This window comes from Cyprinus carpio, chromosome B2 (assembly GCF_018340385.1).
Source record: "Cyprinus carpio isolate SPL01 chromosome B2, ASM1834038v1, whole genome shotgun sequence".
NCBI lineage: Eukaryota > Metazoa > Chordata > Actinopteri > Cypriniformes > Cyprinidae > Cyprinus > Cyprinus carpio.
This window is the reverse complement of record NC_056598.1, coordinates 22255311-22466838: the sequence shown is the minus strand read 5'-3', so window position 1 is coordinate 22466838 and position 211528 is coordinate 22255311. Positions and strand designations below refer to the sequence as shown.

Here is a 211528-nt window from a genome sequence, read left to right as displayed (position 1 = left end):
ACGACATGCCACAGATGCTGCTGATAGAGATTAAGATGTATTGAACCTTTAAACTAGACACTTATCTTCAAACTGCTTCAGGCAGCCTAACCCTGCAGTCTAAATGCTTGTTTGTAAGTCACTTGGGATACACACTTCTGCCAAACAAATAAATGTATCCATATATCACTGTCTACTCCGTGATGTTTGTCTCTCTCAGTTCGGGAACAAGTACCTGCCCTTGATGTTAAAGTTCTTGCCCAGCAGCAGGTGTTTGAGGGAAGGGTGTCTGGAGAAGGCAGGAATGACACAGAGGAGATCAGCATCCAGCCCTGAAATGAACACAGAAATGTACAGGCAGAGTCAATAGCGACTGAAGCAAATGCAACTGAGGGGAAAGAGACAGACTGAAGGTCAGTGGGAGCAGACAAAAGCTTCCTTTCATTTATGCAGTTAGATGTCTCACCGTTGTCTGAGATGTCCAGTGTGCTGATGCAGGAGACTCTGGGGAATAGGTCCTGTATTATCCCTGCTCCAGCAGACCTGAGCTGAGAGGCAGACAAACGGAGAGAATGAAAAAGAGATGGGGAATAAGGGTACACGTTGTACAAACAGAGACGGAACACTCAAAGACTCTAACATGTAATATTTATGCTAGCATGCACTCATATTTTTCTAATAGCTCAACAGAAAAAGCATGGTGCTAACAACACCAAGGTCATGGGTTCGATTCCCACTGATAAAATAGACCTTAATTCACAGTCACTTCTGCATTTATGGCATTTTCATATTTAAGTTATGGAAGCTTGTTTAATGAGATAATTGCGACTTCTTGTCTCACAATTCAGACTTTTTTCTTGCATTGAGTTCAAGATTCTGACCTTTTTCCTTGCAATTCAGAATTGTGAGATATAAACGCAGAAATATAAACTGAGAAAAAAAGTCAGAATTGTAAGATATAAACTTACAACTGCAAGAAAAAGTCGGAAATGTAAAATAACAATTACAATCAGATTACAATGACCTTTTTATTTTTTATTTCATGGAGGAAACAAAAAAGAATTGATAAAGTGTGAGAAAGAAACTCAGAACTGTGAGTTAATATCTAGCAAATCTGAGTTTCTATCTTGCAATTTGGACATTTTTTCTTCATTCCCATGCAAAAGGTCTAAATTTGTAAGATAAGTATTTCATTTTTTAAATTCTGTATCAGAAACAGGCTTCCATGTTAACATCACATCAAATCAGTGTTGGAATAGTTTTAGTAATTTTGAAACCAGGGCTTGTCACCTTTTACTCAAAAGAGCATTTACTCAAGTGAAGTTTCTGTGCAGGCACATATGGTACATTCTGGATAAAATTTAAATTCTAAAATAAACCTAGCATTTTAGTCAAAAATAAAGTACTGCAGATCCAGAATGACTCATACATTAGAAATAGCTCTGCACATTTATCACTTTTTGTACACATATGGGACCAAACAGCAATTTTTAACTATTTTTGGTCTATTTAGGATGTATTATTCCTTACTTTTGCAAAATAATGAAATTTATAATAGTTAAAAAAAGTGTCACTGAAAAAGTTTTTTAAAAGCACCTAAACAGTTACAGTTATTTTGAAGGAAAAACTATGTGAGGCATAATAATTAACATTTACATTATTATGCATTTGGCATATGCTTTTATCCAAAGCGACTTGCATTGCATTCAAGATACCCATTTATTTATTTTTTCATTAAAAAGTTTATTAGGCAAAATTAAAGCAATTTATGAAACAGCAAACATATAATATATATATATATATATATATATATATATATATATATATATATATATATATATATATATATATATATATAAAATATAAATCCCTGACCTGAAGCCAATACACAAAATATATAGAAAATAAACATTTGTGTAACCTGACTTTTTAATAACTTATATGCTATGATAGTGTACTATATAACCTGTGTGACAACTAGCCCCAGTCTCCTTATTTTCAAATCCAAGGAAAGTAGCTGTTAAAACAGTTTATGGTTTGATTTCCAAGAATGAATAAAATGATTTTGTAAGGTCAAAATAAGGCAATGCAGGCTTCACCAAGATAAACACATTGCACTCTCAAAAGAGACCTTGAAAGATTTTCTGTCTGACTAATTCTGTAGCCAAGATATCTGTACACACAGCAGAGTGACCACAGACTGAAGGATTGAGGCTAGAGCCAACAGAGAGAACGACAGGCATTTATAGAGCTCAAGCCAGATTTAGGTCCACAATGGGGGGATGGGGTACCTCACAGCCGCTGATGTCCAGGTGTAGGTCAGTGATGTGAGGATTGGATGAAAGCCCAAGGAACAGGGCCCTGTGGAAGTGACAGTGAACAAACACAGGGACATTGTCATTACTGACAGCATTACATGCCTCATTGAAGAGACTTAGCATTCTATTATGTGCTTCCATGGTTGATCTCCATAATAAATCAAATCAGAAAAGTTCTATATGGACACCGTCAAAGCATTACGCAGGTCTTAAAGGATTAAAGGGAAAAGAGCTTAGAGATTAGTTTGACTCTTCTGTTGAGAGAAGAGAGCTAAAATCAGGTGTTCAGCTGGGTGTGACAGCCCGTCTTGCGCTCGGTTTGCGTTTGTGAACCGGGAGGAGGTATGACCCTGTTTGAAATCTTCATTTGAAAACATTCTGTGTTTCCCAAAATAGCAGCTGCTGCGTGTACATCCTGAGGTTAGGGTTAGTATTACTTTTTTTATTCATCTAAGATACATTAAATTCATCAAACATAACAGTAAAGACAATTTTAATGGCACAAAAGATTTCAAGAAAATGCTGTTATTTTTAAACTTTCTATTCATCAAAGAATCGTGAAAAAAATGGCAGGGCAGCACAAATGCTTTAACACTGGTAATAATAAAAATGGAAAACAAAACTGAGCATGTTTTCCAAAAATGATTACTTAGAGGGTTAGTTCACCCAAAAATGAAAACTGTTATTACCTGTTATTTTACTCACCCTCAAGCCATCCTAGGTGTATATGACTTTCTTCTTTCAGACGAATCCAATCGGAGTTATATTTAATTGTCCTGCCACTTCTAAGCTCTATCATTGCAGTGGGCGGGTGTTTCTGTTCAACAGTGCAAAACATGTTAAATAAAGTGCGTGCATCCGTAATAAAATATGCCTCACACTGCTCCGGGGGGTGAATAAAGGCCTCCTGTAGCGAATTCATGCATTTTTGTAACAAAAATATCCATATTTCCAATGTAATAAACAAATTTCTATCACTTCCGCTATCTGTCATACGTGAAAGCCGTGCCGGTGGATGACGTAGTATGTCGGCATTGCGTGATTAGTGACGAACATGGCGAGAGAACAAAAAAAGAGCTGTGTGAGGCATGTTTTATTATGGATGTGTGCACTTTATTTAACGTGTTTTGGACTGTTAAAGAGAAACACCCACTCACTGCAATGATAGAGCTTAGAAGAGCCAGGACAATTTTTAATATAACTCTGATTGGATTCATATGAAAGAAGAAAGTCATATACATCTAGGATTCCTCGAGGGTGAGTAAAACACAGGCTAATTTTCATTTTTGGGTGAACTAACCCTTTAAGCATTACACTTTTGGGGGGAATGTGGTTGACTCTGTTCAGCAAGCCCTTCAAATCTATATTACATTTAAAAAATATGCTTGCCTTTAAAAATGTACACAAATGAATCCACATGTTCAGATTGATTTCCATGCTGCCTACAGTACATGCTGAGATGAAATCTCGGTATTTTTGAAAAATGCAGTGATAACTAATGATTTTTGTGCTTAAAGAGATAGCTCATCCAAAAATGAAACTTCTGTCAACATCTACACTTGTTTTTTATTTGGCCGTACAGTGAAAGTCAATGGTCACCAAATGGTTTGGTTATACCAGCATTTTCTTTAGAGTATGTAGCACTTGAATAGTATAGATAATTCAGTTCAGTACAGTCATTTTTTCCCAACAGGATACCATAACAATATGCTCAACCAAATCCTGGGTTAGCGTGACCTGGGTTATCTTGTTCCATACAAGTCTAAAACAGCTTAAACCAGCCTAATGTAGTTAGATTATCTCCTGGAAGGTGAAAAGCTGGTTTGTGGATTTAGAGAGGTTTTGGGAAATTGTGAATTGGTCAGAATAGGAGACCAGCTGGCTAACCAGCCAGATTAAACTAGCTAAACCAGGGTTAGGCGCAGCACAAAAAGCCAAAACGGTGACTCGACTCACCTCAGCACATCGGGAGGCATCTTCATAGACGCCAGACTGATGTGAGTGAGGCTGAATGCTGAACTGAAGAACTGACGGAATGAAGGAAGTGTCTCTCTCACTTTCCTAAAGTGTGACAGAAAAGAAGGGGGGACTTTTATCCATAACACATCATACCACACTTCACAAAACCCTGAGCAATATGGCAGAACAAGGGCTCAAAAGAATACCCTCTGGCTTATTAGAAAAGAACTGGTTTGTAACTCTATTACGTGTTAAACATTTTAACAACAGTCAACATTTTAACAAGCTGTCATTGGACCAAACAAACAATTATTTGGGTGGGATAGAACTAGATGGGGAAAATGAGAAAAATAGAGAGAGAGAGAGAGAGAGAGAGAGAGAGAGAGAGAGAGAGAGAGAGAGAGAGAGAGAGACAGTCAGTGAGGGATACTGGGGGGCTAAAAACATGACATTTCATGATAACACTTTTGCGTTTGACAGTGACATTATCATTTAAGAGAGAGAGAGGGAAGAATGTGTGGTGTAAATGTGTTAACAAGAGCAGAGAGTGTTAAGGGAACATTCCTATTTAATATTCATGAGCTCTCTGTCTTATCAGCTCAAACAGATTTACATTGCTGCCTTCACATGGCACTGGCATAGCCAGATTTACTCACACACACATGCCCACACACCTCTCACGTAGTTGCCCATGTGTGCAGTGGTTCTGTGTTTGGGTGTGCATGTTTCTAAGTGCTTACGTTAACAAGTGTGGGGGTTTAGGTGGGAGTTTGTGAATGGATGAAATTAGTACTAGGAAAAAGAGGCCATGCTCACTATAGCATACTAACACAGTATACTGCTGCAGTGTATACTACGTATACTGAGCACACTATGCAATGACCCACTACATTTGCCAAATTTCGAAGGCCCAGAGTGATATTATAAGGAGAATCTATACTTATATTAGCGTTCACACCAATGCACGATAACATTACTTAACATAGAGTGCTACTATTTTGTCCTCTACTGCTTTAAGTGCTCAATCTCTTTAAAGTGGGGTGGATTCTGATTGGCTATCAATGTTTTTATCATTAATCACCTAGAGATTTTTTTTCTGAAAGTGATTCCAGCAATATTGTTCCTGTGTGACATGAATGATACCAAACGATTCCAGTAATACTGTCTTGCTAATGGCCCTTTATACAACAAAGCACAAGACAAAACAGTATGTGACAAGAGAAGTGAGTCCGAATTCTAGGGGTGTAACGGTATAGAATAATGTATCCCACAATGCAATGCATTTGACTTTAACTTCCATTTTCTGTTAGATTAATGAACTCTAAGTAATAAAAAAACTAATGTTTATCTGTTGTTGACTCACTATTTGAATCCTACATTTTAACACAAAACTGGATTAATCAGAAAGTTATGAGGTCATGTAACAATGCACTGCACAAGGCGTTCTGTTGCACTAGCTATTTTCAACAAATATTACATAAACAGTATTGCACTACTGCACAGCATTTAGGATGTAGTAATCTAGTACTTTAATCCCAACGCGAGACTATTTCAATCTTCAGACACCCAATCATCTTCAAAAACTTATCCCTCTGCAAATTCAAACCCAATTAAGAACAAACACATTTGCAGGAGATGCAAAGGATGAAGAAACCTTCCAATCTGAACAATAAGTTCAGCTAAAATTAGCCTCATTTTTCAGAGAGTTTCTCATAATGCCGTTAACGTGCCAAAGGGGAGATGGAATTGCTGTTCGGGTTCAGAGGGAGTCAGACAGGAAGATGGATCATTGTATTTCTGTTTCTCCTCAGCCTACAGCTTCTTTTCGCATGCAGGCACATGCATGTTTACTTGCAATATCACAGACTTCTGTTGTTAATCTAATTAGAACTACGAGATCATTGTTAGAATAAAAACCTTTTTTTTTTTACTTAATTTAAGAGCTGTTTTTCCAAAGTTAGCTCACATTTGGAAACAATTTTGTCACAAAAAAAACATTTTTTCTTCTGATGCTGTTATAGTGGCTGTATTACCATCTGTGCAGAATGCAGGTCCATCAGCTCTATCTGATCACTCATGTCCCAGTTTAACTCATATTGCATCTCTGCAGGCACTCTTCCCTGCTGGGAAACCCATTTAAAAGCAGCCTCTGATGATAGTTGAATCCAGCTGGAAAGCTGAAATCAAATTCATACCAACATAACAAATATTTAATAAATTTAAGATCATAAAAATTATAATTATACATAACATAAAAGTTATTATCAAAATTTAGAATCAGATATAAAAATATAGTTTTTATTAATATTTTGAATTAGTTTTTATATTTATATTTATATTTTCTGTTTTCATTTTAATTTTAGTTACAAGTTTTGTGATTTTTATTGTATATATTGTTTTTTTTTTCTTGAATATTCTAAGTAGGTTGTATTAATTTTTATATCATTATGGCTATTTAAGTACATCAAGTTAAACAAAATGAAAATGAGAAATATTTCCATGGCAACTTACTGAAACAGTAATAAGTAATAAGTTTAATGTTTTTGATATTTTATTTTATTTCAGTTAAAATGTATTTTAATTATTTTAAATAAAGAAAATGTTTTAATGATTTTGGGTTTAGCTTACTATAATAATCTTGCTTCTGTACTTTTTTGTTTCCAATAACAAAAATATATGTAAACATTATTTAAAAAAAACAATATAGTTTCTTGAGAAGAAAAAAATAGAAATTTGTTTTTCTTGTTTTAAGCATAAACCTCAATAAAATGTATTTATTTATTTGTAAAAAATTATTTGCATGTACCATAAGAAAACTAAAATTAATAGAAAGACATATTATCTGAAAATAAGTCTTAATATCTTTGAATTCAGAAATAAACTTGCATCTCAAGTAAATATCTTGTTTTAATGATGTTTTGATATTTTTACTGAAAAACAAGACAAAATAATGATTTTTTTCTGTGTGTATACCGTAGGCATTTTATATACAGTAGTACCTCCCAGCAGGATTCTACTTTTTAACCTTAAGTTCTTCCTGAGGAACTGACTGAGATGAGTCAAACTGACTCGTGATGATGTGCTTGGTTGAAGCAGGCAAGTTTAACTCACCTGTGAGGCTGATGGATTATCATGTGAGAGCTGGTGGGTGGCAGTTTAGCTCACCTGTGAGAGAAGGAGTTTTTGGACAGGTTCAAGTAGGAGAGATCGGCACAGCAGCCCCGCAGCAGAGCTCCAAATAACTGAGAGGAAATGGAAAGAGGACACAGAAAACAGAGAGGAAAAACTAGAGAGTGAGGGAAGGAGAGTGGCAGCAAAAGAACTAACATGACTAACATTAGTATAATTCTGCAATTTAGGACCATTAAATGTGACAGAAATATCAATATGAAATCAGAGATAAATTGTTGTCTCACATCCTGAGTGCAGTGACATAAATCATGGCGAGTAAAAAGCAGTTTGGCAATAACAAACTCAGAAGGATGAGACACAACTCACAGAGTCTACTGTACAGTCAGTGCCTGACAGGTCCAGATGCACCAGGCAGTTCGGCTGTGCCAGGAACAGGTACAGATTCTACAATGAGGAAGAGTATTGAGGCTGTTAATAGCAGTGTGTATGTGTGTACTGTGTACCTGTCTCTGTATGTGTGAGTTATTTTCAGCAACTGTGTGTTGGTCCTCACAAAGACAGCAAAACCCCCAAAAAAAAAAACTTTGTGAGAAGCTGCCTAATGGTCCCAATGATAAAGACAAAGCTTTATAATCTGAATACATAATCTAGATAATCTAAATACATGTATTTTAATTTATAAATATACATATTTTTGTGTAATTTTTTATAGCTTTATATATACAGGTCCTTCTCAAAAAATTAGCATATTGTGAAAAAGTTCATTATTTTCCATAATGTAATGATAAAAATTAAACTTTCATATATTTTAGATTCATTGCACACCGACTGAAATATTTCAGGTCTTTTATTGGTTTAATACTGATGAATTTGGCATACAGCTCATGAAAAACCCAAAATTCCTATCTCAAAAAATTAGCATATTTCATCCGACCAATAAAAGAAAAGTGTTTTTAATACAAAAAAAGTCAACCTTCAAATAATTATGTTCAGTTATGCACTCAATACTTGGTCGGGAATCCTTTTGCAGAAATGACTCCTTCAATGCGGCGTGGCATGGAGGCAATCAGCCTGTGGCACTGCTGAGGTGTTATGGAGGCCCAGGATGCTTCGATAGCGGCCTTAAGCTCATCCAGAGTGTTGGGTCTTGCGTCTCTCAACTTTCTCTTCACAATATCCCACAGATTCTCTATGGGGTTCAGGTCAGGAGAGTTGGCAGGCCAATTGAGCACAGTAATACCATGGTCAGTAAACCATTTACCAGTTGTTTTGGCACTGTGAGCAGGTGCCAGGTCGTGCTGAAAAAACGAAATCTTCATCTCCATAAAGCTTTTCAGCAGATGGAAGCATGAAGTGCTCTAAAATCTCCTGATAGCTAGCTGCATTGACCCTGCCCTTGATAAAACACAGTGGACCAACACCAGCAGCTGACATGGCACCCCAAACCATCACTGACTGTGGGTACTTGACACTGGACTTCAGGCATTTTGGCATTTCCTTCTCCCCAGTCTTCCTCCAGACTCTGGCACCTTGATTTCCGAATGACATGCAAAATTTGCTTTCATCCGAAAAAAGTACTTTGGACCACTGAGCAACAGTCCAGTGCTGCTTCTCTGTAGCCCAGGTCAGGCGCTTCTGCCGCTGTTTCTGGTTTCAAAAGCACACGCCTGTGCACGGTGGCTCTTGATGTTTCTACTCCAGACTCAGTCCACTGCTTCCGCAGGTCCCCCAAGGTCTGGAATTGGTCCTTCTCCACAACTCTTCCTCACGGTCCGGTCACCTCTTCTCGTTGTGCAGCGTTTTTTGCCACACTTTTTCCTTCCCACAGACTTCCCACTGAGGTGCCTTGATACAGCACTCTGGGAACAGCCTATTCGTTCAGAAATTTCTTTCTGTGTCTTACCCTCTCCCTTGAGGGTGTCATTGATGGCCTTCTGGACAGCAGTCAGGTCGGCAGTCTTACCCCATGATTGCGGTTTTGAGTAATGAACCAGGCTGGGAGTTTTTAAAAAGCCTCAGGAATCTTTTGCAGGTGTTTAGAGTTAATTAGTTGATTCAGATGATTAGGTTAATAGCTCGTTTAGAGAACCTTTTCATGATATGCTAATTTTTTTGAGATAGGAATTTTGGGTTTTCATGAGCTGTATGCCAAAATCATCAGTATTAAAACAATAAAAGACCTGAAATATTTCAGTTGGTGTGCAATGAATCTAAAATATATGAAAGTTTAATTTTTATCATTACATTATGGAAAATAATGAACTTTTTCACAATATGCTAATTTTTTGAGAAGGACCTGTATATATACAGACAAAAAAAATCTATAAATTATAAATTATGCAAAATTGAAACAAAAACATGTAAATATATAAATATCTGTATTTAATGTTGTAGTTCAACTCTAAGCACTACAACACTAAGTTTACCACTTATATAAGTTATGGCGTTATATAATTTATGGTATTTTCTATTTTGGTTTTTATTGGAGATTCTTTTATACACTCAAATGTAGGTTAATGCAAATCGCTAAATATTTAGATACATATTTGCTCCAGTGTACCTACTTTTTTACTAACTTGTGTAACCACTACTCTACAACCACTACACTACAACTTTAACTATATATACTGCATGTATACTGTATATATATATATATATATATATATATATATATATATATATATATATATAGTAAATACAATTAATTTAATTACAGAATATTAGAAATAAAAGTGAGATAAAAACAGGTTCTAACCGTTGCATCTTCTCCAGACAGAATCCCTGGGTTCTTACTCAGGTCCAGATGAAGAAGAGAGTTGGAGTAGTCATCACTGGAGCACAGGGCCTGAGAAAGAGATGTGACACCTGCGAAGAAAGACAAAGAAAGGCTGAATCACGCAGGAAATCTAAAGTCCACTCGAGAAAATGCTTCTATTTTGCATGTTTTAAAAATATATATATATTTTTCATTACAAATTAAATTACCTGCACAGCAATTTGAGTGAAATTTGCTTTAATGACCTCATAGGTTTCAAAACCAGATAATCATGTTCTCTCACAAGATTTGAGAGTGATAAAACAAGCATCTTGAGCTTTAATGGAAGCAAAACATCTGAGTGTTTGTACAAAGGAGTTTGCATGATCAATGTCAAAAAAATACATATTTGGTTAGTGTTGACATTTCTTCAAATCCCTAACATTTCTTTGTATTTCCCGGATTAAATTAGATTTCAAATCCTACATTTTCAATGTGGCCTCAGACTTTTGGACTCCACTGTATATGACCACTTAACCACAACAACACACACAATGCTCTGTAAGCAGAGTGCATTTTCATTTGTTTCTGAATACATGAAGGAAATGCTGGTGATTGCCTTTTGTAGAATGAGACAGAAAGACAGCTCAACTACCTCTGTTAGGTGGCAGCTTGCCAGTGAACTCAGCCAGTACGCTTTCTCACCAGGGAGTAAGAAAAACATCCCATCGCACTCTCTAAAAGGAGGAATTTACTCATCAAAATGTTAACCACTGCAACCTTTCATGATCCAGTAGTCTTTGGTTTTGCTTTTATGGTTGCTGTAGTTGATTTTTTGATGTGCAAATTCTGTTTTTACTGCTGATAGGATACTGATTTTACTTCAAAGTTCACTATAAACCCCAACCGGATGTGGCAGATGCCAAAATAAAAAATCTCAGTTTGAAATGGGTTGTATTCTCTCATGGCACAAGTTCATCTAAGTTCTGTATTCAAAGTTAAAACTTCTGCAATGAAGTTGTCACAAATCAGATTACAAATAACGATTAATGATGGGAGCTATTTCGAGTGGATGTTGATTCATGGCGCGTGTTAGAAGGCTATCCATCTATCCATTCGGTTTAAAACTGTATTGATTGAAAGAGAAAACCAGAGATTTAGCAGACCCTGGAAGCAGCCAAGGATGCTGGTAATTGAGTCTGGGTTCTCTAAGAGAAGACTGGCTCTTTAGTCATGATGCTGAAGCTCTAAAGTCAGATCCAACTAATCCATCGATGATCTTACTGATTTAACAGAGAACAAGAAGCTGATTCTAGATCAGTGGAGTGAGAATCGTTATTTTACAGTCTGAAATGCTACACAGAGATTGTGTAACAACGTAAGCTGGATAGATCTGCTATGGCCTGTGTTTGGGATAGATTGTGGTTTCACTGTTTTGTTTTGTTTTGCATCAAGTTCATGGGTGTGTAATTAATGGGAAAAACAAGTTTCTATTTTAGTTTATTTTATATTTTAACAAGTTATTCTGAGAACACAAACAACCCCTCTTTTATTGAGTGTTCAGAAATACTATAATATTAATCAATATAATAAATATAAAAATACAAATCTATATGTATACCTATATAGTTTCATATTTAAATCATACATGAATATATTGTTTAATATTAATATTATTTTTTGTTTTCATATTTGATAATCTTTGTTTTTTTAATATACACACACATACAGTTGTGCTCAAAATTATTCATACCCTTGGTAAACATGATTAAAGGCGGCTGTGAAAATAAGTCTGTATCATTAATCCTTTTGATCTTTTATTAGAAAAATTTACAAAAAAATTAACTTTTCATTGGAGAATATGAATTTAAAATCAGAGAAAAATCTCAATGTGATTTTTTTCCCTCTAATACACATTGGCCACAATTAATCATACCTTTTTATTCAATACTTTTTGCAACCTCCTTTTGCCAAGATAACAGCTCTGAATCTTCACCTATAAAACCTGATAAGTTTGGAGAACATCTGACAAGAGATCAGAGACCATTCCTTTATCCAGAATCTCTCCAGACCCTTCAGATTCACAGCTCCATGTTAGTGCTTCTTCTCTTCAGTTCACCCCACTCATTTTCTACAGGGTTCAGATCAGGTAACTGGGTTGGCCAGGGCAGAAGCTTGGTTTTGTTCTCAGTGACCCATTTTGGTTTTGGTTTTGATGTTTGTTTGTGGATCATTGTCCTACTGGAAGATCCAACAAAAGCCCATTATAAGATTTCTAGCATGGACAGTCAGTTTTAAATGTTTTATATGCTGGTATTTAATGGAATCCATGATGTCATGTATCTAAATAAGATGTCCAGGACCTTCAGCAGAAAAACAGGCCCACAACATTAAAAATACAGCTGTATATTCCATTGTACACACGTGGTACCTTTTTATCCCTGTGTGCACCAAACCCATCTTGAGTGTTTGCAGCTAAAAAGCTCCTTTTTTAGTTTCATCTGACCATAGAAACCAGTGCTATTTGAAGTTCCAGTCATGTCTGACAACTGAATATGCTGGGGTTTGTTTTTGGATGAGGGAGGAGAATTTTTCTCGAAACCCTCCCGAACAACATGTGGTGATGTAGGGGCTGTTTGATATTTTGTATTTTTTTAGGCTTTCTGACCCCAAGACTCAACTTATGTCTGCAATTCTCCAGCTGTGATACTTTTGAGAGTGTTTGGCCACTCAAACTCTCCTCCTCATGGTGCATTAGGACGATATAGACACACGTCATCTTCCAGACAGATTTGTAACATCTTTAGTTGACTGGAACCTCTTAATTATTGTCCTGATGGTCCTGATGGTGGAAATGGGGATTTTTAATGCTTTAGCTCTTTTCTTACAGCCACTTTCTTAATTTGTGAAGTTCTACAATCTTTTGCTGCACATCAGAAATATATTCTTTGATTTTACTCGTGATCAGTGATTAAGGGAATCAGGCCTTTGTGTTCCTCATATTTATAATTTTAATCATAATAATTTCCTTGGGTACCAATAATTGTGGCCATTGTGTACTAGAGAAATAATTTATTTCCTAATGTGATTTCCCCCACTTTCTTTTTTTACTTTAATTAAAGGTTAGACTTTTTTTAAATTTTTGAATGAAAATCAAATGGATAAACAATGCATACTTATTTTCACAGCCTTCTTTGATCATATTTACCAAGGGTATTAATAATTTTGAGCTCAACTGTACACACACACACACACACACACACACACACACACATAATATATATATATATATATATATATATATATATATATATATATATATATATATATATATATATATATATATATATATATAATTTATAATCTATAAATATTAATATTTTTAATATTTGTTTAATATTACATATATATATAGTTTAATGTGTTAAAATTTGTTAATATGTAACTATATAATTATAAAATGTTCTAGCAATATTTACATTATATATATATATATATATATATATATATATATATATATATATATATATATATATATATATATATATATATATATATAATGTAAATATTGCTAGAACGTTATATAATTATATAGTTACATAATTATATAAGTTACTTATAAAATTATACTTTTGAATAAGTGTAGATGTGTACACACACACATATATGAAATCAACATATTAATATTTGGTTAATTATACCTACAAATATATATGTATATTATATAATATATAATATAATATATATATATATATATATATATATATATATATATATATATATATATATATATATTATATATATTTTTTTTAAATCATAATTTACATTTAAAAATTTCTAGAAAGTTAGTGTAGTTATGGCATCTTCCAGCAAGGGCTAATTAGACACATGATCTATGTCTTTATTTAATGCTTGTTCAGACCTCTAGTGAATGGTAATTGTGGGATAGTTGTTATAGACTTAACCAGCAGAGGGCGCTAAACCTCTAGGGACACATAGCTTCTGCACACACCCTTAGAAGAGAGCGACGTCTTGGAGAGATTCAGTAGACGCAAGCCTTTACTGAGCCGACACACCTGCTGGATAAGGTTAGACACCCCTGTAAGGAAATATACATTCACAAGCATTAGATCAGTCACAGACCAATTTACACACTGCATATTATCACGTACCTTCAGGCAAACACTGACATTGTTGTAGTTACGTTCACACATGCAAACTCATGATGTGATCAGCACTGACATGTGTCAGGCATGATAGCAGTCTAAAAATCTGACATTGATGCATATAGAGGACATATCCATTTTGGGGAAGCTGCTTTGAAATTGTAGTTAGTGACACTACAAGCTACTGACAAGAGAAAGCTAATTATACTGAAGCTAGGCTACATAAAAGGGGAAGTATCATTTATTAGAATACATATGTTGTCATGCTATTAATATATAGTTATGATGGTAGCTTTTACTGTACAGTTAATTAATTAATCACACAAAAACACACACATTAGAGAAACCAGAGCACACGCATAATAAGCATAATCATAATAAGTCAGCAAAGCAGAGACAAGAAGAACAAAACAAAACAAAAAAACACCCACTTAGAGACAGAAATAGCAGATGCACATGGTGATACAGAGAGAGTAAAAACAGACAAAACAGACAGACTGGAGGGGAGAGGGAGGTACAGCAGAAAAAGAGAGACTTTGATGAATGTACCTTGGTTGTCCAGTGTATTGTGGGCCAAGTTAATGGAGTGTATGACTGATGCTGGGTTTTCTGACAGGGCAGTGGCCATTTTCTGTGGGAAATCTCTAAATTGACAGAAAGAAAGTGAGTAGAAACGGAACCGCAATACAAAGTACTGCACTCTGGGACAGAGATTAAATACAGAGGCAAGGATGTGGCAGGGGAATAAGACTGGGAACGGCATAAAGGGAAAAATGACAGTGACAGAACAAGAAACGAACTTTTAGATGAAAAGAAAGAGAGTAAAACAGTCAGAGTGATGAATAACAGAAAGAGAGCAATAGAGATTTATAACTTACGCTTTAAGGCCCACATTTTCCAGCGTGAGCTCCTCCAGACTGCTGGATTTACTGACAGTGTGAAGAATCTGTTCTACAACCTCTGAACTCTGTGTGTGAGAGAAAGAAAGAGGGGGAAAAGAAAAAAAGTGTTACAATTAAATTCTTAGGAAGACCCACCATAATGACTGTAATCTCATGCATACGGACACAGATTTCAGGCAGGAAGATCTATTTATAAACATACACTACCAGTCAAAGGTTTATAACAGGCTGAATTCATGTGTTCAGAAATACAGTAAAAACAATACAATTCGAAAGAACTGTTTTATATTTTAATACATTTAAAATGTAATTAATTCCTGTAATGGCAAAATTGCATTTCAAAAAAGATCATTCTTGAGCACTTGCAATTATATTTCAAATATTAAAGTTTTTACTGTATTATTCATCAAACAAATGCAGCCTTGGTGAGCAAAAGGGACTTCTTTTAAAAACATAAAAACCCTAATTATTCCAGACTTTTGACTGGTTATGGTATTGAATGAATACCATATTCATATACCAAGGTATGAAAACATTGTTAATTTAAAGAATGTGATCATATTACTATCAAATTAGTATCCAAAACAGCATATAGATACAACCCTGATAATACCACAGTACTATTTTGTACACAAAACAGACAAAAACAGAAAAACAAAACAGGACTCTGACAGAGTGGAAATTGAGAAGGTCATAAAAAGATATTTACAATTCGCAAGTCTTTGCAATAAAGTTTGGTGAACCACGAGTTATACGCCATGGCCGCCACAATCACTGCAAGGTCCCTGTGACAAAAAGAGACAGAAGAGAAAAATCTAAACAAATTGTCTCAGGGAAGTGCTGCAACAACCAGAGGGGCTCTCACTTTCCTCATGCAAGCTCTTCTCAAGACTAAAATAGAGGTTTCATTATTCAAGAAAAATGATAGATTCAGCAATAAATGCTCCCTGAGAGGAAAGCCAGGAGAGGAAGGGAAGGGGACAGTGTGGATCGATGGGAAAACTGATGCCAGGTCAGTGAATTACTGCAATGTGTCTATGATACAGCTTTTAAAGTTGGCCCTGAGCCTAAAACCTTTTTACCTATACCCAGAGTGGACCTTACTGCACTGAGTTGGAGAACGTGGAAAAAAACAGCGAGGGGAAGAAATGCAAAAGGGTTTATCCTGTTGAGGACGGCTGATGGCTATGTTCTCATTTGCAGCTCCATCATTTCTCTGTTTGGATGCTGTAGTGAAGCTGTAGGCAGTGTGTACTCAGCTGTTCTCTCCTTCTAAATGAGAGTTTCTCTACCTCACCCACTCATCTCTCTCCCTCTAGATGTTCTAATGGAACAAACGCTTAAAAATCAATGACATAACATCCTCAAGTCAGATGCAGCCTCGAGATACTGTAGTAGTGTAAGTGTGCCTGTTGGTGAAAAAGTGAGAAACAAAAGAACGGCACTTGGATTGCTCTGCAGTATCAAGGCTTGTTTGCTGATTAACTGGCTAAAATGTTCTTATTTTGCAAATGCTTGATCTTCAACTCAAAAGGCAATACAAATAAACACTTCCCTTCCTTTATCATGCCAGTGACCACACTTACATGAACATTATTTTCTGTTGAAAATCCAACTGAATATGGCATATGGAATATGGCTGCTGGACTAGTCTGAGCTGGTCATTAACTAATCCAAGATGGTCATTAGCTGGAAGCTGCAAGCTGGTAGAATATCTTGGAACAGCAACAAACCACTACCGGCTGTTCATCCCAGTTTAATGTGGTCACGCTGCTTTTCAGTACATTGTAGTTGGTTATCCAACTAATAACCTGCTTTCACCAGCTAACGACCTGCTATTATATTATATTATATTATTTTCTTTAGTAAACACAGTATTTTAATCACATCATTAATCCTCACCAGCATACAGAAGCACTTTGAACTGCAAAATACACTCTAAATAATATGTAAATCAATCCGATGGAATTAATAAATCATTCATTATATAATGTATAACTGATAAATATTTTTTCACAATATTTAATATATATATATATATATATATATATATATATATATATATATATATATATATATATATATATATAAAAATGTAGATTCATAAAATTTTTGAAAAATCATCAGCCTTACTCAGATTTGGCTTAATCAACTTTTGTTAAAATGTTTGCATGATGCATTTGAAATATGGCAAATTCCGACTATAAATTTCACATGCATGTAAATGTGGTCAATGATGGAACTCCAAAGCCTTTGCTAAATTACACCGATCATCTGAAAGAGACTTAATAAAACCACTCAAAACTGTGTATCTGAAATGACAAGCACTTTGTCTTGTCAGGCAAAAGCTCTTTTTAAAATTCAAAAATGATCTTTAAGTGGCCGCACTCCCATTAGAGTTTCATCATGTGATGCCAAAAAAAAAAAAAAAATCCTTTTTCTGCAGATAACTGGAACTGCCCTTGAGCAAAGTGCTCAATGAACCGTATCATTTCTCAGAGTCAGAGTATAAATTTTAAGTGCATTTTCTTTTTTATGTGTTAAAGGAGGTAGGGTCGTGCAGCTGAGCATGCAGAGTTTATGTCAATTTTCACAGGTCATACATATATACAGTATATATGTAATCCTGTTTCAACAGGAAGAGAGTCGAGAACCAGCCTTCAGATTTCCAACACAGACCAACATCAGCAGAAAATACAAATCTGATCTGGAATCAGTTAAAGAACCTGACACCCATTGGACGGATGTAAAAAGACACAGCATGACTCAAGCCGGGCAGGAAGTCAGCAGGGACGCCACAGGAAAGAGGCATAATATATTATTACTGTGGCACTTCAGCACACATTCAAAGCAGTGGCTGACGTCAGATTGCCTGTGTCAGTTATCATTGAAATCCCTGTCAATACGAAGCAATTCATGAAGCAAAGAGTTATCATTAGATTAATCCTTCCAAAATGAAGAAGCTTTTAAACCACCAATCTATTGGATGTAGATATAGCAATGGAAGTGATGGCTAGCAATTAGAGGCTGCAGATACAGAACATGAATATTAAGATGGGATGTAAACTTGTGGCTACCCGCTTTCCAGGTGACTGAAGTCCAACAAGTTAAACTCCCTGTTATCCTGCGAATGATAGATGGTATCCACATCCTGAAAGAGCAAAAGGGATAGACTCAAAAAGAGGAAGAAAACATATTTAGAGTGCAATAAAATCAGAAAATGGCCTCTTCTCTTGCAGACAATATTTTTGTAGTCAACAGGAAGCTCTTACCCACTGCACTTCCTCTTTACAGGTAATGCCATTGTAATCGCACAGAGCTGCATATGTCTCAGAAAAGCCCCCTGAAATGGGAGAAAGAGAAATAATTTGCTTATCAATAAAAAACTGTCCTACCTACACTCATACATATAAAGGTTTTTCAATGATTGTTAGAGCACTTAAAGCCAAGAACTCTCTTCTTATAAAGATCTATTTTGTATGCTCACCAAGCTATGCTTTGCAGTGAATGGGTGCCGCCAGATTAGAGTCCAAACATCACAAAAACCCACATAATTGACACTGCTCAAGTTCATCAATTTACTTTAATAAACAAATCCACACAAACACTCCAAAACAGACTTTGATTTGAGCAGACAACAGGGGATGAACTTTTTCACTGGAGGAAGTATAGATTAATGACTGGTATTGTGGCCAGAAGTTAAAATGAATTTGTTTATTACAAACATGCAGCTTTTTACTTCATAATACATTAATTGATGGACTGGAGTTGTGTTGATTACTTCTGGATTTTTGTGATGTTTTTATCAGCTGTTTGAACTCTAATTCTGATGGCACCCATTCACTGCAGATGATCCAATTTTTTAGCAAGTGATGTAATGCTACATTTCTCCAAATCTGCTCCAATGAAGAAATAAACTCATCTACATCTTGGATGGGCTTAGGAAGAGTAAACTGTCAGCAAATTATAATTTTATTAATTTTTTGTCTTCTTTATTTAACACACCTGATTCACATCATCAGCTAGTCAGGAGAGAGACAGATGTTTTTAATTAGATAGTTTTTTGATTGGATAACACAGGTGGACCACAGTCAGATTCCTTCCATCATTTACACAGACAATATGACATCTATTTTAATAATATCTGCCAGGAAGTAGGGATGTTTACAGTATGTGCTGTCTTCCAAAAACAAAAAGAGATTTAAAGTGTTCTCTTATTGCATCAAGCATATAAAACAAGTCAAACACAAGGACTACTGTGCACTAGAACACTGCATCTCTTCCTGTCACCATATGAAGGGCATTGAGTAACTTGCATAGTCTTTCTTATACACACCATCACTGGTTGCTATTTTTTATTTTTTTTTACTTTTATCATTCTTACTTGATCTTTTGTACTATTCTTTTTGTTGTTTTCTTAATTTATGCATTTGGCACAGTGTATTTATTCTGTCCTTCACTGTCTACAGCTGCAGCTGGCAAAACAAATATTGTTATATAATTTGTCATGAATAGCAAAGCACACCAAAACCGAGCTGATGGCATAAATGAAGTGCATGCATTCAAAATATTCTATAAGATGATGGCAGTGGAAGAAAAGAGATTAGAGAGATTAATATCTGGTGTATAATAAAAATATTTATGTGACTGTGTGGATGCATGAACTATATGTACTTATATTTCTCTCACCACATGCCCTTTGCGTCTCCACCGAACTCTCAGAGCTGGGAGAAAATTTTCGATTTCCATCGGTAACATCTCCATCTGCGTGAAAGATGGAGGGGCTGAAAAAGAAGAGGGAGGGGGAGAGGGGGATTCACAATGCATCAGAATCTCAGTTATTCTGACCCAGCATGTGTGAACACCTGGCCAAAGAGCTGAAACAGGAAAGAGAGCGAGAGAGTTGAACACTGAGACAGAAAAAGAGCGCTATTATGCATTGCACTAATCTCCTCCTGTCTGAATATAAGAAAATCTCTCAATTAACTGCTCAGCAGTACCTCACACCCCTGCTGCTCTAGGAGATACCGACTCCTATAGGCAGCATTATGGATTCTCCACAAAACTACATTAGCACTACGAGATACAGTGCAAAGGCAACAGAAATCAGATTTGGGTCTCTGTTCAGATGGTGTGAGCAAATATAGACCGCAACTGGGCTAGTCTCTGCCTCAGACCTAATATTTGCTGACCGTCCGAGGCATATTACACATCTTGATCTGGCAAGCTTTAATCTGATTGGCTATTTGTTATACAGTTTCCGAAAATGAGGGCACATAGGTTTCTTTTTTTAGTCTACCTGTGAACAAAGATTTGTTTTAATGGAAAAATGTAATAATAATGGAATTTTTCAGGTTAATGGAAAAAATTCAGCATTAGTTAGTTAGATATCCATAAGAAAAACAGTGTAATATAGCAAATATAGCAATAATATAGCAAATTTTAGCAGCACATTTCTTTCAGCTTGTGAACACAAAAGAAGATATTTTTAAGAACGTTAGAAACTAAATAGTTGACGGTAGCCATTGATTTCCATAGTATGGAAAAAAAATACTATGCAAGTCAATGGCTACCATCAACTGTTTGGTTATCCACATGCTTCAAATATCTTGTTGTGCACAGCAGAAGAATGAAACTCATACAGGTTTGGGACAAGTGGGGGGTGAATAAATGATAACAGAATCTTAATTTTTGGGTGAACTATTCTTTTACAGTAATATCTATTATTTACCAAAGATTTCATCATATCATGTACTGATAAACAGGAGTGTTGGAATTTTATGCATATTACATGAGGTTTCTTTACTAAATTAAAGATTTCGATATTGTTAAAGAGTTAAAAAATTGTATTGCAAACATTAGACCTCATCAGTAATATAATATAATAAATGTACAGTATATAACTGTAATATGTATATAAGTATAACCGTAATATAATATAATAATATAAATATGTGTCTATACTCAAAAACTTCAGTACTTCAGTAATTCTTTTAACAGCAGCCTGGTATAATCTATTTTAAACAAACCTGCCCCTAAATGCAATGCAAAAACAAAGCTTTTTGCTTTTTGCGTCAGTCAGACAGTGGATGGTTCTTCACCAGAATAAGCTACAATGTGGACCATTATGTTGTTCAGTCAAAGTCTGGCTATGCAGGACTACGGTAAACCTGTGAGGTTCTTGGGACACTTACGTGTAGATGGAGTTGTTGAAGATCCGAGAGAGAGCAAAGTTGATGTGGCTAATCAGCTGATCCAGGTGGTCATTAGACTGCAGCCTCAGGGAATATGTGGACTTGTCTGTTTCTATGACAACCTGTGAAGGAAAGAACACACTTTAGAGAAGCAAAACGATGGAGAGAACAAGTGAGAGGAAAATCTGGCCACAAAAGCTAAAACACTAGAGCCCTGTAAACGCTTTTCCTACTTGATTATCCGGGTGGGTGTTCATTGCCCGAATCTCCAGGAAGTTGAACGTTTGTTCCACCTGAGGTGAAAATGAGCATCTTGCTACATAAGTCATGCTAAACCAGATTACTGCAGTGCTTTGAGACGGAGCAGACAGGTGGTGCGTAATTGCCTACCGTACCTTGGTTGGTATCTTGGGGGCCATGAGGTACAGCCGCCATGTTGCCAAAACCTGAGAGACAAAAGAGAGGATGAAAGCTCAATAAATAAAGTGCAAGATTAAGTAAAAAGTGCATGACAATGTTCGAAGAAATGATGGTTTAGGTTTCTCTGGAGAACAGCCTGTTCAACTGAATCTAATGGACAGCAGACATTATATAAGTCATGAAGCAGTTTCAGAGGAACTTTAACGTTACAGCATTTTGTCTTCTGAACTCTTTACTCATAAAGACAATACTACAGTACAACTGGGCTCTTGTTTGTTGAAATGTGAATTTTGCAGCACAAATGTATTTGTATCCTATAAAGCCCACTGTATCATATTTGAAATGCAAATTTTTAAGGTTTCAAAGATATACCACTATGAAAACATGCCTTCTGCTGTCTGATTGATAGTTCTTTTTTTTTTTAACAAGTAAAAGGCCACTTTTAAGTCATGGTTCACATTTTTGCTATTCGATTTTTACGGATTTTTATAAAGTAAACATTAAGAATAACTTTTATATTATTAGTAATATTTTAAGATGAACACTTACTGGACTAAAACAATTAGAAAAATCATGTAAAATGTGAGTAGACATTTTTACAACAGATACATCAGAAATTTATTTGTATCTCTCACTGTATTGCATTGCATTATATGTTTTAACCTCCAACAATAAAAACTAAAGAGCTTTGATAAAAAAAAAGAAAAAAAAAAGAATAATTTAATTATCAATTTAAATTTAATTTATACACATCTCATACTCACAAACTCGTCAGTCTTGGTCAGTAGAAGGGGACGACTGACTAATATTCCAGAAGGCCCATATCTACTTTGCTCATTCTAGAATATATAATTTAGTCCCCATAGATCTGAACACACTCAATTAAGTAAGACTATATCTAACCAGAGGTCATTACCATTATCATAGAACCAAGCTGACCAACTTAACTTGCTCTAATAACAACACTGTTGCTCTAAAAGGAAAACCCATTATTAGCCTCTACAGTCTAAGTATACATGTCTAATGCCGATGTGTTAGCTGGAGCTCTAAAACAACAGTCAGTGTGCCCCTCCGCTCCACCTAAGCTGCATTTTAGTCCGTTACTAACATGAGCGTAGATTTGTGGTGTTATAAACTTAACGCAACATACTATAGTCAGTAATCTCAGAGTAAGTCAGAATTACAATCACACACAGTTACATAGTCAATTCAAATCAATACAAGACATCTAATTCTCAAAGACAAATCTAAGATGCATTCCTGACTTCCAAAAAATACATAGTATGAGTGTATATACTGTAGCAATAATATCTGGCTCGCCGGCAGTCAGATTATTTTGATAGAGGCTGGTTCTTTAATAGATCCGTCATGACAGCGACAGTTACTCACAATCACTTTGTCTTCAGCGATTTTGCGATAATGTTTTATTTTAAGTTGAATTGAGAGCTTTTAATTTGAAAAGTTTAAAAGAGTCTATAATATTCTTTGCAATCAGTGACAACTTTGTTGCAGATAAGCCACATCGGCTTTGCATTCACAAAACTAGGTAAGATGAACGCATAGTTGTTTTTCCATTCTTCTTTGTATGCCCTATTTTCGCTGTCAACTTCCCTCTTTAGACTCTATGATGTGCATTTTTCTCTCACCAACTAGCTTAAATGTTAACATCACTCTGCACACGATGTAATAGCATTCCTCCAGCATGCAAATTTTTTTTAAAAATGCAGTTTAGTACGTGAGGATGCCAAGGAATAATTCTGTGTAAAAGTATGCCACTTCAAATAATTATTACAATAAGTTAGGCTATAAAATGATACAAATTTATTATTCACAATATGGAAAGAGGAAATGAAACATAGTTAATTAAGAGCATGACTCAAACATGCCATTTATGGGCTTATTCAAGTCCTATTTAAATGTTTTTACTTATTTTTATCCTTTCTGCATCTCCCACATATGTGTGGTTTTAGCAAGGCGGTCTGTGTTGCAAGTTGGTGAATGAAGATACTTGCCAGGTTATGTGTCACTACTTTGCTTTATATATATATATATATATATATATAGAGAGAGAGAGAGAGAGAGAGAGAGAGAGTATATATATGTTCTGGCCCACCACCTAGTAACAATTTTTTTTTTTGGCCCGATGTCAAACTTTCTTGCCGACCCCTGATGTAGAACATTATATTTTGCTATTGACCATAGTGAACTGAGAGAAGGGAAGAAAAAGAACAAAAGCTTTCTTGCATCTTATCTCAGTGAGATGTGGAAACAGATGCCTGCATTTTAATACACTGTGTTTGTACTGTCTGTATCTCAGAAGATCAAAGTGTCCGAGGTTGTTCTAGTCTTACAGTTCTATAACAAAATTATAGAGAAACTGTACACTGGGCACTTTTATGGGTGCTGTTGTTTATGGATTTCGCATGTGTACTGAAGTGAGGCGGACGGCGTTACAGACAGATGAGTAGGCGCAGAGAGGAAGGAATAAGGATTTGTGTGATGTCTGAGGATTACAGAAACATAAAAAGAAGGATTGTACTATATTTTGAGAGCGAGTGTGTATGTGTTTGTGTGAAATAGCATGGTAAGGTCTATAGAAACCTTGTAATCTCATTCATAATTTAAATTCTTCATTAGCATACTTCATTTAGGCCTTTGTCACACCCCACACACCAATCACTCCCTTCCTCATGATCCAAACCAGTAGATTTCAACAAAGCAGGTCAAGGCCCACGAGGGGCTGCAGGATGACTTAAAATTATTTAAATCAATATGTTATTATAAAAAATTAAATTAATGATATATTATACAGGGGTCATTTGAATGATCAGTAAACAGTGGGGGTCTTTGGGTCAAAAAGTTTGAGAACTACTGATCTAAACATCAACCAGTTTCCATCTTACTGCCCTTTTTTTCCCTCTCCAACATTCTTCCACTCATCTCGAGATGTTCTTTGTCTGATCTACTATGTATATTCTCAAATCCTCTCTTCAATTCAACTCAAAAATACTGTTTCCTCCGATTCATTGCAGCCCCCACAACCTAGGCCCCCTGGTTTCTTCATCCTCCTTCACTCATCTATTCTGTTTCTGCCCTGTCGCTTTCGATTCTTCAAGGCCTCCCTCCAATGTATTACTAATGGCACCCCACCAAGAAGAAGAAACAGAGAGATGGAGAGCCCAGATTTCTCCTTAATAAAGACTTCGTATAGGCTTTGACGGCGGGTATTCGTATAGGCTTTGATGGAGGCTTGGGTTGGATGTTTGGGTGTTTTGTGTAAAGGAAGTTCTCATTGCTTTGTCAGAGTTAACAGAGACACAGCCATTGATCGCGAAATGCACACCACCTCAAATCTCAATAACGGGTCAGCAAAACTTAGTTATATAAATATGCCCCTCAAGAAAGAGAGATGACGTGAGAGAGAGAGATAGAGGAAGGAAAAGTCAGTTTGGCAACCAGAAAGCATCATCTACTCATCAAAGGCTTTACTATCAAAGGAAGCAGACACAAAAGATCGGCACGTAAACAGCCACATTAATTATTAAAGCCTGCTGGGATGTTTGGGCTTGACCGAGTTTGCATGGATGGATGGAAGAGGGGGGACCCCCAATTAAGGATCGGATCAGAATACATCAAAGACTACCTAACACATTGCATGGGTGGGGACCGCGGCTGATCGCATGGTAATGAATGCAGCAGTTAAGCTACGACGCGCATTACTCACCCTGCTGTTGAGAGCAGACAGAATACGGCATCCAGCATATAATGATATCAACATTAGTATTCATTATTGGATCCGAGCCCTGTTGAGCAAGCATTTTTGTGAGGAAAACTGCAGAGGACGGGCCCAAGCGAGGTCGGGTTTGTCTGCAACTACTCGTCCTCCGAGTAGGGGGTCAGAGTTCAGGCGGTTTGACTAAGACACCACCCACCGCATCCTCTCGTTAAGGTGCGAAAAAACACTTTCATCCTGTGATCGCAGATGTGGAAGGTAGACGGGACGACTGGCTTTCTGTGGCTTTCATAGACCATTCGAGCCTGAGGAGATCAGACTAGTTCAACACTTGCCCTGAAGATCATCCACCACCTCTCAGTACCGACTTCAAAGAATGAGAGATATGAGGATGTGTGTGTGTGAGGGAGGGGAGGTTTGTGTGTGCAGAAGGGAGAGGGTTTATATTAATCATACGATGTCAGGAATCTGGCTTGACACTTCAAACACGACCCATAATTCAAAGGGTGTCAGGGACACATCAGCGCTGTGCCCAGGAGACTCGAAAAGAGCAGCAGATTGCTCCAAACATGCCCCTGTACATCTCTCCTCAGACACATCACACTGACTTGCTTGCACGCAGGTATCATTGCCTAAGACGGACCCATTTCGCCTGTCAGCCTTTGTAGGTTAGAGGAAGAGCGTGGATCTACTCCCGCAGCAGGTATGCATCTTAACTGTACTGAACTTAAGAAGCGACGAGATGAGAGGAATAAAGAGTGAGAAAGGAGGATAGAAGGAAAGACGGATCAGGGCTGAAATGCCGTATGCTCCAGATTCACTGATGATTAAAAGTCTTGGAATCAAAGCAGCTCTGTAACTAAAGCCCAGAGTGAGAGAACAAGAGAGGAAATAAAAGAGAGATAGAGAGACAAAGACAGAGAGGAGGGGCTTAAAGCTTAAGACTGGAGGAAGTATGTTACTTATGTAGTTTTCTGCATTGCACGCCTGTTCTTAATGAGGGTTTTCATCTTATTTTTAGTTAAAGGGTTAGTTCACCCATTCATTTATTATTTACTCACCCTGGTGTTGTTATAATGCCTTACATACTTTCTTTTGGAACACAAAAGGAGAATTAAAAAAAGACCTGTTTGCACTTGTGCTTATAATGACAGTGAATAGTGACCAACATCAAGCTTTAAAAAAAAAAAGACTCAAGAGTATCACTGAATGAGCTCTGATCTGTCCTATCATAATAAAAGGCAAAAACACCAAAAATAAATCTTAAAAAAAAAAAAATAATAATTAGAAATATTATTATTACTGAAAAAAAAAATGATCAAAAATAACATTTCACTGTATTACCATTGTGTGTGTGTCTGTGTGTGTGTGTATGTGTGTGTGTGTAAAGTCTAAATTCATTTTTCATCATCAGATTTCATCATTTCCTTCATGTTTCTTGTAAAAGGAGGCTCTAATATTTAATAAACTGATACTGGTCAGGATTCATCCTCATATAAAATAAAATCAACATGTCTCCGCATGGGGTGGGGGAACAGATTTTGGCAGCTGAATTGCTTGCCATTGGATTTTGTTCCTTCATGTTTCTTTTACAAGCAGGTTCTAATATTTATCAAACAGATGCTGGTTAAGATTCATCCACATACTTTCAAGCCACTACAAAAACGCCTCATAGCATGGGGTGGTGGAACAGATTCCAGTAGCTGGATTTATTTATTAATTTATTTTGTTATTATTTATTTATTTGCTGCAGTACAAAAATAAACATGGGTTAAAGACAAAATTGACACAGAAGTTTGGCTTGCTACAGTATAGAATCTATATAAGCCTGAATTTCATGGCAACATTCAGAATTCAAATTTAAAATGTTACCGTGAAACAGTAATGGCCTTTGCCCTCTCTTCAGAGTGCTCAATTCAAGTGCTGTCTTTCACAGTTTGGCACAAAGATGCACACTTTTGAATGGAATCCACTCAAAATATCACACAATTGTGCATCTCAAGAATATTTATCTGTTTAAAAGATAATTTTAGGTATTTTGAAAAATACTCTCAGCTTTAGGTCATACTCTGCAGATAAATAAACCAAAAGGGATACTTTTCACACCATATCTAATCTTTATACTGATTATCTTACTCCATCTCTCTTTCTCTTCGAATTTGGATCGGCTTGTCTCTTGCATCACATCTGTCCAGACTGCAGTGCAATCCCCCATAGTCACTGCCTCTCAACATCTCCACAGGTTATCCTTGCACCGCAGACTTCTCCTTAAGCGCCTTGTATCACATTACTCGTCTTTACCCTGCCACTATTATCATAATGCAGCAGTTGTGTAACTCTAAGATACTTCTTAGACCAGAGAAAGCGCATTACCCTGAGCGGTACAAGATCTAATGTGAATTTATCAGCACATTAAAGGACTATTCTAGGTTAAATACAAGTTAAGCTACTAGCTGCAAACAATATATTGACAGTTATGCAGGTCTATGGGACAACAAACAACAGCTGCACCATGGACTTCCACTGTACAGTATGTGCATTTCTGTAAATATAATGTTAATGAAGTTTAACTGGTATTTAATGCAGAGTCCTATGTAAAATTAAAGTGTACAAATCATGACATGTATTTTATTTTTAGTCAAAAAGGTATATTTTACAACAGTTTGTAATACTATGTTTTAAAAAAGAACATAAAGCGTAAAGGCGGTTAAGGCCAAAACGCTGTGAAGTCGTAATACTACAAGATTAAAGTAGTTATATTTTGAAGATAATAAAGTACCATTATGACATTAAAGCATTAAGGAAAAAAAATATTAAAGGGGCATTCTTGTAAAATGTTTTATAGCAACTTTCTTCATTAAAGGCATGATTATTATTGAAAACATGACAACTTTATTCTCAAAATGATAGTTTTTTTATTATTATTTTAATGTGCCACTAAAACGTTGTAATATTTAGGCTAGGTGCTGTGACTGTTCACTATTTCACAGTTTATAGTTTTACCCTTTTAAAAGCCATTTTAAAAACGTTTTGCAATTGGTCCTGCAGAGTGACAAATGCACTTTGTCAAGTAAATTAACTAGAGTAAGTAAATTCCATAAAATATAATTAAAATGAGGTCATAAAACTGCACACATAATAATTATAAAAATTAGATAATTCAAATTAAAAATGTAATTATATAAGAATGAATATAAGTAGTTTTAGATGAATTGCACCACAAGTGCTGTCAACTGCCCAGTAACAGTCATATACTTCAAAACAACAAAATCCAAATAAAATCACTGCGTCTGAATTTAAGCATGCCACTAAGCCAGTCACTGCAGCTAGGAACCGCTCCGCATGAGTACGGTCCAACAGACAGGGTGGTGGTGCGGACAGCCTGGATCTGAGGAAGTCTTCACGTCACTCACTGTGGCGATCACAGCCTTTAACTGGCCTATTATTCCACAGGAGAGGAAAAACTGAAGCGACAGACCGAGATAAATAATTGAAGGGGAAGAAAAGGCGACATTTGGGGCTTCAAAACAAGCAATCTCCTCTAGCTCTCTCTCTCCACTGCACCCTCTCGCGAGCCTCTCCCTGGTGTGTTCTTGTTCACCAAGCCCAGCTCTTATCCCATCCCCTCTTCCAACATCACACCATCGCTCTCTGCTGTGGGTCCACAAAATATATACTCTGTATGTGTGTGCGCACATAAGACTGTGTGATCTCTAAGTGAACATGTACGAAAAAGTGTGTTTGAGCGATATTTTTTAGTGCAGTGCCCCAAGGCTTGAGCTGATGTCTTGCTGAGTGCTCTACACAGCTGTATCGGGGCCAGAGATGTGTGTGTTTTTGTGTGTGTGTATGGAATGATGTGCAGATGAGGGTGTGTTTTGTAAGCTGGTACAGTTGGCATCCCACCACTCACACACACACACACACAAAACCCCTGGGGTAAAGGAACAGCGAGTGACAGCAAATACCTCTACACTGGATGTAAAAGTGTGTGTGTGTGTGTGTGTGTGTGTGTGTGTGTGTGTGTGTGTGTGTGTGTGTGTGTGTGTGTGTGTGTGTGTGTGTGTGTGTGTGTGTGTGTGTGTTTGTATACCCCCAAGCTCTTGTCATAGTGTCGGACCTACATTTAAATTTGCTTTGCTCTTTGGGCACAATTTCTAACCATCCACAATCATAAGCACATTAAACTACCGAAAATACACACTTGACATCGGTCTGACAGAACAGAGAAGCGAGCCTGAGTAAAGCATATAATGTGAAGAACAGAACAATGACAGAGAAAGAAAAAAGAGCTGTCTAAGACACAGTGGAGTGGGGGAAGGGTGAAGAAGATGCTAATATAAATAGACAGAGTCAGAAAGAGGAAGAGAAACAAAGGCAGATTGAAAAGAGGTGTAAGGTTAAATGAATAGTTCACCCAAAAATGAAAATTCAGTTTATTTGTTTGTACTGTACTAGTCAGTTTTCACATTTAATGAATGGAAAAAAGCAGCAAGAACATTCCGCTAAACTTTTCTTACTGTGTTCCACAGGGGCCAAATTATATGGGGCTGAATACTGACTGAACTTTCATTTGGGTGAACTTTCCTTTCCATTTTTTTACTTTTAAGTCCCCCTGCAGTCACTAATTGTATCACTTCAAACTTATCTTTGATAATGAAAATGACATAATTAAACATTTTAACTCTGAAAATCATTTCTTCGTGCCTTATAATGGCTTAAATATATATCTCTGCACCCTTACCTCATTTATTATACACGGAACCATGAACATGCAAATTAGTCCCCGCCTCCACTCAATCACACCAGCTCAGAAAACCTGCTCCACTTTCATTTGGTTAATAGAAGCAATAAACACTACACAATGGCAAATGGCAATAATGGATTAATGTAGCCATTTATATTTGAACCACAAACTAATTCCGAAGAAGACGTCATCTACAAGTCAATGTATCAAAATAGCAATGCGTTTTATGCATCACTCTCTACATCATCAGACACGTAACAGTAACTAATATCATTAGTCTCTTATTGAACAGCAAATAACATGTGGCTAATGTAACACAAACCATGTTCCTGTTCGCCATCTCAGAGAGTTACCTTCAGAAAACCAGCAACCTTAGGTAAAATGCTTTGCTAATGATATGAAAAATCCCATCCCAGTTGACGAGCTTGGTGAAATGTTTGCGACAGTAGAAACAGGGTTGGTTTTGCTATACTGCAGCTTTAAAGAGAACATGCTGAGCAGTGGTGTTAACCAATTTTGTCTTGAAGCATATTAAAAACACCAGACAAACAGTGTTAAAAAATAGATTTTCACCACAGGGGGTATTTAATAAAATAAAATAAAACAAGATAATCTGAATACATTTTACAAGAAAATATTATTTCAGTTATTCTTCAAAATGTCACAGTTAATTCACTCTGTCAGTTTTCAATACTGTAATTATTTGTGAAATTTACTAGCAATATCTGAGTCAAAATTGTTTCGATATCAAGCGTAGAAAAGGAAGATCTCTCAGGGTTTGTGTCAACAGTCCATTGACACTCAGCAGGAAATGAGCTTGATTCCTCACCTCAGTCACCTCCTTCACTCTGTATGTGTGTGTGTGTGTGTGTTTGAAACCAATCTGGATGATTAATTTAGCTTTTGTGGCTCCAAACCCTGGCATTTCAAGTCTCCAGCTGCTTTCAGTGGTCTTGAAGTGACTATCACACACACACACACACACACACACACACACACACACACACACACACACACACACACACACACACACACACACACACAAACACACACTGGCATTCGTATGCCACCTCTTCTCTCCCCATCCTCCATCTCGCACACACTCCCTACAGAGTCAATGGCCGCAGTAATGCTCACAGCTCAGCAGGGGTCCGGCCTCCACCGATTTCTGTTTGTGTGTGCTCACCATCACACGTACATTGCTTTTATCATTGATTCCACTGCCCATTCTCCAAATGGACTTGGCAAAAACAACCCAACCAGCAGGCAGTAAACACTGCACACACCATTACAGAGGAGGAAAGGGTAAAGTCTTAGGCTCATTGTTTTTGTTACTGCTGCATAATAGAAGCACAAAATAAAGGCACAGAGTGGATGCACATGTTTACCCAATGCTGATGGGTTTTAAAGGACTATTTCACTCAAAAAAAAAAAAAAGAAATTTTGACAATTTCAAACCTCATCTTCATGTTGTTTCAAACCTGGATGACTTTCTTTAGTGGAACACTGTTTCAGAACAGGGATTGAAGCTTTCAGCCTGCAGTAAACACCAGGCTGCTTCAGTCAAGAGCTGAATGGTCTGAATGAGTCATTCACAAATCAAACTAATTCAGTTTTTGAGTTCAACAGTCACAGCTAACTAGAAGTGCTAGTGAACATCATCAGTGAAGGACTTTTTAAATTTCTTAAACTGCCTTGCATTTCAGTCTGTTTATGACTTTGGAAGGAGTAAGAAACATCTCTGTGGCTCTTTTATGGTGCTTTTGCATTCTTTTTTTTTATGAGCCCTGAAAGCTTCAGGTCTCTTTTGTAATTATATGTAAAATAAAGAATTATACTGAAATGTATTATACAACACACACACACACACATACACTGCCCATCCAAAAAAAAAGTCACCACCTGGATTTAACTAAGCAAATAGTTAAGATCCTCCCACTGGATAATTACTGCATGGATGATTATGTTATGTGCCCGTGGGATGAATGAGGTCAGCTAACTACCCGAATATACTGAATGACCAGGTTATTCCATCAATTAATTTTTTCTTCCCTGATGGGATGGGCATATTCCAAGAAGACAATGCCAGGATTCATCGGGCTCAAATTGTGAAAGAGTGGTTCAGTGAGCATGCAACATCATTTTCACACATGGATTGGCCACCACAGAGTCAGACCTTTACCCCATTGAGAATTTTTGGGATGTGTCTTTGGGAAAACTTTGCGCAGCGGTCCGACTCTCCCTTTGTCAATACAAGAACTTGGCAAAAAGTTAATGCAACTATGGACGGGAATAAATGTTGTGACATTGCAGAAGCTTATCGAAATGATGCCATGGCGAATGCGTGCCATAATCAAAGCTAAAGGCAGTCCTACGAAATATTAGAGTGTGTGACTTTTTTTTTGGATGGGCAGTTTATATATATATATATATATACACACACACACACACACACACACACACACACACACACACACACACACACACACACACACACACACACACATATATATATATATACATATATACATATATACATATTGCCCTATATCAAGAGTGATATTGCCATATATGATACCTGATAAATTTTATTATGTGGATTTATGTATGGTTTATTAGGATAGGACAATATTTGGCCGAGATACAACTATTTAAAATCTAGAATATGAGGGTGCAAAAAAAAAAAAAAATTACTGAGAAGATCGCCTTTGAAGTTGTCCTAATGAATTCTTAGCAATGCATATTACTAAACAAAAGTTGAGTTTCTATATATTTACGGTAGGAAATATCTTCATGGAACATGATCTTTACTTAATATCCTAATGATTTTTGACATAAAAGAAAAATCGATAATTTTGACCCATACAATGTTTTTTTGGCTATTGCTTAAAATATACCCCAGCGACTTAAGATTGGTTTTGTGGTCCAGGGTCACATATGCTGTTATTTATATTTAGAACATAAATATATATGTTTTATGATGGATACATATGCACATGACACATGTCCAACAATTTATCACACATACATAATCAAATATACTGAAAGAAAATTTGGAACAACCTGATGGTAAACACGACACAATTTTAATTTGCGTCAACTGTTCTTTTAAGAACATATGGATAGTTAAATGCAGTGCCTTACCAGAATCCGATCTTCTGATTTGCCACTCTTGTTCTCTACTTTGATAGCTCTCACCAACTTGATAGATGTCTTGTCGATAACTCGTCTGATGCTCTCTGCAAAGTAGAAAGGCGATGCATTAACGGCAGGAGAAGCCCTCTATCTATCTCAGACATATTTTCACTGCACACAGGGTTAGAAAATGACTGCTTTATACCCATATGCTTTATTTTTACACCTTGTCCACTTGTGTGGGTGGTCTTTCTGCATGCATACTGTACATAGCAAAACACAAATAAAAAGCACTTCAAGATGTGCTTCAAAGCAAAAGCAGAAAATAAATGAGAAAAGTCATATTTTTTATCTGGCTTCACACGTACTGTATATGACACCTGTGATCTAATTCCTGGAATATGCATTTTACAAAAGACTCTTGGTAAAATAGAAAGCCAGAACGAGCAGAAGAAGGAATAACAGAAGAAAGAGAGAGAGGGAGAGAAGGATCAGAGCAAGACAAACAGTTAATGCAGTCACAATCAACTTTAATCTGTGTAAGACCCAATCACGGGATCCTAGGCTTTCTGACTGACACTAAGAACAGCAAAGGGCCAAACCAGAGCACGTTTCCATTACAGCGAGTCACGGGGGAAACAAATGGGGTAGGGATATGTAAATGTGCACAAAGAAAGAGCGAAAGAGAAGATGACAACAGAAAAAAATGGAATAAGTGATGGTGTGAGATTTAGATCAGATGAAAGAAGTGGTGACTGAGAGAAAGAGAGCTGGAGAGAGAGATCACACATTTGTGATTTTGCTCCCCTTTTCATTAGTAGAATCTAAAGGCTGCTGTTTTCTAGCAGCACAGAACGTCTTCAATCACTGTCCCTCATAATGTGGTAGGTGATCTGTCATGCCCACTATTCCCCATCACTAAACCTTTGCTAACTATTATTTTTATATCTAGTCTTATTTTTCATCTTAAATTAATGTTACCATTTTAATGTTTCATTTTTTGTTAAATGTGCTTATTGTTCTTTTTTATTTTACTCTGGACTGTTTACTTACGCTGATAACATGGCATTCTGAAATGCTAGATGTAGATTCTGACCAGTCAAATATTTATCATGTAATAACTTAAATGTATATTTGTCCTACACTACACCAGTTTCATGTTTCTTACATCACTCTATGGTCTCTTCCTTCTCACATAATCCAATATTTGCAGCTCAAATCAATAATCTACATGCATTTTATATTTACAATATTTAGCAGGTAGACATGAAATAAGCTTAGTGTTGTTGAGGTGGGTTTATTTCGATGATAACTGCTTGTAGATTTTCCCCATGTACAACTGATTGTACATTTCCCCAATTTATTGTTTTATTTGCATTTGTGCTCTTTTGTAATTTTACCTTTTTAACACATCAAGATTTTAAGTTAAAATTTAGATAGCATGAATTCAGGCATATGTTTATTGTTTGAAGCGGCATACTTGATCTGCATTCACTCTACCTTGTGTATGAGAAAGTTTAGGCTATATTTTAGTCATGACTGTTCACCATTTTTTACTTTTCAGCTTTTCCAAAAGAAAATAATATTAATACACTATCCTATCTGAGCTATTAGAATCTGTAGATTACTGCAAAAGTGCTGATAATGATACAGATGGTACAATGGAAGGCCACATGATGACTCACAATTCATCAAAATTCGCCTCTCCAGTGACCAGTAATAGAATGAACAGTGTCACCCACACAAACATCATCACAAGCACCGCAAATGGCAGAATAATGCAATAAACATGAACTAAATAACTTAAACACTCCAATGTAATGTACATAGCCTAATTAATACCAGAAACAATTTCACACAAATAATTATGGGAATGCCCCTTTCCCCATAAATTATAAGTTGATTATACTTATAAAAGCTATAAACTTTAAAATATTTTACCCAGAGCAATCGTCAGGGAAAGACAAATGGGAACACTGTCCCGGGCCCAAAGCAATGGGGGCATATAAAGGACCCCTAGCTTACTGGTCCTAATAATTTGGTCCTGTGCCCTGTAAATTAAAGTGACAACCCTGACATTACCATAAAAGTATATGTATTGCCTTGTTAAATACTCAATATCAATGTAAATTATAAGACAATAAAAAAAAAAAAAACTTTACGATAAGATAATGTGTTGTCTATATATGTCTATATATGTGACTCTGGACCACAAAACCAGTCATAAGTAGCAAAGGTATATTTGTAGCAATAGCCAACAATAAATAAATTATCGATTTTTCTTTTATGCCAAAAATCATTAGGATAATAAGATCATGTTCCATGAAGATATTTTGTACATTTCCTGCCATAAATATATAAAAATTTTAGATTTTATTAGTAACATGCATTGCTAAGAACTTCATTTGGACAACTTTAAAGGTGATTTTCTCAATATTTAGATTTTTCTGGAATATAGAGATTCCAGATATTCAAATAGTTGTATCTTGGCCAAATATTGTCCTGTCCTAACAAACCACACATCAATGGAAAGCTTATTTATTCATCTCAATTTCGAAAAAGTGACCCTTATGACTGGTTTTGTGGACCATGGTCAGTCACATATGTGTGTGTGTGTGTGTGTGTGTGTGTGTGTGTGTGTGTGTGTGTGTGTGTGTGTGTGTGTGTGTGTGTGTGTGATGGTATATATGGTTAAGTTAACCAGTTAACAAATTATCATTTATCAAATTACCCCCCCCCCCCAGCCCCAACACCACCAGTGCACTAAATGGAAATGTTAAAACAGAGAGCGCAAGCGCTTGGGAGCAGGACAGCAAATACTGGGTTAGTAATAGGTATTAATTACCAAAGGAAGATAATAATGTGTGAAGGTAATTAACAGTGAGCGCGCTCCAAATGTCAAACTGCTAGTGTGTGTTCGGTCTGTCCTTGTATGTGTCAGTAATTGTGAGGACGCATCACCGTGCGCAAAGATGACGGCCTCTGTGATGAGTGTGTTCCATCAGCCCTGAAGACACACATGATGAATGTGACTGAAGTGTATCAACCTCTCCGTGAACTTGCGTCAGCAGCGATACACAAATGTGTAAAGAACTGAAAGTAACTCACATCTGACACACATCAAAGAGAGAACAGCATTATGCGTGCGCGCGTACACACACAACTACACTGCAGGCGAACGCAACAGACACACACACACACACACACACACACACACACACACACAGAAAACCAACTGATCGATTTGCAAAAAAAAAAAAAAAAAAAAGGCTTCTGAGGAATGGACACGAAGTGACCGTCATTAAAGCGACCATAAGCACACATGCCCACCCGCGAAATTAATGATTCTACCGTTAATCACATGCAATCTGTATGAGAAATCATTACATCTCCACAAATCTGTCACCTTATCAAACATTCAGCGCTGTGAAGATTTCAAACCACTAAAATACAAAACACCGGGCGCGAGCGGGGACGCGCTTAACAAATCCCACGGTGCGCGTGTCGAATGTCGGGTAGGAAGAAGAAAAAGAGCGATTGGATTTAATCACCTGTCATTTCCCGACTCACGGTGAGAAAAGCAGTCGCGACGGTGTCTTTGGATGCCATGACGTCCAGCACCCTCTCCTCTTGCTTTCCTTATCAAGCAGGAGCAGCTATAATGCTCGCTCTCCCTCAGCCAATGCCTATAAACATATCATACTGAAGAGAGCCAGCGTGGGGAGGAGGAGGAGGGCATGAGAGAGGAGTTCACACACAAGTGTGCATGTATATATGTAAAGCGATGAATTAATAATGCAAACACAAGGTTTTTTTCATCTTTTTGACTTTATATCTGGACGTGCATGAGATAGATAGATAGATAGATAGATAGATAGATAGATAGATAGATAGATAGATAGATAGATAGATAGATAGATAGATAGATAGATAGATAGATAGATAGATAGAACCTTTTGAAAACGAGGCGCGTTTAATTGTACTAAATGAGCACTTTACATTTTAAAAATGTATGTTTTTGATAATATAATAATAACGAAATAAATGCCACTTAAGTGTACTTAACGAAAGGACTGTTTCTTGACACACTTGACACAGTGCACTTTGTAATAATGTCAAAATAAAAGTTTTACTATAAAGTACAGTATAAATCACCATGTTTTAATAATATTTTGTCATGCTTTAAAGAAGCTTGTTTTGAGGGGTTTACTAACATGCTAAATCACGTTAAGTACTTCATTATAATTTTAAGTTTGTTATATTAAATTTAAAGATAATACATTTGAAATGTATTAAATTGCCGCTTTTTCAATACAAATGTTTAATTGTAATCAAGTAAATTATTTCAGTAAGTATTAATATATATAATACTACAGTATACTACAGTGTATGACTAGCTAGCTCGATAGGGTCACATTTTGCCAAGTAAGACATATTCATGGATCAACATTTTTTTGTTGATCCTGGATCAACATCATTCAGCTGGATTAACATTATATAAAAACATAGACCTAACCCTATCCATACCCCTACCTACAATTTATCCCTAAAATCAGAGGGAAATAATAGTTGAATACAAGGGTGTAGAAGCACCTAACTCTGGTTGTAAGGCTATTATTAACATTTCCTGTTAACGTATCCCTCAATTTTCATTGGTTGATTGGATTGTTGTTCCAGGATCAACAAGTTGAAACTTGGCACTTGGTGAAATCACCTTCACCAGATAGGGCCATAATAACAAGTAGAAAAACAGGCAGGAAATGTTCTATGGATTTTCTTGCACATCTGTTAGCTTTGAGGGTAATAAATATGCTAGTGTTCTATTAAATGTTGCCAAAATTCACTTTTAGCAAAATAGCACTTTTAGCTTGGGAAAATAGACCATAAATATTGATGACTCGCCTTGCACTGTACAAATTTTTGTTCACTCAAATGCTCTTTAGAATAAGTCCCTCCCCCAAGACCAATTGTAACTGACTAGCCTCTATGGCTATTAATAAAAAAATTAAAAAAAAGGTGACAAGACTTTTGTCTCAGCCAAACCTCTCTATTCAACAGGAAATACATCAGTGCGAGAGAGAACACTGTGTATTATACAACAACTTACTCCAACAGCATCAAGAGAGTCATGCACCTTGTTAGCAGTAAGTGACAGACCTCAGCATCTGCCTGCTGGGTAATTGCTAGGAGGTGTTTGTGCCTAGTGTTTCGAGTCTATACTGTGACTCAGTGTATAAAAACGGGTATTTATAGACACTAGTGTCAGTGTCCTTGGCAGTGAGAGAAATGGTTTCTTTCATAATAGAGTATTTTAAAATCCCCGTCACTCATAAAAGGATAATACAGGCAGAAAATGATGTCTGTGATTGGACAGAACTGTAAATGGGCTCCCTGAGGACCATGGCACACTTTCTCTCTCTATGATGTTCGCTATTATTGCCTATCCTTTCCTCTACACACATTTCCTGCGCTTCTCTATTGCTCTGGCATTGCTTGCTCTGTTGAAACCGTGTCTGCCCTACACTTACCCCTAGGCTGATTTTGTGTTTGGAAGGGTGGGTAGCAGGGGGAAGGGCAGGAGGCGACTGGCTTTGGTGTTGTCCCTTGTACCAACCCTCTGGGCCTCAGTATATATCTGCTCAATGAGATGATGTGTGTGTGTGTGTGTGTGTGTGTGTGTGTGTGTGTGTGTGTGTGTGTGTGTGTGTGTGTGTGTGTGCATTTATGTGGTTTATGGGGAAAAAATAGACCATGTAGGTCTAACCGTTGGAATAGTAGAAGAGTGCAGCCTGAAGGGAGCATGACAGGAGAGATGGACTAATGCATAACGGAGAAATAAAATTTAGACAGATAGTGGGAACAGGAACAGACATAGTATATGGATGTGGCGGAAGGATTAGATAGGACGATAGATTGGCAGATGTGAAATGGATAAGCACTTGCAACATTAGCATAAGGAGATGTGCAATCATTTCATAAATATTCAGAAAAAATAATAGAGATGGTGCATATTGCTATAGTTTATGAAACAGTATATAACATCAAACATTCAATAAACATGCAACGAATCATAATACAAAACATGGATTTTTTATTTTTTTTTCTCTTTGGTTAATCTTGGCTAAACTTGAGCTGTTCATAATTACAGATGCTGATGTAAAAATGCTGAATTCAAAACTTATCTAGTGCTGCCACCAAGTGTCTACATGCAAAAACCACATCCTTCCTCCAAATCCTAATGAATGATTGCATATTAGTTTGAGAATAAGATGCATTTCATGACAGCTGCATGTGTAAACACTACAACTTACAAACTACCAAACTGAAATAGAGAAGAAAGGGGTGTTTTGGTCTCATTTTTTACTGGATCACAAAGTCTCACATAGGAACCATTTCCAGCCAGTCCGAACCCAGGGTAAACAGGCTCTTTAAAAACAGTTTGGTGCTTATAAATGAGACTCATGTTGTCAGACACATTGTAAAATGCCAAGATTCCAGCCCTGTAGTCCAAATACACTCCTATTTTGGAACCATATGATTGAAACGTCGAAAATGTTGTCTTATTGTCATGCCAAAATTCTATATGGAGACGTTTACAGCGTAGTCCCCATGACTGGGCATTTCTCCCAAAGAGTGTACGCTGCTTGCCTTTTCTACGGATCCCTTGGTAGGACACAGCAATGCAGACCCAAGTGCCCCCGCCAATCTCTACTTCCCAATATTTAGGGGACCCTCTCAGACCTTCTTTGCACAGGATCTGTACCCTGCAGTTAAATCTCTGAGTGTGTTCAGGATAGTCCTGAAGCAGGTGCGAGGCCTTCACCTCCTTGTTCTCATTCCTTAAAATGAGACTTTCATGTGCTGAGTTGGTATTAAAAGTGAGTTTTGATGCATCTGAGATAGATGGACATATGAAAAGATGCAATATTAGTACACCAAACATAAAGGAGTATGTTGCATTACTTGACAATCAGAAAATAAATGCTTTTGCGTGTTAAGTTCTATATTAGAAACTTACAGTGTAGAACCTCCTCTCGTGTCTGTGGTGGTGGTGATCTTACGATTCTAGTGTTTCTCACTGCAAAGAAATATAGATAAGGTGATTTGCAGACATTGGGTAATTCTTAAAGGATTAGTTCACTTCCATAATAAAAATTTCCTTATAATTTATTCACCCAAGATGTTCATGTATTTCTTTCTTCAGTCGAAAAGCAATTAAGGTTTAGGTCATTTTCTAATAATAATTTTAAAAAAAATCTAATACTTTTTAACCACAAATGCTCGTCTTGCACTACAGTAGCTTGACTTCATGAATTACATAGTCACGTTGGAAAGGTCACACATGACGACGGCGGAAGTACCGACCCAGTGTTTACAAAGCAAACGTTCAAAGAAAGTCAAATGTCTATTAAAAAAAGGTAAAACAACAAGTCGGATGATTTTGAAGTGATTACATAATGTGTGAAGTTGCGCATGCACATTGCGGAGCTATTGCAAGATGAGCATTTGTGGTTAAAAAGGATATAAAGTTTATTTATTTAAATTTTTTTTAGAAAATGACTGATCGTTTTCCTGGATAAGACCGTTATTCCTCGGCTGGGATAGTTATAGAGCCCTTTGAAGCCCATTGGCTGCCATTGAAGTCCACTGTATGGAGAAAAATCCTGGAATGTTTTCCTCAAAAAAAAACAAAAAAAAACTGTAATTTCTTTGCGACTGAAGAAAGAAAGACATGAACATCTTGGGGGACATGGGGGTGAGTAAATTATCAGGATATTTTTATTCTGGAAGTGAATTAATCCTTTAATTGAAAACCCATAATATAAACATGAAATATATTTAAATTAAAACTTCTACTAACCTTTTCTGGAAATCATGATTAAACTCAACTTGCTGGTCGTGTTTAGCTTTTCTATTAGTTCATTAACCGCCATGGAATCACGCTCAAAAGAATTGTATGGATGCACAAGGAAGACGAATGGTTTTTTATACTCAGTCAGTGAAGGCAGAGACATAGTGCTCTGTAGAGAGAGAGAAAACACACCTTGAATGTGACGTGACTTTTACCTGAAGATTTAACAAGACAATTCAACAGGCATTCATTTCTGTTTCAAAGCCATTTTCAATCACTGTACCTCTAGAAATCGAACATCAGTGTTTGTATGGGAGAGCAGCTGCAGGCGTTGTAAATCAGCATCTAAGGTTCTCATATTACTGATCTCCTGCTGAAGAGTCTTTATGAATCCCTCCGCTTCTTTCACTGCAGACTTTGTCTGTCCTTGAATCAGCTCTGTCACTTTGCCTTGATTGTCCTTCATAGACTGGATCAGCTCAGTGAAGTTCTTCTCATTCTTCTCCTGTGCCTTAATTGCTGAAGCCTAAGAATGAATATGGAGCAGACTGGATGTCTTTAGCTATGCAAGCAATACAATACCATTAACAATGAAGACAGTTACAGTTTCAAGATAAATGCCCTCTAACCTTGAAAAGCTCTACAGCTTGTCTCAGCTCTTGCACATCTTTCTCCTTAGCTTCAATAATGTCAACGGTCCGCTTCTGCAACTCCCCCAGCTTATTCTTAAAAAGATTTCTTTAGTTCAGTTGGAGCTCAACTCAGTACAATTCTAGTGTTGTTTAAGCATTCTTAGCACAAATTCTTAGTATGGGTCACCAATCTTGGCTGTATGTCATGTCACAATGTCACTACGATATTACAGAAAAAATGACATGGGCCAGACTCAGATTCAATCCACCCACATAAGCAATGTGTCGAGCATGTGTGCCAACCACTGGTAATAGGCTGGTATCTGGTCATTTTTGGCTTTGGTCAGTAAACATGTCTGACTGTCAAATTCCAGAATCTAAAAGAAATCTTCAAGAAAGTATTGAGTAAATATATATATATATATGTTTATCTCAGCAACTATAATTCAATTGCATTAGCCTATATCACATATTAGGAGTTTCCAAACAATTTAAAAAATAAATACAGCAGCACAACTGTTTTTGCCACTGATGATAAAAAAAAATAAAAGTTTCTTGAGCACCGAATCAGCATACTAGAATGATTTCTGAGAGATCATATGACACTGAAGACTGGAGGAAAGTTAAGAGAAATATACAATAGATGTAGCTTTTTTGTTCTTTTTTGTTGTTTAGCTATAGAGCCATCAACTCTGAAACACCAATCACAAAAATATTGCATTATATCATCCATTTGTCACGTCGCTCTCCAGTTATAGTAACGGTCACTACAAAACCAACATTAGCCTAGCACTACTAAACACCAAGTCCTGGTCCAGATTTCTAAGAATGATATTTTGTATTCCAAATCACATTTCTAACCTGTTTATTGGCCACTTCCTCTTCCACTGGGATGACATGATGACCTCTGTGTTTATCAGTAATGCACAGGTGACAGATGCACAGCTGGTCTGTTTGGCAGTACACAAACAGCATTTTGCCATGATCAGGGCAGATGTTCTCCTGCAACACTGCGTTCGGCTCCACTAACCTGTGCCTCTTTCCCACGTGCAAAGAGTTATGCACAACAAGATGATGCTCACAGTATGATGATGCACACTCAACACAAGTCTGTTCAGCTTTGCGCTTCTTTCCAACGCATGCATGACACTCGACATCTGTGGATCCACTTGAATGAAGAGCTGGAGCTGTTTCCTCCATGATTGTGGATGTGCTGGCACTGGCAGTACTTGACTGAGTTTCGTTTCTTTGTAAGTATGATTATGGCACTGGCAATGCGGAATTCAAATTTAAAGGATGTGGTTCCGGAAGCCAGAGCAATGACTCACAGGACTGCTATTGACAAGACCACTGAAAGAAGCCAAACACTATCTTTTTACTATGAATAAATCTAATCTAACACTGAAAGAAACACACACACCAAAAACTTTTTATGTACTCTCATTTCCCCTATGCTCAGGGAATGAAGGCAACAAGACAATATTAATACGAGCTTCAGTTTTATAATCAATATTGTTTTTGGAATATGTAACATATTTGCTTATAAATTAATTTAGTTTGTTATTTGCTTTAGTTGAACTGCCCTTAGGCCAAACGACATTAGAATACAGGACATCAAACAAGGTTGTTTGTGAAACCCAAGGACAAATATATTCCTCTCATGAGCTGAGTGCAAAATCAAATGCTAACATAGCTTTACTGCATACTACAGTAAAGTATATAATGTAGGCCTTTACTAAATTGTAAACAGTATTGAAAATATGCAAATATAAAATACTCTCACCAGCCGTTCCTTATCCTTTGTGTGGACTGAATTAAAGACTGTGACAGTAATGTTGTTTGTACATTTACGATGGGGAATTGCCCTACTAACCACACGTCTCCAATGTAAAATGGAGATTCCATTAAATGATGATGAAAGAAAACAGATGAAACAAAACAGATAATAACATTAAGAAATATTTTGTTTTATGAGTTATAAAATTGAGTCAGGTCAGTGTAGTTTAACCAGATCAGCTCTAGGGGTAACCATCATTTGCTGAGTTTTGTGATTTCTTAAAAGAGATTGGTCATTTCCACCTTGGATTGTTATGGCTCATCATCTCAGTGTCTATTTTTCACTCTTTGCAAAGCCTTGCCTGAGTGTCACTGCAATTCCAAGCAGTCTTCTGCTGTAAGATCTTTCTTGTATCTTAGAATTGGACCTTTTGCTAGATCTTATCGACGAAATTTGAAGAGCTACTTTCAACTAAATACACAAATGAAACCAAAGATATAAAGATATAAACCAATAACACAGTAATAATTAATAAATGATTACATTTATAAATGTTTAAATGTTCTCTTATATCCCTTAAGGTTTTAATTCTGTCATATGTCTGCCCCATTACACGTGTATTTTAATCTTTTGTTAATGATCAAGTGAAACAGTTCTTAACTGAAAATAAAGTTTTAAATTAATTTCAGTCATGCTTTAGATCGGGTCATAGTACTATTACAGCAGCTGAGCTGGTTACAAATGATATTGTTAAATATTTGAATAGTAAACAACATTGTGCAGAATTATTTGTAGATCTCTCTAAAACATTTGACTCTGTAGATCATAAACGTTTATTACAGAGTTGTATAGGTTTTAGTGAAATGGCTCTAAATTGGTTCAGTAATTATTTATCAGAAAGAACTCAGTGTGTCTCAGTTGAAAAATTTATTTCAAATGAATAAAAAATGACAAAAGGTGTTCCATAGGGTTCTATTTTAGCACCAGTTTTATTTTCTATTTATATTAATGACCTTGGTTGTGGGATAGAATTCATTTATATGCTGAAGACACAATTATTTACACAGTAGCACATTCGGTGAATCAAGCCATAGAGCTCTTGCAAGAATATTTTCAATTATTGCTACTGTCATTGTCCAACTTAAAATTGGTTTTAAACTCAAAGAAAACAAAATACATGCTTTTCACTCATTGTCGCACTGAAACAGATTACCCTATTTCAACTTTACAAGGAAAATCTATTGAAAGAGTAAGTTGTTATAAATACTTGGGTATATGGTTGGATGAAAATTTTGGATTTTATGTATATATTGAAAAACTTTTAAAAAAGCTTAGACTAAAATGGGGTTTTCTTTTTTGCTTAAAGAAATGTTTTCCTGCTGAAGCGAGAAAGAGAATTATACAACGTTGTTTCCACTCGGTGTTAGATTATGGTGATGTGATTTATATTCATGCAAGTTTATCTTCACTTAAAAAAGTTGGACTATGTATATCATGCTGCTTTACGTTTTGTGATGAGTTCTTCTTCACGCACTCATCATTGTATATTGTATGAATTGGTGGGATGTTCCTCTTTGTTTCAAAGAAGGAAAGTGCACATGCTGCTGTTATCACTAAGGCACTGTTAGGTAAATTACCAATTTATATCTGCAGTCTTTTATCCTTTTATACATGTAATTACAGCATTAGATCTTCTGCTAAATTACTTTTAAATGTTCCAAGAGTATATTCAGAGCTTGGCAAAACTGCCTTCTCTTTTTTTTTCTCCCTCATTTTGGAAAGAGATGTAGAGTGTTATTATGCTGCAAACACTCCCCTCTTTAAATTAAAAAAACAACAACAACAACCTTGTATGGTCTAAAGGAAACATGTACTTGCTATGAGTAAATGCTTGTTGTTTATTTATTTATTTATTTGATTTTTTTTTTTTTTGTCACATATTTGTAATCATCTGAATGTGAACAAAATTTTGTTTTGTTTTATGTGTTTGTAATTGTTTTATTGTGAAACTTTTTGTGCAGCCATTTTGGCCAGGATTCCCATATTTTTGGTTTCATTTTCATATGGCTTATCATTTTTCATATCTCAATTTCTGCTGAATTCCATAAACTCATATGGCCTGTTTTGAATCATTGTTTTCTAATATGAACTTGGTGAATGTGTAGATGAGCTGCTGAAGCAGTGTAAAACAATCGGATGTTCTTGTCTTCATCCATCACAATGAAAGCTAGCTTCTTCATTCTACATTCTACTGGGAATGTGAAACCCTATAGACATCTAACAAAAATCAAGTTGACACCTGGTTAAAAAGTCATTGCAAAAGTGGCTCATAACAGCTAGCATCATTTGTTTTGGAGATGACATTTGCATTGTGATTTTAGCTAATGCAACAACATTCATATCTGTAAGTCTGTCGGCACCACTGTACTGTGCAAAATAAGTTTAAGAAGTTCAAGTTATATATCATATGGTGGATTATTTCATGACTGATGCCTGTTCCCTTGCATATTTACTGTCAACATACCTTAAGAATCACTTCCTTGTGTTTCTAAAATAGCTGTCATTATTCAGTAGTGTTGAACTGTTAACATAAGCCCAGTCTTCCTCACCACATACATATAACAGTGCATGAAATGAAATAAGAAATCAGCTAAATAAAATGTAACTTTCACTTATATGCTAGTTTTTATCTCTGTTTCCAATATTTGAACTGTACTTCAAAAATGCTACAGTTCTGGTCCTTCCCTCTTTGACGCTGTGGATTAAAAGTGAAACGATCTGTAAAATGTTTCAACTTCTGCTACACTGCTGTGGAGGTAGGTTGGCTGCCTTGTTATGCTTTAATCACCATTATTATTGAAACTGTAATTAAATTAAATTTGCAGTGCTATATAGAATATCTTGTTCTAGAGAGAATTGGTTCACTCTAGAAAAATAGAATTTTAGATTTTAAAAAATAAGCACTTGTAATTAGATTATATTACATTTTATTACATCGTAATCAGACTATAGTTATTTTATATTGATAACATGATTACATATTATTCACACGTTTAATGCACTTCATGTTGTTAATAACAACAAATGGAATATATTTTCTTTCTTCTTTTCTTTAAATCAATGTGATGAACATGTTAAATCAAAAGTAATCTAAAAGTAGTCCGATTATGTTACCTAAAATGTGTAATGTAATGGATTATGACGTTACTGACTACAGTTTTTGTCATGTAATTTGGAATCAGTAACGGACTACAACTTGTAAGTAATCTACCCATATAAAATACAATTGTATTTTAGTCTTTTAGTTTCAGTTCAGAGAAGCTACCTTTACATGCCCTTAAATTATATCCAATTTAAATGCACAGATACTTGCTGTGCAAATAAACTGATCAATGTGTTAGAAGTATAGAATATTCTGTCCTCATTTACTGTGTCTTCTGTGAAACACTTATTCTGTAAAAAAATAAATAAATAAATAAATAAATAAATAAAAAATATGTTTTTAGTCCATGTAATGTAACCTCATTGACTTTCATACTCTTTTTCACAGAAACAGTAAATACAGAATATATTACACAAAAGAAAGAAAGTCATACAGGTTTGAAACGACATAAAAGAACAGATTTTTCATTTTGGGATTATCCCTTTAAGCAAACTACAAAACTAACTCATGTATTGCAACATTTATCTGAAGTTTTGTTTACCAGATGTGAGAACTATCTTGGGAATACAGCAGCAAGATGTTTCGGACATCTGTGATTTTGACCTCTTCTTGTTCTGCTTGTATGTGCCTTGAGTGTTTCTCTGATGACATTCAACCAAACTGGCACAGAGGCAAACAATCCTACATAATGTATCATGGCACTACGATGTTGAATGCGATGAGGATCATGACCGAGGGCTTCTCTCGTTCCTTTGATGGCATGCTGGGACCAGGAGTCTATGTCAGTGCTTCCCAAACCTGTCCTGGAGGCCCCCCTGCCCTGCACTTTTTGTATGTCTCTCTTATCTAACACACCTGTTTCCACTCATCGGCTCATTAGTAGAGACTGCAAGAACTAAAATGGGTGCGTCTGATTAGGGAGACATATAAAATGTGCAGGGCAGCTAAGCCACCACTACACGTTCAAGAACAACACTTCTATGTCACTAGAAGTTTTGAAAAAGCCTCCCGTTACCCTCTGAATTCAAACGGGGAGATGCTTTACAGAACTGTGTGTATGATCCGAGACGAATCACAGTGCTGGGTGTCATTTCTAACCTCAGATTCTAGTAGATTCTGTGTAACATAATGACACTTGTTTGATTTGTTTTTAATATCGAAAATAACAGTTTTACTATCATCTTAAGTTATTTGTTTAATGTTAACACAATTTATAGCTGTACTCCTGATGTTTGAATATTATTTTTTACATTTCTGATTTTCACATAAAGCATAAGCAATTTTTTTGTTTTAACAATAGTTAACTATACATTTATTACACAAAATACATTTTTATATATTTACAACGTTATAATCTTATAAGCAGCAACATCCTCCTCCAGGTCCTAGTGTCTGTCTGGTTAGGCCTTTTATGTATTTAGGGGATGGTGTAGGGCTTATACTTGCATAAAATGAAAGTAAAATACACAATTAAAATTAAGATTTCTTAAAATTAAGTTTCTGAATAAATAAAACAGTAATTGATTTCATAAAATCACAAGTCTGTTTTGATTTAAAAGTCAGAAGCTATAGCTTACATGAATAGAAATCACAAATAACACTTACATAATCTTATATAAGCACAAGGAGCTCTAAAAGGTTTTTTAGAATTGTTACAACTCTTTGCTTTAGACCATCTACAAATGTTAAATATATAAATAAAATGTTAAGGTTACATTTTGATTTATAGTTATTTTCAAGGCTTTCAATTAACTCTAATTAATATATATATATATATATATATATATATATATATATATATATATATATATATATATATATATATATATATATTGTTCGTGTAGTTCTAACAAGTCAGTTTTTGTAAAAAAAAAGGTCAAATAATTGTTTATAATCTCTTCACAGGAGAGACTTGGTGTTAAGAAATGTACAGTATGTACTGTATATGCATGCTGTTTTGACAAGCATAACTCACTTTGTGAAAGGTGACAAGTAGACTGAATGATTTACATTGACTTGAGGAATTCACAATCCTCGAGTTCACCTGTCAAGTACTGTGCTCTACAACAGAAAAGATTTTTGAGTCAGTTTAATAGGAAAATTGTACTTATGAAGCAGTGTAAATGCATTTACACAGAAATTCTAAGAAATATAATTTATATGTTTATAATAAACATATAAAATTAATGTTTTAAATATTAAAATACAAATTTAAGAACATGACTTAATGAAAATATAAAATATTATGTTAACATACAAAAACAAAACATAAATTATGAAATATGCTCATACTGTATCATGATAATGACTAAGTTTGAGGTTGCACTATTTCTGCATTTATTTTGCACAAAAGCGAAACAGAATGGTATTTAAAGGATTATACTGACTTTTGACTGACTTCTGGTCAGTAAAAGAAAACAAATACAATTAAATAATTGATTTTAGGTGCAAACATTGAAATATGAAAAAGAAGCAAAAGATTATTGTAAAAGCATTAAAGAAGGCTATGGATTATTTACTCATTCATTTATTGATTGTAATACTATTTTTACGCTAACTTAAAGTGACTTTCTAATTACTTTTAAGTTTATGATACCAAATTGCATTAGTTCCAACTGATCAACACTAGAGGTCACCATCACCTGCTTTATCACATGGACTTCAAGTCAGTTTCAGGAGTTTATTAAAGATTCACACAGTGGGCCTTCCCTTTGACAAAAATTATAAAACAGTTCAGGTGCCCAGTCCACAAGGAGCCAAAACCTTTTTCCACATAATTTCTGGATTAACATAATGTCTTGAATTAACAAATGTCTGAATATACATTATTTATTTGAATATACAATAAAAATGTGCCAGCCAACCATCTCTTATATAGTTGCACTCTTAAGTTGTTTTGTGTGTGTGTCATTGCAAATGAGAGACAATCACATTTTTCTTTTTCAGGTCATTAAACAGATTAGCTCATGGTTTTAGTTTGCATAATAAGACTAAGTTTTAGTCTGTTTAATGCTGTTTTGATTTATTTAGTCAAAAATATAATCTGACAACATAAGTAGCATTGGTCTTTTAATGATTACATAGCCTGCATACAGGTGTGATTGCTCATAAACTAAACTACACTGATAAGAAATGTGGTGTCTTACAGTATGTTAGAGTAGTAAACACTCTTACCCTATCACTCATTTGGATCCACCCAAATGATAAATTAAAAGTGAAACCAAAAAGTTCTCTAAAGAAGCATTCCTCTTGGCCGCCAAAAGACTTGGAAGGTAAGTAGGTAAGTTACATTAAAATTAAATAAATTGCATTATTTTCAGCTAAATCAAATAAAGCTCCTTAAGGTTTTAGATGTCTTTGGTTATTCACTAATTATCAAATATATGAAAACTTTTTTTAAGTGCTTTGGTTACTGCTATGGGGGACAGCGGTTATGGCAATGGAAAACAGCATCCTGGACACCGATTTTACATCATGTACCATGGTACTACAATGAAAAATGCACGGAAGATCCAAAGAAAAGGGTTCAAATGCTCTTCTGACGGCATGCTCGGTCCAGGAGTTTATTTGAGTCGGAGTATAGAGAAAGCTTCTCATTACCCTTTGTATGATGGAGGAGAACTGCTGGCCATTCTCAAACTTAAAGTTCGAGTGGGAAAAGTGAAAAGGATTGATTATCAGGGTCATCCCTTACAGAAAACCTGGTATCAGCATGGTTATGACACTGCTTGGGTCCCTCCGAACTGTGGAATGGTACCCAGCGGATTAGAAGAAGACTGTGTTTATGATCCGAGCCGGATCAGGGTTCTAGAGATAATTCCAAACTAAAATAGTATAACCTTTATTTTTATGACCTAAAATGTAAAGGAAACTAAAAAAGACATTGCAAATAGTCTTGACAAATGGTTTATCTGTAAAAACTTTTCATGTAGCCTAAATGAATTAATCGATCGATCACTCATAAAATATAAAAATATAGCTGTATACTTGTATGTCGGTATAAGTCAGCCTTTATTTATGAAGCAGATTTAAAAACATCAGATGTTGCTGTACAATTCAATTTAAGAACAGTTTTTAAACATATGGCACAATCAGCTGACTTTGAGACTCAATAAAAACCTATTTGAATGTCTCTTATCAGTCCTGCAGTTTCAGATTTACTGTAAGTCCACTGATAAGCACTGCCATGTAGGGGGTCTTATGACACTCAATAACAGTTACTCAACTTTTAAAGTGAGAAATATGTCACAGCTACACAAAAAAAAAAAAAAAAAAAAATGAAAATAGATTTGCGTTCGTTTGTTTTCCAAAACAACTAGTGTTATTGTCGTTGTCAGACTATGTTCCATGTTTTGTGTGTGTTCATGTCCCCATTGTGTTTTCATTCCAGGTGTTTCCTATGTTGTTTCAGTGATCCCAGATGTGTCTAGTCTGTAGTCCCATTTGTCGGTGTATTTAAAGTGTTCCTTGTGCCCAGTTCTTCGTTGGCCGTTATAAATGTCTTTTGTGTTCTTGAGAATTCCACGTCTTTGAATTAAAATTCCATGTTGAAGAACTCTCCAGCGTCTCCTGAGTCTCCTTGCTCCTGTGTAATGTGACAATTGTTTTGTTGTTATTAATATCTTATTATATTTATTGTCAAAAAAGTAGAAGTAAAATATTAAATATAAAATCAATCGGGAAAAAAATAAATGTGGACATACTTGGATAGTTGGTTTCATTTGGTTTTCTTTCTTTCTTTCTCTCTTTCTTTTTTTTTTACATCTGTACAGGTTTTTTTTTTTTTTTTTTTTTTTTTTTTTTTTTAGTTTCAATTTCAGTTATCAATGCATTGGGGGTTTCAAGACTATACAGGCTCATTCAATGCATTTGTTTATATATGTATGTATGTATTCATTTATTTATTCAATCAGTCATCTTATCTACTGTACAGCACCCACTGTGTTTTTTGAAGGCCTATTTTTTTTATATAAAATAGTTAAATAGTTTTAAAAGAGTAACACCAGCCATTTCAAAAATTTGAAACTGAACGTACTCATACTTTATAGACGAATTCTTTATGATTCAAGCTCCTATGAAAACATTTGATCCCTGAATAGCTTAAAAAACTACAATCTGACGTAAGCAGCATGACCATTCTCAAGTAAAATCCAGAGTAAAAAGATCATACATAAAGCTTCAAAATATATAATATATAATTATAGCTTCTATATATATATATATATATATATATAAATCAAAATTCTAAATAAAACGAAGATGTTTGTTTGACTATGTAAGTTTTTCTACTTCAAAATTTCACATTACTTGCTGTTTCTTTGGAATTAATTGTGAAACTTACTAGCAATTTCTGACTTAATTTTGTGTGTGTGTGTGTGTGTGTGTGTGTGTGTACTCAGAAGTTATTCAAATTAAGGTAAGGTTATTTTAATTAATTACAATGAATAATTAGGTTAAGATATTATACTGTATATGAGATGAAAATCAGAACAAATTTTAATAACAACATGTCTGTCCTATTATTAAAGGTATAGTTAACCCCAAAAAGGAGTAAATTGTGTCGTCATTTACTGTCCCTCATGCTGTTTCAAATCTGTTTGACCACAAGATGACGCGGCAACATCATATTCATCTGTATTCCTTTGTCCACGAGATGGCAGCACCATCTAAAACACCTGAAAAATAAAAATAATAATAAGCAAATTTTGCATTGCACAGAAAGGAAGTGGTCTGGATCTGTGTGTCAATAATTAGTTGATCAAATACTATTCTGAACAATTTTCATCTGCAGGTTCATCTCTCCAGGTGATGTTAGTTACAGTGAAGAGTCATTTTAATCTGGTCTTATTTAATTAATACCTAGATTTTACGTGAACATATCTTTGTAAATATTGCTGCATTTATAGTCTGTATTTTCTATTCAGTTTTCTATGAGCTCAGTCAACTTCACAGATGACAGCAAAAAGTTGAAACATTATAAGTGTATTAAAACGTCATGCTTTGACTACCTCGGTAGGAAACATAATCTTTCTTTCAATTATTCATTAATTAATTGAAATGCTAAGACAAAAGTAAATTTTTTGCAGTGATTGTGCTCAATTTATAGTGCTCTGTGAAATGCAGACGGCTCATCATGATGTCACTGTGACTTCATGAGCCAAATATAAGAATATAAGTCTATTAAATAAGACAGTAATATAATTTTTATTGTGTGTAGTTTCATATAGTCAAATTATGCAAAACATGTGAAAACTTATGAAATTAGCCTTTGAAACACAAAGGAGTATTACATTTTACATTTAAAACTTTACACTTAAATATGTTCATCTCATTTCATCACCACAAAATGCTATTAAACACAATATGTCATCACCAAAATTTGGGTGGAAATTATATTGTGGCAGGGCTGTAGACAAGTATCCCCCAATAATTACAAATGTTCAAGTTATTTGAAATATTGAAATACTTGCTGCTCTGCTGCACTCCATTATGCACTGCTCTGTTTATTGTTCAGATCAGATGACAAAGAGTTTAAAAAGATTACATTGAATTTTAGGCTACCTGCTCTTACTGCATTTGTCAGTGTCAAAATTGGGATTGAAAAGGCCACTCGAATCAAGTCTGTCTTTGCAATTCTAAGCATCCTGCTTCGTCAGCAAGAAGGAGAATTCTAAAAAAGACAAGTCAACCTCGTCTTGCCAGATTGTTTTTTTTTTTTTTTTTCTGGATTGAATACTTTCACTTGTTGTTTCTTTTCAGACTGGCTTTAGTTTGCTTTTTTTGGCTCATTTGAGGATAACACACTTTGAATTTAGTTGTGTTTGAATTTCACCTTGTTAGCAGGTAACATGCGGTTATTCTTCTTCTTCAAAAAAAAAAAAAACCTTTCAGTGTTACCATCTTACACAACAGGTTGAGCGACTGCTGTTTTGACATCTTTCATAAAAAAAACTGAATTTAACACAATCTCTGGAGTAAGTGTAGGATTGGTTGTTTAAAAATTAAAAACACACATGCGTTGTTGCTTATACTGATGAACTGAACTGCTTTCATTACAGGTGAGCACATCCTTAAACCACCTCCGCCTCCTCCCTTTTTGTTATATATATGAAGACTAACTCTTTAGGGGCTATTGGGCACCAAAAGACTATTGAGTGGGTAAGTCAAATTAAAATTAAATGAATTTTATTCATTTGAGACCAGTTAAATAGAGCTCTTTAAGATTTTAAAATCCTGCAATAATGTAGTAGGATGATTCATGTACTGTTCAAAAGTTTTCTTTTTCAACTTTTACACTGCAAACAGCATATTTTTGTTCATACAGTATTCAAATTATTGTCTTTGGTAGTTCACTGATTATACTATACATGTAAACCTTTGAAAGCGCTCTGATAACTGTGAATGCCATGGGAAATGGCAATGGAAAACTGAAGTTGTATCCTGGAAGGAGAACATACATCATGTACCATGGCACTACGATGGAAAATGCACTGAAGATCCATAGTGAAGGATTCAGGTGCTCTTATGATGGCATGCTCGGTCCAGGAGTTTATGTGAGTCGGAGTAAAGAGAAAGCTTCTCATTACCCTTTGTATGATGGAGGAGAACTGCTGGCCATTCTCAAACTAAAAGTTCGAGTGGGAAAAGTGAAAAAGATTGATTATCAGGGTCATCCCTTACAGAAAACCTGGCATCAGCATGGTTATGACACTGCTTGGGTCCCTCCGAACTGTGGAATGGTACCCAGCGGATTAGAAGAAGACTGTGTTTATGATCCGAGCCGGATCAAGGTTCTAGAGATTATCGTAAACCGAGGAAGCTGCTAGAAGTTTTGCCAGCATTATTTTGGCACCTACATTTTTAGTTACAAATATTATACAGTAAATACTCTTCCCCTGAGGCTTGCAAGAAGCTTTATCTGTAAAAACCTAGTTTAAATGAATGAATAAATAAATCAGTCTTTTGTAAGTGAAATTATAAAACGCTTCTGCATAGATTTCACAGATTTTAGGGAAGTTGTCGCAGCTTAAGGGTTTCTCAACTGCATAGAAAAGAAACACACATACTCAACATATATGTGACAAAGGTGAAACCTCAGTGAGGAGTTCCTCATCTTAAGAGGTTACTTGTAATGCTTATTATTTAAACATCAAAGCAAATTGTGAAAAAGATATAGAAGTACAGTATACTTGAAGTCTATATACTTTCAGTGACTAATGTACATTTGTTTGTTACTTGTTAGTACAGTTATTTGTAGTATAGTGCACAGTAATGTATAGTTGGAATCCCAAAGAAAAACCTTACTAAATAAAAAAAAAATATATATAATACATTTTTAGTACACAACCTACTGTGAACTATACTACAATTGAACCTACTACTAGCTGTATTAGCTATATATTATCAGATAGCTATATATGAACCTACTTATTAGATATATACTTACTGTATTTCTAGCCCACTTTTTACACAGTTTTTATACAGCAAGTTTTAATTCATACAATTGTTTTGTATTTTTCTCTTGCTGAACTTCCTTGTAACTTCTTAATAAGTACTGTCACATGCAAACCAACAAAGAGAAGCCATCCCTAAGGCAAAATGAAACTTGTTTTTCTTGCAAATAATGTACAGGCTCTACATTACAGTGTGACACGCATGTACAGCCTATGGAATCTCTTTCTGTCTTGCACAAACATTATTTAAAGCCTGTAAAAATCTTTTTTTGTGTTGTGTTGTGTTGTGTTGTGTTGTGTGTTGTGTTGTTTTGTGTTGATGGCCATTATGTCTAACATTAGTTTATGGCTATGGTTTTCAATGTTTAAAGGAAAAGGAAAAGGAGCCATAGATATAGTCTAGGCTCTTTTTACTAGGCTCTTTCATGCTATTAAAGGGATAGCCATTTTTATGATGGATTTATGCACATTAATTTATATTAATTTAATTATTATATTAATATATTTATACAAGTTTTTCAAAAGTTATATTAACTTAGGATGGCTTGAGGATGAGTAAATCATGGGCTAATTTTCATTTTTGGGTGAACTATTACTTTAAGGCTTGGATCATTGGTAGGTTAATTCATATTTAATCTGATTTAAACTCATATATGGTCTAATATTTTAACCAATTATTCTGATTTATTCAAACAATGTCTGAATCCCCCTCTGTGTTACTTTGTCTCTCAGTAAAAACAAGACTCGAAGGAATAGTTCACCCAAAAACAACCCCATTGTCATTCCAAACCTGCATGGAATGCACAAGAATGAGAATGCAGCAGCATCAAAAACATAAAATCTTGGACTGTTTATACCATAAGATGGCAGCACCATCTAAACAAAATCAACAAGGATTTTCCTCTGGATTACTCTGACTTTTCTTGCCACATTTTTTTTTCCAAATGTCTATTATTATTATTAATATTATTATTATTATTTAAAGTTAAATTTTGCCAGTGTCTGAATATTGGGTGCATTGTATCTGAATATCTCCGTGTCATGTGTTCTGTTATTCTTACCAATCTTCAACCCAGAGAACCTCCACTACTTCTAAATGGATTTTCTGCAAGCTTACTGTTTGGGAGATCGAACACGAATTAAGATTGTTCATGAAGATTTCATTTACCAATTCAAACTTGAACACATAGAACACAACACAATCTGCCAGTCCAGTTTCTACAGACAACACACAAACACTCTCACACAGGAGGAAGCCAGGGGAGCCATGGAGAACATCAAAGAGAATTAGGGAACAGTTGCTGTAGATTTTTGCTACATGCTGCTAAAAAACATGCATTTTCTTTGCTGAATAAATTGAGACATGTCACATAACATACTTATATTATTTTATATGATGGTTTACAAAAAAGGTCTTATGAAAAGCAATATCTCCAGCCATAATGTTGATATCTGTGATGTGGAGCAGTAAGCACAGCCAACCAAATCTACTCATTGTGATTGTGAGTGTGGTGCTGCTTTATATAAAACTAAATAAATGTTAATACTGAGTAACTTACATTTTAGACACTACTTTTGCTTTGCCAAAGAAAATAGTTTCAAGTTGCACATCTGAAAAAGGAACGTTTTCCTTCCTGAATGAATCGTTGATGCTGAATGAATCGGTTAGGTAAATGATTCAATGACTCAATCATAAATACAGCCACTTGTTCTATTCCTGAATGAACCAGTGTTTTGAATGAACCGGTGAGAAATGATTCAATGACTGACTCACATTGTAAATACAGGCACTTGTTAAGTCCCTGAATGAATATCAGTGGTTCTCCTTTAGTTACAATTTTGTACCCCACTACAGATGGGGGTAAATTACAAGTAAGGACACACACACACACACACACACACACACACACACACACACACACACACACACATTTTCCTATCATGGTAGAAATTTGCCATTGACTTAATCACTTTATGAAAACTTGTTTACATTTTCCTTCGCATATGTTCATAAAGCAATTTCCTCATGTGTCCTGTTGACTGGTCACTGCTATGTTTTACTATCCTTGTAAATGTTAAAGCCACCTGACCCCCACATATACAAGATGGTTTGCTGTAATGTTGCTAAATATGGCATGTACACCTCCAGTCTTCCTGGGACCTGCAGGAAGCACAGTCTTCCTGTCCCTTTCAACCCACTGTCTCAGTGTGCCAGATATTATTTAAGTGGTCTAATTATCAAGGTTGGTTGGCATTTTCACCTTGCTGTCCCAGAGGAACAAATATATAATAAAAAAAATAATAATAAAAAAATAATAATTCAAAACTGAGAAACACTTCTAGTTAGCATTTCTCTTCCAGATGTCTTGTGGTTGAGCTGCACGCTAATGATCTATAGCTCTATTCTGAGTCGTGCAGGATTGTAGGGCAATTCACCAAATGAATCTTTAATGAGGACATTTTGCAGTGAATTAATGTATTAATGGTAAGTTATTTTTATTCTTATCGTTAATGGCATACTTCTGTGCTCCATGTGTTCTGTGAGAAATGTTGTCCTGTCTATGAAAAAAAAAAAAAACTAAATCTTCTGACACTACTTTTAGAAATAACCCATCTGTGGTATCACTGCTTCACAAAACATGCCCAGAAGCCATCTTATTTGTTTGCATAAGAAAAGTGAGAAAATTGTTATTAGTTTTAGCTAAAAGCTCAACACTTTTTTTCTGTATGTGCATGTTCTCACACCCTGCCTATTTAAATATACAGTGCATTGCGTAATAACCTGCACATCAATTCATTATGTAACTCAAGGACAGAGCGTGCATTCATAATCTCACTCTCTGCGAATCATTTTGAATCCCTCTCCTGCACTAAGTGAATTTTGAAGCAATCACACTCTCTCTTTGTCTCTCTCGTTCAAGTCTACTATTTCCTACGTCAAGCTTCGCAAACATAATTAAACCAAATTTAATCTAACAGGATATGCGCAGGAGCTCATGAATAATTAACCAGCCTCGAATCAAAAAGGTGGCAGTGGCTTGTTTATTTGCTGGCACTTGTGGGTATAAGCTAGCTGAAACACAATCACACACACGTATTGCAGGATTGAAGTGAACGATAAACAGGGTTGACTCGCAGGTGCAGTGGTTTGAAACGACCTTATTTTCCCCAATTTCATCAGATGAACTAAGGCTTGTCAGGGCCACTAATAAATCCCATGCATTTTATGTAATCCAGATTTCAGATAGAGCGAATTTCAAGGTGAACCTCACGGTAAACTTTTGTCTGTCTTCAAGTGCGATTTGAACTCTCAGTTTCCATTAATGACCTTCAGCTGTAAGTCTGTCAAACAGTCTGGGAGTAAGTAGACTAGACATTGTGTTTATTCCCTGCCAACTCTCTCCCTGTCTGAAGAGCCTCTATGGACATCTCCAATGCCAGCACTTACATTTACTCAGCAGAGACAAACACAGACTAGAAGACACATGCAAGAGCCAAAAGTCAATCCTGAGTTTTGATCAGGTCGCGCACACATCACCTCAAAACATACTGTCTTTATTCAAATTTACAAAAAAGAAAAGGAAAAAAATACAACAGAATAAATACATTTTTAGTACACACCATCGTGAGATCTCAGTACCATCAGGGCCCACTCGGGGCCACATCAATGCAGTCCAATAAGAAGGCAGAAACCAGGATGAATGCAGCAACTCCACATTCAGCTTACAACTGACCTAATCTACCTGAAAAAAAAAATAGGCAATGACACGTGAAGGATTCAATTCTTCGTTAAGGCCTGTTTACATCAAGAACAATAACTATTACAATAATGTTAATCGTTGTAATTCTATAAGAACAGGGATGTCCATTCCACAGCGATAACAATAACTACACAGAGGAACGATATCGCTGGAATTACTTTCAAAACTAATTTTTCCAAAACAGTGACAGCCAATCAGAATGCAGCAAATGGCCGCAGCTCGGTTTACAGAACATGCATTGGTGTGGGTGCAAATTATCTAATTATTGTTATAGCTATCTCTCTTGGTGTAAATGGGCCTTTAGTCCTTATCAACTAAGCTCCAGGGGAGCTGTCTTTCTTTAATCATTCTTCTTACCGTACAAGCCTTTTTAGGCTCACATTTTTGACAAAGAATGACATTTGTTGGGTTGTTTGGCAAGGTGTGTGTGTTTGTACTGCATGAAGCGCCCTGGTATCAGTGCGCATGATTATGCAGTGATACAGTGGTTCTGGTTCAGTCCAGTCACAGTGAGTCCTTGTAGCCACAAACAGTGTTATTAATCAGGATATCAATGCAGAGTGTGAGCTCAACCCAGAAAAAGGACATCACATAAATTTTTTTGGAGCTTCTGCATTCAGTTCAAGTAAAAATAAATGTTCCGTTTGGAAAGAGCAACACATCCGATATTGTACTGTGGCAGGGTTTACTCTGCTTCAGTCAATCCAGTGTCTTCCAGTTTTATCCAGTGGATTTCGATGTGGGATTATATATATTCTTCTCCTCAGTTTTTATTTTATTGTCTTTTTTGTTACTTGAAGACTACAGCACTGTTGTCACTTTTCACAATGGCATTCAGTGATATTTACATTTAAATGCATTTACATAGAACATCTTTTTCATGTTTTTTTTTCCTCCAATAAAAAAACAACAACATTTGTAATCTATTTTCGAACATCATGTATAAAAGTGCATTCTAGCTGAAGATGACCTGTCAGCTCTCATAAATCATCATGAATTTTTAAATGTGGGATTTTTTTTTTTTTTTGTAATGATTGTTTGTACATATGTTTTGCACAATTTTAGCATCACTACATTTTAATTTTGTCATCTTTTTTTTTTTCTTGAGTAACTTTGTATACAATCTGTTCTTGGCAAAAATGTGAGTCATTTTGAACCCTTGTGACATCCGCTAAGCAGAATTTCCAAGCAGGGTTTAAAATTGATGCGTGTTTGTTTTCGTCTGTGTGTATGTGTGAACACCAAGAATCTTTGTCCAGACACTTATTCAGGACTTTACTGTAATATTCAGTGCTTTCTTTTGAATAATTCAGTTCTCTTGCTTTTGTGAATGTATAAACAATTTCTGTACAAATATTAATTTTCCTACTCCATCGTGTGTTGGCGTAACTTTTCATCTGTGTTATTCCGGCCTTGCGTTTCTCATTCCCACGTGGTGCCATTGTCTTGCTCGCTGCTGCGAAAAGGCATAATTAAATGTGATCTGGAATACCGTGAACTTTGCTTTTCGCTTACTGCCAAACATACTTAAGGAATGTTAAATGCTGGCTAAAGAAACACTGCTCTGTGCTCACACATCAGCTTTTCAGCACTTATTGCTTCAAATTGCATCAATCACTCTCTTCACTGCCCTTCCTCTACCTGTTCATTTTTCACTGTCTTCCTTTATTACCTTTCCTCTTCGTCTCTCCCTCCTTAACCTTCACTTTTCATTATTCCAGCTCTTGTTGCCTTTTAATCACTGTACCACCCAACCCCTCTCCTTCTCGCTCTCTCAGACATTCGCCTGCTCCTCATCTCCAGACTGCTCCTCCTTCTCTTCCCATTCCCTATCCTTGTGCTTTTTGCTGGCTTCTGCATCTCCTTCTTTATCTTCTCCGCTCTCCTTCTCCCTTTCCCTAAAAAAAAAGCCCAACCAATTTAACTAACTGCCCCAACCAACCATACATAACCCACACACACACCTCCTTCTCAGCATCTTTGCCTCCCTCGCTGTCCAGGGAACTGAGGGACCCGGCACGGGAGCCTGTGCCTTCCAGCCCGTACACCTGCACCGAGTCATACGGTGGCTGCGAAGGGTCGAAGGTCACCTGTGCAAGGCGCAAACGTAGGAACTCGCCAACCCTTAGGGCGAGAGAGTGAGCACCTCCGACAGGCGCTCCTCTTCCTGACCCCTCAGGTGCTGAGGGCCACGCTCCGCCATAACCTAAGATGCCCCCAAAAGCCCCCCGGCCCTGGCCGGGATACGGAAGCAGCTGAGGCGTCATATCCCTCCTGCCCAGTGGGTACCCGGTTATCCCCACCCGTTCGTGCCAGTCTCCTATGAACCCGCCACCTTCTGGATACATCCCGGTGCTCAGAGGAATGCTGCCCTCTCTCTCGGGCCTTCCCACCACAAATCCGCTGCCCATCTCCAGCCCGCCCCGTCCCAGAGTCCCCGGGTAGTCCCTCTGCTGCTCCCCCTGCAGGATAGTGGCGTAATTGCTGCTGATCGACTGCATTTCTGTGCTACCACTGGGAGCGTCAGCCACCCCAACGTGGTTGGACTCAGCAGGCCCAGCGCCGCTTCTACTTAGGGAAAGACTGCTCCGCGAGGAGTGCCGACCAGCTCGGGGGAGCGTGGCAGAGTCGCACACCCAACTGCCCGTGGGGCCTGATCCAGCAACCGAGCCGGAACGAGTCAACACCAGCTCCCGTTCGCGGGGGGCCGTGTCCGGCTGGACCTGTAGGGGACGGGGAGGAGCAGGAGGGTTAGAGCGGGAGGTAAGGATGAGTTTATTCTTCTGTTATTCAGCAGAGGGATGCATGTGATAGAGAGGATTGTTAAGAAAAGGAAGAGAAAGCAGAAGATATTTCACAATGAGCAGGTGAAAACACAGAAAAATGTGATAACAATGAAGTGAGACAGTAAAGTGTTAGCGAGTAGAGGAAGTAAGTGACAAAGTCGGACAGATGGAGAGGGAGAAACAATTGACAATAGCTGAACCAGGTTAACTGAGCTCTAAAAAGAGCTAACGCTGCACTGTGAGATGAGGATGAGGAGAAAGAGAGACAGCGAGAGACAACATGTGAAAATACACCATCATCAAACTGCTCGGCACCTACAACAAAAAAAACTAGCCTTCTAGGATTCCTATCTAGGCATTTGCAAAACAACATATTTTCACACATGGGACGTGTTCTCCTCACTTTTAATAAAACAAATATTAGTCCCTTTCAGTGAGTAAATATGCTTGCATTGTGCATTTAAATGTGTGTATGTGTAAAATCAGACAAGATGCACGACGGTATGCATGAATTGCCATGACAGCAAATAACGCACAACATATTTTGTTTTGCGCATTTGTACATTTTTTTAATTACATGCAGCTTTCTGCAGTTTTGAATTCATGCTTTTTCAGGATCTGTGTGTGACAACTTTCCCAGTGAAACACACATCGTGAAATGAATATTAATATCAATTGCGCAGTTGTTTCCCGGTCTCCAGTTCAATGAATGTTTATTAGACATAATACATTAATACTGATTCAATGCTGTTGGGGTGTGACTGAGAAGCGAGTCTGTGAATTAAAATTAGCCATATACTGTTTAACTGTTCCAGCCAAAAAGAGTGGTTTTCTAGTTGTCTTGTCTTTATTGCTGTTTGTTTGAAAGTGCATCAATCATTTAACAATTAATTTACAGGCCTCTGGAGAATTAAACAAATGTAATGTGCTCCCTTTGGTTTTACCCCAAATACTGGTTAGAAAAGCCTTTTTGTGATTCTGAACATGGTTATTCTAAGCTTCTTAAATAAATAATAAAGACATATATTGTTTTACCCAATCCAGATCCTGGCTTTGACTTTGACTCTGCTGGGCATCGCTGCTTGCATCATCCTTTGAGTCATTTTTCCTTGGTGTTCCTCCCTCAGATGTGGTAGCTCCGTCTTGAGATGCTGTCCCTTCTTTAGAGTCATGACTGGCCTCTGTTGTTGGCATGTAAATAGCCCCAGGCTCCAGAGTGCCAACCACAGCTGCCTGGTTTTGAATGACTAGAGAGTGGTCTGGTTGATTCCCAGGTAAGCGGTAAGCCAGCTCAGATATGCCGGGCTCATAGGGGCCCTGTGAGCGACGCAGCACTGGGAGGGTGTGGCTGCTGTAGCAAAACCGCCCGTATAGAGTGGCTCCTTGACTGTTGTACTGCCCCGGGTCCAGTGCTCCAGCCTGAACCCAGCTGCTGTATGCTCGAGCCTTGTCTTGACTGTGTTGTGAATAACGTCTGGGGGAACACAGAATATATCATAAAAGGAAGTTTTATGCAGATAAAATAAGATATATTAATAAATGGCAGCACCACAGAAGTAGTCCATATATGACTTGTGCAGGATATTCAAAATCCTTTGAAGACATACAATAGCTTTTTATTAGAAACAGACCAAAATATAAAAGCTATTCACATAAAATGAAAGATTATGATAGTTGCAAAAGCTTTTTATTTAAGTTTTTAGGCATATTGATTGATTACGTTTTACTTGTATGTTTTTCTCGAATTTGTGTGCAGCCTCAGGAGAGGTAATGTGATAAATGCGATAACGCCACAAGTGGTCTGCTGGGAGCTCACACTCTTCAGGCCTTCTTCTGCTTTTGTCGCACCTTTGATTTCAGTTTAAACTAATTTGTAGTTCTTTAAAAATAAAACCAATGTGGAAAAAAAGTTACAATTCCCTGTTCTTTGTAACAATTCAACACAAAATAAACAATGATCAACTTAGATCTCATTCAGCATAGACAATGGAATTATTACAATCCAAAGAAGCACATTGCTGGCTAAAAGGGCTGTTATTTATTAAAATAGTGAGTATAAGTAAGATATGCAGGGTTTAAAAGGGTTTTCAGAAGATTTATGGCAGAAATTTTTTTTCTGATTTTTTCTTAAACAGCTCTAGGTTTGATTTGCTTGTTTGTTGGGCTACATATATTGTGATTGTACATCAATATAGCTATAAAATATATTAATAATAATAATCACAGTAGTAGTAGTAGTAGTAGTAGTAATAAAAATAATAATAATTTAAGAAAAATAATTTACAGTTCAACTTAATATATTTTCAAATGTTAAAACTTAACATGTGTAGCATGGAAAAGAACAGTCAGGATATTCAGCTAAACATCTCCATTTGTGTTCAATGTGAAGAAAACCAAAACATACAGACTTCAAACGACATGAATAAATTATGCCACAATTTTAATTTTGGCGTGAACTATTTCTTTAAGTGTACTGAGGAAGCGCTTTATTAATGTGCAGGAAAAGAGAGTTGATGTAACAGATGTAGCCAATGTAATCTTTCATCATATGTGCCCTGCTGAGCCCCACTCACATGTTCCTGCTGTCCAGGGTGCGGTACCCCCTGCGTGCATTGTGTGGGGCGCTCTGCAGCGCTGTGATGTCGAAGGCTGCCGTGTCAGCCTCACCCCCTCCTTCATCATCATACGTGATGATGTTCTCTCTTACATCATCCTCCTCTAAAGGCGAGAGCGAGTCCCTTTTCTGCCTGCGCAGGGACAGAGACAAAGCACTGACAGCTAGAGAGAGAAGAAAGAAAGAGGGAAAGAAAACAGTGAGAGATGAAAAGAAAAAAAGTAAGTGTTTTATGATGCCATTTATAAAAAGGGAGGACGTTTGTGTTTGTGGTGGGTGACAAATTTTTGCAATAAAATTGCAGGGTGCTACAGAAAGACAGATACTCAATAGACACATAAGAGCAGCTGGCAAACTCACACTTACACAGAATGATGCCCCATAATTACATTTATCACACAGCTCTAGAGAATTCTGATTGGTCAATCGTAGCATTCAGTGGTCTAATGGTTTTCTATTATTCACTGGTGGTGTTCATCCAAATGACTGAAATGGGTGCTACTTTCATGGACTTGCACTTTCTCATTATATATATATATATATATATATATATATATATATATATATATATATATATATATATATATATATATATATATATATATATATATATATATATATATAAAAACACAATTGACGCCATCTAGTGTCTGAGTTATTGACCCTAATGTCGATGATCACAGAAACTACTGAAATGTTGTTAAAAGTGTTCTTCTTGTAGCTAGGCCTTTTGTTTTGTACATTGTAGGGGCATATTTATTTTTCATTCTTTTTTTCTTACAGGTCAGTGTTATTGTATTATTATTTCTATACTACTATAGTATTTACTTATATTTTAAAGCTTTTATTTTACGTATACTGTATTAATTTTAAGTTTTAGTTATTTTGTTGTGCTTTTGTCATTTTCATTTTCTGCTTTTTTTACTATTTCTATTTAGCTTCGATTTTTATTTTGAATTTACTTTTTATTATTTAGTTTTAGTAATTTTAGATCTTTAACTTATACTATTTTATATTCTTTTCATTTTAGTTTAAACTACTTTTAAAAATTTAAGTACCTTTTATTTCAGTTAGATGCCAAAGCAACATTTCTAATTTTGTTGCAGTTTTTATCTCAATTAATGAAAATTATTTTTAATAACTTTACTTTCAGTTCTAGTTTAATAATAACAACACAGCTAAAGGTAAAATGACAAAATAATTTTAACTCAAATGTGCTTCGAGTCTTGGTCCTGATCATCCTGTCTGTGTTTGTTTTGCGTTAATGGATATTTGACTGTACATTACCACTGCTGTTTGGAAGTTACACTAAACTTACCCAAAAGAGTGGCCACACAGGCTAAAATGGCCAACAGGGCGGCAGTGCTGAGTCCAGGGGAGGGCAAAGAGGAGTGCTGGGGCAAACAAACCGTCTCTTTGTCCCACTCTGCCTCACTTTGCTTCTCTTTCTCTCCGGCCCGGGCTCCGCCCCTTAGACAGGGACATATGGACACCGTGACTGTCCCTGTGCTGGTCAAACCAGAGACCCCGTCCTTCAGGACCAGCGGTATGTAGAGAGTGAGGGAGGAAGAAGTAGAGCGAGACAGTGTCTGCAAAGGTGATGCCAGCACCAAACTAGCAGTGGGGCCTAGAAAATGAAAATAATGAAATAAATGGAGACACACAGGAAAAAAAGGGGGCTTTTAGATCAAATTGAGCTCAGTGGAACTTTAATTTAATTGAACTCAATCGAGTGCAGTTTAATTCTTTTGCTACTCGTATAACATTTGTACAGACCAGTGAGTCCAAATGCAGCTTGAATGCCAGAGCACATTTCATCTGTGTGTGCCGGGAGAAGATAGATGTGGCAAAGAAGCAAAAGCAAACAATGGGGAAAACAAAGGAGCAGGGCACAAAGCAGTCACACAATGGGGTTGCAGACACAGACTAACGGATCAAGAGAGACGCCGATGCACAAGGCTGGGTGGGAGAAACAAATCGTGGAAGAGACTGCAAACCTCCACTCTCCCTGATGCTGAAGTTGAGGGCAACGTTGGAGTCCGGAGGGATGTTAAAATGGACGGCGCTGTCATTTCCTCCCTCGTCTCTATCAATCGCCCGCAACACCTGCACCACCTGAGAAAATGAGATAGGAGAAAGATGGAGAGAGAGAAACAAAATAAGGGGCAGAGCCAAAAGGGAGGAAGGAGAGAAAGAGGAGGAGAGCAAAGAATAATGGAGAGAGAAGAGAAAAAAAAAAAAAACTGAGCCACATTTTAATCTCAGATATCAGCATTAACCTCGCTAGCACCTTTGCAAACAGGTGACTAGAGACTGATTAGCACACACCGCACAGTCAAACAATAATTAACTCTGACCAAGTAGCAAGCCTTGGGGAACACCCAAACATAGACACAGCTTTAGCATGTGCTCTAAAAATGAGGAGCCTACTCAAGAGATCCACTTAAACTAGAAATAATCACTTGATGGGCCTGTTTTTGCAATGCTCCCCCCACACATTAGGGTAAAAGTTAAAACAAAAATGAGCCGTGTGATGCAGATCAGAGCTGTGGGTTAATGCGGTTGTGCTGTGGTGTGTTTTTTCTGTGATTTCAGTTCTGCTTTGAGATAATGTCATGTCACATTAATATTTTTCATAGTCTTAAGGGTCACCAAATTTTCCTCGCCATAATCTGACTTGCGGTAAGAAGTTATGCAAGCTTCCAGTTAAGCAAGCAAGCAGACATTAAGTAAGAGCTTTTATCAAAAATAAATTACACTGTGCCCTAACAAGATAAAAATGTGTTTTTGTCACAAGCAGTTGCAATCACAAGCCACATACAAGATAACAGTTTGTTGGTCATTTGGATGATAGGTTTGCTGCATTGCATCTAGTTTCCCTGCTCACATTGAAATTTACACTAACATACACTATCATTAAAAAGGATGCATTAAACTGTCAAACGCGACAGTAAAAAAAAGTTTATAATGCTATAAAACATTTCTATCTTAAATAAATGCCGTTTTTTAAAACTTTGCATTCATCAAGGATTCCAGAAGTATCATCGTTTCCAAAAAAATATTTTAAAAAGTGCATAACCATTTTCAACACTGATAATAATAAAAAATTCTGATAAATCACATGACACTAAAGACTGGCTACTAAAAATACAGCCATCACAGAAATAAATTACATTTTAAAATACATTAAAATAGAAAACAGTTCTTTAAAATGTAAATATCCCACTAATAAAACATCATTGAAATAAAACACAGCTATGTGCTCCTAGTTTTATGATCTTCAGCTGCAGCACATTGCAAGTGAAAGAGAGTTTGGAAACTGACACATCATTCTGATTGGCTGTACTTTTGTTTAATTGTGTCAACCCACATATTTTTTTGCATTCAATATGAACAGAAAAATCTGACTAATATCAAACTTAATGTGCATGTAAACCCATTCAATTTTGTTCCAGGACCAACAAGGTTAATAATAACGTTGATCCAGGACCTACTTATCCTAATTGGTGAAATAACAATAAGCTTTCATTTGACCACAAGCTGTGAAGACAGCAGAATGATGAAGACAGGGGAAAGGACATAAGCTATGACAGCTTAACAGCTGCATGCCATCCAATTAAGAGTTAAAGTAGAGACATGAGTCAGACAAGGAAAAACACTACAGAATTATGGAAAGACAGGCAATCGTAACGAATGAGAGAACTGGAATGAAAGGCAAAATGGATGAAAGCCAACAGACCAAAAGATGAGCAGATTATAATGTATATCTATGTATGCGTGAAGCATCCTGTAAATGGGAACAGCAGTGATTCAGCTGCAGGGTAATGGCAGATCTAATCAATCAGCGTGCAGGCTGTATAAATGGACACATTCACAGATGTGCACAAAAAAATGACTGAAAACTAAAACAAAACTTTATGCACCACTAAATCCATATGAACACAAAAAGCGTGAGTCAGTGAGTCTAAAGGGCTGAAGTTGTGAGAAAAGGTAATTAATCACCCATAATTCATCTGTGACAATTACCTAATTGCAGAGCTTAACAAAAGGACTCTCATTAGAGCACTTCCTGTGCTTTTACATTTTGGTGGAGTAACAAATGAACTAGTCAATGGAGACAAGAATGACCTTCTTTGCGCCCATAATAACATGTGGCTTGTTCTCTCACCTGTCCCGTAGAGGCAGAGTCACACATGGCTGTGTTGTACTGCCTGTCCAACTCGGGTGCATTGTCGTTTAAATCCAATGTTTCTACAGCAACCACCACCCTGGACACCTGGCTGGGGTTATCTGAGGTAATTGAGAGAGCAGAAAAAGGAAGTCACCAAAAATATACACACATAACACAGCTTGAGACATTTTTTGATGTGTGCTCGTCTTGAGTCTCGGCCACTGAAGGTAAACGCTCCTCTTTTAAAGTTTATCACACACTTCCATGTGCAAGTTTTTATGACAAATAATACGCTGAATAGTGACATTTTTTACAGACCCATGCTCTTTTCCAAAACCTAGGGAGCTGCCTATGGAGGCAGTATTGTAAGTCATTGTAAGCACACTCCTGATGTGAAGGCTACTGCAAAAAGTAACAGCATCACATGCATCATTTGCAGAAAATGAGAAATGTTAATGGAACAGTTTACCCAAAAACTTGAAAAATTATTTTCTGTAAGGAGTTCTTTCTTTTGTTGAATATAAAAGAAGATATTTAGAAGTATGTCGGTAACCAAACAGTTTACTGTAGCCATTGTCTTCCATAGTGTGGAAAAAAAAAAAATAATAATAAAAAAAAAAAAAAAAAAAAAATGCATGTCAATAGGGACCAGAAACTATTTGGTTATGTACATTCTTCAAAATAATATCTTCTTTTATGTTTTACATATACATCTTAGATGGCCTGAGGCTGAATACATTTTCAGCAAATTTTCATTTTTGGGTGATCTATTCCTTAATATTTTCATGGAAACATGATATACAGGATACACGTAGGCAGTGCCGGCGCTGTGGTGGGGCATTCGAGGGCCGTGCCCCCCCTAGCGGTCATTGATGCCCCTCCTACAGGCCATGGCGTGGCCCAAAAAAAAAATCCCTTTTAGTTATTATTTTAATATTAAATGTTCAAACTGTAACTTAAATAAAATAAAATAAAAAGAATGGGGAAAATGCATAATTTTTGTTGTTCATGGCACGTTACTAGGCTTCGTCATGGTGAATGCTTATTGGTCGCCGAGTAAACTTGTTACATTTGATTTGCAGCGCGCGCGCGCAAAAATCCATTTCAAGTTGAAGAACAGTTTGTCCGTCTATATTATAGACAGTTGGTTAGCAGCTAATTTAAAAAAAGCAGGTGAATTGTTGATGAATGTTTGTGGGTTCTAACTGCATTTGTGTTTTATACTTGGCTGTCTGTAAAGATATATGGGCTTATGTTTCATTTCTGCTTGGTGCGTGCATAAACTGCTGCGAGGAGTGTAACCCAGGTTAAAAAACAAGTATTAGCATAAAGTACTAGCAGAATATACATTTATTTTTGTCCTTTATTTATTTTGTTTAGAAAATGAGTCCTTTAGAGTATTTAAAGTCCTTGAAACCCTAAGAAAAACGGTGTTTAAAGAAATTATTTTATTTGTTGAAGCACACTTTGTATTTTCTGTATGTTTATTTTTTTCCATTTCCTGTATTTTATTTTATCTTTTATCTATTTCTCAAGTTCTACAAAATTTGCATTCTACGCAAATCAAAAACTAAAAAAATCAGTTAAACATTATACCTTGTGTGAGTGGCTCATTATTGTTCTGACATCCTTCTCTGCAGGCGAATTTTAGTCTTCTGATTTAATTGGTCCATACGCAGACATTTGTATGATGATGTCCAACTCGTTTTATGAAGAAAAAAGCCCTTAAGTTTTCAGAAACATCTATACGAAAAAACTTTGTCTGATGGGGACTTTTTTTGCCCGGTTTTTCAAAGCTTCAAACTGATTCAGTGTTTTTTTTTTTTTTTTTTTGTTTTTTGGTCGTCGTAATTTGTTAATTATTTAAGTATAAAAATATATAGCTATTCATTGAAGGCCTATTTTATGTTTTTTTTTATTTAGCCTATATTATATTTATATTATTATTTTCTGTCCTGTTCTGTTGTTTAGGCTATCTGTTTCTGGGCCGGGTTTCCCGATATCGATGTAGCCTAGCCTGTCTTAGCTCTTAAAAGCGCTCTCTACATGCAAGGTTATGAACTTTAGCCGCAATTCCTCGCGCGTTTCCCAAAAATGTACATTTTCCCCAAAAATGTAGGCTACTGAACTCGTAGAACGCGAGAATAGGTTACATTTTGCTGACGTGCTGAACTAGGCTATACTAACCTTATATGGAATCGTATTCTGAACGTTTAACCTAACAATCGTCATCTTTTGTGTATTAGGAATCAAGACAGGTAAAAAAAAAAAAAAAAAAAAAAAATTATATATATAGTAACATTCTATATAGATAGATCATTGGAGCTAACATTCTAGGGTAGAATGTCATTCTATTTAGATCATTGGAGCCGTATCCGGTCCGCAAACAGCAAATTTCAGCGCTGTCTTCTGTTCCTCTTTTAGATAAAAACCTATATAGATTCTATATAGATCTTTCAGATTTAGGTCTGGATTTCCATGCTACTATGATGTTGCCAATGCGTCAAAAAAATATTTATCAAACGACAGTGCCCCCCCGCCGATGATCCAATGCCCCTCCAGTAGATCTGCTCTGACGCCGACTCTGCACGTAGGATTCTTTGATTAACAGATTTCAAAAGAAGAACATTTATTTGGAACATAAATAGTTTGTAATACATGTCTTTCACCTCACTACGTTTTGTAACAGAGTTTCAGCAATATTCTACATGAATGGCTTGTCATGACAAATAAACAGCTTTCAGTAGCTTTTAATTCAAAATATTTTTCAATTAGCATATTGGTGCAGTTTAGGTTGCACCGGAAAACAAACTTAATGGATTGGTGTTAGCCTAAAGAGAAACTGAAGCATTCTGTCTCTCTCGTTATAATTTAGTCCTACACACTTGCCTGTGGTTTGGACTGCTTTCACACAAATGTCTTGGACTGGATCCACACACACACATCGAGCTGTGACATGATGTTGTGGATTAGTGCCCACTGCTTTACATTACTGGGAAGAGGCTTCGCATACAATAGCCATAAGGCCTCCTTGAAGCTGCTTTGACCTACTTTCCAGCCTATAACACAGCACCATAGATCCTCTAGTAACATGCCATCTCCCTGAGCAGTACAAATTCAATGTATGTTTAAATGGTTTAATCCATGCATACATAATAATAAGTAAATCATAACAACACAAATCCATTAAATCTTAGCCATTGATATTGCAACCTTATAAACTGACAGTTTCGAAAGAACAGGACATGATGTAAAGGGTGTGATCAGGAATGTTGCAAAACGGACTTGAACTTATCACTAGGACATGGTGGCATGGACATTTTCAAACAGTATTAAGCATTCTTGACCTAATGATCAGCATGCCATACTTGGACGATCTTCATGTCAGTGTACCCTAGGGAGTAATGAACTATAAATAGCAAAGCTAACACTTTCCAGTAGTGACAGTAGCTCGGCTGTTTTCAAAACAGTACAGCTTTTCCAGTAACAAGCTACTTTGAAACATGCAGTGGTGTAATGTGACAAATCACTGTTTTTAATGTCACATTATATTGTGCACACAGCTTTACAGCCGAGCAAACAGAGGCATTAATCTTATGTGCTCTCATGAACTGTATTCTATCCTCAATATACTAACCTTGGGAGTCCTTTTAGAAAACTAAACTTAAACATACTAAAATAAATTGATTAAATAAATTAAATTTAAATAAACATACTGAAAATACTTGAATATACTTATTTTTTCTCTATAAAAAGAGGCAGTGATTTGTGCACAAAGACATGATTTGATGATTTGTTTCTTTTCAAACTGGTTCATTTCCATGAACTTTCCAAAAATAAACCATTCACTGATTCATGTCTACAGTAGGTGCAGCAGTGTTGTTAATCTTAACTAAAACTAAAAAAGAAAAAATGAAATGAAAGCAAATTAAAGCTACATAAAAAATATACATATAAAAATGGAAAACTAAAAATTTAAAAATAAAAGCTAATTCTAAATAAATAAATAAATAAATATATATATATATATATATATATATATATATATATATATATATATATATATATATAATATATATATATATATATATATATATGCTGTTGTTGTATTAAACTATGTTTAATCACACTAATCAAGATACACTCATTCAATGATTCAATGAAACTTCTGAGCTCTGATTATATTATATAACCGGGCAAACAATAAATGGATATTCATCCAATAAATTATATAACTGTATAACTGGATAATTAACTAGCCTCTGTATAATTAGCTACTTTTATTTGTAACTTACTGTAGCTCACTACTTCCCTAATGCTGTGACTGTGTGTATGTACCTCTCTGTGTGGCAATGATGCTGATATTGTGCCACTGCTCGTGCTCACGATCCAGCTCGGTCACTGTAGTGATGAGCCCAGTGTCTGGAGTGATGCGGAACAGAGCTTCTGGGTCAGACTGAGGATCGATGGAGAACCTGAGGGAGATAGAAGATAAAAAAGACAAATGGAGAGGGAGAAGCATGTAGCATACACAAGAGGTGAGCAGATGCATGAAGCCCCGGCTCATCAGAAAATCTGTCATTCAGGAGCTACTTTAAGCCAGTGGCGGAAAACAATAGAGCCGTGATTGGCAAAGTAAGAATCCTCAGATCCCTAACAAGGCACAGTTAAAATAACTGTAGTCCACTGGTATGAATATTGATCATTGGGCTTTTCCACGTGGAAACAAGCAAACACGTCTTGTAACATGAATTCCCTGAGCACTGTGATAATTTTTTGAAGTGTTTTAACACAGGACACAAAATAGCACACAACCATAATTAATTAATGACATCATGGCTCTGTTCCAAAGCCTAATAAGCTCTCTACCCGGGCGGCTGCTTTAAGCATCCCAGGCACGTTCCTGATGCGGAGGCTGTTCCAAACAACAGGCAGCAAAATTATGCTGCCTTTTTAGATTCCTCACTAGAGCCAAATTCTAAAGCAGTGTGTGTTTCCACTGTTAATAACTTAACGAATTTAGCAGTTTATTTTATATTTACATTTTTAAAAGATGCCATGTACATTTATGACACAATACTTTGTGTTTTATTACATCAGCATTAATTAATTACAGTTATCACTGCTGTGTGAGTGTTTCTAATAACGGCTAATTTGACATCTTTCTCTCCTCTGACCAATGTGATCCATTTCTTTAGATATGCTATTGTGAACTTTTCCTAAAAATAAATAAATAAATACCTAAATACACACACAAACATAAATATATATATATATAAGGCAAGTTAGCGCGTTATTATCGTGTTAACGCATTAATTAATCAATGCTGACAAATACTGTATTGCGCATTAACACAGTTTTTTTATTATTATTATTTTGAAAGTCCGTTGCTCACTGGCTGTTAATACACAGACAAACCATGGGTCACAAGAGGGGTGGGATGCTGATCAGTACTGGCTTGGGATGGGAGTCATAACACATCTCAACCAATGAGAGCATTTGGGGTGGGCCTAAATGTGATTAAGACTGTAGCAGCGCTCACATGAACGCTCCCGATAAAATTATTTAGGCTAAGTATCAACATTCACAAACCACTGTTCACTATTAAGACTATTAGAGAAGCGTTCTCGCTCAAAAAAAAAAAAAAAAAAAAACATAAAATATAAAATATAAAAATAAAACTATATATTTTTATTAAAATAAAATATTAATAAAAACGATAATAGTATCTCAGTGATACTAAAATAAAACGACACTATAGAAGTTAGTAAATTATGAGGACTTCTGCTTCTGAGAACTACGGAAATGTGAAAAGAGTCCATGAGCTCAGTGAATATTTTCATCCAAGATGGTGCATGAAGTCATTTTATACAGAAATTAATAGTACTAATAAATATGTTCATATAATACATTTAATACATACTACAAACACTACATTCAGTCTAGTGGAAGTATGCAGCCTGTACCTGATGTTGTTTGTGAGCCCTGTATCTGGGTCCACGGCGCTGACCCGTCCCACTGTGCAGGTCGGTGGGCAGTTCTCAGACACATCCATTCGGTAGCGTGCCCGTGAGAAACGAGGGGGCTCATCTGCATCCAGCACGGCCACTCTGATCGAAGCACGGTCTTTAAAGGGCCCACGCCGAAGGAACCGAGGGTCCACGATGGGGTTCAGAACCTCCACCGAGAAAGAGTAAGAACTGCGGCTCTCATAGTCCACTGCCTGTAAACCAAACAAAAACATGAGTATGAAACATAAATGTAATGACAAGACCGAAATGCTCATACTGTCCACATTAGCACCACAAATGAACATATCACACTCACCACGTCACTGGCCATACCACACACATTAAATAATCACTGATGGATTATTGAATGGCTCTATTGAACATTTGCTCAAACCAGCAGGTGGCCCTGGTGAACTGCAGAAACAGTGGTATTGTTATTGATAAAAAAAAAAAAAAAAAACTTAGACTAGTTGTTTTTGTTTACTGAGAAAAAACAACAACAAAAACAATATAAATATTACATGATAAAATCCAAGAAATAAATTCAAGCTGACATACTAAAACGGAAATAAAAATAAAGATAGATCGAAAAAAAAATCAACAAATGATAAAAGGACATAACAATAACTAAAACAAAAATTCAAATGAAAATATAAAAATATAAAAATAAAAACATTAAAAATATGAATAAATTCAATTATGATATATAAATAATACCAAAATAACACTGAGCAAGAGTGCACATTTACTACGACTCTTTTTGTTTTATTTTTTATTAATTATTTTTATTTTATTAATGATTGTTTATGCCAATAACCAAGCAACTGTAATTATTCATATAACTATAATTATTCTATAATTATTTTTATTCCAACTATAATTATCATTATTATTTAATAATATTATAATATAATAAATGTGTAAACTATGTATATATATTATATATATATATATATATATATATATATATATATATATATTATATACATTAATGTATAAAATATATAAAATACAGCATAACTTATTTATTATTAATAATGTTTATTAATACACAATAATTGTCACAATAAATATAATTAATTGATATATTACTATGAAATATTAGCATATAAATATTAATGTTGATTAAAATCCATGCATAATTTAAGCCAGCAAGTTTCAAACAACATAAAAATTACAACCAACAGAATCTATTACAGGAAAATAAAAAATAAAATAAATGTACTTACTATAAGATGCAAAAGGGTGATAGAACTGAACTGAACAACATGATAGTTCTTGGAGTGAAGCAAGAAAGAAACCCATCTGCTATGATAATACCTAATCAAATTGATATGCTTTTGGTAATGTTGCTTGTGTTTGTAATATATGCTCCTACGATAGCAACTGCATGACCTGAAAAGGCTGTTAAATTACAGTGGATAGAAACTGATGGGATAATAAATAAAGCAGCCAGTTTGCTATGCGAGTGGAAAATGCTGTGGAAAATGTGGTGCCGATGGATCTTTGACATGCAGTTTAAACTTGAAGTGAGCAGTAAATAAAAGTTGATCGCTCTGACTATAATCAATGAAGCTGTCTAAACCACAAGCTAGTTTTGTTGAGTTGCTTTCGGCAATAATCCATGCCCAGGGCATGTCAACATCACACTCCAGCCCTGTCGACAATGGCTTTGCTTCTGAACTACAAGCCACTGTACGCTATTCCAAGAATAGCATAATTTGACAGACTTTAATTACAGGGTTTTTTGGATATCAGTCTCTTGAAATGCAATCACGCTCTCTGATGAGGTTGGCCATGATATTAGCAGGATCAGGGCCCAGCATTTATTGTATTGTGACGAGTCTTGGGATCTGGATCTGGATCTGGCACTGGGAGGGTTGTGTGTGAAGCTGGCACACCAGGAATGGGTAATGGGCTGGTTTTGGCAAGAGCAGCTGGATTGGGGCTCAAGGAAGACAGAAATGACTGGCTCATTATGACGGTCACTTTTTTTATCCTCTATTCAATTGCACACACACACACACACACACACACACACACACACACACACACGTTCACACAACACTTGGCCACTCTCTCCTAATGCAAGACCAAGTTGAGGTTGGAAGGAGTCAGTGGGGCACACAATGTGTTTGGCCTCGGTTTCCTCTGACAGGCTGAAGGACAGACTGAAATGAGATAAATTAAACTGTGCTGACTGGAGGACATCAGATCACTGTGGTCACTATAAATCTCTGCTACTTTCTATCACACCAGAGTTGGACTCTTCATCTTAAGGACTCTCATAAACATGGTCTGGGATTCTTTACTTGGTATCTTGGCCTGGCTCTCAAAACTACAGGCAATGATCTTGGATTATGGTCAAGAAGTCATTTATAGAGGTGATTAACTCAATTGTAGTTCACTGACGTGTACAAGGAATTAGCAGAAAAAAGAAAGTCATGTCTAAAGTTGCTTGATGATTAATAAACGACGACATCATTTTATTTTTAAGACCGAAAAAGACAAATATTTGATTATTTCAAATGAAATATTTCAAAGTCTCAGACCATCCACTGTATTGGAGTATTTAAACAAGAAATGCCATTTTGGCGCTGTTTAATGTAGAGTGACAGATCACTGTAGCGCCTCAGTTCAACTGATCATCTCCTCCACATTAATACCAGCTTCGGCACAAAATAAACATGACTAAACTTCCGAAGGTAAGTTAAAATAAAGAGTATAACTTTACAATCTGTTTCCCGTCTCATGTAATCGCTCAATCAGTGATTTAGCCGCGTAAAGACCTCAATATAAAGTCTTGTAAACAGTCACGTAACGTCACATTCACCTCAGATACAAACATAAACATGTCGGTGACCATAAACTCATTAGTCAGCCAGAAAAATAAACTGTAGAAAGGGGTATTTTGCTAAATATATGCACAATATAACATATTCATTATAATTTTTAATATTCTTATGTTTAATTTATGTTTGAATAAATCCACCATTTAAATGTTTATATTAAAAAAAAAAAAAAAAAACGAATTTAAGTAAAAAATATTATTATGTAGGCTAATTGTAACTTTATTATTTTAAAAACTTAATTAAATGTAATTTTAGCAGTTGTAGGCTAGCTTACAAATCAGTCAATTTTAACCTTTAATATTATAGTAACGTAGTACCAAATGACTCTAGTGTATATTTTACAGCATTAGTTGAGAGATTTTTTTTCCTTGAGAGAATTTGGCAAGTACTGTTACTGATATACATCCAAAATAATCGATATTGAATCGAATCAAATTGGTAATCGAATCGAAAGCTTGTGAATGAGAATCGACTCGAATCATGAAATTTGTGTCAAAACCCAGCCCTAATATTTATTACATCAGGTTTTTTTGGATAATGTAGCACTCATAATTGATGAGGATAAATATGACAATACATATCAAGTATGATACAATAGGGTTAATTAATTATACTTGCATTACTCTAATTTAGTTTCAAAACATAGCTATTAATCATAGCTTCTGTGAAGGCTTTTCATTAGACATAACATGGCTGCAGGGATTTGCTCCCATTGTCAGTGAGGTCAGGCAGTGATGTTGGGCTATGAGAACTGGCACACAGTCAGCGTTTCAATTCACCTCAAAGGTGTTCAGTTGGGTTCAGGTCTTGGCTTTGTGCAAGTCAGTCAGGTTCATCCACACCAGACTCAGCAAATCATTCTTAATGCACTTTGTGCACAGTGACATTGTCATTCTGGAACAAAAAGGCCTTCCCCAAGCTGTTGCCACAAAGTTGGAAGCACACAACTGTCGCATTACAACTAATTCATGCTCTGCATTTAACCCATCCAAAGTGCACACACACAGCAGTGAACACACACACTGTGAACACACACCCGGAGCAGTGGGCAGCCATTTATGCTGCGGCGCCCGGGGAGCAGTTGGGGGTTCGGTGGCTTGCTCAAGGGCACCTCAGTCGTGGTATTGCCGGCCCGAGACTCGAACCCACAACCTTAGGGTTAGGAGTCAAACTCTTTAACCATTAGGCCACAACTTCCCCGGATGACTTATGAAGAATCATGTGATACTGCAGACTGGAGTAATGGCTGCTGGAAAATCAGTTTTGCCATCAAAGGAATAAATTAAATTTGAAAATATATTAAAATAAAAAACAGCTATTTTAAATTGCAAAAATATATCAAAATCGATCGAAGCATCCTTGATGATAATAATAATACCTTCAAAAAAAAATCAAAACAAACAATACCAACAACACCAATCATAAAAAAAATATACCACCTCACAAAAAACAAAACAAAACACACTCTGCTATGAATCTATAGCCTGCAACAAGAAAGAAAAAATAAAAAATTAAAATAACCACAATATATAGGACACATTAAAAACAAAAGAACACAAAAAGAAAAGAAACAAAAATAAAGATAAAGAAAACAAAAAAAAAAAAACAGAGAGTCAAGCCAAGAGAGAAGAGGAGGGATAAATGGAGAGAAAAGGTTCCTAACAGGATCCCATTAGAGGCAGAGAGAGACAATCTGTCTGAGGAGGAGAGATGTCACTTACACCTGTGAGCACACCACTCATCACCACATCCCTTCCTCTCGGAGCACACACTCTAATCACGCTGCAATCAGTCTCCTCTCCCTCCCTTTCTCATCACTCCATCACCACGCTCATACACCCCTCCTAGTGGCGCGGCGGTGAACGGTCTGATACTGACATCTAGAATACACACTCATCTCTCTCTCAGGCCTGTTTATAATAAACCTGGCTCTAAATTGAATTGAATCCACAGGCTGGTTTATGCTAGTTTATGCTGATCTAGCTATAGGGGACTTTTTTGTATTATTATTATTATTTAAAAGTTGCTTTTATCCAAAGTTTAGTTGAAGGTGAAATCAGTAAATTCTCATTCTCTCTCCAGTTTCACTTTACAATTTCTCTTTTAAATGACTCTCCAGTGGAATAGCAATTATGGGAAATTAATTAGGCTCTCTATATGGTCCACTAGTCAGTTATATTACGCTATATTCCATAACGCCATATGGCAGGTCATATAACTTTTCAAGCATTTGATCTTTGGAGAGATCTGAAATGAGATAGCTGTAGCTTTGAGGAAAATATGTAAACTACCATTACAAATTTCATTTATTTCATTGTCTTTTCTGCTTAACAAGGCTGCCTTCATTTGATCAAAAATACAGTAAAAACAGCAATATTGTGAAATATTACAATTTATTTTATTTTAAAAAAAAATTTATTCCTGTGATGGCAAAGCTGATTTTTCAGCATCATTCATTGATTTTCACATGATCCTTTGGAAATCTTTCTAGTATGCTGATTTGGACCTCAAGAAACATTTCTTATTATTATCAATGTTAAAAATAGTTGTGACGCTTAATACGTTTGTGAAAATCGTGATACATTTTCCCCCACAGTTCTTCGGTGAACAGAAAAGAACAGCATTTATTTGAAATAGAAATATTTAGTAACCATATCAATATGTCTTTACTGTCACTTTTAAACAATTTAACGCATCCTTGCTGAACAAAAGTTGTAATTTCTTAAAAAATAATAATAATAATAAATAAACAATCATAAGGGTCAATTGTTTGAAATTAAGATTTAAACATCATCTGAAAGCTGATGTAAGCTAAATAAGTTTTCCACTGATGTGTGGTTTTTTATGATAGGGCAATATTTGGCTGAGATACAACTATTTGAAAATCTAGAATCTGAGGGTGCAAAAAACAAAAACAAACAAACAACAAAACAAAAAAAAAAAAAAAAAAAAACCTGAGAAAAGTTGTAGCATTTAAGGTTGTCCAAATGAGGTTCTTAGCAATGCTAATTAAAAATTTAATTTTGATATATTCACAATAGGATATTTACAAAATATCTTCATGGAACATGATCTTTATTTAATATCCTAATGATTTTGGCATAAAACAAAAATCAATCATTTTGACCCATACAATGTATTGTTGGTTATTGCTACAAATATCTCCGTGCTACTTATACATGTAAAGAATAACTGACGACGGGCCGTTGAATCCTTTCATAATGCACACCTGAGGCGGTAACATTAACAAATCAAAGCATCAAAATAATAACGAACAGTCAAAAAAACTACTAACAACCACCTCATCAACAAATAAATAATAAACGACGACCCGTCCAATTAATAAAAAAAAAAATATTTTTTTCTAATTTTTCTAATAATTCAACGACCTGGAGTCAATTATTCCGCTTATAGGCTACTACGGTTACCACACCTCAAGACATCATCAGATGATATATTTAAAGGGATTCGTGGGTTTTTGTACTTAAATCGCTATTGTGAGTAGGATTATTTCTTCTGCAGCTCATCCAACGCCTCTTTTGCTGGTTCCAAAACATCATTTTAAAGCTGGTAATGGAGGCTTGAGCCGTTGATAGCATTCTAATGCAGTTATTAATGAAGTTATTAGAAAGAGAGGAGAGAGACGCACAGAGAAAGAAAGCGAGGGAGAGATAGCTTGTGTGAATTAGGCTGCAGCAGCATCTCTAAACAGCGCGGTTATTACCTCGCTAGTGAGAAATGTCATGTATATTTACTTTCGGAAAATCGTCTGTAGTGTTGTTGTTTTTGTTAGTCCTGTAATTTCCGTTATTATAGTTTTACTATGCGAAGTGATATGGAACTGTAATGCGGTCAAGAGAGCTGCCTGGAACTACATTCGCCGTGCGTTTCCCAGAAAATAACTGCACACCTAACGTTCGTCAGCCAATCAGATTAAAGCATTCAACGGCCCATAGTATAAACGGTTTTACTGCATAGTCAAGTCAAGTCAAGTCATCTTTATTTATATAGCGCTTTAAACAAAAAAGATTGCGTCAAAGCAACCGAACAACATTAATTAGGAAAACAGTGTCAATAATGCAAAATGACAGTTAAAGGCAGTTCATCATTGAATTCAGTGATGTCATCATGCAGCTCAGTTCAGTTTAAATAGTATCTGTGCAATAATTTGCAATCAAGCTCAACGATATCGCTGTAAATGAAGTGTCCCCAAACTAAGCAAGCCAGAGGCGACAGCAGCAAGGAACCTAAACTCCATCAGTGACAGAATGGAGAAAAAACCTTGGGAGAAACCAGGCTCATACCTGCCAGCCAATCAGAATCCAGTATTTAGACAGCCCATGGAATAAATATGTATAACCTTATTTAAAATATGTCTCTCATTCCCAAAGCACTACAACACAAAAGTAATTAATCCATCTCACAAAAGAACATGGTCTAAATGAATACAATTGAACAGAGGGCTAAATTGCTCAAAATAACAATAGCATCATCTGTCTCCGTACTATTTTACCCCCACACAAATGCTCACACGCAGTCACAAATTCATGGTCTGCCCTCAAGACTGGTGGTATGCCACTGCACATATGTGTGTATGTGCTCGTGTGGGTATTCGGATCTATTCTCTTCATGAATTTCTGATTTCGCTCTGTTTTTCTTTCTGTGCACACACATGTTGGCTCTGTGCTCGAAATCCTCTGATTTGTCCTCTGCATGTCTTTTGCATGCAAATGTATGTGCGCAACTGCATTCATTCAAAGGTAACAGGCATTCTTGAATCAGGTTGTCTTCCTGACACCTGATTCACAGCCGCTCTCTTTCTTTCCCTCTCCCTTGTGTTTTAATACGACTCTGGGACGTTAAGCCCAGATTAGCATTGAAGCAATTCACACGCTACATTCTAACAATGTACTGCTTCCCTGCACTCCCTCCTTAGTCTCCCCTTCATTCCTTGCATTCTTAAACCTTACAAGCCCACATCTTCAAGTCCAAAAACCAGGTTCGGATTCAATATTCCACCTTGACATCAATACTGGTTCAAAACATTCCATCCCGCCAATTCTTTTCATTCTCACTATAATTCTTACTCTTTTTCCCACAGTCCTTCATTGCTCCTTCAATCACGATTTCTTTCGATCTCTCCCTCTTTGTCTCAGAGAAGATTAACGCAATCTCTCCTCTCAGAGAGAAAACAAATCGATAATCTGGGCAGCACCACAAGTTGATGACCGTGGATTAGCTACATGGTTAAAGTGAGAACAACTAAGGGAAATAACTAAGGGAAGACAGGTTTACAGCATCCACAGCTGTTTCTAAAACCGACACAATGAATGACACAAACAACAGCAAGGTCATGAGTCTGATTCTCAGGGAACACACATCCGGATACAAATTGTGATGCATGCACTGCATAAATGTAAATATACTGCAAGATTTGAACCTGCAATCTTCAATTCTGTATCCCCAAGGAAATTCATGTCCACCGGCCTATGTTTAATTCATAGCAACCTATTTATTTGCAAAGGAAAGAAATGTCAATCATTCAGCTCAAACCTTCAAATTGTTGCACCACTAGGTGGCACTGTTGGAAAACTGTAGTGTACAGGGCTATAGGGCTACCGTTACAAAAAGGTGTTTAATGCTACTTTAGCATCAGTCAGTCTCTTTAAGGACAGTTGGTTGTACAACACTACCACAAGAGATCACAGATGTGGATCTATTGCCGGCATATTAAATATTCAAATGTACACAGGTCTCTTCCATCATAACCCTGTGTAATGCAGCTCTCTCTATTTCTCTCTCTCTCTCTCACACACACACACACACACACACACACAAACTCATAAACATAAACACAGACTTCCAGCAATCTGCATACGCTTAATCAGAGCAGCATGCCATCCACCAGCCCACACAAACACACACGCGCCGTTCTGTCTGGATAATTATGCCTGTGAAAATTCACTTTGTGTTGATTAGTCTAAGAACAGTGAATAATGCTGTGTAATGCCAGCGTGGGGACAAAATGTTAAACGAATAGTTCACCCAAAGATTAAAATTCTGTCATCATTTACTCATCCTCACGTCGTTTCCAACTGTGTATGACTTACTTTCTTCAGTGCAATACACAAAATGAAATTTCTGAAGAATGTCCTGAGAACTGCAATGAAAGTGAATAAAATGAATGTAATTATGGTGGGCTGAAAAGTTCTAAAATGACAAAAACACTTTCAAAGTATGAATAAAAGTGTTCCATACCTCTTATTTTATAACTTTTCTGAAGCCATACAATAGCCTTATGTGAGAAACAGGCAAAAATTTAAGTAATTCACAAATGTGACGTGTGTCAATTCTGACACCTTATGAAAATTAACCATGGTTTTATTATAGTAAAAGTGTAGTCACCATGTTTTTTTTTTGGCGTATTGATTATCATTTGTATAACCACAGTTACAACAAATACCATGGTTAAACAATGATTAGTGTAGCAAAACCACGGTTAATTTGTGGTTACCATGGTTTAACTAGTAACCATGTTTTTTTGGCTTTATTTGTGGTAAAAGTTAAAACCATGGTTAATTTTCATAAGGGACGCTAGAGCGCATGCGTGCGAGTTGTAGTATGATTCCTGCATAAGTTAATACAACCGGATCTAATTTCAGTAGATGATTTGCACCATCATCGTATATCGACTTTCCTTAAATGTATTGAGAAAAGCCCTAACAAATCTGACTCAGCTTGACTTGAATAAATGACACTTGCTAATCGGATCTTTTCAAGGAATCGGTTGATCCAATGCACAAAACGCGCCTGAATGATTCATTCAAGAATTGGTCCGATTATCCAGTTCAACTCACAGACTCAATTGATCACATCAGTCAACAGCTCTCTGGAGAGGACGATTAAGAGTGAATAATTACATAAATGTCGATCTACTCATTAAGTAAAGCAAAACATAAGTCTTTATTGCACACAATTGGTATGGAATACTTTTACGCTGATTTGTATCATTTTTCAAGCTTTAAATCTCCCATTTATTGTAATTGCATGCAAAATTAGTGGCTGGTAAATTATTCAAAATTTCTCCTTTTATGTTCCACGAAAGAAAATAAAGTCAAATGGGGTTTGTAACGACTTAAAGGTGAATAAATGATGGCAGAGTTGTGAAGTAAACCTTTAAATACCCACTATACTCAGGCACATAGAGTAGCACCTCCCCAAAATGAAACCTACAGATTTACACTTTGTTCCTTTCCTTAATCCCCAGCTCAAGGCATTTTTTTCTCAAGGACAAAGAGTTTTTGCACTGTTTGAGAATGAATGAATTTCTAAAGCGCCGCTCCATCCTATGGTTTTAAAGCACAGAAATGACCGCAGCGCATAACTAACATCCCTCAGGGGAGAGAGGGTGCGAGGGAGACTCTGCAGAGAGAAACCCAGCACCGCTGAGATGAAATGAGTGAGTAAGGGAGGGAGAGAGGTCGCAGTGCAGCTTTACATGGAAACAGTTTCTTCTTAGACAGGCAGGCATGACCTAGCTTACCAAAAAGGGCCTGACTGACCCATTCACACACACAGCCTTGGGCTTTGTCCTCTTTATCCGCACATCAAAGGTCTCTTCTTGTTATCTGCAAAAGGCGTCTTTCTTCAGTACCTTTCATTTTTATAATGTGCTCCTTTTTTGTCATCACATGGTTTGTAATTCAGGGCAATATTAACACAGAGGGAGCAGAGGTCATGTGTAAATGAGGGTAGTCAGTATGTGTGAAAGAAAGAAAGGGTTTCTACCTGTCTCTATCAAAATGATCAGCTTAGACCAATATTCTTGCTAGCCTGTATTGGTTGATCTTTCTGTTTAAGCTTAAGGATTAAGGAATATATATACTGTTCCAAATGCGTATGACTTATCTCCTTCTTTGTAAATTCTGTATGCAAATAAAGATATCCCAGCTGTTTTTCATATGAATAAGAATCTAGACTTGGACTTGGACATGGACACTTTTTTGTTTCAATTGGAATTAAATCATTTTGTCATTTTTAGAGCATAGTGCTCAATCATTTTTGAGCAAAAATAAACTTAGATTTTCAACAAAATATCTTAATGTATTATTATGGACAAAAGAAAGTAAAAGAGGGTAAATAAATGATGACAGAACTTTAATTTTGGGTTAAACTGCCTTTAAGCATCCAAGAATCTAAAACATATGCTACATACCTGTACTGTATAGTCATCAGTCTTTTCAACAGACGTATTATATAAGGTTGTTTGTATGAGAATGTTATACATGTCTCCTCTAAGCAAAAAGCGACGTGTTCTAAACTCTGTGGGTTCCTGAGAGGTCATAGCGGGCATCGTGAAGACAGAAATTGCTCCTTTTGGAAACACTTTCCTCCCTGGGGCGAGCGCTTCCTTGCTCTGTGACCCTTTCTTTTCTTTTCTTTCAATCTCCCTCTGTCTCAAAGAAATCCTCAACTTCAGTCTTTCTGATATGGAGCGAAATAAACAAGAGGCAGGCATGACGATCGGCTGTTCTGAATGAGATAGGCAGGTGGCCAAACTAGAGCGGGGTCCTGTAAACACAAACACAAACACGACAAATAATGTTCAGCAGTTTTTTATATTTGTTTAATGGGCCGGAAACCAAAGGGGAGCTTAGTGCTAATTTTATGCTTTGTTTATTCTAATTCTATTAGAGTGGTATCTTTCATGTTTTCTATTAGCTGCGCGTGGGTTCTCTGGCTAAATCTCTTTTAACCTCTTCAATCTTTGTTTTCAGATACTCCCACCGGCATATCTTTACACATTGTTCACTTTCTCCGTCTTTGTCTTGTTCTTCATCTCCATCATTGTGTCTTACAGCACAGTCAGGAGTCCTGGCCAGAATCCTGACGGACAATGGAACTGTCTCTGTGTGCTTTTGACAGGAATATTAGAGAGAACCGTAGCATGGGAGCAATTTTAGAAAATATGATTGGGCGAATAAAGCATCAGTGCAGTGGAGGATGAAGTAGGAATTCAAGGAGAAACATGGGAGGAGTTCATTTGTTTACCCATAATTCCCCCTTTTCATTTCCTCCTTCACTAAGCATTAGACAACTAAAGCGTTCCCTTTTTCCTTTCTAGTTCTCTTCCATTTTATTTCCCAGATTAACAATTTATTGCTCAGAGCTGGCATTTTCATAGGCTCATAAGACTCAAAAATTAAAATTGTCATAATTTGCTCATATTATTGCTCTTTTGTGGAATATAAAAGAAGATATATTGAGAAATGTCTCAATGTTTCTTGTCCATACAAAGTCAATGAGCTTCACACAGTCAAAATATCTTATTTTGTGTTCAGCAGAAGAAAGTTGAAACGGTGTGAATAAACTATGACAATTTTCATCAAAGTGACAGTAAAGACATTTATAATGTTACAAATATTGTTGATACATATTTGCCACGAAATATTAAGCTGCACAACTGCTTTCAGTATTAATAATAATACAAAATCTTGAGCACCAAATCAGCATATTGTAATGATTTCTGAAGCACTGGACTGGAACACTCAGGACTGGAGTAATGACTAATGAAAATTCAGCTTTGTATCATATAAATAAATTGCATTTTAAAATGCATTACAATAGAAAACAGTTAAATTCTAATAATGTTTTACAATATTACTGTTTTAACTATATTTTTAATCACATAATTGCAGCCTTGGTAAGCATAAAAGTCCTCAAAGACATCTTATCGACCCCAAACTTTTGAACAGGAGTGTATATATACTGCACTAAACATTGAAATACAATAGTGGACATTGTCTTTGTTTTGTTTTGAAAAAAAAAATAGGTGCACAAAAATAACATTTGCTATGGTCTCCCACATACCCCTACAGCAGTTAAACCTTGCTAAACTGTAGTTTCATTACTGAAACCCGCAGTGCGAAAAGGATCCATTTGTACTGTGTTTAAATAGACACAGCCTTTAAATTTTTTACAGTTACTGTATGTGTGGCTTAAAAAAAGAAAAAAACGTCTGATCAAAACACTGAATGCATAAGACTTCACAGAACATCTTCAGTATGCCTGATAGCAACATCGATGCTGGTACAGCTCTGCAAATTCTGCATAACTATGAGTTTTTTCTTTCTCTTTCGTTTTCCCTTAAAGTTTTAATCTTTTACATGGTCTCTCCTTGTGTATGTCTTACTTCCACGTCTCTGTATCTCTCTATATACTGTCTCCTCTCTCTGGCCACTCGTTTAATCTCACTGCTCCTTTCTGTCTGTTTCCCCTTTCCAGTTTTCCCTTATCACAGTAACACATCCCTGGCCTAAAATCCCTCCCAGGCTCACCTGCAGCCAAAGCTTTTTTTTGTTTGTTTTTTTTAAACTGACTTCCCCACACCTGCCATGCCTGTCACAGCTACAAACCCCCTTACTTTATTTACACACACACATGCACACATTCACACAAACTTGCACGATCGCAGGGACCTAGTGCAATCGCTGTGACATACAGTACACACAAATGAGTCCAGGAAGCTGGATTGGCATCAATAAAACTGTGCCTGCTTTTCCCAGTGTCTGATCACAGATCCAGATCTGAAAAGAGCACACACACAATCAACTGGCTTCCCGGCAGCTCGGAAATGGGGCTTCAAGCCTTTTAACCATAACAGGCAACATGAAGTTCAAAACGAATGTCGTTATCTCATGGAGCATCACCTCAAAACCTGATTAGTTGAGATTATTCTATATAAAATGAGCCTGATGATTCCATTACAGGGACAGTTCACACAGAAATAAAGATTCTGTCATCTTTTACTCAGCCTTATGTTGTTCCAAACCTGTAAACTGTTATATTTTCAGTCAAAAACACATGACCAATCGCATGGCTCATATTCACTTGCTTTGGACAGTTATGGAAACTGTATAAACAGTCATTTCATTCTTAGCTTTTTGATATTACAGTCTGCAATAATGCAAGGCTGCAATGCTAGAGCTGTTATCTAAACAGGTCACGTGTTGCATTCGTACAGTGACATTGACACCTAAATATGCAAATGAGAATTAACCCAGGGTTTAGGAATTTACAGTGTAAAACATCCGTTTATGAATACACAGGATTAATTGTTAACCCATGGGTTATTTATGAGCAGCATGAAATGTGAGATTAAAAAATGTCAGTCAACAATGTCAGTTTATAAAATATTTCATATGCAATGAATAAAATGTATGTATACCTGTTAAAACATCTTTATATATGTATGTATTCTTGATAGAATGCATTAAAGTGATAGAAATAGTGTTTTTGCATAAGCAATGACCTGTTTTGACTATTTGTGCACGTAGGAGGAGGAAGCCACATGCTAGGAATGGACCAAGAAGAAGTGACAGCATTCTTATAAATAACCCAATTCACAAGTGTCTAACCTCACATTCAGAACAGGCAGATACATGTAGCCTGGCACCAAGATTATCAGTGAAAAGGACTTAAATTTTGTTCTGTTCCTCACACAAACCCAACATACAGCTTTAGAAGTTTTGGAATATAATGCATGAGTCATATGGACCACTTTTATGGTGTGTTTTGGTCCTGTTTGGAGCTCGACAGCCCCTGGTGACAATGAACTGTCACTGTATGACAACAGCTTCTTAAAAAACTTGTAGTTTTGAGTCCTACAGAAAAAAAAAAAACAGCATATGGGTCTGGAATGACATGATGGTAAGTAAACAATGACAGAATTTTAATTTTTGAATGAACTATTCCTTCAGTTTACTAATGCATCATGTGCTGTTTCAGGTGATGTGAAGATGCCCTCAGGCGAACAGTGACAGTCAGAATCTTTATCAGTGAAGAAATGGGCTTTCAGAGATGAGTGCTGTCTCATGGGGCTTCTGCGTGTGGCAAGCATCACACGGCGCGCCAGCGTAAATCATGCTGTTTTCTCTCGCAGCCTGTCTGATCAGCGTCTCGCACACGCACAAGCGCGAGAGGCTGCACAGACTTTGTTGGGCTGATTCAACATTGACTCACATCGCCTATACAGCAGAGACACTCGTCTTTGACCTTTTGTGGAGGTTTTTTTTCTTCCACTGGCGCAGATCTCCTCACGACACCTGGCAGAATGAGTAACCTGCCCCTCCTACACCAGGAACATCATCTGCTCTATGAGGCGTCTTCTGATCTCTTCCCACCTTCTATGAACCCATGCCCACACTCACATACACACATTTCCCTGCTGTAAAGACCAGTGTATATGGTTACCAGCATGCATTGTGTTTTGGATGCAGGTCACCACTATTGGGCTGCCGTTCCCACCAGGCTTCTTAACTAGCTTAGCCAGCAAGACGTTCTCGGTCAGTCTGCTTCAAACAGAAAGACCATGCTATTTGACAACCTTTGCTATTGTAGCCATATTTAGCTGACAGTGAGCAGTAGAGTTTCTGTGGAAATGTTGAGATGTTGCTCAAAAAGACACAAATAAAATGTGCTTTTAAAAAACATATCTGCTCGTTTGATGTAGACAACCCACCATCGAATCAAATTACTGAAAATACTGGCTACAGATGGACTTTTCAGCAGGGTTTCATTTCCCCATATGTCCTGTGGACGTTCTTCCCACCTTGTTCAGAATGATCACTGCTTCTTGGTTGGCTCCGGTGATGTTAAAGGTGTCCCCTGACTCTCCATCCAGGATGGTGTACTCCAGCTTGGCATTGTCTCCCAAGTCAGCATCTGTTGCTGAGATCCGACCCACCTCCGCCCCTGGCACCGCCAACTCTGACACAGAGAATAGCCAGGAACCTGAGAAAGGAAAAAGATTTGGAAGACGGGATGGGAAGAGAGACACAGAGACAGAAAATCAATCATTTTGCATGCTGATACGTCATGTCAATTTTTATTTTCGAAAAGCTTTAAACTGAAGCATCTTGCATTTCATGTTACATCAATTACAAGTTTCTCTTTTTGACTTTGACTATTGATCGGCATCCAGTGTTAATCTTGTTGGTTCTTTGCAAGGGTTTTTCAAATGCGAATCCTGATGATACTGTTAAACGTACTGTTAACATTATTGCCCTAACAATGTTTTTGAAGAAGAAAAGTCTAAAACTAACTAATCCAAACACATCCACACATATAAGATTAATCAGATAAATACACTATAAATGTAAAATTAAAAATGTAAACTTGCATCCACACAAAATGACACTATATATAATTTGTATATTTGGCTTGATTTTTCACTTTATTGTCAACTAAACCTTAATTTCATTACCTAAAATTAGATGCCAGTTTAGTCACAGTAAAACTGACTAAAATCAATGAATATGACATGACAAAAACTGAGTAAATGTAAAAGAATGCTGCAGACAAATGGCAACATATCAAAGGCAAAGGTAGAACATATTAGCAAACAATAGTAGGATTTTATTGTGACATTTATAAACTAAGAAATGTCAAGGAGGAAGGAAGGATAAAGAGTAATGATCTGCCTCCATCAGAGTTGAATATATAGTGATCATTTGTTCCACACGTCACAACCAGGGACATTACACAGTACATCTCCATTAGACACCTTGAATCTCTGACACAACAAAACAACAGCCTGAGATGATAGTCAAAGCTTATCACCATCTCCCTAAACCAACAAACAGCACCCAAATTTGCAGAAATATAACACCAGCCTTTTTAAATCACTCCCTCAGTAGAGTGCATCGTTCTGCATCTGAAAGACTTTGAATTTCAGTTCAGACTGGCACGTAGTCGATGTCCTGCTGTTCTTTGATGAGGAAGAGGTGGCTGATGGGGAAAAGTCTCTAGCACAACAAGTGATTGAGGATTCAACTTCAGAGTGGCCCCCGTGTCATTGCTCGGACTTTAAAACGCTCTGTCACGTCTGTCAAGCAAATGCACGCACTTCCACTTAGAAGATGTCGCTTGCGATTCGGCGCACTTGAGGCAAAATCGAGGAGAGCTGTTGGCTTTGGGATTTAAGGATTTAGCACAACAGGAAGTCAAACGCAGACACACACATTACAGCGTGATCAAGGTCACGCACTTCAGTAAAAGACGAGACGCCTACTGGGCAGGAATAAATTCTATTTTAAAATACATTAAAAACAGAAATGTGCTCTTTTTCAAACTTGTATTTATTCAAAAGTTTAATTTAACATATCTATGTTTTTATTGTTTTTTATGTTGTATTTTTAATTTACATTTTAAGTTATTCCTGTGATGGCAAAGATGCATTTTCAGCAGATATGGCTCAATTCTTCTGTGTCACATCATTCTTCAGAAATAATTTTGCATGCTGATTTGGTGTCATTAATATAAAACATATGTCCATGGTTAAAATCAACATTTGTTTTCTCAATTTTCACACTGAAGTAGATAAACTGCAACAGAAAAATATTTAACATACATTTCTAGATCAAAAAAAGTGACTGAATAATTCATTCAGAGAACAGTCTTGTGACTTGATTGGACTGACATGTAAATGTTTGATTTCTGCCAAATCCTTTTAGGCAAACATTATTTTAGATAATTACACAACAATTTAGAAACAATTCAAAAGGACATAATGCCTCTGATCTGAAGCTATCCTTTCCTACATCTAGCCACAATATCATTTGTCATTTTCCATGACTTAAGACTGAGCAAACTTACTTCAGACACGCACACACACAATGACAGCTACCCGTCACCTCATAAATCATGAAGCAGGCCCGAAGAAGGGCGGGAAAGCGAAGGGATGATCATCTTTTTCCGAAGCAGCTTTAGCTGGCCAATCAAACAGCATGAAGGGACAAGATCAATGTTCTGTGACTTAGACATATAGCACTCCCCACTGGGTCACTGTAATTGTGTTCAAAAGGGACAAACGAAGTGGTACCAGAGAGCCTGCATGGACTCCCTTTAAAGCACCACCTTTACTCTCGGCCTCACCTTTGCAATGAGAAAGCCTGCTTGTTTTATTCTTTTAATTCATTAAAAGCTACTCTAATGGGGCTGGGTTTCCCAGGGAAGGAGCAGGGATTGGCTGGTATGAGTCAGCGCCCAATGGGAGATTAAGAGCAGAGTATTTAGAGCCTTTCAGTGATAGGCAGATGGAGTCAATTAGCAGGTCTGTGGATGAATACAGGTTCAGCTCAGTAAATAACATGGAGCACAATTACCTCAGGTCCACTGAGCCAGATGAGTGAGACTCAGTGTGGGCAAGACTGCATGTGGGCAAGCAAAATATGGATTTTGAAAAGAAATGCATTTAAATGGTACAAAGAGTTCTCGATGGATGAATAGATGGAGAGGGCTGTATTGTTTGTAAATGAGGGGAGAACAGCTTGATTTAAAGATGTAGCGATTATAAACAGAGATGAATAGAAATGGAAAGGCAACACTATAAGAGAGAACAGTCGGGAGAGAAAAAAGCAAATAAGAGAGAGTATAAGGAAGAGAGAAAATAAAAGGCCTTATCTATGGATGAGGCTTTATGTTGCTGTAGAAATGAGACCTCTGAGATGGGAGAGTCATTAAAAAAGTGTCAAGCTGGCTAAAGCTCAAGCGCTGGTTGAAAATTAGATAGAATAAAATCTGCATCCTTTTAGGACGTCCATCACTGTGGCACTTACGGAAGCAGGGTGTAAAATGAAGGATGTGGAGAGAGAGAATTGTCATGGAGCACCCTACTTCTCATGCCTTGTCTTTTTACCGACTTGTGAATCAACTAGTTAGGCTCTGCTGGTAAATGTTTTAACAACACAATCTGTATCCTAACATAGAGTAGCAATGAGGGACCAAAAGAAATGATTAACAGTGGGGAGCTGCATAGTATATATATATATATATATATATATATATATATATATATATATATATATATATATATATATATAGTTCTTAAAAAAGATCTGTAAACTGTGGAAAAGAAATGCCATTCAAAAGAAGCCAAACATTCTGATGAAATAAAAAACTATCATACTATTAACCTATGAAGAAGGAAGAAGACAAAAACAATTAATAAAGGCCCACTGAGGTGATATGATTATGCAGGTTTTTTTTTTTTTTTTACATGATATTGGCATCCAGGTCCTGCTGTGAGGCTTAATGCATTGTAGAAGTGCTTTAGCCCACATCATGCGAACGTGCGCACAGCATCATGGGATTGAAAGAGGGTTAACACCACTCACTCGTGCCAAAAGCATAGATTCAGCACAGCAAGGATTCAGCACAGGGGGAGTTAGCTAACTGTATATGAATACATCAAAAGACTAACTGGAGAAACACCGAAAGTGAGAAGGAGAGGCAGAGATTAAGAAATTGGTGTGGCGGCAGTGAGTGAGGACTCAAAGAGAGAGATGCGTGGGAGATGGGCAGTTATCCCACTCCTCAGAATGAAAGGACTTAAGACGCAGGGGTGCAAAAGCTAAAGGGGAGGAAAGAGAAGTCAGACGAGGTGAATTAAAGAACGAGAAAAGGTGAAGACGAACACGAGAGAGATAATGTGAGGTCAAACACTTGTTTGTGGATGTGCATCTGACTTCCATGAGTATGTGCTGTTGCGCAAGATGGAGAAAGTTGAGGTACAAAGGGGGGCGGGAGACGTGTCTGTGGGCAATGATTATGCCGTCAATTGAAGCAGAAAGTGTTGAACTTTAGATGAAATATTAATAAACAGCAAAAATAAGTTGGCAAAGAAAATGAAGAGGATTAAAAGGAGGCTAATATTAACTACTACTATTTTAATTACGCTCTTCGAGGATGCGGAGTTTAATTAGAGAAGGCAATTATTGGAATTATTTCTATTATCAAACTCGTCCAATATTATTTGCATCACTATTTTCTGCCATTCTGCCAGGGAGTTTAATCTGCGCTAAATTAGGATGACTTGGCTTGAAACCTCCATTTACACAACATGCACCAGACTGGGCAAGAATGATCTAGATCAACTTAATTAACACTGGATGGCTCTACAATCACAGGGTAAGAGAAAGGCTTTGTCTAAACTTTGCCTGCTATAACCCTGAAACACGTTTTAGTTCTCATAGGCTATAAGCTACATTCATACTACAGCTAAACATGGTTGTCAGAGAAGGAAAATTGCTTAAAAACAACAACTTATTCAGAAAAAAACCCAACATGGTGGCACTATTAATTGATAGGTGATAATAGATCCTGCCAATATTATATTGCACAAAACCAAACAGCTTGAAAAAAAAAAAAAAACCTCACTACTGTTCAAACTGTACAGTTTGGGTTCAATAATTGTTTTTGTTTTTTTAAGAAAAGGAAAAATAAATGTATATTTTTATTCAGCAAGGACTGCAGTCCGTAACTTTTTTGAGTTCAAAATTTACAAAATTAATATAATAAGCAAATGCATCATGAATCCATTTTCCAAACCATGTTTTTGGCTTATCCTGAATCAGTATGGTACATCCTTAATAAGTTTTTATATTCAGACTATTTCAGACTGGTACTGGTGGAACCGTTGCAGAGTAGCCCAGTACCTGCGTGATTAGACATAAACAGAAAAGAAGTAGCTCCGGCTACAATGTTCTTCCACAAGATGAACGCAGTTCTGTTTATTAAAATCTAGAGCGCCAAAAGTTGCAGACTGCAGTTTTAAATAAATATGTATGAACTTCCTGTTCATTAAAGAATCCTAAAAATAAAATGTGGCATGGTTTCCACAAAAACATTCATTGGCACAACTGTTTTTAACATTGATAAGAGTAATAAATGTTACTTGAGCACATAATCAGCATATTAGAATGATTTCTGAAAACTTCCTGACCCCAAAGTATAATATAATATAATATAATATAATATAATATAATATAATATATATTTTTTTGCACTTTTGCACCAATGTCTGGTTAATTTCAAACCTTGGTAGGTTTTAATATTTATTCACATGAAGTCTTATCAGACTTCTGTACACGTGGCCAACAAGTTTCAAGGAGAAGAGAAAAAGGACAGAAAATGAGAAAACGGGCTGGGAATGGTGACAGATATTGCTTGAGAAAGAGAATGGGGTGGGGGGGGGGGGGTTTGGACAGAAAATAAGAAGGAGAAGGGACAGAGATTGTGTTTATGTCAAGACTGCACTGTTTCTGATGAGAAATGCAGGTGGTGAAATCAGTGTTGTGTGCTTGCTTCGGGGTGTTAATACCTCCAGAGGACTCTCACTCTATTTCTCTCAAAAAGACCACTGGGGCTGTGGGGTAATCAAAACACATCCACACCCTCAGCTCAAAATGACTTTAATATCAAATCCCTCCCTCCGTAATTCCACTTTAATAACAGCAACGAATTGTGTCCAGGCCTCCTGGTGTATATTGTCAGGCTGCGTCTGGCTCTCCTAGGACACCTCTGGTCATCTGACGTGGCCAAGGCAGCATTTAAATCACCCAGGTTGGAATAACGGTCACTCCTTGCTGCAATGCTTCCGTACTTACTGCTGGAATTAGATCACCGTATGCTGACCTCCATCAACAATGCCCTCAAAGAGCCCTGGCAGACTGTGCCGTTTAACTAAATCCGTCCTGTGATACAACGTGCCCGTAATCTAAAATAGACCTTGCCCAGAGCACCGTTTGTTCAAATACTTCACTCTCCAATTACTCACCATCATGTATATATGGCATGTTAAATAATAAAAGACGCCAATGCACAGGCCAGTGTCCAGAACGCGAGTGGCAAAACTTCAAAGAAATAAACCATGAATTTGCTAGTTTATGCAGCCAGAGCTTAGAGTCCGTCTTTCAGTTCTATGCGAGTGCCCACTTCACTTTCTTTTCCTCGTAGTGCGTGAGAGAGGAAGTTGCAAGTTCGTGGTTTGGTGCGAGACCCCCGTCGTGCTGGCAGTCCGACGGCTGCATTCATCATAGAGACATAGGCGCAGACAGAAAGCCCTGCCGGGAACATTCCCATTAGCATGGAAATCACTTCCCTCTTACCTACCCCCTCCACATCGCTCGTTCTCTGCCTCCATACAAGAAGAATGGCTCTAACTCCTATTATTCTGCGTGAAGGCACACTGCCAGGGTAGATGACAAGAAAAGCGAAATCGTTGACCATTTTTCCCGCACTCCACTCTCACTGTCGCCGATAGAACAACGGCCAACCTCCTGATTGATTCCATCGCTGACGTTTGGCTCTGGGTTATTCCTCAAAAACTCACACAATGGACCAACACTCACCTAAAAAGTTTCCCTACGGCTCGTATCACTGTCCACCTGCTCTGAAGTCAGAGAATTACAGGGTTTTTATTTCAGGCTCAAAAGTGCTGGAATTTCTATAATGCTGGATTTCCTAGCAAAAGAACAATGATAAATGCAAATAATAAAATGCAAATCACCACATAAACTCGCATTAATATGTCAAATATATATATATATATATATATATATATATATATATATATATATATATATATATATATATATATATATATATATATATATGAGATTTTTTCTAACTAGTCCTTAGAAAACATAATGAAACAATGTAATAATGTCAAATTCATTAAGTTTGCATTTATATTTATTTATCTTTTTAAACTGTTTTTCTCTAAACTTTTTTAGCAGGCCTCCTAGCAGCCTAACCAAAACTTGAAAATCTGCGTCCTGTAGCAAAACCAGCTGAGAACTATTGATGTAGAAAGCTTAGTATTGCACAAGAAAAAAGCAAAGGTTCTTTCACAGATAATTTGGCCTCTTGAGAAAAGACTGGATGGTCAGCAGGTCTTTTTGATCTGTCGTATTGCTAGTGATTGAAACCTCAAAAAGTATTTGCAGTGCTACTCTACTTTATTTTACTCTCATTAATGACATTAAGACAGCATACAGTGACTCACAGATGTCTTTGACGTTCCACCTCAAATACCCTCTACTCAGACCTGAACGTAAAGTGTAAGCGGGAGCCGCAAAGATGCAATCATCACCACAAATGACCGCAGTGCTACTAGTGCCTCATGTGGAACCGGGGACCATCCAATCCCAGCTCTAATTGGGCGTTGTGATACGACTGAGCTTTTTCAGAGACGTTTTCATGCCCCACTGCTATCTATAGCCCACCTAGGAGACCCCACAGGCAGCCAGTGAGTTAGAAGCGCTTTGCCTGCTTGCCTTAATCATACCAAACCCAATCAGCCGAATAAGTCAACAAATTATCCAACCAGAACACATCGCTGAGCACCTCTCTGGCAAACTGACTGGAGGAAATGGACACACAGACCAGGCCACGCGTCACAGATAAGAAGCCGCGAGATCGCCGGCGTACCAAGAAAGCACATCTTCTGTGTTTCTGAGCACAGCGTGAGATGAAAACGAGTCTGTGTGATTACAGCGGGCTGGTACGGCCAAGATGAGGCTTTTAGTGCTCTTCTCATCCCTTCTTTCCTTCATCTCTCCTTCACGCTCGGAGAAGTCACCCCAGGGACGCATCTTTACGGATTCAGACACGCATTCCGCGTCTTTATCGCTTCATGCGCGGCAAAAACACAGATACATAACCTTATGGGACTGGAGCCTGCGAATACAAATAGCCGGAGACTCTCGCTGCTGGTGGGAGGCCACACTGAATAGAATTAATTGTGAAGGTACTTTCATTTTAATTGAGTGTTCAGGACCCTGAAAGCCCATATCTGACTACCAAGAGAGAAAACACTTAAAGCACTCCTACACATGTGAATTGATTGATAAAAGCCACAAGGGATGCGCATCAAACCTCTTGCTTTGAACATCAGACATGTTGCTGAGACGCCAAGCAACTAATTCTTTACATTTTACGCTTCCTTTACTTTTAAAATGGGTTCCAGCAGAGGCTGAGATGAGTTTACAGGGTGCATCTTAGTTACATCCAAACTGTGGTGTTTTATTGCCATTATACTCGAGAGAATATATGCATCAGTTCTAATCGCCTGTTGAACTTGACACTGCATGATTCCATAATGCATAGCTAGAAGGCTAAATGAGCTTTATACTTTGATGAGAGTGTAAATAAACAGGCTTTATGATCCGTTGAGAGCATACAGTTAGTGTTTTGATGAACAGTATTTTATCATCGGCCTGCGCCACTGACCACTGCAGAGCCTTTAAAAGCAACGCCAGCTAAGGGCAGAAGGGTGAGGAGGGCTGGAGAGGGTCGAGAAAAGAAATTCACATATCAAGGAGACGCTTGGAAAGCCAAAGAGTGAGAGGGAAGGATGCTGAATGAAAATTAGCCCTTAGGGGTTGATGAAAAAGCCTGTCACCTCTGAGTTTCTCCATCTCCAGCCGTCCTCTCTCCTCCCTCAGCCTGATGAACTGTCGAACACGGCGGGTATGTGACATGAATGTGTATGTGTGTGCAACACAGAAGCTGATGTGTATTCGTTTGAGCGTGCATGTGAGTTTTCTCTCTTGTGTTGGTGTAGTGCCGAAATTTGCACCCTGCCAGATTATGCAGCTCCTAGTAATTGGTAGGTTTAGGAGTAGGTATGAGGGGAGGGGTTAGGATTAGGGGTGGGGTTGGGATTAGGCAATCAGGTAGCAACTTCAACAAGGGGGTGCATAATCTCGCAGGGGTGCAGAATTCGGCACAACGCTGGTCGCTGAGTGTGTAAATGGCATGTATGAGAGATGGAGAGAGAGGGAGGGAAGACAAATGAGAACAGACGGATGGAATAACACAGTGTCTACACTGGACATGAGCAGCAAAACATAATCGCTCCCATTATAATCAATGACATTCATGGTTGCATCGCCCCTCAAGTTGAAGAACGCCTTTGACGCACTGCAGGGCTACTCTAATCCCATTTTTCCTGCTCTAATCTAAAAAAATAAAAACTATATATATATATAATATTGAACTCATAAGTTTAATGTGTGTAAACAGACTACACAATTTCTGGATTTTTTTTTTTTTTTTTTACAAAACAACAAAACAATATTCTAATATAAATATTCTAAATTATAACATTTCCAGAGCCAATGCATTCAAAAGAGTGATCAGAATAATCTGAACATCTTTAATACAAATAAAATAAAAAAAAATCAATTATTTGAAAATATTAATTAAAATATTATACTTCTGTAATGTAGATTCTGCATTGAATCACTGTAACAGCCTTTTAGTGAACATTCATTCATGTGATGCAGCACATACTGTGACGAATCAAAATGAAATAATTTGCATTATAATAAATGAAGTCGACTACACAGCACAAATGCTCCAGTCACTTTATTTTCTCTGTCTGCCTGAAATAAAGTGCTTTTTTTTATTCTATGAATATAATTTGATTTAATCACTGATCATTACTTGTGATTTTTAAATTTAAAAAATGGGCCAGATTTAAATCATCTTTTGTTTTAACCATATATACTACCATCAAAAAGTTTATGGTAGGTAAGATTGTTTTAAATGTTTTTCAAGAAGTCTCTAATGCACCAAGGCTGCATTTATTTGATCAAAAATACCGTAAAACAGTAATATCCTGAAATATAATTATAAAAATTATACAGTTACAATATAAATGTCTTTACTATCAATTTAATGCATCACATTTAAATAAAAATAATAATTTTAATTATTTCTTCAACAACTACAAAAAATCTTACTGACCCCAAACTTTTAAACAGTGGTGTAGCTTTATTCTTTAGCTACACTACCGTTTAAAAGTTTAGGGTCAGTAAGACTGCCAAATACAAACAAAACAAATCAATAATGTAATACAATAATTAATTCAACTGTTTAATGACTTCACTGTTGCTTAAGTTAAGCTCACAGCTGATTAGTACTGAACACTGTTGAAGTGTAGCTTCAAGGCTTCCAGTGTAGACAGGATGTAACAGATTAATTTAAAGGTGTGAGTGGGAGCACAGACACACACACACACACACACACACACACACACACACACACACACACACACATACAAGAAGACACACACTCCCATAAATAAAATTGATTCCATTCTCAGGGCAGAGTTAAGCTGTCCCTTGGGGAGTCGTGGCCTAATGGTTAGAGAGTCGGACTCCCAATCGAAGGGTTGTGAGTTCGAGTCTCGGGCCGGCAGGAATTGTGGGTGGGGGGAGTGCATGTACAGTTCTCTCTCCACCTTCAATACCACGACTTAGGTGCCCTTGAGCAAGGCATCGAACCCCCAACTGCTCCCGGGCGCCGCAGCATAAAATGGCTGCCCACTGCTCCGGGTGTGTGTTCACAGTGTGTGTGTGTGTTCACTGCTCTGTGTGTGTGCACTTCGGATGGGTTAAATGCAGAGCACTAATTCTGAGTATGGGTCACCATACTTGGCTGAATGTCACGTCACTTTTCTTGTATCACCATCACATCTCCTCTCCTCTCCTTTCCTTCCCATCTCCGTCTCCCTCTCCCTGTCAGCCTTTTTTTCTTTGCTTTCTTGCTCTGTCTGTGGACAAATTACGGTGATTATCATTTAGTTCCTCTATTCTTAAACTCCCTTGCTTATTTTGCTATCTTAGCTTTTTTTGTCTTCCCTCAATCTTCTTGTTTCCCTTCTCCTTCTCTCTTGTACTTTCGCTCTTCATCTGTAACCAGCAGACACTCCAGGGAAATAAATTAGTAATATTTATGATGAAACCTTCTCAGTATCGTTGCTTCTTATCTCGTCGCCTCATAAAAAAGACACTGATCTTAACAGGCGTACCTATGTAGTCATCCGTCAAACAATCTACCCAGCCATCCATCACGGGCACAGTGCACTGCTCTGCTCCTCTTGGATGCCCAACACGGCAGCCAAGGCTGTTAAAACTACATAAACCAGCTCAACTCCCCCTGCACCTGAGTCTGCATCTATTATACCGAGGGATGCATCAGCCTCGGCGCTCCCCGCAACATTCTTCAAACGTAATTGCAATGGTCAAAACAGCTCCCAAAACGCCTGTAATTTGTTTGCTTTTATCTGAAGCGAACTCTCAGAGAGATTTCTAAATCGGCTTCCAAATACGAGGAGATTTACCCAGCCTTGCTCAGTGAACCTGAACGTCTACCTGGGTGAGACTTTGATATATTTTCCCCACACATCTTCAGATAATCTCACCCCGGCTCACCCTGGAAAAAAAAACATGAGAATGTGAAGGGCAGAGCTGATGCTGGGAGAGAAGGGGCCCTGTTTTGATCATACTAATAAAGGGCTGGTATGTAATTGAGCAGAATTTTGATAGTTTTACAGCCCCTATGCAGGGACAGTTAAACAGCTCACAGTGAGCACTAGATAAGGCTCTTTTCTACAACCAACCTCTAACTCTAGCTCTCCTGTCTCCCATTCTTAGAAATAGCTGTTTTATATGCACCAACCAGGTTGTATACACAATTCTCAAACTCATTTAGGAAAACAAAATAATATAAATCAAATTTTCTGGGATTTTGCCACTCTTATTGATTGAAACAGTATGGGAGGGGATGGGAAAATGGAACAGTGATTCAAACTGTGTCCACTACACAAGCTACACATGCACTAAACTCTAGACCAGGGGTCTAGAATTTTTTTTCCAGTTAACCACTGAGCCATTATCTGTAGACTAGCACAAGTTCCTTCTTGCATTTTAATAGCATTTTCCTGTGGTTCAGTGGTAGAGCATTGCGTAAGCAGCACAAAAAGTCAAGGGTTCATTTCCCAGGGAACACACATACTGATAAAAAAATTTATAGCCTAAATGCACTGTTAGTCGCTTTGGATAAAAGCGTCTGCTAAATGCATAAATGTAAATGGAGTATTTATAGCTTCTAACAGGCTGTGTCACCATGAGGAATGATTAACTCAAAATGTACGTCAGTATGCAGTTTTCCCTATATTGCTTGCATGCCAGTGATTATCCCTCTGTGGTTGCCGACCCCACAGACCATTCTGTGATGCATTTAAATTTACCATGGTAACCACATTCTCCCTAAAAATACTGAGTTATTATAAAATCATAATATGGGTTGTACTTGAAAGTAGTCATGAGTACGTCATTTGTTCCATTAATGGCAAGCTTTTAAGTCATAAATTAAAGGCCAACTTAGAATATCAACCTGCCAATCCATTCAAATGAAAAGCTGTTGGAATTCTCACAAGATTTGGAAGAGTTCACATACACATACAAATAATGCAAACCTAAACCTAACTATAAAACTAAACATCTACACCTAAAAAAAATAAAATAAACCCAATTAAAAAATATAAAGAATATCCATGTTGTAAGATTTCACCATCTCTTATGAAATATTAAAAGTTGTCATTAAAGTGTGATATAATTTGTCATCAGTTTCCTCTGGAATTTCTAATGTGTTTTTAGAATAGCACTTTTTCAGCAGTATTTTTAGCAGTCATTACTCATTAGTCGTCATGTCACATGATCCTTCAGAAATCATTCCAAAATGTGGATTTTTTTTTTTTTTTTTTTTATGTGCATGCCTTTGTGTAATTTATGTTGTAGCACAAAATGTAAAAGTTAGCTTAGACCTCATTTCACTCCCAAAACAAAATCTATGATTCTAAAAACTCCTCAAAATTCCTGTGGGATCCCATGGATTAAAAACAAAGTAATTCTCTAGTGGGTTTTATGGGATGTACTTCACTGAATGTCTTTTTCATGAAAGAGGAGGCTTTTATTGTACAAACTATAGTAATTTAACCAGGGTTTGAAATTAACTTTTTCACTCACCAGCCATTTATAACTTATACTAGCCAAAAAAAAAAAGAAAAGTGCCTGAGGTTGTTCACACTGGACACAACAAAGCAACTATTGCAAATAATTTTGTACTTTGTGTCAGTGTGTCATAAATAGAATGAGGCATCAGTTTGCAATCAGAATTTGTCATGCTGCATTGCATCCAATGTAGACAGCATCACTGATTATAATGGGTTCTATTGTATTTTGTGCAGACACAGTGTGAGACTTCAGTCATCTTTTGACTTTTTGCTATTGCTTCAACGCAAAGGAAACTAGCGCCATTAGGATGGGTATGTTCAAGTAAACTAGATATGTTCAGATGCTGCGCAATTAGGCTTTATTTAAATCTATTTAAATATATCATGATGACTCACTAGTTCAGCATTTGTGCTAAATCTGCACAGATTTGGCTTACATGAACTTTGTAAAGAAATTAATGAGTGAACATTATTTAGGAAAAGTAACCCGCCAAATTGGCCAGTGGTTTGAAAGTGTAATCTGCCACAACTGGTTTTTACCTGCATTTGGCAGGTGTTAATTTCAAACCCTAAATTTAATTGGCAAACTTCTGCAAGGGATATGCATAGACATGATGTGGAAAGTTACTCACTTTGTACGAAGTGCGGAGGGTTGTCATTGACATCAGTCAATCTTACAGTAACCGTTGTCGTTCCTGACAGGCCACCAAGATGGCCGCCCATGTCTTTAGCTTGCAGCACCACTAGATACTGATCCTGCGCTTCTCTATCTAGATCTGGAACTGCAGTACGCAGGATGCCTGAGGGAGAAAGAGCAACAAAGAGAGAAGCACATCACAAATTCAATCATCTCCTTGAATCAAATCATTTCCATGTGTTCTCTGACCGTAAACTTGTAGAAACGCGTCCCAGCGGACAAGGTCACCCGCACGAAACTCCTATCGTAAGACAACAGTCTATGATGAAGGTTTATTAAAATGTCACAAGCAAGTTTAACTGTGAATACATGCTGTAGATTGGAAGAGACCTTTCAGGGTGCTATGGCTTAGAATGCTAATTCCCACTAATGAGTAAAAAAGAATGCCATGGAATGCATATAGGACAGAATTAGGTTAATATCCTTGATTAGCATTCACAAACCTCCAGGAGAAAAAGCCCTCTCGTTCATATCAGCGTGGGGTCCACAAATGTCAACAAAATTAATTAGGTTTCATTAGATGGCCAAATGGAATCAAAACACGAAGGAAGTCCATTATCAACATAGACAGAGACACAATGCACAGACTTCTACACAAACATTCACACAATGGATCCATGCGAGCAGTAAAATTCATCTTTCACTCTCTCACTCCTTCTCTCTGCCTCATTCTTTCTAGCCTGTCATACACACAAATACTCATCATTCTCCTCGCAACTCTTACGCTCACACATAGATATTGGCCACACAGTCCCACTGTGTGTAGAACCGCTCTGTGCTCACTTCACTTCTGCCAATTCCACTCTACAGCACAAAGAAGCAGGAGTGATTTTTCAAATGACTACAACCCCCCTGTAACCCTGAATAAAAGCCTCTCGCAAGCCTCCGGGTCACAAACCAGACCCACCGACAGGCACAGAGATAGAGTACAGAGGCCGGGCCGTTGTGTCATTTAAGCTTGCCATTTAAAGGAAAAGTTCACCCAGAAATTCTGTCATCATTTACTCAACCTCACGTCGTTCGAACCCATATGCTGTTATTTTATTCTGTGGAGAAATTTACTCTTTATAGAGCTAGACTACCTCTCAAAAGTTTGGGGTCGATGAGATTTTTTATGTTTTTGAAAGAAGTACTCTTGTGCTCAGCAAGGCTGAATTTATTTTATCGAAACCACATTAAATAATGTGAAATATTATTGTAATTTAAAATAACCTTTCTATTTTAAAATACTTTCAAATATAATACATTCCAGTGATGGCAAACCCGAATTTTCAGCAGCCATTTCTCCAGTCCTGTGTCACATGTAATTATTCTGGTTTCCCACTTAAGAAACATTTATCATTATCAAATATAGAAGAAGCAACTGCGCTGCTTAATATTTTTGTGGAAACTGTGATATGGGATTCTTTGATGAAAAGAAAGTTAAAAAAAGGACAGCATTTATTCGAAATATAATTTTTTTTTGTAGCTTTACTACTGTATATAAGTGTATTTTTACTGTCACTTTAATCAATTTAATACCACCATGCTGAATAAAAGTATCAATTACTAAACTTTTGAAAAGTAATGGCACCAAAAAGTGCCCTATAAGTATCATAAAACTAGCTCATATAACATGAAGTATTATACAATATCTTTGTGTGAAACAGACATTTAAATCAACACATTGCAAGAATGTTGCTTCACACAATCAAATAAAAAAACATAATTTTTTCCTAAAGAACAAAGCCTTTTTCAACTTACTCACTAAATGCTGTATATACAGTACTATTTATCATCCATAAAAAATTTTAAAATCATCATTGAATTTGGAAGCATATGCAGGCTAGATGTAAGTTTTAGTGGTATCAGTGAATAATGACTTGCAAATCTCTTGCAAAGCTAGCATATGACTTCAGAAGACTCAGAATATGATGCACAAGTCATATGAACTGCTTTTTATGCTGCTTTTATGGTGCTCTTTTTAGAGTTTGCTCACTGAATTGTTATTGTATGGCAAGAACTGAACATAGATTCTTTAACACATTCGATTGTGTTTCCCACTGAAAATATACAGGTTTGGAATGACAAGAAGATGAGTAAAAGATGACAGAATTTAACTATTCCTTGGACACTTCACAAACCTGCGGTGGCGCTCCACTTTGAAGCATTTTTCTGTTTTCCACAGCCTTCAGAAGTGTGATTTGAGTTCGTGTTTGCAGCATTTGTTAGAAGTGCAGCTCAAGCGATATGAATACATTTCTGCCAAGTCAGTCTGGATTAATGAGCATTGAAGAGAGGGAGGGAAGAACCAGGAAAAAGTGGAAGGAGGAAAGAACCAGAGGGATGAAGGGATGACAGAGTAAGGGGGAACTTACGGAAATGATCAGGGCTTTGAAGAGAGAGAATGTGGCGCTAATGGCTGACCAGGGACTGAGATTGGCCTAAAGACAGTATAACATGAAACTGAAGGCTCTCTATTTCACAAAAGCATTGTGATGTATTTTTCACTGACTGCATTTGATTCACACCCAGTCCTTCAGACTTGATGGACAAGTCAAGAACTTCAAGTGATGTTCTCCATGTTGCCACTGAGACAAACACTTGAAGCGCTTCTTCAAACAGTTTCTCATAAATGTTTTAGATATCATCACGTTAGTGTTATCTATACTGTTACTATATTGCTGTTATTGCAGACTTTGCAGTCAGAGGCCTTTTTGACACTTTTATCGACAGTACAGTAGAGACAAAATTATGGTGAAAAGATGAGGAAATCAGATCAAACTCACACTGGCCACATGAGCACCATGGCAGTTCTGAAAGGATCATTAGTTTATGGTGGTTAGTGCTGGTTTTAAGTGTTCTATGCTTTGCTAAATAGAGTTAAATAACATTTACACTGTTTTTGCATAACTTGACAAATTTACTGGTTGTAACTGAAATGACACACAATAAAATAATTGTGATCATTGGGTGATAATTAATCTTCACACATCGCATGTCCCAAATTTCATGTCAAGCATCTTTTTCACTTACATATTTGTCTCCTAAGTAACCAAGTAAAGTAGTTTTTGAAACAACCTTAATGGGGTAAAATTGTAAGTCATAGTGGAAATGTTTCAATTAATAAATAAAACAGAATACACGTTTAGTATTTTAATAATGGATTTACATAGATTTAAAAATAGTTAACTCAAAAATGAAAAATGAAATAAATGATTCACTCTCGTGCCATACACCATATTTGATGTGCTCTATGTATGTGTTGATCAATGTTCATAAATTGAATAAAAGGCTAAATTAAATCTGTTCATCATGTCAAGCAATTATGTCTCTTCAGAAGACTTAGATTACTGTATGTTCCAGAAAAATAGGTTGTACCTGATCAAAAATGCATGAGAGAGAGAAAGAGAGAGAGAGAGAGAGAGAACACAAATTCATGCCGAAATAAAATAAAATACAAGTAAATAAAACAAATTGTTTACAAACACTATATACAGTATGTTTACTAAAATACTTTGTATCTTGTTACCCTCATAAATCTTTTAAATTTAATGATATTCAGAACACAACAGGACTGAAAACTGAAGTGTAAAACAAACATAAATTATAGTGGCATTCACTTTAAACAACATTCATGATAAACACCTAGCCTAAATGAAATCAGAACGCCCACCACACACAGGCTTATTGGTGAAACCAATCAGCAGATATGGGATAATTAGGAGGCCATGATGATCAGAGGCCAATGGGCAAATTTGGCCAGGATGCCGAGGTCACACCTCTACACTTTTCGAAAGACATCCTGAGATTTTTAATGACCACAGAGAGTCAGGACCTCGGTTTAACATCTTATTCGAAGGACAGTGCTTGTTTACAGTATAATGTCCCCATCACTATACTGAGGCACTAGGACCCACACAGACCACAGGGTGAGCACCCTCTGCTGGCCTCACTTGCACCTCTACCAGCAGCAACCTAGTTTTCCCAGGAGGTCTCCCATCCAGGTACTAACTAGGCTCAGCCCTGCTTAGCTTCAGTGGGTGACCAGTCTGTAAGGGCTGCCGTTTTAATAATAAAACAGTTCCTGGAAAAAAAAAACCCACCTGTCTGAGCATCCACTGAGAAGTGCGGCTGCCCCTGAACAAGTGTGTACACCAGCCGCGCACTGTTCCCATAGGTGGGATCATCTGCATCTGAAGCCGTCACCTGAATGATAGAGGTCCCTGAGGAAGAGTTTCAGGGAGCGAGAGAAAGACAGTAAGCGAGAGGGCAAAAAAGACAATAAGAGATGATCAATATGGCACATATGAACACAGGTCATCACAGGACAAGCACATTACATGAAGAGAGCCATATAAAGACTGACAGATTCTCCCCTTCTCTCCTGTCTCTCCCTCCTGCTGCAATGTGACAAATACAGTATTCACTTTCTCTTCTCCCCAGCCGCACACCTTCTTTCATTCACGCCTCTGTCTGTCTCACTTCATTTCTCTTCATCTCCTTCTCCAATTCCCCATTTGCTCCCTCTCTCAATCTCTATGCCTGTTTTTGCGGCCACACTCCCCTGTTCCCTAAACTCCCTCATGCCTCAAATCTCTCTTTCGCTCCTGACAGATATGGACTTTTTTCCAACCAAATAAATCAAAGAGCTTCACGCAAAAGACCGAAGCAGTTTGAAACGAACATATCTATGTACAATGGAAAGAGAACTACGTTTCCCATGGGGCAATGGCTGACAAGCTCAGAGGGACGGGGGGATTTGTGGGAGCAGCTGTTGCTGTTTTCAGACATCAAAGGCCTGACAGTGTCACCATGAGAGCTTGTGGGTTGAGGGGAGGGTGTCGTCTGATTACAGATCTTTCGCAGGTAGTTAAGAAGCGGCAAATAGAAGATGGTAGGAGAACGAGAGAGAGAGAGAGAGATTGTCACTGTAAACGAACGATCAGATAGGCAGATCAAAAAACAGACGTGACTGCCGGGTTGATGCAACATGCACCGGCTCAGAGAAATCTATTCATATTCAATCTGAGTGGAACTGAAGAAACACGGCACAATTTATACTGATAACACATTCACACTGATGGAACATTAGATTTGAATGGCGCTCTGGTTTCGTTTACCTCAGCAAGGGTTCGAGTATTCAGACGCAGTGCAGAATATTTCTTGTTTGTGCTTAGGATCCTTTGATATTAATTAAAGCCATTTCAGGCTAAACAAAACAAGCACGACTGTCTAGGGGTAATATTTTGAGACCACGTAAAATCGATAAACGTGAGAGGTTATTTCACAGAATGAGTGTCATTAACATTTAAATGGCGCAAATTATAGGGAGCATTTTCCTCAGCTTTTCATCCGATGATTTTTGGGACAGCATGAATCCTGCATTATTCAAAAATCATTGACATTCACCAAGAAAACGTGCTAGGGGGGATGAGCATATGTTGTCTTCCGCTACCTATGTTTGCCATCTCGGATACTGTGGCGCTGTAGGGTCCTTCCTCGAAGACAGGTGGGTTGTCGTTGATATCCTGCACTCTAATGATGAACTGGGAGGAGGGCTCCAGGGCACGCTCTGTCTGACTGTCTGTTGCTGTGGCAATCAGCCGGTATTCGTCCTTCTCCTCCCGGTCCAAGGGCTTGGTTACGTGGATGTTGCCCGTCTTCTCGTCAATCACGAACACTGACCCTGCCCCTTCACCCCGCAGCACGTACCTAGTGCGTCCATCACCTCTGTCCATGTCAGTGTGAAGCTGATGAGAAGAAAAAGAGAGGGAAAGGTTGAGATTACAAGAGACTGAAGGTTTCAAAAAGACTAATATATTGTATACACAATGCTGGGTAGATTGTAGTCCATTCCAAATTACATGACAGAAATTGAAGTTAGTTATATAATTTACTTTTTGATTATTTTTAGATTATTTGTATGCCAACTCACCTGTCACATTGATTTAAAGGTGCTGTAAGATTTTGACTCTACTAAAGCATAAAAATACCATAAGATATATAAGAAACATGCTAAGTTAACATACTTGTTTATCTGAAAAAACATGCAACAGTCAGTTATTCTCCTTTGAAAATGTACGTTCCGGGCTGGAATGAAGGTCTCTGTTTTGGTTTGTGAAACCCACCCACTGCCAGTTTACCCAATTGTATTTTGGCATCCCGGGTTGCCAGCTGGTGGAAAACACTGCGTATTTAAATTCATTCATCGTCAAGTGCGCTTGCTTCTGTTAGTGTCATCAATCTGGCAACCTGCGTGTGCGTCATTATCTCATTATCATATAATATTACCGCCCCTTAATCTGCAAGTTTCTACCCACAGGGCCCCCATTGTGTTTCGCAAGCAACAACGGTGTACCAGTACCATGGCGAAAGTTCGAGCAAAGCATGCTAACTGTATGTCTTTGGCTGTCCCAGCCTCAGAGGAGACAAGAGAGCAGTGGATTTATTGATTTATTTACTGTATATTATGCTGCTGCCACACAGATCTAATATAAACATGCAGTTTCTTTCCCAGTGGTTTTACCTTCACATACAAAACCGACTGTTTTTGTAACTTATGTGTTTTTAACATAAACTTGTGCGTATTTGACAGTTTAAGTGCAATAAGACATGAAAGAGTACTTTGTTTAGTTTATCAGAAGTTTAAACAATATGGTTTAAAATGCATGATTTCATCGCAATAGACATGATAATCAAAACCAAACTTTTTTTTTAGCAGAGTATCTAAGTACGAGCTGTAAAGGCACAGCCATATTCTGGAAAAAGGGGCGGGGAGCAGCAGCTCATTTGCATTTAAAGAGACATTTCTGCTTCTGATTCCACTTAAAATAGGCATTTTCAAAATGATATAATAAATGATCTGGTGGGTATTTTGAGGTAAAACTTCACAGACGCATTCTGGGGACACCTGAAACATATATTACATATTGTAAAAAGGGACATAACAGGTCTCCTTTAAATAGGATAATATTGTACCATATTGATATAAAAATAAAAAGAGAATGAAAATATATTCTGTTTGTTGTTATTAACAACATGAAGTCCATTAAACATTACATTAAGGTGTCTTAAACTGTGGTTCATGAACTTCATGGGGGTTGTGAGTTTAACTAACAATTAATTCAATCATTAAAAGTTTTAATTAAGATAAATTGTTTTAAAATAATAACATTCAAAATAAAACACTTACTAAAAATTATATTTTATTAGTTTACTTGCATGTAAAACACTAACCAATGCTAACCATGAACATGCACACTTATTTCCTTAAAATCTCTAAAAATGATTTCCTTAAAAAAAGTAACTCTAGACTGATTTAGAACATTTTAAAATTCAATATAATCAAATGACAAGTACTTTATTTTTGGAATACAATTATGCCATCCAGATTACATGTAATCAGTTACTATGCAGCATTGAGTATACAGAGGAGCCTAAAGCAGTATAAAACAAAAATTAATCTTGAAATATAGACTCCACTATGACAGATGAGGACTTCAGGGGCTCGTTCGCAGACAGTACAGATGGGCGGTAATGATCACACAGCCTTGCATGAAGTGCTCATACTCTGGGCATTGATTGCGGGTGGAGTCTGGTTACCGGATCAGCGGCAGTCTACGGCTAAGGAGCCTTCATGCAGCGAGCAAAGCCTGGGCTGCATAGGGAGCGCGTGATGCTCAGAGGGAAGAGTGTGGAGAAAGCATCAGCATTCATCCTCATTACCGCTTCTACGTGGCCAGAATACGGCTGCTTAAAAAGACCCCATAACAGCACAACTTCAACAAAAAGTGCCACACAGCAAGTTTGGAAGACAAATGGGAGCGTGTCCTATGTTTGCAGGCATTCGAGTGTGGAAAGAGCTGAGTGTGTGCCCTCAGTGGAATCAAAATGGAGATTTTTTGGAATCAGAATATTCATTGGCTTTTCTAGATTGAATTTTGAGACAAAACATGTGGTTGTGTAGATTTAAATCCCCCAAGAATGTCCTGACACTCGGTGGGCAGTGATGAGGAAAACTGTAAGAAGGCACATTTTGCTCAGTGATACACACATTCCTGTGTACGATAGCCAGGCCAAATGCAACAAGTTGGCAAGCGATAAAACAGTTTTTCCATGTCAAAGAGTGCTCACACTGAGGTTTCCAGGTCACTATACTGTTGGTTGCTAGTAGGCGTTTTTTTGCTCAGCTATCTGTATCACAGAGATTTTGTCTGTATGTTCATATGTAGTTTAAAAGTTCAACTAACAGTTCTTAACATACTAAAGAAATAATAAAAAAAAGGCATTTAAATGCTTTACACAGACTAAAATTGTACTAGGAAATTTTGTACTAGGCAGAGTTGGACTGACAGATCAAGATCCAGCATGTATCATATTAAATATTAATACATAAAAATCTCAACAAAAAAATATAATTATTATTTTGTTGCTATTAATTATTGAGTTATTGCATTTTAGATTACTTTATATTTCATTATTATTATTACTTAATTAGTAATAATATTGATTAATATAAGTCATAAATTAATAAAATTTTCCTGAGGCCAGAATAATACAAAGGTAGGAACAAAAATAAATAAATAATGCTTTAGTTAATTTTTGCAAAGATGGACCAACACTCCTAGATAATGTGACTGCAGCCTGACCTCATCCAGCATGTATAGTTATTATTATTACATATTACTGCATATTATTACCACTCTTTTGAATACTTCCCTTAGTCCTAAGATTTTGCACACCGAGTCTGAAATCTTGTACAAAATTTTTGCACGTTAAAAAATAATTATGACCTCACGTTGTGTCAATCACGTTTACACACTGCTTCCAAAACTTTCTTCCATCATAAAAAAAAAAAAATATGGATAAGGATCGATTTTCTGCATTTTCGTATCCGTAGTAAGCATTTTGATGGGAAAGGGTGACAAAAATGAAAAAAAAAAAAAACATAAAATTTTCAGAATCAGTGTTCAAGGACCTTTAGTCTATTTCTTTTGCATTTCTTATATGCATGTGTTGTCTGCCTGAATGTTATTTGCATTCTGTGACCCAAGCTTTGTCGTAAGCATTGTAATATCCAGTGTATCCTTGTGCAAATGACAAATGAACTACTTAAACTTGGACATGCACAATAATAACTTTTTTTTGTTCATTAATATTAAATAAAAGTAATATAATTCATAAAATAATTATGTTTTCCTGAGGCCAATAAACATAATAAACAAAAACATAATTTTTTACATTAATATGGCTTTTTACTAAATAATTTTGGTCAAAGCATATTGAACGAGTGATGGTGGTGGGGGTTTCCACAATCAGCCTCTACCTGGATAATGTGACAGCAGCCTTATTGTGCCAGAACTCCCCCCACACACCAAGTTATCAGTAGAGAGGCGACAGTGTGAAGTAGCAAATTATATGGATGATTAGGAGGCCATGATGGATTGAGGCCAATCTGACCAGGGCACACTGGTTACATACCTACTCTTCAAAAAGCACCCTGAGTGCTGATCTGATTTTTAATGACCACCAACAGTCAAAACCTGTCAACTGAGACAAGTCACTGTCACAAGCCACTGCAGGGTCTTTGATTTCAGGGCTACATATACCACTTATTAAGTCAGGGTGACACTACATGTTTGCAAGTGCAAAAAGGCAAAACAAGTCATCACATTATTGCTTATTGCACGTTATACTAAATATACTCTAGTATACCAAATCCACTGCAAAAATGCTGTTTTAAATATAAAATTCTCATTGTTACTTTAGCTCATATATAAACTAGTTTTTGGATGAACTTTTGATGTTGATGTAAATCCAAAACATTCCACACAGTCTTGACCATGTATATGCATGCAACGTTATGTCATCATGCATATAAGTGTGGTTATATATAAATGTTCATATGCTATTCATATGCTGTTCATATCAGCAAAAGATGCCTCATTAATGGACTAAAATGCACATTTTCCATACAAACAACTTTAAAAATGTACAAATGTTTATGAATCATGATATCTATCTATCTATCTATCTATCTATCTATCTATCTATCTATCTATCTATCTATCTATCTATCTATCTATCTGTCTATCTGTCTATCTGTCTATCTATCTATCTATCTGTCTATCTATCTATCTATCTATCTATCTATCTATCATCTTCAGTTAAAACAGTAATTTTAAATAGTTTTATTTTATTTTGTTTTATGTTGTTCTTCAATATTATATAGACATTTCTGAGCAACATAAAAAATACATATTTTTAATACAATTGAAAATAACTGTTATAACTAAATATATAGAAAACATATACTATTACATATAAAATAAAATAAAAACTTAATATATTTTAATTTATACTTTATTCTTGTGATGTCCTGTCAGCAGCAGTAATATGCTCAGTTGGTGCTTAAGAAACATTTCTTATTATTATCCATGTTTAATATTTTTGTGGAAACCATGATGTTTTTTTTTTCAAGATTCTTTGATGAAAATAATTTTTTAAAGAACAGCATTTATTTGAAACAGAAATGGTTTCTAACATTATGTCTTTACTCTCACTTTTCATTGTTATCAATTTAATGCATCCTTGCTGAATAAAAGTATTAATTTCTTTCAACAAAAAAAAAAAAAAGTTTTAGTGGTATTATACATGTAGATGTTCATTGTCACTCTATGTGAAAACAAATGAGATCAGGCTGGTAAATATGTGCTATTTACTAAGTCACAAAACGTTTTGGACCCCACACCATTTAGTGCTGACCATTTGTGATTGGATTGCCTGAAACGGATGTTAATACCAGGTGTTAGTCAGTACCTCAGCTTCAGTTGGTAAACAGTCTGGGAAATCTACGTGACTGCCAGTCCAGGTGTCACATGTCGTTGCTAGTGAGAGCGGCAGCCATGAAGCTGTTGCTGTGTTGTGGCTCTGGAATTCCTGATTTCATCCATTAATTCCGCCTTGAGCTCTCGGTCAGTCAAGTCTGCCAGCGGTTTGCCGTTCCAAGCCCGAGGTTCTTAACGAAGGGCCTTAATGACCCGCCTTAACGACAGGCCTTAACGACAGGACTTAACGAGGCCCTTAATGAAGCTGCCGCTATCGTTAAGGCTGGTGATGGCAGGATGATGAAAGACGCAGAGAATCCCCTCTGTGTAGTCATGGAGAATGAGAGGAGCGTGTCCTTTTGTCCCTGGCACTGACCTGATTGACGTGACCTCCGCCGACACTCCTTGTGATTTACACATCCAATAACACAGACGTAGTGACACGGCTCAAAGCAAACACTCAAACACACACACAGACTCAAGGACAGACACACAGCGTGATGCACAACTGCACACACACTCTGCCAACCAGATGCCTGACCACATTAGAGAAAAAAAACCCAAGCATAATTTTAAACAGTCGCATCATTATTGGCCCTAGCGAGATTAGAATATCGGTACTAAATGAGGTCTAATATCTACACAGCTGAACCGGGCCGACACCTTAATAAAGGACTTATCAAAGAGGCAGTTGATTCAAAAACAAGACATTTTGAAAATCAACTGAATTATACATGAAATCGCATCAGAAAGGTCTCATTTATGCAGCGACATCCAGCTGACCATAATATGCATTCAAATTAGCCATGTAAATTCTTGGCAGACATCCTGTTTCAAGGACAGATTCTCGGCTTCTTTTGTATACATGGGCATTATCATTAGGCTTCTAAATCAACTAAATTACTTATATTATAAAGTAATGTTCTTATACTCATATAGTCAATTTCATATTTTTGCAATAACCATAAATCATGAACTGTGGGAAAAAAATATTCAGTGTCAACCTCTAAATCACTTAAATAACTTATTCGAGTATACTCAATTTCACATTCCTGCAGCACAATAAATCATAAAACATTGGGAGAGGGGGAAAAAAATGTATTTCGCATCTGTGCATTAACCTAATGAATGTGTTTTCCTGGGCAGATTTATTTAGCGCCCCGCGAGTTGGGAGAAACAGTGTTTGAGAAAATGGCACTTCAGCCATCATGTGAAATGGGTTTTGACTGCTCTAAACAGCAATGCAGTGGCCTGGATACCGAGGCCATCTACACACATAACCATTACAGAAACACACACTCCGATACACACAGATCTCAGCGTGTTATGAGTTTCAATCCCCCTTTGCCACCAGGGAATCTTATCAAAGGCTTTAAGGCTGATGGGAGAGAATCCTCGGCTCCTTCACGTCTGAGTGAGGAAGATGAAGCTTCTGCGCTTCTCCTCAGAGGAGCTCAGCAACACATGACTCACTAGCGGCATTGAGATGTGTTACTTTAAAAGTGATGCGTTTTTCTTATTCATTATTATTAGTAGTATTATTATTATTAAGGTAGTACTTTTGCTTTGGCTCCCTCAACTATATGACAAACCTTTATAGATATCACACTAAACATCTTGTGAATTAAAAGAGGGTTATGTCCCAGTCTCTTTATTTCCCAGTCTCTATATCTTATCAATTAAAAAAAAAAAAAAAAAAAAAAAAAAAAAACAATAAATCAATAAATCAATAGTAGAAATAAATAAATCTTTAATATTTAGTTTGTAATGATAATCTAAAATACTGTAAGATAATAATAATAATAGTAAGTTCAATATAATATAATGTAATATAATACAATATAAGTTCAAGATAAAAAAAAAAACATATGATCCCCATTTCATTGGTAATCATTTCTGAATAAATTACATTAGACTTATGAATTACTTACTTATAATTAATATTTTAATTAATTTATAAAATAATAATTTAATGAAAATTTAACAATGACAATATTTTAATCTAAAAAAGTAAATATATAGACAAACAAATAATATATAAATAAAATATAAATGATATAAAAAAAAAATAAATAGAATATAGATATAGATTATTGGAGTATGTTTGACTGCTTGCCATTTCTTTGTAATTGTTCATACAATTTACTAGCAGTTTCTGAGTGAAAACTGTTTCTACACAAAAAAAATTCAGTGTGCCTATGAAAATGAAGGCTGCTAGAAAGCGTATCAGTATTGAAAGATTCGCTAAAGCAGCTTCATAACAACTTTCACCTAAAGGCTTCAGGGCATATCTTGCAAAACATGTCAAATGACAAAACCAGACAATCTATTACACATCTATGTTATTTCTGTTCTGGCACAGTGACAGGTCTCTTTCGCAGGTGCAGTGTGGGAGAATTCCAAATCGGGGTGACCTTGCTTGGCTAAATCTCCACTCTTGGCCCTGCTGCATGACTAAGAGCAGGCGTGACTGTGTCTTCTCACCCAGACTGACCTTCCATCTGTCTGGCCCCCAGCTAGAACCAACCTCGCATCCCTCATTGGATCTCCTCTGCCAGGCGGATCTGCACCTGCAGCCCCAAGGCCCAGCTGAGAGTCCACAACTGTGGGGCCGACACAGAACTTTAGCGGCGCCCTTATCTATCCACTGACACATAATTAACATCAGCCCCACCAGCCCAGACTCACTGACTGCATTATTAAAGCTGTTTACCCTGGCGTAGCCTGACACCGTAACACCCAGGCACCAGACTTGGGGCTGTAAGAATCATGGAAATCAGTCAGAAAAATTTACAGTATAAATTTTGGACTAATAAATCAAAAGTATGGCTCTACACTTAATAAAATGGACTACTGTCTCTAAATATTAAAGTGCAAAGAGACTATTTTAAATAAAGTATATTCTGTATGTTTCTCTGTGAATGTACAGCACAATTTTGTCTACCACATATACTCAAGCAGACATGATGCTTGTGGTGATTTTAGTGTCTACTGTCTCATCATATGAACACATGAACTTCAGAGCTGAATTCATCTCATATCATGATCATTTCACCATTTCATTTGATAAAAACTATCATCATATCAAAGAAACACAAAAACTTAAATGTCAAGACAACTCATCAAAATAAAAAAAAAATTGTCAAGAAATTGTGTCAAAAATATATTACTATTGTACAGTAGAATGTACTTCTTAATCTAATAATAATAATAATAATAATTTTATTCTTTAATGAATATTACACAATTTCACTTCCATGTTTAAATTCTATCAATAAATCTAAAAAATAATGTTTGAATTAAATTATAAATAAAACAGATCTAAGAATTTCTGAGGGGGAAAAAAACATTTCATAGGGCCCTATTATAACAATTAATACATTTTGAAATTCTTATATTTTGAAGAATTATATATTTTTTAAAGCTTATAACAAGCATTAAAATAGGGAACTCTGGCAAAAGCATACAATAAATAAATAAGGATTTAACAAAGCACTAAAAATTTTATTTTTGGTAAACTTTTAACAAACTGATATTCAATTGTATGCTAAAAGCTTCATGATTTCAGTATATTTAGACATGCTTTTTGATCACTATATGGTAAATAAACTTTTAAAATAGAATGCTAAAAAAAAAAATAACTGAAAAAAGAAAAAAAAAGAACTTAGGGGAAATTAAAATGCATTTAGGATCAAACAGACCCCTCTGAAGTGCAGTGCTGAGAACTACAGAACAGGAAGGTTCAGTTTATCTATGCTCAAATCTGTGGGAGGGCCAGTTTGATTCAAAATGTAGGCACTATGAGAACTAGGTGAGAATGGTATCTTACAGTTGATTTCACAAGTGGGGTTGAGCTGCGGTTACAGGTCAGTGGAGTCACAGCGCAGCCTGTTTCACCCACACTCTTACACTAATGCTCCTAGCAAGCTAGTAGGGGTGCTGTGGTTAGTTGCTGGTGCTGAGTCTGATAATCGAGGTGTTGTTTTTGTCAGGCTGAGCCGAAACTGATGTAATGCCATCTGACTCAGCTTGGCCCAACAACGTCCATCACCCGCGTGTCACTTATGCCCACGTTTGCCGGTCACATGAGTAGTTGTTTCACATCATCAGCAAGTATTTTTCCAATTTGCTGCTGTTGTTCAGCCTCCTTCATGCATCATTTAAGATCAAAACCATCTTTATTTGGCACAAGTGTATGCAAATACCAGTGGTTATTATCATAATCAGCTGAAATATGAAGAAAGAGCGGGTGGTTGTTTTATGAATGTGTTTAACTTTAATGGTTTGGATTTGAAGCTGATGCTATATACTTTAGCTTTATTTACTTTAATAATTTTAACAGAGAGGCTTGTAGGCAGGGAAAGGGCACCAATCCTGATGCAAATCTTTTCTGGGCATTTAAAGGGCAGCTTGCTCACTTCTATGCCATTGTCTGACAGTGCCAAGACGAGCGACCCTGTGCCAAAAACTATACATCACTTAACTGCAAAAGACTGAGCTTCTTATTTTAATTGTTCTGAGAATGACTTTGAGTAGGCTGTATGAATAAATGTACAAACAATAGTAACTTGGTGCTTTTCCAAACACTTTGCATATAAAGTGCTGTGCAGTTCAAAAATAGCAAACGCTGGTGTCCCTGGAGAAGCGTTAAGCACGTTTATTAACCATTAGGGTGTAGCCCTTTGAAAGTGGTCATCTCTATGCCTTATTCCCTGTAAAGGAAAAAAAAACCCTTTGAAGTTGTAACTCTTTAAGGGGTTTGCCAAGAACAGGGTTCACAAATCGCAGTGGTCTGGAATATACATCTAACGTCTCTAGAGCTCAACGGAAGAAGAGATGCACTGTATTGTCATGTTGTTCATTCACCCTAAACATGAACAAATTCTATAATTTGAATATAATAATTTGGCAATCATTATGCCAAAAAAAAACATGGTTACTAAATTTTTGTTATAATAATACCTTGGTTAATTTTCGTAAGGGATGAAACTAATATCAAATTCACCATCCGAATATCAGCATGGTTTACATTCAGTTTCAACAATATATTGACTTCGTAAGCCAAAAGTCAATATTTATTCACCTGCTACAATAATCTCTTTTAATTATCTTCATTTTCTCAGAAAATATTGATGCAATAAATTAAGTTTATCATGTAATTCATATGATTTTGAATTGATTGACAGCCTTAATATAGAGATTTTGCAGCTCAGCTCAAGTAGTTCAAAGACCTGTTAGGACTGTAGCCTCCAGCTTCACACTATAATATTGATGATGTGCCTTTTGCACTTCGTAGGCTGTTAGATGCATATCTGAAAAATATGCATGTAGTCATTCATACCTGCAAAAATCGGCATCTGCATATTCATGTTTTAACAGTAAAAGCCACAGGTCAATTTCCCTCCCTCAAAGCATCCCCCATTCAACAATCTCTCTTCATCTCTCTCTCTCTGTGGCATTGCCCTCAATCAGGGGCAGTAGAGTAGAGCGGATGGCCAGCCTCAGCTGAGAGGATTCAGAATAAATATTAGCTCAAGGTCATGCACTGTATTTGCACTGGACTATACATAATCATGAGTTAACCCTCTGCTTGAGCATCCCCTGTCTGAGCATGAGTGAAGTCTTACAGTCCTCCAGCTGCAAATCACTGACAGTGAACTAACTCTAAAAGCCTTTATTCGAGAACCTGTGAGTTACATAATTTCTTCAGGGTTGAATCTTGGCTTTACCAGGGTATCCCAACCTGGGGGTCACCATGTCTATTTGATTTTAGTGGAAATGATTATGATTTTACTCAGAGCCATAATAAAGCAATTTTCTGTTCACACAGAAATGTTCTTGGATTCCCTCACAGTCTGCACCGGTATTATAACTGACATAAAGCTAAAATAAAATATAAATATTAGTTTGACTTAAACTTAGAAAACTTAAAGGGATACTTCACCCAAAATAAAAATTCTGTCGCCATTTACTGACCCTCAAGATGTTCCAAACCTTTCTTCTGTTGAAGATAAAAGAAGATATTTTAAGGAATGTTGGTAATTAAGCATTTGCAGGTACTGTAGCCATTTACTTCCACACTACTACGGTTTTGATTGCCAACATTCTTCAAAAAATCTTCTTTTGTGTTGATTTGGAACAACAAGGGTTAGTAAATGATGACAGAATTAAAATTTTTGGGTGAACTATATCTTTAAATACTGAAATAAAAGTTTAAGAGCAAGTACTAAAATTACTAAATTGATAATAGCTAAACTGAAATATTAAAAATATTAAAAATGTATATTACAAAATGACTTCTAAAATCAAAAAGAAAACTGAAAATATAAAAATAAAAGATAACTTAAAATATTCATAAGGAGTTGAATAATACTAAAATAACACTGCTGCACATTTTTTAGTCCATGAGACTGTGCATAAACCCCTGCATTATTTTCCGTTTAGCTTTTTTGTACTGTAGATGCAAGAGCTTGTCCTGTGTGAACTGGCCATGAGTAAATACCAGACGGAATACAGCTTGGGCCAAGAAAAAATCCTTGTTTCTTGTGAAAATTCTCAGCATTCAGCGAAAGACTTGCCATCAAAAGAAAAGCATGCAACAGACTGAAAGTGTGCAGTGATATTCATAAGGCAAATCACTAAAATCACTCTTCATGTATCTGAAGAAATGAATACGAAAGATGAAATGGCAGGTAATTCGGTCAGTTTATATTTACTGTTCACAGATGCATGGGGGAAAGAGGCTTGTGAAGCATGTAATTTGTAAAAAATAAAAGTGAAAACCAAACTGCTGGCCGATGTGACAATCACTATGGAGCACCAAGTGTGACCTAACTAATTTCATGCACCGTATGAAATGGGTGACACAAAATGCAGTATTTCATAACAAAATGCAGTTATACTTCAATGTGTTTCATATACAGATCGACAAAAGCTAGCTGCATTTTGTCACCGGAACCTTTCTATTTTGACTGCAAAAGGTGTTATCGACAAATTGAAAAGTGAAGTCACTCTTGTGTGTGCAAATGAGTGTGTGCATGAAATGAGCATCTGCTTAGAATTGTGTGAAATAATTTGTGAATTTCACATTTAATGAATAGCTGACTTTCTTCTTTCTGTGCATGAAATGTAGTACAGTGCATTTTTTCATGTAATAATTTCATATCACATAATTAATTTGGTTCACAAAATTAGTCAGGTTACACTTGGTTCTCTATAAATCAGCCTTTCAGGACACATTGGATGTTTAATATACAGTTACACTACCATTTAAAAGTTTGGGGTCTGTAAGATTTTTTAAATGTTTTTGAAAGATGTCTCTTATGCTCACCAAGACTGCATTTATTTGATCAAATATACAGTAAAGACAGCAATATTGTTAAATATTATTACAATTGCTTTCTATTTTAATATAATTTGAAATGTAATTTATTATTGTGATGTCAAAGATGAATTTTTAGCAGCCATTACTCCAGTCTTCAGTGTCACATGATCCTTTATAAATCATTCTAATATGCTGGTTTGGTGATCAAGAAATATTTCTTCTTATTATCAATATTGAAAACATGCCACAGAAATAGAAATATGAGAGATTATCAAAATATCCTGTTGCATATTGCAATCGTGGCTGGTAGAGGAAAAACATGCAAGAGATGGCTTTTATCGCTTGTCATGTTATTGCATCACATTATGCAAGCTGTTTCTCTGTTGTGTGAGAGAGAAAAACAGTCAAAGTTAGGAATCAAACAATATCAGAATGCCATGTGATAGCACCACTTGTTAGAGAAATTTAAATAAGTTCACGTTTACATGTGATGAAAGTGTGGGTAAAGGAAGAAAAAGCGCTTGAGTGTGTGGCATTATCTTGATTTGAAAGATACACAGGGAGAGACAGGGAATAGAATAAAGAGAGAGGAGAGAAGAGAATGGCTTAGACATGTTCTCTTTGAATTTCACTTATAATAGACTCTCCATATCCTCACCCTTCCCCCTCTCCTCTACTTCTCTCTTTCAGCTCCCACTCTCAGAACAGAAACACGTTTGAATTTCTTCTCCACAGGGGTTTATAATAAAATGGTATTTAACCACGCTCTCTCTCTCTCTCTCTCTCTCTCTCTTAGCCCTGCCTCTCTCCTGCATCCTGCTCTCTCCTTGTTTGCTGTGCTTTCTTTAAAAATAATTTATTTTGCAAGAAATCCCTCTCACCGGATTCCAAGGTCATGAGTTTGCATATACAGTGGAGGCCAAGTCTGAAGTTACACTGAAAATCTGGGGCTCAAAATCTAATTTAAATCATGTACCCTTTCTCACCTTCATGTCGTTCCAAATCCAAATAACTTTCTCTCTTCTGCAGAACACAAAAGATGTTCTGATATATCTGATATATATTTAAATTGTTTTGTCTATACTAAAACCATTGGACCCAACTGACTTTCATTGTATGACAAAAAAGTAAGTCACACAGGTTATTTTCCATTGTAAATTGTTGCCAAAACATTCTTTGTGAATGACCCAGCATTTGAAAAATGTTATGGTGTAAAATGTATTAATATTTAAGATTCTTCACTATTTAAAGGACAGTAATCAAATAAATTTGTGACACTGACCATGGTAGGACATAAACCTGTGGTGTTCATGCAGTTTGCTGTCATTAAAACAAAAAGTAGACAATCTGAACACTTGTCACTCAAATGATTATGCTAATAATATAATTTATAACAAAGAATGTTAGAAGGATTCTCACTAATGGTCTCAGACTTCTGGACCCCATTGTTTGTGTTTTCCACGTTGACCCTCTCCTCCCCTCTCGCGTGCAATTCCAGCTCATTTGCTCCGCGGCATTAACCTTCCGACATTTTCTCATTCCTAGCCCATCTCCCTGTCCATCCGTCATCTCCGCCGCCCACCCCGTTGCTCATCTCGACATCTCAGCATCATTCCCACAACTTCCTTTATCATTTACCTGTGCACCCCTCCTTTTCTTCTCTCCCTCTCTCTCCTTGTCAGTCTCTTTTTCTCTCTAATTGCTCTCTCTCTCCTGCTGAGCTCCAGCCCGGAGGCTAAATGATTTTCACTGCAAGAGACAGAGTGAAAGAAAACACAAAGCCGTTCCGAAAGAGACATTCAGCAATTATTACTGATGATCTCTCTCCCAGCGTGTGTGTGCTGTAACTGTTGCCCCTGCGTGCACTCTTTCTGTCGCTCACCCTCTGTGTCTGATTCTCACTTTATTCTCATTTTTACTCATCCCCACTCCCTTGCTTTGTAGTGATATTTAATTCTATTTGATTGTGCAGTGTTTTAGAACAGCTTGTTGGCCATGCTTTTAGGAAGGAAAGTAGACAAGCCGTGTGTGTGTGTGTGTGTGTGTGTGTGTGTGTGGCCAGATAGTGCATGCTACACCATATTGGCCCCCCAAGAGACACACCCCATTAAAATGCCAGTGACAGCCACCATCTACCCCTGCCAACACCTAACATATTCAAAACGCTCCCTGAGTGCTTGAGAAATGAGAAATATAATAACCTAGCTTGCCAGCGCAACGTGTACACAGCACGAAATTTGCACATGCTCCAAGGTTACTCAATTTCACCAGTTTGGAACTCCACAGTGGCATCCTAACCTCGTCTTTTTCGTCCCAAAAATACGTTCCGTGCCTACAAACGTGCTCCTGTTGTATTTGGTTATAGGTTTTATCAACAGATTGTCTCAGATCTTGGTGTGTTATGTGAGAAGCAGCACAGGTGGTCTCGCTGATCATCGTTGAGGATCCCTCATGACAGCCGGGGACCATGGAGCTTGCGGAAAGAGTGCAGGGGTTCAGGCAGCTGGTTGCTGCTTTAGTGTGTCGTTCCTCCAAGGAACAGCTTGATAGGTGGGCACATCACATTACAGGTTGCCTGTAGTATCCTTCAGCACCCAAGCATATGGTAGGAGCACAAGGGCATCAACGCGCTGGTACCCTCACACAACACACTAACAGGGCCGCTGCTGGCCAAATGGGTGCCCTAAGCAGTATTGTATTGTGGTACCCCCCTCCCTCAAATATTATGGAAGTAAAAAAAAAAAACAGCAGCAAACATGAGGTGCGAGCAGTCGCAGATGCGGGTATGGCACGTCACGTCACGTTTTTTTTTTTTTTTTTTTTTTTTGAGCAACTGGGATGGTGCCCCCCTGGGAGTTGGTGCCCTACGCAAACTGCGTACTCTGCGTATGACATGACAAACAGGGTGCTTCAGTTTACAAACTTGGGAAATAAAGTTGCAACTGAGAGATATAAAGTCACATTGTGAGTCATATTATGAGATATAAATTCAGATATAACGGCACATTTTCTGATATGGTCACATTTATGCGATATAAAGTCATTTTGTTAGATATGAACTAGATTTTATTAAAGACACAATTGGGATATATAAAGTCACATTGTGAGATATAAAGTTATGTTGTGAAAAGTCATACTGAGATATAATCTCACAACTTAATATAAATATTAGAGAAATATTAGGCAAAGTCATGTTATGCGATAAAAAGTCATATTGTGAGATACAGTAAATAGCCACAAACTCATATCTATCTATCTATCTATCTATCTATCTATCTATCTATCTATCTATCTATCTATCTATCTATCTATCTATCTATCTATCTATCTATCTATCTATTCTAGATATTCAATGTGGACTTTTAAACCCCATTTATAAAATGATTTCCAGAGTATATGTTGCCTTTTACATGGCAAAAGCAGCACTAATAAGATACACAATGAATGAAGCATCATTGACAATGTTGAGTGAGACTTTGAAATTAAAAAGTTTCATGTTCAAACATATTTTTTTCATACACTGGCTGCATCTGATTGCTTTCATTATGTGCTTTTACTGACTTAATTAGGCTGACCTGTACTGTACAGTGCTATTAATATAACACCATCCCCCCACGTTTGGCCTCTAGCAGGTGAGGAGACTCACGGGCAGACAAATAGCAGCAGAAGAGCAATGGGGCAGCCAGCGGCAGGAAAGGAAGTATAGCACCCTGCGGTCAGTCAATGAATGACGCCTGGTGGCCTCAGCACAGTCTGCTACAAGATCTCTTTTAAAAACCTTAACACTCACAGTCCCTCGATGGTGAAACAAGCTCCTAAACCTTATCCAAGGTCCATGGCAATCCTCAAAACACAGAGGAAAACTGCACTTAACTGAGTGAATGCATGAAAGATTAGTAGTGGACAACCCCAGTCTAAACTAAGGTCACACTCAGTGAGACCTGGATCTGAAATATCAAATTACTATTGGTGGAAAAGTTTTCAAAAGCCACCCAACAGGAGATAACCGAGCTCCCATAAAATTACAGAAATCAAGTGTTTGTGAGTGTTTTTAAATGGATTTCATAAAGTATTTGCAACACATTTAATTGTGTTTTGATTCACTTGCCATAAAAGGATTTGAAAATATGAACTGAAGAAAGTGAGAGATCAAAGCTCAGAATGCTGTTTAGAGATTCTCCTGGAAAGAACTCTTTCAGAAGTCTGTGAGGAGATTGCTGAAGACCTAACTGAATTTGTTACTATTTAACAAATCATTATTTAAGACTAATGGCTGTGCTACCTCTCATTTTAGTTAATTCAGCGGGAGAAACTAACATCACAGCTGCTTGTGTATTTAACTTACACCGACTGTTTCCAGTCTTCCTCACTTTATATTTCCAATCATATCAGTACTCAAATGGGAAAATCTGATTTACAGTTTTCTTAGTTGCTTTGGTACATTTCTCGAATCATCCTTGACATTTGCAAAACAGTAAGTGCATTTCTCAAAACAACTCATACAAATAGCAAAACTCAAGCCAAAAAAAAAGGCAAAAAAAAAATAAAAAAAGGCAAAAAAAAAACATTAAGCCAAAAGCCAGTCTCTTGGTCAAAATCCTTAGTTCATCTCTCAAAAATAAATATCTGTGTCAATGAACATGTCAGTGCCATCAGAATGACAAGTCCTTGTGTCATTGTGTATGGATAAGACAGTCAAATTGCTAAGTCATGTTGTCAGTATAACAGTGTGCTCTGGAGGGATGTTCTGATGTAAGCTATGGCAACATTTTGGATGACAGTTACTGTAGTGAACAGTATGCCATATGCTTATGTATGCCATATGTCCATTTCAAAAGTACAAATTTACACATTACTGTATGTGGGATATTGATTGAAAGAGACTGGATATAATTCCTAGTTACACTCTTACTAGTGGTCTGACCAAAAAAATAAAAATAAATAAATAAATAAAAACCTTTACAATGTCATTGTGATATAGAAAAGGAAAAAGAAATTCTAACTCTTGTGTTGTCCTCTGTCTATACAGTATATGCTTTCCAACTGAAGATTCATGAGATGAACCTTTGAGCTATTTCAGAGAAATGGTTTATCATTGGTTGATCTACATTCTCTTCATTAGTCAAGATTCACTTGCACAATTCATGGCAAATTTACAAAAAGTCTAATAATAATGTGTACAAAAAGGGGGAGGGGGGGTGGCAGTTTATGACAACTAGATGAACCATTCTGCATTTAAATGACTTGTACGATAAACTAAAGACTAGATGTTTTGAGGGGTAAGACTATTGCACAGAAAACTATATAGTAATACATTTTGAGCAACATGACATTAGCAGCTGATAATGTAGGAAACCATAGATAACCATGTGCATAATAATGAATGTACAAAAGCAATCGCAACTTGTTCAAAAGAATGAGAAACTGGTTTTATGATGTGTATAAATGACTAGATGATGTGGAGGTTGTACAAGAATTTCATTTCTGATTTGAGAAATGCACCAAAGTGACTGAGAAAAACTGTAAAAGCATTTTTAAAAATTGGTACTGCCCCCTAGATATAAATCTATCAGCCTGTCAGATTTTAAATGAAAATGTCTTTTAAATTCAAAGTCAATTTGTGAATTTGTCCTGAGCGTAAAAGATAGAACATCAGATAATTAGACAGAAAGATAACAGAATGACATATAGATAGACTGAACGACTGACTGAAGATAGAATGACAGATAAAGAAGAAAGACATACAGACAGAACAACTGAGACAGAATGCTACACAGAATGTAAGATGTATCAACAGATTGATCAACAGATTCAGATACAGTAGATACATAGACAGATAAAGAGAGAGATCCTGTACTGTAGATAGCTAGACAAAAACAGAATGAAAGAACAACAGACAGACAGAGGACTAAATAATGAAGGCCAGACAGACAAAACAAAAGAACAATGGACAGAACAAAAGAATGACAGACAGAATGGAAGAAATACAGACGGAATGAAAGAATGTCAGAGAACAAAAAAACATCAGACAGAATAAAAGAATGACAGACAAAACTAAAGAATGACAGACAGAAGGACAGAGACAGACAGAATGAAGGACTGACGAACAAAATGAAAGACAGGCAAAATTAAAGAACGACAGACAGAATGAAAGAAATACAGACAGAAATATAGAATGACAGGCAGAATGAAAGAAATACAGACAGAATGAAAGAACGACAGACAGAATGAAAGAATAACAGACAGAAGAAAAGAACAACAGACCAAACAACAGAGACAGACAGAAAGAATGAAGGTCAGACAGACAAAACAATAAAAATATGGAGAAAACGAAAAGAACGACAGACAGAATGAAAGAGTGAAGGGCAGATAGACAAAACGAAAGATCGACGAAAAAATGAAGGAACAAAAGACAGAATAAAAGAACAACAGACAGAACAAAAGAATGACAGTGCAAAAGAACAACAGAACAAAAGAACGACAGAGTGAAAGAATGACAGACAGAGCAAAAGAACTACAGACAGAACAAAAGAATGAAATACAGAATGAAAAGTGGTGGACAGAAAGAAAAAATGAAGGATAGACAGGCAAAACAAAAGAACAACTGACAGAATGAAGGAAACAACTCAGACAAAACAAAAGAACAATGGACAAGATGAAAGAACAACAGACAGAACAAAAGAACAATGGACAGAATTAAAGAAAAACAGACAGAACGAAAGAATAACAGAACAACATTTAGTTAATGGCAAGTCAGAATCTGGGCTTGCAAAACGATCAATGTTGAGAATAATTCCTAGTAGAACAGCACAGAATTACACAGAAAAGTACTCTCTACCATAGTGTTCTAACCTACTGTGAGCAAAGATTCCCCAGCAACATAAAATAGTGAAAATTCCTGCCAAACATGTTGCTGACAAAACAACTGTGTAATTATGAATCGGATTTGTAAACCACAACATTTCCAATCAAAGCCAATCAAACAAAAGCCAGAGGAGGGTAAAGGGCTGGGACACTTAAAGAGATAATCAAGAGACCCCAAACACGTCTTCCACAAACACAAAACCACAGAGGAACGTTGGTGTTTTCAAGCACTCCAAGTACCAAATCTCAATCATTTCACTTTTATTTTGTACATCCAAATTACGCCTGTTAGGAACAGCCAAGGGAGGCCTACGGTTTTATGAGACCACAATTGCGCGAAGTTGGTACGGTAGAGTGCAGATTTGTTTTCCCTATGCCTCACATTCTAGCATTGCTTTCGGATGCATAATATGTGCTAATTTATGTCCCTACATTAAGATCAAGAAGAAACTACATTCATTAAGGAATACAGAGGAGCATATATTGTTATCATAAAGTCCCTGCATATGCTCTCCAGCAATGAGTCCTCTGACATAAACATATGGATGCTTGTTATGCCAAACCCTCAATTTGATTATCATTTAACATAACTATAATTGCATATAATTGATGTTACCTACCATAAAATATGTAAAAATGCATAATGGCCCAGTACAGTATTTATAGACGCCGTAATGAGTATATGAACATGCGCTCCAAATGCTGAATCACTGATTAGCTTCTCGCTGTAGATTGAGAGCACTGTGGCACTTGGCACGTCTGCCGCGGGGCTACATAGTTCACTTCAGCCCTTTATTAAATCATAATCATCTCGGTTATAAGGCGCAGCAAAACACATCCCCAACTGATCCAACAGACAGCAGTGCAGGCGGCTTTGCATAGGGTCGAAGCAGCAAGATTAAACATCCGTAAGAGCATTAGGACACATAAGAGCATTAGGTGTGTACGTACACACACAACACATGCTCAGGCTCCGAACGGGTTCAGCCGTGGTGTTAGATACCGTGAAGGATGCTCAGTGAGCAGGGAACTATCAGTAACAGCATTGCCACCTGTTAAGCACACCATATTGGCTCTAATGACATACAGGACTGTCCATCTGTAGCAATGGTCAACAGCACCGAAGGCTTTTTTAGTCTCGCAATTCCCCATTCCTTCACTCTGCTGCTTTCTCTCACTCCTTCTTATTCATTCTGCCGTCCACGGGGCTCTAATGAAGATCAATGCTTGTCTTCGTACCCACTCTAAACAGCCATCCCGTTTGAGCTCAGTGATCAAATGTGTCTAAAACTACTGGGTGGATGTGTGTGGATCTGCAGTTAGGTATTAACAGTGGGGGGGGGGGGTTCCATTAAATGCTGCAGGAGCCAACTCACAGACAATAGACAGTCCCAGAAGAGAATGCAAGAGGGTTTTTTCCTATTCCACAGTGCGTCTGACTGCCTCAGGCAGACACGCAGAATCATCATCATTCATTTACTCAGTGTACCCCACTGCCTTCCCCAGCCGCTCAAACTGCAGCTTAGGGTGATGGCAAAAGAAAACAGATACGAAAAAGACAAAAAAAGATAGGTGGGAACTGTGAAATAGCAAAAACAATGCCAGATATACAGTGCCATTCAAAGTTTTGAAAATGCCTGACTTTGATGTTGATTATGATATTGAACATGATATTAAAGGTTTTTATCAACTAAAGGCATGCAGTTAAATACTTGGGTGACAACAGAAAATTACACAAAAAAAAAATAGTTTTACATTTTTTAAAATGAATGAATAAATGAACAAGTGAAATTTACTTGAGCTAAAAATCAAAACTGACACATTTTCTTGTTTTAAAGAAAAACCTAACAAACCTGAAAAGATGATTTATGCTTAGAAGAAAAAACATCCAGTTAATTTACATTTTTTATTATGCTTAATTACCCTAATTTGCTACCTAACACAAAAAGTAAATGTGCTTTGGAAGACATTTAAATAGTTTTACTAGATAATATTACATTATTTAGCAGTATCTGTATTAATTCTCACTGTAGTATAAATTAATTTTAATTCATTCTTTAATTCTTTACAAAAAACACGTATTCAATTAAAATGTACATTTAATATTTAAAAAAATATTATAATAATATAAAAAATAAAAATATTTTTTAAAATAAATTAAATTGATGGTTGAGAATTCACTTTACACGGAACTTCTGTCAAATAAATAAACAAATAAATGTGACATTTAAGAGGTTCACAAAGCTGTTATCAATGTAAACGGTGGCAAAAACCAAAATATAAAATACAGTAGTTCTGTTTAACATTTTTGATCACTACATAATTCCCATACATCCATTTGTCACTTCATAATCTTATACGTAGGCTAAAAAAAAAATAGGTATGTCTAAAATTTGACTGGTACTGTAAGTCATGGGTACAATTCAACACTTTGAACCTCCAAACAGGGTCAGCAATGGAGTATGACTCACAGAAGAGAGGTAATGTTATTTTTCACCCTCCACCACCAGGCTCTTGATTTTCTGATGAGAAAAGCGATTGTTCATCACAGCACATACTGTAGCTTTAACAGAGGAGAATCAACGTCTGATTAAGAGGCTGATTGAAACATTATTCTGTGACCTGCAGAGCTCGGCTTCCTCAGGATTCAAAAAGACAAAGACAGCAAGGAAAACAAGACTGGGATAATGTGACTAATGCCATTAAGATCACTGATGTGATAAACATCCAGGCACAATGTTCTGTGGGAGATGTCTTTCAGTCTCAGTGTGAGCTTTTTCCCCCAAATTCACTGTGTTGAGGGTCATATTGGTTAGTGATCTTTGATTTTCCTCTGCCAAAGTGATTAAACTTAGCTTATTATTTAATTAGAAATAAGTGGTTATTTAGATAAATGCAAATGTCAATTAATGTCAATTGAAAGTTGATAGCAATGAGTTGTTCTGTTTTTCCAACAGTGAAAGTCAATGGGGTCCAAAACAACACTGGAACCCACTGTGCAAAAAAAAATACATCTTTCAAAATATTTTTTCTTTGTGTTTCACAGAAATAAAGTCATATACTATCGTTCAAATATTTGGTGTAAGGTTTTAGATTTTTTTATATAGGAATTTTTGGTGTGAGCCAACTTTTAAAGAGAATCATAAGGAGTTCTTACCCTTCCAATGAGCACTGGTTCTGGACCAGCATACTCCTCAATGACAAAGAACTGGTTCCAGATCCAGCTTCGTCGTTTTCTAGATCGAGAGATTTCCCCTTTTTGTTGATTCCGCCCCTCATCTCCATCCTCATCCATTTCCTGGAAAACAAGACCTCGTCCATCTCTGCCAGGGCGAGAGTCCACAGTCATCTCTCTGCTCTCCTCCACCTCCTTCCTTCCCCATTCCGGATCTGGTGGGAGTTTTAGGATGTGACTGCTGTCAATGGGTTCTGAAATTTTAATCAATGGATTCTGAGTGGCACCAAATGGCATACGAACACTCTGATCTGATTCTCTTTTAACGTCAAGACTCCTCTCAGTCAGTGAGCTGAAAGAGCCAGGCCGATGTCCCCAGTCAATCTGAGACGGAGTGTGTGATGTGCCCATATTGCTCTGACCAGCGAAGGGGTTCGTCTCCGTGACAGGCATGATCTCACTTTGGGGAGTTGATGCTAAATGAGTGGTGAAGTGTTTGTACTTCCATGAAGCAGTGCCTGGTGCACCTCTCACCTCCAATTTTCTGTCCCCCTCACCTAGATCCATAGTGAATCCACTAAACTGTTTAAAGAGAGTGTGAATGGTCTGATCCGGATTTAGGCTGGTATTTGTAAAAGTACTTGAATGTAGCTCAGCAGTCAGGTTATCTGAGTTATAAAGTTCAGGAGTGCCTATCCTGTCTTGTTTTTTCATTTTAAATGCCTCCACTTGACTGTGATCCATGTTGATCAAATCCCTTTTCCTGCTGTGACTCATTTTACCTGGAATATTTAGACCTGGAACACTCTGAAGCTGGGAATTCACAATTCTTATGAGGTTTTCTTTAGATATCAGTTTTAATAAGCTTCCAGTCAGGTTCAATTTCCGAGGTGAATCTGGAGTGATTACTTTTGTACCTGCCGTAGTGTGAATGGCAGAATTTGAACTTGCTCTGGATTTTGAAGGGATTTTGAATCTGGTTCTGTTGAAGTGTATGCCAGAAGTTGTTCTGTGGTGCACTGGGATCCATTTGTCAACTCTTCCACCTTTCTTTGTTTTATTTCTGCCCCTTTTAAACTCTAAAATGTCTCTAGAGTCATCAGTTGGGGCTTGTACCTTTAAATCTTGGTGGTCAGAGTCTATGTTTATTTCTTCAGGTGGTTTGGCATTAAACCCAACAAAGTTTTCCTTGGTGAAGACAGGAGAAGCTCCATGGCTCTGGTGAGCTGTAATCTGCTCTTCAACTTCTTCAGGACCAATCAGTTCTTTGATTCTTGTCATTGTATTGCCATTCCTCTCCAAACTTGCATCCCATTGGTCAGTTGCTCCATTTTCTGTATGCTGGGCGCGAACTGAGCTCACTCCCCTTCTCCGAACAATCTTAGTGACACAGGCTCCGCCTACAAAACACAGGGACACCAACAGGAGCAGCCTCCTGCCAATCATGTCGTACGTTTGTGATGTATTAATTTAAACAACAACTGATGAAAAGGCGTGTTCGCTTTCCGGTTGTCTTCATTCTTTCGTTCTTCTCTGTTCAGTCTTCCCCACTTATTCCTCCATTACACTGCCTTCATCCAGTTTACGCAGAGCATGCGTTAAGTCACTTGTGTTCACTTTATGTATCTCGCAGAGCTTCTGTGTTTTGGTGCTGGCAAAACGTTTTACTCAGTTTCCCACAGAGGGTTGGATGCCCTAGGAGAAAAGATAAAGATAATTAAGTTAAAACTTTAATCATTGCAGTATGTTAATTAAAAGTGGAACGACAAGGCAAGGTAGCAGAACACACAGCCAGGCTGTTTCATTAACGTATGAGTAATCGCAAGACAGTAACATCAGCAGCATCATTAGAATTCAATATGAGCCAAGGTGGCTGATATTTCCTTGTTCTGTCAGATGTTGCAAGTATCATCAGAAGGCTTATAGGAAAATTGTGTTATGGCATTTCATTTGTGCTCATTAAAAACAGAGGCCTGGTGTGTAGTGAACACAGTGGCACTCTGGATCCGGATCATGTGTTGTTTCCTGTCTTATATCTCACTCTCCTGTCCAATAAAAGCCAAGGACTATTTAAAAAGTACAGTTAGGTTTTATATGTTACAGTAAGATTCTGTAAATAAATAAAATATGTTTTACAATGAGCAACTTTTTCATTACCATAAAAGTACCAAAAAAAGTATATTCAAATATTGTCTTTAACAATGGGGTGCCTTGGAGTCAAAAAGGTTGAGAACCAGCCATTTATTTTATATCATTTTTGGGGTGACCCATGCATTTTATTATATCAACTGTAGTGGTTTTTAAGGTGTAGCACCTCATTCTGAGCCTCCCTTTTGTGTCAACACTTAAAAACCTAGTTCAATTGTTCCAGTTCAAGTATCTGTTTGTTTTTGAGCAAACAAAACAAATATCCATTAAAATTGATTTTGGTAAAAATCTATTCAAGCATGTCCTAACTGACGACTGAGGGGAAAAAAACACAAACCATGTGAGTATATTTTTTGCTGAAATGAATGACAGACTTCTCAAGCATTCAAGCATGCCGCCTACTTCTTTAATAGAAGCTCCTTCCAAGTTGGTGACGCATCATTTCACAGGTTGATTTTTGCAATTACCTGGAAATGAAGCTGTTTCTACATGTGACAATACATTAGGACCTGTGCAATTTTACAGTTTAAGTGTGATGTTGAATGAGGCTGTCTGATTTCTGTAGACATGAACAATGAGGCACTACAGTGTGAGTTGTGTTTATGAAGAGTAATGAACAGTAAGCTGAATGATGGTAATAGTAAAGCTGCATAACACTGCATGATTGGTTGTGTATGTGCACAGAGATGCCATGTGGGACATATAATTGCAAAACAAAGAATTGTGGACTATAGAACTACTTTGAGTGTGTTATGAGTTAGAGCCATGGAAATTGCATATAGCCAGCCAATCAGACCATAACTGGCTATTTTAAACATTTTTATGAGCAATACGCTTCAGACATTCAGCGAATAAAAAATACTGTGGATTTAACTAGAGAAGGATGCACTCTAGGGCTTCTACACGACATTTAACTCTTGGTTAATGTCTTTTTAAACACCAGGTAAAGGCCAGTTGTAATCCTGGGTTAAGCAACATTTGGTTTTGAAAGGGGGTTAGCACTGATTTGCAAAGTTTAACCCCAAAGAGTTGCCCCAAATGCGATGCCATGGTGAGTTGTTTAACAACAGGCAACCAATCACAAACTGCTTCAGTATTTGCCTCATTAAATATTCATGTAATTTGTACAGCTGTAGAAAATGTCCATGCATCCATATTTAAGGGAAATATGTCGACATGAAATAAAAATTCACACTGTTTTCTGAATTCATGTTAATGATCTTACTGTAATTCATTCATGATTCATACATACAGAGGTTTTTTTTTTTTTTTTTTTTTTTTTTATCCAAATGTCATAACTCAATCTTCAGGTGAAAATATTGTCACTGCTTCCATTTCCAACTTTCACAGAATTTACAGAATATGTAGTATATTTTCAGCAGACACAAGACAAGAGCGATGACACAATGACATTCCCACAGACAGACAAGCAGTCATTAAAACAGGTCACATCCTGTCAATCAATGCTAATCACCTCATGAATATGCAAATAAGAACTTTAACCCAGCATTAACAAACGCACAGTGTGAAATCTATGAATTACTAACCATGAATAAAGTATAAACTGTGTGAAACATGGATAAGATAACCGATGATTACATTAACCAAGTGTAAGAAGCCCAGCTGTGATAATTGCTGAGTAATGTGTCATGAGTGTTATGTCCGCTATAAATGCTGTGACATGCAAGTACAGTAGTGGCGCTCTGGGTCTTGTCAACATGCCTACTGAAGTACAACTGAATGTTGCGTATCCTCACAAGATCCCCCAAACTTGCTTCCCTCTCCCTCCTGATTATTCACACAAGCCTTCATTCCTTAACAAATATTCCACCTGTCTCCTAAAAGCTTTTCTGTTCATGTTATATTTTCTCTTTCGTCGCCTCCTCCCACTCACCACCTGTCTCTCTCTCTGCCTGTCCCTTTCCATTTCACAGCATTGTTTTAATATGTTATCCTCTGCTTCTCTCTCCTTTTCTTCGGCTGCCTCCACGTCAATCATGATTGTGCTTTAACCTCTCTCACCTTCTGCGCTTTGACTCGCTTCGATCAATCAGCCAATCTCCGCAGTGACATTGGGATTGACGGCTGTCTGGCACCTGCACTGATGCTAAACTAAATGAACCTGAAACAGAGAGTCTAACCGGTGATTCTTATAGATTATACAAATGAAAAAAAATAAAAGTTACTGTGCTACAATGGGATCCAAGTCTGCCCAACAGCAGATTTATACAATGAACAAACTAAACAGCTGTTTGCCAGTGCATAGCAGTTAAGGTTCATACAAAAATGGATTTGTTTTTGCTTAAACAACAGATGAAAATGCTCCAAACAAATCATTCATGCAGATAGGGTTGATAGGAAACTGCTGATAGATTGTTGTGCTCTCAATTTAACAAGCTTGAAAACTACGAAGAGGCAAAATTGCAGAGGCAGTGAAATCTTCCTGCCAGCAGTGACAGTTTCTTTAGATTAGATTCATTTGATAAGAACTTTTTTTCCACACTGGCTGACTTATTATTGATGGCTAGACGGTCATAACTTGGGAGCGGATATGAATTTGGACATTAGAGACAAGTTTCTAGTTAAAAGACTGGAGAATAGTGTGTAAGATTATTTGTAGTAAATTTGTACTGAATACAATAAAAGTGTAATGTGTTATGTTTTCATAACACAAAAGCTGTTTCTTTTTATAAACCATGTTTTTTACAGCTACAGTACAGATGTTTCACATTTAAAGTCATTCTATGAAATCAAACTGCCTTTAAATAAAAACTAAAGATAAAGAATAAACAACAAACAACATTCTTTAAAAAGAATGAACAAAAGCAGATTGGCCATATTTATTACCTCTAGCTCTTAGTCCAATCAATTCCCAAATTCAATATTCAATATTGACAATATTCAAGCCTCATTCAAATATTTTTGCCTCAGAAATGCATCATATTAGGAAGGTAAAATAGGAAGCAACTGGCAATTTATTTTGAAAATATAATATAATATAATATAATATAATATAATATAATATAATATAATATAATATAATATAATATAATATAATATAAATAATATAATATAATATAATATTTGTTTGTGTGTGTGTGTGTGTGTGTGTGTGTGTGTGTGTGTGTGTGTATATATATATATATATATATATATATATATATATATATATATATATATATATATATATACCACAAAACCAGTCTTAAGTCACTGGGGTATATTTGTAGCAATAGCCAAAAATACATTGTATGGGTCAAAATTATAGATTTTTCTTTTATGGCAAAAATCATTAGGAAATTAAGTAAATATCATGTTCCATGAAGATATTTTGTAAATTTCCTAGTGTAAATATATAAAAACTTAATTTTTGATTAGTAACATGCATTTGGACAACTTTAAACGTGATTTACTCATGCGATTCCAGATGTATCTCGGCCAATTATTGTCCTATCCTAACAAACCATACATCAATGGAAAGCTTATTTATTCAGCTTTCAGATGATGTATAAATCTCAATTTTGAAGAATTTACACTTAAGACTGGTTTTGTGGTCCAGGCTCACACACACACACAGACACACACGTATATATATATATATATATATATATATATATATATATATATATATATATAAAATAGAAGATAGTTCTTTGGAATTTAAATGCATTTCTAACATGTAAACAAAACAAAATTAGTCAAAATTGAAAACAAAAATTTCACATTTCAGCTTTTAAGCTGTTAGATACAGTTATGACCCACATAAAATTTCCAAAAAAATGGAACAGTTAGAGATTTCTGTGTATCTACCTGTACATTTGTACAGTTTAACAAGTCAATGTTAAAACCAAACCTGCTTAATTGAGTCATCATCTAAATTATCTCCAGATATCAAACGAATAAGGTTTTTTATTTGATGTCTGGAGCTACCTCAGATGATGGCCCATTAATATAGGATTGGTTTAATAGTAATTAAACAGCAGATCGGAAAGAAGTTGCAGTCTAATGCTACAAAGATCCAGGATGCTAACACAAAGGTCGCTGGTTTATTTCCAGGAAGGTGTGTCCCACTGGAGAGGTTCTGTGACAGCACTCTTGCTCTACCACTGTTGTGCTCCTGAGTGAGACACTTAACCTCGCTCTGGCCCTGACTAAGGCTCTTAACACCAGCTTGTTTAAGTGCCTCTGCTCCAGGCAGACTGTCCCTCCAATTACAGTGTTACTTTAAATAAAGTGTCTGCAAAATGACAAGTAACCATGCTGGATACATTTAAAAGCTGTGTATCTTAATAAAACCGTTTTCATGCTCCAGTCCCCAAAATAAGCACACAGAGAATTACAAGTGGCACAAATTGTCTTTGCATATTTCGCTCTGGCTATTTACTCACCCATCTGCCCTGAATTAACCTGCATAGACAACTGCACGTCTTACTTCAGCAAAAAAAAATAAAAAGGTTATGCATTACAATACTTTGCAGGATATTTGTTTTTTTCATTAGGTGTTTTGATGCAGCTCTGCCTACGCTCCACTGATGGAGCCAAGTGACAAAAAAGAGGAATTTCTTAAGGCTACAAAAAGCTACAAAGAGCCATTTCTAAAACAGAAATCAATAAAGCTGTTGCCAACTTGAGGAATGGAGAAGAATTAAGCAGTTAAGCAAGCAAAGTCAGCAAAGTAATAGCTGTGCTAAACGCTAATCTCACTTTGCATTAAAAGTGGATGGGACGGTTTACCTGAACAAGAAGCCATGCTGGTTCTGAGGTCATGGAGATGACTCATGAATATTAATAATGGTCCATTAAAATCACGTTAGAAAAATCATATCTATGTGTTTAACGTACATGAACGTCACCACAAAGTCCTAAGTATTCTAGAAAACATGGGATTTTTTTTCTCTTCCCTGAGTTTCTGATTTGAGGGTATGTCAATGAGAAAACATTTCAGACACAAATGAAGCAGCATCTGTATTAATCGTAAGTCTGTTAAAATGAATGAATTTTTTTTTCCATTTACAATAAAACTAAGTTGTGTGTACAAAATACCACAGTATTGTACAGTTTTCATAGATAGTTTTGTACAATTACGCTAGAATATATAATGATTCTGGATTTATAGCTGCTTCATAAATTGAATAAAAACATTAAAGATCAAAAACACACTGCTCGGTCTTTACTAATCATTTTGTAGATGCAGAATTTAAAGTCTTGTTGAATTGCAAAAAAAAAGGTACATCGCCATCTTGCTTTAACCAAAGTTATTTGAACACACTGACATTGACTGTCAGGATTGGACTGTCTTTGTTGTGTTTTGCTCCTCATGTGCTCCCCGTGACTAGTTTCTCCCTCATGTGCCCTTATTTGGTCATTCCTCTTCCTGTCCTCATTGTCTTTTAATTAGTCATTCTGGTCACCTATGTTCCTCCCAATTGCCTCTTTAAGTCATGTATTTAGTTCCAGTCTGTGCGTTCCTCCTTTGTTGGGTCTACCAGTCTACCAGTCTACGTGTGTCTTCCTTCCCTTCCAAGTGTGGATTTACCCTGTGTGTTGGATTTAATAAATGACAGTTACGTTTATCCATGGCTCCTTCGTTCCTTTCGTCAGCGTATCATGACATTGTAATTGCAGACTTCCCTGGAGGACTGTAATGCACCATAAAAATATGCTTAATTATTTTAATATACAGTAGTATATTTCTTCGGTTCAAAATTGAAATGTAAACAATTATAGCACTTTGATCAGAAACGAAATTATTTAAACAATTCAGTAGCATTTTAAGTGGCATTTCAACATAAAACTAAATTCACACAATGATTTGGAAAAGCAATCATGCTTTTTGACCAATTCAAGTGTTTACATGAACTTATGGTATATATTTTATACGAACACCATGGTAACATTTCCATTTGCATACAGGGATTTGGGGTTCTGATCTGCCCTATCCGCTTCTTTTAATAAACCATTTATACACATTCAATACCTGACACAGGAACACATTTATTTTATTGCTTTCAATTTAATGCATTAATGGAGTGTTATTAATCATAAAGAATATTAATGTGAAAAAAAAAGTATGCAATTAATCATGCCACCTGACCTGTATGTAAATTTCACTAAAAAAATTCCATTAGAGCCATTCATGCTTGAAGTACCGTCTTCATGTTTTTGCTGCAACAGACAATATGAAACACCAAACCATATTTACAGAAAGCGAACAGGTAGCGTATATATTGATACAATTAACTGATTAATTAATCAGAATACAATACAATATAATATAATGCACAGTCGCAGAAAATCAATAGTGAAGCAATATATAAGCATTAAGTGTAGTTATGTGACAAAATTGCAGCTATCCTTGCAACTGAATTAAATGCTGCAATCTATTTCAAAAAGTGATGTGAACATGTAATTGCAATGCTTATGCCCATCCAATAATGTCTCATGGCATGCTCATGCGAGGGGCGTAAAATGCAGGTGGCTGGATTGCTCTATTGTCATGGACACTAGGGTAACAGCTGAGAGCGTAGCGTAAACCAGCATACCACATTGTCACATCTGTGATGGGAGTACCCTTACTCGACATGAACGGCATATGCGAGTGAGAGTAAATGCCCTTTCACTATGAGGCCTCTCTGACACTGTTAGGAGAATCAGTGCAAGGGAAAAGTGTATGGCTGAAGGTGTCAAGAGCAGTCGCTCTATAAACTGGAGTGTGTGTGTGTGTGTGTGTGTATGTGTGTGTGTGTGTGTGTGTGTGTGTGTGAGTGTCAGTGTGTGAGTGTGTGAGTGTCAGTGTGTGTGTGTGTGTGTGTGTGTGTGTGTGTGTGTGTGTGTGTGTTGAACAGTAGAACGTGACAGCATCAGATCTTTTTCGTTCGATTCATGCGTCATGCATCCATACACCCCACGGACAATCAGAGTATCTCACTGAACTGATTAATTTGGGCCATAAATATTTGTAATTAATTTTTCTCCTCCCCAGGGCTTCGAAATATCTTGGTTCGTTAGTATTGGATGCAGATCTTTTCCATCGATCGCCGGAACCCATGGTGCAGTGAAGGCTGTCACCAACTTAACGAGACTGAAAATTTTAATTACGATTCTCCTCCAAACTCCTTACTCGCCATTTATTTCTCACTCTCGCACATACTGTATAACACCTACCCACAAAACACTGTTCTCAATCAGAAAGCCAGAAACACATTCACACAGACAAATTCTACATATACAGTATGCTCCGTTCCAAAGCCTAGTGCATTTTGGGCGTGTAAGACATCATAAATGGGCTCTCAACGTCAAGGCTGTTCCAAAAAGTAGGCAACTTAATTACACTACTTCCTAAAAAACATGCTTTAACCAAAATTTTAAGCAGCATCACATGTATCTTTCACAATAAGACAATCCAAGTACACTAAGTTCAGTAAAAAAAAGAACCCAAAGATGGTGTATTAAAAAAGGACAGAAATAGGGATTTACTAAAGATTACAGTGTTATTGTATTGAAAGATTAACTTTAAGTAAGCATTAGAAGTTGGCCAAGATCATGTAAATATCAGGGAAATGAGCATGCATAAATAAATATACCGTATGAAAATTTCTAAAAATATATTTTATCACAAAAATAAATAAATAAAATAAAATAAATTAACAAATAAATAAAATCCTAATATTGGCCAGTAACTGATCTGTACCGATATACTGTGCATTACTATTAGAAATTATTTTAATAATTACATAAAAAAATTAAGAAAAATATATAAAATTTAAACTTTTTTGAAAACCTACATTTTACCCAGAAAATGGTGTGTTCATTTAATGTTATTTTAGCATTGCAGAGTGCTGTTTGTATGATACACAGCTGAGTTGCTGCCTACGTAAAGCATTCCAAATCAGTCCCTTCTGAAGTAGTATTTCAGTTAGTATGTAGGCAGTAAGGCAGCTCTTTAGGTTTTGGAATAGAGCTACTATAATGTTCTTGAAAAATTACATACACTTCATAACATACTGCAGTTGATTTCAGATCAGAAGCGCACTCATACTCTAGGAAAAATGATCCCACACATGGCAGAGAAAATAAATAAAGCTAGCTTTGTTATGTTTTTTTTTTTTTTTTTGCCTCTCTTGCTGTAGCGCTCCAGGGAACAACCTTCTGGACCAAAAGAGTAAAAAAAGGAAAGAAAAAGCCAAGCATTTGGCTCTTTATTGCCCATGTAAAAAAAAAAAAACTAAGCTCCGCCTTCAACTATAGGCAAACTAATGCTGTGCGGAGTGTATGGTGACTGCAGGCGCTCCCCGCTGCGAGACCTTCAGCAGCACAGAAGTACAAAAATGACTTTGAGAAAGTCAGTCTTCCCTCCCTCACAAAAGCTTGAGTGTGAAACAAGAGATCTGAGAGCAACAGCAACGGGGGAAATCTGCCAAAGCGCAGAGGAATAGGGCACGAGGCATTCTGTTTGCAAAAGGAAGATGTATCTACATCTAAATGGATAAAATCCATCGTCCTACAATTGTATTTTACCTGAGGTGAAATTACTAAACTGCTGATCAGTATGCCGTGACTACACCGGCATGGGGTGTCAACGGGGGGGCTGTGTTTTTTAAAATGCCGGCTCTCTCGGGACACTTAAGAAACAAGCTGGAAGGGGTGAAAAACAACACTATCATAAACTGAAAAGGACAGAGGGGGCATAATCTAGATGGTTTCCATGTTCTGATAAGTGGCAAGGATAAGTCCACTTCAGGGTGGTTCCCGTCTGGAGGATTAATATAAAAGGATAATTTTAACACAAAAGACAAGAAGGGGTTTAAAACCGTCCTGGGCCTCGGCACGCTGAGAGCGCTTCCGTCGGGGCGAGCGGAGGAGAGGAAATGAAAACTCAGCAGTCGGCAGATGAAACGGGACAAGCGCGAGAGAGATAAACAATCTCCGAGCCCTCTGTTACAAAACAGCCTATAAGAGACAATCAATCTGCCTCCCACACCACAAGCCAACTGGAGAAATCTTGCCATCGGTAAACTGATTATGGCTGATGGTTCTTGGGTGCTAAAAGTACAGTGGGAAAATGGCGAACATGGCCTCCCTCTGACCCCACTGTCATAAGCACCTTATTAATAACATAATCAGTATTCACACACATTACTGAGCTTTTAATAATTCATAAATGGCTACAAGAGATGCAACGGGGTTAGCAAACAGAGCAAAAGATAAACTAAGAAACCTTTTGGTATTTGACGTGTTTGCAGTCTAAAATGAACCTTTTGCCAATGGCGAGACATATATGCACTACTGATCAAAAGTTTGGAATAATAAAACGTGAAATTATATTACAATTTAAAATAATGGTTTTCAATTTAAATATATTTAAAAGTTTAATTTATTCATGTGATTCATGAATTTTCAGTAGCTATTACTCTAGTTTTCAGTATAAAACAATCCTTCAGAAATCTAATATGCTAATTAAATATTAATGGCCAAAAAACATATTTCACATTGTTTTTATCATAAAAGTATCATTATGCAATGAGCCCCAGATCACTTCCATTAGCTCTCACTTTAAAAAAATGCACTAAAGGCCTAAAACCAACTAAACTAATTGTATTCTTAGTATTAAATTACAAATTAAAATATTGTCTTCCAACAAGTGCAATACTTTCATATTCGTTAACGTCTCCAAAAGTAAACTGTTATGAAAAAGCTGTTAGAATCTGCTTTAGAAACCATTGATTTGAATTTCTTGTCACTTACATTGAGATTTAACCAAGCATTATATTGCAGTTCCAGTAAACTGGCAAATAACTGCTTTATTTACTCACCACTACCCATTTCCATTCACCTCTGTGTTTGTCTTATGATTTAATGATTCTAACCGAGTTGTTTGTGATAAATGTTGAGGAGGGTTGCAATTTTATTTTAACGCTGCGCTATACACTGGAAAATGGACTTTCAAGCTGTCTAGTTACATCTTATAATGATAACTTCTGCTCAATCATTGGTTTTAGCAACTCATGTATGCCAGTGTTTCACAGACAGAGAGTTGCCAGAGAAGATTTGCCGGTGAGTCAGAAAGTGCGGAAACATTTGCTGAAATTACACCTGATGCCCATCAAGAGTCTTTCTTCTTATTCTGCCTCCGTGGCTCTTGACATCAAAAAGCTATCTGATCCCTTCAGAACAGCACCTGACATTTTACGGAATGGCCTCTGCAATCTTTGCCTCTCTCCACTCAGCAAAACCTCTATGTATCTATGTATGTATGTTTGTGTGTGTGGGTTCACTACATGCTTACACAAGGTTAATGAGTACATTTTAATTGAATTATTTACATGATATGCTGGTTAATTAAGAAATTAATATTTGCTGAGAAAAGCCCCAAATGAAGACAATACAAATACAAATACAAAAGATATGATTTGAAACCTAACCATCAGTTGGGCTTCACATCCTAGCAGATTTTATGGAAATGTATGAGACACGAATTCATACAAATTAGCCACCAGTACCCCAAAACATAAAGTTGGTATGAATTGCCATAAGAATACGCTGGGATGAAAAAAAAAATGGCTTAAGCTTAAGCCAGTTTAAAATGGCCTGGTTTAGTCTCCCAGCTTGGCCAAGCTGGTCTTCAGATAGTCTACACTCTTACAAATAAAGGTTCATTATTGGCATTGATGGTTCCATGAAGAACTTTTAACATCCATGGAACCTTTGCATTGCACAAAATGTTCTTTAGTGGAAAAAATGTTCTTCAACACTAAAGAAAAATGGTTCTTTTAAGAAAGGTTTACTAAAAGTTTCTATGATGAACCAAAAATGGTTCTGTATGGCATCACTGCAAAAACCCACTTTTGGAACTTCTATTTTAGTCCAGTGTAGCTGGGGTCCCAGCCTGACCAGCTGAAAAAAACCATCTTATAGATCATTTTGACCAGCTTGGAGACCAGTGAAGATCAGGTGAAACATGCAAAAACATAAATATAGCACTTAAAATTCAATTGCTCTGGTGTTATTTATTTATTATTGTTTTTATTATTCTCACTTAATTAACATGCTAAATTGACAAACAAATTTAAATATGAAAGGCTGTAGTTATACACACACCTGTCTCTTATAAAATACTTGACAAAGCCTCTCAACAGGATATAAAACTGCTTCAAAAGATTAAAGTGCCTTCGTTCTGTTTATTTCTCTCCACACACAAGTACTTTCCAAGAGACCATAAACTGCCTCTCTTACTGTAAATGTTCCTGTAGAAGTTCAGCTGGACAGGCAGAAGACATCTGAAGTTGAAAACATCCAAATAGCCTTGGGTTAACCAAGAAATTTTAACATTGTAAACACTACAATCCATTAGAAAAAGACAATCTCTGCATCCCAACGTGCATACTATCTGCCCTAAATAGTATTGAAAATGACTAATATCACATAGAATTTAGGACGGATAGTATGCACATTGGGACGCAGGCAATGCCTTTGTCGTAAAGACTGAAAGAGAATAATGACCCTTAATAGCTCATTTTACTAATTACTTTTCATTTGTCATTAAGCTGATGGTTTCATCCAGAGCAATTTACAATACGCTTATTATGGAAGGGCCCCTGTGGCGCAACTTGGGGTAAAGTGTCTTGCTCAAGGGCGCGATCCATTGATCAGTCCTTACGAGGTTTGAACCTACAGCTTTTTGATTAGAAGCCAAGATCTTTAACCTCAAGCCTCTTTAAAAAATGCTCGAGTAAGTTCATACAACAACAAATGCTTTCATTGATGCCTATAGTTACATTCTAGTCTCTGAAACGTCTATGGAAAGAGAAAAATGGAGCAGTACAGTAGCTCCACAGGGCACATACTCTTGCTGAATAGCGATAAAGTGAACTTCTTTAGTAAACACAGATCGATTGGCTTTGTTCAAGCCATCTGCTGGATAGCCTTATTATCAAAGCTCAGAACTGACATCTTACGTGAACCCAAATATAACCGAATCACACGCTTTCTTACTATATCTCAATTTACTTCTGAAAGGTTCTGTAGCCTAGAGAGTTTTTCCGATATGTCATTAGAACTACCTTTGCTTAGTTTTAGGTTTAAGGGATTTGCTATAGCTGGAGGTACTGATCAAGCTAACAAACATAGAGCAGTGCTATAGCTGAATGCTAGTGTTGTCGGGTGCTAAAAATTAAGGGTTTAAGTTTGTTTTTGGGTTTTGTGAGATGCCTGAGGCATTTCTGTGACTATATTGCTAATCCACCTTGGCCCAACAGACCACCAGCTCCTGTGTGACAAGTTGGATGATTATATTTGTTGTTCGAGTTGTGGCTGGAGCAGGCTGTCTGAACAGAAGTCTATGAATAAACTGGGAGTTTGAAAGAGAAGAAGTTTATTTTTTTAGTAATGCATATAAAAACAGTTTCTCAGCTATGCAGTGTTGGGAAGTCCAACACATTTGAACAAATCCATTTTGTTTGCATGATTATTTTTCTGCCATGATTATCCAGTAATTTTATGGACATTTCTATTAACCCTACAACAGAGTGAAGTACAAAATTCAAAATACAGGTAAAATATCTGTAAAAAATAAATGCAGAAAATTCCTTTATATTAATACAATACATTGTGCCCTATTATTACTGACTTTTTTTTAGAGTGTCATATATTAGTATTATTTACATAATATTATAGAGTCATTTTTACAATTTTGAAATAGCTCATATTTTCAGTTTTCATTTTTATATATATATATATATATTTAGCTAAATTTGTTTCAGTTAGTTGTCAAAGCAACATCTCTAATTTAATATTTAAATTGATCTGATTTCAGCTTTATTTCAATTAACAAAAATGAAAGATATTATTAGATTTAGTTAACAATATCAACACCAATCCCTCCAAAAAGAGTATTTTAAGTCAAAATTATTAGTAAACAACACATGGTTTACAAATTGGCTGTTCAGATTAATTTCCAAGAAATATTGTTTTCATTACATTTCCAACTTTGATGTTTACCTGAACATAATTTCTATGGAAATGTAAACCTGAGAGGGAGACATTTTGTGTTTATGGTATTTAAAGACAAAAATGCAGCATTAAATTGCTTACATGCCAATACTTTTATGCCATTATTAAGAAGAATATACAGCTTTCTGATACCTGGGGAAAAAAAAAATATAATAAAAAAAAAATGCAAGTTTAAGGTAACAGACCCTAAACAGTGCAGGAGTGGGAAGGTAGAACGAAAACCATTATAGGTCCGGAACGGATGGACACAGAATAAAAAATTGGGAGCGGGTGGGTGTGGAATGAAACTCGCAGGAGTGGGAAGGCGAAATCAGTCTCATGCAGACCTCTAGGGTAGCGCTAACACTCACTGAAACGGAATGTTAGCATACTTGCGTGTTGACAATACTGCAGCGTCAGCTACAGTAGAGTGCAAGTTACTGAATATCTGCAGTGCTGTCTTCACATCAGATGTTCAAGCTAAAAGTCTGAGCCGAAATGCCTCTTTAGTTCCTTTAAAAGCCTCCATTCAACTGTCAAGTTATGCAAGATGTGGAATTTCAGAGCAATACGCTCAATAACAGCTACAGTGAATTAGACTCGTTAAAAGGGAAAGTGCAGCTTCATGATGTCATACTCGTGGTTACTGATGTACATGGGCCTTTGTACCTACAAAAAAGCTTACACAAGCTATGCAGTGATATATGACAAGCGAAAGGACGCTAGGATTATGTTATACATTCATAAATGCACAATTGCCGCAGTAGCACACTCTATACTCCACAAAACACTAGGTACACAACGCAGCAAAGAACCGCAGCAGCAAGCGGGACTGTAAAACTCATCTGTTTACGCTTTTTAATCCCCTGGTTGGAGTCACAGTGTGCCCTGCCTCATTAGCATATATCTCCCTGTACGGGTGACTTTCATTCTCATTGGTCCTCTTGCATTTTAGCAAGCTGTTATTTGACAGTTATTTTTGTAATTCTAATGACTTTGCCCCAAACTCAAACGCATTTCCTGTTTTGTTGTTTTCTGTATATGGGTCATTTTCAGGAGGTACACAGTACTACATACTCTCATGTTAGGCAAGGCTCCAAAATAATTCATTATCTTAATCAGAATTATTTTTCTAAACATCCTTAAAACAAGACAAATGTAGTATACTTGAGAGGCAAAATTGCATAAGATAACAAGACTTGTTTTCAGAAAATATATCTTTTTGCCACTGGCAAACAGTTTTTCTTGCCCTAAGCATTAACCTCACTGATTTATGCAAACAATTGTCAAACAGGGAAAGAGAAAGATTAATAATTCAACAGTATATTCAACTATATGTTGCCAAAAAATTAAGTCTTCTCTTACACAATTTCACTTCTCAAGTAAACTGATCTTGTTTTTAAAGATGTAGACAAAGATACTGATTTTTTTTTGCAATGAAAACCCCGGCTTTAATCAACCAGATTCAACTCGATGAGCATTATTATTTCAAAAAGGATATGAGGATACAGAAAAGAATAGAAAGAAAAATAATAGGGGAAAAAAGACCTAAAAAAGGAATTTGATGAATAAAAGTGCACACACAATCAATAATCCCACATTTAAGTAAAAGCTCTTTTGAAGGTAAAAGCTCTTTTGATTTGTTTGCACAGACGTAAGTTCGTGGAATGATCTGGCTTGCTCGTTGTCGCTATATTTTGATGTATTAATTTACGTGTACTTAGCCTCAGGGCAGGCTGTGTGTTACTGCTGATGTACTTTGCAATGAACTATGTTATGAGTCATTCTAATAGCCTGCTGGTTTTATTTGGATGCTTTTACATCTTTAGTAGTTTTATTTGGGGACATATAATACACTGTGCAGAGCTTGGCTTTTCTTTTTTTTAGGTCGAGCTGACATGCATTTGCTTGATGTTGCTCTGCACAACCCAAGCGTACGGCTCAATAAAGTGCCGTTCTGTTTCTTTGGTTAGCATAGCGTTTTTATTGAGTTATTTTGATAGAGATTTAAAGACCTATATGGGAGCAGAGCAGCGCTTGTACGGGGTTTTGTGGAGGACAGATTCATTTTTATGTCGAGCTCTGCTGTGCAAGTTAAGCTGATATACTTTCCCACAACCTTCTGCAACAGTAATTCAGCATTGGGGTTTAGCGATACCACAGCGGCCTTAGTTAGCGCAGCTTTGTGCTCGGTTGTATTTCAGGGTTATTTTCCAGGAGTCATCTTTGCGTCGTCTGGCTCGGCTTCAGCGAGAGGTAGTAACTCTGCCGTAGACGTCCAGACAGTGTCCTCCTCCTCATCATTTTCTCATTTCCTCCCACAGACTAACTCTGACCACTCAAGGTCGTGTTCAAGAACAAAGGGCCATGGTTGATAAGAGATATAGAGCTTCTGGCAGTCACGTGGCAGAATATGTACTGCGTCCTGCAAAACTAAGCGCTCTTTGATGAGGAGATTCCCCACCTTGGGAGCACAGAGATCACGTCCTATTTTCCTGAAATCCCTGTGCTTTGTTTAGCCTTCCCTTCGCTTTTTCTTGTTTATAAAGCCACATCCATTACTGCGGAGAAGTTTACCCAGTAATCCCGCATAATGGATTGACTCAGCTGTTCCTTTTGATGGTTCCCCCTTTAATTTTAATGTGTGTGCTCTTGCCCGCTCGGACAGGTATTCAGCAGGCTTATGGCAATATCTTTTGTATGGGCGACATGAGAGCTTTGTTTGTTGGCCCCTCTCTCTCCATGCACATATCAATAAGGGCATTATAGCGAGTAGGGTATCGCTTCTTTTTAGTACAGCACTGCCATTAAGAGTCTTTGGAGTCAGCTTTTCTCTACTTCTCTAGACCCATCCCTCCATCTCTTTATCACTTGTATATTACATCTCTCCCTCTCTCGGGGTATTAGCCATTCAAAGATCTCTCTCTATGGCACGCAGTAAAAGTTATCACTCCATCTCTCCCGCCCTCGCTCTATCTCTCTAATCTTCCTTAATCTTCCAGCCCAGAGTGAAGTGAGAATTAGTTTCTCACTCTCTCTCATCAATCTCTCACACCCTTCTTTTTCCGTCCATCCAGCTCTGTACTTCTCTGTCTCTCTCGCCATCTAACTTTACTCTCCCTCCCTCATTTGTTCTTTTTCGTACCTTTATTCCTTTGGTCTCGGCTCTTTCTCCACCTTTATAGGTTCTCACTCAGATCAGAGATCATTCTCTCCTTGAAACATACTTTTTTCTTACTCTACCTCTTTTTGTCCTTACCTCTACACAAAAGTTCTGAAGGAGTATGTTAATCATATCCTGTCAATCACTATGCAAGGACATATGAGGGTGTTACTTTAACTATGGTGTACTTTTGGCCCGGTAGACTCATAAATAAACAAGCAAACGACACTAACATTTCCAACACAGTGTCAGTTCCATCTCACTTCTAAATGTGTGTTGTGTTTAATGCATTAAAGACAATTTAAAGATAGTTAATATTGAGTAAATTATATGGGTTTAACTGTACTTGACACTATTGAAAGAAAACACAGAATAAGCCAATTGAACCGAGGTGAATAATGACACTATAATGTATAAAGTAATTATAACTCAATTTACTGTTTCCTAATTGAAGAATTTTCCAGCATTGACAGCATTGTTTATTTATTACTGTAAAGCTGCTTTGAAACAATCTGTTTTGTATAAAGCGCTATATAAACCCTCACAAAAAAAAATAATAATGATGTAGTACGAGTCTAGTAACCATGTTTTTTGGTGAACTGATTACCATTTTTATAACCACAATTGTACAACAAACACCAAGGTTAAACTATGGTTAGTGTAGCAAAATCATGGTTAATTTATGGTTACCACCATGGTTTAAATATAGTAACCAGAGTTTTTTTGGCCTCATTTGTAGTAAAACCATTGTTAAAGGGATACTCCACATTAATCACTTACACCCATGTCATTCCAAACCCGTAAAAGCTTAGTTCGTCTTTGGAACACAATTTAAGATATTTTGGATGAAAACAGTTAGGCTTGTGACTGTCTCATAGACTGCCAAGTAAATTACACTGTCAAGGTTCAGAAAAGTACAAAAAGCATTGTCAGAATAGTCCATCTGCCATCAGTGGTTCAACTGTAACATTATGAAGCAACGAGAATACTTTTGTATGCTAAGAAAACAAAAATAACGACTTTATTCAACAATTTGTCTCCTCTGTGTCTCTCCGCATCACCGTAACACCATTTTGGAGAATATGAGCTGAAGCAAACTGCATTCGCTATACTGTGTCAGCCGCGCCACAAGGATACATTTTCTGCATGTATTTAGGCTTAGATTTGAAAGAAAACAGCGCATCAGTGCAGCGCGGTTGACACGGAAGAGCGTAAGCTGCCTGCGTTCAGCTCAGGTTCTCCAAAATGGTGCTACGCTGATGTGGCGAGACACAGAGGAAAGGAATTGTTGAATAAAGTCATTATTTTTGTTTTCTTCATGTACAAAAAGTATTCTCTTCGCTTCATAACGTTACAGTTGAACCACTGATGGCAGATGGACTATTCTGACGATGCTTTTCATACTTTTCTGGACCTTGACAGTGTAATTTACTTGGTAGTCTATGGGAGAGTCACAAGCCTCCTGGTTTTCATCCAAAATATCATAAATTGTGTTCCGAAGCTTTTACGGGTATGGGACGACATGGGGGTGAGTGATTAATGACAAAATTTTCATTTTGGGGTGGAGTATCCCTTTACTTTTTGTCAGGGAAATAAACATTACTTGACTTGACAAGTAAAATTCTGTGGTAAAGAACTTAAATAAACATTTATGGAATAAAATGGCGACACCTCTCTTAGCTGATTTCATAGCTAGCACCAAATGCTAGCTAAAGTATAAATATTTTCCAAACTTTGTATATAAACCCAAACCTGGTCACACATTTAGGAGAGAAGGTTTGAACCTTTTTATAACAAAATATTTAGTTAATCACTGTTGTGTAATACTACTACTATTTTTATATATATTGGAAGATGTACATTGTAACTTGAGACACATAAAACCCTTGTTGTACAATATAGTACAATATCTTTTCAAATAAACTGCCCTCCAAGTAGTTTAAGAAATAGTGAAGTTTAAAGTTGCTTCCTGAATATCAGCTTGCACAATACTTGCAAAACTTTACAAATTACACCAGAATTGCCACCAATTACACTGAATTGCAAATAATGAAATATGACAAAAACTTTTGAAACCAAACCCTGCGGAAGCTGCTCTCTCCTTAATTGGAAATCTGAAAAAGGTCAATGTTTCTACAAAGGAACGACGAACCGATTTTTGACAAGAACTCAAATGCTGACTTTTTTTTTTTTGTATGATCCATTCCACACAGTCCCACTAAAGGGACTTCAATAAATAACATACCTGGCCTATATCCCAGGAAAGCTATCATATCACTGTACTTTCTTCTCTCTGTACATTTTTGTTGGGTTTACCATTGTGGGCTGGATTGAAGTTACAGAGGTGACAGACAGGGACTTTGATGTGCGCAGACATTTCTTTTACAAATGCCTATGCTGAATGAATACACAATGTGCTTAACAGCAGGAAAACAGATGGAAACAGACAGAAAACGAGATAGAGAAAGCCAAAGACAGAAAGATGGGAGCCATGAGATGCATAGAACGGTGCTGGAGAAAGTCCGAGAGAATGTAAGAGAGAGGACAAAATCAAAAGATATCAAGATTGGAGCAAGAAAAGACATTAATGCTATGAGCGGGAGAAAGAAGATGAGGATTAGAGGTTTAAGGATAAACAGATAAGGAGAGCAAGCACGTGGCAGGCGACGAAGCAAAGTAAAAAAAAAAAAGATAGAGAGATGAGACTGGCAGCTGATAAGAAGTAATCCCCCTTTTCACTGTCATTCCAAAGAAAACAGAGAGCGTTAACAGAAGAAAGACGGAAAAAACATCAGGCCACCTCATTTACCTTGGTGCTCATGCAATCCTTCCATTCTCAGTGGTCCGGTGATTAAACACAACTCGCTTCCCGTAAACCCAAGAAATCGAAGAAAAATAGCAGCTACGAACTATAATTCGGAACAATTTCTCTTCTCAAGCTCCCCCATGCTGCTTGTACAGGCACACACAGCCTTCTGTTCCCACCGTAAAACAAAGATGTGGGGGGAATAAAATAATATGAGAAAGATATTGCATCGTATTGCATCGGGAGTCATGCGAGTAGAGAGTCTGCTCCCCAAATACTTGTCAGAGCAGAGCTATAAGGACGTGCACGGGATGAAGGAGCCTAACTGACACTTTAAATGCTACTGAGAGTGTATCTAAAACTGTGAGCGGTTTACATTATAGACTGTGAGGGGCCCTAGCAGACTGTGTAGGGCCTCTATGAGTATTGGAGACCGGGGCAAGTTGTCACAGAGACTAGAAGGTTTTGAAATGAATATCTAATTACACAAAAACATCTTTTATATAGCAATAGTCTTGCAGGTTGGTTTCAAACACCTAGTTCAAATCCCAATTCAATGAGAAAATGTTTTGAAAATGTTTAGAAAACTAAAATTTCAATACCATTTTATTTTTGCTACAGCTTTTGGAGTATGTCTTGGCTCTTTTACATTTGTGCTGTTCCATTAATTATTTGAGGTTTCATAACCACTTTAGTGTTTAAATTTAGCTAAAAAGCTTGTTTAATGGCAAGCTCCAATTTGTGACAAATGTAGTGTAAAAACAAGTTTCTCTATTGGGGCATGTTGTCACAAAAGGTCAGTTTGAACTGAATGAACTGTATATTTGAAAAACAGTAGATATGTTCCAAAGCTGTTTTGCAGTCCAGACCTAGGCTTATGCACAAAAAATTACTTTAAAAAAAAACATCCTGAGAAATATTCTCTAGAATAAAACGTGTAACAACTAGCTAGTCTGCTTTTATATAATCCACTGCATTAGACTCTGAGAGGTCATTATAAATGACCCCTATTAGCATTAAGAATATAACTATATATAACTATATATAACTATAAAACATAATTAATCTCAGAGAAGATAAAACAGCCGTTTTCGGCTCATTATGTTTAAAACAAGGTGAAAAAGTTATATAAACATATAATCAAGCCAAAAAAAAAACTAATTGCAAATGAAAAAAAAAAAAGAATTCTGGCTGGTGTAAGTAGAGAAGTCAGTATTAGGCTCATGCTGGAGATGCAGATCTGTGATCTGAGCAATTAACCTGAATTTCTCTTGTGAAATCCCCAGCTGTGCAAGCAGGGCACGTGTAAAGATGTAACCTACAAAACATCTCCATGGCTAAGGGCATCTGCCAACAAAATAAGCAAAGCACTGTAATCAAAATGAGCTAATCACTTCAGCCTAATTTACCACAGCTACAAAAAGCTTCTCCGGAAGAGAACGAGAAGATAGAAAGAGACTGAGGCAGTGTGGCAGAAACTAGGAAGCAGCACAGAGACTAAAAGAGAACTGTGGTAGAGCAAATTTTTCAACGTCATGTCATTCCAAAATCATATGATTAATTAAATATAAATAAATATATCAAATGTATAAAAATGTAAATAATGTGTTAAGTTATATATATTGCTTTGTGTGTAATATGTGTAAAGAAAAAAAGAAAAAAATTCTAAAAATGTAAATAAATGCATTAAGCTTTATACATATTTTAACTTACATATTACTATTTATATATTCAGGGTTGTCGGGCATCATGAAAGCATCAGGAAAGTTGTGTGTAAGGAACAGACATTATTCAGAAAAACATTGACTTGAAAATCTAGCTTGTATGGTGCAGCTTGACATCCTGCTGTAAATATCACTTTTGTGTTAAGACAACACAAAAGAAAAAGTCATCCAGGTTTTTAAATTCACAAGAGTGTGTACTGTAAATGAAGACAGAATTTTAATTTTTGGCTGAGAACGAGTGAAAAGTGAGGAGGAAAGAAAGAGATCTACGAAGGAAATGACACGGGGAACCGCAGGAGGTGCAGGCAGAGAGAGTGCTGGAGGCAGAATGGAGAACGGCGACGCTATACGTTTCATGAAACTCCACTGCTTCTAAACTCACTAATTCAATCTCTGCAATCCTGTTGAGTGACTGAACCCTCCACCCTTCCCACGTTCTAATCCGACGCCTATATCCACTACACTACATAACATGACAGAAATGACAGTCAGGGTAAAGCCAGTGGAAGGAGAAAGATGAAAAGAGGTAAGAGGAAGTAAGTGGAAGGAAAGGACGATTATGTCACATGTGAACCAACAGTTAGACAAGACCTAATAAATTCATCTTTAATTAAAACTCTAAATCCCTCATACTTTAAAGCCATTTTTATAATTAACACTCTGATATTCTCCTCCTAAATATAAAACAAGAAAACAATTAAAACTTTTATGATTTTACTTCAAAACCCATTAATTAAAAAACGTAAACGAACAATGGAAAGATATTGAGACGGAACCCTCTTTGCTCATAAATGCGTGGCTAATTGATCCAAACCAGAATGTTTACCATAGGGAAGGTGAAGAATAAAATGCTCTCATTGCATTTTTTAATTTCTCAGTTTTTGAAGACTTAAGATTGGATGCAATAACATGAAAAGATTTTCTTTTAATCCCTATGCTCACTTAGGCTCTATAATATTTTGCCCAGGTTTCTACAAAAATTAAGATCTGATTCTGAAGTGCCTGATGAAGGGATGAAGGATAAGTGTTTTTGTTGAAAAAGCAGATTCTTCGAGTGCTGGTTATAAGTGGCATTCGACACTTAGACAAATGGTCATGCCCTTCACTGTGACCCTGTTGAAGAAATGATGGGACTCATCCATTAAAACTACAATACCCAAGATTCATCACTGCAAGTACGGATCGCAAACAGACATTGCCTTAAGACACACACGCCATTGCAGTGGCAAATAAGCCATAAACTCACTCATCCTTTCTCCCACTCCTCCTTTGCATGCACTTCATTTCTTCTCTCTCCTCAAGGCAAGAGGAACTTTTAATAAAAAAAAGCATTTTAGCAGAGAACATGGGTGTTATAAAAATGAGCGAGAGAAGGCCATCTCGCCGTAACATGGTTGTGAATAATTTAATGACAGCGATGCTTCGTGCCAACCTGCCAAAAGCCTAGGATTTTTTTTTTTGTCACCATCATTTAAATAATTCTTTCATCCAACAGTATCCAGTCCAAAGTTATGGCTAGTCCTCTTCTTTTCTTTTTCTCAACCGCACTTAAACAACACGCATTATCCCATTCTCATCAATATTCAACAGTCTGTCTCTCTTTCTGTATTACCTGACCTCTTCCACAAACTCTGTTAACATCTCCATCTTCCTCATAATAGTTGGACTCCTCCATAAAGCTTTTACTTTCCAACTTTATGTCGTCTCACCAACACCTTGCTTTACGTCCTCTTTTTCTCTCATCTGCTCAGTGCACATATTGATTTCTGGCAATATGATGCAGTTTTTATTAGAATAGATGTCCCCTAATCAAAAACAAGTATGCGGGCTATATTTCACATATTACTATACCCATATTTTGGTTTATTAAAAAAAAGAGTATCAGTTAAACAGGTTCCCAATACACCATTCTGTTCACTTAGCTCAGTGAATTTCTAAACTTATATGATTGAATGCAATTTTATGCCGAACCACCTATTAAATGTATGCATCTCTCAGACAATCAGATTCAAGGACCAGAAGTAATTGTTCTATCTATTTATCTATCTATCTAGGCAAAAGTTTTAGTATTTTTTAAATAAGTCTCTTATGCTCATTAAGGATGAATTTATCTGATTAAAGTAAAGTAAAAACTGCAATATTGTAAAATATGATAAAATATTTAAAATACCTCTTTTCTATTTCGATATATTTTACAATGTAATTTTTTCCAGTGGTGGCAAGTCTAAATTTCCAGCAACCATTACTCCAGTATTCAGTGTCACATGATCATTTTAATAAACATGATAAATTATTAATTATTCCACATTTTTGACCAGTGAATATTTATTAATAAATCATGATTTCTGTGTTAAAATATTCCCAAACCAAAAGGTTTTGCATACCGAAGTTCTTACACCATACAAACTGTTATTACTGTAAATATGATGTGACACTCAGTGTGATGTTGTTTACATGCACTGATAACTAGTGATGGCTTCAGAAGCTCTGTGCACATAAATCAAGAAAAATGAAGAAATAAATCAAAATAAAGAAATAAATCAAACTATGAAACAGCTTAGAGCTCAGTGCAACCGGTTTGAGGTGCAGTTAGTTATAGTTGTCTTAAAACTGGCCCCGGTTGATATAATAAAACATCTGTTCCATCCCATCTGTCTTTTGATTTAACACTGTCTCCTATTTCACTTCCCCTGAACAGTGTCTGCTTTTTCTCAAATCCCACTCACAAAACAAACCGATTCTAACATTTTTGTCGGCCATTCCAGCTTCACACTAAGACACACCAATCATTTTTTAATGTTTACAAGCCAGACTAATTATAAATGTCCTATTTTCCTGAGCCCTTCCACCATCGCCCCAAAAGGTCAGACCTTGTCCCCTCAAAGCTGCATTCGGTTTTGCTCGCGTCTGATCTCCTAGTCCCTGTCATCATGTCGGATTGCCGCAGGCGCTTCTCATTCAATTACGGCTACCACTGTTGTTGTTATTGTCCTCACTAATAATAGAGCACCTCTGTCTTTGCTGTCACGCAAGGAGCCCTCAATAGTGCCAGTCCTTATCTCCATCTCAGCAATCAGCCATAGCAGTGCCACCCTAGTCTGGAGGAAAGATGGAGGGGGAGGGCGGGAAAAGGACAGGCAAACAGCGGAACAATCATAAATGAGAGAGAGAAGAGATGAATGGAGACCCTGGAGTCCTGGAGAGAGAGACGAGGGTGGGCTGGCGTATATGAGTGTTGGTTTTTGTGTGTTATTGTGGGCTCTGTGTGTGTGTTTGTTTACAAGACTCAGACGATAGAGGCAGAGGAAATGGAGGAGAAGTGGAAGAAGCAGGGTAGGCACATAGACAGAGATTCGGAGATGAATAAGGGGGTGACAGACAGAAATGCCCTGAAGGCTCCGGTTACATTTGGAATTGAGGACGCACAGTGACATGGATGTAATTGGAGGAAACTAGCTTAAGAAGAGGGAAACGGCCACTCGCAAACGAAGGCCAAAGAGGCCCCTCTATTGCATCACTGCCAATCCCAGCTCTCTCCCTTTTTAATCTCTCAAGTTTAGTCATATCTTCACCCTGTCAACACAAATCCACATGTATATGCTCATTTGACCTCTATGTTCAGTGCTGTAATCAAGCTTTAGCTCCACTCCAGCTCATTAACTAGGGATGAGCAACAGCACTAATTTTCTTTTCAATCTAATATCAAGCACCATCAAGGTATATATAACACTAATTAAATACTAATTATAAAAAATACTAATGAAGACAATATTACATTATTTTTGAGATTTCTGGAATGAAAAGGTCAATATTTTAATACCACTACAGACAACAACACAATAAACCCATTAAAATGTAATTAACATAAATCCTAGATAGATAGATTTAGATTTATACATGATGAGAGAGCCTAAAATCTAACATCTACTCAACTGTATGCAGAAGCACCACATCCTCCACTCCTTTTTTAAAGGGATACTCCACCCCAAAATGAAAATTTTGTCATTAATCACTTACCCCCATTTTGTTCCAAACCCGTAAAAGCTTTGTTCATCTTCGGAACACAAATTAAGATATTTTTGATGCATCCCGTGAGCCTTCTGACCCCTCCCATACACAACAAGGGTCCTTACACAATCAAGGTCCAGAAACGTAATAATCAATGTGACATCAGGGGTTCAACCATAATTTTACGAAGCTACGAGAATACTTTTTGTATGCAAAGCAAACAAAAATAATGATTTTTTATTCAACAATTATTCTCCACCATGTCACCCTGATTACACACTGAACATTAACCACTTAACCTAATCTGTGTCTGCTGTGCCACCAGCTGCATCACTCGGATACATTATCTACATTGTTTGCACTTTGATCTGAACGTAAACAATGTATCCGCGTGAAGGTCTTACAGGTTTGGAACAACATGAGGGTGAGTGATTAATGACAGAATTTTAATTTTTGGGTGAACTATCCCTTTAAATCCTGAGATAACTTTGATTTCATCGCCACAAGCGTGTTTGAGGACATACTAATGTAATACTGAAAGCTGATTGGTCTGAATGGTTACCTCTTCTTTATGATTGGTTATATATGAAGAAAGATGGAAATGTAGCTTCCCTTGTGCTTTTCATAATTAATATTTGAGACTAATTTTAAATTATTTAATTCATAAAAATTATATTTACTTATGAATTTTAAGTCTCTAGTCTAAATTGAATTTAATGACTTTGAAGGAAGAATTACCTCAAGAATTAGTGAGTAATATTTGGACAACCCATACTTTTATATCTAGTAATAATATAAAGTCAACAAAAAGGATTTTAGTATCGAAACATGACACTGAAAAAATACAGATATAGATACAACAGTATTTTTAATACTTAAATAAAGCATAGTTTTAGAAGATAAATGCATTAAAACAAACAAAAAATATCTTCATTAAGTCATTTTAAATAAAAGTTAACAGTATTATTTAATATCGAAAACGTTTGGGCACAAAATATAATACATTTACTAAATTACAAAAAAAATTGGAGGTTTCACTCTATCATCAATCCATCACCACCAGCCATCATATCTTGTGCCTGAGATTGAGTGGTGCTGAATGATCCTGAAGTGTAAGAAACCACAGTCAACCAACTTTCCAAAAACCCACTCCTTGCTCCAAGCAGGACCACTCGCTTCCTCTCTGCACCACTCCATTTGCCCTCATATGACATTTTCAGACATCTCTGTATTACACGATCATGGTGAGCTCTGTAATTGTAGTGAAGCCTTTATAATGTCTGATAGACAGATGGCCAGCAGGGCTGCTGAGATTAATCTGTACAAAAGCAAAAGCTTTCACACCATGTGGTCACAGCAAGAAACTGGATTTCACTGACACCCGGTAATAACATTTCTAAATCTTTCAGAGTTAACAAATAAGTTCAAGACCAAAGCCCAAAGTCAGCATGAGTGTGAACCTTCAGCCTTGCACTGGTAGCACATGGCTGGTTAAAGGTGTTCTTCTTACCTTAGGTAGCACAGGAACTCAGACTCAGAAAATAAAGCAGTAATGCCTGAAGTTAGCATCAATTTGCAAATTTTATATTCAATTACCTTTGTTTAACACATCCCCTCTGCCTTGCAACAGCCTCGCGGCCAGTGGCATCCAAAGTGTGAGTCTTGCATACAAAAAGTAGCAAGTCTTTTTTTTTTTTTTTTTTTTTTTTTTTGCCACAGTCACAAGGGAAAAAAAGAGGGTAATTTACTCTCGAATGCCTATCTGTGAGGAAGTTTGTGGTTAAGTAGATTGATTGAGTAGGTATTTTAATTCATGAAACTGCGAGAACTCTTAAATTATAAAAAGGAAAGGGAGAGAAAGTGTGTAATTTGAGAGCAAAGCTCTCGACCAGACCAAGGTCATGGGCAAAAATTAGAAGGTCTCTGTGTGCTACGTTATTTGATTACTTAATACATTAGACTACTAAATTTGAAGCACACAGACAGGAAAAGAAAGGACTAAAGAATCCATAGAGCTCCAAAGCTGTATGATTTTTTATTCTGTGGAACACGAAAAAATAAATTCTGAAGAAAAGTCCATACAATGAAAGTCAATAGTGTCCAGTGTTGTTTTGGCCCTCGCTGATTTCCAAACAGTTAAAACATTCATCTCCACCTACACAAACCTTTTTCCTTGGTGCCAAAGAGAGAACCAATTCCGTGATACTGCCGAGCACACCCTGCAAACACAAAACAATTTCTCTGCCCCACACGCACACCTACTCACTCTTCATCATCAGCTGTGCACGTATAATATAAACCTGAGCCCCCGAAACCTCTGCTGTAATGGAGTAGGTTTGTGCGGGAGAGAGTTCGCTGTCTGCATTGAAATGAAACTGGCGTTAAAAATACACACAGGCACTTGGGTTTTCAAAGTGGAAAAAAGAAGGAAGCTAAAAAAGCAGCATTTTTCATTTAACTTTTCCCCTTTCCCCTATGGTCCTTGGAGGCCGGGTGGATTAAACCTTTTTGTAAGTCAAGGAAGTTGGTGCCGCCAAGATTTCTAAATGAAGGGGGTGTCTTAATTGGAAAAGGCTTTAGATATTCCTGAGTCTGATTAAACAGCTCTGCACAACAGAGATGGATGAAGGGAACGAGGGAGCGAAGGATGGATAAGAAGAGAGGGGAATGGAGAGAGACAAAGGAGTGGAGTAAAGAAGGAGATGTAGCAGAAAGAGAGCGAGTGAAGTAGGATGTAAAGGACTGCGTGTTCATTGAAGTAGGGGAAATAGATGTGAGCAGAAGCTGATGAGTTATCCTGCAGGCTTTAAGTGGCCAGAGTGGAGCTGTACTCTGCACAGCACTCTAAAAAACAAAGCTTATGGTTAGAACCAAAGTTTTACAGCCCTGATGCTGTAGATTAAACTATTTTAAGATCAATTCTCTAGAACCTAATACACTAATCTGAAGAACCTATCATGCTACCTTAAAGATTTAAAAAAATATATCCACCTTATTTTAAATAAAAACCGAACCCCCAAATTTTAAATTTTTCAATAATTAATTAACCCAAAAAAAACTGCTGCTTCTTATTGCAAACTGGTAATTCATTATCAAAAAAAAACACACTATGGTTCGTAATGCTAAAACGTCTTACTGAATACTGAACTTTCTTACTCCTCTAGTTATACCAGCTAATGAATCAGACGTCTTACACATTCACAGTAAATAGCTTACTTCCACATTGCAAAATAAGGTCAAGATGGGAATAGGAGATCCGCTATGTAACCTAGTGGTCATCATTCTCATTCTATGAAACAAAATAAGGTTATAGTTCTTTGTAATACAGTGCAACAGCACCTTTTTTGGCTGACTGAATAAATATAAAATATTAGATGAAAAACTTAAAAATAAAAAAATAAAAAATAAAAACACAAATGATATGGCAAATAACATATAAAATAAGATAAAAAGTACAAGTAATACAATTACTAGAATTGAAATAAAACAGTACTAAAGCCAATCATCATTGTTTTTTCGTTTGTCTTAGGACCAACATCTCAGCGTAATTCACTCAATAATATCATATGACTTCAAAAGAATCAGAATATTTGGCATGAATCATATGGTCAACTTTTTACGATGCTTTTTGAAATTTTAAAACATGCCGTTAGAAATCACCAGCCACACAGTGTTTGAGGCTAAGTAAATGATGACAGAATTGTCATTTTGTCTAATTACTGTATATTTAAAATTTAAGAATGTTTACATCGCCCCCCCTGAGGACTACTTCATGATGTCTTCACAGGTACATGAGTACATGCAGACCAAAAGGAACATCATATGCTGCCTGTGACTCAAAAATATTAATCATACCTTTCCACGAGCCTTTCAATTTTTTCTCACACCTCTCGTGATGCTGGAATATTCATGATTCTCACAGGAACATGGTGAGATATTGACAGACTGCACGCGTGTGAGCACATCTCTGAGTGCCACTACGTGTTTGTGTTTGCATGCTTGCATGTTTAAGTGTGTGTTCATGCACAGTTTCCTTCTTCCAATCATGCCGATTTTGATGGTGTCTAAGCATGCACGCACATGTCTTATTAGCAAACAGTTAGTGTTCATAATTAAGAGAGTGTGTGTGTCGACACGATACATGTGTGGATACACAGTGAAGGAGATTTGGCCATGCTCCTCCACACCTCCAGGCCTGATTAGCCTTCCCTCTCCTTCTTTTCCAAAGAGCCCTTAGGTGGGCTTTAGTAGCAGCAGATCATTCACCCTTCCTTAGCTTCCCCCTGGGCTGGCTGGCTGGATGACTGGCTGGCTAGATGAGCATGAGGGCCATGCCGTGGCCGCTGGAGGGTGTGGAGGCCGATCTATTCTGTGGAGGTTCTGCTGGAGCATCATCCAGCTGGTGTGGATAGATCAGCAATCACCTCAGGCGGAGGGTTAACACAAAACTAACATGCTGAGACTCGGCAGGGAACGACTACAACTGTATCTGGCAGCATCATTTTCACAAAATACACAATGCAGAATAAACCCTGAAGATAGAGTCCTGGTACTGAAAATGTTTTTAAAGTTTTTATTTACTGAAAAAAAAAAAAAAAAGTCCCAAATAAACATTTTTACATTTTGCTATTAAAAAAAAAAAAACATAGAAATCTGACAATTCCAGTGTTATTTTAGTATCATCAGTTAGCTTTTATTATTATTTTGTATTTGTTTGTTTTTTATTATTATTGTAGTTTCTTTTCTTTATTATTTAAATTTTAGTTAAGGTTTTTGTCATGATTCCGGACCCTGCGTTTCTCCCTCTCACTACCAGATGTCGCTATCTCCCGTCCTCCCGGACTCCATTCCCCAAACTCCACACACCTGTCACTTATTACAACCTCAGCTGTTCCTCATTGTCATGGACTGTTTATACATCACATTCCCACCACTCTGCCTGGCTGAATTGTAATTGTAATTGTAGTTATTTGTTGTGTGTAGGTTGATGCAAGCATGTTGGTTGCCGAATTTGTATCCCTCACCTGATCCTGTTTTGTTTATTTGTTCTGATCTTTTTTTTTTTTTTGTCTGCCTTTCTGTTCAATAAATCTCATTTCACCTGCATTAGGACCCAGACCCTGTTTTTCTACGCTGCTGTCTTACCACCCTGTGACGGAATTTAGCCCTTCAAATCCCTTATGCCATACTGGCTCCCCAAGGAGGTGCTGGAGGACTACATTAATCTGGCTCTGCAGTTGAGGGGCTCAGCCTTCAAGGTGGAGTTAGCTGCGGAGCGCGCTTACAGTTCTCCCGAAGCAGCAATCCAAAGGGCGTCAGGGGCCTCGTCTGCTGCACCCAGTACCTCATGCCCCTTCCCGGAGTGTCCCGGGCTGATACGCAGCATGCAAGAACCTCAGCTGATGTCATTGCGTGGTCTGCTCGCGGAGCTCCCAAAGCGAAGGTGTCTGCTCACAGTTCCCTCAAGTTGGCAAGACCCACTAACAAGGCTCACAAAGCCCCTGAGACAGCAATGCCCGCTCATGATCCTCCCGAGGTGGCGGTGCCCCCTCACAATGCTCCTGAGGTGGCGGTGCCTGCTTATGTTCTCTCCAAGGTGGCGGAGCTTGCTTCAGGCCTTCCTGAAGTGGCGGAGCCCACTGATGTTCCCTTCAAGGCGGCAGAGCTCGCTTCAGGCCTTCCCGCAGTGGCAGAGCCCGCTGATGTTCCCTTTGAGGCAGCATAGCTTCAAAATGTAACATTTCCCCCGGGGGGGCGATGTCCACTCACTAAGCTCCAGAAGCGGCGGTGTCCACTCACCATTCCCCCGTGGCTGTGGTGTCCACTCTCAAAGCTCCAGAAGTGGTGGTGTCTGCTCACAATGCTCCCATGGTGGCGGAACCCTCTGATGATCCCCCTCCGAGGCGGTGGGGCTCCCTTTTGGCCTTCCCGAAGCGGCGGAGCCCGCTGATGTTCCCCCCGAGGCTGCGGGGCTTGCTTCTGGCCCCATGACAGTTTTAATAATGTTTTTGTCATTTTGATTAGTTTTTTGAAATATGTCAATATAGATTTTATTCATTTTTAATTCAGTTATAGTTACATTAAAACAACTAAAATTATACAATGAGAAATGTTGTCAACTGTCTAAAATAAGTTTTTTTGTTTTTTGGATCTTTGTTTGTTTGCATTTAAAGTTTATTTTAAGTAATTATATTATTGTCACGATTCACTAGGAGGAAACAAGGAATGAGGAGTCGCTGGAGTAACAGATGTCTTTAATAATCCACAGGAAACAGAGAACAAGGAGGACATTCAACAAGTATAACAGACAACACAAACTGAAATGACTTGAGCTTTTAAACACCGGATGATTGAGAAAACACAGGTGCAAGGAATGACTCATTAAAAGGGAACACAGCACACCTGGAGAGGAAAAACACAACACAATGGGGAGGGGGGAGCGGGCAGACAGAGTCCATGGGGGAGACAATGGAGAGAGGAGCCAGGGAGGAGACAGGAGGGACCCGGAGCAGGAGGAGTCCAGCTGGACCCAGGCCACATCCATAACAGCAGCCCAGCCGGAGGGACAGAGGGATGAGACCAATGGAGGAGGAGTGGCTGCTGACTCCAGGGGGCTGATAAACGGGGGAGGAGCAGGTTGAGGAGGAGAGCCGAAGAGCCAGGGTGACAGGGAGGTTACGGAGGTCCTAGGTGGAGCCGATGGCGCCGGTGACTGACGCGGAGATGTGGATCCAGGAGGCCACGGTGGAGCCGGAGGGACAGAGGACTGAGATGGACCTGAGGGGATGAATTTTCATGCATTTTCGAGGCGCGGGCACTGGAGGGCGCATTCTAGGAGCAGGCACTGGAGAATCGGAAGCCCCTTCAGGGCAAGATGAGGGAACCATGGACAAAGGAGGGCTGGACAGAACCAGCGGAGACAACGGAGAGAGGAGAGGGTGCAGGGGGCAGAGCTCCTCTCCGCGCTCACACCGTCCGTGGCTTTCTCCCTCGTGGCAGGCGGCATTGCCGGCTCACACACCTGGACTGACATCACGGCCTCTGGCTCCGTGGTGATCCTCAGCTCTGTCGCTCTCTCTAGCGATGGCTCGTGGGTCTCGGCAGGTTCCTGAGAATCGGCGGGGAATGGAGATCCATTTACTCCAGTGTCCACTCCACAAAGTTGGCGAAATTTGCTCCAGACTGTCCTCGGACAACGGCGCTCTCTACGCGATGGTCAAACTGGCATCGTAGAACGCAGAGAGCGTGTCGTCCGGGTAGCTGGTGTGGCTTGCCAGAACCATGAACAATCTAGTGTGGGCCCCAGGTGAAGTAGGTATTCCTAGGTGAAGGAGGGGATCCATGGGACACACTACGGAAACAAAAAACTGAGAGAAAAAAAAACGGAAACAAAACGGAGGGGAGACACGCAATTTAAACTGTTTGGGTTGGTTATTCTGTCACAATTCACTAGGAGGGAACGAAGAACGAGGATTATATTATTGAAAATGAAAGTGTGAAAACAAAACTCAAATAGTTTGTAATACAAACACAAATAAGTAATACTAACCATGTCTGCAGAAAGCTGTAGTGTCTTGCTCAAGAGCATAATGGTGATGGTTCATGGCTCATTTCTTGGGATCAGACTGGCAGCAGTCATAATCCAAGATCTTTACCCAATAGGTCACCCAACATTCATGTACTAATATTTGGGAACAGAGGGTTAGTACATGCAGAAACAGGCCTTTACAGCAATTTTTAAAGAAGGGTGACCTAATAAAGCGACAAGCGATAAATCCTTTCTTATCCATGTCAATCTCAGTTTTGTTCTAACCACCAATGACTGCAACATGTGACGCTCAATGAGACATTATGTCCATCACTTGGTTTTTTATTTTTGCTGACTAGCTCCATCCACAGAGAGTGAAATCTATTGACTTGAAGTCTTGCCCTACACAGCTGTACATAAAAAATATTTACTGATTGGCTGTTATTTTGTCGCTTCACACAGTATGTCACATTCAATGAATAAAAGAGTGACTGCTATCACCTGTTTGGGACAATTTGTTTGAAAAGGGAGCACGTGCAGTACCACTTTGGGCACACCTGTATGAATTTTTCTCACTTTAAAGACCTTTTGATCATCCTACAGGCTTAAGATAAAAGCCAGAGGTTAGTGTTGAAGTTTACAAGTTATTCCTGTATAAGAATTTCTGTACAAGACTAGAATTAAAAAAAAAAAATGTATGAGGAGAAAAATTAAATTAGAAAAGGAAGGAAAATCATCTCAAAAGTCTCCAGCAGGCATGTGAACTTTAGTATTGTTCTATGCACTTAATGAAGTTAAAAGCATTCATCTTCATTTACTGAAATAAAATTTAATAAAAGATTTGAAAAGCTGAAACTAAACTTAAATACATTTTCATGACTCAAATAAAACAAAATGGTCAAAAATTAATTTAATAAATAATAATAATAAATATTATTATTATAAAAAAAAAAATATTCTAGTCAGTGCATTTACTTAGGCATTCTTTACATACTAAAAACAATAAAATAAAATATAAATGACAGTGAATACTAATAAAAACCAAAACTAAAGTGAAAAGAAATTAAGGTCTTTGCACACACAGGGTCCGAAATTTTTGTATGCGTTTTTTTTCGGAAAATCCAACCTGATCCAAATTTTTTATGACGGACGAAAGTTTTGGAGGCAGTGTGTAAACGTGATTGACACAACCTGAGGTCGTATTTATTTTTTAATGTGTGAATATTTCGGAAGAAAAATTCTTTAAAACCTTTAAAACTAAATTTAGATGAAATCTCAATCTCATAACTATTTAAGTCACTTACATTTGTCGGGGTTTTTGTATACTTTTGATGACTCTTATTCTGAAATGTGAAAACAGGTGATTATATGTGCATGCATCTTTGTTTTGATCCAATTTTAATCATAACCCACTAGTCTTTTTCGATTCCCATCATAGTTTCATTCCAGTCTAGCAAGAGCCAAGCTAAGAACAGAAAAAAAAATCATATTTCAAAGAAGCACACAGGTTTACCACAGTAGAGCAGCTGACGTCGCTTATTAAAAGGCCTCTCATGGCAAGGCCTCAATGTTCAAAACTTCTTCAAAGTGCGCTAATGGAAGGTCACACCATTATTCTACACAAAAAAACCACTGTGTGCGCTGGGGTGAGAGGAACCAGTCGGGCCTCGACTCTCAGAAGCACGCAGTCAGAGAAATTATAAGAGACACAGATAAAGGGATGCCGAACCTGAGAGAAGAAGAGGTGGAGGGGGTGGAAATAAATAGGGGAAGCGAGTGAAAGTAAGGGTGACGGAAATGAACAAAGAGAATGAGCGAGAGTAGGAAGGGAAGAGAAGAAAAGAGCCACTGATCAGCAAACGAGAAAAGAACATACAGGCAGACTGATTCACGAATGGTTTGATTTCAGAGACAGTCGGTGGCTGAATTACACCTTAAGCAGAACCGAGAGGATTGACAGGGCAAGAGAGGGAGAAAAAAATCGAAGGAAATTATAAATTATAAAGAGTTATGGAAGTACAACTTTGAACGCAACGAGCCAGGAAAAGAAGAGGGGGGTTAGAAAGAGGAACAAATTAAGACCAGGGAAGTTAAAGAGAGCAAAAGACTGAGCGAGAGCTACGGCGTGAGAGCAGAGAGAGAGAGATGATGATGGCGGCTGATTCGCCGATATTATCTCAGTGCAGGGAGATGTGTGTGACACAATCTCAAATTGGAAATCGCTGTTTCAATCTCTCCTCACTCTTTGCTCGCCGCTTCACTGATAACGAGACAAGCTTAATTCTATTAAAAATAGCCCGGTACGTGTGGCAGGAACAAAACCCGGGCTGCTAAAAAATGCAGGGTCCCTTTCACTGACAGCCAGCATTATAGCCCACTTTAACAATCCCCCCTACCAGAGCCCCCGCTGGACTAACTTTCATCTCCATCTCGGCATTGCCATCTCTCAGCGTTCATCTATCTATCTAATTATCCATCTGTCCCTCTATCACTCTCACCCATCTGCTGCGCTCTATCTCTCTCTTCCAGACTAAGACCAGCTCTAGGGATCCTTTCGTTTTTCTTTTTTCATTCTCTCACTTCCGCAAGTCTTTGCTTTGCTTTGCTGAGCCTAGTGTTTTCTTTAAACCGCTCTTCCTTGGTCTCGCTTTCTCGCTCTGTGTCTTCCAGGCCGTCCTAATCCTCTTTTTTCCTCCTTCAGGGCAGGTGGTGCGTTTCTGTCATATCATCCCGCACTAAGAGTCGTCCCTCCGTTAGGAAGCTTGAGTGACATTTAGTATACTCCTTCACCCTTCAACTTCTGACCCTGGCGACACAGCCAAGTGACTCTCGTGCTTGTTAATGCCTCCAACCAATCATGAGTCAGCAGGTAGCCAAATGGCCAATCAGATCATGGTGCTCTGTCTCACAGTGGGAAGGTGAAATGAGGCTCATTAAATTAGCGAGGGATGTTTTTTTTTAGAACGATGTATCAGAGAAACTAGCTCTCTTCAGTGAACTTTCCCAGCTGGAATATAAATAACACATGAAATCATAATGAGCCTTGATATTAGATTCCGAGATTCATAACTTGGTGAAGGGAAAAAAGAATGAAGACTATTACTATTAAGAATACCTCTGTGTGAATAGTTGAAAGCCTTATACAAATAAAATGATTGTTTTCCAGCTTATGTATGTTAGCTTTAGTGTTCTGCTAAAGCATTGGAAAAAGAAAAACCTTGATAAAAGTAGATAAATGAATTTGAAAACTTCCTGGAAAATGGACCACAAATATTGATGACTCATCCTACGCTACTTATTTTTTTTGTCCAATTTTTTTATTCTCAAAATAAGTCCCTCCATCTTGTATGACCTGCAGCCAACTAGCGTGTAGCAAATAATTCATGGCTGAAAAAAGATTATTATAAAACGGATAGTTCCAGTCCTTGATTCTGATTTGTTGAGTTCGAAGCTGTTGTAAAACATACACCTCTTTGTTTCTTTTGATGCTCAGCAACCACTTTGTTGGAACCATAGATATATATATGTAGATGCTTCATTAGCGAATGTTTCTATGGGCCTCAATACATGAGCCATCCCCCATTTTTGGAAAGGTCTATGATTGCAAGTTGACTGTGTGCATCTACAACAGCAAGTTATACGCATATATATCATTGAATATTCATTGATTATTATGGTGAATGACGTCAAGCTGACTGCTCCAAAATGGCAGATGCATCAACGTATAATGATTTTAATAATAAGAAAAATATACATAACTAATATCACAACCACAACTGTTTCTGAGGAACTACATTGTTTGGCGTAAGAATAATGTTTTTATTAATATCATTACATTTTATTTGCTTTGTTTTATTTTGTGAAACCTTGCTACGTGTATGGAATAACCATTACAGTGAATTTAAAACAGCTAAATTCACTGTAAACCGTGGCTTCTTGGGGTTTATTGCTTTGTCAACCCAAATGATATGTCTACAAAATGATATTCTAAAATGTTCAGTGAATGGCACTAAAAGCACATTCGGTTTTATCCAAACTTAATACTTTGAAATGTTTTTACTGAGGTTAGTGGTGCTAAAAGGTTAATGCTCTATTGTGAAAATAACATACTACTAAACACTGCCCTTAACCAAACCAAAAGTGTTAACAAAAGAAAACGTGAGACTGAAACAAATTTACTGAAGCAAACGTGCCTTTTTAAAGTTTCAGTGCTTTTATTGTATTTCGTACCCAAGTGCTCCTCAGTGGAACTGCATCAAGTTAACTATAAGAAAAGCATAAATGTATAATAAAAGTATTTTAGGTCATAACAACCGTATGAAAATAAGTCATTACATAAGACAATAAGTCATCATTTGAATGAAAAGGAATAAACGTCATTGTTTATTCAATGTATAGGTACGTATGTGTATATGTAGTTACGTTTTTGGAGTTTTAAAAAAAATTAAGGCAGATTTTTCCGGTATGAAATATCTAAATTCAGAGATCGCTGATGGTTATTTTTGGTTTTTAAAAGAGCCCATCCATTGGTCGTGACCAGTTTTCCTGTTTCAACAGGAAAAACTTCAACAAATGAAACAAAACTGTGCTCTTTAAGCAATTTCATAGAGAGAAGGCTATTTTTCGCAGAATGCCCTTTTTTGGGATTGAGGTAGTGATGGGTAAATGGGTTTGCCCACATGAAAGAGTAAGGAGAGTGTCAGGCTAATGAATTAATCAGGCAGTCATTAGTTTATATCTGCTGCAGCCGCGCAGAGCCCTATTTTTCCCACATAGAAGGAATGGAGCAGAGAGAACGAAGAAGGCAAATCATTCAGGCATGAGAGTGAGGTTTTCTACAGTATGTGTGTGTGTGTGTGTGTGTGTGTCTGGAAGGGACACGGAGAGACCAAAAAGAAAGAGAGATGGATGGAATGAAAGAGTTATGAGTGTGTGTAAAAGCGTGCTCTTTCATTCCCCTTAGCTAACTGTGTTCATTTCCCATCATGCCAATAAAGCCGAACTTGATTTGAAATTAAATCGGTTGAAGGGATGTATGACTTTAGCAAGGGCAGACAGATAAAGAGTTCGAAGGAGGCTGAAGAAAGAAGAATGCTGTTTGAATGAAGGAGAGGGGCATGGACAAGTATAGAAGACAGGGGAGGTTAGGCAATCATAAATTAAAGCCCTCGCTTTGCATAGTCGTACAAGTTGGATGCTTCAGGTACTGTAGAAATACAATGCAAATGAAGTTCAATACAAGATAAGCTTTCAGCATGTCTGGCATAAATGCCAATTACCATAGAAAATAGTTCCAACTTGTATTTTCTTTTTTTATTTAATTTAAAAAATGAAAAAACTGTTATGTCCCTGAAATTCATTCTCAAACAAACTCACATACTGACCACTGTGCACTACAGCCTTTACCAATAAACAACATGCAATATCAGTATTTTCTTATTATTTTTATCAACAACAACAATAATAATGTGTTACTTTAATAATATTTATAATAATAATTATTATAATTATATATATATTTGATATTTTTAAAAACAATAATTATCATTATTAATATTATTAGACTTTGTTGGCAATCAATTATGACAAAAAGTGATATTATGAAGATTAATTTAATCATAAAGATAATTATGTGCTATTTTAATAATGATTATTATTGGTGTTATTTCACTGTCGCCAAATTAAATATGACAAAAAGTAATTTAAGAAAGATTGTAATATATAAAAATATATAATTATTATTAATAACATACTTTTATATTTTGTTTACAAAGAATTATGACAAAAAGTGATATTATGAAGACAATTTTCAGTCGTAATGATAATTATTATTATGTGCTATTTTAATAATGATTGTTATTATTGGTGTTATTTTATTGTTGACAAATCAATAATGACAAAAGTAATTTAAGAAACATGCCTATAATAGTTATATTAATATAATAATATTTTGTTTTGTCTGTTTGTTTGTTTGTTTGTTTGTTTTGCCCAGTAATAAGTGGAGGTAATCAATTAATAATCTACTGAGTAGAAAAGCATTAACATCTCTACTTAAAACATTAAAGGACAGCAAGTCTTGTAGTGGTGTACACTACACTTTACTTAACTTTGTTGAACCCAGTACTCTCCTTTAACCAGCTGGCATTTAACGTTTGGGCAGCATGTATATGCGCATGTACACACAAGCATTTTTTCTCACTCAGAAGTGCCAAAGGTGACAGTTGAAGCGTGAACATCCTCCACTGGCTCTGGGTTCCCCCCACCAGCACAACATCATCACCCACAAAAAAAAAAAATCAACGATTCTAAAAAACCCTAAAACAAACAACTACCCTATTCCTTAGGGGAGAAAACACAAATCAAACCAAGATCAGATCAGCATGTTCAGGCCAAGAGCTAAACTGTATCAACCCAGAACTCCTGCAGTCAGGGATGTGCTCCAAATAGAAGGTGCCCTAAACCCACACAACTTTGCCAGAGATGGTGACCTAAAAGCTCCCGAAATAGTGTTCCATTCTTTCTGGACAGACAGCTACCCTGTATCCGTGTCTAAGGGAAAGTGGCGAGATGCCCACTGAATGAGTTGGCCGCTGCACTAAAGAGAGAGAAGATGAGGAAGTTACACTCTGTTTTAGAGAAAAGTGGTGCATAAAAGATGATCGGAGAAGCACTCACATGCACTAGGTGTCAAGATTTGTCACCACCTGTGCTAGATCAAAACATTGTGATGCCGCATAGCAAGCCATCACGCTTCTGGGTTTTAGTGATGGATATAAGCAACACTACGCAACATTAAGTGTAGTTTAGTTTGTGACTTCAGGGCTTGTGCAATGCTTCAGAGAAATGCAAATCTACTGATATCAGCTGTGGCAGTGAGGGGCAATCGGGTCTGACTGGAGCAGAGACGGTCATGATGACCAGGATCCATGAATTATCATAATTTACGTCAAATCTCAAGTTCTTTCTGATCCAATAATGATGAAAATAGAACTGAAAAATGAAATGGCATGAAAATGCCTTTGCATATCAGACAACATGCCAAATTCTGGTAAAACTGTACAAAAGCCCAAAACTCTAACAATTTTCTGGAAACATTTTGTTTCAATGCCAAACAAATTTGCTATAGATTACATTCAATGGTGTTACTAAATTATTAGTGTTTTTATTATGCATATTATTACAAAATTCAATTTAAGTGTGCATTAGATGCGTCTTAGACAAAAGATAATCTCAGATTAATATCTGATATCTATAAATATTTTATTAAACATATTTAAATTAAATAAAACTCTATTTAATTTGTATATTACTTTTTATCATTTTTTCTGTTAACTGCAACATTGTGAAATGTACAAATGTTTTGTGTTTTTTAGATCTATATTATTATTATTATTATTATTATTTCAAAAACAAAGAAATTATTGGAGTATATTTACAAGAAAATACTATTTCATACTGTATATTATAGTGTTGTGATTCACCTTTAGGATTTAAAATGAATGGTTTTACTTTTACTTTTTATATAGACAACATTGTACAAATAGTACCATTTATTGAATAGTGGTCATTTATTGGTTGAAAATTGTTTCTACACCAACTATTTGTCAGTGTATTGTGGTAGCGTGACAACATTAAGAATGCATTAATGCCAATCACCTCAACATAACAGCTGATTTGTATTCTCCTCCAGGTAAGAGGATGGGCAAAAACATCATTTTAATGCATAAAAATGTGGTTTGATCCCTACTTGGTCCAAAAACCTGCAAATTTAGGTCAGGAACAATTTTGAACGCCAGTCTGAAAATGATTAACTGTTTCAGGCACCGAAAAGCTTACCTCAACCCTGGCCCTCAAGTACAGCAGACATCTCTGGAGTTACACCGCTGTCTATAACGAATCACTCCAGCCACAAAGTATTGAACCCCAACAGATGCTGTCCGAAACAGGCAGAACAGCTTTGCTGAAATGAGAGCCATAAAGTCTTGAGCTTTGATCAATGGGTTTACTAAACCAAAAAACTATGACTGATCGACATTTGCCAAGTGTCTGATAAACCACGTTTAACCTTCCAGCGTCTGTATACTCACGACAAAATGAAAAGAAAACCCGATCAATGAGGTGATCGATCGTCCAAGGCCCCATTCGCTCTCCGTCGAGTGACATTAGCAATTGATCAAGTGCGGCGTGCAACTCGGAACATGTGAACTTTAGTCTACTCACGACAAAGGGCATTCATACACGAACTTGTGTTTGCCTGGCTGTATGTTTGTTGAAGGTTAGAAACAAGGGCAGGAAGATGTCCCGCTGTGACGAAGAAGGAAGTTCGGAGCTGAAGTGTGGGAAAGCAGCAGCGTTTTAAGGAGGAAGATAAGCAGAGGCACATCGACAGGAAGCAGTAACAGAGCTGCTATGGTTAAAAGTCAATGGGTATAAAGCTGAGAGGGCAAAGTTGAAGCGACATCAAACCGTGAAGCTGAATGCAGCTTTTGGCACGAGCTACAGATAGTCCTATTTTTCACCACACGGGTCGGCTTTATGCCGCTGACAGAGACATGAATAGATGTGTGTAAAGACCCGAGAGATTTGCCAGTGGATTAATCCTTTCATTAAGGAAAGCGAGAAGTTAATTGCAGCGACAGCTGCGTTTCACTCAGAGTTTACTCGATTGACATTTTTTACGCCATCCTTTTAAACGGAAAAAAGCAATTATCAATAAATGCAGGGCAATCTTCACATGATGAATCAGGCAGAAATTAGCTTTTATTTCTCTTTTCTTTGGCCTTGAGGCGTGTTGGCAGCACAGGCCTGGAGGGAGTTTTCGTGAGAACCGATACGCAAACGAAAATAAACCACTCGATAGCAATGTGATGAAACGACAGACACAGTTTAAGCGGCAGATCAAAGGTTACGATAGAGTGAAGCCTGATGAAAAAGAGTGAAGATAGATGGAGATGGTCTTGGGTAATTACTTTGAGTACCGGTATTGAACTACTGAAAGGAATATTACTCAGAAAAAGGAAAGTTAGGCTTTTAGACTATTCAGAAATTATGCGGATAATAAGATGAATGTGAATGAGTGTCCGGAGACCAGTTATGAAAGGAGATGTAGCGCTGGTGACAATCCGAGAACAAGACAAAAAAAAGAAGAAACCGGTAACTAAAAAGAAAAGAGTAAATCGGAAAAGGTAGCACCGGGAAAAAAGAGACACTGTAAGAGCTGTTAGTCTTGATAAATCCCCCGTTGCTCAATAACAGCTATGAATAGGCTCGAGGGGCAGATATCAGACATACCTTTCTAACCTCTAAACAACCCCGGGCTTTACACATATAATCTTGAAATCAAACCATATTCAGTTTAAAAATTGAAAACATATGCATACTTATATTATTAGCGCTGTGAATATATTTCATGAAAAATATATTTTTTATTAAACCTTAAATTCTAATTTGTGAAAACGCATTATAAATAGTGTTATAAAACAATTTTTAAAAAAGTTTTCAATTAATAGTTTTTTTTTTTTATCCATAAAGCATTCAAAATAACATTCTAAGAACCATTTTAAACAATGGTCATTGTTTTAATAATATAAAAATACTGAATATAATAAATAATAAAATATTATAAAATCAATATGCTAACTGCACATAATCCCATTGCAGTAATTTAAGCTTCTATGTATATTTTATTTTCCAAAAATCACTTTTCTCACCAAAAACTGATATTGTATTGTCACAGGGCAGTTAGAGAGCACTGTAGAAAAACAGGGTCTGGGTCCAAATGCAGGTGAAATGAGATTTATTGAACAGAAAGGCAGACAAAAAGAAACAAAAAAACTGATCAGAACGGATAAACAAAACAGGATCAGGTGAGGGATACAAATGTGGCAACCAACATGCTTGCATCAACCTACACACAACAAATAACTACAATTACAATTACAATTCAGCCAGGCAGAGTGGTGGGAGTGTGGTGTATAAATAGTCCATGACAATGAGGAACAGCTGAGGGTGTAATAAGTGACAGGTGTGTGGAGTTTGGGGAAAGGACTCCGGGAGTGCCTGGACTCATGACATGTATATGTGCTATAAAAAAAAAAAAAAAAATCTGTGAAATCTACAGTACTACTAGGCAGCTGTGGTTGTCAGACCTGAGCATAAAAATATGGTAGCAACATATGGATGGAACCAGAATTTACATTTTAAACCTGTATATTTGATATAATGTTAATACCAACCACCAACCTAAAATATACCAAGCACTAAAATCTGTTTTGTGCATTTATAATATAATAGCAAGACAACCACCAAAAAAACACAGGTAACATATATGACATTAAAATAATGCAATAAATATTCACTTCAGATTAACATAAAACCCTAATATACAAAACCAATTTTACAGTAAAACATGAAATAAAACGATTTTTTCAATGACAAACCATCAAATGTGAAGTGTCCCACTAGGAATTCTGGAAATGTCCATTTACGGCTTTTCACTGTAAATTATAAGATGACTTGTTCTTTTTTCATCTAGAAAAACTGAATTTTACTGTAAAATTCCATTAAATGGCTCATTTATTACAGTTTTTCACTCTAGCCTAGTAAGGGAACAGAGTTTTTATAGTCTTTCACCATAAAATCACTTTTATCGTTTTGCAATTAATTTGATTAATTTGTATAATATGTAATTAACAAAATGTTTAATTGATTTACACCCCTGATATACAGCATAGACACAATATAATCAAGTAGAAAACATGATCAAGTAGTCTGTTCAGAAACAGCTTTCTCACACACACTTATATTGTCACACCTGTCTGGCTCTTAACCAAAACTCACCCAACAATGTGTCATAAAATCTCAGCTGCTCTTTCTCCTTCCCTCACTTCCATCTATCGTCCTCTCCTTCTCCATGCTCTGATTCATTCTATTTCCCTGGTGATGACAGCTATGGTATGGTGTCACTCTTGCTTTTAACAGTACAGCTGTAGGTGCAGCAGCCAATGTGTGAAAAATGGCAGATGATGGCACATGAAAGCATCACAAGACTCTTTACCCAGATCTGTCAGAACCACACACCTACCAATCCACATCTGCCACACGAATGTCTCCTCCACATGTACACAGATGTACACATGTGCAATGTAAAATTACTCAAAAAACTTTCTGTCATGTGAAAGGAACAAGTTTTGGCACTCAGCTTTGACTAGGATATTGGTTATTGGCAAGCGAGGTTGGAGAGAGGAGTCTAGTGATTTCACGTCTGACTGGACAGGAAGAAAGGTCTATTTCTCTATTTTAGAACAAATATGTGACTGCGGCTCAGAGTGATCTAAACTAAACCAACTCTGCAGGCAGTTCTAGCCAAATCAGGCTACAGCTATAATGTTCAAAATACAGTTTGCTCACAATTGCGATTACATTTACATATTACATTTAGTCATTCAGCAGATGCTTTTTACCCAAAGCGACTTACAGCTGAGAAACATCACAATCAAGAGCCAACAATACTCGAATTACGTTCGTGCCAAAATTATAATGTGTATACTAATTTTAACCCATTCACATGTGGGATGGGTTTTGTTTCTGACTCTAAGTATCTGCAAAACTTGCAATAAAGAACATTTGCTGTACAATGAGCCTGAGGTCTGCTTTCTAATTGCCAAATCTTCAGTGCTTGAACTTCAGTATGTAGCCATGGGTGCATTTTCAAAGTCGAGAGTATAGTTTTATAATGCATGCAAAATAAGATAACAACAGAAGGCGAGATGTTATACTGTCTGCTTTTAAAATATGACAGCATCTAAATGATCGATTTCTAGAAGACAAGTGTTTATCTCTGGACTCTGTTATGGAGGGGGCTAATGGCCAGTCAAGAAAATTACAGAGGTCTTGCAGCACTATGATTTATCTTAACATCATGCATATTTATACTAATCAAAAATGTGTCATTATAATAAAAATCTCTTTTTAAGATATCTGAATGTGGCCAGTATGAGCAAAAATGGTTAGTCTCAGCCTGAAACAGCATGCCCAATTGGCCACAGAATGCCCACTGAACATTCTTGACCCAGCTAATGCATACTGCACACAAAAAGGGCAAGAGCTGGCAGAAATCCATTGGATGGCTGCTAAAGGGTTTGAAAAATAAAATAAATAAAATTAGATTTAGATACAGTAATATTATATTGATATATAAAATGTTATTACTATATTAATCATTCTTTATATATATATATATATATATATATATATATATATATATATATACTCACTGGCCACTTTATTAGGTACACCTATTCAATTGCTTGGTAACTCAAATTGCTAATCAGCCAATCACACGGCAGCAACTCAATGCATTTAGGGATCTAGATGTGGTGAAGACAACTTGCTAAAGTTCAAGCCGAGCATCAGAATGGGGAAGAAATGGGATTTAAGTGACTTTGAACATGGAATAGTTATTGGTGCCAGATGGGCTGGTCTGAGTATTTCAAAAACTGCTGATCTTCTGGGATTTTCACGCACAACCATCTATAGGGTTTACAGAGAATGGTCCGAAAAAGAGAAAATATACACTGAGCGACAATGTGTGGACGAAAATGCCTTGGTGATGTCAGAGGTCAGAGGAGAATGGGCAGACTGGTTAGAGATGATAGAAATGCAACAGTAACTCAAATAACCACACGTTACAACCAAGGTATGCAGAATACAATCTCTGAACGCACAACACGTCGAACCCTGAAGCAGATGGGCTACAGCAGCAGAAGACCACACCGGGTGCTGCTCCTGTCAACTAAGTACAGAAAACGGAGGCTACAATTCGCACAGGCTCACCAAAATTGGGCGATAGAAGATTGGAAAAACGTTTTCTGGTATGATGAGTCTCGATTTCTGCTGCCACATTCAGATAGTAGAGTCAGAATTTTGCATAAAGAACATGAAAGCATGGGTCCATCACAGGAATAAATAATATTTTCAAATATATTCAAATAGAAAACAGCTCTTTGAAACTGCAATAATATTTCACAACATTACTTTTTTTTTTTTTTTACTGTATTTTTGATCAAATAACTGCAGCCTTGATAAGCATAAGAGACCTCATTCAAAAACATGAACATTTTGACCAGTAAAAAATACTCTCTCTCTCTCTCTCTCTCTCTCTCTCCTCTCTCTCTCTCTCTCTCTATATATATATATATATATATATATATATATATATATATATATATATATATATATATATATATATATATATATATATATACTGTATATACACACACACACACACATATTAATTAGAAGGGGTTGTCAGACATACATTTGGCTTTGTAGTGTATTATAAGAGTCAATAGCATTCTCTACAATACCTGTTTATTCAAACAGCTCATACCTGGCCATCGGGGAGCTGTTTAAATAGTCCTTTCAACATGTAGCTTGTGGCAGTATATGTGTATCGCCTTGCATTTAGCAGCTTTTATCGCACTGATGAGATCGATAAGAGTTTTCCGATCTCAAATGGGAAGAGAATTCAAATGAGCATGCGTTTGTGTGGCATTAGACTTGATGGAAATGATATGGAAACTCTCTGTGATGTATTACTTCTGAGCAAATTTCACCCTTGAATGATTTGGACAGAGTTTTCTGTGTACGCAACTGTGTACATAACCGCTGGTGTTCTCTGATTCTGATATTATGTGCTGGTTGCATATAAATAGTGGAGAATCAGATGGCTATGTACTAAGGAAAGCAATGCTTTGCGATTACTAGATCTTTGAGTCAACAAGCACAAGATTTTCTCTCTACATGAAGTCATTCACACTCAGCTTCCAGGAAATTGACTGTAGATGATGATGGTGAAAAAAGGACAACGAAGCACTCAAAATTCAAGACCTCCCCCAGATTAAGGTCACTGCCGAGCTCTACGCTTATGACTTGTCATAAAAAAACGTGATCCGGAGGCAAGAAAATATGCCATGCCAAACTGCCAGGTAAGATGGATCAATCAGAGCTTTGAAGTCCAGACCATTTGCAAGTAAATGAAAAATAAATAAACATCATCTGTAATTCTATGAGTCTGTGATTGTGCATCTACCTTACAAAGGCAAAACACAGTAAACAAATGGAGTTTGAATTGTATGGGGTCTCTTACACCAGTGCTTTTAAAATTGTGGGCCATGCTAAGTGTCAGAAGGTGGTTTGTTCATGTGGGAAATATAAAAAATATAAGTTCTCAAATTCAGTTAACAAGTTTGTTGGAGGGCATAACCATTTACTTATTTCTCACATGACACAACGTTTGTTGAAGATCATAGAAATGTTGCCTGCAGCACTTTTAGTTCACCCAAAAATGAAAATTGTCATCATTTACTAACCCTCATGACTTTTTTGTGAGTTTTTACCTGAATTTTAACAATTCTGAGAAATAAAATGTTGCAATCTTTGCAAAGATTTGTCAGAAAAAGTCAGAATTGTGAGATATAAATTAAGATTTTGCTAATTACCTTTTTTATTTATTGTTTTATATTTATTGTTTTAGAAACTGGCTTCCATTCTACTAAAATAAATATTATTGCATATTTAAAATAACGATTATTATACCTCTTTAGGTGGACTCTACCATGAAAATGTTTGTTAATCCGTCTTACATTATCTGTCCTGGGACAGACTGGTTTGGCTTAACAAAAATCAGATTCAGACACACAAAAATTTATATCAATTAAAATTCAATCAAAAATAGTTTCAGTGCTGCATAGTTGCTGTACTTTTGACTTTGTAGGACAAGATGGTCCACACAATACAAAACATGGCTATTCTCCAGCCTTACTGTAGGTGAGTCCTTCCAGCACCTATTACTGGCCCCATCACCACAGCAGCAGCAGCAAAGCCTGATGGGATTGCCCCTTGAGCTTTAGTCTGCCATCTCCATCATTCTATCAACTTCAGTGTCTGTGTAAACTGAAATGGCATTACTGAGTGAATTACTGAGCATGGCACATAGGAAAATGTTCTGATCCTTGTACGTGAGGACACCTTTCGTAAGTGTGCCAATCGACCGATTGGCTTGAGTATTGTGGTGCCTTATTCAAGTTCAAACAACACTTTTGCTCTCTGTTTGAATCAGTCCCGTCTCTGTGGAACGTACAATATACAGAAACACAAGCAGATCTTCTTTGAACATTTAGGGGGCGGCTGTTTATTGCGTTCCTCTTTTCCAAGCGGGATCATCAATTATGTATAATATAAGACTTTTACGATTAAGGCCTAAAAAAAAAAGAACAAGCAGCAGCAAGAAACAAGATTTAAGCCTGCCATTGAAAATCAAACCCACATCCCCCTCTCTAATTGAAGAGAGTGATGAGCCTTTTTAATAAGAATCAATCTGAGAAAAAAGGAAAATGCGGGACTGCGAGACAGGATTAATGCATCAAGAAAAAAAAAATAAAAAGCCTCAATTAAGACTCTGCCAAACTTTGGCAAGCGATAACACATTAGCATTAAACACAGCAACCTAGAGACATCAACACTGAATCAGAACCAAGAATTTTTCAGGTATGAGAATTCAAAACACATATTTATTGATGGCTTTAGAAGTACACTGCAAATGTAATCAAGGGCCACAAACACACATACACACATATATATCCCAGCAGTTCGTGTCACCCTATTACAATTAAAATCACAGGCTCAGCGTTCCCTGGACACAGGTATTGATGATTCATTTTGCATTTTATCAGAGAAACAGAAATGCTGTTAAAAGGAGATCAGTCAGGCAGCAGGCATAAGGGGGCTCTCTCTAATTGCCTATTCATCAAAAGAGTTCCTCAAGTATATCCAGAGCTGAAATATCACGCATGACAACTGAACCGTACTCCATTAATTATGCTCCAAATGAACCAGGTTCACAACACTCCTCTTCTGGTTATTAGAATCTCAGTTTCTCTCTTCACTGGAGACTCACATAATCAGAGTTATACTTTAACAAACGAGGATAATCATTCACACTGGTAAACAGAGCTGCAGGAATAAATCCTCAGACACACACACCAACTGACAAAGCACATTTTCTACATCAAATTGAAAAAAGTGGTTAAGGAGGGGGTTGTTGGTACTTCAAAACACTGTTAAACAATAGCGTGGGTGATGCATCGTGGTTTTGTACACACTGACAAACAAAAGACCATATAATAGCACAGAAACGCTGTTGTACTAATGCTCACTACTAATGTTGGAAAACAAATTAACCATCACTGACTTGGATCTTTGAGCTTTTAAATTATCTTTGTCAACTTTTTACTTAATTGAATGTGATGTGCCTACTTCAAGTCAACATGAAAACATAATGTTTACTTTCTTTATTCATGCTCCTGGTCATATTGTGAACAATTCCTCATTGCACCTTAATAAAAACTGTAGTTTTCATAATCTTTTACCAAAATGTTATAACTTTCCTTTCCAGATTATGTCACCAAGCAGCTACCTGTCATATTCCTCTGTTTCGGTTTCAGTCACATGATTTTTTCCTCACAGCTGCCATATTTATGATCATCAGTGAGAAAAAGCAATGGCATAGAATTCCAAAACACACAAGGGGAGCGATATCAAGAGAAAATGCAGATCATTGGTTTTGATCTGTACCAAACCTTAGGAATTATTTATGAATCTGTATAGCAGACATTGGCACTAATTTTCAGATTAAAGTATTAATGCAAATGGATTTTACACTTCTGTTGCAATTTACTGAAGTAGTTATGAATTTAAAAAGTGTTTCTTTGGGGATTGAAGTTATAAGATATCTAATATATTTGAAATGCATTAAAAATATAGAAATAAAAAATATACTTTTTTAATGTTGAAAAATACATATGTTGGATAAAACAAAATGTTTTGTTTTTTTGCAAAACTTTCAAGTCAAAAATCACTTAATGCAAGGAAACTAAAAAATAAACATGAACATTTTTTATGTCAACTTTGGTCAGGTACGTAAACTACAGTATCACTTTATTATAAATACAAGTATTTTCGCATTCCAAGTCACATTTAAAGGTATATTTAAGTCATAAAATGATGTACATTTATGTCAAACTAAACAGAATAAAGAGCTTTTCACTCTCACTTTTCACAATTTCAATCAATTTATGACTGAACAATCCGAGTACAATCCAAACAGTCCAAAGTGTTGACTTTAAATGTGTAGAGGAACAATATTGGTATGGCACAACTCTCTACAGCAGGGATGCCCCCTGATTCTGGAGATCCATCATCCTGCAAAGTTCATCTCCAGTTATAATCAAATACACATTAACCAGCTAATTAAGATCTTCATGAACACTTGATAATTTATCATTCAGACAGGTTTGTTGGAGCAGTTTGCGCTGAACTGGAAGGTAGATCTTCAGAAACAGGATTGGGCATCCCTGCTCTACAGCATCTGTATAATCTATCTCCCCTTTATCTGCTAAATATTTTACATTTGTCCTACTTGTCCTCGACGTGTCTGTGGAAATCAGACATGACATTTAAAGCAAACATCACAGATTTCTTTGCACCAAAATTAATTTTGCATTGAGGAATTTTATTTTAATACTCAGCTTCTCTATTTTTGTTTACGCAACTCTTGCATTCATAAACGCTGCTGTCTAATTCTATCCCTGCAAGCAGCTGCAACTGCTGACAAACTCATCTGTCATGTGCCAGTGTAAGTGTGTACATGGGATACATTGTGCCTCAGGGTTCTTAATGTTAACTCTTTAGGCTCAGGCCTCTTTTTTTATTTGGCTTTCGCCGCTTTTAAAGAAATATTCTGGGTTCAGTACAAGTTGAGCTCAGTCGACAGCATTTGCAGAGTAATGTTGATTATTCCCTTTTTTAAAAAAAAAAAAATCTAGGTTATGGTGTGGCATTTACAACGGAATTACATTTTTGAAGGAATTCAAAGCTTTTAATTTTAGAAAAGCACTTACATTAATTCTTCTGTTAAAACCTGCATTGTCAGAGCTGATCATTTTTATGGACATTTTAGGCTTTTAGGTGTTATGTTGCTGTGGCAACGAAGTTGTAAAATTGGACAGAACTTTACACAGAAAAGGTTAGAAAGCAATTATTTCATGCTAAATCATGTTAACACATATTGTTTATGACTTGTGGCTATACTTTTAAAACAGCATGTATTTTAACACTTACAGATTAGCGCCATTCACTTCAAGTTCTCACTGTAAGCCAGATGTTGGCTTTTTTCTAAAATGGGGGCAGGAGATATGTGTGAAAAATAATTTTTGTGTGAATCAAAATCATTCTACTCGTGCTGTCAATAGAGCTTAACTAGTATTGAACCTGGAATATTCCTTTAAAGGATTAAAGTGTGCTCAAGAACACACACACTTTTCCAAGCGGCTCCTTGAGGCACAAGACTGATGAAAAAAATCTTCAAAGCCATAAACTGAGGCCTGCTCTGTTCGTTTGATGTGGAGATAATGATTAAGGTACATAGCGAGAAAACATTTCTATTCGACTGCAAATTGAAAAGAGTAGGAGATGGACGTCTGAAACTCAAGACGAGGTGACGAAAGATGATTGTCAGGTTCATTGGAAGTTTGGCTCCTAGAGTCAAATGTGACATAATTGGGACTTTAGGCACTGGATAAGGCTGGTTGTCGAGGTTATTACATGCTTTGTTTGGAACATCGGATTTGAAAAGCTTGAGTCGTAGCTAGCGTAAGATCACAGCTAAGGGTAAAAATGCAACAGACATTTTTTCTATTTTCTAATAAGACCAGGTAAATTGGTGGCAATTCGGTCATGCTCACCACTGGCATGGGTTTCTGTAGGAGGACAGCAAGCAACTGACAGCAAGTAAACAAGATGAAGTTCAACCGTCCTTCAATATGAGCCAAAATGGCAACCAAAAATGACAGTACACCTTTAAAATTTGCCACAGCCAGCCAGGCAGCCATCTCGCTGGTGATTTGTGTTCTTGTAGAGAGGCAGTGCATGACTGTGTGAGGGTGAATACATCTGTCTGTCTGTCTGTCTGTCTGTCTTATAAAGCGGTTGCCAGTCCATGTGCCATAGCACGTTCTTCCTCTGCTTCAGGCCCTCCACAGCTATCAGTCCATCATTGTCATACAATAATTCTGCGAGTAATACCCGTCTGAGTCCCACAGAAACTGACATACTGTGTCTGCAGCAAGAGCGTGTTAAACCCACTCTACATCCTGTAGAACAGGCCAATTTAACACAGGAATAAGCCAATTATCTTCGAAGAGTAGGCAAATTTACAATAGGATTTTCACAATTCCTGTCGGATATCAGTGTCAGAGGGTTGGGCTCCAACACATTAGTCTCTTTCATGACCACACACATTTTCCTAGACAAAAATCTCACTTTCGCACACTCAGAGAGGCTTCAGCCTCATGCAAACATCACACACTCACATTCATAGTCTAGCCCAGATTACACGTCGCTAAAGAGATTCTGTTAATACAAACAGTGGTGGAAAAATGGACAGCAACTGATGGAGCTTATGTGATGTCTACATCACTCTCGGCATGAAAACTCTGCCATATTCTGGGTTAAAAGGAATTTTTAGAACACGGTGCAATGTTAAAAAGCAACTGACATAATTTGTAACAAAATTGATTGCTACAAAAATGAATTTCTGCACTTTAAAAGATGCATAATCTGTAAATTGCTTGCGATGGAAGTCAATGAGGCCAATCAGTAAATGTTAAAACACTCACAATAATAGTATTACAATGATCTTACTGTGGGGAAAAACTGCTTAACCTTCTGTGTGATGCTTTACAACTTAACTGCAATGACAATGCAGTCATAACCCCTCATAACCTACAACAACTGAAAAATGATTAAATAACAAACATTTTAACAGAATAATTAATTCAAGTGCTTTTATAAAATTGTAAATTTCACATTTCTGCTTTTAAATCCTTAAAAAATGGTCCCATTGAGCATTTTAAGTGCAGTGTTCATAATTTTTTTTTTTTTTTTTTGAAGAACCCTTACCAAAAAGTAGTATACTTCAAGTTTATTTTATTAAGTATACTTAAGTAAAGTTAAAGTATATTTAGACTTTTTTTAAGTATAAGTCAAGTATCCTTAAATGTCATTTTAAGTATATTTCTGAGGAGTACATAAAGTCCATTTCTGAGAAGTACATAAAAAATAAACTAAAAGCATACTTTCTTATTTTTAGTTTAAAAGAAGTATACTAATAGCACACTTGAATAAACTTATTTTTCGTAAGGGAAGAAGGAAAAATACATTGTATGGTGATCAACAGTTTGCTACAAATGCTGCCACTTGATACTTCTACTGAATACTTGTACTGATATTTCTTTGAAATCTGAGATGCCTTAGTGTCAAAGAGATTGTAAAATCTATTGGATTATAATACACTACCAAATGAGACTATACTTCCCGCTTGGTAGAGCAGCTGATGTTTGAGAGCTGTATTACAGAGTGGCACTAATCATAGTGTAGGATTTATAGTTGTCATTCAAATGTTTGTCTGACTGCTAGAATGGCATAAACCAATCAACCAAATCATTCTCATTCTCAGCCCCAGTAAGATTAGTCTACATAATAGACAGTGTAAGGAAGATGAGATGGACCACTTGTAGATAAATCCATTCATCTTCCATAGACACTTGTTCCTATGTTGGTCACAGAGGAGTGCTGGAGACCACTTGTAGATAAATGAATAGAAGATACCACAGCACTCGATATTTGAGCTAAAGACATAAAATTCATGATACTGTTGTTGCCAGATTTTATTGCTGATTTTATGTTATTGAGGCACAAGCAATTTTGGAGATTTCAGTCTTTCCCCATTTAGGCAGACAATAGTTGCATTAATCACACTGAAGATAGCTGCCTGGGGCCATTGCCAAGATGGCTGCCGAGTGAACTGACTTGCACTGAAAAGGGTTTGGCTACATTAAGATGATACATGGGAACCAAAACCAATATTTGAAATAGAGAAATTCTTCCATGATCAGACCCCACAGTTATGCCCATTCAAATCTGAACAGAAAATGCTTTTTAAATTCTAATTACTACATTTGTACTGATTTAGAATTTTTGATTAGAAAAACTTTTTTCATAACAAACTTTGAATGTTTGCTTGAAATTTTGAAGATTTATTTGGCATTACAGGCAGACAATGATAGGAATGGATGGACAAACAGATTGATTGATTGATTGATTGATTAATTTATTAATTGATTGATTGATTGATTGATTGATTGATTGATTGATTGATTGATTGATTGATTGATTGATTGGTTGGTTGGTTGGTTGGTTGGTTGGTTGGTTTTGCACAATCCAAAGACTTCTTGGTCAGTGAGTTTTTTTTAGTAAACAAAGGCAGAAAAAACTACAACATGAAAAAACTCTCTGTTTGTCAATGGACACTTTTCATTCCCCGGTGTGATTAGGTCCATGGGAATAAATTGTTTCAGTTTAATTTCTAGTGGCGAATATTCTCTCTCAGTGCCAATAGCTCTTAAAGCAGTATTTTATTTCTCACTTTAACAGCATATAACAAGTCCCACTTACTGCCTATCAGTAGAGACCACTTCCTGCCTTTGGCACAAAAAGCTCCACTGCCTCAATATATTCAGGAAAAATATTAAAATAATAAAATAAGAAAACTGTTTGAAGTTCATCAAAATAATAAACAAATTCTCGCTCTACTAGTACATGGGCTTTTTACTTTTCACCTCAGCGAGCTCTCTAAACACAGAGAGAGTATAACCTCATTTGCTCACTTCACCTGATTCTTTCTCATTGACAGCCAAGAATATTATTTTCCTGAGTTACATTAACAAATTGCAGAAGCACAGTGTTTCTTTCATTGAATGTTTTAAACACCTGCTAAAAGGTTTCTGTGTTTGGTTAGTTGGTTATGTTCCACTTATGAACACAAAAAACAAGCTATTACATACCCTTGACACTAAATGCCATGTCAGAAAGATGTAAAGCAATCTGTTCGTTTCCAAAGAGACAAATTGCATGATACTAATCTGATTCAGCATGGTAAAAAAAAGGCCCAATGTTAGCTTTAATACTCACTTTAACTTGGTCTCCGAGGGCCTCTTATCTGATAAAGCTTGTTGACTTCATTTTTCACAACAGCCTGCTGTAGATGGCATCTCTTTAGAGGAACAACTCGCTCTTTTCTGTGGTAACAGAAAGTCTTGCTTTCTAATTTGCTAAGGCTGTGTTGCTGTTGCATAATGGGCCTTTTTCTCAAATTGCAGCAAATATTTCAAGTTTGGATCTACAACACAAACACCTTTACACTCACTTACATTCCTCACTTTTTCTTATAATTTTCTTTGTCCTCCTTACATGTGCCCATCATTGCATCTATTATAAATTAAAGAATTGCCTAGGGCTGTGAGTCAGACAGTCTTGCCAGTGACAATACCAGCATTTCTCTATTGCCGTTTTTTTTGCAAGCAAAATCTTTGTCCAACATAAGACTTTGAGCCAATGTCTTGTGTCTATTTCAACATGGATGCCTCCTCATTTTCTCCTTACGCTATCTCTCCTTCTCGATTTCTCCCTTGGTAAATACAAGAGCTCCTTGGGTGTAAACAATTACAAGCTTATTGCTGACACAGATTGCTGGAGTCGTGTTAAATAAAATCAGAGGAGTGTTCACCCAAACTGCAAGCTGCCTCCTGCCTGGCCCATTTTGTAACAGTGAACCTCCCCTTGCTGAAGCTTAGCCAAGCTGAAAGGGATTTTGTGCATCACAAAAAAAAAATTTCTGCATATACTTGCACTAAAAAAAAAAATGCATTTGTATCTGGGTCCCTTTGATAGCGCAAAATCATCAAAGGAGCTAAATGCATTTCATTTTCAAGACACACACAGACAATTACTGTACAACAAAGGATCAAATGGGGGAAAAAAATAAGAATGGTGTGTATGGACATCATAAACCCATGATACAAAATACATTTCGAAATAAAGTTGGAGTGCATTTTTGTTTTTTGGCTTTTCTTTAAACTTCTTTTCTGCTCCTCAAGTGTGTTTTTATAAGTGTTTCTGAAGAATTTCTTCCATTGCTTGTTATTTTTCTTTGCCCAGCATGTGACAAGGGACAAAGGCCTTTCAGCTCTTCTAGTGTTCCAAGTAATGATGAAGAAGCTTGAAAGTTGATTTGAGAGGCATTGCAGTATTGCAACATTCCCCAAACCTATTAGCCAGTATACCCTCAGAATGTAACACAAGCTAACCACACAAGACTTGTGCTATCTGCTTCATTCAGAAAAAAAAATCAGGCTGTTGCTGTGCTGTTGGAACCATAGCCATGTGAGTAAGATTTTCAACATATGGTGAGGGTGTACTTTGGGCGTCCTGAGTTTGATTCCCAGCTCAAGGTCCTTTTCTGGTCCAATCCCCTCTGTCCTCTATCATAATTTCCTGTCTGTCCTCCTACTGTGCTGTCTAAATAAAGGCAAATAGCCCAAAAATAGAACTTACAAAAAAAAAAAAAAAAAAAAAAAAACCAAATCAGTCAGTGCTATGCAAAAACATCTCTCTACAATTAGAAATATCCATATTCGTCTTCTTATTTAAAGATGCGTAAAGTGTGTATTTTCTGCCTCTAGCGACAACAAACAGAACTGCACTCCCTCCAACTGCCACTGGTTGGACTGAAAGTCTAGAGTCTAGACATGCCCTCAATTCACTCTATTGGTTGGGTCAATGGTCTTGTGTTCAGCTGGTTAGGATGCTCAAACAGTGTAAAGCTATACACTTTTCTGGTAAATCGACCAGTAATTACTTACTTTAAGGACTCATAAGTATATATGAATTTCTTTAAGTACAGATTATTTATAGACAGTACTTATTAAAGCACATAGGACAGAGATTGCGAATACTAGCCTGCAAAATATGCAATGACTTAAGTCAAAGATATAGACAAACAAATAAAAATGTAAAAAATTATGTTGTATACTAACATCGATGTAACGTACGATACGCTAACGAAAAACGATCCAACATGCTGTTGCTATGGTTACCTCCCCAGCAGTACGCGTCTATTTTGTAAGCTCTGACTAAATTGTAATCTAACTTTTGTGTTTGAAATATATAGTGAACTGTGGCTATATACACACAATTTATATAAAAAGGAATACGTAGACCTTCGAGACCACTCACAACCTTTTGTTTTGACCCTTTTTTGGGAGAAGGGTTAAGCTTTAGGGAGGTCAGACCTTGAAAGCTCAGTCAAATCCAAACACATCATACACAGGCAGGTGTATGACTTCACTCAAAACCTACTGGTTATGAAAGCAGCAGTAAATCTGATTACTGCCATCAGTAATCATTATTACAAATAAACAGCAAAAACAGCGCCTGTCCCACTGAAAGGGCATTTGCGCTATTAATATATTTTGGGGAAACACATGGCACGAGCAGCAGAGCGTACGATCCAGCCCTGTCGCTGCCGCGCGCTCACTCACGCGCAACCAGACTCACTTTGCGCCTAAAAACATTATTAGCGATTCAAATTATTGTCATCAGTTAAGCCGTCGTTAGGGAAGAGACTAGCCGTTTAATATTTGCCCCGCGAACACCGGGGTGTCGGTAAACGTGTCTGGTACTGCCCAGCGAATCCCTGAACGGCGACAGACTGAAGCGCGCGCGCCATCTGCTCCAACTCTGCGCGCGCTCAGTCATGTGGAAGGTCCGCGTTTCCCAAGAGTGAGTCCAGTATTTAATAACTCACATAATCTTCTCATATATCATAAAACCACCGCTTATATAGGAAGGACAGGACGCGTGCATTACAGAGTACAGGAGTACATGCTGGAGTTTCTTTGACATTGTCAATTGGGAGCATCCATACTTTGTGTTGACTGTGTTGAATTATCTATACATTGATAAAAAAAAAAATCGTACAGCGGACTTTAGATGGACGTAATAGACGTTTCTTCTTATTCATGGGTTTACAGCCAAAACAATCAATTCAGGAAAACACACACAAACAACAACAACAACAAATATTCAATTTGAAATGATCACATTTCAAATAAATCCTTCAAAAGGTGCAAGCGAGAGCTTATTCCTTAATCCAACATTCAAAAAGAGACTCGAAAATATGGAGACAGAAGCGCTGCCTTTGATAACTCGCGGTAAATTCATCCCGTGTAATCATAGAAAATATTAATATTTTACCTTGTAATGTCGGTCTTAAAGCAATGACTTTCTTTCCTGCGCTGAGTGAGTCTGTCGGTGTTCAATGGCAAGCACTGAGTCAAATATGAACAGGGCAAACGCTATAGCATCTCTCTCTCACACACACACTATCTCTCTCTCCCTCATCCTCTCTCTCTCCCATAATAAAACGACTGTTTTAAAATCCCTCATCACGTACTCACTCTCCCTCGCTCTCAGCAGTCTGCAGCCTATCACAACAATCATGACAACTATCTCTTACAGAAATCCCATGCATAATAGAAAATAAATTCCTATATTTTGCGATCATCACAATTTACAACATCATTACTCCCTTATTATGGTAATGGTCTATCCGGTGAGTGTAGTTCTTTGCATTTCCCCCTACATTTCAATAATTTCTCTTAGGCAAAAGAGAACAACAGAAACACTATGTGAGACCAATTTAAAAAAGACTATCCCTCCTCCATCACAGAACAGAACGGAGCCAGTCAAAGCATAAATGGACGTATTTATCCACCTAGGAATGACTGTTTTCTTTCTGTTTGGTGTTGCTGCCAAGGCTTCCTTTGTGTGTACGTGTCTGTGTATGTGATGGGCTTTGAAGGGCACTGTTTTTAAAAAGCGATGGAGTCTCTGACCCACGTCGTCCTTCAGTTTCAATATCACCTCTTTTACGCATGACAATCGTTTAAAAACAACTTATCTCAACAGCACAGAAAATGCATTTCAGTGTTAACAGACACCAAAAATAAAAATTCTGTCATTTTCCCTCATGTGGTTCCGAACTTGTATTTTTGAAGAAATGTTCAACTGTTTTTGTCGTTATGAAAGGTAAAGTGGTCTAAAACAACACAGTATCACTCTGGTGTGTTCACACTTCAGGCAACCAGTTTTAAGTCCTAGCTTGAGGGTCAGTTCTCCTCTTTCCTGTCCCAAGATTTCTTGTCTGTCCTAGTGTGCCATCTAAATAAACGTGGTATATATATATATATATATATATTATATATATATATATATATATATATATATATATATATATATATATATATATATATATTTACACCCGGGGCCGGAGCAGTATGACATGTGGCCAAGTATGGTGAGCCATACTCTGAATTTTTGTTCTGCATTTAACCCCTCCAAATGTGCACACACACCATGAACACACACCCGGGGCCGGAGCAGTAGGCAGCCAGACCTGACTCGAAGCAGATGAACTGGTTATACAGTAATACACTCAAAAAACAACTATTTGGCTGAACACAATTCAATCATGAACAACGGTTCCACCCAACTAAATCAAGTTATTTGGACATATTTAATTAGGGACCAAGCACGGAAGGTGCTTAGGCACCTATTGTATCCATTAGCGTGATTTTCTTCTTCTTCTTCCGCTGCAAGTCTATGGAAGCCCATAGAACAGCTTGCTGGAAAGTTGTGAAATTTGACACAATGATAGAGGACAGTGAGATAAGTCACCACAGCAAATTTGGACTCAAACTCTCTAGCGCCACCACTTTTCCAAAGTTGCACTGATGTTTAGGCTAATAACTTTTGAACCATAAGCCAAGATTCAAAAATCGCAAGGTTTAGTTTTTTTGCTATTTTTAATTGTTCGTAAAACCTACTTTTTCGAACTCCTCCTAGGCCGTTGCACCAATTGTCCTGAAAATTTAACCACATTATCTTCAGACCATGCTGGCAAAAAGTTATGTTGATTTGTCCAACCGTTCTTGAATAACATGCGAAAGAATTCTATGAAAAGTATGCAAAAATGCATGTGAGGCTATATCTCCGCAACGGTTAGGCATATTGAGACCAAGCTTGGTGTTTTTTATAACAAGCATGACCTGAGACTACCTGCAGTGTTTCAGCAATGTGCCACCTAGTGGTCAGGCGATATGAAAAATGCATATTTTTGCGTATAACTTCTGAATGGTTGGGCCAAAAATGACAAAAGTGGTCTCTTTAGATTCAATGCATCATGGCAAGTCAAATGATATCAAATTTTCCCATGTCAGCCATTTTGGGTGTCGGCCATTTTGAATTTTGTCATAAAATGCTATAATTTACGAACGCATTGACGTATCGTTACGAAACTCCGTAAGTATCTTTGACACCATGCCCTGATGATACTCAAAAAGGGTTCAGCGCTACCTTGTGGTCAAAAGTTATAATGCAATTTATAAAAATTATCATTTTTATCAATTATTAACTTTTGCTTACATTAGCCTATTGTAATGGGACTGATGTTGATAGATTCCTCGGATCATGCCGAGAACATCAATACTAATTTTTGCCATAATTGACTGAACTTCCTGTCCACCATTTTGATTTATGTTGAAAACCTACTTTTTCAAACTCCTCCTAGACAGTCAGTCTGATTTTCAATAAATTTGACCCGGATCATCTTCAGACCATGCTAGCAAAAAGTTATGGATTTTGTGTTGATATAAGAAATGGTTCTCATTTAGCACGTCAACGAATTTGCTGGAAAGATATCAAACTGCATCTGAGGGCTGTATTTCTGCAAATATTTGACATATTGATACCGAACTTTGTATGTGCCATTATCACCTCACCCTGACCATGCCACATTTATTTGGTAACAGCGCCACCTATTGGTCAAGAGTAATAAACCAATCCATAACCGCTAATTATTACATTTCCAATAATGCTAATAACTTTTGATTGCATTAGCCTATTATCATGAAACATGTCTCAAAATGTTCCTTGGGACATGCCGACAACATAGATACCAATTGTGCCATAGTCAGCCGAACTTCCTGTCCGACATATTGATTTTTTAACCTAATTTTTTTAACTTCTCATCAATCGTTGGTTAGATTTTCACCAAAATGAGATGATCTTCAGACTGTGTTGACAAAAAGTCATGGATTTTGTGTCGATAAACGTAACAGCGCAAAAAAACAGTTTTTGTTCAGCGCCGCTACAAATTTTAGGCATAGTGCCAAACTGCATCTGAGGCTGTATCTCTGCAAATATTTGACATATTGACACCAAACTTTGTATGTGCCATGGTCACCTCACAATGACCATGCCTCATTAATTTGGTTACAGTGCCACCTAATGGTCAAAGGTGATAAGCCAAGAATTCATATTACTAGGGGTGGTATTTATGATGTTTCAGCCATTTTTAATAAAATAATCTTAAAATGGTTTTAATTACTCATTCCTGCAGTTGGTCTGAGGCTTGCTTCTGTAGAGCTTGGCCCTGTAATTGCTGCTTGCAGCTATATTTTTAGTTGAGTTTACAAATCAGTTCACTTTAATTCATCCTGTATGAAGTATCTGAGTAGAGGTAATATGATGTCATTGTGCAGAAGCACTGTTCATGATTAAAGTTCAGCCAGAGAGTTATAACATACTATCAAGCTAAAATTTACTTTTCTTTACACACATGATGTTAGATGTTGGCAGTCTAAATCTGGTATTACATTCCTAGCACACCCATTGGACTTTGCTTTTTTTTTTTTTCATTAAAGCAACTTGAATTGTTGTTAGTAGGTCCTCAACCCAATCACGGGCTCAACACTTCACCACAATGGTAACTCACCAAAAGTCTTTTGAAATAACATAATAGAACATTAAACATTAAAAAGTCTCCCTATTTTCTCATCTTGCTAAAAAAAATACATAAAAAAAACCTGAATAGTACTTTATTTCATAATTTTCTCTCCCTATCCAGCAAACCATGCAAAGCATGATGGGACATGTAAAGTTTATTTTAAACTATTGAAACGCTATTATCAGTGAGAAGATATTACAGTTGCTTTGCTAAATATACAGAGATGAAGACTGATGGAAAGTGGAAACATTAATCAAGTAAACTTTATTTTTAAAGCGCTTTATACAATAGAGATCGTTTCATGGAAGCTTCACAGTATTAAACAGGAAAGTAACAGAATCAATGATGCAAACTTCAAAACTTCAAATTCTGCTGTAAAGCAGCTGTAACAAGACAGTGCTGGTCCAGTCCAGTTTAATAACTGTCTAAAGTTCATTTATCATGAAACAAGTTGAATTAAGCTATAAGTGTCATGGTGTGGTGCAGGAGAGAAGCACGTAAACGAGGATGATAATACAAAGTCTAATCCACATAGGGGTAATCCATAGGGACCGGACAACCAAACACTGAACAGAATGCAACTTATAAGGGGAACGATAATGGGTAATTGACAAGACACATCTGAACATAATGACACAATCAACATGGGACATGGAACACATGGAGGGAAAACACAACATAATGAGTCCAGGGGCGTGAGATTACTCCTCCCCTCCCGAAAGGTGCGACCTCGCACCATGGAACAACAGAGGAGGGGAACTGGGTGGGAACCAAGGAGGAGGTTCCAGTGGAGGACAGACACCAAGGAGGGGCTAGCAGACAGAGACCACGGAGGGAGGAGACAGGAGTAAGCTAGAGCAGGAGGAGCCAGGCGGGACCCAGGCCACAGCCACGGTGGAGCAGACAGAATGAGGAGCCATGGTGGAGGAAGGGCTGACGACTTCAGGGAGCCGACTGATGGAGGTGGAGCAGGTGGAGGAGGAGCCCGAGGCGGACACCGAGGATCCGGAGGGCCAAGGCAGAGCTGGCACAGGTGACCGAGGCAGAGACAGGGATCCGAAAGCCCGCGGTGGAGCCGGAGCGACCAAGGACTAAGGTGGAGCCGGAGGGAAGGAGGAACCTGACAGAGCCTGAGGGATAGAAGGACGAGGCGGAGCCAGAGGAGTGGAGTCCCAGGGCGGCAGATGGTTGATGACAGACCAAGGCGGAGCAGGAGGGACCAGGGAGCCCTGCGGAGTTTGTGGACTGAGGGGCAATGGTGGAGAGGAGGGAGCAAGGAGCCATGGTGAAGCCACTGAGTCAAAGGGCCAAGACGGAGTCCGGGACTCAGAGGCTGGAGGTGGAGACATAGGGTCCTCCACCACGACGCCGATGGAGAGTGGCAGACCCACAGCGAATCCAGCACACAGATGGTGGGCTGAGGGTGAGCAAAGGGGCTGACAGGTGACAGCAGTGGTGATGGAGAACCAGAGATGGCAGGAGAGTGAGGGTTGCTGGGAAATCCAGACAGACATCTAGTTCCAGGCAGACAGAGTGTTCAGGGCTGACAGAGAGTTCATATGAAGGCAGGAGAAGAGAGGGCATGTCTGCATATATATCCAGATTAATTAGATCCTCATTAATGTCCATAGAGCACTGCTCACCCTCAACCATGATGCAGTGGGCGGAGCTTCACTCCGTGTTCTCTGTCCATGACACTCTCCACCGTGGCGAGCTCTGTTGCCAGCTCTCCCACCTGGTCTGACGTTGCGGCCTGTGGTTCTTCGGTCGCGGCAGGCTCTGGCTCTCCGTCAGCAGTGGGCTCAGGCTTCGGCTCCACACAGCGGGGAGATGGTGGGTTCGGCTCTGGGTTCGGAGTGGGTCTGGTGTTGTCCGCGATGTCCACAGTCAGAGGCGATCCACAGGACACCAGCACCCATTCCACAAAGGTGGCGAAATTCCCCCGAGGACCATCTCCGGACAACCGCGCTCTGCATTCATCGTTCAGGCTGGTTTTGTAAAAAGTTCAGATGCAGTAGTCCAGGTAGTAGGTATGGTTGGCGATTTCCATGAAAAGTTTCATATGATCCTCGAGGGAAAGGCTCCTCTGCTCCAGCAGGAGGAGGAAGACGGCAGGATCATCCATAACATAAAACAAAAACTGACAAAAAGGAAAAAACAAAACGCGGGGAAACGCGCCGCTTTACTTTTTCACAGTCCGGTCTTCTGTCTCGGTATGGTGCAGGAGATAAGCACGTAAACAAGGATGATGACACAAAGTCTTTAATAATCCACATAGGGGTAATTCATAGGGAGAATGCAGAAACACATGTACACATCGATGGGACCGGACAACCAAACACTGAACAGAGTGTAACTTATAAGGGGAACGAATCAAAATAGAATCGACTCAGAAGAGACGTGAATGAATGAATGACAAAGTTTTCTTTTGGTCAATAAGGCAAATTTGCATGACCAACCTGAACCTGCTGTGAAATGTGTGTAGGGAATTCATTCGGCCTCAGGCTAAATTCTCGATTGCATTTCCTATTTGAAATAACAATATTTTCAGAACCCTGGCAAATTTGACTGCACCTTAAGTCATTCTTTAAATAACTTATTATGTGTTCCACACAAGAAGAAAGTCATACAGGTGTGTAACAAAATGAGGGAAAGTGAATGATGACAGCAATTTAATTTTTGGGTGAACTATCCCCTCAAGTATGGGAAGCAAAAATCAGCCGAGCCAGTTATTTTCAAGAATTTTCAGACAACACAAAAAAGCACAGACAGACTTACAGCCAAGAAAACAGGCGGCAAAATTGCTGATATCTCCCATCCTCCATCTGCAACGAGCATGTTGTCTCTCTCCACCTGTCTACCTGTAGCTGTCAATGACAATACTGAGGCTTCGCCCATAAGGCCTTGTTGCCTTGATCTCCTGCTGTCCTAAGCAGCAAACAATAACACAAACACGCTGACTCCCTCCGCATTTGTGCCGGTGTGTGAGTATGTGGACGTGTTTGATCCGGGGAAGGTTTGTTGTTGAGAGGGCGATGCATTCAAAAAGTTTCAAGCTAGCAAAGGGTGAGGAGGATTATTTGCGTTCGAGTGGTGGGTCATAAATAATAAATGTGCTGGTGCGGACCTCTGTGAAATATTTTCCACCTGTTTTCCTTCTTTTCTAGCAGCTATCATGCCCTTATTGGATCTGTTATTCTACCAACTGCTGTTCTAATATTGAACAATCAGATAGGAGAGAGGAAACACGCTCGGAGGAGATCTCATTGAATCGGACATACTTAAACACGCTGACCCATCTCTTGACCCTTTGTAGCTCCCGAATGGGACCAGGGCCCGCCGATGGCAGCAGTGCTAGAGCTCAAGGGGTCAAATTCCCTCAGACTGTGAAAATAATTCCACCTACTTCAACTTAAAAACTTAAGTTCAGCTGCAGCCTTATATTTTTAAGCATAATCAAGTTTGGCTGTACAAGTCATTGCAGCCCTGTCCGCACTAATATGTTTTTATTTGAAAACACATCTTTTTCTCTCAGTTTTGGCCTTCCGTCCACACTGAGACAGCGTTTTTGTCAAGGAAAACGCTCTCCAAAGTGGATAAATTTGAAAACGCTGTTTTCGCGTTATAGTTTGGACTCTAAAAACGAAGGCTTTTAAAAAAAAATGATAACGCATGCTTAGTCATATAACGGTATTGTGCCTGTTGTGTGCTATTCACTTTCACACTATTGCTACAGATGTGTTACTTTGTACACTCTTCATATCACAGTCCTGCAAAGATGACTCACGATTGCTGTTTGTGGCAAAACATATGTCCTATTGCATTTTAGATCATTTAGATCATACAATTGTGAGTGAGTGCGACATGAATACGTCAGTGAATGGTGAGATATTAAAAAAAAAATGATCCTGCCAGAGGAATTGCATGAAAATGTATCATGTCTGTTCCATCTGTATCATCTCAGTGAGCTTTTTTGAGGCTTTACGCATGTGCAGTAAAGCAAATTTAACGTTTTCTGACATTTCAGTGTGAATGGGAAACTTTTAAAAACGCTAAAAAACGCTTTTAAAAACGTTTAAAAACGCTAATGTGAATGGAGAGCGTTTTAAAATGAAAACACCATTTTCAAATGTATACAGAATAATGTAGCCTGCACCTTAAATTTTATTAAAAAGTAGAGTTGAAATTGGTTAAATTATTTTGATGAGTTATAGTAATGGAAAAGCTTAAGTTGCCATGACTTAAAAAAATTTCAATGCAGTAGCTTTTGGAATACAATGGTGCTCTTGTATTCATATTAAATTGTGGATTTTTTAAATTTCTTTTTCTTTTAGGAAAGGGGAAAAAAGCTGTTAAGAGTAGCACGCTTAAAGTAATACAAGCAATTTTCCATAGCTATAAAGTTTTTTGCATATTATCTGCCACAGTTTATGGTAATGAACAGCACTAGTAATCATCATTAACCGAGCCAAGAGAATAATCTAGACGAGAAGATACAGTTGTTTAGCTAAATATTTAGAGATGGAGACAGATGGAAATTGGAAACCATAAAACATCAAAAAGCTGATAAATGTTACATGCTCTAGACGTCACGTCTTTGTAGTGAGACAGTCTTGATCTCTTGTTTTTGCCACGTGAGAACATTCTACACAAATTAGCTGCTAAAGACATGGCATATGTATAGCTGTCCTCCGAAGAGGCCTATTTTCCTCTGGGTTTATGGGCTGCCTTGCTAATATGCTCTATCATGCACTGCTGGCAGGCCAAGAGGGGTGCAATTTAAGGTGTATTCAAGATTTTGGCTGCCTAGAATAAACTGGTATCTATTTTCCTGACATCTGGTTTTTTAGAAAGATCATTACTTTGTTCTTTTTAGACTTTACTACAAGAGTGGCTTCTGAGACTTGTTACTTCGCACTCTGCCGTTTCATTCCCTGTAGCATAACATATCTTCTCACTCCTCTACTTTCTCCATCTGGCCCTTCTCACTGCTTCTCCATTTGTAAACCCTCGTTCTCACCTTTTCTGCGAAAAATACATCTAAGGGAATTAAAGGAATAGTTCACCTGAAAATGAACATTGTTTACTCACCCTTGTGTCATTTCAAACCCATATGAGTTTCTTTCTTCTGCAGAACACTGAGGTCAGACTGCTCACAGTTCATGCGATTGTTTATTATTGTTGATTATATAATTGTATCTTTCTAGAGGGATTCACCTTACCAGTAAACTTTATAGTTTGCTCACTGAAGGTTTTATGATAATATTTTCAGAAAAGCTGCTCAGTAAAAATATGTATGCTTCTTATTTATGATAAACAAATACATGTAAGTTGAAAATTTATCATTTTTTCTTACAAAAGTAGTGGATAGAAAAAGATACACTGTCTATTTATTCATTTTTCATAAATATTAATAATTTGTGGCTTCAGTAAAGGGACAATATAAAGCTCAATTATGTACACTATTTTTTAAGTGTGTGTGTGTGTGTGTGTGTGTGTGTTTAAAAATACATTTGTTCAATTTAATTTTTACATACATTTTAAATACATTTTTAAAAAATCGGGTTTGGAACAAAATTAGGGTCAGTAAATGATGACAGAATTTCTGGGTGAACTTTTTCTTCAACTGTGCCATTCAATATCGTGATCTGACTTCAGTCATGCATTTGAGACTTTGCATGTTTTTAAATAACAGCTCGGCTGCCAGATTGAATGCAGGCATATCTGTAATTTTGTGCAATTTTACAAACTACATGCGGCACAACTCACCATGGTTCCCATACGCACACCTGAGTCTCAATATCTAATGCAAACATCTAACTCTCACATACACACAAGCCAATCTGATGTTTTTATTCCGTCTCATATATATTTCCCATGGATCTCTCTCTTTCTCTGCCTCTCTCCAGCGCTCCCTTCCTTTTCTCCTTCTACCAGATGGCTGACCCATCTGCTCCCTCTCTCTATCTATCCCTGCCTTTACTTCCATCTCCATCTCTCCTGATACCCCTTGGCTTTTAGAGTGTAGGTCCAAACCACATAGTTCATACATTTCAGAAATGTCAAAGTCACACCAAATTAACCCCAAGGTTACACATAGACATTACAGCCTCAAGGATGGGAGAAAAACTGAGAAAATAATCTGTGTTTTCTATCTCTTTAGCTTTATCTCAAGCGTCTCTCGCGCTGGGTCATGCTGCATATCTCAAGCGACGTGTTTGGTTATAAGCTGATCTGATTGCAGTGAGGCTTTTCCATCTCTGCCAAAATGTCTCTCTTTCCCTCCATATGCAACTTTAGACTTCATAATCTGTCTGTGCAAGTAGGTTTATATGGTATCCACCAAAGTTGTCCCATTTGTAAAAAGTCATACATGTTTTAAAGGAACAGTTCAACCAAGAATTCTATCATTTTTTACTTATGTCATTCAAAATGCATAAAACCCTCTTTTTCATGCAGTTACAAAGAACACTGAGCCTTTCAAATTTTAAAAAGGGCATAAAAGCATAATTCGGTGAGTTGACAGAGAAGATTTTCAGTGAATTATGACTTTAATTTTGGTATGTTGTTCACACAAAGCTATTATGTGAACTCAGAATAATTAGAATATAGTCTGTGAGTAATATAAACCCTATTAATGATACTTTTATGGTGCTTTTGTTTCCTTTTTAAAGCTTGAAAGTCTCAGTGCCTATAATGGCTAATTGCATGGGGAAAAAGAGTAGGTTTACCTAATTCAACAGTTCTGTGTTTGATGGAAGAAAGAAAGTCATACAGGTTTGGAATGACATGAGGTTAATTCATTTTAGGTGAACAAGTCCCCTAATTATTTCTCTTAGGTCCACTTATCACACAAGTATAACTTGTTAAATTTTTGGGCTAAAAAGAACCATAATTTAGTTTTTCACTGATATTTTCCACTCTCTACTTACAAAGACTGCTTTACATTGTTACAAGTTGAAAAAAAAATCCTCTAAAACAAATGATTGAAGTATGGCTAGATAATCATGGATCTTGCTGAAGATAATTCTTGCAAAGACCAGGATTCAAATCCTGTGAGATTACACTTAAGTGAGCTATTTAATTGTGTTGGTCTTGTGATTTTACTAACCTGACGCTCCATCCATGTGCAGGTTCTGAAAGGCAAGAAAACTCATGTGCAGGCAGATAGTGGGAGAAGTGGGATGGGATGGTTAATCTTCTTTTTTATCCAGCTTGCTAGAAGTGACCTATTCATACAAATCACCATCAGCCAAAATTCTGTAAAACTGCAATGAATCTGCAATAGATAAGTGAACACTGTGGAGCTCAGGAAGCTCCCTATGTCTAGTCCATCTCCTTGTAATCATTTAGCACTGATGTATTCATCTGTTTAAACTCAGAAAGTTGTACAAACTGTTTTTGCAGGGTAGTTTCAGTAAATCAAATTTTAAAAAAAGGACATTTTAAGTCCCAAAATTCATAGTCCACAAAACCCTTTTATATTAAAGGTCAAAAAAGTTCCTCATGATGTGCCCTTTTAAAATGGCTAAAAGGTAATCATGGAATTTGTGAAGGACATTGGACTGATTGCCAGAAAACATATAGCCATACATTGAGCCCAAAAATTACTTTAAAGACACTTTAACCACAATTAAAATATATACCTGTCTTTGCACTATTCAGTATATAACAAAATATCAATACAATAGATATGTTGTTCAAAATGAAGACAATAAGTCTTGGACACTTTCTGGTTCTGGCAAAAATGAGGCTATTCATTTCTTCCAAAAAAATAAAAAATAAAAGTGTACTGACCCCAAACTTTTGACCGGTAGTGATAAGGTTATTTATATTTTCTGGACTGGTGGAAGTTCACCTAAAGGGTAGTAAAGAGCAAAAAGGTTCTGTGCGTGTCACATCTGCATCATAAGTCATATGTCAGAACAATTACCCACTTCCAGGTCAATTTAGCCTATTTACACTAGTGGTGATAATGAATCTAGATGGACAGTGACAACATCTATCCCCTCGAGGCACAATTTCCAAAGCATTCAGCATGGAGTCTGAGACACCTGCGCACCGCCTTGCAACTGTCTCCAGTATCTGCCTCTGCTTATGAGTGTTGCTCCAGCTGTCTCGAGCATATTGGGGGAGGAGGAGGATGAGGAGCATGATGAAGCAGGGGACGTCTGCCCCTTCATCTCATTTCCCACGCTGACGCATCAGTTAGGCATCCGGAGGCATTCAGCTTGAGGCTTGGTATCCAGCCCAGGCCTTATGGTGTTCATGCGAGCTCCCAGTGCAGCACAGATTTGCCAATTAATAAGATGAAAGCCAAGTCTACATGGGCACGATCACAGCAAAGAATTACTGAAGTCAGGTGATGCAAACAAACAAACCGTTGAGATTGGAAACGAAGCAGACATCGAGCCGTAAGTGGATGTGTGGCGGGTCGTAAGGCAGAGAACGATTGTGCGCGTCTTAAGCAGACACCGGGACTTAGTAAAACTAATTAAAGCTGCAAATGGGAATGAAGACAGAAGCGGCAAGGGTGAGAAGCAGTGGTAAACAGCAGATTAGGAGTCATTCTGTCTTTATTAAACCTTGTCTCTCAGAAAGGGGCACTCTAGTCTTCCTATACACACACCAATAAGTACTATACACACTGTGATTTACAACACAATTAATTATGGCACAGATGCACTAGCTGACACTTAATATCTACTAATAAGGTAAATAAATCTGAGCGCTGAAGGAAGACACCATGTATGATTCCTCTCAAATGCCCATTGGGTGTGACAGTCCAGATCTTCTCCAAAGCTACAGAGACACACACATACAAGATGCTACAAGTAATAAACCTGTCACTGATTTACTGGATCAGATAATTCATCAAAGGCTAAAATAAATCCTCTCAAGGTAAGGCTGGATAAGCTACTTGATTGGGGGATTCTGCCTTAAAGGGCACCTATTATGCAAAATTCACTTTTACATCCTGTTTAAACATAAATGTGTTTTGGCAGTGTGTGTACAAAACCACCATATATAATGATAAAAATCGTCCGGCTCATTTTTTAATCCCCATAATCCATAAACAGTGTCTTAGATCTTATGCCGAGTTCACACTGCACTATTTAGCCCTGATTTTCACTCGCTGACCAGTTTTGCGAAGTCACCGATGCCCGTGAAATATTTTCCATGCTAAATATCTGGACCTGTCAGCGATTCAAAATCCTGCTGTGTGAAATTAATTCTGCCTGAAAAATACATCTGCGATAACCTGCAGCCAATGAGAGAGCAAAAAGTTAAGGAAGTTTGGCAAGGAGTTATTGACCACAATATCAGCATGATCTTGCGTTATTTCATTATTACTTCTCACATTCCTTTGATAGTGAAATGTAGTTTGCGGACCAGACAGAGTTGTCAGCGATTCTTCCTATTGAAAAGTCATGCAGTGTGTAACCCCCTGTCATCGATCTATCATGCAATGTGAACACATCAGCAACTGAATGCTAGCCCAGAGAATCATGCAGTGTGAAAACAAAGGTGATCCAACGACTTTGAAAATCGTGCAGTGTGAACTCGGCATTATCGATCACAGAATCCGTAAAGTGTGAAGCCCCACCCACGACTGCTTGACGGACACTGATGTATTAGCAGAGACCCCGCCCTGAGTGAGCCGCACACAATCTGCAATGTTCATCCTCACACTACAGCATTCAAAAGCAGTAAGAAATGTCTTCTTATTACAGCTATAGAAGTTGTTCAGTCCAGAGCAATGAGTGATTTACTTGAGCATCAGTAAATGTTTTCACCTTATATAATAGTTATGTATGACTCCCCCAACTGTCCTCCATGTAAAAAAAAGATGGATCTCAAAATCATACAGTAACTGTTGGAAAGGGTTCAAATATGCAGACAATGTTGGAAAACCAAAGAATGTGCAGGAGCTGGAGGATTTTTCTGAAGAACAGCAGGCAGTTGAACTGTTCAGGACCAACAAGGGACTCATGAACAACTATCACAAAAACGAAAGACAGTCGTGGATCATCCAGGAAACGACACACAGTATTAAGATTCAAGGTTATGTAAACTTTTGAATGGGGTCATTTTTATAAATTCAGTTATTATTTTGTCTTGTAGAGAATATATAAACATCTGTTATGTGAAATAGCTCATTCGGGACAGTATTAAATAAACAATATCATGCAATTTTCATGATCCCTCTTTTTTTGTTAAAATCATTAACATTTTGCATATTCTACAAGGGGCATGTAAATTTATGAGCACAACTGTATATATATATATATATATATATATATATATATATATATATATATATATATATATATATATATATATATATATATACATATATATACTTTCTGAATGTCAAATGATAGCAGAACATGTTCCCTATTAATGCACTTGATAGGAAGTAACAATTGTGGGCCACATACGAAATCTGTGAACTTTTTCACATATTGTGTACTCATTTTGGAATGGTTTTAAACATGGTAAAAGGTGCTAAATCAGTTGTCAGTAGCTGAAAACATTTCCATGTTAACTAAGTGCATTAGTTAATACATTTTCATAAAGAAGTTTGAAAGGGATAGGCAATGTACTACTGTGCTGTGTGTGAATGATGGATGGACAAAATTCGCAAGGGGCACAGATTCTGTGTGGGCCCAAACACTGAATTTAGAAAACATTACTTTAGTTTGATGTTTTGTTATTTGCTGCAATGGCAGACATTTCAAGTGTGGCTTAAGTGTCCAAATACTTTTTAGGGGCACTGTATAATAGTCATTGCCAGAGGCTTTTCTCCAAAGAGACAGCAACAAATCTGGATGAATAAATAATGGACACTGCAAAAATAAAATAAAATGAATATTACAAAACATGAAACAAAATAGTGCATACAGCAACTGTGCAACAATCTGTGCAACACCAACCCAAGTGTCACAGGGGAAACAACATCTCCTTAACAGCAAGAGACAGGTGAAAAGTCAAGTGAGAGGAGGCAGTGTCTCAGTCGTACTTTGATTGGCCTTTTACCGTGTTATTGTGACAATGTGCGCCTATTATGTTATCTTCATCACTGATTGGCTTATTACCCTGTCAGTGCAATAAAGGCCATATTCATGTTGACATTCAGTCTACAAATAGGCCTGAATAGGTCCACTTTCAGAAAAAAATCTGTCACTGGAGCAATACCCTTTGAAAAGGTACACCTTTGTAACTTATTCACCTCTAGAGGGTGAATATTAGTACCATAAAGCTACATATTATTATTTAAAGTGTACATATTAATACCTGGGTCAATGTCACTGTAGGGTGCCTTTTGGTGTCCTGTACATAAACAACTAATTTGTTAACTAAAAATGACTATGAAAGGGTGTGTTATATTAGGCTAAGTTTTTATATTCATAACAAAAACATTACTTGGCTCTTTAGATACATTTTCTATATATATGTATATATATATATATATATATATATATATATATATATATATATATATATATATATATATATATATATATATATATATGAGGATGCATGCTTTTTTTTTTGTTTTTTTTTTGCTATGTCCCATGCACTGATTATTAATTTTGAATGAGAGTAGAATATAGTCAAATCATAAAATAAAAAAATTTTGCTCTCCTATTAATATGTTAAATAAGAGATTACTCGATTTGAGTGTATTGATCATTTAGTAATAGAAACAATATTTTTATTTAATAAAAAAGAAGAGTTTGTCCTTGTCCCTTGAATGCTTGTCCACCCTGTCATATTGGGGAATCCGCCCCTTTAAGAAAAGGCCATCCCCTTTAGTGACATCAGAACAAAATAATTCTTTGTCTCAGGAATTTCAACAGCTGAGGTGAGAAAGTTGGTGACTTTTCAACTGACAAATTTTCTTCAAAAGAGTTTGCTTACTTGCTTTGCCAAAGCTTAACATGTCCACTCTGTCTGCATAAAATATGGCATAAGTGATTAGAATACAGCATTTTCAAAATATGTAAGTTTAAATATACCAAATACTCTTCAACAACTAGACTAACTATTTAGCTAGTCACAGTTTGTTGTAAGCTAATATGCTAATTGAAACTCAAAATGTCCACACTGTAGGCCACTTAGACTCAATAGGGTGGACATACACATGACAGGGTGGACATAGCATTAATTTGTAGTTAATATTGCTAAAAATTAAAATGAATTGGGTATCAGTGTGATTGAGAATGTAATTATATTATTTATTATTATTATATTATTTTTTTTGTCACGCTTTGTGAGTTCTGCATTATGTGTCCACCCCATCATGTGCTGGTCCACCCTGTCATCTTGATATATGAAAATAATATTTTAAATAATAATTCAATCATATCTATATAATCCAGTGTGTTCAGTAGCTAGGTGTCGGGGCAATAACATGCAAACAAAAAACTGCATCCAAAACAAAAAAATACATGTGCAAATATGTGCAAGTTTCTTTAAAAACACATGGTTTACATAAAATCTTTTATATATTTATAATTTGAAAGCAAACAAATAACCCTGTTTAGGAAAGGGACATAATACCTTTCAGAAAATATTATTTTCAACTTAATATTGCAATGAAAACGTATTTAACAGTAATATATATGTCCATGACAGGGTGGACATATCTTATGGTTTATGCTTCAAATTATGGCCCATAATTATTTAAAAAAAATGTGTGGGAGCTCAGCTAATATGTTTCTTTAGCACTTAAGTGTTTTAGCAAATTAGCTTAAACGGGAAATGTATATAAATAATTACAATTAATTATGATTCATTACAATTATTTATATCAGCTACCAGTAGTAAGTGTAGCAGAATTAAATTGCCATCAACTCATCTGTTCGTCCAGCAAACATTCAGTGTAAGTTCATATCAACTCTAAGAAAGGATTGCCTTGGTTGTTGAAAGTGTGTCCCGATGTAGTCTCGTATGAAAGTCTTAATGGTTTCAAGGTTTGGACTTGCAATCACGTTCTTCTGGGTTTGAAGAGTGATGAACTCCGACAATGTTCTGACTCGGTGGTGGCTGGGAGTTTCTTCCCAGGTGGAAATTGAAAAGAGAAGAGCGCGGAGCTTGAGAGACTTCAGCTGAAATCCTTGGTGAATGGAAATACGAGGCCACAGCCTGGCACCAAACTTAGGGGTACCAGAAAAGTTCTAGCACAGCATCCCTTTCCTCTTAGGATCTAAAAGAACCACAGACTGAGCTGTGTCGATGGCTGCCAGGCACGGCAGCACCGGCTCTGGGACTTAGCAACCAGAAGATGGAAGGGTGATGAGAGACGAGTAAAGAGACTAAAAGCTTGGTGGGTCGCTGAAGTTAGGCCTTTTAAGTTCTTTGGAGGACACACCTCTCGGGGGTCAAAGAGCCAATGCTGATTTGCACTTCTGGAGGGAAAGTTTACGACTCTTTGTCTCCGAACATGGTCATTTGCATATGTAACTGGATTGGATGTTGATGCAAAGACTAAAGATTCTTAGAACACTAATATGTTGCATAGGTATAAACATATAATATACACTCTCAATTAGATCATCCGAAGACAAATACAAAGATGGTATAGATGAGTTTACATTAACTAATGATCTATCATAAGCATGCATAAAACAGTATACAATACCCAAGACCATATACAAGGAGGTAGTAATCATACACAAAGACCTGGGGATATGCATGATAGGAAAGTCATAGAAAAAAATTGTCTATGAATTAATAAAAGAAGTCATTTTCTATAGCAGTATGTGTCTGTTTTAAAGATAACTGAGTAGGGAGGAAGATTCTCTCTACATACTTTTAGGTCATAAAGTTTATCTGATCTGGCTGAGGTGTCATGGCCTGGAGACCGTACACAGACACATAGGCAACGAGTCTGGTGTTGGGTGAGGGGTCTGTGATTGTTTGTTAATCTAATGAATAATTGATTTGTTAAATCTAATGACCAATTGTGTGTCTGATTGGTCCAAATGCTACAAGTGTCTACTATTTATAGCATGATATAAAGCGAATGGGAAATTAAGACAAAAATTTGTGAGTATTGTGAGGGTTGAATGGCACTCTATGGTGGTACGTATTGGTACATTTTAAAAGGTAAATGCCTCAAGCTTTTGTATTTTTCTGAGATGGTGAAAATGGACAGACTTATTAAAGTAAATAACTCAGCCACTCAGATATTGCCATGTTAAATGACTTGAAAAGATGATCTGAGAGTGAGGCGGTTTTTAAGGAGAACTCAGCTGCACCTCTGTGCCTCCAATCAACATGACACCTGCAATGTTTTCCAAGGACTTATTGACTAATGGTCTGAAAAGTGGATGACAATTAATAATAATAACCAAACAAACAATTTCTACAAGAAATATGTATTATACAATAATTTCCAGTCATTTCTAAAAATAAATAAACAAAAAATAAATAAAAGTGTATGCATTACCATTCAAATGTTTGGGGTCAGTAAGATTTTTTACATTTAGAAGTATAGCTACATCAAAATGACCAAAAAGTGATAATAAATACTTTTACATTGTTATGAAAGATGTATATGTGAAATGAAAGCTGTCCTTTTGAAGGTTCTTTTCATCAAAGCAGTCTGAAAAAATGTTAACATTGATAATACTAAGAAACGTTTCTTCAGCACTAAAATAGAATAATAGACTGATTTCTGAAAAATCATGTGACACTGAAGACTGAAGCAATGGCTGCTGAAAATTGTTCTGGTTACGACCATTTGCATTCTATAAAGTTTAACACACATATTTAAAAGCAGAATGTGTAAAATGTATCCCTCTGACCTATATCACTCTTTATAGTTACAGCCGAGCTATTTTAAAAATAGCATCAATAATAAGGCAGAGAGTATAGAGAAGGCAAAAGCACTTCTGAAATATAGAGTCAAAGGTGAAAACTCTTCTTCACTCAGTGAAGAACAAGATGAATAGATCAGTCAATCACATTCCAGCTACAGTGGGAATGAATGAAGCCATACTGAAATCATATATACAGTGAAAAATACCCAAGTTAAATGACATAAATGTAGGTCAAAATCCTTTATGTGGCTCCATTAAGAATTTTAAATCACTTTCAAGGTGACTGGAATGTGGAGATACGGCCCTAAAACTATATTTCCATGGCAACAATACTTTTACCAACAACTCAATGTCAAACAAAAGGGAAAACTAAGGCCAAAGTTCACAGTAAAGTGCGAAGTGTATGATCCAAAACCTCACATCAAGGTCAGATGTCATTGTTTAGTAAGGCACTAGACACTAAAGGTCACGGAATCGAAGTGTATCTTTAGCTAAGAGCGTGTGTAGGTGTCTATATAAGCAAATTTGCAGACCGAGGCATCACAATGTGCCCTTGAACAGACAAACAGTTCATGAGCAGACTGCTGAAAAAGGCCTTGGAGAGGCACTAGGGAAAGAACACCAGTGAACTGAATCATCACCATCACCATAATGAGAGGAGATCTGTCCTCTCTGAGAACGAGAGAGATCATAAAATGAGAAAGGGTGGGTAGAGAAGCGAGAGCGTGATAAAAGAGAGAGATCCTAGGGAGAATAACCAAAAGGAGTCAAATAGAGACAAACACTGAGGTAGATAGAGGAGAAGCAAGGCAGAAGATAAGGATGGCATATGTAGCTATTCAGGGATTCGGTTTCAGCACTGACAAGCCGACATTATAGGCAAGATAGCAACTGGCAAGATTTTGACACAGCTGGATATTCAAGCTAGTACTCGGTTACACACAAAGAAAGAGAGAAAAGCAAACAGAAAACAAGAGCAGCCAGGTAAACAGGATGTGCAAAGGACAGCGACATCGGCTTTCAAGGTAAAGGACGAGCCAAAAATACACCTGGAATTTGCATAACACATTCCCGTACCTGAGCCCATTGTGTCCCATACAAAGTCAGTTGATTTCCATAACATGATCTATTCATTTCCAAACCAGCCGACGCGGAATAAGAACGATAGGAATCTAATTTTCTCACCCATGATCTGCTGACCTTGTCATTCTTCCCAAATCCTTCACCCATCCCACCCCTGCCATTACTTTCACACAATCCACTACTAGATCCATCAATTATACCCAATCCTGTCCAGTGGCTGTCAATCACCTCCTTGACGTCCTGCCCACTAGATCATCCATCAGTGGTGGCAGGCTGAACGCATCCCTTCTCATTACCCTCAAGTTGCGGACCAGGAGAATTACAAGTGCGACGACGGTGGAGAGGCCTGCAGCGAAGGGGAATGGCTTGAGTAACGAGCTGGAAGGCCTTAATTAAGGCTAGTCCTCCACCGCCGTGAGGA

General features: G+C 37.1%; 3 protein-coding genes across 5 annotated transcripts in view; all 3 read right to left on the bottom strand.

Moving 5' to 3' along the window:
* Nucleotides 1-37167, bottom strand: part of carmil3 (capping protein regulator and myosin 1 linker 3) — a 54513-nt gene extending 17346 nt beyond the window's left edge. For both annotated transcript variants that reach the window (XM_042718702.1, XM_042718703.1), the window contains exons 1-19: nucleotides 36992-37167; nucleotides 33450-33544; nucleotides 21801-21851; nucleotides 21639-21698; nucleotides 21406-21527; nucleotides 19901-19995; nucleotides 18484-18554; nucleotides 18289-18362; nucleotides 15921-15996; nucleotides 15188-15276; nucleotides 14859-14953; nucleotides 14156-14242; nucleotides 10144-10253; nucleotides 7755-7832; nucleotides 7422-7498; nucleotides 4254-4358; nucleotides 2271-2340; nucleotides 446-527; nucleotides 215-311 (exon numbers count right to left, since the gene is read on the bottom strand). In XM_042718702.1, the coding sequence (XP_042574636.1) occupies nucleotides 215-311; nucleotides 446-527; nucleotides 2271-2340; nucleotides 4254-4358; nucleotides 7422-7498; nucleotides 7755-7832; nucleotides 10144-10253; nucleotides 14156-14242; nucleotides 14859-14953; nucleotides 15188-15276; nucleotides 15921-15996; nucleotides 18289-18362; nucleotides 18484-18554; nucleotides 19901-19995; nucleotides 21406-21527; nucleotides 21639-21698; nucleotides 21801-21851; nucleotides 33450-33544; nucleotides 36992-37049 (1592 nt within the window). In that variant the 5' untranslated portion in view covers nucleotides 37050-37167. The remainder of the gene's footprint in view (nucleotides 1-214; nucleotides 312-445; nucleotides 528-2270; nucleotides 2341-4253; nucleotides 4359-7421; nucleotides 7499-7754; nucleotides 7833-10143; nucleotides 10254-14155; nucleotides 14243-14858; nucleotides 14954-15187; nucleotides 15277-15920; nucleotides 15997-18288; nucleotides 18363-18483; nucleotides 18555-19900; nucleotides 19996-21405; nucleotides 21528-21638; nucleotides 21699-21800; nucleotides 21852-33449; nucleotides 33545-36991) is intronic.
* Nucleotides 37168-39429: 2262 nt separating this feature from the next.
* LOC109095390 (tripartite motif-containing protein 16-like) lies at nucleotides 39430-43235 on the bottom strand. The gene is made up of 6 exons (XM_042718701.1): nucleotides 42786-43235; nucleotides 41922-42017; nucleotides 41576-41818; nucleotides 41302-41461; nucleotides 40459-40518; nucleotides 39430-40334 (listed from the first exon to the last, which is right to left on the bottom strand). Exons 1-6 carry the CDS (start codon nucleotides 43122-43124, stop codon nucleotides 39748-39750), a joined length of 1485 nt encoding a protein of 494 aa, XP_042574635.1. The 5' UTR covers nucleotides 43125-43235; the 3' UTR covers nucleotides 39430-39747.
* A 9035-nt stretch (nucleotides 43236-52270) lies between these two features.
* Nucleotides 52271-191805, bottom strand: LOC109098943 (cadherin-2). Of its 2 annotated transcripts, none has more exons than XM_042718700.1 (14): nucleotides 191602-191804; nucleotides 132008-133720; nucleotides 109292-109586; nucleotides 107940-108059; nucleotides 103790-103957; nucleotides 90123-90304; nucleotides 74616-74872; nucleotides 72988-73124; nucleotides 68647-68768; nucleotides 66476-66593; nucleotides 65797-66105; nucleotides 64438-64642; nucleotides 62900-63338; nucleotides 52271-52539 (listed from the first exon to the last, which is right to left on the bottom strand). In XM_042718700.1, exons 2-14 carry the CDS (start codon nucleotides 133469-133471, stop codon nucleotides 52531-52533), a joined length of 3825 nt encoding a protein of 1274 aa, XP_042574634.1. In that variant the 5' UTR covers nucleotides 133472-133720; nucleotides 191602-191804; the 3' UTR covers nucleotides 52271-52530. The 2 variants fall into 2 exon arrangements, with proteins under 2 accessions (XP_042574634.1, XP_042574633.1); XM_042718699.1 differs by lacking the exon at nucleotides 52271-52539 and adding an exon at nucleotides 61875-62100 and having other exon boundaries at nucleotides 191602-191805.
* Between the last annotated feature and the right edge of the window lie 19723 nt (nucleotides 191806-211528).

What these genes read in the sequence shown, in the direction of transcription:
- LOC109095390 (XM_042718701.1), bottom strand. Translation starts at nt 43,124, where the DNA reads ATGGAGGAAACAGCTCCAGCTCTTCATTCAAGTGGATCCACAGATGTC. An exon ending in AAGCTGTAGAGCTTTTCAAG is followed by an intron (nt 41,819 to 41,921) that starts GTTAGAGGGCAT and finishes ATTCATTCTTAG; the next exon opens with GCTTCAGCAATTAAGGCACA. An exon ending in AATCATGATTTCCAGAAAAG is followed by an intron (nt 40,519 to 41,301) that starts GTTAGTAGAAGT and finishes ATTTCTTTGCAG; the next exon opens with TGAGAAACACTAGAATCGTA.
- LOC109098943 (XM_042718699.1), bottom strand. Translation starts at nt 133,471, where the DNA reads ATGATTGGCAGGAGGCTGCTCCTGTTGGTGTCCCTGTGTTTTGTAGGC. An exon ending in ATCCGAGATGGCAAACATAG is followed by an intron (nt 108,060 to 109,291) that starts GTAGCGGAAGAC and finishes ACTCTTCCTCAG; the next exon opens with GGACCTCTATCATTCAGGTG. An exon ending in ACTCTGCCTCTACGGGACAG is followed by an intron (nt 66,594 to 68,646) that starts GTGAGAGAACAA and finishes TCATTTTCTCAG; the next exon opens with GTGGTGCAGGTGTTGCGGGC.